Below are 243793 nucleotides of genomic sequence, written 5' to 3'. Positions count from 1 at the left end.
AGAAGCCTGGATTGAGTTAACCCTAGCTCTCATCGATGGAACTCTCTTGTTTCTCACTAAGAGGTCTTCAGAAGAACCATTTGATGCTCTTTACTCAGGTGTAACTTTTCACCTTCCTTTTTGCCTCCCTACAAACAGGAGATACTACTTGTGTTTTTAGATCAATATTACAGTAATGAAGGGAATACCTTCATGCAAATCAGGGTAGACTCTTGCTGTGAACCTTGGAAAATTCCAGGCTAGAAAAAGCTTCGCGTGACGTTTCTGAGTGTGATTAGGAAGGTGGACAGGCATATTAATGAAATTAAAAGGATAAGCTGATTGGAAGTTAGGACAAATGGGTATGATCTGGTAACTAGAACTGAAGACTGTTTGAAGGTGGTGTTTTGGGGCAAAGACTATGAGTAGGCATGGAGGTTCAGGTTGCTAAGGCTCCTAATGTGAACTGAAAGTCCAAGGGGGAGTGGCGTTCAGTTGTAGAAGGGGTCTGAGACTTCAAGCTTACATTGCTGATCTGTCTTTCCTTCTTACGACTTCACGGCAGGGATCCAGCATGGGAAGCAAGGAGATAGAAAGAGTTTGTCTATTCATAACAGCTCCGCATACCCTGAAAACTGTCAGTATATGTAGAAACTTAATATTTGAAGGAAATACTCAAGATACTGCTTATCCACCTCCCTGTGCTGCGCCTGTCACTCGGCTGCACTGGAAGAACAGTCTGTGTGCTCACAATGTAAACTGGAGCATGAACTGGTGTTCAAAAAACACTAAGTTTTTTTCTCAAAGTCAAATCAGTTCCCTGATGTGCTTCACAGCATGGCACATCATCATGGAAAGATAAGAGAAAATGCCTATGCTAACATCACTGCCGAATTTATCATAATGTGAAACTATAGTGTGAGAAACCATGTGAGATATGGAAAATTATATAGAACTGAATTCTGATAGCCATAATTCTTAAGGACTTTACACTATAAAACCTTCTTCTGTAAGACATACAAGAGAACTGAGAAAGCAATTTGTGACAGAGTCTTTCCCCATTAGAGAAAATGTGCTGTAAGTTTGCAAGATGGGCACCATATCACCTACCAGTGTTGCCCCCATTCCATGAGACATTTTGTGGTGAAGACAGGGACTCACTATTTGAGAAGCAAATACTGTCCACACAGCTGATCTCTGCTGAGTGCCTTTGCAGACAGTTGCTAATCCAACTGCAGAAGAAGAATTCTCTATTTGAGTTGGCAGCAGTAAATGGTGGTGAATGATTCCCTAATAAAAGTAGATTCCAAATAATATAATAGAAACCAAATAATATAGATAAATAAAAATCTGAAAGATGGTGAACATTCAATGTTTTGTCTGAAAATTGGCAACTCAGTAAACAAAAGAGACTGAGCTAAATGAGTGTGTACATCAGAGGCAAGACAGGAGAAATCATCTGTCACTTTTGATAGCCACAATGTAGGTAATCAGTGTCCAGGCTATGCTCAGTAAGGAAGAAAAGAATGACCAAGGAACCAATAATGGGGAAGAGGGCGAGGTTGTTGTGCATGACATTGAGGGTTGTAAGCATGCTAAGGGAAAGAAAAGATGGTGATCCATAAAAAGCCAAATTTTATGTTTTCTCCTAATCACAGAATAAGTGCTGTGTTTCTAATGCCATGGGGAGTTTGGGAATTCCACCAAGTCCCAGATGTGTCAAGGAGATCTTCTTTACTCTCCACACCACAGCAGATAAAATATTGGATTTGTAAGAACTTAGTTTTATAAAATTTGCTTCAAATTCAGTATATAACTTGACAATATTCTCTAAAGACATTTAAATACCTTTTCCTCAAAATAATGTATTGTTCAAAGGTTAGAACTTCAATTTTTGGGATGTTGATGCAGCAAGCCTCATAATTCAACTCGCTAGTCAAGAACACTACCAACCAAGAGCTGATGCTATGCTTCCTAGGCTTCAAACACTGTAAATGCCTGCAATAAGAAATAGCAATGCTTTGCCTCACAGGGTCAGGATGTAGGTTTTTACAATATTAGTCATAGAACTTACTGCATATCAAACTATATTGGTGTATTTTGAGATGCTAGTGCCAGGACATCTTTCAGACATGCTGGTTTGTGTGTGTATAATATATTGCTTCTCCAAGAGCATGGCTCCTCCACTCCACTGCAATCCTAACAGTAGGAACGGAGAAAGATAATTTGCTGGATTTATACAAATGTTTTCAGCTAAAAATGTATCCAGTATACGTCAGTTTGGTTTTTTTTTCTTTTAAAAAAAGCCAGTTTCAGATAGCTGAATAAATCGGAGTGGCTGGGCTATAGTCAGGCTTGTTTAGCAAGCACAGCTGGACTCCAGACACTGACTCATTCCCCAATTACCACTACCCAGCTTGCTTTCCAACAGGCTCTCTTCTGCCAATAAATCTTCCAGTTTCCCATAATGTACTGTCAGGCTGAGATGATGTCAATGTAGACATAAAACCAAAATCTATGTCCACACCCGTAAGGAGGAAAATAAGGCAAGAAATTTGGAACTAACTAGCACCAATAAAAGGAAAAAAACACATCTGGGAAACATACAGACAACTTTAGAACTTCTTTGTACAGATCACAGTGGAAATATTCTGCATCTGTGTCTACCAGGCCACCCTCTTTATGTCCCTGTATTTCTGTTGCAAGCAGAGAGGAAAGCAATTTGTACTTACGTAAGGCTACCCTCAGTTAAAAGCAACAAAACAACAAAATTTGACTTCATACGATGTTACAGCCAAACTACAGGGAAAAATCCCTACATTGGGTAAATATAAGAAAATAAACAGTGGTCTCTACCAGCCCCAGTCTTGCTGTCATGTTTGAATAAATAATTAGTGATCTGAAGGACCGTTTGCAATGTCTTGCTGCAAATTTCAGGTATGTGGTAAGTTCCATGTTCTTGTGACCACAGCTTTACTAAGTTTGGTACCACCAGATCTCCCTTTTACTTGAAGTTTGCTCCAGAAAATTTGAATTTAACTGAAAGATTCCAAGATCCACTCTTTCCTAAACCATTTCAGTTGTATAGATCCATACAGTGGAAGTAATTCTATGGCCTGTCATATTTAGGCAGTTTAAATATATTTCCTCTGGCTCTAAAATCTATTAAAAACAAAGGAGAAAAAGTGAATCGTACAGCATATTCTATTTTTTCTAATTGTATGACAAGTCTCTTTCTGTAGGGTAAGCACCTTACAGTCTACCCATCATCAGTAGACCACAATTTATTTTAAAATAGACAGTTGTGACTGATGGAACATAATCTGTCAATCACAAAAACAATAGAGAAATTGTACTGTTGAATTTCCAGAAGTATCTCATTTTTTAAGGAGTTTATACAGATATCTGAAGATTCTAGACAACTGACTTCTTAGTCCTATGTAGCATGGAAAAGACAATATCCCAAAGTAAAACTGTGGCTGACAAACCAGCTATGAGAGTGTCCCAACAGCAAAACCAAAATAACATAAAAATTTGGTTTGTTTTACAAAATCTCAGCCAGGCATTTATTTTCAGTCTTTTCAAAGTTCAAAAATGTCTGGGAGAATGAGTTCCTGACATTTCCTTTGGCTGCTCCTGAAAACTCATCTATATTCAGGCTATTACACTTGAACTTTGAAGAGTCTGTCATAGCAATCTTAAAAAAAGGAAGTTAATGAGTCCAACTTCAGCTTACTGAGGGAGACAGGAACCTTTTAAGTGAATGGAAGTATTATTATACCAGGCTCTGAGGAAAATAAATGCTCAAGGAAAATCACAGAAGTAAAACGCTGTGCAGAAGGACAAACGAAGTGGGGAGTTACGCTAGTCTTTTGCCTCTGAAGCCAATAATCTGCTAATATCAAAAATGTCATTACCTCCCCCTCTTCTTTTTATACATCACATCACTAAATTTTCAATAAAGTTCTTTGATGTGTTCCTTTGAATTTCAGTCCTGTCAGGAGACTGCAGCAGGAAGGTGCAGCTGTGCCACTGTTGCCTACTTGACCTGTGTCTACATTTGTAGGTGGAGGGCGAGAGGCGGGAACTCTGCTCCTCTTCCCCAGACACTCTTGGATGGCAAGGCTGAGATGGAGCCAGAATGAAGAGCAGGGTCTAAATTGCTTCAGCTGCAGCTGCTGAACAGGGAGTGCCTCAAGATGTCTAAGAATAAGCAGGTTCGTAAGTCTGGTGCTGGTGAAGCCAAGTGTGGGAAGAAATAGGGTTGGCTAGAGGGGTGCAAGTGAGGGAAAGTGAACTATGGTGGTGTTATCCAGGACACCTGGCTGGCTGGGGATGGGGTTACTACTATTCCTCCAACTACTGAATTACTGCTGCTTGCAAGTGTCCACATACTTGGAGCTGGGTGATCTGTGCAGACAGTAACACAGGTGCTGCCTATGCAGGAGACAGAGCAGGGGAAGGAAATACTACAGAGATGTGGAAAAAGAGCATCATGACTTCCTGGGGCCCAGAAACTGTCAGAGTGGCCTGAGATATTGCGAGTGAACTGGGATGGGAGATGAGGAAACTGAGGAGGTAGGGAGGGCAGTCTAACCAGCATAGTACTGAGGAGGCCTGGGCTGTCTGTCCGTTTTTGAGACTGCCTGCTGTGTACTCCCCTCCTACAGTTTTGGTTTTCTCAGTGTCCTGTGCAGAACTTGCAGGCTGCCATGGGCATACAAAGCAAACCCAAGATGTTCCCAGGCCTTTAAATAAATTAATGCTTTTGGCTCTGAGAGTATCATCTGTTCCTTTCTGCAAGGCAATGAGATCAGTTGGCGTTGCATGAGGAGGTATAACATGGAGGCTGTGCTGCCTGCTCACCACTTGCCACCAAAGGGCTACTGGCAGTGATGTTGCTGCCATAAAACTGTGTTTTGTGGTAGGAAATCTTCTGTTCACCTCTGTGCAAGAGGTCCCTGAAAGGTGATACAGTGGACTTTTAAACCTATGAGTTACTGCCACAGAAAAGCACATTGCCAGTCATCTGATTTTCTTATTGTCCTTCTTATTCCGTTAATATTCAGCTAATTGAACTTTTAAATCAAAACCAAGTGTAGTTTTTCTTTTGTTACTTGTCTGGTATATTTAGTTTTTTCTACTAACAAATATATTATTGTTATGTATTACCTAATTGTACACCATATAAAGTTTTGCCCCGCGTGTGCCCATCACGTGGCAGCTTTCCTTGCAAGGTGAAGGCAGACGAGTGTGTGCACTCTCTACTATGCAATCAAGAGAGGGAGGAATTGGGAGAGTATGCAGGCTGCCAGAGAACAGGAAGAAGAGCAAGGAGAAATGCCAGCAGTGATTTTCAGTCATGAGGACTGCCACTGTAACCATTGTACCTGCTTGACCGACCTTTGCTTTGTTCTACTTTCAGTCTACTTTTGCCTAAAGTCTGGTCTAGAGGAGCTCAGAAGAACGTTCTCCCACTAGCACAGAATATCAAGTTATTGCAGAGATTATAATATTTATCAGGAATTGGTGAGGCACTCAACACCTCCACATGTACTCAACACTCAATATATAATTACATATCTGCCGTGATTTGTACCCATATTTAACTGCATACACTTCATTGAGAAGGCAAAACTGCAGGCACTGAAGTGTGTAATACCATGCAGATACCCATGTAAGTAATGGGTCCATAAAAACTAAATATGTGTAAAGAGAACACAGTCACTTTTGAAGGCATTTGGGACACTATATGCTAGAAAAAATAATGCTGCTGCCTTTTTTTTTTGTAATGCATCAACACCACCTAAAATATGACAGTAAGCAATACCAGCTGCATTCATTTAGATTCATTGTGACCAATCCTTGCCATTTAACTGCTACCAGATTTGTTAGAAAAATGTTATGTCCTCAGTATATCTAATAATCTTATGGTTTTGAAAGCAGTATGTTGCTAATAGCTGTGCAATTGATAATCTTGGTTTCCTAATTGGAAGTATAAACATAGGAATCTCTTCTGCTTAGTGTGGCTATATTGTAGGCAATTTTAAAGGTTATTTAAAAGTTATTAGGATGAGTCTTGGCTTCTGGAATTTGTTATGCAAAGGTACCATGTAGTTTTCAAAATAATAATGTGTGTACCAAATTTTTATATATTCACATAGGTGACCTGAAGAAAGACTGCCAAGGTACTGGTGCTAATAGTTATTCTAGCTCTGTGGTGTGAAAATAAATCAACAGTTTTATCAGCAAGCCCTGAATTTTAAGGGGCGTTAGGACATCAGTAGGAACTGATGTTCACAGTGCTGGACAATGGGGTTAGGGTTTTACATTCTGAAGCTACATTTTGCTTCCAGTAAACCAATGCAGTTTTAGAGAAGACTTAAAGGAGAGGAGCCTTTATTTGAACTTTTCACCTTACTTTTTGATAAACTAGTCCGTGTTGCTTCTTCAGCTCAACTTCCACAAAGCTTCTGCCAAAGGAAATGCTAAAACAAGACAAAAGGAAGATAAAGACCAAATACTAAGAACAAACTAATACTAATAACTAATTAGGTAGTATGTTAATCATCTTCATCTCATATGTCTTAAGCAACTTCCAATTGGTTTGGAATTTTGCTTGCATAAGGAATGTAGGAGTTTTCTCTAACTCCTTATGCTGGTATCGATTCATAATGGGAAACAGGACCCAGTATTAAGTACAAGGGAGACTCTTTTTCCCATATCTTGCAAAAATACGTAAGTTTCCACTCCTGTGCATCACTCACTTTTGAAAAAGACAACAAAACCCTAACCCAGAAGACAACAAAAAAACCTCACACCAAACTTGAGGTAAACAAATGGAAAATAAATCAGCTACCAAGGCACCTAAATTTAGGCAGGCTGGATGTCCTTTCAGAGGCCAGCAGGATACCTACCTCTTTCCAATTATTCTGTTGGAAACTATTCCCGTTAAATGAAAAGCTTAAAAGGTAGGTGTGGGTTTAGTGGCTCGATTAGGCAGGCTGGATCCCACCCTGATGTTTATTTTGGGGGTTTTCACTCGTAATGGCAGAAGTGCTCTGAGTAAGTCTAACACAGAGATTTTTTAGCAACTGGAAGGTGGCTCGCCACTTCCATTTAGGTTGGAATTTTGTAGGCTGTTTTACACAGCAACTGGGTATTTGAAAACTCAGTATCTGTCAGTACTGAACAGGACATTTTTTCACGATCAAGTCATGGGCTTAAAAAGGAAATGTGCACAGCTAAGTATGCATTATTCAAGAGCCCTAAATAAACACCAAAAAGGCGGAATAAAATACTAAAGCTGCAGTGGGTTTCTTTCACTGGATACAAAATAATATTTAAAAAAATTTCAGACAATAAGAGATTTAACTTGTAAAATAAGTATTTTAAACCTTTTTTGGATTATTCTGAATCCTAACAATTCTTTATGTGATTAAAAAATAAAAAAGGATAAAAATCCTAGATACATAGCTATGTCTAGTTTTTATGTTGGATAGCAAAAATCTGGGGGTTAAAGAAATCTTTCCATTACCTACAGATTACTTGATAAGAAAGGATCTTATTCTTTACTGATTAATTAATCTCAAGAGAGTATTAGAAATGCAGCCAAACTTAAACGTTATATGTAACAAAAGCATTTTCTTCTTGTGAATTGGTTTAGTGGCAATAAATTCCAAGAAAAGAAAACATCAGTGTCTACACAGATAGACTGGAAAACTTCTTTGCATGTTTCAGAAGCTCACAGTTTAAATATGATAAAGATAGATGTACTAGGAAAAAGAGGGATGTTCTTGTGCAGCAGAATACATGAAGTCTCCAAATGAATTCTACTTTCTCAGTCCTGATGCTCGATAGCTCAAACCTTTCCATCTGTTTGTTTGGAGACGATGGAGCAGTGGCTGATCTCCAGCTGTATTTACACTGCTGGGCCAGGATGTTTGTGTTAACTGTCTGGTTGCTGCTGCTGCACACACAAAAGAGGCCGAGTTCTGCTTTTCCTTCCCGTGGAAGAAATTTGAATATCTCTCTCTTTCCTTTACCCGGGCTCTGATTTCTCAAATTTGCAAGTACTGCTTATCTTTGATGCTTCAAGCCCTCTATTGCTGATTGAATGATCAAAAGTTATCAGAGGAAGATTAACAAGAGAAGAAAAAAAGCCCCAAAAAGAGGTCAACCGCCCCTCAAGCCCCAGCATGGTGGGCAAAATTATATGAAGCACATGGAACATTTTATAGCAGTACAAGAGTGGCATCCTTTTGGAGAAGCCTAGCACAGGGACAAGGCAGATTATTCTTTGATATGTAGCCTGAAAAATGATGCTAAGGGATTGAAAATATAGGACAGAACAAGGATGCAGTCAGCATATTTGCTACAGCAGCCTAAACATACTGAAGAAGATGCATGCAGTGAGAGGCACAGCTGTATGACAGACCTACCTCTCAGGATAAATTTAAGAAGATTGTGAAGATGTACCTAGGTTTCCTCTGCCTGTGCACTAAAATCTTGGAGAGCAGACTTGCAAAATAAATCCAAGATCCGAAAGCCCTGTATGAGTGGAGCCAGAGTGACTCAGGGTGTCATAAGGGATGTGACCATCATCAGTCCCCACCTAAATAGATTAACACTAAGAGACTGAAAGTGTATTCTGACTAAAATAGCCCCCTGAACCTCTCTTCACTGGATGATTCACGCTTTACTCACTTCAGAGCCTGCAGGAATTTAAAGGCCAGCTCAGAACATTTATGCTGCTATTTATAGTCGGTATAGAGGTATCTGTGCATTATGGTTGGAAAAAAAATCTCAGTATAACCTGGATGGCAAACATTTACAGAAGTAATAACAAGCATGAAGCAGAGGACTATAAAACAGACATATAAACAGAAATTGGGCTAGAATGACACAAATACAAATGTAAACCTGTCAAGACTTCTGAAAAAAAAACCAAACCCAAAACCAAAACCCAACCCCAAAACAGATCAATAAAGGAATCGAGTTAAATAATGGAAAAAAATATTTAAAGAAATATTTTGAATAAACAAGAGTTAAAAAAAGTATTCAAGAAGAATATTTTAAGAGGTGAAAACATGCAGAAAGCAAGTTATGAAGGCAATATATATTAAGACTGAGTTACATGAGAATTCAATCAAGCTGATGATACGTTCAGTAAATAAGATTATGGGTAAATGAACACTAGAAGCTGAAAGGGAGCTGGAAGCAAGGAAAGGACATTTTGTGCTAATCCCTGCATCCACAGAGATTCAAACATCCCCAAAATGATGGATGAACGCAGCAGCTTGAAAGACAGACTAGATGCTGGTATTGGTATCGCCACATTTACCCTTTTATTAGCAGTTGTAGTTACGCAAGTAGAGAAGAACCAGGGTCTGACAGATTAGCATTGGGCACTCTGCTAGTTAGTATAACAAAGGTGGGAGGAGAAGCTATGCACTGGTATGTATTTAATGCAAATAAGGATTTTGGTTTTTGTTAATTAAGTAGCAGAACAGTTTGGGGTATGCTAATTTGGACAGTGTTTGGCTGGGATGATGGGGACAGTTTGACAGGTGACCATATGGATGTTGTTTTAAAACATTTGTGAGGTGGGTTGTTGCAATGTCGATGATTCTCTTAAAAAAAAACCTTAAAAAATGAGACCCTACTGGTAATGTTCCTGTGGAAGTGGTGAAAATATACCTATAAAAAAGTAACCAAAATGCTATTGTGAAAAATATTACCATCTATAAGTTTCAATAAATGCATCAGTAAGAAAGTTTGGGTTACGAAATTTGAGGAGCTTTCCCCCAAGATGATTATCTTCTCACTTCTTTGCCTGTTGTTTTTTTCCCAGGAAAATTATTTTTGTGTGAAAGGGCTGACAAACCTCTCGTAAGGTTTTGGACTGTAAGATACATTCGGGTCTAGTAACATAGATGTTGATTTTGCTTCTTAATTTCTGCTGATCATATGACTTTTTGCAATAATGCGAATGTAAATAGCTAGCCGAAATACAAACCAAACAAATGGGGTAGGTTTTCACTTAATTACAGACAACTTGAGGATCAGTGTTCAGCATTAGAGGAAAAAAACAGTAGGAAAACACACACACACACAAAAGGAAAATAGCAGATATAGACATAACTGCTAACCTGTTAAAATCAGCAGGACATGGTTCAGTAGAAGAAACAGTGATGGACAATGAACCGCATACCATGGTTTTGAAAGGTGTGGTCCTGCTTATGTGCCAAGCTCTAAAACATTAGTTGAAATTAAAATGAAAAGCGTTGCTGGTTTCTGCAGAGTGCTCCTCAGCATTGTCACACTTCTCCCCCTCCAGTCCCGGCCGGGTACAGCACTCTGTACGGAGCAAATGTGCCAGCTCTTACCTTACTCCTTGACCTGCCCTGGACAGTGTGCTGCCAGTCTGAGTGAGACCTCTTGAGTACTAACACACTGGTCAAAGAGAAAAGCTTTGCCTTCCTGCACTACTAGGTGGCTTTTGGCAGATGCACTCCTACTCCTGAGCAACTCACCTAGCAGCCAGGTGGAGAAGGAAGAACCTGTGCAGGGATGAGCACTGGCTATTTGGAAAAACATAGCTTTGGGTTAAAGTTGCTTTATATGTGTGTATATATAAAGATATAAAGTTGCTTTGGGTTAAATATATTACATAAAGATAAATATATAAAAAGATACTGGTAGCTTTTTTTCCTGGAAAACTATGGAGCTGCCCTGGAGAGCGGGACTGATTTTCCGTCCTGTTAAACTGTTCAACTGGTCCCTTGGCAGAGGGTTGGGTCAGACCAAAGAGCAAACTTGACAGTTTGAGAATGAGCACAGGAGTATTCTCCGTAGGCAGTTTGAATGTGGCCACCTTGTTTTGAAGGGTAACTGCAGTGGGTTATGCGGCATTAGCTGAACTCAACACCATGTTCAATTTGCTAGCACAGAGGCAGGCTGCAGTTTTTAGGCTGGCTTCTAGAAGCACTGTTTGTTAAAGCTGCAATCACATTACTCAGCAATTGATGTCTTAGGTAATGCCCATGAACATGAGACTAATATGCGTCCTGGGCCATGATCACTTCATTGTTCGTAAGAATTTGCCAGCCTAAGCTACTGATTTTCCTCACTTTGTGGGCATAAGCAGTACGTCAGTCCTGATTTTCCATCCCTTTGCACTCTGAATTTGCTGCAAGATCATTAACTAACTTTTCTGGTTGGGGAAAATTAGTAACTACGTGGCATCTTGAGGCAATGACACAGACCAGAACATGACCTCAGCTGCAGCAAAATGGTCAACCCAGTGGCAAAAATGGCAAATCCTGCAGTTATCCTGGAAAAAAGACAGAATTATGCAATTGTAGAAGACGTAGAGTTGATGGGATCATGGAATTCAAGGGAAGTTCCTCAGGGCTTGAACACGGCGCTGAACGTTTCACTTTCAACCCAGCGTAGCAGCACCACGAAAGGCTGGAGGAAAACTAGAGGAAGAGCCTTTGTTTCACTTGGTGACGAGCATTTTTAAAGAACTTCGTTGGCGAAAATCACCACCTGACAGAAGGTTAGTTACGGCGCACCGCCCGCTGTCAGAATACCCACGCTAGAAGGCCCATTTAATCAGTTTAGATGCCCGCGTACGAAGGGCCAGACACCACCGACGCCCCCGGACCCGGCGCGCCGCCCGCGGCAGGACCCGCCATGGCACTTGGGGGCACTCCCCCCACCGCGCTGCCGCCAGCCAATTGCCGTGCAGGGGCGTGGCCCGAGCAGGCGCGGCGGGCGGAAGTGGGCGGGGCCGGTGCTGCGCGGGAAGCCGGGGCGGTTGGACTGTGCACGGCAGCAGGTGCGGGTTCCGCGTTGCGGGGGCGCGCGGGGCGGTTGCCGTGGGGGCCCGGGGCAGTTGCCGCGGGGCAGTTGCCGCGGGGCGCGCGGGGCGGTTGCCGCGGGGACGCGGGGGTCGGTCACTGCGGGCGGGGGCCGGTCACTGCGGGCGGGGGCCGGGGCGCAACCGCGGGGCGCTCGGTGGCGGGCGGGCCCTGGGTGAACCGAGGGCCGGCGGCGGCTGCCGCCTTCCGTTCCCTGCCCCCTTCCGCCCGGTGCTGCCTCCGGTTGAGCGCCCGTGTCGCCTCCAGGCCCGCCGGCGGGGCAGATGCAGTTCTCCAGCAGTCGAGCGAGGCTGAGGCAGGCGCGGCTGGCCGGGGACCGGCGGGAGCTGTACCCTCACAGCCTGCAGTTCTACCTGGAACCCCCCACGGAAAGCATCTCTCTGGGGGAGTTTGAGAGCTTTGCTGTCGACCGCCTGAAGCGTGAGTAGCGTGCCAGGCCTCCCCGCACCCCCCCGTCCCTCTCTCGGAGCTTTCGATTCTTCCTGTCGTGGCTGTATGTATTTTTTGGCCGGTTTAGATGCTCTCGTTGCCTGTTATTAATGTGAACTGGCTGCCTGCTCGTGCTGAAATGAACCCCCTTTAGAGGCGTTTCTTTAGGTGTTTCAGAGAGCTGTGACTGATTTCACAACGAGCGTTTGGCATATAGCAGTCAGGACTGTGTGGTTGTGGTTTACAGTGGTGGGTTTTATGAGCATGTTTCCCTTTCTAGGTGTTGTGACATGTTTGATGTCTCAGCATAGTGATTTAGATTGTTGTAGCTTGCGGCAAGGGTTCCCCTGACCTCCTGGAAACCACTGAATCCAAGGTTTCATCATTACGGTGGAAACCAATGTTCTGAGACTGATCCATCAGAGTTGGCTGTCTCCCTTTCCTTGTTGGCTGTATGGATCCCAGAGTTGGGTGAGCTGTTCAGTACTTGTGGGTCACATGTCATCTTCTATATTTCTTATCCCTTTGCTCCCTATGCTACTAAAAGCAATTCCTATGGCCTTACCTCAGTTTGTGCATTTCCCAGGACATGATACAGTTAGATTTCTTTTCAATATGTTGTCTCTAATATGAACTGTTTTTCCCCAGTGCTCAAAGTAGTTGAAAACCTTGGTGTGAGCTACGTGAGAGGTAGTGATGTATACAAGACTAAGCTGGGGGCTGAGCTCCGGAGACTGAAGTTTCCCTACAAAGTAAGTAAAAATCAAAAAAGGGAACTCTCTTGCACTTTATTTTCTTTACACTGTTCAAGAATTCTGAATACAAGTAGAGGTGATGAAATATGATCCCTAAAACTTAAATTCTGCCATTTTGTCAGAAGTGTAGTTTTTCTCTGAGAGTATATATTTCTTTAGGATAACCCCTTTCTTTAGTAGTCTTGCATTTATTGTCTTAAAGATGAGTATTAATACATGTTTTATTGATTAATGAGTATTAATAATGTTTTATTGAACAGCAGTGATAAATTAATTGTATTTTTGATCTGGGAGAGATTATTTCTCTGAAATAACAATAATAGCAATATGTTCTGTAGGCTTTGGCGGAGGATGATTATGAAGCAAGAAGAAAAGACCATATATCTCATTTCATACTACGCCTTGCTTATTGTCAGTCGTAAGTACTTTTTGGATTATGCTGTACTCTTATTATTAAGTCTACACAGATACTACATTGCTTTATTATAGACATTATGGATATTTTAGAGTTGCATGGCTACTAAATAGAAAGGTAGGCTTAAAGAGAGCAGGGTTTTTGTTTTCTAGGACAAAGTTGGTCCTGTCAAGTGCATTTCTTTTGCTTCAGCTGTAGTTTTTGGATAAAATTATACAGGTTGTCAGTGTTTTATGTCTGTTAGCAGCTTTGTTTTGTGTTAGTGTGAGCTCCAGACTCCTTGCCTTTGTAGTCCTGTTTTGGAATTAAGCCTGACAGATATGAAGTTTATACTGTTTTGAATTGTTAATTCAATTGCACTTCAATTTGCAGTATAGTTTAAATTAGGTGAGTGTGGTAGATTACATGTTGTGTTACTGTGGTAGCTGACATGACTGCTGTGCTGCTATGGATAGATACAGATTTTGTAAGCAAAAACAGACTGGAAAGGTGAGTAGGAGGGACTGTGCTGTAAGCCAGGATATGAAGCTGGAATGGATGGGGCTTTTCCTTGGAATGGGTCATGAGACAGTTGAATGTTTTGGAACAAGTGTTAGAGAAGAGACCAAGATGGCTAACAACATGGTAGGTGTAAGCTACAGACCATCTGATCAGAACAGGAGGGAGCAGAGGCCTCAAAAGCCTCCAGATAGAGGAAAGCTCACCATGACAGGCCCTGGGTGACTTTAAACACCCTGACATTGCCTGGATTATTCACATCCCATTGTGTTGCCCTTTCAAAAACCACCTGGGCTATACCCATCTATCCCTGCCATGTGTTGCTTCTCTATATTGCCTTGGAATCTCCTGATTCCAGATAATAGATGCAGATAATTGTACTATTTTCTTTTTCTGTGAAAGCTATCTTTTTAAAAAAAGGTCTTTATCATTTATATAAGAGCTTATTTGACTTACTGGATGCTTGCTTAGGAAATAAATGGGAGACATGGTTCAAACCCTGTGTTTCAGGGAAATATCTTAGGAATTAAGCTATAGGCAGGACAGAGGTGGACAGCTTGTTGAAGATGAACCACTTTGCAGAAATAAATACAAGCTATTTTGGGCCACAGAATCAAAAGTAAAGAGCCTGGCTTTATTGTCTACAGGGAAAGACCCCTTCTTAGGGAGGAGGAGCCTTGATTGGACCTCCAGGGCACTCCGGAAACTACTTGCAAATGTATTTTTGTGTTCCTGTTTATATACAGATAGTTTGATGCAGTGTTTCAATAAAGCAGCTTGATAGTCAGTTTCCACTTAAACTAGCTTTTTTTTGTTTCTTTGAGAAGGCGGGCTTAGTGCTTACTCATAAAAAGCACTGCGAGGTGATCCTGTGCCTGCCGTTCTTCATTCTTTCTTGAGAAGCAGCTATTTCAAGGATGAGATATTTCTATGCTCTAAAACTGGCATGTTCCCCAAAAGATAAAATTGGGAGGCAAAGAGAATGTACTGTTCTCTAAGCTTTTATCATATTTGGTCAGAAAAATGAGCTTGACACAAATCATTAGGTTAATTGATGAAAGCTTGTTAAGGTAGGTGTGTTTGAAAGTGTACTTAAACAGACAGAGCTGCAAACAGGGTTGAATTCAGTTCCTGTGGCAGTTGTGTTTACAGGCTGCTTTTCCTGTGGCACTGCCTTTTTAAGTTTCAAGTTGGGCAACAGTGCCACCAAGGGGTATGAGTTTACATCAGCTGTTTTTCTAGTCTGTATTGGATTGTTTTGGTTTTTACGTGGTCTGAAGTGGCCAGCTGCACCATTCTTGTCAGTTAAATTTGTAATGTAATCTTCTCTTGTCTGTTCTTCTGCCTTCTGGTAGCCAAGACTTTAAAGCTTATTCCCATATGATGTTGCTAAGATACAGTATGTACAGTCTTGAGTGAACAGTCTCATCCATACTGTTCCTTCACATCTCTTGCAATGTCACTTATATCCGTCAAGACCAGGAAATAGAATAATCTCGTTTCAGTCACTTTAATGGTAAACACAGCTCTACCTTTGTTAGTCCAAAACAGCTGCAGTCATGCTTCTTAGTTTACTGTCTCTTCACAAGTCTTTTTGGATTGAATGCTCCTTCCTGAAGGTTTCCTGCCTTTTCTTCCAAGCTCCTCGGTTTGTGGGTCCCATGCTGAAGCCAGCATTACATTAAATGTTGCGTTCACTACGTTTGACATCTAGTTTATAGAGAAAGAATGCTTCAGCAGAAGGTGTGTTATTTTTAACTTTTATTTATTTCTTTTCAGTGAGGATCTCAGGCGTTGGTTTCTTCAACAAGAAATGGACCTCTTGCGATATCGCTTCAATGAACTAACTGACAATTTAAGACAGAAATTCCTGGAACACGTTAACTTATCATTTGAGGCTGTAAGTATGTTACTTTCTGCATTTGTGTTAGGTTGGATGTGCCTGTTGTTTTTTTGAAATTCTCATTAAGACAGTACTTCTGTTCAAAAAATAAAATGTAGAGTTATGGCTTTAAAACCCAACCATGCAGAACTTCTGAACCTGGAGAATAGTGTGCATGCCACAGAAATGAGGAGTAAGTGATGTAGTTATGTGCTGCAACAAGAGAAGCTGGGTCAGCTTATAAAGGTAAGTTAGCAATGTTTACACAAGCTGATAGGTATTTTTGAATCAAGATTCTGGGAGGGTTAGATCTAGTCTATGTTCTTCAGATGTGGCATTAGTATGTCCATCAGGGCAAGTAACACTCAGGTCACAATTACCTTGCTTTCATTTATGTGTAAGTGATGAATTGTTTGATAATTCACCTGTAAGGGTTTCAGTGATAAGAAAGCAATGGCTGTGTTTTATTCTAACTTGAAGTATGTGTGCAATCCATTCTCATCAGTTTACTGACTTTAGTTGGAAATTAGTTTTGGTCAACATATGTCTTTATTCATGAACTTTACTGTAGAAGCTTTTCAATCTACTAACTACTCTTAAGAGGTTGGCTTCTTGCTACAGTAACCAAGGCAAACCACAATGACCTGGGGACTGTGCGCATTGTACCATTTCATAAAACTGACATATGGAAAGCTATGTGAAAATTAAAAATCATGTTAGCTGTTGAGGACATAGTTAAAATATAATAAAGTATGAAAATCCTGTATGGATTGCTCAAGATCGTAACTTACTGTGTAGTTGTCACTGTGGGTTAAAAACAGTAGATTTCTAGTTTGCAAGTATATTTTTGACACATGGTTGTATGTTTGTGCCTGCCAAAAATCATTTCAGTGCTGCTTGTTTTTGCATCTTATGTGAGTTATTGCAGCTATGGATGTGTAACCGAGAAAGTGATTTAGCTTAAAAAAAACCCTAAACCAAGCTGGTATTAGACAGAGTAGTTAAAAATTGCCTGCTGTGTTGAGGGATTTATGTATAACTTTAAAAGAAATTATACACAATTAAATAACAGGTTTATTGTTACTCTTCCTTAGGGACTGTAGTGGTAGGACAAGGGGTAATGGCCTCAAACTTAAACAGGCGAAGTTTAGATTAAATATAAGGAAGAAGTTCCTTACAGTGAGGGTGGTGAAGCACTGGAATGGGTTGCCCAGGGAGGTTGTGGATGCTCCATCCCTGGTGGTGTTCAAGGCCAGGTTGGACAGAGCCTTGGGCGACATGGTTTAGTGCGAGGTGTCCCTGCCCATGGCAGGGGGGCTGGAACTAGAAGATCTTAAGGTCCTTTCCAACCCTAACTGTTCTATGATTCTATGATTCTATGTATGTGTGTGTATAAAGTCTATGTAAGTTCTAAGTCTCACTAGACTCTTTGATTTTGGTCCATTAAATACATGCTAAGGAGAATGCACAATATAAGTTGGGTCCAAAATTCTGTAAATCTTCTTACTCCACAGGTGTTGCTTTCTCATTAGAACTTAGGTTCAAAGATTTTTCCTCTTTTAACTTAAACTCATTCTAGTTCTTTACCAATTTATGAAAAACCTTGAAAATACCAAAACTGTGTACTCAAACAACTGTTGGTTTTGAGATGCGTTAAGGATATTACAAATGAGTTCCTGCTGTTATATACTGCTTCTTTTGTCTGAGTGGATTAATTGAAAATGTCTTTTTGCAGTTTTGGCATTAATGATTTCAATAAAATTTTGCACTGTGGCTATGAACTGTTTTGTTGGAAAGCTCCAGCTTTGCCTGTAGCTCTCAGAGCAAACTTAATAAAAACTAATGTACAATCATCACTACTGAAAAAAACCTTTCTTTTAAGATACTGTTTAGTTAGAAGAACTTAAATATTCTAAAATACGTGACCGACGTGCATGAGGTGTTCCTGGATTGAAATATCTGTCACTGGTGCATGTCGATGGCTAAAGGTAATTTGGGCAGTGTTGAGAATGAATTTGTCTAGCTAAACAGTAACACACAGGCTTTCTTGGGTCTTCGAGAGACTATTAGAAATGTCATTCTTTGGTTCAACAGACCTTTCAGCGAGCAATATGTTCGTGGAGCTATATTTCCGTTGCTTATTCCCCAGTCTCATATTGTCCTGTCACAGTTTCAGCATTCAGCCTTGTGAGAATAAATTAATGTTTGCAGGTTGCTGGAAATAGCTAGTGGTATGGATTGGTTCTGTGCTATTGAATGTGCCTTCAGTATGTCAAAATGATTAAGAAGTTATTGCTTTCCTACGCCTGTTGAGGGAAGAAAGCATCATTTCATTAAAAATCTGCTTCCTCACTTCTGCTTCCCCCCGTTTCCAGTTCCAGTGGGAATTTAAGCAAAACTAATCCCTTCTTGAATGATCAGGTATAAAACATTTGAATATTACTAAGGAATTTCGTATGTGTCTGAAACAGGTGTAAACTCTATGGTGCAATGTCGGGGCCACTAAAACGAAGGCTACTGTAAAAGCAATATTCTTCTTCTCAATGTTGTGTTTGTAAAAGGCTTTATAAAGGAAATGAAGACCAACTATACTCTTTATGCTTCTCTGTTAGAAGTTACAAGTTTCATGCCTTATTGTGCATACGTGAAGATGGAAATCAAACTTTGTGCTACACCTGTTAGGAAAGGGGATGGTCTTCAGGAAAAGGAATTAGTTCTGATATTACAGTTTCGTTTCTGTATTGGTAAACGGATAGAAATTCTACTGTGGGATTTTAGTTGCTGAAGGTATCCTAAGAAAGTTAGTGAAATTTCCTTAAAGAGAAAATGGGTGCCTTGCACTTTCTAGATAGTGGTTCTGCATTTCAGAATTGTAATCCGAGATAGGCTGGAGTTGCTGAAGTTGAGACCACAGTGTAAGACTGGCATAGCTGTGTCTCCAGTTAACGATTCTAAGAACCAATGTAAGAAGCAGTTCTCAGTATTTAATAAAAGAACTGGTATTTTTTTAATTTTTTTTTTTTTTTTTTTGGTGGGAAGGAGGAATAAGTGGATCACTTCATACAGTTCTGTCACAGGTGTCTTCGTTTACAGCACCAACAAAGTGAACCGAACAGTGACGTATCTGTCACTTCTTTTCATGTTTGCTCACATGTGTGAGAAAGCGAGATGTATTCGTATAATTTTTGCAGGGGTTTTGAAGACTAATTCTTGAGATTTTCTGAATCATGGCTTGAAAGTTACTACTTTATGGAATCAAAAAGTCTTCAATCCCACTCTGGCATAATATTTAAGCAGCTGTTAAGATATTTCTTTCTTTGAAGACTTTAGCACTAAAGGTCTTATTTAGCAACTTTTTGGGGAGATTAAAGTTAGCAACTAGAAGAAAAACACACTGGACTCTTTGAATTTTTTATATGACAGCCAGCTGAGAAGAGTTTGAAATGATAGTAGGTCTGATCTCATGATTAAAGAGAATTTTAATCAAAGAGCAAGAGCTTTTTGAAACTAAGAATAGAAATTAAATTTAATGAAAATGAATGTTTTAATTTATATAATAGGGTCTCTTATGTCCTGTGACTGACATCTATATTGCTGATGGAGCAAAATACATGGCAAAGGGTTTATTAAAATAAGTAAATACTTGCTCTGGGGAGTTTTACCTGATTATAAAGATGCCACTTATTTTCCAAAGGAAGGCTATAAACTGTTGAAAGTATTCAGATTGAAGATGATGACTTAGTGTAATGAATTTGTGTTTGAACATGTGTAGGATTATTATAATTCAAATTTTTTTGCAATGTTTGAAAATATGCTTCTCTACATTTAGTATAAATTATAGAAATTTGAAGCTCAGGTATGTTCTTAGTTGAAATATTTTTAGAAAGCTGTCACTAGATTAAGTTAGTCCATTTGTAGTATTTCTGTGAGAAGCCTCTGGAACCTGGACTTTCTGAAAGAAAAAAGAGAAAAGGGAATTTTGCTTTGAGTTTCTATTTGAGACACTTTTTTTAAGTATTAACAAGTAGATTGCATTTTAATCACTTGTAGGAAATAGCTTTGACCAATCTGTTTTCTGGCAAGTGTGGAAGACGCCTGGACAGGTGCTGCTCAGCCTACTGGAACATTGGTTAGGTGCTCAAAATTTTACAGTACTCTGAAATATTAGTGTTTATATTATCCCAAATTCATGCCTCCATGGGCAAGAGGAAAAGTGTGTGATATTGAATAAAATGTCAAGAAAGGAAGAGGGTAGAAGGAAAGCAAGAATAAAAGTGGGGGAGCAGGAATGATGGGCCTCGTTCTTGCTCTCTTTTTTTTTAATTTTTTTTATTTTTTGTGGTGGTGAGCTGTTAACTGTACCATAATGTGAAGTGACAGCCTCATGAATGTATGGGTTTCTTTTTTGCAACTTCTTGTACCTTTTTAATTATTTACGCCTTTATTTTAAATGTTGACAGAGATGTCTGTAGACTGTTACTGAGATTGGGACTCAGCTGGAGCCTTTGACAGCTGATATTCTCCCAGTTAGTTGGAAATGGTAGCAAGGGGGAAAGTTACATAAACATCAGTGGTCTTTTCCTTTGGAGTAAGCATAGACATGTTATGTTGGATAAGATGAGGTTGTCAGGTCACTGGTGGCAAGGGCTGAGGTTGTGCCCAAGAATAGAGACTAATGAGGGTTCGAAATTTTACTATTACTTTTCTGTTTTAGGAAATAATATTTTGATAGATATTTACTAGCTCATTTAAAATACAGTTTTCTTAGAGCAGTGTCACTTAATGATAGCCAGTTGTGGGGTATTTCTCTTGGTGTTACCTGTTGCCTGAGAAAACAGGTATTTGAATGATACTTGCTTCATGTTAGTTAAAATGCTTCTGTCTTGCAAAAAGCATCTAGTTCATCTTAGAGCATTAGACTTACAGAAAGTTTAAAAACATTCTCTTCAGTAATTCTGCACTTTACTTGTTCAGTAAAGCTTGTTTTTATCCTTATTTGACACTTTAATTTCTAGACCTCAGTCTATAATACTGTCTTCAGTAATACTTCATAGATGGCTTGCTGTCAGGTGTCCACCACATTTTAGAGAACTGCTTAAGGGCGAAGAGACCAGATAACAGTCTTGCCTCAAAACTAAGCTGTGATGTGAGAGTTCCCTGCTTTTCATGTGTCCTTGTCCTGACAGAAGTGCTACATTGCCTTTCTTGAAACTTTAACATAGGGCATTCAATGTAAGAATTTGATTCTGATGTATAATTGTATTTTTTTTCTTAATAAACAAGAAACACTTACTAATCTGTTCCCTGTTTCTAAAGCTTGCTTATTTTTAATCTATACTTTGAGAGTATTTCCCTTGATATGTTGAATGGTTTTCTATGATTTCAGTCTATTCTATATTTGGGGGGAAAAAGAAGAGTTTTAAGGGATAGTACTGTCATCATCCAGATAAATACTTAAGCTTTTTATGTATGGCATATAGTTTTCAGCTCTGAAGGCACATTAAAAAGTCTGTGTGCAAAGTCAGTCACATAGGGAGCACAGGAAATCCTTAAGCAGCACTCAAGAGAAGTAAATGCTGACATTTAAGGTGACAGAGCTCATCAAAGAGACTATGCAAACACAGGTGTGCAGCTGAGATTTACATCAATTTAGAAGATTAAAGCATTAAAATCTTACTATAAATGAGTAATTACAGCAATGATGCCTGACAGTTTCTGGCAGTAAAAGTCCCTAATATAGATTTTTAAGATATTTAAAGGGAAATCTAATGAATATTGTAAATATTATAGTTATTAGAAAATATTTTAATCTCTTACTGAAGTAAGTTCTTCAGTATATGAAGGAATTGTATGAAGTAAATGGTTTTACAAGTAAGTGACACTTGGCTTTAACTAGAAAGTTGTTCTTTTTCTTGCCACAAGCTGTGGGCATCTGATGTTTTCCTTTGTTTAAGTTAGTTAGGAGTGCCTGATTTTGTTTCTGCCAGATTGTGATACGAGACCTGTTTTGAGTCAGTTAACATTATGCCCAAGCCCCATTTTTTCATGTAATTTTATCAGTGAGATTGGGTGTCTGTGTAGTTTTCCACATGCCCTGCTATGTATGTACGACCTGTTTATCCCCCTGTTCCTACCCAACCTTTTCACTTCTTTTCCCTTTTTTCTTGTAGCTGGTTATGCATGCCCATATCAGAAGCCCTTGAGTGATTACACTTACTGTTTGTTATAATAGTGCTGTTAGACCTTCATGGTGTGAGATAAATCCCGGTTTATTGATTTGATGTTCTGATAGCATTTTTGATGTAATCAGAGTATTTATGGCAACTGCCACAAGTTGTTATTAAAAAGCTTTCAATGTGTCTAAGTTTGAGGAAAACTGCAAAGATGCCTGGATGTTCCTAGGAATGAAGGTGTTGAGCTTCTTATTGTTCCCATATTTGGTCTTATACCTGACACTGGGGAAATAATTAATCACGATGATTCTATGATAGCCCACAGCTATAAAAATAGAATAAATCTATTCTTTCCTTCACTCTGTATGCTGCTTATCTTTTTCTTGCCCTTCAAGGATGTGTCTGTGTCATATTGCACAGAAACTCCTAGATCTTAATCTACATATTTGCATTCTTCTGAAATATAAATAGGCATCTCTAATATATTCTGCTTCTTTCAGGAGTTGTTTTAAGACATTTAGGAAAAGTGGTGACAGTATTCTCTTTAGAGTTTTATTTACACTTTCTTTTTCTTCTAATACACGCCAGCTTGTGCTTTGTAGCATTAAAGGAGAAAATGGGTCAAAAGTTGCCTAGTCATACTGGTATCTTAGCTTTGCTCAATAGTTAGAAGTGGAGTCCCCTGGATTGGCAACTAACTTGCCAGTTACTGTAAATTAGTATTTGGAATAATGTTTCCTTAAAACGAAACTCTATTAGCAGAAGTCTAAATTATCTTTCTTTTCATTCCTTGTGAATTTAACTTAACTTCTTTCAATGAATTTGGCTTTTTCCTCAGCTGTTGCTCAATCCTTCTGTTCCCTAAAATGACAATGAACAAAACTTCTCTCTTCATTGCCTTTTCATAGAACTTTTCTTATAGGAGCTGTCACGTATCTAATTCATTTTTAGATAACTGCCACATATTCTAGGACCTTTAACTTCTAATTCCTGGAATAGGTCTGCCATACTCATTTTGTGGTTCTCTCCTGTTTCTCAAATCAGTCTAGGCTGCTTCTTCCTATCACAAAGTAACCCTCTAACTTACCCATGTCAGCATCTTGCATTCTTACTTCCTGTGTACAGATCGCAACAGAACCATGCCTAATTTTGCTCTTAAATTCTGGGAGTTTCTTCCATGCCATAGTCTGCTTCAGTGAAACTGATAATGCACTTAGGCTGTTCATAATCTTTCCTTTGACAACATTTAAATTTTGAAGAAAATTTAACAGCTTACTGTTTTCTTTTAACTTACTCTTTCTTTGTTCTGTTTCTGTGGTGAGGGCAATAGGATTCAGTTCTTCAAATTTTCTTCTTTTTCATGGATGTGTGGTATGGCCTCAACCCTCACCCGATAGCTAAAACCTTCTTTTGCTAGTAGCTCTTTGTTTTCAGTTAGTTTTGTGTTTCCCATTTTCCTTTTTGGATGTTCTCCTAGCTTATGTTCAGTATTGCAAAGCTGTACTTTTCCTTAGAACACCATTTACTTTTTGTCACTGTCAGAAATATCTAATCTGAAGCCCTCAATCTTGAGTTTCAGCCTTTTGTCTGAATTTTTGCATAATTTGATTTGCATAATTTTAACTGTCCAAGATGTACCACTTGTTCGTAGACATCAAATCAAAGATCTGTTCTTTCAGCATCTGCAGCTGAAGGTTTCTGTACGTTGGTGATACACCTTGTGTTGATTTGGAAGATCCAGTGAATTTCTGGTTCCTTTCTACTTGGTTCTTGTGAAAACCTGCCATGGAATTTCTTCCTCTTAACCAGTCAGATTTTGTCTCTCTCTGGGGAGTGTTCAAGGGTCTCCTTTTCGTGTGGACCAAAATGTTCTGTAGTTGCTTTCAAAATGCTGTGTATTTCTTCTCTTTTTTCACCTTTGACTCTTTCAATGACTGCTGTTTGATTTACCTTGTGCATGAAAACTTCACAGCTTTGCTTGCACAGTCTCTGGCACCTGTATACTCATTCATGTCCCACAATGGTGGTCATCATTCTGCTGCTTTACTTTCCTTGTAACTTCTTCTTCCTAATGTCAAACCTAATTCTACCTTCCAGTAACTTGAATCTATTTCTTCGTGTTCTTATCCACTAAAGGGTGTTTTTTGTTGTTGTTTTTTCTCGTTTGGTTGGGGTTTTTTTCTTCCTGTTTGTATTTGCATTCTACTTACAAGATAGGCTAATCATGCTTTCTTGTTTCTTCTTTTAGCCTTTCTTCATGTGTGGTGATTTGTCCTTTTTCTGTGTGTCCTTTGCCATTTTTTAGTGGGGCAACATCTTTCTTTTTAAAGTGCAGTGTCAGCTAGTCAGAATATTCCATCTGAACCATTACCAATTCTAAGATGACATTCAGATTAATGTATTCTTTGCGTTCTCCCCCCTCTTCCTTCCCCCTCCCCCAGGTAGTATGATATAGTGACCCCCAAGTCGGAGGTGGGGAGGTCACACAACCGCTTTTCTCAGCATTCCTGGTTAGTGAGCTTTTCCTTTGTTTGTACAGGACTGGTTCAGATATAAAAACTTGAAGTGTCTCTGCTGAAATGCAGTCTTCAGTTTTAGACCAGATTCTCTTGTCTGATCGCATTCTCTAGAGCCTTTGCAGTGTCCCCAGCCTCATAGCATTTAAATATGTAATCTGCTCCTATTTCAATATGCAGGTTAGGAACTAAAATATTAAATATGAGTTTAAAATTAGATAATTGTGGAACTTGGCTTAGTATGTCCTTCTAATTTTGAGTTAAATTCTTCCATGCATGGCTTTTCCAATTGGTTTTGCACCCAGGTTATAGGAAATTCAGTGGAACTATTTGGTCGTTTTCCTGTGAAAGAGTTTTATGAGAGTGGCTTTAAGGGCTTTTGACACAATATGGCACCTACTTTTTTCCCTGTGCCTGAGGTCTGTTGCACTAACATAAAGGCAGTGAGAGTGGCTTAACACAATTTGGTTTTTGACAGATCTGTGTGGGCTGTTAGTTGTCTCCTGTGTTTTTTCTTAAGTGCTATCAGATGCATTGATTTCTTGCTGTACCTCTCCAGGAATTTAACCTGATATTCTGGAATGCGGAGTGGAATAGAATGTAAAGTTTTATCCTAATCTGTTTTTCAGTGATGTTCTGGTCATCATCTTGACTGTTCTGATATCCTGTGATCCCTCCTTCGTCTTCACACTGTTCATTCCTTAAAACAGATGCATTTCCTCTTTGCTGCTTCCACAAGAAATTAATGCTTATTATCATGTCTTTATTTGTGGTATAAAGATGATGTATAAATTGAATTTAGATTCCCTGCAATGCTTCTGTTTTTTTATCTTTCTGCAGTGTGCAGAAGAAATAAACTTCAAAGCGCAGTATATTTCTTGAATACATCTTTCTGTGTTGCTGTTTTCTCTCCACAGAGCATAAAAAAAAATCCTGTTTAAATTAGCTTAGAACTGAAAACTCTCTTGAAATTTAAAAAAATATTATGACTTCTTTATAACTTCTAGGTTAGATGCCTTATTTTGAGGTAACTGCCAGTTGTTGCAAAATTAACCATCTTAATTTTTTTAAATGCTGTTGTGAATCACATTATCTTTATAAAGTGCTTTGGACCTTAGTAATGGGGAATAAACAGCAGATGGGAGTAGTCAGCTGGGGGAGCTAATGCTCTGTAGTGCATCTACCAGCATCTGAGACGAAAGAATAAGAACTGCAAAATGAAAGAGCAAAATGCATTAGTGATAATTTTTTTTTCCACAGAAGCTCTTTGATGTTGCAGTTGAAGTGCTTTTCTAGCAGCTTTAAGCAGTAGAAATTAAACTTCTTTAATTTCCATTTTTATGATCAGAGCACTCCTCTGAGAGACTTTCTGATATCACTATTACACTTTCTTCAAAAACATTTATCTCAGTAGTGGGGCAGTTGTATAAATATTTGTAGGTTAGCTGCTGAAAAAAAAAATGATGGCTGCCTTTATTAGGTGTGGAAGATCCTAAAGTCAGATTTGGGTTAATGAGAATGAAACTAGTTTGTGTTTTTAGTAAGGACAGATATGGGTGAAAGAAAATACTCGATATTGTGTCTAGCCACTAAAAGTCTGTGAATATAATTATTCATTTTGGTACCAGATGTATAAACCAAAATGTTGTTCTCATTGGGTTTGTGGGTTTTCATTTCATAAGCATGAAATAATATTTTTTTTTCCCTTCGCAAACAGGATGGGGGGAAAATGCTTAAAAGTGGAAACAGTCTGCAACCTAATGTTACTGTGTTTAAGCTTAAACCAAGCCAAAGCAGTAACTATATCCAAGTAGGCTGCTGTTTACATTTGTTAAGGAAGTGGTTCTGAATTTTATTGTGGTTTCCGGCTGCTTGAATCTTACATTTGTCCCCTGGCTTGAAAACCAATGATGCTTGTCTTAGAGGTGACAGGAAAGGTCAGAAGGGATGCATATTTAAGTGGGAAATAGTGCCTTACTGTCAAAGTAAAAATACATATTCTATCACATAGCTCCATGCCTGAAGTCATAATAGAAACGAAATTGCATGTGGAAAGACTTAGAAGTAGGGTTGGTTTTTTTGGGTGTAGTTTTTTTGTTTGTTTGTTTTTTTTTGTTTTTTTTTTTAAATGCTAGAGTTTGTTCAGTAAGCCAGTGAAACATGTACACCATTAGCGCTTTTACAAATGTAACAGGTTACTCTTGTCCTAGAGAACTTAAAGGAAGTAATAAATTCCTCACTCAAGTTTCAGGAGACAGATTTAAGTGAAACCAGGTAGGGGCTTTGTCTCAGAATTGACTATTCCTTTTTTAAAATTGTTTTTTGTTCCATAGAAAGAAAAGCTCTCACTGATATCTACGTTTGTGGCTACCTCTTGTAGTTGACTGTAGTTATGTATTGGGAAGAAAATCCTAGGGAGACCTCTTTCCTCGGAAGTATTAACAGCGTGGGAATCCAGTTCAACCAGTACATCGTACTCTTTAGGTAATTGTACTGCAGTCTGAGGATTTGGTAGGCCAACTGGCAGGTCTGTTTGCAAAGTAACATCTTCTGCAAAGCAGTGTCATTAACTGGCTGCAACCCAGAATAATTAGGTTGATTGCAAAGCAATCTGAGTATTCTAGCAAGTGAACGTTGTGAGCAATGGGTAGATGGGGTGAGGTTTGATTAAAACATTTAAGCTTAAAATGAATTATGATGTTTTCTTACAGACTTTCAAAATAAAGCTTGATTCGCAGTAGAATATAAACACATCTCATTAAGAGGGAGAAATGTTGGCTGGAAGGAGTGGAGAATGTGCGCTTGCCATTTTTTTTTTTGTGTGCACTGTTAGGATAGATGAGAACAGGTCTCTTTATCCTTCTTTAATGGATCTTTGAACTGTAAACATTACTTTGTTATTAGTAATGGAGAAAACCAACATTTTGCTGCAGTAATTCTAGTTGCATGTATTTATTTGCACATATGGTGTTGGTGATGTTCTATAAAATTGTGAAATTAAGCAGTAGATGTGATTGAACAATGTATAGCTACTGGGGATGTCCCTTTTCACCTTCATAAACGTAATGAACAACAGTTTGTAAATGATACAAAATGCTAATTAAAAGTTTTAATATGGTAATCATCTCATTTTGATTAGAAACAGATGTTGATTATCTGTAGAAGTCTAAATGGACCTTCAGAAGATAGCTCTTACTGCTTAAAATTGACTTGTGAAACTAAAGTAAAACTAAACCACAAACTGTACAGTTACTTATGCCCCCATTAATGCACTAGAGTACTATGATTCTTACTAAATAGCTTTGAGCAGTTTATCGTTTGAATTACAGTGGACTGTAAAGGTCCTGTTTAAGGCTGAATCTTCCTGTGCGGGGGGCTATACACACTTTTTGTGGTTTAAAGTGTATTCTCTTCCTGCTTTGAAAAAGTGAACGTGCTTTGAAATAAAAATTTCAAAAAAGACTGCAATACAAATGAGATGATGAATAAAACTGTGCTGAAAACAACCAGACAATATTTGGAATACAGTCTGAATCCTGGTGCAAATGTTCTGCTGTAACCCTGGATTTCTAAAGTAATATGAAGCAGCAGCTGTACCAGAAATGCAGTGGATAATGGGTATCTTCTACACCACGTTCTTCAGCTTACGACAGAAGAAGTGGGAAGGGCACCCACACTTCTTGTGTGATGATGTGTTCTAGCACTTCGTGGTTGACCAGGTCACACTTGACTGCTTTTTATCTAGTGAGTTGGAAATGATGAAAGAAGAGCAGTTCCTAACGTGATTCTTGTAGATCCTCAGTTCTTAGCAATTAGTAATTTTGAATTCCTGTAAGAAATGTAGTAAAGAAAGACAAGGAGAATGGTGTCATTGAGTGTCTTCTTTTTCTGTAAATATTTCAGATGTTCTTTTTGGGCAAAAGGAAAGAGAAAATTGGGAAATCGATAGTGCGTTTTGTAAAATGATGTCCATATGTTATTCAAGAAGAAAATAAATTCTTTGGATAATGAAGGCATTAAGTTCTTTTGTAGTAGTTAAGGTTAAGAATGTTTCCAAAATGAATTTATTCCTCACATTGCAGTGAACGCAGACAGTAACTTTGGAAATGTTTATATTGTTCCTTAGTACAGCAGCATAAAAGCTGATAGGATAGTTTGTGGAGGATGTAATTACACTGCAAGTAGAATTTACTAGCTGCTGTTTTGGACATAAGCTTTATAAAATGGTCTGCAAACATTGAAGTACTCTTCCCTGCTAGTCCTGTGATTGAATCTAGAGAAACATTTGTTAATAAGTTTCTGCAAAATTGAGTCTGATGTTAGCATCCTTATTTGTGAACGGAAGAAAACTTGTTGCCATATTTCTCATAAGGATCTTCCATTAGCTCTTCAGTCATGTGTGACTTAATATGTATGTAATGTAATATGTATTTGAAGTAATCTGTAGTAATTGTTTTGTTTAGCTTCCCTTTTCATGGATGTAGGGGAGTGTTTGTCAGGAATGTAGGAAACTGGACCTGTGTCTCTGAGTTTTCTCTGTGATTATGGTAACCATGAATTAGCTGCATAGTTGAGGAAGATCCATAAAACATCCTTTCCTTGCCGACTCCTGACTTTAAAAAAAGCCCAAACAACATTTCAGTTGATGGATAAGAATATATAATATTCCAAGTACAGCCCTTTATGTTTTTAAGGGGTGCCAGCAACCTGAACTTGAGCTAAAATAGTAAGTTGTAGTACCATGGGAAATAGGATTTTCTTTTTAATTCATTGTGTCTGGCTAAAATCGAATTGATACCTCTTAAAAAGAGTCATCAGATTTTCGAACCTCTGAAATGTTTTAAAGTCTATCCCTGCTTTTAACTGTTAGGACAGCTGGGAATGATGTCCTTTCCTAATCGAGCTAGTATTCATTAACTGGCTGAATACACTTTAAATTCATATTCTTAAATTTAATGGTATCTAAGTTAATACTTTTGTATTCTATTTCTAGCCTAGTTTGTACTGTGATGTGTGGCAATGGAGAAGATTGATTAGGAAATGACTGCTTTGTCTGTTTCATACTTAAAATTGAAATATAGTGTAGTACAGAGGTACTGATGCCATCCCTTTTTGAGAAGGGTGTTGTGCCACTTGAGTACCAGCTGCTCGGTAACTAAAAGCAAGTTCTAAAGTTCACTTTCTAAGGACACCAGAGAACTGTGCCTGTAAACACCTGAAGCTGAGCCTTGGAAAAGGAAAGGACTTCTGCATTGAGTTCTTGTTCCCTACTGGGAAACTTAGAAACAGCCAAAGTAAGCAGTTGTGCATATATAGTAGTACAATGTGTGCATGCATCTTCATCTCTTCATTAAAATGGAGCAGGGTTATAAAATGTATTTTGAAGTTTTTGGACTGGCTCACTGCCAGTGTTTGTTTAACCAAGCCTTACATATTAAATTATTAACATTTTAATCTAAATTTATGTGTCTTTGTGTTTCCGGGACAATTCTGTGATTAAAAATCCATGAATAAACTGCATGTAGAAAGCAAGAAAACTAGAAATCATGCAACTTGTCCCAAATCTGCTTCCTTCCTTTCTTCTTATGCCTTCCCTTTTCATGTCTTGATTTTTTTCCTAGTCTTTTTTAAGTCTCAAAAACTTAATGAAGTGTTGAATTGTTTCAAGCTACGATACATGACCCACTGTCACTGAAAAGGGAAGATCCTTTTCCTGGTGTTACTTTTTGCTTGTGCAGAGTGAAGGATGACTTGGTGATGAGCAGTTTCAGTTAACTAGACTGGTAACAAATGAGGCAAAACTAGTGAGTTATTTTCTGTGCTGTGAGTTGAATACACAGTTCAGTGTGAAGGGTCAGATGAGCACCAGGTGACACCCTCAAAAGAATTCTGTTTGTTTATTTATTTTAGAATCTCCCGTATTTTACCTGGCAAACATCATTGAGCTCTGTCACGAGTTACACAGTCTGTTTATCTTTCTGATCTTGATTAGAATCCTAAAAGATGTCTTTAATTGTGTCTAATTTTTTAATGATTACCGGAATGTGTTCTTGCAGGTGCCATTTTAGAAGTGAGGTTATTAAATGTACAAACTCTAGTGTTCTTACTAAAATAAAAAAAGGGGGGGAGGAAAAAAAAGGTCTTTCCAGCTTCCGTGAACTAAGTAGAAATGGGGTGCATGTTTCATGATGCTCTGTGTGTGCAGAGGCACAGGCATGACCTAACTGAAAGCTTGAGTTTGAGTTCAGACTGTAAGGAGCTTATTTTCATTGAACTGCATCTTCAGTCAGTTTTACTCAATTTTTCATGAAAATGGTGAAATCCTTAATGCCAATATCAATTATTTTTAATGTTCCAGTCTTTAGAAAAGCAAGTTTTATATTTAAAAACATTCTGGAGTCATCTCCCAGCTTTACTTAGGGGCTAGGAATATCCTTGTTTCTTCTTCCTTTCTCTCCAGTAGCTGAAAACATGAAGGCAATGTGAATTTGGTGAAAAGGCAAGGAGTAAAGTGGTTGTAGGGCTGCTGAAGGTTTGCCTAACTGTGATAAGGTACTTGAGGCTGTAGGAAGTAAATTATTTAACAGCTTTATAATATTATTTATTTATATAGTAAATATTGCTTTGTAGTAGTATCTGTGTTTGTTTAGAAAATACAATTTCTGATGGAACTGTGTTTTTGGTAACACTGGTCGTAATCTTATCCAAATCTGTAGTCATGATCCACTAACCTGTTTTTCTGGAGGTTTCGCCAGGATCATTTTTACCGCAACAGTGCTAAATTTTTTGCTAGTGGGATTCAAGAAAATCTAAAATCACTGTGACTTTACGTCTGTACAAGATTGGTATGGTCAAATTACTACTGAAGAAGGTTCTAGGCAGGTTGTGAAGTTTGGAGTCAGTATAATTATTTTATATGCATATTAAGAGGTAAAGACACCTTGAAATTAAATGTAATACTGAATGAAATGATTTTGTGGATGAAAATGAGCTAATTGGTTTTTGAAAAACAAAGGAATCCTTGCTTTTCCCCCTTCTCATTCTCCCCCAACATTGCAAGCTTTTTCTGTAAAGCAGTGACTGGATTGTTTTAATGCCTGTCTGTAAAAAAAAGAATGCTTGGCTTGGTTTCATGTTTTATTTAGTGAGATATCCTAGAAGAAATAATGCAATTGTAACCACTGTAGCTATGCAATATGTTTCACTGTTTTTATTTGAAGACAGTTTCATCGATGGTAGGCTGGGCTTTTACAAGCAATTTCAACTGGAAAAGCATTAAACCTGTTACATTTGAAAAATGGAAGTCACTATTCTAGAATTAAAATGAAAACTTTGGTGTGTACTAGGTGAAAGGCAAGCTTGCAGGCTCATATGGTGACTTAGATTTATAGTTATTTAAACAAGAAATATATCATCTGGAAGGAGTAGCAGGGTTTTGGTAGCCCTGTGTGAAATTTGTATATGGTTTCTGCATGTCATGTTTGAAAAGCGGGAATCTTTCAAAGACTAACAAGGATGAGATCGTTAGTGGGAGTATTTTATAGATAGTGTTTTCTCAAATTATTTACACAAACACATTTAACTGTTTTGATACAGCTACTTCGTTAAAAATCTTCACCATACAGCCAGTTTTTCTCTGAGCATTAGATTTTCACATGTGGAAATAATGCTACTGTGTATTTCCCCTGACTTCAAAGTTACATTCTTCTGCCTTGCTGGCAGCTTTCTTACTGTTCTTTAAAGCTGATTTTCCTGAGAGTACTGCAGTTGCATCTAGATCAAGATCAAGATGCAGACAGGGTAACCATAAGCCTTCTAAACATCCCTGCCTTGGCCATTTCATATGCATCCATCAAATCACTTTCATAGAGAGGATTTGCTGAACTACTCCTCCTCTAAGTTTGAAGTGAAGGAGTCCTTCCTACGACTTCCAAGAAAAGTGGGACTTCGTTTTGTTTCATTTTCTCAGTCTTTCAATTGAGAAGAAGGATAAAAGTTTTAAATGCCTGTTTAACCACATAGAAGTGTTGGTCAACAAATTAGGTATTCTGTTCCATTCAGAAAAGAAACTGAACTGTTTATGCACATCCCTTTCCATGCAGATGAATGATGCTGAGTGTCTGTTTTATCCTGTGTTTGGAGTCTGGGTGGGTATCTAGTGCATGTGATTGCCTCAGCTTGGTTCCTGATGAGTCTCTAAAAGCTTGTCTTGGCTGCAGCCTTGTATCACCCCTCCATAGTTATTGGAGCACCGTCACACAGTGTGTTACGCTTTGGTGACATCTGTGTCCATCTATATTTTGGGAAGGTATTCTGTGTTTCTTAACGCAGAATAATACCTTCTTAATCCCTTTCAGTCAGAGACTACTTCCATTGTATTTTATCAAGAACATATTGTGCAAATATTTAAGACTGTTGTTGCATGTAATTATGTTACTAAGTATCACTGCTGGGTTACCAGCCTGTATGATCTGTTTTATCAAAGTAGATTACTTAGGTTTTTTTTTTTAATTTTATTTTATTACTTTTTTGAGACTTTAAAGCTTGAGCTTAGGCAGAGCAAATTGATTGCAAATGTTGTTGTTGTTATTTTCCATTGTATAAAACCCTGAAATGATTTATTGCCTAGTAAACTCATTACAATGTACTAATTTTGTGTGGCTTTTCTGCTGTATTTGGTGCCCTATTAAGTAGTAAAAAAGCATAACATATATAGTTATGTATGTGCAGTATTTTAAGTTTTTATATTATGATATAATATAAATACATATTATATATAAATATATAATGTGATTACCTGTGATTTTTCAAGCTAGAAATTTTGGTTTAAATAGTTCAAGTTGTTAAATTGGAGCACTGCTGCTTAACTTGCCCGTTTCAAGAACTGGAAAAACGCTCACGTTTATAGAACAAGATGAATACCATAGATGACATGTTGTGGTTTTTTGGTCGGGGTTTTTTTTTTTTTTGTTTTGTTTTGGTTTTTTTTTAAAGTCTGGATTTAAAAATGAGCTGAAACTGATGTTTTTGTCAAAAATCTGACAAAGTTGTTTAAGTCCTTACTGACTGCCATCAAGTCATCATGCTTTATTTTAATGCATACAGTAAATCTAGATGTGAGCAGAATTTATCACAAGTTTTATTTTGTGGCTTTTAAAAGGCTGACTTTTAAAAAAATATGGTTTTGTGTTGATGCTTAAAATTATTATATTTTAATATCTGCACTATGGCTTCAGAAGGAAGGTTATTTAACACTATTGATCATTAGTGTTTTGCTGGTTTCTGCTTAATTAATTATTAGTGATCACTCACTGAATATGTAATTCTTTTTCCCTTGTCAACTAAAAGGATGGTATATTCACAGATTAGGTAATCTTTTAGCTTGTGTTAATGAAAAAAAAAAAAAAGCCTTATTCTGAAGTATTTCATCAGTTTTAAAACAAGCTCTTAATTTTAGATTAGTGAAGATGTGAAAAATGAATTGGCAAATGAGCTGCTTACATCAACTCCTGGCTTCACTATGACCAAAGTAAAAGAACAAATGTTCTATAAGGTAAGTATAAACTCCTAAATTCCACAGATTTGCATTCATTATTTTTCAGTTAAACTTGGAGTTACTAAATTTACATAATACTATTGCTAACAGTTAATGTCTCAACTGAGGCTAATAAGAGTTTCTTTTCTTCATGTCAGTATAAGGGTAGAGGGAGGGACTGGGAGCTTTGAACTACCATTACTGTCTTCTGTCCTCTTCTGCCATCACTTGTCTTTCACAACAAAAATGGTGTTAAGTTTTAATGTTTCTTGGACAATTGACTTAACTTGCCTGGCTGACAGACCATTCAGTTTGGAGGCATTCTCAAACATCTGTTGCTGAAACTAGGTTTGGTCTGCTTGTATTAGTCTGAAGGTTTTTTTTGCAAGAGAGCAAAGGGAGAGGAAATAACTGTCTAATGGAAACCCCTGATTCTTCTTTGGAGTGAAGTTGGTTGGGTTCCAGATCTACTTCCAAGATATGTAGCTTTACATGAGTAAAATATTTCAAGATGCCTGAAAAAGAAGGCCACCAGAAGGCCATTTTCAAATATCAAATCAGTAAATGATGCAAAGCTACATAATTGGGCTAATAATCATAGACACAAGCTTTAAAGTAGCTTATTTTGCCTAGCTGCATGACTTTCTGCAAGTAAACAATTTTTCTGCCAAAATAATGATCAGCTATTCCAAAGTCAACACTTAATTTCAAACTCTTTGCATTTTGCCTGGATGGAGTGCCAAAAGACAGAGAATGACTTAAAGCTGTACTGCTCCACCTTAAATCTTAGGGTTGTAAACGCTGTTACTGCATTATTTTGCTATTCTACAATGTGGGGTTTTCTTCTTTCTTAGGTTGGACTTGTAGATGCTGTGGATCTGTTTAGAGCCAGAAGAGTGTTTATTAAAGACGGCTTCGCATATGTGCCGCTTAAGGATATCGATGCAATTGTTTTAAATAACTATAGAACAAAGCTATCTAAAGCACTGGCGGTAAGTCTGATACTGATTTTTACAACTTTTGTTGCATTGTTTAGTGACACTGTTGGACAGAGACCTTTCTGATTTTTAAATTTATTTGCTTCCATCTGAAGAATGCCAGAAACCCTGTCAAAACTGCTGGCAACAATTGAAAATTTTGTTATGAGCTGGAGGTTCGTTGCTTTTAAACGGAATTTAGCATGTGATGTGCATGGTAAATAAATTTCTCCTAGAGGATTTTGAAATTGTTTCTCACATAGAGAGTAACATGGCTTTTCACTCAAAATGTTAGCCCCATACACGCAACTGTGTTTTCTCTTTGTACCAGTATTTTCTCACACAACATTTTGCAACATTTGTTTTGTTAAAATAAGCGAAATACTGGTTTGTGGTTGGTTTGGTTTTGGTTTTTTATTTTTTCTTTTCTTAGAACTAAAATGAGGATAAGTCAGAACATGTCAGGGAAAAATGACAGCATTCATTGTAGGAATGCTTCAGGTATCAAATCCAGTTAGGACACTTACAGTAAATACTGTATGTAAATGTTCTGTTAGTAATTTGGTGATGAATTTAGGAAATACTAATTTTACAATATGAGACTCTTCACAGGGTTTAAAAGTTGGTGATCATGTAGCATGCACAGAACTTTAGTCCTAAAAAATACGGCATGGAGTAATATGAAGGTAGTTCAGGTTGCTTTCAAAAAATGCTTTTAAAGCCTTAGACTGCCATGCCACCTTAATATCAAGGTTGACCATGAGCGCTTAGTAAACAAACACTCTGAAGTAAAAAGGCGTTCCTTTAAGAAGCTGCTAGTATGCTAATTTTATATTTCTTTAATTTTGAATATAACTGGAGTCTATAAAATTATTTAGTGTGCAGTGAAAAGTCATGATACGCTTATGTGAACATTTCCATTAGTACTCTTTAATACAACTGCAACTAGAGACATCTTATTTCATCTGATGCATAATGTTATTGCTGAAATCTGATAATACTTGTGTAGGATTTTAAAGCAATGAATGTATTCTATAGAAATGTCTCTCAGGATGCAGGTTATCTGCATCTATTTAAAATACTTTTGGGAAGCTTCTGGAATTTACCTGTTGTGTGAGTATTTGTTGTAGAGTTTAAGCTGAGAAGTGTGAAAAACACAAGGAACTGTGATGAGTTGGCTATCTGACTTTTCAGTTGGAGGAAAAATCTGCAGCTTTTTTTACAAACTCATACTATTTTATGATTTTGTTTCAGCCATATTACTTTGTTAAGCCGATAGCTGCTTTATAGTGAAGGAGTGCTTTATGTTACCCTCTGTAATCAATCAGGGCTTAGAAATTTTAACTCTCTTGCGAGTGTGGAAAACTATCTTCTACAGAACTGCTGTGTTTAAGTTATTGCAGTATTTCAGGTTTGCATTAGTTATTTAGTTTTAACACATAGATTTTGCTAATGAAAGTTTGCCATATTTTCAGAGTAAGGAATAAAAGATTAGTGGTTTCTGTCCTATTTCAAAGCTCCTGCTTCAGGTTGTGATGACTTGATTTACTAATTTACAAACTAATTTAGTTTGAGAAACCACATTTAATAAGCTGTTTCAGCTAATTCTAGCCAGCACCGTGCACTGCTGGGAGATGCTAGGAATATTATTGAGTCTTTTGGAAACAAAGGCTAAAAATCAGAGGTCAATCTAATGTTCTTATGTTACACCAAACAGGCGTAACTGGACTTGAAGGCCTAACTTGGTAGCTGGATAATTGGTGTAGTTTTCGCTGGAACAGAACTATAATCATCAATTACTGTGTCATGGTTTGAGCCCAGCCGGTAACTCGGAACCACGCAGCCGCTCGCTCACTCCCCCCACTTCTTCCTTCCCCCGCTCCTGGAGGGATGGGGAGGAGAATGGGAAGAATGTAACTCCCACGGGTTGAGATAAGAGCAGTCCCGCAACTAAGGTATAATACAAACCACTACTGCTACCACCGATGATAATAATGATTAGTGAAATAACAAGGGGAGAGGATACAATTGCTCACCACCCGCCGACCGATACCCAGCCCGACCCGAGCAGTGGTCTGGGCCTTCCAGGTAACTCCCCCCGGTTCATGTACTGGGCATGACATGCTATGGTATGGACTATCCCTTTGGCTAGTTTGGGTCAGGTGTCCTGTCTCTGCTTCCTCCCAGCTTCCCCTCCTCCCTGGCAAAGCATGAGACTGAGAAAGTCCTTGGTTGGAATAAACATTACTTAGCAACAACTAAAAACATCAGTGTTATCAGCGTTGTTCCCAGGCTGAAAGTTAAAAAACACAGCACTGCACCAGCTACTAAGAAGGAGAAAAATGACTGCTACAGCTGAACCCAGGACAGTATCCGCCCCTTATTCCATACCATTCACGTCATGCTCAGATCCCACATCTCTCAGCACACCATCGCCCCTGTCCCATATATACACATATATATACACCCACACCCACACACAGAGAAAGATATCATTCCCTAGTCCATGGACCAATCCCTGTAAAATTGCTGAACTCATCCAGTCCATGATGTCAGGCTCCATCTCTTGTAATAGTCTTTCAGGGCAGGAGGGACGGTATGTAGTGCTGGATTGTTGCCTGCTGATGATACCGCCAAACTCGTCTGGTCACTGCTGAGCTCGTCTGGTTTCCTCAAAATTCATTCTTTGTTGAGGTGATGATCAGAGGGAAGTCAGGGTCAGTTGCTGGCGACCTGAAGATATCTAGCTGGTGGGCTATAAAAGTGTTATAGAGCAGGCAGCAGCGTACAATTGAGTTCATTGGCTGTTTTCCCCCAAAATCAAATCCCCTTGAGGTACACATCGGACTTCCCCATCTTCCCGCATTACCCACCAAGTATATCCAGGTCCCTGAGCAAAAGCAACCCCACGAGTGGGTTTGCCTTTACCTGAAGCAGGAATAACCCAGACTGTCTTCCCCAACAAATTCTTTATGTGCACCACAGGAACTTTATCCCCCTCTACAGTACGTAAAAGTTCTGATTGGGCTGGGCCAGCCCTGTTGGCAGATCCCCTAGTGTTGACCAACCAGGTGGCTTTTGGTAAATGTGTATCCCAGTGTTTGAAAGTCCCACCACCCATTGCTCTCAGTGTAGTTTTTAACAGCCCATTGTACCATTCGATTTTCCCAGAGGCTGGTGCATGGTAGGGGATGTGATATACCCACTCAATGCCATGCTCTTTGGCCCAAGTGTCTATGAGGTTGTTCCGGAAATGAGTCCCATTGTCTGACTCAATTCTCTCTGGGGTGCCGTGTCGCCACAAGACTTGTTTCTCAAGGCCCAGGATAGTGTTCCGGGCAGTGGCGTGGGACACAGCGTATGTTTCCAGCCAGCCGGTGGTTGCTTCCACCATGGTAAGCACATAGCGCTTGCCTTGGCGGGTTGGTGGGAGTGTGATATAGTCAATCTGCCAGGCCTCCCCATACTTGTACTTCAGCCATCGTCCTCCATACCAGAGAGGCTTTAACCGCTTGGCTTGCTTAATTGCAGCACATGTTTCACATTCGTGAATAACCTGGGCAATAGTGTCCATCGTTAAGTCCACCCCTCGATCACAAGCCCATCTATATGTTGCATCTCTGCCTTGATGGCCTGAGGTGTCATGGGCCCACCGGGCTAAAAATAATTCAGCCTTATGTTGCCAATCCAAGTCTATCTGAGCCACTTTAATCTTAGCAGCTTTATCCACTTGCTGGTTATTCTGGTGTTCCTCAGTGGCCCGACTCTTGGGTACATGAGCATCTACGTGGCGTACCTTCACCACCAGGTTCTGCACCCGAGCAGCGATATCTTGCCACAGTGCAGCAGCCCAGATGGGTTTACTTCTGCGTTGCCAGTTGCTCTGCTTCCATTGCTGCAACCACCCCCACAGGGCATTTGCCACCACCCATGAGTCAGTGTAGAGATAAAGTACTGGCCACTTTTCTCGTTCAGCAATGTCCAAGGCCAGCTGGATGGCTTTCACCTCTGCAAACTGACTCGATTCAACCTCTCCTTCAGCAGTTTCTGCAACTTGTCGCAGGGGACTCCACACAGCTGCCTTCCATCTCCGATGCTTTCCCACAATACAGCAGGACCCATCAGTAAACAAGGCATATTGCTTTTCACTCTCTGACAGTTCATTATATGGTGGGGCCTCTTCAGCACGCGTCACCTCCTCTTCTGGTGACATCCCAAAATCTTTGCCCTCTGGCCAGTCCATGATGACTTCTAGAATTCCTGGACGACTGGGATTTCCTATTCGAGGTCGTTGTGTAATTAGTGCGGCCCACTTACTCCATGTAGCATCCGTTGCATGATGTGTAGAGGAGACCCTGCCTTTGAACATCCAGCCCCGCACAGGCAACCGGGGTGCCAGGAGGAGCTGCGCTTCAGTTCCAGTCACTTCTGAGGCAGCTCGAACCCCTTCATAGGCTGCCAGTATCTCCTTTTCAGTGGGAGTGTAGCTGGCCTCGGATCCTTTATATCCCCGACTCCAAAAGCCAAGGGGTCGACCTCGAGTCTCCCCTGGAGCTTTCTGCCAGAGGCTCCAGGTAGGACCATTCTCCCTGGCTGCGGTATAGAGCACATTTTTCACATCTGGCCCGGCCCGGACTGGTCCAAGGGCTACTGCATGGACTATTTCTCGTTTAATTTGTTCAAAGGCTTGTTGTTGCTCAGGGCCCCATTTGAAATCATTCTTCTTCCGGGTCACGTGGTGGAGAGGGCTTACAATCAGACTGTAATTTGGGATGTGCATTCTCCAGAACCCCACAACACCTAAGAAAGCTTGTGTTTCTTTCTTGTTAGTTGGTGGAGACATTGCTGTTATCTTGTTGATCACGTCTGTGGCGATCTGGCGGCGTCCATCTTGCCATTTTATTCCCAAAAATTGAATCTCCTGTGCAGGTCCCTTGACCTTATTCCGTTTTATGGCAAAACCGGCCTTCAGCAGGATTTGGATTATCTTCCTCCCTTTCTGAAAAACTTCTTCCGCTGTATCACCCCACACGATGATGTCATCAATGTATTGCAGGTGTTCTGGAGCTTGCCCCTGTTCCAGTGCAGTCTGGATCAATCCATGGCAGATGGTAGGGCTGTGTTTCCACCCCTGGGGCAGTCGGTTCCAAGTGTACTGGACGCCCCTCCAAGTGAAAGCAAACTGTGGCCTGCATTCTGCTGCCAAAGGGATTGAGAAAAATGCATTGGCAATGTCAATTGTGGCATACCACTTGGCTGCCTTTGACTCCAGTTCATATTGAAGTTCTAGCATGTCCGGTACGGCAGCACTCAATGGTGGTGTAACTTTGTTCAGGCCACGATAGTCTATTGTATTACAAGTCATTACCATGAAGTACAGTGAAACAAGAACCTTAGCCCAGGCCCCCCAGCCGATAAACACTAAAACAGCAAATAGTGGCTGTAAGTAAGGCACAACATGCTGAAACTCTGAGATCAAGCGCAACAAGTCTGAGAGCCAAATAATCACCATTGTGACGAGTAGTAACAATGAATGCTTATCACAAATATGATTAGACACACTCTGGTCAGATCTGTCGTTATCTCAACCCTTCGTGCCCCACGTTGGGCGCCAAAAAGAACTGTCGTGGTTTGAGCCCAGCCGGTAACTCAGAACCACACAGCTGCTCGCTCACTCCCCCCGCCTTCTTCCTTCCCCCGCTCCCGGAGGGATGGGGAGGAGAATGGGAAGAATGTAACTCCCACGGGTTGAGATAAGAGCAGTCCCGCAACTAAGGTATAATACAAAACCACTACTGCTACCACCAATGATAATAACGATTAGTGAAATAACAAGGGGAGAGGATACAATTGCTCACCACCCGCCGACCGATACCCAGCCTGACCCAAGCAGTGATCTGGGCCTTCCGGGTAACCCTCCCCGGTTTATATACTGGGCATGACGTGCTGTGGTATGGAATACCCCTTTGGCTAGTTTGGGTTAGGTGTCCTGTCTGTGTTTCCTCCCGGCTTCCCCTCCTCCCTGGCAAAGCATGAGACTGAGAAAGTCCTTGGTTGGAATAAACATTACTTAGCAACAACTAAAAACATCAGTGTTATCAGCGTTGTTCCCAGGCTGAAAGTTAAAAAACACAGCACTGCACCAGCTACTAAGAAGGAGAAAAATGACTGCTACAGCTGAACCCAGGACATACTGTCAGTCAATTACTGAAATTTCTATGAAACTGTAAGAAAACACTTTTTTCTTTTTTTTTTTTGAGAAAGGATTGTATGTAAGAAATATTTTTAAAATGTAGTGATGATAACCATTGCTGTTCCACAACATAGAAATTAGGAGGATTATCTTTAATCTTTTCCTCAGCCTTATCTGAAGAGGCATATTTCTAATGGTAGTTATAACACAGTGGCACATTTCCAGTATTGTTTGTGAAAAGTATTTGTTGAAATACTATTTGCTCTAGGCCCAAGTTCTGCAAGTACAGCTGGTTTAGAAGTGCTTGGTAATGCTTTTGCAGCACATGGATGTTTGTATGTGCCTGCTGCAAAGGAAAAATCAACTAAGAGAAATGTGCTGAATTTCAGGCACTGTGGTAGTATAGAGGTCTTCATGACTTTGCACAGAAGTTGTGCATCATGGCCAGATTTAATTAAGAAATAATAGACCCTTCTTATTTAATTTGTCTCTTAATTAATGTATTTGACAACATTACCACTGTGGTAAGCATTACTTATGTGTGCTTTGGGGAGTATGTTTAGTGTTTTTGCAGCATCTGGCTATTTACGCTTTGTTCTCAGCACTTTCTGATGACCAATCCTTGTTTTATTAGAATTTGAGAATTAAAGATCTTAAGGGTGTGATAAACCAAATTAGGCTTAAATACTGTTTCTGAATAAGGGGGTTGTACCTTCATAGGGTCATAAAGTTAGGCTAAATACTTGTATCTTCTGTGGGGTATTTTGACTTTGGCCAATATTTCTGGCTTTGGCAGTCTCTTACAAGCTTCTAAGGGGCAAAATACTTTGAATATAGATAGTGGAAAGATGGTCTTTCAGGTATGTAGTTTTGAGGAAACTTTTTTATGGCTCTCGTTAGCAGTTCAATTCTTCAACATTAAAGCAGCTTAGTTTTCCATTGTAGATTGGTTGTGTGGTGTTAGTTGTACTGTGATGCATGTTTTGCCTTTGGGACGTTGTTTGGTGCTATTCCAAGCAATCACACACACAGGTTTTTAGAAGGAGTTATCCCTACTCAGGAATGATTTTATGATTAAGGCCTGCCATGTCTTTTTCAAGGCCTTCTGAAGCTGTTACACTTCACGGGAGGGTGCTAAAGCTACTCTTCCTAGTTCTCCAAAGCACAGAAAAATTTGGGTGGTTGCCTTGCCTTGTTAGATTACTCACTACATTGCAGGCTCATGTTGTCACCATCCTGCATGTTAGAAGGTGATTCTAACTGTACTATAAAGGAGGAATATAACGAGAGTGAATTGATGTGTTGATACTGAGCTTTCAGAGAACAATAAATAATTCATAGTGCTGACTTCTGGTTTTAAAAGAAGTTTTATGTTGACACTGACACAAATTCATTTTAGTCAGAGTTATGCTTTAATCACTTACTAGTCAACAAAGCAGTCATATGTTTTGTTTCATCCTTTAAAAATAAGTTTGACATCTCGACTGGCAATTCCTTGAGGCTCAATAATAGGGGGAGTTCATACTAGTCAAGCCTTCTTGACAATCGCAAATGCAACTGAAGAAGTTCATTTTATGTGCAAAATCAATACTGCAAGGACTTTCTTACTTTGATAGTACTCAACCCTGAGATTACTTACCATTTGATAGTAAATAATTTCCTTTGTGCCATTAATGATGATTAAACTGTAGAAAGCTTAAACATTTTCTGTACTTCATGTAAGTTGTAATATTAGTTCTACAATTGTTTTATAACTTAAAGCAAACTTATACTAATTCAAATTGCATTATATTTTATTCATGAGGATTTCACTGTGTTTACGCTAATACCCAAACATTTCTGCAGTAATGCTGTGCTGCATTTTGGTAATTTCAGTTGTAGTCATGTAGTGAATTTAGGTTGTGAAATTATTGGCAGTATTGGATTGCCTTTTTTCCGAGGATAATTGTTTTAATTTCTGATTTCTTGAAATCGGAAGATTAGGCTTAGTGTCATGGTTCAGTCGTGGAGGCCTGTATCAAAGCTGTGTTGTATTTGGTAAGGCATGAAGCAGGATTGCTCTGGAGAAATCGTAAGTGGGATAGAAAGGGAAGAGGATGGAAGAGGCTGCTGAATCATTGTCTGGGACTGGCCTTTATCAGCAGTGTCCTCAAATAACTGAGAAAATGACTTAATATTACATTGGTAGTTGTCTGACTTGTTTGAAGAGGAGTTCTGCCCTGTGGGGGTAACTACTAAATACTGAAAAACCTGCCTCTGGCCTGCCTCCATTAGTATTTGAATCAACTAAATTGAATCATTGCATCAATCTTATCTTAACAAAATTTACAGTTCAGAACATATCGTGTTCTTAAGTTTTAGTGCTTGTTGAACGTTACATTTTAAAGCTATAAGCAAATGCTTGAGAATTTGTAAATGTTCCTGTGTAGCATTAGTGCTTTTATTGTGGGTTTGAAGAGTTTATTTTACAAAGACTTGTAATTATGGATGATAGCATAACTGAATTTCCCATTCATAGTCCAATGGTGGTTTTTCAGTAGATTTGTCATACTTGCGTATGTCCAGCCCCTTTTTCTGCCATATTGAGCCTAGCAATTGAACTAATAATTTGGTTGGTCTTTGAATTATAACTCCACTGTAAAAAGTTGATTTTGTGAAAATCATAGAATCATAGAATGGTTAGGGTTGGAAAGGACCTTAAGATCATCTAGTTCCAACCCACCTGCCATGGGCAGGGACACCTCGCACTAAACCATGTGGCCCAAGGCGCTGTCCGGCCTGGCCTTGAACACCACCAGGATGGAGCATTCACAATTTCCTTGCGCAGCCTGTTCCACCGCCTCACCACCCTCACAGTAAAGAACTTCTTCCTTATATCTAACCTGAACTTCTCCTGTTTAAATTTGAACCCATTACCCCTTGTCCTATCACTACAGTCCCTGATGAAGAGTCCCTCCCCAGCATCCTTGTAAGCCCCCTTCACATACTGGAAGGCTGCTATGAGGTCTGCATGCAGCCTTCTCTTCTCCAGGCTGAACAGCCCCAACTTTCTCAGCCTGTCTTCATACAGGAGGTGCTCCAGCCCCCGTATCATCCTCGTGGCCCTCCTCTGGACTTGCTCCAACAGCTCCACGTCCTCTTCATGTTGAAGACGCCAGAACTGTACACAGTACTCCAAGTGGGTTCTCACAAGAGCAGAGTAAAGGGCCAGAGTATTATAGCAGAGCATCATATAGAATTTTAACAGTCTGCAAATTGAAATATTAACTGAACTGAACACAAACTGATACTATAAGAAATCAAAATTCCAATGTTAATGGGTACAATCTTGATAGCATGTGTTTCTTCTGAATTGAATGCCTACACTTTTTTACTTTGCAGTATGATCTTGTGTAATCTGATAAAATGTTTACAAATCAAATTGTTGGGTTTTGAGGACTTAGCAGAAAAAGAAGACTTCACTGCTGTTTTTTGATTTTTGTGTGGGTTTTTTTTTTTTTCTTTTGTTTTGTTTATTCCTTTCCTTATTTGGGATGTAATCTTCAAAATTGTTAGAAATGTGGATCAAGTAAGTAGCTTCTAGCTTTACTGATATTTGTTATGATTTGTCTTTTAAAATGAAATATTAGGCAGATATGCTGTTTCAGTTGATTTATGCTGGATTTTCAAAGAACCTGCTAATTTGGGAAAAGGATCAGTATACATAGCATTATCTGCAAAACATTTTCTTCCTAAAACACCTACATTTTCAAGCAGTGAAGCAGAAGGCTTTGTGTAGTGGCATTAATATTGAGAAAGTATGATTGATTATGGTCTTTTCACTTGAAATTCGTTTCAGGTGTTGTGTTCCCAGTGTTAAAGTAATTCACTGTAACATAAATGGATGATTTTTATAATATGCTCGTACAAGGTTAGTGAGGTAATAACTTTGGCAGTGCAGGGTAAAATGTGATTACAGTGGCTTTGTCCTCTGAGTCTCTCATGAAAGTTTGCTGCGAGAGTGTTGCAGAGAAGCAGCTGGTGTTCATTTCTGAGTAGTGTTGTATGGTAAGGTCATTGTCTAAGGCACAGGTCTGCTGAAGAAAATGGTGATACTTTGAGTGGGAGAGGTGGAATCAAGGGAAGTGACTTTGGGTCTGTGTTTGTGCCAAAGAGAACTCAGACCTGTATGCAGAATGGTTACCTGTGAGACAGGGAAACCCGCTGGACCTTCTTTTTGCCACGGCCTCTCAGTTTTTCCATTGTTGGCTGTTTTCTTAAAGCAGTCCTTCAGTGTTTTATCTCCTCCACTAATTGAAGTACATGTGTTTCCTTTAGAGACTGCGTAGATTGCTAGCATGAAGTAATAAGTAATATTAGGAGGTTAAATGAAATTTGACTGTATTCAGTATTTTTCTAGTCCTTCTATCTGCTTCTTGCATGTACTAAAAAGTGCAAGATTTTAAGTACTAAATTTGCAGCATAAACAATTGCTGTGGTCTCTGCATGGTCCTGTCTGGTTTCATTTATATGGAAATACTTCCACCTTTAAATCAATATAGGTGTTTCATGATAATAAAACTAATGAAGCAAGATGTACATAATTTGAAGCATGTGGAAGGCTTACTTAACTGTTGAGATGTTCCTCAAATTTCAGAAAAACTATTGGAATAGAATGTATAAAAAATACAGCTTTATTTCTATGTTCTGTGATAGATGGAAATGCATCAGTTAATATAATATCAGTCTAATGTCACATGACAACATGTTTATTAACATGTGGGTAACTAATTTGAGAATGAGGCAAGTAAGAAAAAACTGTAATGGCATAGGTGGTTGGTAAGTAAACAGAAGTCTCAGGATGACACTGTTAGAAATCAGAGTTTTCTTCTGATTATATTCTTAGAAATTAGAGTTTTCTCTTGATTATATATTCCTATGGCCTTCGGTGACCCATAGGCAGTTGTTATGTGATAGCTGTAGATATCTGGAGTTGGTTTACACCTGAGTTAATGACAGATTATTTCATCAGCTGCATTCTGGCTTTTTCTTGGAGAAAACTAGGTAAGTTTCTGGAAGCTAACTAATAAGCAGTCTAGTTGATGTTTACTTTGGCCACCAATGGAGCAGGATTGGAGTGACACAGGGAGCCATACAAACTGCCTGTGAAGCTATATCTAGGGTATTTCTCAGCCTTCCGCTGTTTCACTGTGGAATGAGACTGATTTGTGTGTGCAGTTGTTACATGACTGAAGTTTCCCCAAGAATCTCAGTCATGCTAGCTGAATCCATTTTGTGGTAGTGGGGACTTGGATTTCTCACCCATCTGTAGATTAACAGAGGTTCGTTATTGAGATCCAAGTTTCAACCGCTTACTGGTTTTATTTGTGGTTCAAGAGATGCAATTTACCTACCACTGCTATGTACAGTAAATCATAAACTTACCTTGAAATTAAGATATTGAATCTTGCCTACAATGTTGTAGGATTCTGTAAAGGAGCATAAATCTTATTGTGCTTTGTCTAAACCAGTTCTTTCAAGCGATGTAGCTGCTTTTAGAACACAACAGTTATTCACTGGGCTTAATAAATGGATTCTTAAATTCATGATTGTTGAAAAGCAGTATTGCTGCCTCACTGACACTTTTGAACAAACATGGTCTAATCCTGAGAGTTATGTTTTTATAACATTTCAAAAGAGTGTGCCACTTTTGTCTGAACTTTCAAATTTTTCACGTCTTAAACTTTGCATGTATCTATGCTAAATTTGCAGTTCCCATAGAATATAAATAATACGTTTATTGCTTGCCTCATTGTCCAGTTGCTCTGGAAATTCATTTCATCACTGCTGTTAGATAAATTAAAATTTCTCCTATTTGAAAGCTTCGTGGTGTACATGCCCTTGCCCAGTTCTTAAAATTGGACTTTTTCTTGCTCCAGCTCATCCTTTCTGCTAATCGCAAGTGTTGTGTGTTGAAAGAAATGTAAGTTCCCCCCGATTTCTTCATTACTCTTTAGAGCGCCCACCTTGTATGTGCTTTGCTTCCTTGCTAAAAGCTGTTTTGGAAGTAAGGCGGAGAGGAACTTTGTGAAAAGTTATCAATGTAATACTAAGTAGCTGGGTGTGATGGAAAAATCACAAACAATGCAAGAATAAATGCACCTGCATTCACCATGGTGTTTTTTCATCATCTCCATTGTCTGTAACCCTTGCTTCTCATGATCTTTGGTTAGATGTTAAATTTTGGCTAACATATTGCACGCTTTTATAAACCTACTATACAGGTACCCAGAAAGTTGCACCTTGTTTATAAATAATAAATATTTTATAGCATATCAAACACAGATGCTTGTAGGGCTTGCTGTTGTGAGTAGTCACAATGGAATCAGTAGGTCTCGTGCCTTTTGAAAGCAATGTGTACAGCAGCATAAGATTAAACATTCAAGAAAGAACTGGAGTAATGCAAGTTGTTTTGAGACCTAAATTAAGTTGTAGTGTCTTAAGTTACGATTACAAGTTGAATTAAGAATTTAAATTAACAACAGAAAAAGGCTGTGACAAATCTGGAATGTAAAAGAGTAGGAAGAGGATATGTTTTAAAATGTTTAATGCAACAGGCAAAAAGAAATAGCTTGAATCACTAAAAATTGTGATGACTACCCTTCCAATTACGTGATTTTTTTTTATTTTTTTTTTCATTTCTCAGTGAAATGTGGAGAATTGCTGTTCTCCTGAGTAAAGTTTTATGATATCACATATGTGATGTTAACATGTTTTTCCCATTCCTGCTGAGGATAAAGATCTGCTGGGGAAGGACTAAGTCTTAAATCCTTTTTTTCAATCAGAAAGAGAAATGAGAAACAACTGCCAGTAGCTCAAAGTCAGATGTGAAATAAATTGGACAACTGATACTCGTATCAGATGACACTTGGTTAATTAACGTATAGAATCTTTATAGAGGTTGGAGCACTTCTTTAAGCAGCAAGTGTAAGAACAAAGTGTGTGCAAGTCTCATCTCAGACATGCCTTTGCCAAGATGTGTTTAAAAGAAATTCTGCTGTAAAACTAGTTTAAAAAAAAACAACCACCCCACATTAATTTTACTGATTAATTTTACAACTCAAGTAGTTTGAACTCTTTTAAGAAAAACTGTAGCAATATGTTTTTTGGACATACAGGATAGTTATTTTTTGAACTGTTTTAAATATAGATGCGGGGAGTATTTTTAGAAATGCTGGTCACTGTTGCTGTTGCAGCAGTTGTTTTCTGGGTGGTCTCATTGTATAACTTTCCATTTTACTGCAATTTCCCAAAGGGAATCTCATCTGTTAATGTATTCCTTCTGCAACTAATTGCTAATCTGCATTTTTATGTTAGAGAGGAAGTGGTAATATTTTGTGGTTCTTGTAAATGAAGATTATTTATTGGAATATTTTTTCCTGGTAACAGGAGAGCAAGGTGTGTGTCAGAGGCAGTAGAGTTGAGCAAAATTTTTACAATAAAAACACACCCTGGCATCTTATGAGCAGTCTGTACAGGCTGTCACTGAAATTGCTGGGGTTCTGTCTTCCTGAAATCTTGAAACATGGTTTAATTAGGCTGCAAATACAGAGCTAGGGTAGTTAAACTTGACTGTAGTAGGGTTGGGCCTGTTGGTGTACAACCTGGCCCACTCGCTTCCCAGCTGTGGCTTCATTTCGTACCTCTGGCTTGTGAAGAATCAGATCCTTATTTGAACAATGACTTGACTCCAGGAGATCATCAGGTGCCTCTGAAGTGCCTGTACCCTGCTGCCAGGTTCCTACTGGATCTTCACTTCCTTTTCTTGCAGAGGCCAGCAATTTACCTGCCTGAGGAAGCTACTGCTTTGTCCCTGAATATCTTTACTGCAGGGATACATTTAAAAATTGGGTAATCAGTGTCTTAGGCTCAACTGACAGCCCCTTCAGCTCTTTCTCTTGGGTACCAGACGCAGATTGTGAAAGCTGTGGGGGTTTTTGGGGTGGTTGGTTGTTTGGGGCTTCTTTTGGTTATACTTCCTGCTGGATTATATTGGGTTATTTTGTAGTTCACTCCTCATCATTTTTTGCTAAATTCCTGAATTTCTGACCTACAGGGAAATACTGAGCTACCAGTGCAAGCTACCTCTCACTAGGGAGCATACTTTCTAGTTAATTTTCCACTCCTTATTGAGGAGTGTAGCCTTGCATTTCCTCAAGAGGTGTACTGTATTGTATCTGTATATCCAGTTTTCTCATGGGATCTATTCAGCTTGAAGAAAGGTATGAATTGAAAGTTGGATGTGCAAACATTTCTGAGTGAGCTTTTCTTAAGAGAGGCCTTGTGCTGCTGTGTTCCACCTTTACAGGTCTCCCTTAATCTGTCAGTGTTTCAAGCCTGCCTAGACTTAGAAGCACGGGAGTCCTGAAAGATGATAGTAACTTCACGTGGAGCACTTTGACATTGCTATGAACTGAAATGTCTTTGTCTGAAGTGGCTTTCTTTTCTCTTGAGGTGTGTAAGGAGGAGGTAGTTTTGTAGCGATAATCTCTACATTAGTAGGCATGTCTGTGACTTTAGCTGGGCTGTTCTGTGTTATTCTTGTGGTTCTTCTATTACTGTGAAATAGAAGGCCAGGAGAGGTTTTCCATAGGTTCTACATGGGTTAGGTATGTTTGGTAATCTGTCAAGGTTGAGTATATATGTAAATGTTTTGTATTGGCTCATCCGTTTGATGGTGCCTCATCTGCCTGAGGGAGGGAGCACAAAAGTGTACTGCGGTACAGTAGTTTTGTAGTGAAAATGGATTTTTGAAAGACAACAATGGATTTATTCAGCGTCCAGGGTCACAGGGTCTGGAGAGTCTCCAGATATAAGTGAAGTTTTGTAAAAGCTTTTATGTGCTCTGTAGATTTTGAATGGATACTGATTTAGCTGTTCAGTGTCCTAGTTGTAGAAAGGCAGAAAGTAGGATGAAGTATCAGGAAAGAACAGACTGGCGAAGATACACAGCTTCAATTTACATGTTGCTTGTGAAAGATCTTTTTAGCTATATTTTTTTTCTGTATTTATGTAAATAAATCCATGTAAATACTAGGATCTTTCTGTTTGTAAGAATTGATGTTTAATTTAAATAATCTGTAGTCTTGAATAAATACCAGAAAGCAAAGGGTTTTTTTTTTATCATCTGTCATGAGTTAAGCGAAATGACATGGTTTATTAATGACTACAGCCTTTGTTTATATATGTACATATGAAAGAAATGGATTAAATTTGGATGTAGTGCTTAGAACTTACTAAGTAATAGAAAACCCTATGAGTTTTCCCTGTTATTTTCCTACTTATGCTGCCAAACTGAGGTGAAGGTTGCTGTGTTACCAGCTTTGTTAATCCCAAAGGATTTGTGGGTTGGTTTTGTTGTGTGGTTTTTTTTTTTTCCCCTCTATCCCTTTGATTTGTAGACAACAAAAATAAAAAATCTGGAAATCCCAACACTCCCCCACCCTCGCTTTAAACCTGAACTGTGAATCAGAAGAATCCTCTTCGGAGTACATGACAATGTTGAATTACTTCTTTAAAAAGTAGAAGAACCCCACCGGTTGTCCAAGTGAATGAATAAAACTATTAATTGATTCTTATTCCAAATAACAAGCTTTCAAAGTAATTTCTGGGGGAATTGAGTCTGCAGGCACTATTGTAGAATGCAAGTCATAGAATCATAGAATAGAATCATAGAATAGTAAAGGTTGGAAAGGACCTTAAGATCATCTAGTTCCAACCCACCTGCCATGGGCAGGGACACCTCGCACTAAACCATGTCACCCAAGACTCCGTCCAACCTGGCCTTGAACACCACCAGGATGGAGCATCCACAACTTCCTTGGGTAACCCATTCCAGTTCCTCACCACCCTCACAGTAAAGAACTTCTTCCTTATATCTAACCTGAACTTCCCCTGTTTAAATTTGAAGCCATTACCTCTTGTCCTCTCCAGCATTCTTGTAGGCCCCCTTCAGATACTGGAAGGCTGCTATGAAGTCTCCACACAGCCTTGTCTTCTCCAGGCTGAACAGCCCCAACTCTCTCAGCCTGTCTTCATACGGGAGGTGCTCCAGCCCTCTTATCATCCTCGTGGCCCTCCTCTGGACTTGCTCCAACAGCTCCATGTCCTTCTTATGTTGAGGACACCAGAACTGCACACAGAACTCCAAGTGGGGTCTCACGAGAGCAGAGTAGAGGGGCAGGATCACCTCCTTCGACCTGCTGGTCACGCTTCTTTTGATGCAGCCCAGGATACAGTTGGCTTTCTGGGCTGCAAGCGCACACTGCCGGCTCATGTTCAGTTTCTCATCAACCAACACCCCCAAGTCCTTCTCTGCAGGGCTGCTCTGAATCTCTTCTCCACCCAACCTGTAGCAGTGCCTGGGATTGCCCTGACCCAGGTGCAGGACCTTGCATTTGGCTTGGTTGAACTTCATGAGGTTGGCATTGTCTTAGCTGCCGGCTCCTGGGCAAGTCCTGGAGCTTGAGGCTCCCTCAGTGGCTCTCGCCACTCAGAACTGAGGCTTCTTGATGCTGTGTTTCCCCTCGCTCTGGTGTTAATGCGTCCCCTCTGGAACTGCTCACCTCGGCAGATTGCATTACACCTTTCAGTGACAGATACCAGTTTCTCAGTGAAAGCTGGTGATATCTCATGTTGCATGAAGGAAGAGGTAAAAGAAATGTAACAGAGGATGTAGGCTGAAGAGTAAGAGCCCATTATGCAGACAATGATCTGTGACCTTGGGGAATTTATTACAGTTCAAATATAATGGGTAATTCTTGAAGTCCACAGCCTAGTACTTGGCTCTTTAGGGAGCTGGGTTGTTTCAGGAGTGGATGTGGGGATATATCAATTCAGTTGATGCAATGAACAACATATCAGACAATGCCTGAGCATAAACCTGTGCTTTACTGCTGAGATATTAAAAAGTAGCTGTGGAGTAGTGAAGAATCAAAGTTCCTGCCCTGCCCTGTGCAGGGTGCTCTGCCAGCAGTGTTAGCACCTCTGTGTAGAAGCTATACGGGGGTCCTTGTGAGCACTTCTTTCAGGTGTAAGCCTTTCCATGCCTCAGGTATGAATACCATTATGAATAGTAGAAGGCTATGAGATATTTGCAAAAAAGAAATCCATTTTCTCTTAATATCTTTTTTTCATAACCTTTTTGCCTTTGTGGCAGTGTCTAGAAGCCACAGAGAAACCTCCCAGGAAAAGAAAAGAAGAAGCTTTTTTTTGTGTCTGTGTGTATTGTATGTGGTGGTGTGTATGTTTGTTTATTTTTTTAAAAGATGCGATTCACCACAGAAATTTACTACTTTGTATAGCAGATGATAGCATGGACTCCTCTAACAAGTGATTGCTTCAAGCTCAGGATTACTTCTTCAAGTTTTTCCCTTATGTTTTCTTGTGAATATTGGGTAGCACTGTTGAAATCTAAGTCATAATCACAAAGAACTTCCCTGGCTACTTATGTATGTTCCTTCAGCCACTTAATGGCATAGAAAAAGCAACCACAATGGGTTTGTGTATCTGAGTTAAATGATACAACTTGTATTTATGTGATCCTGTTTCTTAACTTTCAGTATAAGCATTACAGTTTGGATTAAGTGTAGTTCACATTTAAGCAAACAGTACCTTCAACATGAGCCAGCAGAACGCTCTGGCAGCAGAGGTCAACAGTATCTTGCGCTGTATCAACAGAAGTACAGTACATAGCTTTGAGGGAAGAGACCTCCTTTACTTGGCACTGATTAGACCACATCTAGAATATTAGGGGGGCTCCCAGTACAAGAAAAATGTTGGTGAACTGGGGCAAGTGTAGTAGAATTTTGTCCTCTACATTTTCTGCCTGTCTTTCTTGACAAAGCTGAGCCTACAGTTTACCAGATCTTCGGGTCTTCTCCAGAAGAGCTTTTTCTCCAGCAAGTTGGCCACCATACAGTTCCAATGCAAGGTTTTATCATAGGTACAGGACTTCTCAGTTGTGCTTGGTGAATTTCATGAGGTTCTGGTTAGCTCAGTCCTCCACCCTGTTTAGATCTCCCTGAATGGCAGCACCGCTCTTTCTCATGCATTGACTGCTTTCCCTAAACTGTTGTTTATGTGTTTATGAACCTGATCATGACGCATTTTGTCTCCTCTAGGTAATTGGTAAAGATATGAAACACCATAGCTCTTGGGATAGGCACTTGAGGAACTCCACATATAACTGGCCTTCAGGTAGCGTATAAAATATTACTGCTACCCTTGGAGCATGATGACTCTTTTTCATCAGCAGCTGCTGGTTTGTTTTCGTCTCAGTAAGAAAGGCCGTCAGACTCAGTAAAATGTTGCTTAAAATGCGGTTTACTGGAGATAATATATAAGAGAGAAGATAGTACTGAAGGCCAAGTTACACGTGCAGTATAGCACAGTCCAGGTTTGAGCCTACTCAGGTTCACTGTTCAGAGAATCCCTAACTCCATGCTGTATGATGATCTTCTGATTAGGATCACTACAATGATCCAACAACTTTTCACCCACTTAGTGGTCAACTTACCTGGACTATAAAGTTGCAGCTTAAATACAGGGATACTGTAGAATACTGTATCAAAAGCCTTGTTAAAAACAAGGCAGATGACATCCTCTGCTTTTTAGTGACAGAGCTACTCATTTTGTATCGGAAGGCAGTCAGGTTAGTTAAAAGTAAATTAATAGTAATACAAATTATTTACCCTTGGTGAATCCCTGTTGTGTATTCCTGATTATGTTCTCCATTGTGTGCTCAGAAGTGTGTTCCAAGAAGACTTGCTTGGACTTTCCCAGAGTCTGAAGTAAGGCTGACTGGCCTGCTGTTCCCCAGTCATTCTTCTTGCTCTGTCGGGAGATGGGTGCAAGACTCGCCTTCAAGTCCTCAGAAGCCTCTCTTGATTGCAGTGGCCTTTCAGCAATGATGGAGAGTGGGCTCATAATGGCAGTTCTCTCAGCACCCTCAGGTATATCCCATCACGTTCCATGACTTGCATGAGATGACACTTCTTGGTAGATCACTTACTAATCCTATTTAGTAGTTCTTCACCAGCTTGAATAATCTTTATAACACGTAAATGTCTGGAAACCTTTTAGTGAAGATGAGCAGAAAATGTAGAGGGTAGAATTGCTTTCTAACTTGCATTTGTCTAATTTGTAGCAGTAGTCTTTGAAGCTAAAATACTTAAGATCTAATTTACTTCTATTTACTTTTGGCAATTTGAAAACGCAGTATGTAATATCCCTTTTTTTGTTTACTGTGTCCTGTCCCTTAGCAAACATAATTAAACTCTGCGCTTTTATTATCACTTGGAAATAGTATAGCAATTATACTTCATTGACTGCATAATTGTGCTCCAGCAGAAGTTTTCTATGTTTGCATGATTCAAAATGCAGAGAGTGGAAATTGCAAAATAGTTTTGGGTAATTCTGTCAATTTTTAAGTTAAATTTAAAATTCTTTTTTGTCTGAAGTCTTTATTCAGCTTTTTAAAGTAAGCTCTGTGAAAGCAACGATTTGTGTGATGGCCTTGAATTCAAGGAGCCTTTCACTTTGATAAAAGCAACCCCAGACAAAATACTAAAAGATAAATGTTATGTGTGAGCCTTCTGTCCAGGTTGCTGCAGGTCCACATCTTACATTGTGCAGTCTAATTGGACATTTTGCCTGCTGAGTTGTGGAGTTGGGCAACTTGAGTGTGTTTCATAAGCTGACTCTTTGTAAGCTTTGGTGGCAGTTTTAGTTCTGGTCAGCACACAGTTAATGGGGTGAGGTTTGGGAGAAAATTCTGGCTTGCTATTGCATCTAGTCTCACAATCAAACTGCCAATGCATTTTTCTTACGGTTCTTGATGGTTACAACTTTTGTGTCCACAAGCGTAACTGGCCCGAGAGGTTATAGTTGCACCTTGTGGCCTTGGCCATCAGAGGGCACCGCAAGAGTGTTGAACAGGTAACACAGGAGATCTGCGCCTGAAGTGCTCCTGTTCTGTACAGCTGTGGTATTCCTTTAAGGAGGACATGAAGACATGGGATTGAGTTCTTAATTCTAAAGGAAAATGTGTTGTATTTGGTCTAATGTGGAATGTATGTAAATGAAGTGGATTTTATTCTCTTGGTGTACACCAAATGCAAATAAGCCTTTTGCTAAATGTCATTAATTTTTAGTTCTGTGATTAATTTCCCTGTATCTGTCAGTATGAACTGATAAGCAAAAGTTAAGAAATTATCAACATTTAAAAATTCTGATGATGTCTCAACAGTAGCCTCATGAATCTGCTTACAATATGTCACTCAGTTACTAGGCTTTTATGTATTGGTGATGTGTAGCTCAATTTGGTTTTTAATCTCGTGTAGTGGATATCACCTGGTGCATTGGAAGTTTTCAGTGTCTGAGCTAGTAGTATGTTTTGGCCATGATGTTATGGTTATATAGGTTAATCTTAGGGTCATTAGACTTAATTCCGTGAAGTTCAGCATCAACTAAACAGAGGATTTGACCATATGTAGCAATTATGTTCTTCTCTTAATTGTTGTTGAGCCTGCTTAGCATTGATTTTTATGGGCAGTTCCTGGTCTTGTTTTCATTCCTTAGGTCTTAGTTAATCTTGTTCCTGATATCAATTGTATTACTCTTACATGGGCACTTCTTGTTCCTTTTTTTTAAATAATCTAAGTTAAAAGCTTTTTATCATCTTTAGAAGATCAGTGATTCTTTCTTGCAGAATTTTTTTTTTTTTTTTTTTAATCAACTAATGCTGATCTTGGAAAATAATGCTTTTTGGGCTTATCCATAAACCAGAAAACTGTGTTATTAATCAACTAGCTACTTGCTTGTTTTGAAAACTCTGCTTCTGTTTTCATGTCTTTTCAGCTTTAAGATTATGACTTGGGCATTTTCTTTCAGCATCCTTTCAGGTTCTCTCAAGTCTTCTAGAACCTGAAATACTGTAGATGGATCATTAATGTACATCTGGCTGTAAGAGTCATCCCTGTGTTTCGAGCTTTGTTTTTGGCCTTAACATGGTTATATTCATCACACCTTATCTTAATCAGAGTATTCTAGACCTTCTTCAAATGGTTTAAGGTCTGTGTGTATGCGTAATTTTTTTTTTTTTTTTCTGCAAATGTTGCTTATTGGATCTCTGCAGATACCATTTTACTAGTTGGATATTTAGAGGGATGCCCTGCATTTGATAGTGGATAAAGAGCACAGCCTTTTCCTGATGCTCTGGAGTCACAGTGGTACTCTTTCCAGTCCCAAATTTTTTTATTCTTGTCAGCACAGCTATAGATTGCATGTCAGTTTTCTTGTAGAAAAGACACATTTCAGGTTAATAACAGAAGGTTTTCAAGGAGAGGATATAACAGTCATACTCACAGACCCCCATCTTCAACCAATCATAGAATCATCAAGGAAGGAGGAAAGGATCTTACATGTAGAGTTTGCAAAAGGTCTTAATTTTAACTGTGTTATACTAGGTCATGCTGGCAACTGGGAAGTTCTATTAAGAGTTTGGGATAGCCTCAAGCCCTATGTTTTCATTGAAGGGAGAAAGAAATTTACAATTCTTGCCCCTTATCTAGATCTCTCAAGACTAGATGTTCTTTGGAGATGCTTTACTTTTTCACACTGATTTTGGTTTGATGTTTCGTTGGAGCAGGAATTCTCATTATCAAGTGCAAATCCATCCATGTCTTTCAGAAACAGCAACTGAGAGGTGTTTGTGCATCCTCCTCATCCCTGTCAGCTACATGTTTCCTTACATATGAGTCTGGGGGGGGGGGTCTTGTACACTCTCATCTTTTAATGTAGAAAAGAGAAAACTTACCAAGAAGCTCCACAGTCATGGAGTCATCCCACCATGTTTCCACAATGGCAACCATGTCTTGGCTTTCCTGCTGTGCAATGACTTCCAGCTCCTCCTGTTTGCTGCCAGTGCTGCTTGCATTGGTGTAGATGCACTTCAGCTGGGCTATCGGTCCCCCAGTTCTTTTTTTGGGAAGAAGCCCTAATTCCTACATGACCATTCTCAGGTGCTTCCATGGTTTCTAACACATCAGTAACCCTTGTGTCTTTGCTGCTGCATGTTTCTCTGTACCCTACCTCCACTGAGATGGCAGACCGAATGACTTTGCCAGCACACCATTCATCAAACACTGGCATGCTGCCCCCAGGCTTATCTCTAGTGAGCCTGGTTTTAGCCCTTTTCCTCTTCAAATCTAGTTTAAAGATCTTTCAATGAGCCCTGCAAATTCCTGTGCAAAGATATTTCAGTATGCAATATGGATGTGCATACTTGTATGCAACCATAGGTTTCAGTCTTCAAAATAATTGCATAATGATATGCTCACCATTCCTTGCTCTATCCCTGGACACCTACGCAAGAATACGATGTAACTATATCTGTGTAGCACTTGAGCAATGTTAGAAGTTTTACTTGAATTCGCTTAATTTTAACTTACTTGGCTTTTCTATTAACTTCCCTTTTCAATCACAATATGTAGCTCTCATGTCTTCTTAACAGCAGGCATAGAAGCAAAGCCAACATGTCATATTACTTGTTACAGTAGCCTTCCCCAGCCTCAAGTTTTCCAAGTCATTGCTGCAGTCAGTTTGATGTACTGCATCTTTAGCTAAGCCACCTACTGTTCTAAATACTCTATCACCCTCTCTAGATCTGTTAGAAAAACAGTGGGTTTTTTTCTTTCATTAGGCCAATAGTAAGATTTGGAATCAGCTTACCCAAGGCACTTTACAAATCAAGTGTTAATATTACAAATTTTTTTCCCAGAGACTTGTGTTTTATATGAATTCTGTTGTCGGATCTGTCTTATCTTGTCTTGTGTCTTCCCTGCCTGGCAGCAAATCCAATTCTGCAGTAAGCTTAAAAAAACCCCAAACACAACTCTATTACAGAGATCTACAGTAAGAATAAACAAATAAATGAACTACACTGCTTACTCTCGGTAGAGCCACAGCCTTGAAAAAAAGGAGTTATGCTTAAGTGGTAACTGTGCAGCTTACTGCAGAGATAACAGAATTAGCTACATGTGGCTCTGTTACCTTCAGCTCCATATCTGTGTTATGTCATGCTGTGACTGATAACTCTGAGAAGTGGATGGAAGTAGTAACAGATGCAGTTCCATGCTAACATAATTATTTTATCCCTAGGATTTGTGGTGATATCTCTAGTGATGGCTATGCATGTTTAGCACACATGGAGGCTAGTACGTTTGGAACATGATTCTACGTTGTATGGCTTTACTGCATGTGAACTTGAATATAGTACGAATGTAGTTCAGATTTGCTTCTAATTCAGCTCAGGTCTACCTTATTTAAATAGCAATAAAAATCAAATTGTTTTGCACATCAGGAATGAGCTGAAACCCTGTTACTGTTGATGTTCTAGCTGGTAAACCAATGAAGTAGAGGCTTGAGTAACAAAATACCTCAGTTTGGAATGTGTTTATCTGTTTTTGCAGTTGTCTGCTCTTGTGGCATGATAAAGTAATAAAATAGCTTTGAAAAATATTTGACACGTTTTCTGACATAATTTTTCTGTAAGCAGCACTTCTATAGCTTAGTTTTGCTATTTCTCTCCTGAAACAAAGTTTCCTCCTGCAGTTTTGCAATGGTCTTTCTCAAAGTAATAAAAAAAACCAAGAGGAGAAGTACTTCCTCAGTAATAGGGATCTGACTTTATAAATGCTAACCATAAGATGTTGGTGATACCTCAGTGATAAAAGTTGTCTTTCCTTTGTTTTTCAGTTAGCTACTTGTGTTTATAAGCCTTGTTTATGAAGTTTGAGCCAGAATAGCAGTATGCTGTATATACTTGCATACTGCATTGAATTGAAAATATAGTTTAATCAACTCTGCTTATTAGCCAGTTGTGCAGCTTTAAATTAGAAGGCCCCACATGGGACTGCTGTTTAGAAGCAGGCATCTGTTTCTAAAAACCAGGTATCTGAAGATACTTTGAGCACCTGAAAGGATATTTTCATGCCTCTTGCTGACCCATGAAACTGCAAGTCTTTATTGAAGAAGGGCAGTGTCAGATATGCTTACTTAATTATTTGTTATTAGAAAGCTAAATTTTATTTATCTGCAAGATGAAGTGAAAGGTCTTTGGCATACAGAGTGATTCTGAACCAGCCCTAGAACTGCATTTTCTGAGATAAAGCAAAGGTATTCTAAATTTTGCAAGCTAGTCCTAATAATGTTTTTTTTTACCCTGGAAAAGAAGTTAATTGCTATTAATTGATGTACTTTACATGCATTTAAATGCTTGTAATCACTAACTAAAAGAGTACTATAAATTATATATATTTTAAATGTGTATGCTTAGGCATTTTTTTAATTATCTAAAATTTGAATTGAAAGAACATTTTAAGAAAATAAAACAAAACTATCAGCGTTTCACTGAATTTACTATTTAATTAAAGTTGAGGATACTCATTGCTGCTGTCATCAGACAGTTGTTGTGGAGGAGGCAGATTCATTTAGTGTTTGAATAGTGAAGTTCTGAATGTGTCATTCCTAAAACAAGATGTGCCTCACTAATGAACAAGGTGAATGGTAGAATGGTTTAAATTTCTGTTTGCTTACCTATCAGTCCTGAGTATTTTCTCAAAAGGGAAGGGCTGACCCAGTTTTCCTTGTTTCAGATAAGTCATTAAAATTTCTCTGAGTCACATAAGGAAGATTAAAAACACAAGGAGAATATATGAAACAAAGTTCATAGGATTTTGATAGAGATTCCAGTTTCTCTTTTGGGGGGGGTGGTGTGTTTCTTAAGTGTACTTGGTTAGCCATTAGGACTATGTAAAAAACAGTTGCATTGTTATTGAAAACTGATGTGAGAATTAGCAGATTCTTGTTTCTGAGTACTTGGTAATATGCAAAAATTAAACATGCTATTTATAATATAAGAAATGTTTATGTCTTACCTGAATCTTAAATCTTTACCTTAAAAACTTACTAGGTTTTTAAATGCAATATTTGAGTTAAACAATGATGTTTTATGAAGAATATATATATAAAAAAATACAAATTTTGTTGTCTCCAGGATTTACTGATTAGTTTGTATTACTTGTTTTCTATCACCTGTCTGTTTATACCCAGAAGCCTTGGTGGAATTCTCTGATGTCCTTGCATGTTCTGTTGCATGACAGCATACCATTAATATGCCTTTTTGAGCACATAGTTACAAACATTGCAATTTCTTAAATACAACACTGCACACTGATTCTCACTTAATCTCTTCATTTTCCATCCACCTTGCACCACTTGGCAGGGCTAGGTAAAGAAACTGGGAATACAGGAGTGAAGTTGAGCCTGGTAAGAAAAGGGGAGGGGGGTCACCGGAAGGTGGTGTTTTGGGCTGTCTTTTATTTCTCACCATCCAGATCTATTTTAATTGTCAGTACATTAAATCACTTGACCCCAAATTGAGTCTGTTTTGCCCATAACAGTAATTGGTGAGTGATCCATGAGTTTTTTGATCCGTTTTCTCCCACCCTCCTGTTGAGGAGGGAGAGTATGTAAATGGCTGCTGGGTGGGAGTTTGGCCTTTAGCCAAGGTCCACCCACCAAACTGTTTTAGTGTTTCTGTTTTATGACCCGCTCTCACACGCTGTGAAGAACACAGAATCACATCAAACAAGTTGTCTTCTCTTGCCAAGCTGTGACTGGTGCCATGTGCTCTGAGCAGCACATTCTAGCTGGTCAGGGGGTTCAGGACTTGGCTGGTGGCCTGGCTTCCATGCATACTGCTTCCCCCTTGGGCTCAGCCTTTTGCAATGTTGGATGATCATGGATGTGTCACCCAGGGCTATTAGTTTTCACTTATTGTTTCCTAGTTTTGGCAGTTGGCATGAACTGTCAGTGGCCTCATTGGTGGTATTATCTCTTTGACCTTTTCCATGTCTGAAATCCACTTGCTGTTGTTACCCGGGGCGCTGTCATCATTTGGCTTTCTGGCCCAAGTGTGTTGTAAGAATGTAAAGATGTTACAAGTTCATCCATGCTTCTTTGTTTTTGTCCTGTGCATACCTAAACCATTGGAGCAAGGCAAATGTCTTTTGGGCAAGCTGACCCCCCCTAACAATTATCTGTGCTTTCCTCATTCATAGTGTATACCTTATGCACTCACGTGTATACTGGAATCATCTAAAGAGTTAGAGCTGGACAAATGTAGTCAAAGTGTTATTTTCCATGTGATGCTTCCAAGCAGGCTTGGACAATATACAGTTGTTTTCATCTGTCACTTATGAAAGCATTTGGCACATAAAGTTTGACGTAAAAAATAATAAAAAGTTAGCATTTTGTTGCATGTGCCCTTGTATTTTGACTTAATTGAGTTGACTTTAAAGAGTGGAGATAATCTTTTAGACAAATAATTTCCCATTAAAACTTGCTTTCTAGAACAATGTTGTATATGGGCTATGGGGTGACTGTGATTTTGTTGGAGCTGTTTTCCATTGTCTCCTAATCTCTTCCATTGTCTCTTGTACATATTGGAAAGCAGTTTTATTTTCCGAACCTCAGTAGCCTGATTTTCCTTGTTCCAGATAATTTTTCTCGTGCTTGAATTTCTCTGTAGACTTAGTCTTGGTGAGGTCACCAGTTAGTGTGGAAAGAAGCTAGTGTTCTTACACAAAATGGAGAGTGGCATTACACATGATTTTCAGTAACCATTAGACAAAATGTTGTAAAAAGTGAAATTAAAGTGTCAGAGCTGAGCGGATTTGGAGTCTGGTTTTTATGGTCATAGGGATGATGGAATATGTTGAGTGCTGTAGGAGGTATGCTTAGGAGGACTTGTCATCAGTATGTTTCGGGAAATAAGAAAGTATTTAATGGGTATTATAGTAAGTTGACTCTCACCGACAAGTGATTATTTATGATTATTTGCTATTGTTTTGTTGCTAAACTACCCAGAGCAAGACTGATCCATATTTGGGTCTAGTCACTTTTAACTTTTAATTGTAAATAGATCTGTTTTTTTTTTTTTTTTTTTAATACTATATTTAACAGTGGTTTTGCTGAACTATGTAGAAAGTAGCTTTTTATGTATTTTCTGTAGTCTACGTCTACGTGGGTTATTTTCTGTCATGAGATCATGCTACAAGTAGTTGTGAGCAGCTTAGGTCCTTCAGGGCTTTACAGTTACTCAGCTGCCATGGCGAAAGAGATTTGATGCTAGCAGCAGGAGTTCCTTGGCTAATAAAAGTACTTGAACTAGTAATTAGAGCCTCTGATCCTCTGCCAGTAGTAATTACATCCTCTATTCCTGTGCCTCAAGGGTGGTGAACTGCTGTAATTCAGGAGGAACCAAACTTCTGCTGTCTGTTGCCATCAGATGCTTGGCCGATACCCATTGTATGTTTTCATGGCTCCCAATGGATCATGGGCTGTGGTTTGAAGAATGCTAGAGTAATACAAAGAATATTTACTCACAGGTTTTGCCTAACAATGTGTTTGTTGTTCTTGCTTTAGAAAATGGATACTGGATCTGTTCAAAGACTAAGGCTTGGGGAATATGTTCTTCATAAAAGCTTGCTTTAATGCCCACTTTGAGGACATTACTGTAAAGTAACTTCTCTCCTGAATGCAGTGGTAATTCCTGGTTTGACACTTCTTTGGGTTGGGTATTCTTTTACATGTTAAGGTGGCTTCAAACAGCTACTCACTTTTAGTTGCTGGACTCCATAACCTTTTTCCACACTTGTGCTAGAGTCATAATGTGCATTTATTTGTTCAGCGTCTAATTATTTTCACTATTCATCTCACAATAAGTCAGATTGCATTAGTTAATAGGAGCAGCTTTCAGACTTCCAGATGACCAGTAGTCAGAAAAAAATATAGGCTGGTGAGAGTCATGGTCCTAATAGTGTCCTCTGATGTTTTGCTGGTGTCCTGTTCCATTCTTGAAATCTGTCCTTGAAAAGTAGTAGGCGCACCTCAGTTACTAGTTAATTGTTCTCTATTTGTCTGCTAATCTTTTCAATTACATCGTTATCTGAGCAGGGGGCTTGTTTCCTGTGATTATTTTGTTGTTTGGATAATTTAGAATTTAACAAACTGAAAACTCTGAAAATTCTCTTGTCATTGACATACAACACATTTTCCTTGTATGGCCTCTGCTGTTCTGTATGGTTTGTGTTCTTTTTTTGTTTGTGTTTTGCTTTCTGAGAGATAATAGTGTCTCTCACCTAATATTTTCCCATAAAAGTTGTTAGGACTGAGTGTCTTTCAGATTCTTTTCTCTATCAAATGTAGTGAGATTGGCTAAAATGGGTGAAAGTTATTAATTCTAACACTTCAAGACAAGTGTAGATAGCAGGATCACTCTAGCCTCATTTTCTCTGGGGAAAATGTGCAAAATAGTTGTCATGGTATTTACTTACCTTTTGATTTTCTAGATCTATGTTGGTTGAAAATGAGTTTGTCTTTGTCAGTGAAGCTGTATTACTTACTGTCCAGAGGGGTCATGGAGATGGAAAGATTCAGTGTCTTGATGTTATTAAATGTAATGCTTTTCATAGTATTAATCCTTAGGAAAGGATTGAATTGCCTTTACACTCTAGTTAGGAATGGGTTTGCTAACCTATATGTAAGATTCTGTTAAGAGAGTTTATTCTGTATACTTCTTTGTGCAATCGCCCTTTTTCTTGAAAAGTCACTGGCTTTCAAGTCTAGGATGTTTTCTGTTGAAATATGTAAATCCTGTAGGAGGCTTATAAAGAAAAGTATATGTAGGATGAGAATGTCATGATGCACAACTAAAATAGCTGACGTTCATGTTTATCCTTTACTAAAGCTCTATCTAGACAAAACTGAATATTAGCAATGTGTCCTTGTGGCAAAGACTAGACGGGGAGCAGTGTTGCTGACATGTCAAGGGAGGTGATCCCTCCCCTCTACTTGTACTGGTGAGGCTGTATCTGTAGTACAATGCCCAGTTTTGGGCTCTCCAGTCCAAGAGATGGATCAACGTACTGGAGAAAGTCTAGCAAAGGTCCACTAAAATGTTGAAGGGGTTGGAGCACTTCTCCTGTGGGAAAATGTCTACAAGAAAGATATTGAGGTGCTGGAGCAGGTCCATAAAAGGGCAACAAAGCTGGTGAAGAGTCTGGAGAATAAGTCTTATGAGGAACGGCTGAGGGAACTGGGGTTGTTTAGTCTGGAGAAGGCTCAGGGGTAACCTTACTGCTCTCTACAACTACCTGAAAGGAGGTTGTAGTGAGGTGGAGGTAAGTCCCTTCTCCCAAGTAACAAGTGATAGGACAAGAGGTAATAGCCTCAAGCAGTGCCAGGGGAGGTTTAGATTGGATATTAGGAAAAATTTCTTCACAGAGAGGGTGCTCAGTCATTGAAACAGATTGCCCAGGGCAGTGGTGGAATCACCATCCCTGGAAGTGTTCAAAAAATGAGTCCTTTGTTGAGGCCTTCGGTGACATGGTTTAGTGGTGGCCTTGGCAGTCCTGGAGTAACGGTTGGGCTTGATGATTTTAAAGGTCTTTTCCAACTTGGTTGATTCTATGATTCTATTCTATTCTATGATAGGCTGAGTGAGCTGGGGTTGTTCAGTTCGGAGAAGGCACGGCTCAGAGGGATCTTATCAATGTCTATAAATACGTGAGTCCTTGTTGAATCTTATAAGGTTCTTGTTAGCCCAAGATGTGTCCTAATACTTCAAGAGCTGTAGCTGAGGTTTTGTATCAGTGTGGACTGAGCTGTCCTGTGGTTTCTTTCTATTGTGTTCTCTCCTTTACCTCATCTGTAAGTGGCCATCTTACTAGTTCTGTAAAATATAGTACTGTTGTTGTTGTTAATGGTGAACATCAAGGGGTAAAACATATCTAATTGTTGAACACGGGAAGTAGTCTTACAATCCACATATCCTTATGCAAGCATATCTGGTTAATGGCTATTCAGCATGAAAAACTGGGACAAAAGACAGGACAAGTAATAAGTTAAACATTGACTCTGAAGACTTTGAAGAATGGGAGATAATTAAGAAAATACTGAAAACCAAAACTATCAGACTATTGGTTGATGGACCACTGAAGGAGCAGCTCAAAGCCTTGAGGGAAACAAGATTATCATGTGTTGGAGAAGAGCAAACTTATTATGGGATATTTGAGGGGGCTTGTGGGATTGTGTAAAAGTTATTATAGATCATCTACTGAAAGAGCCAAAGGCAGGAAAAGTGAGCATAAGAAATGTACGGAAAAATAGATTGTGCCCAGTGCCTTATCACTGCAGTAATAACTTAATAAGGAAATCTATCTTACCAAATGGTATTCATAGTTATTTTGCTGGTTGAGGGTTCTCTCTGTTCTCTGTGTGTGTGGTGCTAGTGAACTTCAATCCAGAGTAGCTGGTGGGTAGCTTCAGAGGACTGAGAGCCAGAGCCCATATGTCTAGGGGCAGGATGCTGGAGGGAGCAGAGGGTTTGAGAGTCAGTGGCTGGAGAGGCTGATGTCCATGCTTCTGAGAAGCGGCCTCTTGGAGGAGAGCATAGTTTGTGGCCAGTTACGAGAGGCTCACGTGCATGAGGTAAGCCAACACGTGTGAACAGATAAAACAATTTCTGTAGTTGGTTTACGCGTATGCTGTTTGTGTGTGTGTCTGTGTGTGTGTGTGTGTGTGTGTGAGGTGACTGTTCTTGTGTTTGTGATGGTGTTCTGGTGGCCACTGGTGTCTGTACAGTGTGTGTGTATGAGAGGTACATGGTCAGCCTTGCCCCTGGCTGGGGTGAGAGTCAGGGGCTGGTAGCAGCATAGCTGCAGTGGGCTGAGGAGGAAAACATCCCTGCGCCTTGAAGCCCACCAGTTTCAGCTTCACCTTAGCAGCTTGCTGTGTGCACTTCTGATTTACTTAAAAGCACTAAACCACAGGCCTTAATAGGAGGTCAGGTGAAGGTCCTGATGCCATAGTTAAGTTCTAAGGCAACAATACTATGTTTTATAATTAAGCAGGTTTTTTCGAAGGCTTGGTTTTCTGCTTCATGAACTTGAGTCCTGGGGGAAGCGTTCCTATGTCAGAGTGTATTTTATTCAGAAGTAAAATATTTGTAATAATTGCAAATGTAAATAACATTTAAAAAAAGGAAATAAAAAAATTGCATGTTGTTGGAGTTGCTAGTAATTTTCCTTAATGCACATGTCCTTTTCTGTTTTGGAAAGAAAGTATTTAAACATTTGGGAAATGTCATTGCTGTTGCTAGCAATTGAGAGTTGTGATTAAGTAAAAGACTTGAAAATGATGATAAGTAGGCTCAGATTAATGCTGGTATTTAGCAGCATGAAATTTGAGAATCTGACGTGTTTTTAACTCTATTCGGTAAAGGTAAGAATGTAATCCCTGGTACTTGAACATACAGGAAGCTGGGGCTTGAAACTCTTCAAAAGTTAGCATGATTTGATTTTGCTTCTAAAAAAAAAAAAAAACCCGACCCAAAAATTAATAGCATAAAATACGCATAACTGAGCAAAAGTATTGCAAATACCTTTTTATTTTTAGAAGATGGATATTTTCTAGGTCTTAGCAACAAAACAAGTATTTCCAAGTGCTACCACATGTTGAGAGAATAAACTAGAGATGATCTGTCATAAGTTGGATGCTGGGGATATACCCATAGATCCAGATGAAGTCAAATGTGCATGACCCATGTGGCGGAAATTTACTTGGAGTACACCATCATCATATGCCAACTCATTGGTAACAGTGAGCTGGAGGGATGCAGTGGTACCAATAGTAGATGAAGTGAGTTGTCAACTCTGGCAGTTTGAAGACGATCTCACCCTTCCATCATTTCAACTGTGGAAAAATTCCTGTCCTAGAAGTTCAAGCAATTGAGAGACAATTTATCCAGCTCCCCATGTGTACAGACCTGCATCTCAGCTATTAACAGAAGGTGCCCTATTGCTTGAGAGGGAAGATACAGGAGGTACATGCGTCGGGCCACCCTATGGTTTTACCTTCAGGATCATGGAGAAGACATGAGAAAGTGGGATGGAAAACCTACCTCAGTTCTGAAAGGACGGGTACGTGAATTGAAAAGGAAAACAACGGTCACAATGATGATCCTCCCAAAAAAGTTGCTGCTCCAGTCTTCTGTGAGCAGCTTCCCAGATGGAGTGGAAGAGCTGATTTTATTCTGACTCCTATGAAAAGGAATTCTAATCCCTTTGTACAACAAGTGGAGAATCTTATGATCGCTATTAGAGGGGCCCTGCCTCCAGCCAGGTGGAGGAGAGGGACAATCGGGTTTACTGGACTGTGGATAGATGGCCTGGCACATTAGTCCCACAGAAGTATAAGGCTCTAGTAGATACCGGTGCACAGTGTACCCTGATGCCATCAAGGTATCAATGGGTAGAACCCATTTATATTTCTGGATTGACAGGAGGATCCCAAGAGTTAACTGTACTGGAGGCTGAAATCAGCCTGACTGGGAGGAAGTGGCAAAAGCACCCCCTTGTGACTAGTCCAGGGGCTCCATGCATCCTTGGCATAGACTATCTCAGGAGAGGGTACTTCAAAGACCCAAGAAGGTACTGATGGGCCTTTGGTATCGCTGCCTTGGAAACAGAGGAAATTAAGCAGCTGTCCACCTTGCCTGGTCTCTCAGAGGATCCTTCTGTTGTGGGGTTGCTGAAGGTCGAAGAACAATAAGTGCCAATGGCAGCAATATCGCACCAACCGAGACTCCCTGATTCCCATCCATAAGCTGATCCATAGACTGGAGAGCCGAAGAGTGACCTGCTCTCCCTTTAATAGCCCCATATGGCCATTGCATAAGTCTAATGGAGAGTGGAGACTAACAGTAGACTATCATGGCCTGAATGAAGTCACACCACCATTGAGTGCTGCCGTACCGGTCATGCTAGAACTTCAATATGAACTGGAGTCAAAGGCAGCCAAGTGGTATGCCACAACTGATATTGCCAATGTGTTTTTCTCAATCTCTTTGGCAGCAGAGTGCAGTCCACAGTTGGCATCCAGTACACTTGGAACCGACTGCCGCAGGGGTGGAAACACAGCCCTACCATCTGCCATGGATTGATCCAGACTGCACTGGAACAGGGGCAAGCTCCAGAACACCTGCAATACATTGATCGTGTGGGATGATACAGCGGAAGAAGTTTTTGAGAAAGGGAGGAAAATAATCCAAATCCTGCTGAAGGATTTGAATCCTGCTTCAAGCAAGCCGTGCTGTGCCTCACCTCCAGCTGCTTTCTAGCACAGATACTTCTACCACCAGCCTAACACAAGACAAAGTTAAACAATGCATGCAAATCCTTTGAAGATGCTCACAGTGCGGTAAAGATTTCTACATTTATGGTTTTGCCATAAAACGGAGTAAGGTCAAGAGGCCCGCACAGGAGATTCAGTTTTTGGGAATAAAACGTCAAGATGGGCGTCGCCAGATCTCCACAGATGTGATCAACAAGATAACAGCAATGTTTCCACCAACTAATAAGAAAGAAACACAAGCTTTCTTGGGTGTTGTGGGGTTAAACCACAATGCCACTGAAATTCACATGCCACCTTCTGAGATTTGAAAGTAAGAGGTTGGCATCACACAGACTGTTGTAATAATGATTGTTGCTAATAAGGATCAAGTATAGAATTCTCAAGGATTATTTAAATTTATTTGAAGTTGTATAGTGACTTTCTCAAGGAAAAGAAGTGAGTACATGAAGCTTTGAGAAGCTCATTAAACAGAGAAAATGCTTTGCAATAGGATTCTTTTTCCTTAGATGTTTATGTCTTCACCCTAGTGTTTAAAGACTGAATAGGAGCACAGCCTTTGGCAGTGTTGATTTTGGTAAATAATCATGGTCCCTAAAAAGAAGTATTATTAAGATTTTTGTTAATTACTTTTCTCTGAAACCAATTGTCATGGTTTGAGCCCAGCCAGTAACTCAGAACCACGCAGCCGGTCACTCACTCCCCCACTTCTTCCTCCCCCCGCTCCTGGAGGGATGGGGAGGAGAATCGGAAGAATGTAACTCCTACGGGTTGAGATAAGAGCAGTCCCGTAACTAAGGTATAATACAAAACCACTATGGCTACCACTAATAGTAATAATGATAAGGGAAATAACAAGGGGAGAGGATACAATTGCTCACCACCTGCCAACTGATACTCAGCCCGACCCGAGCAGTGATCTGGGCCTCCCGGGTAACTCCCCCCAGTTTATGTACTGGGCATGACGTGCTGTGGTATGGAATATCCCTTTGGCTAGTTTGGGTCAGGTGTCCTGTCTCTCTTTCCTCCCGGCTTCCCCTCCTCCCTGTCAGAGCATGAGACTGAGAAAGTCCTTGGTTGGAATAAACATTACTTAGCAACAACTAAAAACATCAGTGTTATCAGCGTCGTTCCCAGGCTGAAAGTCAAAACCACAGCACTGCACCAGCTACTAAGAAGGAGAAAAATGACTGCTATAGCTGAACCCAGGACACCAATCTAAGAGTAAAATGATTTTGTTTCTAAAAAAATCACTTAATTTCATCCTTCTAACTCCTGAAAAAGGATTTAGCAATCTTGTTAGAATCTGTTCAAATGCTAATCACTAGTAATTTTGAAAATTTCATCACATTGCAGATGTGGAATTTCAAGGGTGCTTAGGGAATAGAACTTCTTGTATGGAAGATAAGAATGCTAGTAGTTGTTCAGAAATACTTGGTACTGGAGGTCTGTATTACATATTGTCTTATTTGGTTTTAAACAACCATGCTTCTTTTTGACCATCTTTGATACTTGGGCAGTTGAGAAGACTGGGAGAATTTGTCTGATCTCCTGTGGTTTTTCACAGAATAACAGAATGGCTGAGGTAGGAAGGGAGTTGTGCACATCATGGTCCAACCATGATCAAGCAGGGTCATCTGGAGCTGGTTGCCGGGGACTGTCCAGGCAGGTTTTGAATATCTCTAAGGATGGAGACTGTACAGCCTCTCTGGGCAACCTGTGCCAGTGCTCAGTCACCTTCACAGAGAAAGGGTGTTTCCTGATGTTCAAATAGAACATCCAGTGTTTCAGTTTGTTCCCATAGCCTTTTCCCATAGTCCCCTTTCACTGAGGACCTGTGAAGAAGAGCTTATCTCTGTCCTCCCTTCAGGTATTTATATGCATTAGTAAGATCCCTGCTGAGCCGTCTCTTCTCCAGGCTGAACAGTACCAGTTGCCTCAGCCTTTTTTCATAGGAGAGATGCTCCAGTCCCTTAATCGTCTTTGTGGCTCTATGTGGTCTCTCACCAACATGACCATCTCTCTCTTGTACTGGAGAGCCCAGACCTTGACTGAGTAATTGATCCCTAGTAGTAAAGTCCTGTTAAGAAAATTAAATATCTCCTCTGAAGTTCTGTAATAGAAGTAATTTTTATACAATGACGGACTGTAGCACCTTCGGAACAGCATAGGGCTTTAGTAATAAGGCTTGTCAAGATTAATAACTGCATAATGGCTTTTTAATTCAAGATTTTTATAATGGTCTACATTGTAGAACAATAGATGAAGCCCTGTAGTAGTAATGATGATTGTGGAAAATGAGATTTTAATCGAGATTTTTGAATGGATATATAGACTCTTGTTTCTTTTCTTTTTGACTGCATATTTTTATCATTGCAGAAATTTTGCTAGTGTGGTTATGGTCATTCTTAAAGCAGTTTTGGAATACAGCATTAAAAGTAGAGTGATGAAGTTTGTCATGGGGAAAAAACCTACCACGGTTTCTGGCAGAGGCTTTGAGGGTGCTTAATGTAGAAGTAATGAATCTTTCATGCTTTCTAGATGATTGCTTCTTGTGTGGTATTGGCTGGGAACTTCTACCAAATTATGCAAAGATGCTGGTTTTCTTAATTTCGTTCTCATGAATGAAGGGAAGAGGGGCAGAAAGCTTCAAAATTATAACATTAAAACGCTGGGGAAATCACTGCTGTCTGAGTGACCTTCTCCCCCTCCAGTAACGCTCCTTGATGCAAGTTAATTAAAGCAGCAATGTGTAGTTAGTTGAATGGAAGAACAGATTCCAGGTCACTTTGGAGTACTGGAATCAATATTTAGTCTGTGAACCTGGGAGAAACACAGCAAAACAGAGAACAATGCCAGGAAAAGAAATAAAAGATCTTCATGCAGCAAAGGACAGTAAACAGTATTGAAAAGTTAAAGAAATATTCACATGTATCAGAAGTTGGTAGTGAAATAAAGTAAATTATTTTCCAGGCTTGCTGCGAAGACAAGTGTTCCAGTACAAAATTTACTTAGTTTTAAAATTATTGGGTATCTGGAATTAGATACAAAAAAGACAGAGGACTAAATCAAAAGTCAAGAAATCTATTGGTAAAGGGCAAGACGATGTGAAATGGCTGATAAGATCACTGAAGAACTTTAACAATTATGGGAAGCAGTATTATTTGATTTGGACTTTGCTGACAAAGTAGCTTTCTAAGTGGCTACTTCAGTCTACATACAGTTAAAACCTGAAAGATGCTGTACACTATAGTAAGAAAGATGGAATTAATAATCTGTTTTGGGGGAAAAGTATCTAATGGGCATTTTGGTAACTGGCAACTTCAGCTTTATGTTAGAGTGCAAAAGAGATGAGTTCATTTACATACTTTCGCCCTAACATGGAAGTGAAGTGAGTATATGGACAAATAATAATGATGCAAACTCCAGCAACATTTCACTTACCAATTAAACAAGGTTTAATTATTGAAAAATCTTGCTTGAAAGACTAAACATTAATCTTCGACTCAGATGTTATTTATACCTCAGTGTGAATATGAAAGCTAGAGATTTCTAACTGGAAAAAGATGCTTTCAGAAGCAGATGCCTTAGGAAAACATAAATTATTATTCTGAATGCATTTGACAAATGCTGAGCTCAAATGAGTGGGGTTCATTTTCTTCAAAGTTCTTTAAGTATTGGGTAAATATCTAGGACATGCTAGCAAGGACAAGGAAGTTCTTCACAACTGTTAATTTGTTTCTTCTGTCATGGAAGATTTGTCCTTTAGCAGCTTGAATTAACTGACCGTCCTGGGTTCAGCTGTAACACTTATTTTTCTCCTTCTTAGTAGCTGGATAGATCATCTTTCAGTTGTTTGACCTCCTGGAGCAGTGGCCATAAACTAAATCACAAGAAGTTTCACCTCAACATGAGGAAGAACTTCTTTACATTGAGGGTGGCAGAGCACTGAACAGGCTGCCCAAGGGAGGTCATGGAGTCTCCCTCTCTGGAGACATTCAAAACTTGTCTGGACCCATTCCTGTGTGACCTGCTGTAGGTGGCCCTGCCTTGGCAGGGGGCTTGGGCTAGATGATCTCCAGAGGTCCCTTCAAACCCCAACCGCTCTGTGATTATATTACATTGGCCCATTGCAAACAAGGAAAAAAAAAAAAAAAAGGAAAAAAAAAAAAGGAGGAAAAAAACCATTTTTGCTGAGTTTCATTAGTTTTGAAATATGTTATCTCCTGTCATATAGATTGTCTGCAAACAATTCACGTGGAATAAATGTAATATTAATTGTTTGCTTCAGTTTTTATTGAGCATATTTCAGTGTAAGTGCTGCTGAAATAACTTTTAACAGCTGAAAAAGCCTTGACAAAAATGACTTATTAATTTTGTGCAACACTTGAGATTTGTAACGTGCTGTGAAAGGTTAAAGCCCAACTTTTTTCAGAAGAAAATTGATCAGCACTAAAATGTCAACTGTCTAGGTACAGCAGCACACCGGCATGCAAACACCGTGCTCTTATTCCAGGTTCCCCAGCCGCATAGCATTTGCATTGTGACATTTTGTTACAACATTAGCAAGATAGCTGATGTTTCAAAATTAATCAGTTTTTGTTGGTACAAGACAGCTGGCAACTTAGTTGGATGTTGAAGTTTCTGTGAAATAAATTGAATTCTTGGGTTCTGGCAATATCTGCATGTCATGACTTCGTAGTGGTGGCTGTAAAAGACCAAATTAGGTTATAATTCTGAAGTATCTCTTTTTAAAAAAAAATGCAAAAGAAAGCAATATTAAGACTCTTTCAGAAGCACAAATCTTTCTAGACATTATGTTTTAAATTTAATTTAAGGCAAGTATTCTGGTGCCTGATTTTACCTGAGATGTTTATGTTTGAAATAGGATGTCAGTATGTCATAGAGTCTCCCTTTTAAAGTAAAAGCGTGGTCTTGATTGTATGCATTGAGAGACACTTGTAGTTGGACTCAGTATAAGTGGAACTGAGACTTAGAGGCCTGTTCTTTACTGTAATCATGCTGGGTATGTGCAGTGTTCATGTCGATCCTAAGTACTATCAATATGTAAAGAGTACTTTGATGTGCGTAGTGTGTCAGTAACAATAGAGCAAATGTTATGACACAGTCCATAAGTAAGTAGAACTAAGATGTTTCTACAGCATTATTTTTAACATGTTCTGTATCTTAAAATTGGGGTGAGGGGAGGAAAGCCAAATGCTTTTGTAACATCTCCTGGAGATAATTTTTCCTTTTGATCAAGCAGAAACTTCAGAAGGATAGCTAATCTAGATAGGCTAAGGAAAAGGAGAAAAATCCTGAATGAAGGTGGTAAACTTCCACATCTTAGTGTCCTCTCTCAATTTTCAGATACCCTGGTGAGGGGGGAAAGCTGGGATCTGTATTTCTAACTCTCAGATATGTTGTGGCCACTGTGCTGTCAATAAAAAAAAGTGTATGTCTGGTTTTGGTTAGATAAAAGCTGATACTTCCTCTTGATCTGGAAAACAACTTAAAATGTTACTGGCCAAGCACATATTTGAATAAAGCTTGTCTGGTATTAAGGAGTTAGTTGGAACAAGTGTAGTGCCTAGTAATGTTAAATAGGTACATCTAAATGTAGTCTCTGTAAAAAAAAAATTCAAGAGAAAGATGTGAGTAGTAGTGTTGGATTACCAGACTAAAACATCATTTCATTCCATTCCACAAAAGGTGATTTCTAGTTGCATACCATTACTTTGGATGTGTTACTGCTGCAGGTGCTACTACAGTGTTATATTTTACTCATATCTTTGTATCCGTTTATCTTTTACCTTGTCTCTCTTACACTTCACCGGTGCGCAGGCTCATTCTCAAGTGGGTGATGCCTTTAACAGGAACAAATAGACCTCAGTCAGAGGTGTAAGAAGGAAGTTTTTCTGTTTCTAACAGATGTACAGCATAATGATTTTTAATCATTATCTAAGAATTCAATGGTTTGAGGAGCAATGCAGCTAATGCCACCTCTGTTTCCTGTGAAAGTTTGTTTGTTAGATAAATAGATTTTAAACTCCTGAAAATAGACTTGTTATGTAGTCTTTAATGGAGATAAATTGTTCACATCAGGACCTCTGTAGTAGCAGGTTTGAAGAATTTCAGGAAAAGCTGATTTTTGCATGTGTACCACAAGCAAAAGGAATTTCCCCTTCCTCTGTCTTACTGGTCACCAGGCCGGATCCTGCTTTACCTCTAAGCTAAGTTTTTTTCTGACCAATCACAGGAACATTGTTGTAAAAAGTCACTGTTTTATTAAAACTTCCAACAGCATGTAGTGTTATCACCTTTCACTGTTAAAATCAGGCTAATCTTGACTTTACAGAAACATGGTGGCATAATGTCACCTTGAGAAGGCTTCTGTGAAGTCTACATCCAAAGAACCATGTTTCTCTTATTTTTGTCTAGCTCATGTATTAATTTTCTACTCACTTGTTAACACTGATTAAGCTATGGTATAATTGCTGCTGCCTACAGAAACAAAGTTCTCAAGTTAATGTTAGCGTCAAGGTTTCCGCTTTATTTTGTTTTGCAAATCTCTCAGGGAAAATCCAGTATAGGTGCAAAGTCACTGGTATGTTTAAGCCAGCTGGATAATAGTGGTGTCTTTTTCCCTGTTTGCTCCAATCTTAGTCGAAAATCTTTCTTGTATAACATCAACAATAAATCTGTAATACTGCAATTTGAACTAATCAAACCCATTTCTAGTAAACAACCTAAACTTTCGTGTATTTGCTTTCCTTTTAGACAACACACTAGGCCACTGTAACCCTTCAGGTTAATAACTAATAAACCATCACATATGTATTGGGTCCTTTTCAGAGCAGACAGGAAAGAATTATCTAACTAAATGCTTCAGGGCAATATGAAGTGGCATATTACAAAACATGGAACAGAAAACATGTAAGTTATGGCTTATTCCTTAGACAGCAATGAGACACTTAAATAGATTTGCTCTTTAAAATAGTAAAGTCCTAACTGTAATAATTTAATGTCTGACCTGAGTGGGGTTTTTTGTTTGTTTAGTTGGGTTTTTTTTTTTTAAATCTATACAGCATTGGTAAGGAAGCATTTTAGTGATGTGTTCACTCTGAATATGTTGAATTGTTAACATTACACAGACAATGATTCTTTCCTCGCTTCATAAAAATATTCGTTAAATTCTGTTAAAGCAATCAAGAACCATCTAAGGCTTCCACTTGGAAGGCTGAAATTGAAGTTCTGGTGTCCAGACTAATACTGGTTTTCATTAGGCTCTGTCTTCTCTTATTGTAACAACTGGGAAAGAGAAATGCAGGAAAGGGGTGCCTGTAACTGTAAAGGCATTGAAGTGTCATAGGAACAGTTGTTGGTGGGAGAATGGACTAAAGAGTCCAGAATACTGTAAAAGAATACACTAATCCATGGTTAGTTTCTTTGCTTTCTAAATAGAAATTTCCTTTCTATACTTTATATTCTGGCTACCTAATCATTAATTTATCTGTTCATCAATACATATAATGGGAAGATGCAAGAGCCTTCACAGAGTAAATTTAATTAGTAAGTGTTCTTACTGCTTTCTATAATTTGCTTGTTAATTATCTAATTTAAGTCTAACAAAAGCCTAACAACTAATTATTCTGTGCTGCATCAAAATCTTTGTTGTCCATCAAAATGACTAGACTTGCTATTGAGTGTAAAAAGTTAAAACAAGGTGGTATAGATTCACCTTCATTAGGTTTTGTATAGACCAGTGGCAGCTCTTTTTGGATTCTGTAAGGCAAGGGCAGAGAGGGAAGGGAAAAACCATAAGTGACGCTCATCACCAGCAGACCAATGCCCAGCCAGCCCCTGAGCAATGGCTACTTTGGAAAAACTGCCCTGCACCTTTATTGCTGAGCATGATATTACATGGTCACAGGTGATGGTAGACTTCTGCAGATGACAAAGGTAACTTTTTTCTGTTTGTTGGTTTTGGGTGTTTTTGTTAAAGCCTTTATTTTTTTATGGCTGCCTTGATCAATCCCTACTTTAACCTTAATTTATCTTTGTGTTTGGATTAGAGCTGTTCCTTCACATCCTCGTTTTGGAAATACTGGTCGTTCTTGTAAAGATAGTATGAAGTTGGATCGGCACTGTAATCTCAGATTTCAGTTTATTCATTCTTTGTCCTCATATTGTTAAGTATTTGTTAGTGGTGTAACTATCGTAGCAGAAATAAACAGAAAAACATTCTAGGAAAATCTGTTCATCTGTGCTCCAGAAAGCTCCCAAACCTATGCTTGGTCTTAATCCAGAGCTTGTTACACTGAGTAGTGGTGCATATATGGAGGTAAAGCTTGTTCTGGAACTGCCAATGGAGATACAAGGTGAATAATTTAGGTAGTCCTTGTAGCAGAGAAATGCCTGTATTTGCAAGAACTGCAGAAAGCCTGCTGGGAACTGTGGGCTCGCCTTTATAAGTACTATGTATTTTGGAGGCACATTTAGTGCTTGATAGAGCAGTCCTCTGTTGGGGGAAGAAGCAAGGTAGCTTCCCAGGGATTGAGCGTTCTCTGAGTTACCCTGTCCCTAGACATACCCACAGTGCAGTCACCCTCTCTTTTAAATGAGAGTCCCATATGATGTAATCCTGCCTCTCCGGGTTTTAAGAGAACTGAGGAGGCAAAAGCACTCTAGGCCTCCTTGTACAGTGTTTTTAAAATATGAAAGACATAGCATGAGTTGACAGCACAGATAATTCTAGGATATGAAAAAAAACCCCAACAGTTGGGCTTGACATTGTGTAGAGGCAATTCACAGGCTGCAGATGTGCATGTGCACAGCATGCCTTCAGACACTCCTTGTCCTCTAGGAGTACTTAGCAGTGGATAAGGAAATACTCCTGGTAATTTATATTTCAGCTTCTCTAATGCACACTCCTAAGGGAACTTTTTTTTTTACCCTGCCTGGTGAATTGCAGGAAGAGCCTGAATCATAGAATCATAGAATAGTAAAGGTTGGAAAGGACCTTAAGATCATCTAGTTCCAACCCTCCTGCCATGGGCAGGGACACCTTGCCCTAAACCATGTGGTCCAAGGCTTTGTCCAACCTGGCCTTGAACACCACCAGGGATGGAGCATCCACAACCTCCCTGGGCAACCCATTCCAGTGCTTCACCACCCTCACTGTAAAGAACTTCTTCCTTATATCTAATCTAAACTTCCCCTGTTTAAGTTTGAAGCCATTCCCCCTTGTCCTACCACTACAGTCCCTAAGGAAGAGTCCCTCCCCAGCACCCTTGTAGACCCCCTTCAGATACTGGAAGGCTGCTATGAGGTCTCCACGCAGCCTTCTCTTCTCCAGGCTGAACGGCCCCAACTTCCTCAGCCTGTCTTCATACGGGAGGTGCTCCAGCCCCCTTATCATCCTCGTGGCCCTCCTCTGGACTCGCTCCAACAGCATCATGTCCTTTTTATGTTGAGAACACCAGAACTGTACACAGTACTCCAAGTGAGGTCTCATAAGAGCAGAGTAGAGGGTCAGGATCACCTCCTTTGACCTGCTGGTCACGCTCCTTTTGATGCAGCCCAGGATACAGTTGGCTTTCTGGGCTGCAAGCGCACACTGCCGGCTCATGTTAAGCTTCTCGTCAACCCCCAAGTCCTTCTCTGCAGGGCTGCTCTGAATCTCTTCTCCACCCAACCTGTAGCAGTGCCTGGGATTGCCCCGACCCAGGTGTAGGACCTTACACTTAGCTTAGTTAAACTTCATAAGGTTGGCATCGGCCACCTCACAAGCATGTCAAGGTCCCTCTGGATGGCATCCCTTCCCTCCAGCGTATCAACCGAACCACACAGCTTGGTGTCATCGGCAAACTTGCTGAGGGCGCACTCAATCCCACTGTCCATGTCGCCGCCAAAGATGTTGAACAGGACCGGTCCCAACACCGATCCCTGAGGGACATCACTCGTTACAGGTTTCCAACTGGATATTGAGCCATTTACTACAACTCTGTGTGTGGCCATTGAGCCAGTTCTTTATCCGCCGAGTGGTCCATCTATCAAATTGATGTCCCTCCAATTTAGAGACAAGGATGTCGTGCGGGACAGCGTCGAACGCTTTGCACAAGTCCAGGTAGATGACATCAACTGCTCTGCCCCTGTCCATCACTTCCATGGCTCCATCATAGAAGGCCACCAAATTGGTCAGGCAGGATTTCCCCTTAGTGAGGCCATGTTGGCTGTCACCAACCACCTCATTGTTTTTCATGTGCCTCAGCATGTTTTCCAGGAGACTCTGCTCCAAGATTTTGCCAGGCACAGAGGCAAGACTGACTGGTCTGTAGTTCCCTGGGTCTTCCACCTTCCCCTTCTTGAAAATGGGAGTTATATTACCCTTCTTCCAGTCATCGGGAACTTCACCTGACTGCCAGGATTTTTCAAATATGATGGACAGTGGTTTAGCAACTCATTCGCCAGCTCCTTCAGGACCCGCGGATGGATTTCATCAGGTCCCATGGACTTGTGCACGTTCAGGTTCTTAAGATGGTCTCGAACCTGATCCTCTCCTACAGTGGGCCTAAGGTCTTCATTCTCACAGTCCCTGCATTTGCTTTCCAGGACTTTTGTGGTGTGGTCAGAGCATTTGCTAGTGAAGACTGAGGCAAAGAAGTCATTAAAATCCTCAGCCTTCTCCAAATCCATGGTAGCCAGTTCTCCTGATAGCTTCCGGAGAGGGCCCACGTTGTCCCTAGTAAGTAATTCAAGTGAAGTAATTCAATAGCCTGCCTCAGCTGAAAGTAACCTTTGCCACAAACCCCTTCTTTCAGTGCTTTCCTCCTAAGCCTTCCAGGTCATTTTTCTCAATGTGATTTAAAAAAGAGAGTAATGTATTCATCAAATGATTCAATGGATGATAATCAGAAATAGATGGTCTGACATATTGAAATTTTCTTGTGCACGACAGCTAATTAGGACATCTCATTTAGAAAGTAAACTCTGTGAAAATAATAGTTCTTACCTTTTATTGCACAAAAAAACCCCACTTAGCAAATAGCTCTCACACGATAACCTCAAAATCAAGAAATTCACCTACTACCTAAAAAATTGAGACAAGTTGAGTCATGATAATCTTGTTCTTAATTGCTGTGTGTGAAAATGTCATTGCCTTCCTGATAGCATGTGGAGCTACTACTTAACTTCAGACTTTGTGTCAAGTTAACTTTAACTTAAAAAAAAAATCTTAAAACTTAAAAAACTGGAAAAAAAAAAAAGATAGTAAATCTTTGATAACTTGAGATTTCATGTCCTAGTCTCATGTTTGGATGGGGGGAGAAAAACCAGATCAGTTCTTAGACATCAAGCTCTTAGTTGTCATCCTTTTACCTTCATTATTACTTGAAGTACCACTGCCACTGTAATTGGGATTATCTTTTTCTTTTAGAAAAACAGTGTTGAAAAAGGACATAAAATTCTTAGATGTTTGGAAACGCTAGCGTTAATTTACCACCACCTTCATAAAATCAAATTTTATTTACAGTATGTTTCAGAGAAAAATACAGTTGTGAGGAAAGACTTTATACATCAAAATTTTACCTTTTATTTTCATAACCCAGGTAAGTTAAAGGAAAATATGCTCTTTCAATTAAAATTGTTCAGATATTTTGATGAGTTCTCCTCAACTGCGTTGAGATCTTCTCAAGTGTGTTTAAGAAAAAGCATCTTTAGTTTTAGATAGAACAGTGTCATGAGGATTCCACATCTTCGAAATAAACATTTGAACTAACATAAGAAAGTATTTGTTGTGAGAGTTGAAATGTGTATGTGTGTAGAGAAAAATGCTGTATGCTTGTCTCATGTAAAAATATAGATGTGAGTGTTCACACAAGTATTCTATATCATTTAGGTTATTAACAGAAAGAGAGGTAGATGATATTTCAGGCAACTCAGGCTTTGTTCTGATTTTAGCATTTTGGCAAAGTGGAATTTAGAGGGCCTCCAACTTCTCTTCAGAAATAGTTTCTGGTTTTGTGATCATGTTTAAAACAAAATTAGAGAGTTACTTTATGGAGGACAGGAATATAGAACAATAACTTTATTGGCCCTTAATACTCAGTGGTAAGAAAATTATATATATATATATATTTTTAATCAAAGAAATTTGCAATTAACTACAGAGATTACTGAATTTTAGTATACCATATACATCTCAGTCTAGCTCCATAAAATAAGAGAATGTGGGTAATGCTTTAATTGCCAAGATATCAGCCTTTTTTAAGAGAAAGGTGAATGGATTGCTGAGACTGCCTGATTTGCCTTTATACAGCAGTCAGATCAGATGAGCACACTTGGGTAACCCAGGACTGAAAAGAGCTGTGCTTTGAAGCGGTGATTGCTGCAGGCCAGGACTGGCGTAGCAGCTGAAATGGCCAACTCCTCCTTCTCTGCTGTCCTTGTGTTCAGTAGTTTCAAATTCCACTTGGCAAACCAGCTGCTTTGAACCTCCTCTTCATTTAGCTGGTGGTTACTATTGCTAGCTCAAGGCGTGAGTTTAAAATTTGGTCACAGTCTGACATCTGCCTAGCAGCAAAGGTTATGAAATGCATGTGATAAATGGATGATCTCTCAGGAAAATATTAAACTCCTTCATATTCACACAGTCTGCCTATGAGCTGATGGAGTTTCATAGAATCATAGAATCGTAAGGGTTGGAAAGGACCTTAAGATCATCTAGTTCCAACCCCCCTGCCATGGGCAGGGACACCTTGCCCTAAAACATGTGGTCCAAGGCTCTGTCCAACCTGGCCTTGAACACCGCCAGGGATGGAGCATCCACAACCTCCCTGGGCAACCCATTCCAGTGCTTCACCACCCTCACTGTAAAGAACTTCTTCCTTATATCTAGTCTAAACTTCCCCTGTTTAAGTTTGAAGCCATTCCCCCTTGTCCTACCACTACAGTCCCTAAGGAAGAGTCCCTCCCCAGCATCCTTGTAGACCCCCTTCAGATACTGGAAGGCTGCTATGAGGTCACCACGCAGCCTTCTCTTCTCCAGGCTGAACAGCCCCAACTCTCTCAGCCTGTCTTCATACGGGAGGTGCTCCAGCCCCCTTATCATCCTCGTGGCCCTCCTCTGGACTCGCTCCAACAGCATCATGTCCTTTTTATGTTGAGAACACCAGAACTGTACACAGTACTCCAAGTGAGGTCTCACAAGAGCAGAGTAGAGGGGCAGGATCACCTCCTTTGACCTGCTGGTCACGCTTCTTTTGATGCAGCCCAGGATACGGTTGGCTTTCTGGGCTGCAAGCGCACACTGCTGGCTCATGTTAAGCTTCTTGTCAACCAACACCCCCAAGTCCTTCTCTGCAGGGCTGCTTCTCCACCCAACCTGTAGCAGTGCCTGGGATTGCCCCGACCCAGGTGTAGGACCTTACACTTAGCTTAGTTAAACTTCATAAGGTTGGCATCGGCCACCTCACAAGCATGTCAAGGTCCCTCTGGATGGCATCCCTTCCCTCCAGCGTATCAACCGAACCACACAGCTTGGTGTCATCGGCAAACTTGCTGAGGGCGCACTCAATCCCACTGTCCATGTCGCCGCCAAAGATGTTGAACAGGACCGGTCCCAACACCGATCCCTGAGGGACACCACTCGTTACAGGTTTCCAGCTGGACATTGAGCCATTTACCACAACTCTTTGCGTGCGGCCATCGAGCCAGTTTTTGATCCACCGAGTGGTCCATCTATCAAATTGTTGTCTCTCCAATTTAGAGACAAGGATGTCGTGCGGGACAGTGTCGAACGCTTTGCACAAGTCCAGGTAGATGACGTCAACTGCTCTGCCCCTGTCCATCGCTTCCGTGGCTCCATCATAGAAGACCACCAAATTGGTCAGGCAGGATTTCCCCTTAGTGAAGCCATGTTGGCTGTCACCAACCACCTCATTGTTTTTCATGTGCCTCAGTACGCTTTCCAGGAGAAACTGTTCCAAGATTTTGCCAGGCACAGAGGTGAGGCTGACTGGTCTGTAGTTCCCTGGGTCTTCCACCTTCCCCTTCTTGAAAATGGAGGTTATATTACCCTTCTTCCAGTCATCGGGAACTTCACCTGACTGCCAGGATTTTTCAAATATGATGGACAGTGGCTTAGCAACTTCATTTGCCAGCTCCTTCAGGACCCGTGGATGGATTTCATCAGGTCCCATGGACTTGTGCACGTTCAGGTTCTTAAGATGGTCTCGAACCTGATCCTCTCCTACAGTGGGCCTAAGGTCTTCATTCTCACAGTCCCTGCATTTGCTTTCCAGGACTTTTGTGGTGTGGTCAGAGCATTTGCTGGTGAAGACTGAGGCAAAGAAGTCATTAAGAACCTCAGCCGTCTCCAGATCCATGGTAGCCAGTTCTCCTGATAGCTTCCGGAGAGGGCCCACATTGTCCTTAGTCTGTCTTTTATTTGCTACGTATCTACAGAATCCTTTCCTGTTATCTTTCACATCCCTTGCCAAACTTAATTGTAGCTGGGCCTTAGCTTTCCTAACCTGGTCCCTAGCTTCCTGGGCAATGCTCCTATATTCTTCCCAGGCCACCTGTCCTCGCTTCCACCTTCTATAAGCTTCTTTTTTCCCTCTAAGTTTCCTCAGCAGCTCCTTATCCATCCATGGAGGTCTCCTGGCCCTCCTGCTGCATTTTCTTCTAGTCGGGATGCAACACTCTTGAGCACGTAGGAGGTGATCCTTGACTATCGACCAGCAGTCTTGGGACCCCCTGCCCTCTAGGACTGTATCCCATGAAACCTTACTAAAGAGGTTCCTAAAGAGGCCAAAGTCTGCTCTCTTGAAGTCCAGGGCAGTGAGCTTGCTGCATGCTCTTCTCACTGTCCTGAGGATCTCAAACTCAACCATCTCATGATCACTAGAGCCAAGGCTGCCCTGGAGCGTCACATTTCCAACCGGTCCCTCCCTGTTGGTGAGCACAAGGTCCAGCATGGCACCTCTCCTTATCGGCTCCTCTATTGCTTGAAAGAGGAAGTTGTCCTCCACACAGTCTTGGAACCTCCTGGATTGTTTCTGCCAGGCTGTACCGTCCCTCCAACAGATGTCAGGATGGTTGAAGTCCCCCATGAGGACAAGGGCCTGCGAGTGTGAGGCTGCTCCTATCCGTCTGTAGAGCGCTTCATCCACAGAATCCTCTTGATCAGGCGGCCTCTAACAGATCCCCACCGTAATGTCCCCCATTGCTGTTTTCCCTTTGATCCTGACCCACAAACACTCTGTTACCTCATCACCCGTCCCCAGGCAGAGTTCCATACTCTCTAGCCTATCACTGACATAGATAGCAACGCCCCCTCCCCATCTGCCTGGCCTGTCTTTTCTAAACAGCCTGTAACCTTCCATTCCGACACTCCAGTCATAGGAGCCATCCCACCATGTTTCTGTGATACCAAGGACATCATATCCCTGTAGCCTTGCACACATCTCTAATTCCTCTTGCTTGTTCCCCATACTACGGGCGTTTGTATAGAGGCACCTTAGCCGAGCTCCAAATGCAGCCGACTCGATGGCTGGGGCAGCTGGAACATCTCTACATCTCTCCAAGCACTTATTACAGGTGCTGGCAACTGACCGGAAGTGTTGGGATGGATCAATGCTCCCCTCCCCCAACACATCTAGTTTAAAGCTTTCTTGACCAGCCTGGCAAGCCTCCTACCAAAACAGCTCTTCCCCTTCTTTGTCAGACCAGCTCCACCAGCCTCCAGTAGATCTGGCCTCCCAAATGGAGCCCCATGTTCCAAATAGCCAAACCCCTGACTATGGCACCACCATTCTAACCATTTATTAACCTGCCAAACGCACCTAGCTTTTTTAAGGTCCTCCCCTTTGTCCTGGAGAATTGATGAAAAAACTATCTGAGCTCCAGAGCCCCTAACCACCTCTCGCAGGGCTTTGTAGTCCTTCTGAATGTTCTCCAGGCTACCGCTATCTGTATCTCTAGCACCCACATGGACCACTAGAAGGGGGTAATAGTCAGCAGGACTTACTAGAGCCGGCAGCCTCTCAGCAACATCCCTGATCCGAGCCCCTGGCAGGCAACACACCTCCCTCGAGACTGGATTAGGCCGGCAGATGAGTGCCTCTGTGCCTTTCAAAGTAGAGTCACCTACTACTGTGACCCGCTGCTTTTTCCTGGAGGCACCAGTAGTGATCCTCTTTACTGGTGCATCAGCAGGATGCTCACTAGGTGTGGTGGGTGCTTTCTCATTAGCCCCCTGCAGAACTGCGAAGCGGTTCTGGGTGGGGACATCAGATCTAGGAGGAAGCCCCTTGTCGTTAATTGTCCTCTTCCTCCTTTTTTTGTTCGTTTTTCTCGTGACTAATTCCCAGCTTCCCGGGTTGCTGCCCTCCTTCTTTCCTATATGAGCAATGCTGGACGTTTGCGGCCCCTGCACGGTTTGGGCCTGGAGCAAGCAGCCCAGCTTCCTCTCAGCTTCCCTGGCATCTTTTAGCTCACCAACAGCCTCCCGCAGCTCAGCCACCTGCTGCAGGAGGACCTCCACCACGGCACACCGAGTGCAGCCCTGTCCATTGTGCACCCTCGCCTCAAGAGACCAGTCGAGGCACTCTCTACACTCCGAGGTCTGCGCTGCAGCCTCCCCTCTCATCGGCTCTGTCTGGGTGTTTACGCTGGCCACCACCGGGGCAGGGCTCCCAGAGCGGGCCCTGCTCCTGAGGCGAGTGCTCACCATCCCGCTCGCTGCCCGCTCGCCCTGACTGCGCCAACTGCCGCGCCACGCCCTGACTGCCGTGCCACGCCCTGCTCGCTCGCCCTCCTGGTCGCTCGCGCTCCCTGGGGTGGGTTTTTCCCCACTGAGGGCTGGTGCCATCCCTCCTGTCGCCGCCCCCTGTGAGTCTCTGCTCACGTCAGCGGAGCTGCCGGCTCCTCGGCAAGTCCTGTCGAGGACTTGAGGCTCCCTTGGTGGCTGTTGCCGCTCCGAACTGAGGCTCCTGGACTCTGTGCTTCCTCCCGCTCCGGTGTTAAAGGCGTCCTCTCTGGAGATGCTCACCTCGGCAATTCCAAGTTTGGCATGGAGTTTCATACAAATAAAGCTTTGCACCACAAGCACCACAAGTGCAGCTTTTTCTGGGGTATATTTATTTGTAGGTTATAAATAGAAATTGCAGCCTGCTAGTTAGTCCATCTTAGAATCATAGAATAGTAAGGGTTGGAAAGGACCTTAAGATCATGTAGTTCCTAGCTCCCTGCCATGGGCAGGGACACTTCACACTAGACCATGTTGCCCAAGCCTCTGTCTAACTTGGCCCTGAACACCACCAGGGATGGAGCATTTACCACTTCTTTGGGCAACCCATTCCAGTGCCTCACCATCCTCACTGTAAAGAACTTCCTTACATCTAACCTGAACTTCCCCTGTTTAAATTTGAACCCGTTACCCCTTGTCCTATCACTACAGTCCCTAAGGAAGAGTCCCTCTCCAGCATCCTTGTAGGCTCCCTTCAGATACTGGAAGGCTGCTATGAGGTCTCCACGCAGCCTTCTCTTCTCCAGGCTGAACAGCCCCAACTCTCTCAGCCTGTCTTCATACGGGAGGTGCTTGAGCCCTCTTATCATCCTCGTGGCCCTCCTCTGGACTTGCTCCAACAGCTCCATGTCCTTTTTATGTTGAGGACACCAGAACTGTATGCAATACTCCCAGTGAGGTCTCACGAGAGCAGAGTAGAGGGGCAGGATCACCTCCTTTGACCTGCTGGTCACGGTCCTTTTGATGCAGCCCAGGATACAGTTGGCTTTCTGGGCTGCAAGCGCACACTGCCGGCTCATGTTCAGTTTCTCATCAACCAACACCCCCAAGTCCTTCTCTGCAGGGCTGCTCTGAATCTCTTCTCCACCCAACCTGTAGCTGTACCTGGGATTGCCCCGACCCAGGTGCAGGACCTTACACTTGGCTTGGTTGAACTTCATGAGGTTGGCATTGGCCCACCTCACAAGCGTGTCAAGGTCCCTGTGTATGGCATCCCTTCCCTCCAGTGTATCAACCGAACTACACAGCTTGGTGTCCTCGGCAAACTTGCTGAGGGCGCACTCAATCCCACTGTCCATGTTGTCGACAAAGATGTTGAACAGGATCAGTCCCAACACCGATCCCTGAGGGACACCACTCATTACTGTTTTCCAACTGGATATTGAGGCGTTGACCACAACTCTTTGCATGCGGCCATCGAGCCAGTTTTTGATCCGCCAAGTGGTCCATGTATCAAATTGATGTCTCTCCAATTTAGAGACACGAATGTCATGCGGGACAGTATTGAACGCTTTGCACAAGTCCAGGTAGATGACGTCAACTGCTCTGCCCCTGTCCATCACTTCCGTGGCTCCATCACAGAAGGCCACCAAATTGGTCAGGCAGGATTTCCCCTTAGTGAAGCCATGTTGGCTGTCACCAACCACCTCGTTGTTTTTCATGTGCCTCAGCATGCTTTTCCGGAGACTCTGCTCCAAGATTTTGCCAGGCACAGAGGCAAGACTGGCTGGTCTGTAGTTCCCTGGGTCTTCCACCTTCCCCTTCTTGAAAACGGGGGGTTTATTTCCCTTTTTCCAGACATTGGGAACTTCACCTGACTGCTGTGATTTTTCAAATATGTGCTTGCCTTTACTTGCGTGCTGTAAAGGCGAAGCTACGCTGATGGTGCTAGAAGTGTGGTGGTTGTTTTTTTTTAAATAAGATTTTTAGAGTGTATGTATAACTATGCATGCTATTTTGTTACTTGTACATAGATAAGAACTTGATGGTGGTTTATACGATGTAAAATATGTTGAAATTTTAAAATTGTATGAAGGTGGTTTTCAAAACGCAGCATAACTTGGCAGCAGTAGAATCATGAAATGCATATTATAGAACTATTTTATAATAGATGTATGTCAGCAGTATCAGAAGTGCTATGCCTGTACCTTTTACAGGTATAGGTAGACAGCTATATACCGATATTAAGGAAATTTAATACATTTTTTTCCAATTATTTTAGTTAATACACCACTTAACTAGTATTTTGCAATAGTGTGACATGATTTGTAGATTACTAGGTTTATTTTTTCAGAAAAGTTTAATGTTTTGAGCATTAAAAGAGTCATGAGTTGCAAGAAAAATATATTTCACTTAGTACAGTCAACTTACAAAATACAGGTTATGCCTATTGAAAAGCTAGTGTACACAGGCATGTCTATATAGAAGTCATATAGCGCGAAGTATTATGTAAATGTTTCTGTCTAAATATATTTAATATAGCTTAATGAAGTATACACATTATGTGATTTCTAGAAGGCTGTTTAGGTGCACTATGACTTCTAGTTCAAATGTTTGGAAACAAGTATTCCTTTTTCAGTGATATCTTGCTATTTAATTCAAATAACATTGTAATTTTAGAGAAATTATTTTTCAATGTTTGGCTTTGTTAACTTGTAAATATTCCTGCTAAGTTCCAATTCAGGATGGTTGTGCTTAGTTGTTTTTAATAGGAGAAAGTATGTCTCATCTGATGTGTAAAGGTTTAGCAACGCAGGGTGAATTCATTCCTGCTTTGGGTTGTCAAGTTTTTTTAGCTAATATTTTACTAATTGAACTTCTGCTTTCTTCTAGCTGACAGCACGATCACTGCCGTCCATACAGTCTGATGAGCGACTACAACCTCTGCTTAATCATCTCAGGTAACAAACTGAAAGGGTGAATATATTCTTTCATACAGATGAAAGTAATGGTATTAGTAGACTGTTTTATCTACAGAGTTGTTTGGGTTTTTTTTCCAGACACCTCATACGTGCCATTGGCTTTGACTGGGAAAAAAACACCCTGACAGTATGCCTTCAACCTAACCAAAGCTTTATAAATCACATGAAACATAATTTACAGAGCTGGTGTTGCTTCTAAGTAACAGGAAACATTTGTAGCTTTTATAAAAACTTTTTAAATAGTAGGTGTGAAGTTAAGCTTCTTTACAAACAAAATAGATTCCAAGTTACACTGCTCAAAGTATGGGCCTTCCCTATTGTACATATTTTATGCTCTGTTTTCTTGCCGAAAGATTTCACTGTCACTCAGAAATTGAGTCCTATTTTGTTCTTTTGATGGACCTAAGGAGAGAGATGAACATGGGAACTGTTAGGGTGCTCTACAATACAACTGAAACAGTTTGCCTCTCTCTTAGTAGTTATACAGTATATAGAAGCTTTCTACTTTCTTTGAATGTGTTTGGGGCTGAAGAGTAAGAAAACATAGTTTCCTGATGTTCTTCGGGTTGAGCGTAGATCTAGTCTCTTTCTGATACATGTGATTGCTTTTTACGGCTTTATATTGTTTGGGAGAGTTTTCTTTCTATGGTAGTATGCAGAAGGACAAAGTCCATACAATTAGCAGGAGATGCATTGGCTTAGAATCACTGAATAATTTAGCTTGGAGTGAACCTCTGGAGATCATTTAATCTAGCCACTGCTCAGTGCAGATCCTGTTAGATCGGGTTGCTCAGGTATTTATTCAGTTCAAATTACAATATTTCTAAAGATAGAAATTTGCTTAAATATTGAATCCAGTAATGAAAACTCTGTTTTTGAACACATACAATTTTGCATTAAGATTGCTGAAACGATGTTGGATGAATTAGAAATTGAAACGGTGAGGCTCCATCATGACAGCACTGCCCTGGAGTTAGGATGCGGGTCTAGTTAGCATTCTCTATTTCATGTGGTGCTCTACTGCTGTGTACCCAAATGCTGATATTTTATTTTGATTAAAAAAAAAAAAAAAAAGGTAATTTTTATTGCAGAGAAACAGTTTCATGTTTTGTTGCTTTTAGCTTTACAAAAATAGGAAAAATAGCTTTCATTGTATCTTTGCTTATTTAAATATGATTTAAATTTGTTCAAGAGCAATGAAAGAACAAAAATGTTGCAGTGTGTTACGTAACTGGTTAGGGGATACTTCTGAATGCCTATAAGCTTCCATCTTCATATTGCCATGCATTTTACTGGGATCTTAAAAAATACGCCTCAGTGGCATACCTTTCTCCATTTGAAGCTAAAGAGCAATTAGGTTGGCTTGTTATAAATCGTGCTTTCTAGGAGTAATTACTGAGAAATTTGAGATTTCTTTTGATACGTACTGTGCCTCTATATAAGCAGGACAGCCTTTGGTATCACAGCAGTCAAGCAATCGCAGTCCTCTCTGTGCTCTTTTTTTTAATATGGGAAAAGGGAAGGTTGTTACAAAAGTCAGTTTCACAGCAGCTACTTTAGCAGGGATACTGTATTCATGCAAAAAGATTTTTTTTTGTACATCCTTAGGTTAACTTGGGTATGTCACCAACTGAAAAAACTACAGAAATGTTTCCGAGTTGCCTTTTTGGAAGTTCCTTTAAAATAGGCAAAATATATCAAACCTTACAACTTGAAAAACAAACTCTAGCAGTGAACAGGCAGATGACCAGATACGTCTTCTCTGTTATTTATTTCTGAGAATCTGTGATTTGCATTTGTTTCATCTTGCTCATAAGAAAAGAGAATATTAGTTAGTTGTAGGCTTTCCTCTACCTTCATTGTGCGAATTCTTGCAGCAGTATTTATTTTTGGCATAGTCAATAGAGCTTTATCGGGGAGCAAAAACTTTTGTTCGAAATGTATGAAAAAAGCGTGTAATTGAAGGTTACAGAGCAGTTTTGTTGTTAATGCCCCACACATTTTTTAGAAGCTATTCATATCTGCTTGTGACTTATAAATTAGCTAGTCCTCAGGAAAGGTCATTTTACTGTAGATTATGTCTGCATAGATATTTTAATCCATGCCCTTTTTTTTTAAATGGATGTAGCATGTATTTTGTAATTGGACTCTTTGGGACTAAGTACATATTTTATCTGTGACTTAGGTCCTCGTTTTGTTCTATTCTGTTTCATCGGTGCTTTCTAATATTAATTGTACTAGACAAAAAAAGAAAGAACATTTTTAACTAAAAGAAAGTAGTAAAATATTCGATGCAAGATTGTGCTTATGGATTTCATTTGCTAGTTCCTTGAGCTCCTTGGGACAGGAATCCAGCAGCTTAGCTGCCAAAGGCCTCATGACCAGTGCTGGCCTCCTTATGCCCCGCTCCAGCCTACCACATATTTTGGAGGGATAAAGAATACTCCTTTTCAGAGCATCACCTTTGAAGGCAGTTCGCAGGGTTCAGCTCTTTAGTGGGTGGTGTCAGGTATCAAGAAACCTTGACCTTGTAAAGGTCATATGCTACTACTTAATATAAAAGTAAGGAAACTTTTATGAAAAACTTTTCCTGTTTGCTTACCATGCTGAGAATATTTGACCTTTTCAAAGCCTGAAAAGTAGAAGAATTTCTTCTTCTCCTCCAACTTGGCATTTAATTTTCTGTCCTTGCATTAAAGTTTCCTACCAACTCCAGATGTAATGGTCAACAGGAGTCAGAGAGTATGTCTTCTTTTTAACAGTAATTTCTGAAGTCTTATTTTGTTCACTTATTGTGTAGGGAAAACTTTTGTGTCTTCTCTTTGGACCTTCTCTTCCCAGGCCAATTCTTTCTACAGATGCCAGGAAGAAATAGTTTTCTTTAGCTTAGCAATTTTTTTTCAGTATTGGTATGATTCTCATAAATACTGTAGGATGCAAGCAGATGATCTAAAGTGATTATGGTAGAGCAGCTTGTATCACATCCTGGGATGTGATAACTGACTGAATGGTCATTTTCATAATTGGTTGTTTAAAAAGAAAATACTTTGCCTAAGCAACAGCTGTTTCGTGTTGTTCTGTGCTTTGATTGTAATATTGAAGGACTGTGATTTTTGTTTGTAGTTTGCCTAAGTAAAGTGATGCAGATCTGGTTCTACAAGGGAATTTAGATACTAAACTAGTAGAATCAGTAGTAATAGACATAGATAGCTCAAATACTTTTAATTATTTATCCATTGTTGTGTAATGAAAAAAATATCTATGAAGTACAGTAAGCTTGCTTAGTGCTCCAGTGTGTGCCAGAAATAAGGCTAGAGTACAGATGAATGCATATATAATTAAGCTGTTTGTACTGTAGTAAAATCAACTCTTAGCTCTATGCTTTTCACGCATAACAGTGTTGAAATGTCACAAAATCACAGAATCATAGAATCATAGAATCGTAAGGGTTGGAAAGGACCTTAAGATCATCTAGTTCCAACCCCCCTGCCATGGGCAGGGACACCTTGCCCTAAAACACGTGGTCCAAGGCTCTGTCCAACCTGGCCTTGAACACCACCAGGGATGGAGCATCCACAACCTCCCTGGGCAACCCATTCCAGTGCTTCACCACCCTCACTGTAAAGAACTTCTTCCTTATATCTAGTCTAAACTTCCCCTGTTTAAGTTTGAAGCCATTCCCCCTTGTCCTACCACTACAGTCCCTAAGGAAGAGTCCCTCCCCAGCACCCTTGTAGACCCCCTTCAGATACTGGAAGGCTGCTATGAGGTCTCCATGCAGCCTTCTCTTCTCCAGGCTGAACAGCCCCAACTCTCTCAGCCTGTCTTCATACGGGAGGTGCTCCAGCCCCCTTATCATCCTCGTGGCCCTCCTCTGGACTCGCTCCAACAGCTCCATGTCCTTTTTATGTTGAGGACACCAGAATTGTACTCAGTACTCCAAGTGAGGTCTCACGAGAGCAGAGTAGAGGGGCAGGATCACCTCCTTTGACCTGCTGGTCACGCTTCTTTTGATGCAGCCCAGGATACGGTTGGCTTTCTGGGCTGCAAGCGCACACTGCCGGCTCATGTTAAGCTTCTCGTCAACCAACACCCCCAAGTCCTTCTCTGCAGGGCTGCTCTGAATCTCTTCTCCGCCCAACCTGTAGCAGTGCCTGGGATTGCCCCGACCCAGGTGTAGGACCTTACACTTGGCTTGGTTAAATAATGTGTAGTAAATAATAGTAATGTAGTAAAATAGTGTGTAGTACCAAGTATCGTCATTTAGCTAAATTCCTTTTTCCTGGAGTTAACCTCTGTCTGCCTTCAGAAGATGTAAGAAATGATCTTTGTAAGTTAGTTGCAAAATCTCTCGTGTAAGAAAAAAATTGGTTTTACCCAGTCTTTGCTGATTTTTGACCAGTATGCTGGTGTAAAATATTTGCAGCCCTTAAGTGGTCAAATAATTTCTTTCTAAGTTTGTAAACTTAAAAAATAAAAATTAAAAATTAACAGTTTCAAATGATGCTGTATTGCTTGCTTTATTTTTCAGCCATTCTTATGTGGGCCCAGATTACAGTGTGCAAAAGAACACAGGAAAAATTTCTCTAGATCAGGTTGATGCTGTAAGTCCTCTGTGTTTATTGAGTTGTATTGTATGTTCATACGTCACTTTTAAAAGTTGAGTATTCTGTGTACAGACAACATATAAAGCTTTGATCTTTATTGGTTCATATTTGCTTTGTAACTCTTGAGAACTACTTGAATGAAATAGTGATAAAGTTTAAAATGGAACAGATTTCACTGAAAATGCATCTAATCAGGCTTTAGGCTGGAGCTATAATGAATTGCTTAATTTGCTGCATAATTTTGTGTACTTTCACAAATACGTAACATAATTATGAGCCGTGTTTAACAATTTTCTTATTTAATAGTTTTGCAACCCATGATGTTTAGTTTATGATTATTGCATTGCTGTATTAGCCTTTTTAATGCTCTTTTTTTGACTTTTGACTTAAAGGGTTTTTCAAGACAAAGTAAATAAAATGGATTGTAAAATCATATAATTGATGCAGAGACAATTAAAACCACGTTAAAACTCCTTTATGTGAACTTTAATCATTTGTATTTTCAGTGTCCATCTTAACCATGATAGTGTTCCTTCAGCAGTGAATTCCATGGCATGACTCAGACGTTAAAAGTAAAAACGCAAAGCCCAAGTAAACTTGAATGTTACCTTTTTTTACATCTGAGATCTTGCTTTACAAGAAATAGTATTCTCCAGGGAAAAACCCTGCAGATCAGTTGCAGTGGATTTTACTTACGCCTGTAGTTTTTCAAGATGTTTAAAAAACCCCATGTCCTCGCACAACCCCCAACTACTGTAAGAAAGGTCACCTCTAACAAAGGTCACCTTGCCATTCCAGAAACTAAAATAAAGAAAAAGAAAGAAACATTGTAATGGAACTGTGGGTGTATTTTTCCTGACAGCAATTAAACAAACCTGTGTTACTTTTTAGATGGTGTGTTACTACCCACCCGTATTATTCTGTCCTTTGGATTTTGTTCTGGAGATGGTTATTGGATGTGATGGCTTACGGACACACTTATGTTATCATCAGCCCCAAGGCGCTCTGCACATGCATATCTCTTCTTCCAGCCACTGGCTTGTTCAAGTGGTGCCAATTAATAGTCACAATAAGCATATATCTATCCTACAACCGAAATGATCAGTCTGCCTTAAATACAAATTTCTCTCTTGACAGCTTTCTGTGAAATCATTCCCTCTTTGCATGCGCCAGTTGCACAAAGCCCTGCGTGATAACCATCATCTCCGTCATGGGGGCCGTATGCAATACGGGCTGTTCTTAAAAGGCATTGGCTTGACTCTGGAACAGGCACTGGAATTTTGGAAGAAAGAATTTATCAGAGGAAAAGTGGATGCAGATAAGGTAATTAAACAAATGAAAAATATCTAAATATGTGAATGTGAGGATGTAATTAACATGTACATTATGCTACGTGTTAGAATAGATGCTATGATTTTATTCATTTTGTTGGTCATTCTCCTGAACCCTGGGGATAAAAAGCAAGCCACAAAGAGCCTTTTTATAGATGAGGACTAGAAAAGTCTTGCTTTACCACTAAATCGCTAGGAAACCAATGTCCTTTATGAAATACAAATGCATGTGACTAAATGAATTCACCAAGCAGTGACCACAGACAGTACTATCTGAAAAGCAAGGTTAGCCTTTTTTGTTGGTTAATTAAAAAAATAATTGGACAGCTGTGTATGTGGTGAGCTTGTCAGAGCAAATTTATAGACTAGTAATAAAAGTAGAAACTGAAGGTGAATGAAGACAGAAGAATATTTGCAAGACAATAGTGAGAAAATGCTGTTCAGTGCAATAGAAGGTATTATTAGATATATTAGTAATTGGCCTAACCCTTGCAAATACTTTTGAGAGTACTGTGAGTGAGGAAAGTGTAACATACATGTGCTGTGTTTTTGAGAGCATGAAAATGTATGCTGATTTTTGGAGATTTGTGACCCACTCCTTACCTTGAACAGCCTAGGTAGATTAAAGCAGGCTGCTTCTCTCATCTGTCTGCCTGGCCTGTGGTATGTGTTAGAGCAAAAACTCCTAGCAAAAACTTATGTCAGTTTTGTTTGGATTGTGATTACTTTGTGTTTGATGTTGTGAGATCTCAGCTTTCCAGAGTGCTGTGAAGTATTTCGTAGTGTTTGGTAGACAATCTTTTGTCAGCTTAGGTTCTGTGGGACATGGCTATTCATACAAGACACGGGGCAACAAGTACTGCTTGCTGCAGTGAATTATAGTATGTATGTGTTTTTCAAGTCCCAGAAGAATTCTTTCCTAAGCATTTTTGGCACACAGCTTCCTTCCTGCTAAGGACTTCAGTCTCTGCTGAGATAGTTCCAGTGATTTGATTTTCCTGGCTGTTCCATTTCTTTTCCAGATGATCTTAGGAGGGCCTTGAATCTGGATTCAGGAGTGAGGCTTTACCCTGTTGCAAACAGCTGGTGGGGAACGTTTCTAGCAGGGCCAGCCACAAATTCCGTGAAGGGAGGTTTGGACTAGAGACCTCCTCAGGTCCTTTCCAGGTTGAATTATTTTGTGATTCTGCATACAGGTAGAAATACATTTTTGTGACGGCCAGCCACCAGAGGGAGACAAGATCATAAAGAATAAGCAAATTTGATGTACAGATGTAAATTGGAAGTGCTTATGCTATAATGCTTTGTAGGTCTATACAATTATAACACCCCCTCATCACCCCCATGTGTTTAAGTGAAAACGGAAATAGGCACTCAGTAATCTGCAAGACAGTGCTTTTAAGCACACACAACTATCCCCAGTGCAATTTATAATGCATGGATGATGTGGTGGTTCTTTAAAACAACCTCTACCTCCTTAAATCCCCAGGAGTATTTTCTTATCAGTCACTTGGTTACATTTGGGTTTGGTATTTTACATTCTCATTTGTTTGAGATTTGGGGGTTGATTTGCAGCTGGATTCCTTTTTTACTTGCCCCCTTTGTATTGGGTAATGGTGCCTACTATTTTGGGAACATATTTTGATTCATAAATCAGAAAAGCATCTTTATTCTGTCACATTTTTTATTCTAATTCTCAAATTTAATTTGCTATATGTATTCTTGAATTATTTTAAATTTTACAAATCTGCAGCTTACAGTGACATGTTGAACAGCAAGCCACAATATTTAACATCTAAGAGATAAAGATATAAATATAATTGAAATTTCTCTATACAGATTAAAATCTGGTCTTTCTTTAACGGTACATCACTAGTAGTGTAATGCAAATAGATGGCCAGGCTTGAATTCTCTGCTATGTATAAAGGCTACTGTAGAACTTTTAAGAAAATGTTTACTCTCTTCTAGAATGTATCTGAAAAGAAGTAATAGAAAAGCAGCATGCGTTACCTGTAAACTCTTATCCCTCTGAATTCTGTGGAAGTGTATGTCATTAATATAGTTAAGCATATTGCCCTTGCTTTCATGGGTTATCAGGGGACTAGATAGTCAGGTTCTTGATTAAATTGTATTTTTGTTAAACTGTTGGTAAAATGAAATAATTTTTCTTTCCTTCCACCAGTGACTGTAAAAATTAGCTTCAGTAGAACCACTTACTGTCTGTATTTCTCTTTCATCACTTGGAAAGTATCATTTCATACTGTAGTTGTAGTGAGATAGAGCAAGTGAATTTTAAAGATTTTGAGTGAATCATTTTTATTCTGTATGGGCAAAATGACACTATTCATAACATTATTGTATGTTGAATGGCAATGCTTACAAGGTATAACTGAGCATAAAGAAAGTAAAAGTATTTTTATGGTATGTTTCCAAATGTTTTTTGTATTCTACAAGGTAAGCTCTTGAAATGGATTTAGTAACAGGCTAAAAGTGATTTAATTGTCAGAAGAAACATGAAAATCCATTTTCATTTACAAGACTCATTTTGCTGCCTAAACTTACAATTGAATTTGCATTTAAAGAAAAGGTTTAATGTAAGCTTGAAGAAAAAACAGTGATGTGGAATTGTTTATGGGGGTTTCAAGCCAGTACGTGGTCCAAGTGCATCCTAGGCATGTAGGCTTGAAGTAAAAATTAATCTTTAATTTAAATTTCAACCCAAAAGGCTAAAAAAAAGGACTTAAGATTTCAGTATTCCTGAGTTCTTTTATGTGGTTTGGTTTGCATTTTGTTGAGTGTTTTGGTTTTTTTAGTATAATCCTTTATGGCATTTCTCTGAACAGCCAGGTCTATGAAATCCAAGTATTTGTGCAAAAGTGTGAAGTGACTCAACTGAGATGCCACAGCTCCACTATGGCAAAGGAGCTAAACAGCCTTTTGCAACAGTGATAAACTGAACGCCAAGTTAAAAATGCCAATAGTCTGAGGTCATGTTAGTCATGTTAGTTTCCAGAAATCAGCTTTATGCCAGTGCATCAATCATCAGGAGTTTTACTCCTTTCATACAGCTTCATTAATGTTTTAGTTTATTGGTTGTTTTTGTGTATAAATTGAAGCCTGTGCATTGTTCAAATGGGACATAACCATTGTTGAAGGTGATATTCATGTGAAGAGGGATTGCTGCTGAGATTGATTAGCTGGTGTGATCTTGGCTGAAGAGTTCGTTTTATATTTTAATAAACAATATGCAGAAGAGGTGTTTTGAGTGAATGTGTTTTATTGTCAAAATTCATACAGCTAGGCATGAGAATTAAAAGCATGACTTGAAGCCATAAATGCATGGGTTGCTGTTGCTTGCATCTGAGTCATGCTGAATTAATACAGCTTTCTTGTTGGTTGTAGCTGGAAGAAGATTTTGTTTTCCTTTGGCTATGGTAATTTGCTAATAAGAAGCAGTGAGGAGTTGGACTCAAGTAACTGAAAATCCTGAGGACTTATATTTTAGACAGCCATTATTCTTCCCCATTTGGTTCCATATGAATGGTTAAAGCTGAGCCTGAAAACTGGGAATTTTTTACAAAACCTCTGTGGTCTGGCCATGGAGTTTAGCTGAATAGAAATAAGCTTCCTTTGCCATTAAAATCGGGTTATTTTTGGCATTAAATGTATCACAGTATGTATGTTAAGTCTATGCAAGATTCTTGCAATCGTATATTACCATTTTTATTAAGAGTTGTGTATTATAGATGGGAATTTGTCCTTTGTATCCTGTGCTTGCTAGCATTCTGTTCTTTTGTGGAGCACTTGAGAATTTTGAAACATTTGGATGAATACTGCTGGCATATTATTGACTGCATGGTTTGATTTCTTCAATTTGCTTGTGTACCTATTGACCAAAGCAGTAGGAAAGAGATGGATAATGGATTGTGGAGGTGAGAGGACTGAGAAAGTATGCTCACAGGGGTTGCATTTGGTTGTATTCCAGGCAGTACAGTGCTTAGGGACATGGTTTAGTGGTGGACTTGGCAAGTGTTAGGTTTACAGTTGGACTTAATGATCTTAAAGGTCTTTTCCGACCTAAATGATTCTATGATTCTACGTAATGATTACTGAAAAGGTACTGTTAACTTACAACTTTATATAAACATATATGTAATAAATTTATATATATTGTGTGTGTATATGTATATTTAACTTGCACATGGTTTAATTGTATTCAGAAGTTTAAAAAATTTGACTAAGAATAGTAATACAGGGCAGGTGGTGCATAATGTGCTATTGAATTCAGCTAGTTAACTTGGGTGGTATTTAAATTTAAAGGTAGAATATTCACTTGTAAAGGGATGCTCTCCCACCCCTAAAATTAATGATGCTTTTTAGTGTCAATTAATGGAGTTATTTGTATTTCCAAAATTAGCCATGTTCACACCCTCCCCACATACCCACCCTCCCCCAGTGGTAGATGCTGCATCAATTCCCTGTACCTTTTGGCAGGGGAGCAACCTGCAGCTTCACTTGGTACTGTTTTCTTTCAGTGTCCATTAGAATTTTGTTTTGCCTGGCACATCTGGAGCTGTGAGCACTAGAAGGAATAAACCCAAACCCCAAACCCTTACATTTTTACCCTTTTACTTGTAAGGATATATTTTGCTTTAAGACAATATTGCCTGACCTTTTAAACCCAAGGTCCTTACTGGCTTACCAGTAAAGCTAAGGATACTAAAGAGAAAGTGTCTTTGGGACATAATTATGTAGATTTAAGAGAATGATGTAGTTTTAATTATGCCCTGTAGCTAATGTAGATGCGTATTTAACTCAGTCATGCTTCTGTGTATTCCCCTCTGAAACTTTTTCTCAGTCCTTAAATTACTAATCAGCATCTCAGTGTATCTTAGTTGTCTAAGCTTACTGAATATTGATAAGAATGTGTTTCACTATTTGTCATTTTCTATTGTAACTTTTTTTTTTTAATATAACAGTATTTTTGTTACTGAAACTTTAGGTTTTTAAAAAAATGAAAAAATTGCTATTTTTTGTGTAATAAATTTGAAATATTAAAGCAGTATTTCTTATACGAAATGGAATTGGTATAAAACTATTGTTTTTCACCATATTTTTGTTTCATGGGTGTTATTCCTATAGATAACAACTGATGATGAAGTACTAGAAAACATAAAATAATTTAGGCTGTGACATACTTGGAGGTTATTTTGTAGGTGCATAAATACTCTAGGAATCACAGTAATAAGCGCTATGGTAAAAATGTGTGCTCTTTCACTCCAAACATAATCGTTTTTTCAGTTGCTACCAGATTTCTCAGTTGTGTTCTATGAAAACTGGAATTCTCCAGTCTTTGTTGTGAAGCCAAAGTTGTGGTGGCATTTTCCTATGATTATTCACTTTAAAGTACTTTAGTTTATTCAGCCCTTTTTTTAACCTGTATCTGCTCTTCCTTTTGATTCTCAGTTTTCATCGTCTGACTTATAAGGGAAAATTTTGGATGGTCTTTCAACCTGTGGCATGTCTTAGGGACATAATCTCTCTTCCAGGATATTAATTGCAGTGCTGGCATAATTATAGTGAAGTTTTTTAACTATACTAGCTACAAGAAAAGAAAGAAATGGGATCAGTTTCCATGGTTGTTAGATATTAAGCCCTGAAATTTGTACTTCGTAATCTGGTGTATGAGCAGGTTAGTGGTAAGGTTCTTGCACTGACAAGAATGAAAGCAATAAATATCTTTCCTGTATTGAAACTAATTTAGGTCAGAATTGTCTCCCTTATGACTTGTTTTATTCCTAGCAACATACGTTTTCTTTCCATACTGTAGTATCTTTTTAAATTTGTATGTACAAAAATGGATGGTAAAGCTAGACCTTTAATTTTCTAAGGTTCCTTTCATAGTCTTGAACCACCTGTCAGACTTGCAGTTTATTATTGCTGTAGGAAGACTGTGTACTTGCCAGCAGAGGTTCCTGTTTTATTAGATACCACAGCAACAACAAGTAAGTCCACGGCGTTTTAAGAAAAGTAGTAGATGATTTTGCCTATCCACTTGCCAAATTTCTAAGTTCAGCAAATGTGAAGTATCTGAGTGTCACCAAGTATGGTCTTTAGCAGGAAGGTCGAATACCTACTTAATTATACAGCTCTCTGTAGCCATCTGCTGAAACATACCTGCTATATGTTGCCACACACACCACCAGTAATGTATTTAAGCTCTTTGGCTGTTTACCCCAGGTTCTGAGTCAGGGGTTAACTGGTTTTGAGATGCAAATCTATTAATCTGTATCTTTTTCTTACTTTCCAAGACAAACTGAGTGACATAGCAGGTCTCTTCCAGTTGTGTTCCTGTGCTTTTTGAACAGAAAAGTTCTGATAGAATAGTTCATTTATCTTGATACAATAATTTGAAAGAATATTTTAAAATTATTTTATTAGATGTTAGATTTCCTGTAATCATATGAACTGACTTCCCAAACAAAACCCAGAATGCTGTATACTTTGCCTTCTCTGATAATGTCCATGTAATTGTTGTAACATCATATAGCCGTCATACTCCATCTGTCTATATTCAGCCAGTAAATTGTGGCTGTATTTCATATTCAGTCATCCAGAAAAGCAGCATGTTGTATCAAATGTGCACTCTGCTGATATACCGCATAGGCACGATGTAAATAAAAATGTATTTTTACTTTCAGAATTGATTTAACGTTCTGCTGCTGTCTTTGAAATCTATTGAATCTCATGAATAAAGACAGGACAGCACTTTTATATGTTATTTGGGCTATGCACAGTTTATGTTTCAGAAATTTAATATGTTGATTTAGGTTAGGTTGTGATTTTATATTGAAATGTACAATGCTATTTAGTTGTGAAACTGAATTCCACATAACATGGTGTGCTTTGAGCTTTTCCCGTTCCCTATGCCCCTTCTTAAGTCCACTCACACAAGGAGAAAAATGAAATGTCCCTCAAACAACTAGCAAAAGCTAGTGGTCTTTATGACAAGATCTGTTTTTAAATTCCCGTTCGGGTTTTATTTTTCCCTTTTTTTAAATTTATCTGCTTAATGGAGTTGGGTTTGGAGCATGAGGACTGGGGCACCACCAGTGAAACTCAGGAAATGTTTAGTTTTTTGGTTTTTTTTTTTGAAAACAAGAAAGATTGAGCTTTATTTAAGATTAATAACAGTATTTGGCTTCTTTCATGTATTTTCTTACCAGAATTATTTCCCTGTTTTTAAACCTTACAGCAGACACTAAAAAATGAGGTGTATGTTCCTTCTGAGACAATTCAGAGCAGTCTGGCACTAGAGCTTCTTTATTTTTCTGTTTGCATTTTCCGTGCAGTGAAGTCATCTTCTAATTCATAATGAATTAACAAAAGTAAAAAAAAAAAAAGAGGGGAGTGTGTATGTGGGGAGTTTTTTGTATTTTCAAACAAGCTTTCTTCTGTTGTTGAATTCAGAGAGACTCTTGTCATGCTTGCATTCTAGAGTTCAAATATATCTTGATTACAGTGCACTCTGTGTAAGATAGGATATTAAAGGGTCCTTATATGTAAGCAGTTCTCCTTATTATGACAGCAAGGGCCAATATGTGTTTTTCTGTTCTTCTGTTTCCTTTGATCATTATCTTAAAATGTCATTTTGTCTTTTATCAAACTGTGCTGTTTGGAGAGCTCTAATATCTAGTTTACAGTATGTTCAGAAAGGCTGACAAACATCAAATATCCATATACAGTTTTATGTTTTAATGCCTTGGTTTTTGTCATTCTGTTATGACTGCATCAAAAATGTTAAGTGTACATGTTTCAAGAGCAGACGTAAGGAGTACTTATCAGTTTGAGAAAACATATTAATTACTCAGCCTCCTTGTAGTTTCATTTTAAGAATTATGTGAATTTTTTTCCAATGATCAATTTATCCAGAAAATTAATTTTTTTTTTTTTTGATCTGCACTTACACGGGGGATTTGCTGGTATCTTGAGACATTACGTGATTGGAGACTTAATATCCTTGTGTACTGACACCAATCCTTGTCTAAGACATTTAACCACATCTCAGTAAAAGGCAAGTATTTTGCCACAACTGTATCACATTTTGATAACTGTCCCTTGGATTGGTTAAAGAGATATTCTCCAGCCCAAGTCACTGTATCTCTGAGTGATGCTGATGATCCTGCAAATCTGAGGCTTAAGGTAAAATTGAATTTCTTGGACTTTATCTCATTACTCATTTAAATGGCTAGGTTGGATCAGTCATAGAATTCTAATCAATGAGGTCTACTGTGCTGGTGGGCTGTCATAACCTGAGGGTTACAGCAATTTACCACTCAATCTCACAATTAGTGAAGACGTCCTGCCTTTAACACACCTTGCTTCTTACATGCCTTTTGTCATCTAGTGCTGAACTTGGCTTTAGGTGTCATTCTGATCAGTGTATAGATTGAGCAATAACAGTCTGTAAAGGATTCCTAATAACACTGCTACACTGCAGGGGTGCCTGCAGGGCGATGCAGTAATACATTAATGAAGTAATTCAATAATACCTAATCAGTCAAGATGGGGAGCTTGCTGAGGTAAACTCCTTATGCAAGGTACATGGTTTTAAAAGGGAAGAGCACTTCTGTGGTTTAAGGAGTACAAAAAGGCATGCAAAACCTTCCAGTCTCTGCTTCAAAGGTTCCATGTTTAGGGAATGCTGCATAGTTCAACCAGCAATTTGATGAGCACATGATCAGAGGAGCGCCATGAGGATGATAAGGGGGCTCAAGCACCTCTCATATAAAGACAGGCTGGGAAAGTTGGGGCTGTTCAGCCTGGAGAAGAGGAGGCTGCGTGGAGATCTCATAGCAGCCTTCCAGTATCTGAAGGGCGCCTACAAGGATGCTGGGGAGGGACTCTTCCTTAGGGACTGTAGTGGTAGGACAAGAGGTGACGGCTTCAAACTTAAACAGGGGAAGTTTGGATTAGATATAAGGAAGAAGTTCTTTGCAGTGAGGGTGGTGAGGCACTTGCCCAAGGAAGTTATGAATGCTCCATCCCTGGCAGCGTTCAAGGCCAGGTTGAACGGAGTCTTGGGCAACATGGTCTAGTGTGAGGCATCCCTGCCCATGGCAGGTGGGTTGGAACTAGATGATCTTAAGGTCCTTTCTAACCCTAACTATTCTATGATTCTGTGACGTCTTCCACTGTGTCAGGAGATTGTTGCTCTTTGGAAACAATGCATAGCAGAGAACTTCCAACTGTTGTGGTAAACTTGCTCAGATCTTTTGACTCTGGCAGATGTACTAAGTAGAACTGGAATATGGGATAATGAGCCAGACTTCCTTGGATTAATTCCAGTATACCGTCTTTGAAATCGGGAACACCATAGCAGGTGAATTTTAGCCCATGCCAGCAGAAGCCCTTTTCAAGAACAGATCAATATGCACTGTTCCTTTGGACTCATTTCTGGTGCTGTGGTTGAACATGTGTCTGTTGTTTTAATGCCAAGAGTCATGTTCAAAATGAGGCAGGTGCTGCTAATTTTGATTGGCTGGAATGGCCGAGACAATTTTTCCTCAGACCTCCTCTCATTTGTGAGTTTCTCTTCTGCTATTCCAGTGACCTGGAAGTCATAGCTGGCTAAATTTCCAGTTTGTAGTATGGCTGCTTGGATAGCTTTGTTTTCTGGTATGCTCTTTCTCCTTCCTTATCAGGAAAATTGTTATTACTAGAATGCAGGAGCCTGTTATGCCAGACTTTTGAGTTAAGTGACAACAGTTGCACGTGATAACACATTGTGGTATTTTATCTGGGGTATGAGCTGGAGCTGAGAGTAGTGGCTCTCCTAAGTCTCTTCCAGTGTCCAGTTGGCTGCCACTTCGGCATATTGCATTCTGGTCTTCTGAATGCCTATGCTCATCCACAGCTTTAAGATGTTGTGACAGGCTAGTGAGACTAAACCCTGTCTCACTGTGCAGTCTAAAACCTCATGTCCCAGTCCTGTGTTTTATTGCTGGTTGGTTTTATAATCAGAGTCCAGTTTGATACATTTCAGGATTCTTCACATAGTCTGATGTGGTGTATGAACGCATGGACTCAGAACATTTTCATGCAGAGAATCACTTTATTGCCTATAGCTCTAGCTTTTATACCATTCTAGCAAAAGATATTTTTAGCCTATTGCTCTACCTTTTATACCAAGCTAGTTTTAGCACATCATGTTTAGTTCCTGATTTACGGTTTTGTTTTTTCCAACATTCTTCGTCATTTCACAAACAGTCCCAAAATAACCAGTTCCTTTCTGTTCTCCTACTCCTGTCCACCTGGGTTGCTCTGCTTAATCACACAGTGTACTTTGCTGCTTCTTTAACTCTTTCTTCTCCAGCCAAGCAGTTACTTCTCTTTGGCAATAATCAAATAGTTTCCATCCTCTCCTACAGTCTGACATCAGTTTTCTTTCTTATTTCTTCCCTGTATATTTAGGTTTTTATTGTACATGCTACTCTAGGTTGTGGTATATGTTACAGTATTACAGAACATGAGCTGCATGAGACTGTAAACGTATTATATGTTCAAATAAAACTGTAGAACATCATTTGAGAGCACTCTTGTTCAGAGTATTGATGGAGCTTGGAAAAGCAGTGGGGATTTAGTTTTTGGGCTTAGTTTTGGGTCCCTGGCCAGTCTTCATCCATCTTCTCTGGAAACCTGTAATATGTGCTGCAGTAGTAAATGTGTAAGTATGGATTTCTCCTAGTTCTGATACAGAGGTTCTTTTTTCCTTGGTATACATGTTCTTTACACTGGGATCCTAAGCTGCCATTATGATCAATAGACATCTAGCCTACACAGTCAATAGTGTCTAGAGAATGATTTATTTAATTAGCCTCTAGGTGCCTATGTTAGGGTAAATTGAATTGCTCCCCAGGCTTCTTGGATTGCATTGACCTGCATTGACAATAGTGGGAGATGTTTGAATTTAGATGTCTGGAGTTGAATCTTGTTCGTATAGACACACACAGTTCGTTACTGTTGTATTTCGGTTTAATTTTCAGTTGTTTTATTGTACCACATTGCAAATTTCTGTCTACTTTGCAATCTGTTTACACTCTTACATCTCTTTCAGTGATAATGCTTTCTGTGTTCTTCTTTGCCATTGAATTTTTTGGGTCTTCTATTCTCTCTCTGCAACTTCTGATGAAACGAATAGCCCCATTAATTTACTGCTTACCTGAAAAGATACACTACACTTCCAGGTTACATCATTTGACTTCTCTGGATATTGAAATGTGAGAAACGCTGATTGAAAAACATCAGCATAAAAATCTGAACGGCACTGGTGTACTTGTAATTGATGGAGTGCTAGAAATGCAGCGTGGGTTTTTTTCCTAATTGAATGAGATTCCTTGGTTGAGAAATTGATTATTTTTTTATTTTTTTTTTTAAATATCAAACTTTCTAAATGAGTATGTTACAGAGTAAATGTTTAGTAAAGGATTCAGGATTGTTCTCTGATATTAGAAAGAGTTTTCTTAAGAGCTCCTTAAAACTGTAGAGAATGGTCTGCATAAATCTGTTTAAAAGAACAGTAAACTGGTTTATTGAGTGTTCATTTGTTATTTGAAGGAAAGTACCAATATATTTTTATAGATACTTAAGAAAAGCGTGGTATCTTTGATGGTGCTGTCAAATATTGCCATTTTAATGCAGCTGTTTTAATTCTTGTCTAAAATAAGATTTACTATTGTCTTCTATTATAAACAAAGCAACAGAAGTTCTCATCACCTGTTCAGTGTTAATTACCATCTAAAATACTCATTTTCTTGCTATAATTTCCAGTTTCCTTATAATTCTTAATTATAATTCATAAACATGACTATTTCTTTGTGTAGTTGTTTTATTTGAAATTACAAATACTTGCATCTCTCTGTTCAGCAACACTCTGAACTGCCAGCATGAAACTTTCAATATTTTCAATAAGATTGTGTATTAACTTGTTAGTGGAATTCTGATATGGGTGAAATAAGTTATCTACAAACTGATTTTTGTTTTAAAAGGGCTGTTCTTTCTTTCTCTCACTTTTTACTTTTTTTTTTTTTTTTTTGGTATTTTTACAGAAAATTTTGCTAATAGGTTAAGCAAATATTTAGGAAAAATAATGATTCTTGGGAGTATCAAAACAGTGATATTCCTAGATACATAGCATTTTCATTGTTTGCTACATTTGTGATTTTTTTAAAATAGTAACAATATCAGAGAAAATTACTAGTATAATTAGTGGAGTACTATGTGAAATGACTTAAGCATTGTAATCCCGTAAAGAATTAGGAGATTGGTGCAGTGTAATATGGAAAGGATTTATTTTTTTCAGATATGTCTTTTTATCAAAGAAAAATGCTCTGTATAGGTGATATTATTCCAAGAGTGTAGGATATTATGCTAAGGGAATCAGACCTGTAAAAATAACCTTTAAACAAAGACTGCTGTATAATTCTGTAATCACAAAGACATTTCAGTTTTCCAAAAGTAGAAATGAATCACGTATTACAATAAAAATCACTTAGTTTTTTTTTCTCTTTCTGCTCTTACTGGTGAGCGTTAAAATGAAGTCACAATTTTATGTGCACTTAGTTGTTGTTTAAAGTAGTTTTTGTAGTAGCATTAACCTTTATGACCCCCTTTCAAACCTGAATTGAAATGTCTCTGACCATATGTTTTGAAATGCATCTTCTGTATCTGAGGGTTTTGGGTTTGGTTTTTTTTTTTTTCAATAAAATGTACATGAAACATCAACAGACAAAAAAAAAAAAATTGATAACTTAGATCCAGAAAGAAATACTGCAGTGTCTTGAAGTGGCTAATAAAATTGTCCATAGATGACCAAGTGTGTGCCTAAGAAAAACTGTGTTTTTATAGGAGATGGCTTTAAGATCATAGAGTCATAGAATGGTTTGGGTTGGAAGGGACCTGAAAGATCATCTAGTTCCAACCTTCCTGCCATGGGCAGGGACACCTTCCACTAGACCAGGTTGCTTGGTGTGTTGTGCTATTAATTTGATGCAGTGTCTTAAGGCAGAAGACATCCTGCTGTAGTTCATTTTATGCTTCTGCTTCAAGGTCTTCGTCCATGCAAATACATGGAGAAACAGTGTACATGAATTGTATCTTGGGCTGAGTTATATTAAGGCAACTTAAGCTATTTTAAATAACAGGCTACATTATTGTATTTTTACATACCTGGTCCGGGGTAGCCCCAAAAATAGCTCATTAGCAGCACACCTGACACTCATGTAGATAGTATATGAGGAGTTTGATGAAAACTTTTCTGATTTCCTTGTGGTAGATGAAGTCATCTCCAGGGCAAAGCAGTTCTTGCCTCATGTGGCTTGGAAAACCTGAAATCGGAGGGGAAGAAGCTTTTTGTACTCAGTGTGAATTGGTCTGTAATCACCACCACACAATGTATTGGAATTTTCCAACTCAGTTTTAGCTGATGTCTCTGGTCTGTGCCTTTAAGGTAGAAATCGTGCTACAGGTTGAGAATTTAGGATAAATTGAAACTTCTTGTTGGCAAATAGAGAAGCATTTATTTGTGCTCCTAAATGACAGCTGTGCTTGGGAAAAGATAATCTGAAGTTGAGGTGATTTTAGTAGTGAGCTTAAAAAAGAAAGTTGCTTGGAAAAAGATTTGCCAGATAAGCAGTGTCAACAATAATGGTTTGAGCAACTGCCTAGGAAATGGATGAAAAAGGGAACAAATTACTTCAGAAGATATACAAGTGTGTGCGATGAATTTATGAATTGAAAGCTGTTATTCATACAAGCTCAACAATTTTAGACAGGAAATTACCCTATGACTGTTTAAAAAGAAGGTGTTAAACCATTACTACTTTGAATTTCGCAGAGTTGGCACTAATCTGGTGGTCAGCCAAGAAGCTAGACAAAATTACTGCTGTCATTTTACTTAGTTGACAGACTTTAAATAAATAAATCTCCCAGTACTGTAAGGAATAGATGCATAATAATTTGCACAAGTATATAAAAGTACTTAAACTGAAACGTGAAAAGTTTTGCGGAAGTGTGAACCTAAGCATACAGGACTTGGAAGACCTGTCAGCAAATTATTTTCCACCCTAACATGCCTGCTGAATGTCAGAATTGATAACAAAATTTATGGAGGACCTAGTTCTGTTTCCAGATACTAATCTGCAGATATGACAATAAAGTAAAATAAGGAAAGTAGCTCTCAGTCATGGCATACTTATTCCGCAGTGGCTGGAATGCCTTGGGAATGTTGTTTGTTATTGTTCTCTTTTGAAAGTGTATTCAATTGTGTCAAATTGATAATTACAAGGCACGCATGACCCATCCTTCCCTGCTTCATTTGGTAAAAGCTTTTCTTCAAAGGAGAGCATATACCTGCCAAATGGTCCATTTGATGCACATCCTCATTCCATATCCAAAGATCTTCTGTGCATTTATATGATCAGAATTTATTGAAAATAGCATTTCCTTAAATTCCTATCTGGAACGTAGAAATCTGGCATCAAGCTATACCAGTTGCAAATTTATAGTTTATACTTTTTTTTAATGCACTCTTTTTTATACCTTACATATTAATTTATAACTTGGATGTCTTCTAGTTAAAGTTGTATAACACAGTATGTTAAACAGATACAAGGAAAATTAATTGGCGTTAGTCTGATACTCGTGAATATACTGAGTAAAAGCAAAATATAAGTTCCTTGCTACAGCACACTCATCTCTATCCAGTGAACTGTCCCCCAGCCTTCTTGATTCTGGCTTTGCACTACTGATTTAGTCCCACTAAATAGTGCTAAGAGCTTAGTTTCTTTATAGGGAGAAGTCTTAGAAAGCCTTGGTGTCACCTGTTCCAGGATACCCAGGATCATCATTAGCACATTAAGTACCATACACTGGACACCTCAGCTCATTACAACACTGACGCACAGCAACTCAAAACTATCCACTTGTCATCAGCAGTGCATTTCAGACTGGGCATCATGTGCGTTTTACAGCCATGCCTGGAGGAAAGAGAAGTCCTCAAAATACTTCATATCTTCAGGGATCAAGTGAAAGCTCTGACGGTTGACTTGCAGTCTTTTAAAACAAAATTTCACACTGCTGCTAATCCCAGGATTTGCACATTCCAACATCGGTGACACATGTTGATAGAGATGTTGTTAAAGGGTTCTCTTTGCCTCAGCTTCTTGGCTTTGGTGTGAACTAGTTGATTGCTTTAACAAGACATATTTCATGATCCTTTTCTCCCCCACCAAAGCCGTGGCCCATCCACCCTGCACAGAAATTACAGATGCCTTGCAGCTTTTAGAAAACTCAGAGGGCTAGACAGAAGCAAAATAACTGAGATAGTTGAGATGTGGGCCATACAGTTAAGAAGTTGCAGAGAGTAAAGCTCTCAAGTTTTACCAGCAGTAGATACTCAATAGTATAATGATGTTGCTTTAACACTGCTGGTTTATTGTAGCTGCCAGTGAGTTTTTATTGATATTAAGCACAGATTATGGTGGGATGTAAATGCATTGCCAGCTTTTCTATGATAATAGAATGATTTTTTTGCTTTTGTATTCGTTTTTTTTTGTCTCAGTGGAAACTGTCACACAGAGTATATGGGAAATGTACAGACTCCTGCAGCATCATTATTTTTGAGCAAGTTCATATCAGGCTTCAATAAAACCCTCAAAAGTTCTTTTAGGGCAAAAAAGTGACTTTTCAAATAACTTAATATGAGTTTTGACCTTTTAGAGTGTTTTGCCATAATAACCTTATAGTAGATTGCAGTTAGAATATACCGAAATAGTAGTTTTATAGGTTTTTAAACTGTTTTTCTGAAATAGTTTCAAACAAAGCAATTTATCAAGCAGTTAGAATGGCCCTGCAAACACCTACATGCATGATGTGTGCTGTGCATAATTTGCTTATTTTGGTCAAGGAGCTGTGAAAATCCTACCCTTCAGTTTGGGGTGTTAGAATAAACAGGAAGGGACAGTTCCTTACCTCTGCCTTCTTGTTTCTGCATATTTCCAACATGTCTAATTATACCTTGGTGCTTTGGCTGGCAAAAGGGATTGCTTCTGAGGGGGATTTTTCTCTGTTCACGTCCTAAAGTAATGGTGTTAGGAAAGAATAAGTCTAATCATTGAGTTCCTCCCCCAATGTACAGAAAGGGCTGTGCCACAGGATGTGTTTTCTGAAATGAAATGCCACAATTCATGGTTTCTTTCCACTGAGGATGACCACACAGCCTGTTGGATATTGGCCCTGCTAAAATCTTGTTTCCTTGATCAATATTAAGAAATGCTGAATCACAAGAATAAGAGAGCTGTTATTAAAGCACGTAACTGTGCATGTGCTAACTTGCACCATATAGCTATGGTACTCTCTGCCACTGTGAAAACTCTTGAGATCCAAACAGGATTACAAGAAAGCAATGAGAAAATATCCAACCCATCCCAAGGCTGTGTTGTGTTATTATGTAGCTGTTGTTTCTATTTACTGCAAGAGCTGCTTCTCAGCATAAAATAATGAGTTAGGTACTAAAAGTAATTTCTGTGGGTGTTAAGGCAAGTGATGTGAAAAGCACAGCTCAAGATTTTGGTATACAGAAATGTTAAAGAGGGGTGTTAATTTTCCAGTAAACTAAGCAGTGCATCCTGAAGCACTCAAGATTTGCTTTTCCCTTACAGAAAAATAATTTAGCTGCTTGCTCAAACATCCTTTGTTAAGCAAATGAAATATGCTTTCATTCATCTTTAGCAAACAATGAGCTAAAGAGCTTCTGGATGGAAGAATAGGTGGCTGTGGGATGGTAGACTCCATCTTTAGTTAGCAGGTTCAGTCAGAGGTTGGGAATTAAACTACACACATCTTTGTATTTGATGTTTTCCATTTTTCAAGAGTAAATATACCATTTGCAGCTCCTGCAGGACCTGCTGCTTGCCCTGCTAAGGGGAGAGTACCTGTTCCTCTGTAACTTCCAGAGTACTTGCACACACCTACAGATCATGATACAGTCTTACTCTTCTTTCTAATGAAGAGTTGGTAAGCCCAACTCTGTTGATAGCAAAAATGGTGTTCATTTACTATTCCTCCAAACAGTTTTTTTCTCTCCTAAGCCAGAATGTTGACTAGATAGGAATATTCCTACATGCTGGATCCTGGCTGTGGCTATGCTGGCAAACACAATGCTATGTATTTTCTGTTTCTCTTTTCAGTGTTTATTCAGAGGTTTGGATGTCTTGAACCTTACTTGGAATGAGTGTTGAATGTTACTCTTCTTTATATATTTGCTTTGATTGTGACTAGCATCTTGACAGAGAAGTGTTTTTTTTTTACCTTTTGAACCAGGTGCAGTTTAGGATTTTATTCTCAAAGGTGTATATTTTTATACACGTTCATTATGTATTTGCATGTTATGTTATAGATTTTCAATTACTTATATTTTTCAGAAACATTAAAGTTTTATAGGAAGAAGAATACACTAATTTTTCTACTTTATTTTAGGCGTATTCTAGCAGGTCAAGGTATTTCATAGGTATATGAATATACTGAATTACTATTTGGAAGGCCACAGGCCAAACAGGGAACTACTTTTATACGTAAAAATGAGTATCCTTGAAGTGGTAGTGCTACCAGTTGTATGCTTGAATGATTTTTCTCAGTATATTATGTTGTCTTATATTAGTGAAATACCAGAGTACAGAATTATTTTAAAGTGGCTTTGGAGAAGAAAATTCTTCTGGGAGTTGTTTATATTCAGACACAGAACTCTGTGTGAGGTTAATGCTAAAATTTCAAATTGAGCAAGAGCACAGTTTTTTCTTTCATGTATTGTCATAGCTTTTTTGAGGAGAAGAGTCTGAGGATGTGTAATTCTAAATATGATGCTTCATTATCTTATCCCATTTGGGGTTTTGTTTTGTTTTGGGTTTTTTTTAGGACTAGCAGTATAGTATTTGAACAAATGGTTCTTGATGTCTTACAGTAACTAATGTACTTATAGTAACTTATAGTAACTAACTTAATGGAATCAGTATGTTAGATTACCTGATTCTACTGCAGATTTCTGTCACCTATTGCCACATATAAAAGAACATGAACTCATATCATTGCATGTTCTCCACAGGACTTATCTAAAATGATATATTGATAGCACTGTACTCAGCTGCCAAAATAAATGTTTGTTTACATCTGTATTACTTTAGAGGATTTCATTTTATTGGAGGAGCTGGTAATCTATCAGTAGACAAAAGAGATTTGCTAAAATCTCTCTCTTTTGTACAAGTGAAGTATACTCCATTTTAGAATATAATGAATTGAACTTCAGTGTTGAAACAAAGTATAGATGAAGCATTATGCTTTGGGAGAATAAGAAAATGAACTTGAGTAAAGAAATCTGTATTTCTGGTGTTTGCCCTGATAAAGCAATCGATTTATGAAAAATTTTAAATTACTGTGTTTTCTCCGCTTACTAGCATCATAGGGTTCAAAATTGTGATCTTCAAATTATCTTATCTTTGAAGTGATTACTGCATCAGCTGAAAAAACCTTAGATCACTTCTCATGATCACTTCTTGTGACGCATCTGTAAAACATATATGTGCATATCATGTAGCGCAAATATCAAAGCTAGCAGCAAGTAACTAGGTTTTGATATTTTTAGTTTGAATATGTTTGTAAGATTTATTTTGTTATCCAGTATTTCTATTTGCAGAGCAGATAGAATCACTGGCACAACATGTAAGAATTCTTTTGCTTTTATTTAGTTTGACAAAGGATACGCTTACAGCATTCGCCACAGCTATGGGAAAGAAGGAAAGAGAACTGATTATACCCCATATAGCTGCATGAAGATTATCATGTCCAATCCACCAAGTCAAGGGGATTATCATGGTGAGTTCCTTGGGGAGAGAGGGGGAGTTTAAAACCAGCATAAAGCCTTGGTTAGAGAGTTACTCGCTTCTGTGGTCTCTTAAATTATGTATTTAACTTCAAGGCCGCAGTGGTCTTGCACTGTTCTCTTTAGATCACACTGCATAGCTTTTTTCCTGTTTTTCTGGACATTGTGTCATGTCGTGCAAGGGACTTTAAGTGTACAGATGCTTTAAAAAGTGAACAGTTAGAGGTGTCTTGAGATTAATTAAATTGTGCAGAAATTCTGAATTTCACTAGGGTACTTTAAAATACTATTCCTCTACGTGACTGAACATGGAAGACCCACAATGGTTTCACCGTTGTTATTCTAGTACTAAGTTGTTCACTTAGTTATATCTCAAAACTAATTCTGGGACAAAACCCCCCTCACTCTTAAAAGGTGGTGGAACTTTCTAAGGTATTTTTGAAGTAATATTTTTACAAAGGACTGTGCTTTAAAGACTGGTTGGCTCTCATTGCTTGTCTTTTACTATTTCTTTTTTTTCACAGCTATTAAATGTACCAGTGCTATCATTGTTAGTACAAAACTAACTAAAATTCTTTTCCTGTCAGTGAATGAGAATTGTGGCATGTTACGTTGGGATATTTTATGTAACTCTTGGGCCTGTGGTGCCTTGATAACTGTGCAGTGGAGTGATTATTAAAAAAAGTAAGCAATTGTACACATGGACAATTAACTTTATTAATAAGCTGTTAGACAATTAGGGACAGCTTAGCTGGTCTCTTGAGTGCCTTACTCCACTAACTCCTGGGTAAACAGCCTTGTTTATGAGGTTACTTGTTTTTTACTATCAGGGTGCCCATTCCGCCACAGTGATCCTGAGCTGTTGAAGCAGAAGCTGCAGTCATACAAGATCCCTCCCAGTGGTATAACTCAGGTAAGGCATATTTTGGTTGGCACTTTCGTTAACATTAATAAGGCACTGCCTTTCAGTTCTTACTTTCTGTTTGTGTAGGAATGCTATATGCAGTTTGTCAGTATGTATTGTGAAGTATCTCTTCTTATAAAAGGTTTAAACCAGAATCGTGGCTTTCTGGCTCTAGTGCTCCCACTGATGTGTTGATTATTGTCAGTCTTTTATTGTTTAATATTGTTTAATTATGAGTTGGTTTATTACTATAGTGGATACAATTCAGAATTTTGTTTCACTTTGTTTTACTGCACTATGATTAAAAAAAAGTTTAAATGAATCTGTCAATATTTAGAGAATTTATTTTTATTCTTGCAGTGACTTGTGGAAGACTCTACTCTGTATTCAGTAGACATAAGCAATTGTTTTCTGTCATAAACTTTTTTTTTCATCGATTCTCCAGGACAAAGGGGAGGACCTTAAAAAAGCTAGGCGCATTTGGCAGGTTAATAAATGGTTAGAATGGTGGTGCCGTAGTCAGGGGTTTGGCTATTTAGAACATGGGGCTCCATTTGGGAGGCCAGGTCTACTGGAGACTGGTGGAGCTGGTCTGACAAAGAAGGGGAAGAACTGTTTTGGTAGGAGGCTTGCCAGGCTGGTCAAGATGTGTTGGGGGAGGAGGGCGTTGATCCATCCCAACACTCCTGGTCAGTTGCCAGCACCTGTAATAAGTGCTTGGAGCGATGTAGAGATGTTTCAGCTGCCCCAGCCATTGAGTCGGCTGCATTTGGAGCTTGGCTAAGGTGCCTCTATACAAACGCCCGTAGTATGGGGAACAAGCAAGAGGAATTAGAGATGTGTGCAAGGCTACAGGGATATGATGTCATTAGTATCACAAAAACATGGTGGGATGGCTCCTTTGACTGGAGTGTCGGAATGGAAGGTTACAGGCTGTTTAGAAAAGACAGGCCAGGCAGACAGGGAGGGGGTGTTGCTATCTATGTCAGTGATAGGCTGGAGAGTACGGAACTCTGTCTGGGGACGGGTGATGAGGTAACAGAGTGTTTGTGGGTCAGGATCAAAGGGAAAACAGCAATGGGGGACATTACAGTGAGGATCTGTTACAGGCTGCCTGATCAAGAGGATTCTGTGGATGAAGCGCTCTACAGACGGATAGGAGCAGCCTCACGCTCACAGGCCCTGGTCCTCATGGGGGACTTCAACCATCCTGACATCTGTTGGAGGGACGGTACAGCCCAGCAGAAACAATCCAGGAGGTTCCTCGATTGTGTGGAAGACAACTTCCTCTTTCAAGCAATAGAGGAGCCGACAAGGAGAGGTGCCATGCTTGACCTCGTGCTCACTAACAGGGAGGGACTGGTTGGAAATGTGATGCTCCAGGGCAGCCTTGGCTCTAGTGATCACGAGATGGTTGAGTTTGAGATCCTCAGGACAGTGAGAAGAGCATGCAGCAAGCTCACTGCCCTGGACTTCAAGAAAGCAGACTTTGGCCTCTTCAGGAACCTCTTTAGTAAGGTTTCATGGGATACAGTCCTAGAGGGCAGGGGGACCCAAGACTGATGGTCGATAGTCAAGGATCACCTGCTACGTGCTTAGGAATGTTGCATCCCAACTAGAAGAAAATGCAGCAGGAGGGCCAGGAGACCTCCATGGATGGATAAGGAGCTGCTGAGGAAACTTAGAGGGGAAAAAAGAAGCTTATAGAAGGTGGAAGCGAGGACAGGCAGCCTGGGAAGAATATAGGAGCATTGCCCGGGAAGCTAGGGACCAGGTTAGGAAAGCTAACGCCCAGCTACAATTAAGTTTGGCAAGGGATGTGAAAGATAACAGGAAAGGATTCTGTAGATACGTAGCAAATAAAAGACAGACTAAGGACAATGTGGGCCCTCTCTAGAAGCTATCGAGAGAACTGGCTACCATGGATTTGGAGAAGGCTGAGGTTCTTAATGACTTCTTTGCCTCAGTCTTCACCAGCAAATGCTCTGACCACACCACAAAAGTCTTGGAAAGCAAATGCAGGGACTGTGAGATTGAAGACCTTAGGCCCACTGTGGGAGAGGATCAGGTTCGAGACCATCTTAAGAACCTGAACGTGCACAAGTCCATGGGACCTGATGAAATCCATCCGTGGGTCCTGAAGGAGCTGGGAAATGAAGTTGCTAAGCCACTGTCCATCATATCTGAAAAATCCTGGCAGTCAGGTGAAGTTCCCGATGACTGGAAGAAGGATAATATAACCTCCATTTTCAAGAAGGGGAAGGCGGAAGACCCAGGGAATTACAGACCAGTCAGCCTCACCTCTGTGCCTGGTAAAATCTTGGAACAGTTTCTCCTGGAAAGCGTACTGAGGCACATGAAAAACAATGAGGTGGTTGGTGACAGCCAACATGGCTTCACTAAGGGGAAATCCTGCCTGACCAATTTGGTGGTCTTCTATGATGGAGCCACGGAAGTGATGGACAGGGGCAGAGCACTTGACGTCATCTACCTGGACTTGTGCAAAGCGTTCGACACTGTCCAGCACGACATCCTTGTCTCTAAATTGGAGAGACAACAATTTGATAGATGGACCACTCGGTGGATCAAAAACTGGCTCGATGGCCGCACACAGAGAGTTGTGGTAAATGGCTCGATGTCCAGTTGGGAACCTGTAACGAGTGGTGTCCCTCAGGGATCGGTGTTGGGACCAGTCCTGTTCAACATCTTTGCCGGCGACATGGACAGTGGGATTGAGTGCGCCCTCAGCAAGTTTGCTGGTGACACCAAGCTGTGTGGTTCGGTTGATACGCTGGAGGGAAGGGATGCCATCCAGAGGGACCTTGACACGCTTGTGAGGTGTGCCAATGCCAACCTCATGAAGTTCAACCGAGCCAAGTGCAAGGTCCTACACCTGGGTCGGGGCAATCCCAGGCACTGCTACAGGTTGGGTGGAGAAGAGATTCAGAGCAGCCCTGCAGAGAAGGACTTGGGGGTGTTGGTTGACGAGAAGCTTAACATGAGCCAGCAGTGTGCGCTTGCAGCCCAGAAAGCCAACCGTATCCTGGGCTGCATCAAAAGAAGCGTGACCAGCAGGTCAAAGGAGGTGATCCTGCCCCTCTACTCTGCTCTCGTGAGACCTCACTTGGAGTATTGTGTACAGTTCTGGTGTCCTCAATATAAAAAGGACATGGAGCTGTTGGAGCAAGTCAGAGGAGGGCCACGAGGATGATAAGAGGGCTGGAGCACCTCCTGTATGAAGACAGGCTGAGTGATTTGGGGCCGTTCAGCCTGGAGAAGAGAAGGCTGCGTGGAGACCTCATAGCAGCCTTCCAGTATCTGAAGGGGGCCTACAAGGATGCTGGAGAGGGACTCTTCCTTAGGGACTGTAGTGGTAGGACAAGGGGGAATGCGTTCAAACTTTAACAGGGGAAGTTTAGATTAGATATAAGGAAGAAGTTCTTTACAGTGAGGGTGGTGAAGCACTGGAATGGGTTGCCCAGGGAGGTTGTGAATGCTCCATCCCTGGCAGTGTTCAAGGCCAGATTGGACAGAGCCTTGGGCCACATGGTTTAGTGCGAGGTGTCCCTGGGTTGGAACTAGATGATCTTAAGGTCCTTTCCAGCCCTTACTATTCTATGATTCTATGACTCTATAAACTAAAAAAAATATGTTCTTAATCATCCACTACGCTAACTTCCCTTAACCAACAAAAGCGCATAAAATGTATAGTGAAATTAAGCAGAGATTTTTAGCGTTTTTTTTAAAAGTTAACATGAAATTGAAATCCAAATCTTATACAGCAAGGACAGTGCAGGAATTGGAACTTTTTGGCGTGTGTACTGAAGGACTGTGATTCCATTGCTACCTTTAGCAAGGGGTTAGGTCTATAAAAGGATGCCATCATCTTAATTGGAGGAAGACACGTGGGTTCAAGTTAAGCTGAGACAGTTCAGCAAAACGTTGTGTATATTAACTGGTCCATAGGTAAAACCTGCTTTAAGTTGTCGTCTTTAGTTCGTGTGGAGTGTCACCATTGCTTGTCAGGCATCCACAGAGTGTTGAACTAGATAGAGAAGAATGTGGAAGTTCCACTTAGAGTAGTCTCCCTTGGAAGGAATAATTAAGATACAAATTAAAAGAGAATAGTTTTAAAGAGTTTCCACTCATAGTCATTCTTGACAAATTTGGAAATACCCAGACTTTTTCCTAGGAATGGTTTTTCTTTTGTTTTTGTCTTCTTTTCTCCTTGTTCATATAAAGAAGCATTTGACAGTCTTTCATGTATCTGACAGGCACTAGAGATACTTTCCTTTGGCTTTTCTCAATTTTATATGCATCAAAAATTGATGCTGCTGTGAGATTTTTATCCTGCTAATCATTGGAAAGATTGGTGAGGATTTACTGGTTTAGCTGCCTTGCTGTGTGTGGATAGGATTTAGTAAAGGTTATTTCTTCAGTGAATTTGCACAGTAGGGCAGTATCTTTATATTTAACACAGTTCCTTACTTGATATGAATTGGGTTTTAGTTTGTGTGTGTGTGTGTGTTTGGGTTTTTTTCCCTTGTAAAGGTGGATTGGGATTCACTAGGAGTCTTAAATTTTGTTACCAAAAGTGACTCACAAAAACTGATTCCCATCAGTGTCACCTTTGCCCTGAAGTGGACACTGTCCTGTGTACAAATTTTGTGGTGTCGGTTTTAGTATAGTTGGGGTACAGGGCTCTGCAGTGGCCACTCCTAGTGTTAAACGAAAGATAACCCAAAACAGAACACCCTCCACCTAAAACTTAATAGTAAAAAAAGTTGGCTGTGGCTGGGTTTTCAGAAATTGATCTCTATCCTGTTTTCAGCTGGGGTAGAGTTAATTTTCTTCCCAGTAGCTGGTGCAGTGCTGTGTTTTGGCTTTAGTCTGTAAAAAGGCTGATAACACACCAATGTTTTAGATGTTGCTTAGTAGCACTTACCCCGATCAAGGACTTTTCAATCTCATGCTCTGCCAGTGAGGAGGGGCACAAGAAGCCAGGAGGACGCAGAGACAGGACACCTGGCCCAAGCTAGTCACCTGGCCCAAGCTAGTCAACGGGGTATTCCATACCACAGCACATCATGCCCAGTATATAAACTGGGGGGAGTTACCTGGAAGGGACTGCTCAGGTCAGGCTGGGCATCAGTCAGTGGGTATTGAGCAACTGTATTGTGCACCGCTGTTAGGTTCTTTGTTCTAATACACACCCATCACCCCCAAACCCTGAGGATTTTGTTATGTGGTCAAGTCATATGCTCAGATTAAGGGAAGATGTGGGTTGGTGTGCGTCATTATTTTCTAGTTCTTTCTTTGATATATGACCGATCTTGGGAAGATGTTAATCTGTTATTGAGAGAGTTCTGTCCAGATGAACAGGATAAGATAATTGGAAAGAATGTGGTATTAACCCTACAGGCAGGGGGAAGTTGGACTGCCTGGCCTTAGATTGATCCTGGTTGGGATTGTAATTATCAAACAGAGATAATTGCCAGTGCTTGCAGATTTGATAAACGTGGTTAGACCTTGCCATAAGAGTAGATTGAAATAATGCAGACAAAGGCCAGAGGAACACCACAGCGACTACTGGGGAAGACTGCAACCAGCTTTGTTGAATGTTGTGAATTAAGTTTAGTTAGCCAAATTCCTTTAACTGAGTTCTTTTAAGTGAGTAGTTTTGCTTAGCATGAGTAGTGCTTAGCACTGGTAGCTGAAGTTGCTGGAGCCTTATGCTGTACTCCTGCCTGGAGACAGTGAAAAAACCCAGTGATGGACAAGAAGACCAAAATTCACCATTGGCTCAAGAGGTGCATGCAAGGTGCATGAACAGCAAGAGTGTGTGATGGTCAGGTGCAATGTAAGGGTATAAAATCCTAGGAATTTCGTCGTTCTGGGTCCCTCCCTGAAGGCATCCGGCTCCAGCTGTTCCTATTCCTGTACCACTCAATTACTGTTTTTCTAAGAATCAGAGGGCTGAGGCTCTGCTGTGGGAAACCTAGGATGGAGAATTTTCTTTAACATTAGACTTCATTTCCAGGAGCAGTTTATGGGCCCTGCTGGTGTAGAAGGCAGTTCTACTCCATTTATCCCTGCCTGTTGAGTTTCCATTCCTTTCTTTATGCTAGCCTTATGACTACACGGTAAAACAGATTACAAAATTATCCAACTATAGGTTTACTAGGGAAAGTGAGGAGGAATGAGGCTCATTTTGAGTTGGCAGGAATGGGTGGACAGAATTAGGGGCTGTGTCTTCACAGTTCAGCAGCTCCAATTTATGGTGTATTAAACTACTCATGAATTTTTTATTTAGAAGAGAAAGAAGGGAAAAAGCAGCACACACACACACACAAAAATAATTCAAAGGGATTAACATGCAGTTCAGGATGACAAAACAGGACAACAAAGAGCAAATGTGTGAAATAAAAAGGTTTCAGCTCACTGTTCTCCAAACTGTTATGTTGCATACTTAAAATGTACATGAAGCAATTTTTTTATATTTTTTTTATTTTGTAGCTTTTTTAAAAATTTTGAATTATTTCAGATGTTTGCTTTCATACTTGGTAACAGTCTGGACTTTGACTTAGCATTGCAACAGAGGAACGCAGGCTATTTATCATATCTAAACCCAGGCATGATTGTCTTAAAATAAGTGGCTTTGTCAGTTAAATAAAAATGTGTCACTGAAAAACAGCCAAAATTTTCTAATCATAAAATGTATAACGTTATTTTAGAACTATGTGAAAACAGAGAAGTGGAATACTGGGGTGCATTAACCCTTCTTGATTTGATGCTTACACCACTGACTTTCAGCAGATGACTATATAAAACTTTGCAAAATAGCCCACAAGCAAGCAAACAAACCAACTAGCATTAGAGCTGTTTCCTTTTTAAATTATTTACTCAGTTTACATTAAGGTCTGTCTTCATTTAGTAAGCTCCCAGGGGTTGTCTCTGCAAACATGGGCACATATCAACATATTCTCTTCATTCAGACATTCACTTATATTTTGTTAAGTATCTAATGAGTTCCTTGCTGACATACATGAAATAAGAACTACAGGCTAGAAAACCTATACTTTAAAAGTGGAGGGAAAAATAGGGGTATTTTGAAGAGATATTAATGAAATACCTTCTTCTGGATCATGACTGCCTCTTTCTTCTACTTCTATAAAGTGTGCTAGAATACCGTTTGTTTTTTGACAGTTGTGATGCAAATTGCAGAGGAGAAATTGATCTGGTGTGGTGCCCTAAGTGCTACCACGTGCAGTGCTGAACACTGTGCGATCAGGTGCTCTTCACTACAAAAAGCAAGTCAAAGAGTGTAAAAGGACAAGGAGTTCTGACAAAACTGTAACAATGATTTTCCAACCTGGAAGTCAATCCCTGAGGGAAAACAGCTTAAATCTGAGGAAATTGTACTATACCTGTGTACCTTACAAACATGAAATCTTCAAAATCAGTTTAAAATATAAAGGTAGCATCTGAAAGCAGCAAAAAGGACAGATGGCTATACTGACCAGGAGGCAAAGGGCATTGGGGAGCCCTGGGGCAGGATTAGTGCTGAGATGGTCACAAAGTGGCCTGAAAGAGAAGAAAACTGGAATGTATTCGTATACGCTCTATCAGTTGCACTCAATTGTATCTTCAATCAGCTTTGAAATAAAAAGAAAGTGATAAATAAGCCATACTTAACTGAATCTATAGTAGAAAGATTTTAATTTGGAAAATATAAGTTCTGCAGTTTTCAAATAAAAGAAACTAACTTTGAGTAAGTGAAAATAACAATGGATAATTACAAAGCCCAAACTCCTGCTATGCAACATCTTAGCTTTGAACACTGAGGATCTATAAAGCAGGTGGCTGCATCATCTTAACCTCATTAGTAGTCAGTAAAGCAACATCAGGAAAGCAAGTTGCAGATGGCAGCAAAAGATAAAGGCACATAGGAACTAGTAAAAAGAGTCCTTGGGTATGTAACTTTACTTCCAAAATAAAGCAATGCAATGTAAATGTCTTAATATATGTATAGGCAAAAGATTGCTGTGGTAAATTCAGTCAGTCTCACCTCTGTGCCTGGTAAAATCTTGGAGCAGATTCTCCTGGAAAGCATGCTGAGGCACATGAAAAACAACAAGGTGGTTGGTGGCAGCCAACATGGCTTCACTAAGGGGAAATCCTGCCTGACCAATTTGGTGGCCTTCTACGATGGGGCTATGGAACTGATGGACAGGGGCAGAGCAGTTGACGTCATCTACCTGGGCTTCTGCAAAGCGTTTGGCACTGTCCCACATGACATCCTTGTTTCTAAACTGGAGAGACATCAGTTTGATAGATGGACCAATCGGTGGATAAAGAACTGACTGGCTGGCGTACACGAAGAGTTGTGGTCAACGGCTCAATATCCAGTTGGAAAACAGTAACGAGTGGTGTCCCTCAGGGATCGGTGTTGGGACTGGTCCTGTTCAACATCTTTGTCGGCGACATGGACAGTGGGATTGAGTGCGCCCTCAGCAAGTTTGCTGATGACACCAAGCTGTGTGGTTTGGTTGGTACACTGGAGGGAAAGGATGCCATCCAGAGGGACCATGACACACTTTAGAGGTGGCCGATGCCAACCTCATGAAGTTCAACCAAGCCAAGTGCAAGGTCCTGCACCTGGGTCGGGGCAGTCCCAGGCACTGCTACAGGTTGGGTGGGGAAGAGATTGGGGAGAAGGACTTGGGGATGTTGGTTGATGAGAAACTGAACATGAGCCGGCAGTGTGCGCTTGCAGCCCAGAAAGCCAGCCGTATCCTGGGCTGCATCAAAAGGACCGTGACCAGCAGGTCAAAGGAGGTGATCCTGCCCCTCTACTTGGCTCTCATGAGACTTCACTTGGAGTATTGTGTACAGTTCTGGTGTCTTCAACATAAAAAGGACATGATGCTGTTGGAGCAAGTCCAGAGGAGGGCCACGAGGATGATAAGAGGGCTGGAGCACCTCCTGTATGAAGACAGGCTGAGTGATTTGGGGCTGTTCAGCCTGGAGAAGAGAAGGCTGCGTGGAGACCTCATAGCAGCCTTCCAGTATCTGAAGGGGGCCTACAAGGATGCTGGAGAGGGACTCTTCCTTAGGGACTGTAGTGGTAGGACAAGGGGGAATGCGTTCAAACTTTAACAGGGGAAGTTTAGATTAGATATAAGGAAGAAGTTCTTTACAGTGAGGGTGGTGAAGCACTGGAATGGGTTGCCCAGGGAGGTTGTGAATGCTCCATCCCTGGCAGTGTTCAAGGCCAGATTGGACAGAGCCTTGGGCCACATGGTTTAGTGCGAGGTGTCCCTGTCCATGGCAGGGGGTTGGAACTAGATGATCTTAAGGTCCTTTTCAACCCTAACTGTTCTATGATTCTATGAATTAAGGTAGTTCTTAGTGGAGGTTTGTTTCTGGGTAACACTAAGTAAAAAACAGCTTCAAGCTTACTTTCATTATGTGCACAAATTTAGTAGGAAAGATAAGTTTTATTAGGAAGGATAATTCTGTTTTATTTAAATAGAGGATTGTTAGTGTCTCTCACACAGACGACTCCTTTCTAGCTGGGCTCCAATCTATTGCAATTTTTAACCTTTTTTTGTTTCTTTTCTTAGAAACTTGTTCCCTGTTAAAACCAGTTAATCTACTGAACCTGTTTTTCTCCAGATATGTTTAATGTGCCCCTTACTCCTCAACCCTATCATAAATGCAGAAGGTGAACCTGATCCCCCATAATGTGGCTGGTTTAAACTTGCATGTGTGCTAAATATCAGGCTTATGATTTGGCTGCCTTCTGGCTGCCTCTCAGAATGAGTAGGAGCTGAATTATAACTGCTTTTTTCTGAATGAGCCAGAAATATTGGTCTGGCTTTTTCATCCAAGCACTGTTTTTAATGGACATGTAGGAATTGTATAGCTTTGTCATCTCTACTTGTCAAATTTGACTGAAATCGGCCATCAAGCAGTTGGGGAGGTGATGATATGGAGAGGGTAAAGGGGCAGGAGCAAAGTGATCACTACCAGTCCAATCATGTATGTTAATAAATTTAACAAACTGGATGCAAGTCTATGGTCTGTCCTGGTGGGCATCTGTTCTATGGAGTACTCTTATCGATATTGGTAAACAAAGTGACATGAAGACCTATTTACTGAACTTCACTGGAGAATGCTGGTAGAGGTTCCTCCAAGATACATGTCTTCATAGTAGTAAAGCAGAAAAATCTGTGTGGTGACCTAATAGCAGCCTCTGAGAGGTCTGAAGAAGGGTCTCAAGGAAGTGGGAGAGTAGTTTCTTGGTGGAACAGCAGTGTAGCTACTCAACAAAGACTTGAGCTGCTGCAAAATAACATGGTTGCTCTTTCAGAATTCTAAGTCCCTCAAGGCCAGCTCTGATAACATGACCATTATAGCTTTCATATGTCAGCAGCATCTGTTCAGTGAAATCTTCTTCTCCACCTTAAAGGTGGGTCAAATACTATATAAGAGAGTATATACTTTTAAATAAAGTGAGTCAAATACTTTTAAAGAAAGTACATACATACAATGTTGTTAGCATTTACTTAAAGATAGCTCTTTTGCATGGCATAGATTTTATTGTAAGGAACAAGTAGGGAAGCACAAGGCAACATGTAGTGGAACTGTTTAGAATATCTGAGTTTTCTTCAATCCTTACTTACTTAATGTGACACTAATTTTTTCAGTCAATGTCAAAGGAGGGAGGAAATAAAATAAAGTATGTACACAGATAGAGCCAGATTTCAGACTTCATTGCCTAGTTGGCCTTGGCCTTGATCTTTTACAGAAGATTTAACAGGAGGTGGCAAGAGGGATAAAAATGTAATCAGTTGGGCTATTACAGAGAAACAGTGTGGCTAAGTACTTTCTTGGCAGTGTGATGTTGTTTTTATCCATTCAGCAAATGTGATTTATTTATACATCTGCCAATAAATACGAGGCGGCATCCAATAATGAGTGCGGCAGGGATTTAAGCTGAAGTGTATTGCTGTGTTTGACACAAAGGTCAACCTTGGGAAAGGGGCTTGAAATTAACATTTCTTAAAAACTATTTTTCCTTCCACTGAGGCTCTCTCTTAATTCCAGCAATTTTCTCTGTTTGATAAGCAGAGAGAGCACACATTTTGATTATATAAAGGATGGAGGAGGTGATGAAACTTAAAAAAAAATTTCAACTGGCATTGCATTCTGGTGATAAGAATGGGACTTTATGCGGCACAGAGAAGATTACCTGAAGTAGAATTGGGAAGCAAATTGTATTTACAAAAGATGGCATGATTTTCCTGATGGGTGTTCAAAACAGGCTATTCACTCACATATTCTGCCGAGCTTGACTAGAAATAACTTCATTTCAAAAAGGGCAAATCTGATTGAAGGTAAAAGCATTCCACTCTCACAGATACTTGTCTAAAGGATTTGCATTAAATTGTCTTGATGGAAGCAAAGTAGTATTTTATTCTGCATCTGCATGAACTGGTAATGTGGAAAATAAAAATACAAATCGTGTCCTTCATTGCTTCATGCTTCAACCACTTGAATTACTAGATTTATGTCTGCAATTATGGAAGAGATGCTGCAATATGGTAGTTTGACAATAACTGTCACATTTATATTACCAAAATATAGATTCAACTTATTATTGAAGTTAAGAGTATTGAAATTACTTTTTAAGGACTAGGCGTATCTTCCTGCGGTTTTATCTTGTTTTTAATGTAGCCAGGGTATTTTTAAAGAACAGCAGTATGTCTAAATGTTGTTAGTTTTTAGTAGGATACAGAGATGTCAAAGATGCCTTGTGCTGCAAATTTGTATGAGTTATTATACAAGGCTGTGGTGAAATACCTTGTCCTGGTAAGTACCAACAAGATGCATATGTGCTACTTCTGACTCGGTTACCTTTTTCTCCCTCTGTATAGATCCTGGAATTGGTGAAGGGCATGCATTACCAGCTGGCCTGTCAGAAGTACTTTGAGTTGACACATGATGTAAGTACCTCCGAATTTTTGTTAAACTATAATCACTGCCTTTGTCTTGAGGAAGGCCTTGGAAATCATGCATGAAGCCCAGAGACTATTTGCAGTTTTCACATCCATCATTAGCTGTCTTGCCTTGTTAGTTTTCATTTCAATAACGTCAAATATTCCTTTGTTACTTTCAGCACTTATATATTGATGTTATTAATACCCTCAACATTACAAGATGTAGTAAGTTATTCTTTCTTCCTGGAAATGTCAGTATTGCTGAATTTTACGTATTTTAAGCCATTTAATTTTTTCAATAATGCTGTTTTTAATTAAATCTACAGTTTTTAACCTGTTATGCAAGTTTGGTATTTTGAGATACACCTTAAAAATAAACAGAAAGGATCTAAAAAGTGTTATTAAAATTCTCATCTCCCAGCACATACATAGTTAATGTTGTTAATTTTCACTTGGTATTTTTCCACATCCTTAGCCATGTGTGATTAGTTGTTAAATCAAGTTGAACATTCTCTCATCTTTCCCATTCGCTTAATCACAGGCAAAGTTAAAATAAGATCCTCCACAAAATTGTAAGGTAGCAAATGGCCACACTGTCTGCTATGTGATTTCTTGATTCAAAGAACTAGCTTTTGCATTGATTCAAGATTCCTTATCATCAGGAAAAACCAATGAATCACAACCCTTCTTAGACCTTTGTTCTACCAACAACTAAAAAAAAAGGAAACATCCCTTTCAAACAGCAGACTGTGGAACAGCCTTGCTAAAGATGTGGATGGAGATTAAATGACATTTGCCGTTGACTTTTTTGTTCTTACTGATTTTCAAATTTGAGTTAAATGAAACTGTTTGTCCCCCCAAATTTCCAGCAGTCATTTGTGTGAATATATAGTAAAGGTATACTCTGAACCTGTATCCAGTGTTGTTTTGGCAGCTGTAATATCAGAGGAACACTTTGTCTTACAGTCTAAGTAAATGGTAAAACAGTCTAAGAATCTGGAAGGAAATTCAAATTTACATACAATTTAAAATTTAGGTAACACTTGGCCTGTGTAAGGCTAACTCAATAGAAATAATATTTTCCCAAGATGATTATAGACCCCAAGGTCAATGTTTACCAGAGGATAAATCAGCAGAGTGGCCAAGATCTGTTGTATTTTAGGAAAGCTGTCTTTCCATTCTTCATTGGCAACAGAAATGGTATGTAATCATAATGTACGTATCTGATTTTGCTGCTTACACTAAGAAATATCTTTCTGCTTTGCTGTTGATGAGTCTCTTCAGTGAGAGAAAGGAGAAAGCAGAAAGCACTGACAGGCACTTTGAGTAGTTTGAATGTACATGCTTATGAGGGCAATTTTCTTAGAGAATTTGGCTGCTAAACTTGTTACCAACCTGCTTGGAATGATTTTTCTGTCCTGCTTTAGTAATTTTTTTTTTTTCATGGGGTGGTCAAAAGATGTGTCTCTGAAGCTGGTGACACCTAACCACACAAGCAAACCTGTGCTTTCCTGTTATATCGCTAGGAGAACTTCTCAGTGAAGGAAATCTCTGACAGATCTATCAGGATAACATTGATTGTTATTGTGCCTTCAAATAGGTGAACAATCTTAAGTAAAATTTTCCTAATATTAATTGACTGGCTCAATGGAGAATTTCAGTTTCAATTCTGTAAAAATTTTACCGAGAAAGTGTCTGATATGTGTTGGGCAGAGCTGTTGGTGTTACCTTTAGTTCTTGAAAATTACAGTACGTATTTGGGTTAGATCTACTATGAATTACTTTGTAGTGGAGCCTTGTTTATGATATTTTTCTAAGTTCACAGTGTCAGTTGCACACTATGTCTACTGAAAGACTCTTTGCATTTCCTCCCCATCATCCACTCTTAGGTTTCTACTGCATTTTATACTCATGCTGGCAGCAACTTTGCTGTTGGCTTCAGTAGTCTAGTGCTTGGCACTAAGACTATGTTAAGAAATCCAGCTGGACTAGAGTGAAAATGTTTAGATCTATTTTTGGGGGGTTAGGGTGGTGGTAGGGGGTGTGTCTTTGCACCTCAGTGCTACTGGTTCAAATAGCACAGGTTACCTGAAAGTTGCTTCTCTGCATATTCCACGTAAACTGGGCATATTAACTTTACACCTCTCTTGAACTTTTGTTTCACTCATGGCCACAGAACAAAGGTGACCGTCATTTGTGTGGTCTAGTACGTTATCTTCAGGCAGGAACTAATCTGTTAAGGAAATGTACGTGTATGCAATTTTTTAAGTCTTTCAATAAGTGTGGGAAAGTGCTGCATAAAGTTGTGGTGGTTTAACCCCAGAAAGTAGCTAAGCACCACAGAGCCACTTGCTCACTCCCCTTTGGTGGGGAAGTAAAGAGTAAAAGTGAGAAAACTCGAGGATTGAGATAAAGACAGTTTAATAGGTCAAGCAAAAGCCATGCACACAAGTGAAGCAAAACAACGAATTCATTCACTGCTTCCCATGGGCAGGCAGGTGTTCAGCCATCTCCGGGAAAGCAGGGCTCCATCACGTGTAATGGTTACTTGGGAAGACAAACACCGTAACTCCAAACATAACACTCTGAAAATGTAAGCGGTGTAACCGTAACCCAAAGTAAATAGTCACAGTAATCGTAGAACCATGGAATCATAAAATGGTTTGGGTTGGAAGGGATCTTAAAGATCATTTAGTTCCAGTCCCCTCTGCCACAGGCAGGGACACCTTCTACTAGACCAAGTTGCTCAAAGCCCCATCCAACCTGGCATTGAACACTTCCAGGGATGGGACATGTTGTTCACAGTCATAATAGTGGCAAGATTTTATTTTACTTTAGTTGGTAGAATTGGATGGCAACTCAAACCAGAGAAAAATATCTCCAGTCCAAACAGTTTGGAGATCCTGGCTACGTATATGCAGACCAGAAAAAGAGATTGATGCTACCAGCTATGAACTACTAGGAGGTTAAAGAAATGTTTTTTTGTGATAGTGTGCCACCTGCAGAAATACCTAGTGCTTTAAAGTCTGATTGTGTATAAATCCACTGTTTTAAGAGCCTAACCATTATGAATAAATAAGAATGTCTAAGTGGCTAATGCCTGTGTCACTAAATTGTATTCCAAAGGAACTAATGATGTTAATGTTGGTTACATCAGTATTGCTGTGTATTAGTTACTTGTTACAGTTACAGCTGTAACAGCTGACTATCTATAGATAATATTTATCTCTAAACATTTTATTCTTGAATACTGATATTTTGTAATCCTTGTGGTTTTTAAAGAAGTAAATGACATCTGACACATCGGAAACTTCCTGGTACAGAAGAATCACTTTTGAATAGTAGTATTAGCTGTAGCATTATCAGGTGTCATTTTAAAAGTTCTTGGTTAAAACTCAAAGATATTGTAGCTTCAAAATGATTGTTTCAGGTTTTTCAAAACAAGATCTGCTATAGCAGAAATACAAAATTAATGTTTGTGTGAAAGCCAGTATGTGCAAAATATGTTGAAACTGAAAAAAGTCTCATGTTAGTATCATCTGTGACATGGAATAAACCATTCTGACTGAAGTGACAGGCGTTTTCATTTGAGTCAATACATGGTGTAAGCTTAAATTCTTGACTGCACAGAAAATGCTTTTTTCTTTGGCCATGGTGGATTCCAGGTGAGTTTATGGGTGTGAATGGATAAAGCTGTTGGAGAAATCTAGTTCTAGCTGTGTTAGTGATGAGGCTTTTAAAATTTATGTGCTTTGGTCTATATTACCTAAAAACATTGTGAATTTACATAAAGTAATGTAAGCAGTCTAGCATGAAAAGCCAGGAAATTTTTCTATGCTTCACCTCCATTTTTGTGGTCAAATTTCATGTGTATTTCTAGACAGAGCAGAATATTTTTATGCAGAGAAATGCTCATTGAACCTTGTTGAAAATTACACAGAATGGAATTAAACGTGTATGTATCACTATATCACAAATTAAGGTGATGGTTGTGAGAGAAATTTCCCCTTTCTCACCTTAGGCTCTCAGAAAAAGTTGATGGTATGAATGGGCAGAAATCTTTTAATTAAAATAGAATCATCTAAGCTTCATCCAGTAGAGCTTTATTTTAGTTGTATTCAGGTTTGCAAAGGGGAAATGTTAAGTAGAATCATACTACAATTTTAACTAACAATTTGTAAATGGCTTTTAGCCAAATACCATCTATCACCTCTGAAAATTTGATTGTAGATTTCATTCATACAATGGGCTGCTTCTACAGCTTATTCCAATTTGTTGGGGAGAGATGAGTTCAGAACAAAACTAAGAGTTACAAAGTGACTCTTAAATTGGTCTGAAGAAAACTGAGCTTTTAAGGTTAAAAAATCCAAAGCTAATTAAGAGCTTCTTCTAGGAAAGCCAGGTTTTCACCGTATTGCTTCTTATTGCTTAGTGTAAAGAATAAAGTAATTTAGTTCCCACATAATGGAAATTGGAGCATGGATGAAAGCTGGCTGGCAGAAACTCATCCAGATAAGACTAAAATGAAATTTAGTGGTGGATTTGAGTTTCTTTTCTTTTTTTGCTTTGTGCCTTTGAGTACCAAATTAGTGTGCTAGGCCTGTCACTTATTTGTAATATTTTTCTAGCAAGGTCACTTACTGCAGTTGCTAATGTCGTCTTCGTGTCTGAATTAGATTTTGTTACATCTGTCACCATTTTCTGGTGGAGCTAAGCTAGGCAGTGGTAATGCATTTAATCAGGGTGCCATTTAGAACACACGTTGATCCTCTGCTTTATGATTTTTCACAAGTGGCTGAAATTTGAACTGATGGGTTTTGGCATATTAAATCAGCCACGGTATGTGTCCTCATGAGATGCTCTGTGTGTGCAAAGTTACTTGGTATGCTTGAATTGGCTCCACCTTTCTGGGAAAAAGGGAAAATAGCAGGAGCAGAAAATGAACAGTATATATTTCTTAGTCTTCCTTGGTTACTTGTATCCCAGGTTTGGAAGGTTTGCCAAAGTTTTTCCAGAGCAGTATTTCTCTTAAAATGTTCTTAGTACTCACATGAACCGACAGGAAAAAATAGGTGCAGATTGCCTGAGTAGGAGGTGGAAGCAAGCATTTCCAACTTCTGAGCCCCCAAAAAAGAAATACAAAGGTTATAGCTGAGATTTGTGGTGAATATGTCAGAATAGCTTACTTTGAAAACTGAAAGCTTTGTTGATTTGAAATATGTGATAAGCATTAGTTGAATGTTCATTTATCAAATCATAATGGACCTGAAAGAATGTGCTTGCAAGTGGAGAGGAGCAATAAAAATATTCTGCCTTTATGCTAGTTTTCTTTGTTCTTTTCCACTGAAGACTAATGTTCTTTGGCAGTGATTGTGCATCTAGTTTCAGGATGCTGATGTTGGCACTGATGGAGAAGAGATGAGCTAGGTCTGCTGGGCTTCTGTCGTAGCCTTCTGGCTTGTAAATATTGCATTTTTAGCTACCCTTTCCTATTCACAGTTTCACACTGATACATAAGATCTATATTTATATTGTGCAGTTGTTACAACTTACAGTGGTATTCTCTACTGCCATTTGTACTCTAGACTTGTCTCAGTTCCTCTTTTAGGTAGGGAAATGCTGTTTTAAGGTCTAGGTTTGATTGTCCTACATGTGTAAAGATATGCCATTTACTTGTATTGTTTTATATGGTTTGGGGTGTTATTTTTCTTTACTGTAGGAAAGACAGTGTGAAATATTGTTTGAATATGCAAAGCAGTCGTATTCCTTCTTCTAACACGAAGGAAGACATTTTGCGATGAAAGTAAATCTGTGTCATGCTAATATTTACTGTGATAGTATTTACAAAGAGATGCCACCTTCTTCAACAAAATCAGAATGTACAAAATTGCTAATTAACTTGTCCTTGAATGTGAAAAAGATGACTTTTGAAATAAATATAATAACTCAGTGTTCCTTTTGTTTTATGCGCAGGTTGATGACATTGGGTTTTCTTTGAATCATCCTAATCAGTATTTTACAGAGAGTCAAAGGCTGTTAAATGGTGGTAGAGAACTAAAGAAGGAATTAAGTAATTCAGGAAACTCTCAACAAAAAAATAATAGTCAGGAAGGCATGAATTCAAATTCTACTCCCACCTCTTCGAATGCAACAGCTGATGCAGAACTGGAGGGCCTGGATGAATACTTCACTGAAGACTAAGCAGCTGTGTTACTTATTCTTTTTGTTTTGTTTGTCTTGGTTTAGTTTTTTGTTTGTTTTCTTTCTTTCCCTTCTATAGCCAGATTTTTCCCTATGCTAAGGAATACGCACTTCACTTCCTGGAAGAAACAGGCGTTTTGTGCTTTGAATAGGCCGAAGAAAAGAAAGATAGGTACTGAAGCTGTAATTTAATCCAGTACTTACTCTTGCTGTTTTAGGATAATGTTTTATATGGCATGTAGAAGGATGGGAAATGAAAGTTCCTTCACAATTATGTGATTTTTTGTTTGATTTACCTCTTTTGTATTTCTTCAAAATGTTTAAATATTTTTATCCCATTTTGTGGTCACTTTTATGTATTTCTTCTTAATAAATAGATTGTAAAGCAAAAGTTTGTGGGGTTGTTTTGTTTTGTTTTGGGTTTTTTTAGCCATATTTGGATGGTAATTAAGTAGGAGTTCTTATGATCAAAATTACCCTCTGGAGCATTCTGTCTTTTTTCTGCATCAGGAGCTGAGGGAAATCAGCTTCCTAATTTGTGTACCTTGCAACTAAATTTAGAGAGCTGGTTTTAGTGCTTGAACGTAAGCAGAATTTAGATGCCTCTATGTAAGAAGGTATTCCAAAAAGCTCATACTCTACCATCTGATTAATTTGAAGAAGCTAAAAACTTATTAGCATATGTTCCTTTTTCAAGTTTCCTCAATGCCTGAGTGTGACTGCAGCCTCCAGTATCCTGTTAAGCTAAACAACTGTTTAGGTCACCTAAATTCCACCCATTAGCTTTAGGTCACCTAAATTCCACCCATTTCCCAAATCCTATGTTACCTAACACATGAACAGCATTCAGTCGAACAGCAGTCACCATGCAGTAAGTGGAAGCTCTAAGTACAGCTGATACATGAATAAACCATGTTATTTGACTGTAATGTGGAACTGCCAGACCAATGAGGAAAGAACAAGGAGTAGAATGTTTTTGGAAATGTGTAATTTTCCAGGTGGACTATGGAGAGAAGAAACAACAATCCCCACAATTGGCTTCCTACTGCTTGTGATGAACAATGTGGAACCCTTACTGCTGTTGATCCCAGGACCCCGATGGGCAGTGGAAAGGTGTGTGCATGCTACAGAAAGGCATAGGTTCAAGGGAGTGCTTGAATAAGTAACATTTGCCAGTTGTATTATGTCAGAGGTTTTCTCTACAATCATTGATTGGTTTTGACTATTAATGTTGTGGCTGGGCTAAAGACTGATTATGCTTAAGAATTTGGGCTAACCGTAGATCTTTGACTTATATGAAGAACGTTCCCTTAAAGACACATAACTCACACAGGGCCAGTGCAACATCAGGCTTTAAAAATCAAACAAGTCATTTGTTGTTAAAAGAGGATTTGCCAGGATTCATTGTTCCTTTTCTCTTCCTTGATTATTCCTCAATTTATTTAGGGACTCCTTTGGGTATTGTATATTCAAAGGAGTTGTAGAAGTCCACCCTGAGCAAAGGCTCAGCACCTGGATCCTGCAGGGTGCTATTGGTTCTGCATCCAAGAAACAACGAGTTACAAACAGCTGCTGGCTTGGTTTCTCCTGTTGGTTATGCTCCTGGCAGCACCCTACCTGATGTGTGGAAGTCCACTTCCACACATGTCTATTAAGATAGTTAAGAAACTTGACCTTAGGGTTTTGAAGTGTCCTTGCAAGTGGTAACTGTCTTCTAATTTTGTGTTACTGAATACCTGAGTTGGAAGTGCCTTAGTGGACATCATGGATCCTTTTACTAGAAGTGAAATGGTTTCAGTTCTACAATGAGATTTATGTTCCTAAGTGAAACAGCTGGGAGGTGGCAGAGGAACTGAATGCAGGTGGTGTTTCCCAGCCAAGGGAAATTGTAATTTCTGATTCACTAGAAACATTCTGTTGTGCCATAACCCTACTCATGTAGACATTGTCACTGAGTGACAATTGATTTCTGAGCTTTACGTATATTTTGAGATCGTTATGTTGGGAATGGGCTGCTTCACTTATTCTACAGTCATAGAATGGTTTGAGTTGGAAAGAACCTTAAAGATCATCTAGTTCCAGTCCCCTCTGCCACAGGCAGGGACACTTTCCGCTAGACCAGGTTGCTCAAGTCCCCATCCAACCTGGCCTTGAACACTACCAGGGATGGGACATCCACAACTTCTCTGGGTAACCTGTGCCAGTGCCTCACAATGGATTGCTGCATTAGCAACATAAAATTATTTTTAAGAATTCAAATATAAAATTCAAAAAATAAGTCTCTATTAAAAGGGAGAGAATATAACTGCACAAATCCTCTGAATGTAAAATCTTAATGTGAAATGCAACAAACATAACAGTTTGTGACAAAGCCTTTGTCCTTCATTGGTTTGCTTCATTATTGTGAGTTTACCTCTCTTGAGTAATAGTACTACAAATTGCTTTACACTGTATTTTGTTCCCTTTTATTACCTGTCAGGAGGACTATAAAAATTATATAATAGAAAAATGTACAAATTATAGTATACAGTTACAAGTAAGTAGCAAAAGATTGAAGTTAATGCTTTTGTTGCTATTTGAAGAAAATGGTAATTTTCATATTTCACATATTTTTGAACAATTTGATTTTTCTTTGAAAGCAGAATATTTTGAAATTGATAATGTAGAAAAAGTCAAAATGAGAATCCTCCTTTAGAGCAGTTGGACACCAAGGAGCTTTAAACTCTTACTATGTTGTAAATTCACTAAGAATCACTTCTTGCTTGATGATAGAGCTGTTTAAAATTAGTCAAAGTCATTAAGAATATGTAAATCATTCATTTGAAACACTTCCTGCATTGTAGTAGTGCTATTAAAACTTATGTTTAGTCACAAGATAAGGATTCTGAAAACCAAATGACCCTGATATGATTATGCAGTAGTCAAAAATAACAATGAACCGAATAACCAAATAAACTAATAATCAAACCAATAACCAAACAAAACCTCAGAAAATCCCAAACCCTGTTCTTTTACAAGTTGAAAAGAAAATATCTTTCTGCAGCAAAGCATCGCAGGTGAATCTCTTTGCAAGCATCAACTCTCCTAAGTGGATCTTTAAAGTAAGTTTTGTTATGTTTTGTTGAGAAAAAAACCAACAGGAAATGCACAAACATCTGAAGTTTGAAATTATTCTGGACAAGACACCTGTATACTCCAGGTCAGTAAAGGGGATACTAAGATAATATTTGGTTGCATTTCTGAGGGGATGCACTGTGACAAAGACAGGTCTCTGCAGCCCTGCTGCTCATGTAGGAAGTGCTCTTCACACCATCTGATCTTAAATGTACCACAGTTCAATACAGAGGCGGATGTTTGAAAAAGAATGGTGGTCCATAGCCTGTGATCTCTTTGAATTGCTAGCATCAAACCCCATAAAACAGTCTCTGACTTCAAAGCCTTTCACAACCTAATGAAAAAGTGAACTTTACTAATGGGCATTCTGCAGAAGGATGTGAGGAGCTCACAAGCTGGGTGTCACTTACAAAGTGCTCTGCTGAGGTGTGGAGCTCTGCCCCAGCAAGTGGAACAGTGAGAGCAACCGATACTGTTGTGGCACAGTAAGAGTGGATCCAGCAGCTGATGCTGAGTACATGGTGTTGAAGGCATGCATGTTTTGGGAGTTTTGCTTTGGACTAGTTTCAGTCTCACAGTATGGCTGGAGTGATCATGAGCAGATAGAGGGAGCATTGCAGAGTGTGTCTTTTGGATGACTCTTCCAGAAGGAATCCAGTTTGCAGACACTCATAGTGGTAAGCACTGTGAGCCAAAGCATAATAGATGGCAATGACTGAGAGGTTCCCTAGAAAATGATGAACATGTCAGTCTCAAGCCTTTGTTATTTGTTCTGGTTTAGGCTGGGATAAAGTTAATTTTCTTCCTAGAAGCTGGTACAGTGCTGTGTTTTGTATTTAGGATGAGAATAATGTTGATAACACATAGATGTTTTAGCTGTTGCTGAGCAGGACTTTTAACTAAGTCCTTAACTTCTTTTTACTACACTGTAGGTTTACTGAATAAGTGGCATCTTTTAATTAACCTCTGCTGTTCAGTCTCATTACATCACCATCCTTTGTATTCTTCCTTATCTGCTACCTAATAGATGTTACTAGTGGTGGGTTTTAGAACTTCTATGAAGTCCACTTCTTGGTTCACATTAGCAGAGTAACCTGTCCTTGCTGCCATGCTCTCCAGTCACTGCCTTGTGTATTTTATTATCCCTTCTACTAGTACAAAATGTTACTGGCCCATCTGAATCAGAAGCCTAATTCATGACAGTGGGTCACTGATTTTAACAGACCATTTTGAGAATATTAACCTTTCTTTCCACACGGATCTGCACTCTTGAAGTATTCCTGGTAACAGTATTATCTCTATGAAAACGTCTACCTTTGGTGTCTAGTTAACAAAACGTAAAATATAGACTTTCACCCCTTAGCACAATTACGTGGTAAGATTTATTTAAATCCCTCAAGTGCTAAAGGATGTAAGGTACTTGAATCAGACAAAGGTTATGATCAATGGGAGTAATTCAGTACCTCAAGGAACCTGAAGCATTTACATAGGTAAATCGCTTGAGAAACAGGTATAAAAAGGCTGGAATAATGTCAAGGGTGAATTGTAGCTGGGAAATAGGTAGGAATAGATACCTAAATACTAACTTGTTAACAGAGGAAGCACTGGAAGACTTTAGAAGTGGGTTAGGGTAGGTGAAAATTAGATTAAAAGCTGCAGACAGGATGGTGATATCAACACAGATCTGCTGAGGGAGAACAGAAATTGGTGATGAGTCTGCAAAAAGTAGCAAGATGTATGAACTCTCAATATCTCTTAAAACAAAAATGATAACCGCAATGAAAGCATCACAAGAGGTTGTCTTTCTAGCTGAAGTGACAGTTCTCAGCCAAGCTGAAGATGTTTTGTTGTATAAACCTTAATTAAGATTCTTCATGAACATGGGATAATGAGAAGGACATTAGTGTAGCAGAAGTAGATATGGCAAAACCTTTATATTTACTTTTTAGGGAAACATTATGTTCTACTCAGGGTCAGAGTTGTATTGTGGGAGGTGTATGCAAACAGAAAGTCTGCCATGCTTAATGGCAGCACTTACAAAGTGAACTGCAGTAAAAATCAAGTTAGATCAGAAGAAATGTCTTTGCTCTAACTGAGCTAGTCAAACTGATGCATGAACTGCTGGATGAAATGTAATGGTCTGTGTTGGACTGTTCACAGTAGATGATCTGACTTGGCCATTAAAGTCTATGACACTTGGATTTATTTTTGAGTTTAATAAGAATTTAATCTTCCAAGCTGCAGAGTGTCCTTGGTTTAGACACATGCTCTAGTGCTTTTGGATAGACTATAGAGGCAATCTAAGCAGAGAGACCTGCGTGAGAAACATGTGCTTCAGCCGCCTGGTGTTCAGGTCTTTGGAGTGTCTGGCTTGGCCAACTACAGGTTTCAGAGAAGTGATTGACTGTAGAAAAATACCAGGAATCCTGCTAAATGATGCATAGGGAAGTCTGCTGCCTCCCTGGGGCTCAGGTGAAGGACGTTGTTCCTGTATACCATATAGCTTTATAACTGGTTCTGCTAAAGTACTTTTGATAAATGGTTTTTATGTCTGGAAAAAACAATAGCTGCAGTGGTAACAGACTTATTTTTGCAAGCAATGTTCTTATTATGTGATAGGTTCAATATTTATTGTATTGTCTGTTGTGCAGAATTCAAAACACACTAAGCCCAGTGCCCCAGGAATGCTGCTCAAATCTCTGCAGTAATCCCAGCCACCAACAGTCTTGGTTCTCAGTTCAGATTCAGTTTCTCGATAAGCTAGTTAGTAATTGAGCTTGGTTTGAACACATAGCAAACTCTAGAATTGCTTTTTTGCCTCATTAGGGTTTAGTGCTGTTTCAAAAATTTTACTTCCAGTCTTCAGCTGTAGTGATCCAGTATTTCTGGGAAATGTTTAAAAAAGAAAAAAAGAATTTTTTAAAAAGCATTTAATCATATTTAATCTGTTTGGAAAAATACTGCATTTCTTAATTATGGCCTCTTACTACAGTTTCTTAAAGTGATGAAGTTTGTTCCCTATGTTATTTTTTCCCCTTCATGTTAGTAGACCTAAACCTATACGAGCCATTAGTCTTCCTCATTGACAATGGGTGCAAGAACGATTTTCTCTAACCAAAATTATCTGAGGAGTGTTTCTGTACCCTGCAAGAACAATATCTTAAAACAGAAAAGAAAGTAGTTCTGCTGTATATAGTGCTACTTATTCAGTTGTTACCACCTTAGTCATTATAACCATAGAGAACATTTAAGTATGAAATCCTGATGATGTCCATAAACCTGGAAGAAATGTCTAAATGAGCGCATCCCAAGCTTTAGTAAACACCATTTTTTAACAGACATTGTTAAACTAACATTATTAAGAAGTGAATAGACCCTTTCTGCTTTACTGAACATGATTTATACTGCAGTTGGTATCAACTGGTGTCTTAATAGAGCTATGATTCATAGTATCAGACTAAACTGTTTGTTCTTCATGACTTTTTTCAGCTGAGGATTATGTACAGGTCTGCCAGGCAGGCAGAGATGTTACATGAAGTTGAATGCTCAGTGTATAGCTACACGAGGAGATAATCGAGTTAATTTGGACTGATGGTTTTAATTGTGTGAACTAAAATTAAGTTGTAGGAATATACTAGAAGTATCTTATCTTCTCTCTCTACCAATAAGTTGGAGGTTGTTGGTCCTCACTTCAATTCCAGATGTCTAAATACTTTAATTAAAACCAAACATCACCACTGCATGCTATCCTTGGGTACTTTTGAAGAGTTTTAGTGGTCAGCTGTCACTGAATGATTGTTTTGAGAATGAAAAGTTGGCTCCTGTCTGTGCTCTAAATAAATAAATGCATTTGGTGTATCTTTTCAATGTATCGTGACGTTAATGTTCTCATGGTTCACTGTGGCGAAAGTCTTGCATGCAAATCCTTGAATGATGCTTAACCTAAATCTACTTTCTGGAAGTGCTTTTTTCGCTTGTGTGGATAATTTGCAGTGCTTCACGGAGCAGAATCTACAGCATGAATTAGCTGTATGGCTGAATTGTGCCTACGGAGGGAAAATGATTAAAGCCATGGGTTACTCTGCACCTTTTTGTTCTGCCAGGTGGAAGACTGAAGTCTAATAAATGTATACTTATAAACTAGTCTCTGTGGGACGTTTGTAAGTGACTGGTAACATCTGAACTTCCCAGGGATGAAGAAAGGCTTGTGATTCAGAGCAGTTCTTAGCAATGAAAGGAGTCCAGCTGGTCCTTGGGGTCCTTTGGGGTGGCTTTGTTGTCCTGAAAACAGGGTCTGTTACCCGTTGTGCAATAGCCAATTTACATGCAGTACAGAGATACTCGTTTATTCCAAGTTTGCACAAAAAGGGGTGCTAGGTGGTTTCCCACAAAGCTGGAAGATTCACATATTTCTACAATTCTTTTTAGGTTAATAACCTTCATGGTTATTAGAAGATAAATACCTCAAAAAAAGATCCAAAACCTATATAGATTTTAATTTCTATGAATGCACAGAAACACAATATCAAAAGATGTGTGATGTTAAACCTGTTGTTTAGCATAAAACCCCCAAACCATTAAGAACACCCTGGGCCATAAGCAAAATAGTATGCAGTGGTCATTTCAGGGCATAGTATGCATGATTACAGGCTGCTTTTACTATTCACAGCTACTAATGGATGGATGATTCAACCCCAAGAGCTTTTTTCTTTTGGCAGGAAGCAGGCCTTTCCGTTTGTGTGTGTTCTCTCTTAGCAGGGTTTCAATGGAAAACACTCCCTGGATGGATTTTTGATGTCAGGTTTGCTCTTAGAAACAGGTTTGGCTTAATGTAAACATTCAGATGGACTTCATGTTGTCATTGTCTTGTTTTGTGTGTTCGGTGTTTAGGGAATCGGGAAGAGGGAAAATATGCACCAGGAGTGTGTGAAGACCCTCTACTTCCTTGTAGGAAGCTGAAGACTGCTTAAATGATAACTACTCACCAGAGCTGCAGCACTTTGGTCACTAGATGTTGTATGAAAGACCTTTTTTGCCTAAAGAAGAACACAATTTCCATTTCTAATCTTCAATGCAATACTGAGATGCCATGTACTGCAGATTGCTATCCTGTGACTTCAGAGCAGCAACAGACTGGAGCGTGACAAAAACTAGGCGCCTTTTCCTGAAGGACAAAAATTGTCTGGATTCATTTAATCTGCTGTGGCACAGTTTTCTGTACGGAAGATGCATACTGTAAAGAGCACACAGTGCAAAGTGCAAAGAGGTGCAGCGCTTGGCATCTTACTCACGTTTGAATGCAAATCAGACAGGAGCTTTCATTGCTCTGCCTAAAAAAATATACTTTGAAATGATAAGGAAATGGTTGGAAGGTTATAATAACTTTATTATGTGTATTAGTTTCCGGAGGAGCTATTGTGGCAGGGTCTCATTGTTCATGGTTTTCTTGCACAAGAATATGCAAGACAGAAATTTTTTTGTCCTCAACAGCTTACAATTTAAATTACGAGATGTTGTGATGAGTGAATGCAACCAATATGAAGGGCAGATCATAAAAAAAATGGAAAGGACTGTGACCAGAAGATGTTTATACATTGATGGGTTGTTGTGTAGATTGAAGGTTTGAGGTGGGTTGTTAAAATAGACACATTAATTATGTTCATAGTCTCAGCTGGCCACTTGCCTATCCAATATGAGCTGGCAATTTACCATAGCTATTGTGGCAGAAATAGGTACTGAGGAAGGATTTGAAATCAATGAATACAAAGCAGGAAAACATATGAAATCAAATTACATGCTAAATAACCCTGAGCTGAAGCCTGTGCCTCCTTTACTGTCTGAGTTCTCTTGCTGCCCACAAACTTTTCAGGATATTTGACAACGCAGAAGCTCTTGTCTGAGTGAAGGGCCTTCACTTTCTGGCTCTTTTGTTTTATGTTACTGGTGTAACACTGCAGCAATAACAAAAAGCACAGGAATGTGCCTGTTTTACATGTGTGTCCATGAGAAGGATGCTTTGGTGTCTGGCAAGACCTCCATTCATGATGTTGGTCTTGTCACAGTCCAGAAAGCTCTACCTCTTGCCCTGCCTGTGACTTTTGGAGAAAGAACAGTCCAGGTCTTTCTGTTTTATTGCTGCCTAAGTCTCCTTCATTCAGCTTTGTAATATTTTTTTGTCAGCTTATAAAAGACATTTTTGTTAGTCTTTATGATTGTTTTCCAAAGAAGCACTTACATCATGTGAGCGTTTTGACAAATAGCAGCCCTGCTCCTATGTTCAACGTTAATGGAGATGGTTTATGGGTTGCTCCAAAAGAAACGCTTTAGAGTCAAGTTTCTCTTAGCAGACTTACCAGCTGTACCTTGTTCAAGTTAAAAAACCCCCAGAGTAGCTGGCAATTCTAATTTGCTATGAGTAAAATAGATTGGCTTTGAGTGACACTGGGCTAACACACACTGTGAGATGACATTTCTAATTTGTCATTTCAGCTGTGTTAGCTCTTAGGTGTCAGTTCATAATTATTTATAAAGATTATTTTAATGTATTGAGTTTTGGTGCACTAAATTGCATTTATGAGTGATCGCAAGGGCATCTAGAGCCTGGATTTCTTTGTTTCAATCCAACTAAAAATAAGTAAATATTATGCATACGAACTAGTCATGATACCATCTATTTTGAAAGACCGTCTGTTAGAAAGAAGCACTGTAATTCAGGTGAGAAATACTGGAGCTGCTTGCAATCTCTCAATCCCAGCTCTAATTCTTATAGCATAGAATGGCAACAACAAGCTTGATATATACTTATTGCCTACTTGGTATATTGTTTATTCTGATGGGCACATCTTAAATTTTCATTGTTATTCCTGCTGCTTTGAACTCCCTGAGCATTTTAAATTGAGATGAGTGCTTTCTACCTAATGAAGCTGAGTGAGTCCAATAGCTTCCTGGTCCATATCTCATCCCTGGCAGCTGTAACTGGCTGGATGCTTAGAAAAAGAAAGAGGACAAGTGGGCAGTGATCCTTCTCTGGGCAGTCCATGAATTTTTAAAACGTTTTTTGAAGTAATTTATTTTTTATACCTTTGCATGCTTGTGTAACAATAGTTCCCATAATGTGGTCATGTATTATGTGAAAAAACACTTCTTTTTCGTTATTTTAAACTCTGTGCTTGATTGTATCATTATGTTCTAATGATGAGAAACAGCAACTAACTGTTCTTTTCACCTTCTCAATGTAACAGGTCCTAGCTGTCGTTCCTCAGTTCTTGCTTTCCTAAACTGAAGAGTCCTCCTGTGTTTAATATTTCTGCACATGGATGTTCTTCTATGCCTCTGGTATTTCTTTTTCCTGTCTTTTTTTGTCTGTGGCTTATCTCTATCCCAGACTTCAAGTCGTATCTTCAGTTCTGGTACTCCAGAGACTTCCTCAGTTGCTGTTACAGTGCGGCTAATGAGCCGAACTCACACCCAGAGGCACGAGTTCACATGTCACGTGGAACCTTGCATGAAGGCTGCTGCCAGCTAACTCGGCTCTAATTGGGTACCTGGTAATTTTGGCTGGGGGTAATCAAAGTTTGCTCGACATGATGCAGAAAAAATGGATCTCTTGTGTTTTCTTGGCTCCAGAAGCTGATATGGCTCAAACATGTCTGCCTGATAAGGATCTGTGCTTGAGACTGACCTGCATGAATATTTATTAGGGTGTATGGATCAATGAATTATCTAGACAATGCAGTGGAAGCAAGTAATTCTGTAACTAAGAGTTCACAACAGCACACATTTTTTCTAATTTAATCTCTCATATTGTTCTAATATTTACCAATGAAGAAAACAAACATGTCTTGTAATTAGAATATACATATATGTAGAAGGAGGTAGTAAATAAAACAGATGTAATAGGAAGGATTTTTCTTAATACTGTTTTTCATAATAAATCTAAGGCATTTTAAACTTTTTCATACTTCATGATAAATGTTAAGATTAATATAATAACTTTATTTATATGAAGTATAATCTAGGCCAGTCCATGGAGCCCAGAGTGCTCTGTTTCAAGCACTTCAAACATCTTATGCCTCAAGCAAAAGCTTCAGCTGTAGTAACAAATTTACCACAAAAAAAGGGTCTATGAAACAAGACCTATTAAAAAAAAAAAGGAGAGGTGGATTGTGTCTTCACTTCTAGCTCTCAGAGAAAGGACAGACATAGGGCATCTAAGGATCTCTGAATTGTTACATCTTTTGTTTTCAGAAAATTGGCTGTAGGTGTGACAAATACGATTTGTCATCCTTTCGGACTGCATACGGATACTTGATTGATTTCAGTGTTGTGCAAGCCAAAGCCAGCCCCGTGTTTTATCACCATACTCCTCTATGTGAGGTCTTGAGAGGAAATGCCCCAAATAATAATAGAAAAATATTTTTATAATTACTGATTGACCAAAGAATAGGATTGTGTACACTTTGTAATCACTTTCTCTTCTTCTGAGCATTACAGATCTCATAGTCTTTAAACACAGGTATTTAACATTCATAAATTCTTTGTATTTGAATGCTGGGTTTTGTATTCTAGTCTTGTGATATTACAGCTGGAGCAAAACTCTGGCTTCAGCAAATTTCATACACTAGCTTATGTGCTGCAGCAAATGATTTTGGATTCATGCCATAAAACTGGTCTGTTTAATATTTTTTAATAATTATTTTATAATTATAGCTATTAACAATTTGTAATATGCAAATTGTTACACAGCTTAAAAAAAAAACCCAACAAAAATATCTTTTGCTTGGCGGATTTGGTTGACTAAAGAATAAGAGAACTCCTGTTCCTGTTATCTTCTCTGTTTAAATGCAACCTAATAATTTAAACAATTTTTGGATAGTTGGACATCCATAATGGATACTTGGATACTTTATTCATCCCACTGTAGATGTTCCCCTAATGTGTTAAGGTTAGAGAGACATGTCTGGAGTTAAGCAAGAAGCATATTCTGTCTCCTGTTCAACTATTCCTGTCCATAGGATATGGGTATGGAGGGTTTTATTTTCAGAGCTGTCAGTTGAGTATGTTCAAGATATTTCATGAGCACTGGGAACACGTTCAGAACAGTGCTCTGGTCACAGAATTAATTTCTTTCTGCCATTCCAGAATTGCTGTAGAAGAGGGCTTTTTTTTTTTTTTTCTAATAGTATTTTCAGGAACAGAGACTTGTAAGAGAAATGGAGTCGCATAAGGAAATTTATGATCCTTGAACAGGCTTCCAGTTATTTGGCTTTTACCTTGTGTTTCTGATTTGGAATGGGTCGTTGAAGTCTTGCTTTGTGTTTCTCCACAGGTAGTTCAGTAAGCAAATGCTTTTGTCCCTGACAAAAAATGGAGAAGAATAAAAACTCATTTTCCTCTAGTTGCTTTTTGAGCTTTCAATTCCAAGGACACAGTATCAAATAGCCTCAAGATACCCAATTAGAAGGTCAAAAAGACAAAAATATTTTTTTGACCTTACTCCCTTAAATAATGCCTGAAGTCTACACTGGTGGCAGGGTCTTTCCATCATCCAGAAACCTCAGCCTTTGCGGGAAGAGGGAGTGTTTCCTCTGCCTGCTGAACAACTGGGAGCTACCTTGCCTTTGACTGGGAATGCTCTTGTATGCAGGGTCAGTCACTTGCTTTTCCTTTTCAGTATAGGCAGATATACTTAATCTCTCCTGATTTGGAAGAATTCAATTTTCTATTTATTTCCAGAACATGTTTTATTTGCTCTCCACTGCTGATTAACATATAAAATACACCATTCTCTGCCAGATGTTCTTTCTTTTGCTTCATCCCTTGAATTTTAGTTGCAGGGAGAGGTGCACGTTTGGGAGCTGTTCCACAGTCATTCCATTTTCTTAAATGTTAGGGTAAGAAGCTGTACTAACGAGGATTGCTCAGGAGGTCACACCACCAGTGGCAGTTGTCAGGTTGCACAGTGACCACAGATGATGGCTGAATACAGTCAGAAATAAATGCTTTGTCACAACGGACTGCGGGCAAAACCTGCAACTTCTGTGTTCTGACATATATTTCTTATTAGTGCACCACAAAATGGCATATCTTAGGCATAAGTATAGGTAAAAGTACTCACTTAACATGATTTTTTGTTTTACTCAATATTTGAAGAAATTAAAATACTCCTGGACCTGGAGGGGGGAAACAGTTTTATCTACCTGCAGTACTAAAGGATACAGAATAGTTTGCAAAGAGAATAATGAAAATGTGCAGAGTCACAGGTCCAGGCTGTCTAAGCAGGTACAGTATTCAGCTTGCATGATGAACTATGGTAAATGGGGGCTAGGAGGGTAATCCTGCCAAGATATCAAAGGTAGGTGAAATAGGGTTTGCCTTGGTGAACTGGGAGATGATGGCAAGACCATTATAATACGATGAGAATACGATGTCTTGCCTGCTTACTGGGAACTGAGAGATTTTAATGCCAGAGGTGAGCCAAAGGCCAAACTCCTCTATCTTTTTACAGTGAAGCTTTGGTGGGGCTGAACCTGTATCTATCTGGTCATACCTCTAAAATAGTGTGCTCTGCCTGGGAAATTGTAGGGAAGGGCACATATACACAATTTGCTGTCTAAAGCTCTGAAGTGGTGCAGCTGCAGTAACAGATTTTGCTGTTGGCACCGGCTTTTCCTGCCACATTAATCTCTTCATTTCTCCATGATGCTTTGAGTAAACACACAGCTCTCTCCTCGATGAGCTTGACCGCGGAGGCAGGGCTGTGCAACTGCCCATGTCATGCTGGTGGTGGGCAGGGGACAGCTGCTGACACAAGCAGTGATGTTTCACTTTCATTTCCTCCCAGTCTGGAATTACATGGCATTTTATGCATAACAAGAGCAAGAGGAAAGGTGAAGGCCTCTGCTGGAGCCCGGAATGAGGCTTTGGTTGTGTATGGGAAGCTGCTAATTTCATAATGCTTTTGCATATGTCTGTTTTTCAAGTGACAAATTTTAAGAAGAGCTTCACATTATTATAAATATAGGAGAGTTGCTTGCAGGTGTGTTCAGAGGGAGAGGAAAATGCCTTCCTTACAAGGTGAGGGAATAGAAACTGACTAACAGAGCCGCGAGTTCCTGTGTGCCAGCAGTGGGCAGTGAAGCCCTTTTGTGGGGATGTGCTGGAAATACTGGGACAAGAGTGAGTGAAGTGCATTCATTTTCCCTTCTTAATGTACCAGATATGCTGGCTGAGCAGGCACAACCACGTCACTGCTGCTAGTGCTGACCCACTGAACGTCTCCTTTCTTACCACTCAAAGGCCATGCTGCAGTTCAATGTGTGATGTGACCATGGATTTCCCTGGTGATCCGTGCCTGTCGTGGTTTAAGCCCTACTGCCTACCTGCCTCACCTGCAAGATGGAGGAACCATCCCACTTTACCCTAGTTCTGGGCCATTTGCTTCAGCCTATACCATGTGTATTGTATCTGCTACTTTGTGTAGCACAGTGGGAGCACTGTCTCAGCTGATTCTCCAAGCTTGCCTGCAATGAAAATAAGCAATGATAAAAGTTCTCTTTCCAGGCACTTGATGTATAAAGCTGTGTTTTACTTGAGCAATAACTTTGGATTATAATAGAAAGAAATATTCCAGGTGGCCTCCCCTAGCATCCTGATGCTAAAATTTCTGGGTGTTGGGGCACTCCTAGTTGCTAATTCTGTAATGTTTCAGATTTCACATTGGTCCGGGATGCTATATTTCTGTCTGCCATTTGATATTACCTTCAAGTCTCCTGTGATTGCAGCTTGCTTGCAACTGTTCCCACTTCCCTCTCACAATGTATCCTCTGCTGCACTCCTAAGGGCTGCATACTGTTTGTGTGTCAGGGCTGCAGCATGGTGTGCATAAGGTAGGAAATGGAAATTTCCTCTGGCTGCATGGGTGGTGTGGGCTACTTTTGCCTTGAGTTCACTCTTCTGCTCTCTTATTCCCTTCAGTAGTCAGTTCAGACGCAGACAGGAAAAGTCTGCCATGAACAGCTCCATCCCACTCCTTCAGAGTGTGAAAACTGCTGTTTAAGTCATTTGCAGTGTTGTGGATATCTAATTATTTTTAATGTTCTGTTTATCTGTGCTTGTGTTCCCTCCCAGCGCAGCCGGCATGACTGTGCCTGAAGCTTAGGGAGGAGAATCCTAGCTGGATGCTTTTGACTAGCTCAGCTGTTCTGTTTATTTCTGTTTCCAACACAAAGCTCCGGAAGTTGGTTAAATACTTCATGAATTTCTTTCTTACTGTGGCGTGATGATTGCAGGGACATGCAGGTCAAAATAAGAGCTTGGTGCAGGGATGCCAGCTTCTTATAAGACATTGCTTTATATATGTGCAAGATTTAATTACTTAAACTAAGTTTAATTTAACTATCTAAACTAACCTTCCAGATAGGTTTGAGGGGATTCGCAAGGCAGAAAGGAAGACTGGTTTTGTATGGACTAGCAAAAATTCAAGTGAAGAAGGGCCCCAGAAGTAAAAGTACAATAAGCAAACCAGGACATGACTGCCTCCAAGGAGAAAAGAAAAATGACAGATCTTAACAGATTTGACTGACATGGGCTGTAAGAGAGGGAAGGGGAAACTGCAGATGACCCTTGAGAGATGGGGCTGAAAACAGCGTTGTGAATGTGACATTCCTAACAAAGAACTGGGGGAGAAGAACACTGAGGATAAATTAAGGTTTTATTTGCAGTAAGTTTGGGATGTCAGGCAACCTTTCAGAGCAAGCTGCCAGCAAGACAGCACAACCTGCAAATGTGAGAGGAATTCAGTTTTTTAATGGCTGGAAAATTTCTGAGTCTTAATGGGATGGCAGCAAGGTTGTTATTTATGATATCTCTGGTGCATGGTTCAGAAGAAACGAACAAAACTATGAATTCACACAGAGAGAAAGAGGGATAAAAAAATCTCAATTCCCCACCCCAAAACCAGCCATGTGTCTTCCTAAAATGATGCCCTGGGGCCTTTTGGCACTGCTTATGACTTTTAATCCTGCATTTTGCCTGTTTAGTTAGGACACATTGAGACTGGCTGTCATCTGCAGCCTGCATGAGGTACCCAAACTCAGCTTTGTTCAGTCTTGCTTTCCCTGCCCAAAGAGCACTCGGTACATTTTAGATGTTTTTAATTGGGTCTGCATTTCTCTTTGGTGGCTCCTGAGCCCTGAAGATATGGCATTAATTTGTTTTTCGCCAGTCCTGCTCAGCGTCTGTTCTGCTCAGTGGGACAACAGGAGGATTAAAATGGATTAAAGTTGAGAAAAGTGCCAAGGTGCCAATAATAAATACAGGAAAGAACAAAACTTTCAGATCTAACTCAGGAAAAGGTGGAGTGGTGAGGAGGGAACCACAGCTGTATTTTTGTATGGAAATCCTGGCAGGTCTATCAGTCAAGATGAAATCTCACATTACACAGTGTTTGTAGTCCAGAAATTCCCCTAACTGCTTTGCTGAAATCCTTACAAATTGATTTGCAGATTACATTGAAATCGTTTCTCTCTCTACTGAAATGTCATTTTTGCTAATAATGGACATTTTGAAACAGGAAATTAATGTACAATCCATTTGAAGTTTTAAAGGTGACTTCATGGAGGCAGAATGTAATCAGCAAAGAGAAGTGAGGTCGTTACCTGATAAATGTCGTGGGGTGTTTAGCAACCGCGGGAGGGTTGGTCTTTGCGGTGAACTTATCCTTGTGGATTCAAATTGATTTTGAGGTATTTACACCAACGTCTGTCATATTATAGGTTGAAATTCATTGCCTTACGGTCTTTGGGCTGCATTTCCTCATCCCTGTCAGGGTTTACCAACATCAGGCTAATTGCTTTCTTACTGCTGGAACAGGGAGGATGATGGGTTTTGGCTTTTTTTTACACAGCTTTCTTGAGCGGGACCTGCCGTGTGGGGTCTGGAGCGACCTGCTCCTCTCTGACCTTCACCAGGAACTCTTCAGAGAAGTCTTATGGAAAGTAAACATGGTCAGTCATGATTTTACAAGGTCCAAACATCCAGATCTTTTTATACAGCATGTCTATTAAGCTATCAGCACCTATTCAAAATGTGTTACTTTACAAAATGGGTTTCAGGACACTAAACTTTCTTTCACAATTTCCAGTACATAATTACAAAACTGCCTACACCACTTAACTAGGCCACAAAATGTTTCAACTTTAATGAAATGAAGGTGTAAAAGCCTTGGATGTTGCGTATATTAGAGATGGGCTGTTGAGCTTTTCAATAACAGCAGCATCAACATGACTCAATATAAATAATTAGTTAAATTTGGAGACACTTGGCTGAATTGCAAGTTTAATATAATTTCATTGATTCTCCCCATAGCTGATACACGTTTATATTTATTTGAGCAGAGAGGAAAAGAACAAAGCTGGAAAGCTCTTACCTTAAAGTAAATCAAATTGATTTTTACTAAACTTTCTCAAGGAATGCTAAATAGTTTAACAGGAATAGTACCCCAGTGATTACGATGAGAAAATAATTGCACTATTAAAAATAATCACTGCCTGGGATTTATATCTGGGCCTCATGTGCTCATAGAAAATGGTTTGAGCAACAGAAATCAACATGTAATTGTAGCTATTTAGGTATTTAAGCACTGTTATAATGAAATAATTGCTTAAACATGATATCAGACTTTACAATGTTTGAAAAGAATACGTATTTATTCTCATACTAATTTATGGTAATTCTGTTTGGTTGTAATCTCTTGTGACACTGAGGCTTTTTTCAGTTTTGCAGTTGAATTGTTGATTCTAAGCTTACAAAACCCAGAGATTCAAGCTCTTTGTGCAAACTGTGGGTGCCTATTTTTATTACAGGTGACTGGAAAGTTTTTAATGTAGGATAATTACCATCTTTTGAAATTAATAGTTTTGGGCAAATGTTTCAAGGAGGTTTCTGTTAGAAAGGCTCCTCAGACTCTGGCTTGGTGTGTGCAGCAGCAATGTTGAGGGAACCCTTGATGGCTGTGGCACTTGCACTGGTTTATTGAGATTGCAGGTCAAGCCTCATGATTTTGATTGTTACCACTCCCCTTAACCTGTTTAAAACTTCATTTAGAGAATTTCAATTTCTAGCAATTTGTGGACACCGAAAACCTTCCCACCCAATCATATGTGGAGTATAAGAGCTTGCTTTCTTGGACAACTTTAAATCACTTCATGGACTCCTTAGGGGTCTAGAGGCTGTGAATTGGAAGACAGTCATTTCATTTATATGTGTAGTGTGGAATATTGATTGCACAGTGTTGTGGCTGGGGAACTGCTGGGAAACCAGGCATCTCAAGGAATGGTGATTTAACACTGGCTATCTGCAGCAATTATCTTTCCACCGTGTTTTTCTCCTGTTCCTTCCCAAAGCCGTGCACAGTTGTTCCAGCTCATCCTTAGAACTGGCAAAACTATGTGGAGAAATATGAACCATTTTGTTAAGTAGAGTTTGTCTTTTCTGGCCAGCCTCATTATAAATGTACAGTGGTGCATGTGATGCACCCAATAGCAGGTATGTAAGAACAGGCTAATGCTCATAAACAGATGTGTTTATCTTCCTGGCATTGCAGCTGGCTGATTAACAGGGCTTGCTTTCTGGATGACACCAGGGTTACAATTCTAGCCTAAGGGACGTTATTAGTTACTTGCTGGCATTTTTGTTACTGAAAAGGATTGCAACTTAACCCCCAAATGACAGATTAAATAGTTGTTCATATATAAAATCAGTCACATTAGTGTCTGGGAATTAGCATAACAGATATGAAACTCCTGCTTGAATTTCAAAAGACAGCTTCCTTTTGCCACCTCCTATGGATCACATTTAAGATCGTTAAGTCATTAGTAGGCAGCAGGGAAATTGTAATTTTGCTTTTCTTCAACTTAACCATTCCTCAGCACAGCCCCTTTTCTACTCACAGTTCTACTTGAGTTGATTACTAACAGGATCTTGGAATAAACCTACTGGTTATACAAGAAAAGATGAGCATCTGAGTAAAGCCATTAAATCTATGTTTATAAAATTATCTCCCTGGACTTAATTATCACTGTCCTACTGGATGCTCTGATTCTACACTTGCTCATCCCTTGACTTTATTTTCTTGTTTGATAACGCAACTTCTCATAAACCGTGCAAGCCTTGAAATATATTTCACTCACTCACTGACATTTCTCTTTGTTGTTGATATTCATCAGCAGGTATCCCAAAAATTCTGTCAGTTAATCAGTCATCAGTCTGCAGAGTGTTATTAAAGCCAGGGACTAAGCACATGGCTTTCAAATGGGGCAGCACTTACCAGTTCATGTGACTCTCACTATGAAAACAGACAGAATGAGTTTCAAAGGGAAGCTCCTGGTCTGAAAGAGGCAGGCGAGGGATTTAATTCCCATCTTTCTCATTCTGGATACATGTTCTGATTGGTATAGTAGTAATTTTGGAGAAATATATGATCTCTAGTTTTTTTCCATATCCCTTTACATCAGGATGCAAGGAAAAAAAAACCCAAAACCTCTGAAACTTTTTGCAAGACAAGAAAGTCATCCCATCCAGACTTATTTGGCTATTCCACACTACTCCTTGAAGGTCTATAAGTGATATCATTTTTCATGGGGGCCTTCTTCAGCCCTAGTTTTTGACAACATAGAACATTTACTCTCTGTGGTATTTGATGAGTAATGATATTGATGAGTCCTCAAGCACTGGTTGCTGTAGAGATGGAAGCTCAGTGCAGAAATCAGAGGCAACCAAATGCTAATCATGAAGTTCTCAGAGTGAGGAAAACTTGATGTGTAATTAGCAGAGATGTAATTCAGACCCAAGAAAAACCTTCAGTGCTAAAATATGCTGAAGTGTCAGGTTCCAGGCAGGCCAGAAGTGCAGAGTGACAGAGGTGTCAGGGATAGTGCAGTGACTGTCACCACTGTCAGGAGCTGCTGGGGACTACGCGTGTCTCCACAAGCAGTTGAAGGCCGTGGCCACAGCTGGAACTGGGACTTGAGAGTCAGGGTATGTACATACAGGCACACATTATCTGTATGTGCATACACACATGCATACTGCTTGCATCGGGGTGATTTATGGTGGAAGCAGTGCTGCTGCTGCAGCATTGTGTGTCTGCTGAGCTCTGCAGCACAAATAGATATAGATGCTGCTTTTGTTAGCTATTTCCTCAAAGAGCTTCACTAAGCTTATAAAAACATATCTGTACCTACTCTAAGGGTTCCCTTGGCAGAACTAAGCTGGCTTGCAGATACAATATACATTTATTTATTTATTTACTTAGCAATCATAACCAACATAGCTGTTCCCACAAAGCTTCACAGCAAAGCTTGGTAAAATGGCCACTGTACTGCTAAGCTTTCCACAATGCTGGATTTTAGGCAGGGCTCAGTCCATTTTCAATGGGATGTTCAATGTAACGTAGTACTGCAATCTGCCAGTCAATAAAAAAGTCATTTCCTCCCCAGGCTATACATGTGCTCACCTGTTACAACAATATTGAAACTATGCCAGTTGCATCGTGTTTGTAAACAGCGACAGATTGGGACTGCATGCTCCATTCTGTAGGATTATGTCTATTGAGGGATATGGGCATCACTCAATTAAGCAGCTCCCTTTGTTTTCCCTGGATTTCTCCTTGGCATCTGCTCCTGGGAAGCAGACCCTGCAGGCAGCTTTATTTGCAGCTCAGGAAAAAGACACACTTTTTAATATGGTCGTGCTGTATTTGTCATCATCTTGCCTGCCTTGAGGAGGAAGCTGCAGACGCTGTGATGGATGGAGGACGACTCGACCAATTTTGCTGTGGTTCCTGTAAGTGGCGTTCTCCATTTTGGACAGAGAGATATGGTACAAGCTCTCGTGGCTGTGCCGCACAGTGGAGCTCTGATCTCTTGCTCTTTACTCTCTCTGCAAATAACCATTGCCTTTTAAAGCAGGTTTTGCCTGATCAGGTAGTGAAGTTGCTGTACTGCTCCTGTTGATGTTTCACAATGGTGCAGAAGAGAGCCTGCTCCTCGCCCCTACCACCTCTGGTTCTCTGGGGGTAAAACTACCGCAGAATCAGGCCAGGGTTGTGTACAGCATAACCCCCCCAAACAATTTAGTTGCAAATTAGATATCCAGGGAAGAGGATACTAATGAATTTACGTTAATAGACAGCGTTGTCATTTAAACTGAGCTCTGCTAACAGCTACCCATTAGTTATATTAATATGATTTGTAATTGTTTCCAGTGTATTATCACTAAAGGCACATATTGTTAGATAAGAATATTAATGTGCTCCCTGAAGAACAGAGTTCAGTATTGTTGTCTTACTGGTTATCCCTCTTTGCTTCTCGCTGTGGATTTATTCTGTCTCCATTTGCTGGTGTTCCTTTTAAACAAAGCTCCAAAGAAACAACACCGGATAGATGTAATTTCCCTCTGGCTTGTCTGTGGTGGCGTTTCCTTGGTGCCCGTGATGAGGAGGACTTTCTCAGCCCCTTGCTGCCTCCTGGCTCTGCCGGAGCTGTGCTCACCATGGGGTTGGGGGGAGCTCTCAGAGGCTGGTGCTGGCCCTGGCCAGACCCTGTTCTGGGAGTGGTGGCACCGTGGAGGCTGGGGGTGATGATGCCCTGCATCTCCCTGCTTGAAGGGCTGTGCCGAGATGGATGGAGGGCAGGGATGGGATTAATGACTCAAACACTGGTAATTTGGTTAATCCCTGCTCGATGCCTGGCACTACAAAGTTACTTTTTCTCCTTAATCCGATGAATGAACACAAAATGTAACTGTTGCCTACTGGCTATGTTGTATTAAGTGCTGAGAAAACCTCTAGAGATTAAATAACAGCTCCAGAAATCAATGTCACTAGCTACTTACAGTTTGGTTTTTTCCTCCTTCTAATATACAGTGAAAATATAAAAGCCTAAAACAGCAGTAAAAAAAGTCAGAAGATGAATATTCTGCTTTCATACATTGACTTTCATTCCCTTTTTTTAGAAGAAGGAAATTTTGGCATGTAATTCGGAGAATTGTGTATTAAAAAGTGACAATAAAGTAACTTTGACAGTAGAAAAATAACTGGTGTGCATTGTATTTGTTCCCTACTATCCTTGGTTAGGAAATTAATCTTCTCTTTGCACCACGAGGCTCAGCTGTAGGTTTTAGCAAAAATGATTTGGGATCAGCTCAGATACAGCGATGTCTGCTTGCAGTAAGGAAATATGTCCTAATCAAGAGACAGAGACAAGGAGGAAATCCTGATTTTTCTCAGCTAGCAGCTTTAGAAAACTTGCCTTTCAAGATGTTTGATAAAACAGGTAAGTCTACAGAACTAGCTAAAGAAGATCATAAATGTTGGGCTAGAATAGTCTCCAAGATTGGTCTAACATGCACCAAAACTGGACACAGCCTCTGTCTTCCCCAAAGTGAGCTGCATAGCTAGACCTTTGGGTATCTTTGTGCCCAGTGTGCCAGGCGGCTCAGGTCTGATGGAGAAAATCAAAACCAAGCTTTCTCCCATCACCTTTGAAAGGTTACTGCTAAACATGCTGCCAGATGTGAGTGGTGGCTGTTAATTAGGAGTTATTTTTACTATTTGAGGCTTATCTAAAGAAAAGCAGAAAAACACCAGTCTTACTATGCAGAGAGTAATGTTGGAGAAATGCACTGCTCAGTCGCTTTGTGCCACTGTGTACAGTCAGGCTGGTGGCTATGTGCAGGCGCTGGACTCATCCAGGTGGAGATCCATTAGGTTCATCTGTTTCATGTTGACATAAACTCACATGCTCTCAACAGGGGTTTGTTGTGCTGAGACTGTCACCCTGAGTGATGGCTGCTCATGCGATAACTCAATGTAACTATTGGATAGAGAATGACTTACAGAGGCTTTTTGTCAAACCATTGTAGAGCAAAAATTCAAGCTTTTATAAATGGGGACCGGTGCCTGTTACAATAAGTCAGAGTATTTGCTGCTCCCTGTGCTTCCTGTGTATTTAATTCACACCCACAATCAGGCAAACCCATCGTGATTATAGACTTGTTTTTGCTGTTGAAGGTGGTGGTGGTGAAATGCACCTCTAATGATCTTGCTTCCAAAGCTCTGCAGAATTCTTCCCAGCTGTCCCAGGAGAAGCCACCTGGCCAGCATGCTGCAGGGCATGGGCTCAGCCCTGCTGTCCTCAGTAACAACACACCCACTGGTGTGAAAGGACTGCCAAGTCATTATTGCAGCTAAGGAGTGAATCTCACCTCACATGGGTGCATCCTTTGCAGTATGCAGAGCAATAGGCTGCGCTGCTGATTTTGGGACTTTCCTTCCAAATGTTGGCCTTCAGGACCCAGAAAGCAATGAAGAGAGACTTGCAGTGAAGGGAGGTGGGAAATGGAGCAGGTTCGTAGGATAGAGTGGGTTTGAGGAGAGACAAAACTGAGGCTCCGAGCAATTCTGTCTCTCCAGTCCTAATTTCTGAGGAAGGGTTATTGCTCTGGTACAGCCAGCGGTGTTAAATGAACATTTTGTTGCAGAGCTTTTTCTTCTTGGGATGTAATACAGCACCTTTTTCTGATTTTGCTGATGAAGGCTGGATAAATTTCTTTAATAGCAGTCAGGATATATGGGTTTGCTTTCTCCCCTCAGCTATGGTCTTTTTAGGGTATTCTCTCATCTGGTCTGGAAGGAATTTGGACAGGGCATTGTACAAGGCAGACACATAGTGCAGTCTTCTTGTGGTTGTGGATGGCAAATCCGACTTGCATAGAGTGATAAAATAGCTCTGGTGTCTCTGTTACACTGGTGATGGTGGGGTCCCCAAAAGCGAGTAAGAAATCTAGGGCCTGACTGCCTTTTCTCTAGAGTGGACTAGCACACATGCTAATTTGTAGCCTCAGGCATGAATTTTGCCACAGAGTGGGTTAGGCAGAAGAGGGGATGAATGAATGTTTGGTCTTTGAAATTATTCTATATTTCATGGCTTCTGAAGAGCATTTTCTCCCCCCAGGCTTCCTCCCCTGCTTTGTTTTGAATATTGTGAGGAGAAGAGACTGATTTTTTTTCTTTTCTCTTCTGATTTACAACGGGAAGTAACTTGGTTATAATTTAGTGTTATTTATATCATAGTGTTTAGCAGGGGAACACTTACTTCAGCACCCGAATTCTCACCACTCAGTCCACAGACCCTGGTTCTGGCAATATCAGCAGATAAAATACATTTTCTTCTCACCCACATGGTCTTTCTGCAGGAAGCTTCACGTATTCTGCTCCAGTGAAGATACCAAGATGGTTGGTGTTTCACAGGTGTAAAGCACAGGTTCTCCACAGCTTCACCTCAGAGGATTCATGCGGTGAAGTGTTTTTGGTACCCAGTACAAAGCATGAAGACTGCATGTAAAGTTCATTGACATTTCTGAGACTTGTCAATGACCAGCTGGTTCCCCGCCATTTGTGTGACACGGGTAGCATGGGGTGAATGACAGCACAAAGAACTGTAAACCAGCTTCCATATTTTAATCTGGCTTTTCTACAAGGGGAGGGAGGTTGTTTCCTGGCATTCCTCCACAGCTCTGCACAGCCTAAAATTAAATTGCTAGAGTGCAGCCCTAAGAGATTTGAATTTACATTTCAATAGTCCAGTATAGCAGTTAGTAAATCTCCTTGTGGGAGTAAGCTTCAGGTTCTGGTTAATCACTAAGATTTTTGGTACTGGGTGTTTAACTTTGAGGGTTAAGATATAATTTCCTTTGCTGTGTCGGGGTATGAGCACAGGAACTCTGCCCCTCTGTTAGAAGGGTTTGAAAAGGATAAATCCACAGCTTTTAATTACTTCCACCTCAGCTGAGAACTGACACAGGAGGAGCAGACTTGTGTAAACTAACACTGCTCAGCCTGTGTGCAGAGGGGCACTGCAGTCCCTCCTCCCCTCCATCCCTATCCCATCCCATGTGATTTATCAACAGTTTCATGCATAGACAGAGGAGGCAGATGTCTAGGGAATCAGGGATGCAACCATGACCTTGTTGCCATGCTCTTTCACTTGCAGAGCCCTGGAGAGCTGCTGCAGTGGTTCCCAGGCTGTTTGCGCAAGGATCAGCCCTGGCTGGTCCTTCCTCTCCCTGAGACTCCCTTGTCCTCCGTCCCTATCCCTCTACTGAGAATGGAGGAAGCTGTCCATGGCTGCGGCTGTGCTTGCCCTCTATCACATCACTGGTGCTTTTTCGTCTTGCCCTGTCCCTGGTTAGTCCTCTGTCCTGTGGGGTTGGATTGCTGGCATGCTGAGAGGCAGAAAGACAGCTCGTGCTTTTGATGGCTTGGATAACCTTAAACAGTGTGGTTTATGCTGAATTAGTGCAAGGGAGGATGTAGCAGTTGGTGTAAAATACTGGGATGTGTTCACAGGGGGGGTGGCACAAGGCATCCTGTCCTGTCTGCTGCCTGGGCAGCTGCAAGAGGTGATGCTCCAGCGAGGAAATGGGTCTGTCAGACAGAGTAAAAAACCAAATTACTGTAATGGGGAGAGAAATCTGTTCCTGACTTACCGATGCTTAAAAGGAGCTGACTGGTGGTTTCTGCACACCCTTTTCTCTTTAAATCTTCTTCCCTTTCAAAAGGGAAGCTTTCCCTTGCTACCCAGACCTACCTGGTCCCAGGAGGATGCTGTGGGGACTTGGGTTCTGAACTGGCAGTCGCTTTTCAAGCCTGTGTCTGTAGTGCTCATACCAAGGGAGGAGAAGATGTGTACGGGGCCCTGACAACACCCGATGAGGGCACCCTGTGGTGTATGAAGCTGCTGCACTTACATTTTTAGAAGTCTGCTTGTTGGACTGTGGCACATCTGGGACTTGCTCCTGTAGACTGTAGGTGCAGTGGATGCCTGTCCCATTGCAATGCCAATATCTAGGGGCATACTCAAAAAAGTATCCTGAAAAAGAAGAAGGAGGACATCCCAGTACAAAATCCTTTTAATAAGGTTAGTCTGAAGAAACGAATCCCACTGCACAGCTGTTCTGTGGAGTTACTCTCTTTCTACCTTTGTTGCATTATTTTTTATTTGGTAGGTAAAACATGTTACAATTATGGGGGGAGAAAAAAACCCTTCCAATGAAACAGTGCTGAGCAACTCTCAATTGGCATCAAAATGACTTTTGATATGAGCAGTTGAAAAGTTAAAATTTGTATTGCCAGAAACTGAAAGTGCATGTTAGATGCATCTGAGCATCAGGACAGTTTTCTCAAGCAGAAACAAAAAGGTAAGCTCCATTCATCCATCTTATTAGAAGCTAAAAGGATCTGATTTTACCATGGAGCATGCTGTGAGGTGGACTTTCAGGTTGTTCCCCTCTTTCTCTCCCCTTCACCTCCCTCTATACTTTCTCTGTTGTGCATTGTTGTCCTTCCTTAAGATGTGTTCTGTGTCTTTTCTGGAAAGCAAAACCCCCAGTCTCATTTCTCAGACTGCCATGTGCACCACCTGCTCTGTGAATCTCACAAAGCGTTTCTCTGTGTGTTGGAAAAAACAGCAGGGCTGACAGGCATAAGTGCACTATGTTCACCTTAAACATAAAACCCAAAGCCTCCAAACCTAAGAAGCTGCTCCCTGAACATGACTATTATTCCTCACAGATTACCCTCGGAGCAGCTACAGATGTTGACAAATGCCGTAAGTGCTGTATGACATTACAAGAAATGGAACCAGGTAGGATGTGCGGGTACTGTAAAGAAGAGCCTTGGATGCTTAAAAAAATATTCTAGCAAATGAATGTATGAGGCAGTCAGTGACCTCTGATAGTGTAGATCTAACTCCCTTAATGCTTGACAAATGGTTTAAGTTCAGTAGCTGGCTTTGGAGGAATGGAGCATGCACTCAGCCCAAGCATATGCATTTTTTCCAGAATAACACAGAAGTTAATGTGCTACAATAGAAGCATATGCTTTATTTAATGACCCATTTCATCATGTAATTCCTGTATTTAGCTATGAAATGCAAGCAGTTTTCAAGAAGGCTGGGAATGTCCCAGCAATGATGTGCCTGTTATCTTGTTTATGAGGGAAGGGAAGAAGCAAACGAGAGCTGTAAACAATTTCCATTAATGCTGGAGGCATCCTCTTTTGACTGGGTTATGGTGGCCCTCAGGTCATCTCGATCTCATGTCAGGCAGAAACCTTTTCCTTGCCCCTTTCCCTGCTACCTACTGCTAAAAAACCATTTGTGTTTTACAGGTAAAATGCCAAAAATGATTTTGAAGAGTTGTGTTGGACTGCAGACTCTGCAGGGCAGTGCTGCAGTTCCTCTCATGCCATGCCGATGGGGGGGGTCACTCAGCGACACTGCTCTAACAGTTGCCACTTCTCTTTTCTTCATCTTCTGCCACTGAGAATAAAACCTGAAGAGCTCTGCTCTTACTGTCCAGCAACTAATCTGGTAAATAATAAATGATATTCATAAATTATGCTTCTTTATGGAATGCTCTGGAGCAGATGTGGTCAGTTGCCTACTATCACATATGCTCCTTGTTTCTTCAGGAAAAGGAATACTAAAAGGATGAGAGACAATAAAATATTCAGCAAACATTAGTAACTGGAAGACAATGCATTGCAGTTGTATCTTTTGTATTTAAAAATAAGAACAGTTCTGCACTTCATACCCTTCTCTAGCTTGTTGTTCATAGCTGATTCCTTCACATGCCACTTTATGGTCCTGCCTGGTATGGGCTCAGTTCAAAATGGTCACAGCAGAATTTCCAGCAGGTCCAGAAAAAAATGTGAAATGTGCAAAACTACATAAAAAGCACAAAATCTGCAAAGTTAGTTTTCAAACTGTGGCATGTTGAAGTGGTCATTACAGCTCTATTGGGAGGGGGGTGGGGGCGGGAGGAAGAAAAATCCAAGTTTTAAACAGACACTTGGAAGTGAAGCTCTTGGCCTGCCAGGTAGCTCATCTGGGAGGGTTATTTCAGTCCAGCCCATCGCTGTAGTCTGTGTCCCAGTGCAGTTCCACAAGTGCCTGGGCTGCACAGGTGGAGGGGCAGTAAAGGGAAAGGGATGGCTTTTGCCTCCCAGTGTCACCAGAGGTGCTGTGCCAAGTGATCCGGCCGCCAAAGGCTGTCCAGCCAAAGGGGATCTCTGGGGACCTGTTTGGGAAGTGATCTGCAGCTGATCCTTGGAGTCATTGTAAGTGGCCAAACCCATACTTTTTCCAGGTGAGTGCTCTCATAAATCTGTGTGTTAATATGTGAGATAAGATGAAGGTTGGCTCAACACATATAGTAACCTCTAACCTACTTAATCTTACAACTTTCTTATCTGATATGCTTTTTATGGATTAACATTTACTCTGGCAGTTTTTATGATGGCCTTTCTTTACACTCCAAGGAACTGAACCTTTTTTCTCCATTAGCACATTTCTATCAAATAGGCAAGTATTTTTTCCTGTCTGCTTTTCTTCCATGTAATGTCTTCTTTTTCCTTTGTCTTCCAGCATGCTGCAGTCCCATGAAAGTATCTTGTGACCATTGCATTGGATCAAAGTTCAGAATTGGTTGATTTCCACCAGAGACTCCCCTTGGCTTCTTGTTCGTATGTTCATTTGCCTACATTGAGTAGATAAGAGCTCTTTTTCTTGAGTCATTGTTTATCTATTTTGCAGTTCACCAGAGCCTGGTAATAAAACCATATTAGCTTACTCTTTGTTTGTAAGTAGCAACATGCCCTTTTCTCTGGTGACTGGAGGTGGAATAGACTCAGGACAAAGGACGACAAAAAAATACAAAACATCCCCATTATGGTGACATGACCTTGAAGGGGATCACAAACTCTCTCTGCCCCTTGTTTATAGGTAGGGCATCTAGGGACAGTAGAAGCAGTGTGTTTATTTTCTGAGTTTTCCTCTTAGTGCACAAGGTGAATAATTGGAATTTCATTCTCTTGTTGCTTACCTGTGCTGTCCAGAATTCACGTCTTAAAGGGCAGTTTATCTCTGGAGAGTTAATATATAAAAGCGGCACATTCTTATGGAGCAATTTCATTTCCTGTATGCATACAGATTTGGATTTAGTTTTGCTCATTGCAGATGAATTTCCTAAACTACTTCAGCTTACTTTCTTCCTGCTCCTCGCCCTGCAGATGCACCTGAAAATGACTAAAATGAATTTTCTTCTGACTTTCCCAACACAACAGAACCATTAAGTAAGATTTGGTTTGTAGGGCCAAGTTGAGCCCCCACTTAGATCTGTGGGAGGATACTAAAGGCACAGAGAAAGGACACGAAAATTTCAGTGGTGGAGGTTGTGTACAACTCAGGAGTAACACAGAAGGAGCTCTGGGTTAGCTGGAGTCAGAAATATCCATCTTCTTATTTGTGAAACAAACAGCTCTCACATAGATCATGAAAACATGACAAATCCTTTGATGCTGTTTGTGCAGAATTGGTTTGCAAAGTTGAGTTGTCTTTTGAAAAAAAAATTGTGTTTGAGACATACCACTGAGACCCCACACTGAAGATGAATAAAACTTTCAGGCATGTGGAGGACACTATTTCATGTAGAAGTTAGGGTTAGTTTTAGAAGTTTTTAACTATGTTGTGAATAGCATCCACCAATAAGAGGAGAAACGGGCAGCAAGTTTCCCCTAGAATACAGCTGTCATTGTCACAGGTCCATAGTTTCTGCATTAAGAGGTGTGAAGGCAAAGACAGCGAGTGTTTCTTTTATTAGCAAGCTTTAATATCATCCATGTCAATGTAATGCCATTATTCCAATGGGAAAAGAAGAGCCTCCATTGCTCTACTTTCACTCCTACAGGGAATGAAACAGTAAAGCCGCACTATTGCCATAAAGCAGATTTTTGGCCTTCACATAAAGTTTGGTGGTATGCAGGGATCACTACAGAAAAGGAATTAGTTGGCAAGGTTAGTGAGAAAGAAAATTAAATCTGCATAAGCTTCTGGAGTTTCTGTTTATTTGGGGTTTTTGAACAGCACAGATTTACTAGGATGTTTTGTAGTGTCTAATTCCCTCAGCAAGAAACTAGTTTATGCCACAGCAGCAGAAATCAGGTATGCAAAATACCAACAAATGTGGATTGTGTTAGCCAGAAAAGTGTATGTTCAGGCATTTTTAAGGATCCCTTAAAAAAACATAAAACATGCTGTTTAAGCTCCCATACAAAGTCATATCCAATCGCAGGTATTGGAACTGAAAAATGGGAATTTGTAAATCTTTCCAGGCTTACCTGCAAGTAATCAAAGCATCCACAAGATGAGCAAGACTCCTGTGGTTTTGAAAGAGAAATTTACTTTTGAAACATAGTTATGAAACAGGTTCATATTAAAAACTATTATGCTTGTCTCAGACTCCTGTGCCTGAGGGAAATGCTGGCTTCTTATGGCCCCAGACTGTTCTCGCAATAAACATTCCCTTCGCATTGAGGCCAGGCTCAATTCATCTGGCACAGGGGAGGCTCGGGTGCAGTTTTGCTCAGCTGTCAGCTGCAGCCCAGCAAAGCTGTTCCTCCCTGGTCCCACTCTAATCCACTCCAGACAGGCTGCAGTGCAGGGAGAGCAACTTATGGAGAAACTGCAGCTGATCTTTTAGCAAAACGAACCTCTCATAACAGAATGTAGTGGAAACAAAGGAGGAGGGAAGGTGGGAGAGGACTGTCCATGCCCTCTCCATCAGGCTGGGATTTGGGGCTGCCCTGCCACCCCTGGGAAACCACAGGCACCCACTCCTCCTACTCCTGCCAAGGGGGCATGAGGTGTTGCCAGCTGCGTACTCAATAGCTGTATTTCTGGCAGGACGTGCTGAAGTTCTCATAGCTGTTTCTCAAGAAGAGTAAAACCAGGGCATGGATCGATTTTCCTCATCCTGTCCATCCCAAGTTAAACTTGGCAAACCTGTGTGCAGAGCATTGCAGCCTCATGGACATTTCCAAACTCAAGTTTTGTGAAGAAAACATAAAGCTGTTATTTGAAAATGACAATCCTAATCTGTTTTTCTTCAGCTTAAAGCCTGCTTTAACAATGACCATCCTTTCTTCTATGGAGAACTGAAGTACATAAATCCGTATTTATCTGTATTAACTACAAATTGGCTACAAGTTGTCACTACTTCAATAGAATTAAAAAAAAAAAAAAAAAAGAGTTTAAACTACATGGACTTTACCTTGTTGAAAAGAAGCAGTAGACACTGTTCTGTTTTTTCTTGTCTGTATGGGCACTGTACTACTGCACTATCTGGTAGCACTGCTATAGATAAGGGTTTCTTGACATTTCCTTTCTTATTTGTATTCAGGTACATTGCACATAGTTAATGATGGCTGACACTTTGCTGCTTCAAAAACAAAATGAGAAGCTAAAATCTCAAATTCTCTGTATTTGAGAATATCTCAAATTCTCTCTATTTCCAGTGATTGAAATGGCAAGGACAAAAATCACCCTCATGCTGTGGGCAGTGTTTGCATCAAATGATTAACAGAACTTTTGCTGCTTAGTTTATTGGATCTTCTGAAAATGCTTGTTAGTTATAGTGGCATGATAATGATGGATATGAAACACGAAACCCCACCAAGTCATTAAATATATATTTCTCAGACAAAACTGCAGTGCTAAAGAGACAATTAGCACTGAGTTTCAGTGCTAAAGGACAAACAAGTTTGGGTCTCTTGTTCCATGTTTTACTGCAAACAATGCGGAGGTGTTTTGTCAAGCACTAGGTTGCACTAGGGGTTTGAGACCATTGGCTAAGGAACAAAGAAAAAAAGTATAATTTTTAGTTTAAATGTTGCATATACTCTCTGAAGCAGCTGAGCATGATATACTGTCACTCACAAAACGCTAAAAGACAGAGCTAGGTGTTGAAAGTGTCCTGTACCTTGAGCTATATTTGGGGGGTTAATTTGTGTTCAATAAAGGCTACTGTTGGGTGCATGCATTTGTATATTCATGGTGACTTGCATAAAGGTGTTATTTGGTGCAGAGTTTTTAAACAAGAAATCTAACCGCCACTGCTTTTTCTAACAGCATATTTCAGCAGAAATCCCTTGCCTGCCCAGAGCAAAACACATCCCCAGGAGCTAACCATAATTTCAAACAGCAGAGGAGTTTCAATACATGACAGAGTCCCACATATTGGCTGGCTGCTTCTCAAGTTCAAGATTTATAATATATTTAATGTGGATGAAAACTGGAACCATGAGTTTTAAACTATTGATAGAAGAGCAGTAGATTTGTGCCATCAGGTAAGGTCACTTGCTATGCACTGTTGAGAAAGAATAGATTCGATATCACTCAGATCAATGTGCTTCAGTACTTTCTCTTAAAACATCCCAATTTCCAGGCAGCCTGTAAACTCTAACCATTTCCTGAAGCAATTAATGAAGTATAATTATAATGCAAAATCAAAGCAGAGATGAAAACAAAAATGAAATATCAACTGTAAAACATGGAGTAAACCTCATGTCACTTCTCACTTAGTCATAGCACTAAGTGCTGTTAATCCTCTACTCTTTGTAGCACTGTCAGGTGAATGTCTGAGATTGTAGGTGATTTATATGCCTGTTGTTCATTTTGCAATGCAAATGACTGGAAGTGCATGTGGTCTGTTGCCAAATGTCAGCTGTGAAGAGGTAACCTGCAACTTTGCGTGCTCTGGGAGTGCCTCGAACTCCTCTTGAGTCATTCCCACTGGATGTATAACCTTTTCCTAATTTGATAATAAACATCTGGTTGTGTAAGTACCACCGCACTATCAGAATACCTCATCTTTCCACATCCTGTTGCATAACTCTTTGTACTGTAAATGCTTACAGTTATGTACGACCAACCTCTGGGGTCATGCATCTGGCGGTATTGCTACTGGGACTTACAGACCAAGGGCTGACCATAAGCAGTTTGTACCGCTAAACGCAAAAGTGTTTGTTTTGGAAGGAATAGATCTGAAAGAAGAATAAAAAGTAGACCATGGCTATTGTGTGGACAGACAGAATAATAGAGAATGCTCTTGAAAAGCAAAAGACAGGTTCAATCAATTTTTCATGTAAAAGCATTTATTAAACCTCTTGGGCCAAATGATTCTGTCTCTGACTCTTTCAAGGGCAGCAAGTACCCTAAAGATCACCTCCCTTTTTCAGACGGATCTATAGCAAATCTCAAAGCAATGCCGGGGTTGAAATGTAGATGTTTCATATATGTTTATGAGCTGGTGATCATTAGATGTTAAGTGCAAACTCCATGTTAGTAAAAGGAGCTTGGCCTTCATCCTACCATGGTGAAATGCCTGAAGCTGCTGCGCTCAATCCTCACACTGCAATCCTCTGGTGCCACAGAAATGGCTTTAAAATGATTTTTTTTTCTTCAAATAGCTAAAAGCTTGTGTGACGTTAAAAAAAAAGGTGAATCCTGAAGGCTGCCATTATTCTTTAGGTGTTTTCCCTTAGAGTAAGCTTTAAGTCCTGAACTTGTGTAAAACCCCAGTCCACACTCAATATCTTTAATGTTGATTCAGTTTTTTCTGTGTAAATAAGGGCATTGTGATTTGTGAATCACAATGATGCCAAGAAATACCTACTTGTTTCTCACCAGCTTTTTCTAGCATTGTGTTGTCTTCAAGCTTAGAATTACCTACCCTTGCCTTAGGTAAGAGAGAGGAGTTTCTGAAACTTTTTGCAGAAGGGAAATCTGTACTTGGCTTAGTTGTCTGGTTCAGTTTGGCACTTCTGTTGTGGTTGTCTTTTAAGAGAAGAGTAATACATCTTGGCAGTTAGTTTCATGAGAGAATGCTGAGCTGCCGTTGGGTAGAACTATGCATTTTCTGCTCTCTCAGGCTAATGTTGTCTTGCTGCTATTATTTACATTTTGGGTTGTATTAAGTTACTTGTTAAAGGCACCAAATGCTTTGTTTGGCTGGGATAGGTAGTTGACTAATTTGCTTTATCTGAAAATAGATGTAATGCTGTTAAATCTGAAATCCTTTGTGCCTGGAATTGTGGTGCTCCCCAGAAGATGTGCTCTAAATAATCACTCTTTTACAGTTCAAGTAGAAAAGATATTATAATTTAATTTTTGAAAAATGCATATTCACATCCTATTGTGCAAATCTCCATCCTTTTATGAAGATTCCTGATAAATTTCAGCTTACCTTTCCAGATTTTCAATTCATTTTGGGCAACTAGCACGTACAGACTTGTAAGTCTGTTGTAGTGACAGCGTCAATGACTTGAAAAATGTAACTTTCTGGATGCCTGCAGAGTTCTCTATATCTTTTCAGATCTTTTTCCCCTTTCCTGAAGCTTTGTCAAACCTTTTTTGTTAATCTGTAGTAGTTTTCCTGTGTTCTTTAATGTTTTATAAGCCTATTTAATCAGTCCATTAGACAGCAGTGTGAAAGTCACTTGAATGGTATGTTCTGTAATAGTAGCAACGGCTCAACACCAACAGGATAAACAGCTCCATAGATCACCACCTATTTATTCTTTTCTCAGACTTGACTTATGGGATAGACTTTATTTATTTCTCTGTTTCTGAGCAATGATGCCATTTACCTCTACTCAGTTAACAAGTCTTTGTGACTGCAAAGCTCTTCACTCATGCTTTGGTTATGTTTATCTTTGAGCTTTTCACTTCACATTATCTTATCATACACATTAAAGATGGATCTAGAGACCACTGAGGTAAATCGGAGGCTTTGGACTTTAGTGAGCCTCATGTCTGTCCCCATGGGAACACCTGAACTTTTATATGACAAAGATAATTGCCGAGGTGAGTATCTCCAGAGAGGACGCCTTTAACACCGGAGCGGGGGGAAGCACAGCGTCCCGGAGCCTCAGTTCGGAGCGGCAACAGCCACCGAGGAGCCTCAAGTCCTCGACAGGACTTGCCCAGGAGCCGGCAGCTCCGCTGACGCGAGCAGTGACTCACAGGGGGCGGTGCCAGGAGGGACGGCACCAGCCCTCAGTGGGGAAAAACGCACCCCAGGGAGCGAGGCGAGCAGGGCGTGGCGCGGCAGTTGGCGCAGTCAGGGCGAGCGGGCGGCGAGCGGGATAGTGAGCGCTCGCCTCAGGGCCAGGGACAGCTCTGGGAGGTCTGCCCCGGCGGTGGCCAGCGTAGGCACCCAGACAGAGCCGATGAGAGGGGAGGCTGCGGCGCAGACCTCGGAGTGTAGAGAGTGCCTCGACTGGTCTCTTGAGGCGAGGGTGCACAATGGACAGGGCTGCACTCGGTGTGCCGTGGTGGAGGTCCTCCTGCAGCAGGTGGCTGAGCTGCGGGAGGCTGTTGGTGAGCTAAAAGATGCCAGGGAAGCTGAGAGGAAGCTGGGCTGCTTGCTCCAGGCCCAAACCGTGCAGGGGCCACAAGCACCCATCATTGCTCATATAGGAAAGAAGGAGGCCAGCAACCCAGGAAGCTGGGAATTAGGAGAAAAACGAACAAAAAAAGGAGGAAGAGGACAATTAACGACAAGGGGCTTCCTCCTAGATCTGATGTCCCCACCCAGAACCGCTTCGCTGTTCTGCAGGGGGCTAATGAGAAAGCACCCACCACACCTAATGAGCATCCTGCTGATGCACCAGTAAAGAGGATCACTACTGGTGCCTCCAGGAAAAAGCAGCGGGTCACAGTAGTAGGTGACTCTACTTTGAAAGGCACAGAGGCACCCATCTGCTGGCCTGATCCAGTCTCGAGGGAGGTGTGTTGCCTGCCAGGGGCTCGGATCAGGGATGTTGCTGAGAGGCTGCCTGCTCTAGTAAGTCCTGCTATTACCCCCTTCTAGTGGCCCATGTGGGTGCTAGAGATACAGATAGCGGTAGCCTGGAGAACATTAAGAAGGACTACAGAGCCCTGCGAGAGGTGGTTAGGGGCTCTGGAGCTCAGATAGTTTTTTCATCGATTCTCCAGGACAAAGGGGAGGACCTTAAAAAAGCTAGGTGCGTTTGGCAGGTTAATAAATGGTTAGAATGGTGGTGCCATAGTCAGGGGTTTGGCTATTTAGAACATGGGGCTCCATTTGGGAGGCCAGATCTACTGGAGGCTGGTGGAGCTGGTCTGACAAAGAAGGGGAAGAGCTGTTTTGGTAGGAGGCTTGCCAGGCTGGTCAAGAAAGCTTTAAACTAGATATGTTGGGGGAGGGGAGCATTGATCCCTCCCAACACTCCTGGTCAGTTGCCAGCACCTGTAATAAGTGCTTGGAGCGATGTAGAGATGTTCCTGCTGCCCCAGCCATTGAGTCGGCTGCATTTGGAGCTCGGCTAAGGTCCCTCTATACAAACGCCCGTAGTATGGGGAACAAGCAAGAGGAATTAGAGATGTGTGCAAGGCTGCGGGAATATGATGTCACTGGTATCACAGAAACATGGTGGGATGGCTCCTATGACTGGAGTGTCGGAATGGAAGGTTACAGGCTGTTTAGAAAAGACAGGCCAGGCAGACGGGGAGCGGGCGTTTCTATCTATGTCAGTGATAGGCTGGAGAGTACGGAACTCTGTCTGGGGACGGGTGATGAGGTAACAGAGTGTTTGTGGGTCAGGATCAAAGGGAGAACAGCGATGGGGGACGTTACGGTGCGGATCTGTTAGAGGCCGCCTGATCAAGAGGACTCTGTGGATGAAGCGCTCTACAGACAGATAGGAGCAGCCTCACGCTCGCAGGCCCTGGTCCTCATGGGGGACTTCAACCATCCTGACATCTGTTGGAGGGACGGTACAGCCCAGCAGAAACAATCCAGGAGGTTCCTCGATTGTGTGGAAGACAACTTCCTCTTTCAAGCAATAGAGGAGGTGACAAGGAGAGGTGCCATGCTTGACCTCGTGCTCACCAACAGGGAGGGACTGGTTGGAAATGTGATGCTCCGGGGCAGCCTTGGCTCTAGTGATCACAAGATGGTTGAGTTTGAGATCCTCAGGACAGTGAGAAGAGCATGCAGCAAGCTCACTGCCCTGGACTTCAAGAGAGCAGACTTTGGCCTCTTCAGGAACCTGCTTAGTAAGGTTCCATGGGATATAGTCCTAGAGGGCGGGGGGGGGGCCCAAGACTGCTGATCGATAGTCAAGGATCACCTGCTACGTGCTCAAGAGTGTTGCATCCCGACTAGAAGAAAATGCAGCAGGAGGGCCAGGAGACCTCCATGGATGGATAAGGAGCTGCTGAGGAAACTTAGAGGGGAAAAAAGAAGCTTATAGAAGGTGGAAGCAAGGATAGGTGGCCTGGGAAGAATATAGGAGCATTGTCCGGGAACCTAGGGACCAGGTTAGGAAAGCTAAGGCCCAGCTAGAATTAAGTTTGGCAAGGGATATAAAAGATAACAGGAAAGGATTCTGTAGATACGTAGCAAATAAAGGACAGACTAGGGACAACGTGGGCCCTCTCCGGAAGCTATTGGGAGAACTGGCTACCATGGATCTGGAGAAGGCTGAGGTTCTTAATGACTTCTTTGCCTCAGCCTTCAGTGAGCAAATGCTCTGACCACACCACGAAAGTCTTGGAAGGCAAATGCAGGGACTGTGAGATTGAAGACCTCAGGCCCACTGTAGGAAAGGATCAGGTTCGAGACCATCTTAAGAACCTGAACGTGCACAAGTCCATGGGACCTGATGAAATCCATCCGTGGGTCCTGAAGGAGCTGGGAAATGAAGTTGCTAAACCACTGTCCATCATATTTGAAAAATCCTGGCAGTCAGGTGAAGTTCCTGATGACTGGAAGAAGGGTAATATAACCCCCATTTTCAAGAAGGGGAAGGCGGAAGACCCGGGGAATTACAGACCAGTCAGCCTCACCTCTGTGCCTATCAAAATCTTGGAACAGTTTCTCCTGGAAAACATGCTAAGGCACATGAAAAACAATGAGGTGGTTGGTGACAGCCAACATGGCTTCACTAAGGGGAAATCCTGCCTGACCAATTTGGTGGCCTTCTGTGATGGAGCCACGGAAGTGATGGACAGGGGCAGAGCAGTTGACGTCATCTACCTGGACTTGTGCAAAGCGTTCAACACTGTCCCGCATGACATCCTTGTCTCTAAATTGGAGAGACATCAGTTTGATAGATGGACCACTCGGTGGATCAAAAACTGGCTCGATGGCCGCACACAGAGAGTTGTGGTAAATGGCTCGATGTCCAGTTGGGAACCTGTAACGAGTGGTGTCCCTCAGGGATCGGTGTTGGGACCGGTCCTATTCAACATCTTTGTCGGCGACATGGACAGTGGGATTGAGTGCGCCCTCAGCAAGTTTGCTGATGACACCAACCTTTGTCTATTATCTGTTAAGTAAATTCATAACTAGTATTTATTATTTAAAGTAAAAGCATCCTGACATCTAGTGAATACTATGTCCTAAGAACCTTTTATTAAGCTGACTTCTGCCATTCAGAAAAGCTATCTTAAACTTTGAAATTGGTTCTAGTTCTCCACACAGCTTCTTGAATTTCACTAATATATATTGTGAAAGTCTGTTTTCTTCACCATTGACTGCTGGGATTCAGTGCAGTAACATTAACCCATCATTACAGATTTCAAACCTGACAAATTCATGTACTGTTTGAAAGGACACTTTCCCCAGTTCATATATGTAGAAGGAGTTCATATTTGTTCTGCAAGTCATTTCTCACTTCTGAAATTCATTCCCTGCTATGTGCAAAGGTTGTGTTAGGTTTCTGCATGTGGTTTCAGATTTATGGCTGCAGTGGTATTGCTAATCACAGGGGGGAAATCTGAGAAGGAAAAAGGAGTCAGGAATAGTTGGCAGTTCCCTGAGAAGCTATATTAAATGTTCAGTTATGAATCATTTCTATGAGGAGGAAGAATAAGAAGTACTATAAGAAAAAGATGTTAGCTAAAAGCAAATTCAGTCTAAAATGAGTGGATGTGGAGATTTGGTCCAGTTACTAAGGATGAATTGTAAAGAATAAAACAGTAATGAGAGAAAAAATTCAGAAGGACCAAGTCATACAAAGATAAGCAAACCAAGAACATGCAGTTAAAATACATCATTATATAAGTACAACAGCAAGAAGAAAAACCTTCCATTCAGTGAACAGGGAAAGTTGTGGACTGGTGAAATGTAAAATGCAGAAATATTTAAAGCTTTCTTAGCTTCATTCCTCAGATTATCACTTGGCAAACTGCTATTTAGACTGGCAATAAGTGGATGAAAGCTCATGTTAGACCAATGGAAAGACGGGTGGGGAACATTTAAAGCATTTTAACAAAATATCTGGATCATGACATCTGTGCCAGGATATTGGAAGAACTGAATCAGTCATAAGCCATTATTAATCTTCGTAAATTTGTGCAGGGTAAGTGAAATTCTGAAGGAATGAAAACTTGGTACCTATCTTTATCTTTTAGGGAGAGAAGGTTTTTATTCTTATTCTGAATAAGAGAAAACCAATCTCTCCAAATATTAATATTTGTTCTCTCTGGATACAACAAAATGAAATGGGCTTCCAGTGAAGAAAGGCAAGTTTGGATGAGAGAGTAAAACATAAAAAAATCTCTTAAACCTTTCTAATGTTAAGGGTGTACTCGTTCGTGGAAACAGATTGCTTAGAAAGGTTTTGAAAACACCATTGTGGTGCACTGCTAAGATTAGGTTAGACATCATCTGTGAGAAAAAATGTAGGCACCTTTGATCCTACTTAAAGGTAAGAAATGGATTATATTGTCTCCCAAGGTTCCTCTTAGGTTAGATGTCTGTTTTTTATAATGTCATTTTTATAATGTCTTTATTAAAAATTTGTATTTTGGGTATTTCTGTATCTTCTGTTTTTCACCAATGCATAGAAACACAGCTGAACTCTGTTGTGTTTTCACATTTGATAGTGCCTATTTGAAAACCAGACCTTTTTAAAATGACTACTTGTTTCCCTCCCTTCCCCCCGAATTGTATGAAAACATACCAAAACATTGTGGGAAAGCCTTCTCTAAATGACTAAAAATACGCAGTGTTAAAAAAAATCCATGAAGAACTATCCAAAACACACAGCAGAAAAAACACATAGAAATGTGTTACTAGGCAGAAGAGGTTTATAAAACAGGGGAAACGAAGAATAATCAGTAGCATAATCAGATGACTGCAGAGGACTGTACAGTTTCTGTGATTTAATAATGGTCTGTGTTGTGAGAGACCTAAATCAGAAATCTTTGGTCCACTCTGCTAACTGTGAAATTACCAAATCTTCATGTAAAAGATGGTCTCTTTTCTGAAAGGTTTATAATCCATGTTTTAAGACAGTGGAAGGACTTGGGAAGCAGGTGGTGGGCAGTGGAACACAGATGATTATACGCAATTAACCTGACAGTGGTGGTCACAATCCGTCTTCTGCCCTTTCAGCTTCTGCTTAACTGTGGGCTATAGTTGCTTTTAACAACAGGTCTTAGATTTTCTCATCCCTCAGGCCTTCTCCTTTCTTCAGAGGCATCTTCAGAGCCTTTAATTTCCTTTCTGGACCTTTCTTTTTATTCTGACATAAGAAATACGTCCCCATGGCCTTTTTACTATTTTCCTCTGATATTCATATCCTTCTTAGTTTTGATTTGCCGAAGTAAAATACATTTCAAACTGCATTTATAGGAAATAATCATTATTAACCTTTCATTGTGCCCCCTCCCTGTTTTGTTTCTAACATGGTTGTTTTCCTTGGCTGCCTGATTAAGGAAATTATTCTTACAGCAAAGATTGGGATTTTTTGCAGCACCTGCTAAAATAGGATTTAATTCTGCTGACACCTAGGTGCCTGTTATAGTCTTTTGTCAAATTACATTAAAAATAGAATCACTAGAAAGCTTTTGGTTTTGAATGCATAAAAATCAAACTGTCTGAAAAATTACTGCAAAAGAATTGGGGGGAGTAAAAGAAATATTCTAATTTTTCTTGATGTTGGCTACAAATTTAGAGAGTTTTCCCCATTATTATAAACCATTACGTTATGTTTAACTGTGCAAGAATTTGATCAATGATTTTAGCTTCATTTACAATAGAGAAGTCCTAAGAATAGCCAGTTTGAATTGCATTCATAAAAGCAAGACCGGCCTGAAACTTTTCTGGTGTTGAATTTAATTCACTTTCAGTCTTCCACAGGCAACACTTAACAGATTCATGCCATGCAGTTCAGGTAATATATTTTAGTGAAGTCAAAGGTGTATGTATGTGAAATAATAGTCACCATTCCTGAAGGTATTTAAAAAACATGTAGATGTGGTACTTAGGGACATGTTTTAGTGGTGGACTTGGCAGTGTTAGATTAATGGTTGGTCTTGATGATCTCAAAGGTCTTTTCTAACCTAAATGATTCAATGATTCTAAGATTCTATATGTGAGGGCTTCTTTTTCTCCTTTGGTTTAACTTCTATCTCAGCAACACCTAACTAATACCAAACCTCAAACCCTATGTCTTAGAAACATTCTTACACATCTGGAAACACTGCTGTAATTGCACTGTTGTTATCATTCAAAAGAGCAAACCTTTCCGGACAGAAAAACATCAGTATGGGCCTTTGCACAAGTTTTTGTAGTGTCATTCTGTTTTTTATTTGGTGTAAGGGTCAACTTTTCTTCCTTCTTGCCTGCCTGCCCTCCTGCCTGCCCGCCTGCCTATTAAATTAGTTTATTATTCGCATATTTCTCACTAAGCATATTGAATATAAAATGGGATGATCAAAGCAGCTGAAATTTAGATACTGCATTTCCTTACCAACATATAGCAAAGCAGATGGGCATGCAAATTACACCTATCTTAATTCCGGAGATCACTATCTCAGTCAATAACTTTAAAATAACTTAGATCTTTAAAACATAAAATATGATGAAGAAGCTTTAATCTTGGATAAGGAAGGTGTCAGTAATTACCCAGCCAAGGGCAAGACTGAAAAATATGGTCACGTCTTCCAGGCTTTCATTGACCTCATGATTGCTATCTGTGACAAATCAACTACAAGGTCTTCTATGTATACGAATAAGAATTGTGTGCATGTGTGTCAGAGGTAATAAGATATGTGTCTTGTATTACAGATGATTTGCTTTTTGGGCAGATAGATTCTCAAAAGCACGAAAAATGGTGTTTTCTCTACCTGAAAAAAGCAGTGACATTTTAACTGAAAATGCATCAAAAGAAAAAAACCCGTTGCGCTTCTATGCAGGAAAGCTCAGGGATTGAAGCATCATAGTCCATGATACTTTGTTCAATTGATTTTTCCCCTTTCCTTTGCTCACACCAATTTTATTGCAGTGCTCCCTCTGTAGAAGCCCCTTGTATTCTTGTTCTTGCGCTTCTGCCTTCCTGAAATGTTAGTGCAACCTCCATTACTCTCAAGAGACAGTCTCTCCTAAAGAGACCTGTCAGAAAAGGCACTCAGCAGTTCTGACAAATAACTGTCAAGACTTTGATTTCACAGAGTGGAATAATTTGTAGTCTTAACCTTTCATTCAGCAAGTCCTGATGCCTGAGCCCTTCTGTCCACAGTACACATATTTAACCCATGATTCCTCATGTGGCAGATGGTGTGATTAAAACTCTGCTGAGCACTAGCTACTTTCAGGGATCCCATAAATGCTTGCACTATCCAATATATTTTTTACCCTCTTCTTGAGAGACAGACAAGTTCTGCAACTAGTACTATTGACTGAAGGAGTACTAGACTATTCCCAGTAAAACAAACCTTTTCACATACCGGGCAGGAAAAATTCAGTAACAGGTGAATGATTTTGCTGTGGGAACAGCCTTCTTGCATGGACCTATACCCCAAGTACTCAGGCTGCTGGTGCAATGTGGATGCATCATGAACGTAACAGAGTTCCATTAGTGTTTTGGAAATTATTTTTTTAAGTTTCTAATTTCTATGTCCTTTTAATTTGGTACCATCTTTTTGCTGTCCTCTTCCTTTCTTTGTTATCGTAATTACAGCTGGTTCAATAACAACAAAATTTTTAACATCTTTCCTTTCTGCTGGACATTGAAAGTATTGATTTAACATGTGCCCTGTGTGTGTTTCTTTTCTTGTTCCAGGGTTTATTGAAAGGCAGACTGGTAGTTAAGGCATGCATTATTTTGTTCTCTGTGTGTGAGACCCTAATAGGACACACAAACAACTGCTGCTCCATTTCTACTCAAATGAAAACAAAAAAATGTTACCAAGTCATATTTCAGTTATATCTCTACCACTGAGTACAATAACCTTCCTCAAGCACTTCTATTAGTTAGCAAGATGCTGTGAGAAAGAAGCATTTTCCCCTCATAATTTCGTCGTGTCATCTCTTCATTTCCTGGGTTTTATTTGCAAGCAGTTTGATGGTACATTCTCCCAAACCCTAGAATATTATAATTACGCTGCTGCTTTAAAAAACCACCAGGTTATGATGAAAAAGAGATAAATTTAGGAGAACAGTCTGGTGTCTTTCCACTGGTATGTCATCAGCCACTGGATCAACAATGGACAAAATGGGTCTCAGGAAAAGGTTGAATAGGAAAAATCTTGTATATATCATAGAATCATAGAATCATGGAATACACTGGCTAGGAAGGGACCTCAAAGATTATCTAGTTCCAACCTCCTGCTGTGGGCAGAGACACCTTCCACTAGACCAGGTTGCTCAAAGACCCATCCAGCTTGGCCTTGAACACTGCCAGGGATGCGGCAGCCACAGCTTCTCGGGGCAACCTGTGTGGTGTCCCATCACCCTCACAGTGAAGAACTTCTTCTAAATGTCTAATCTAAATCCACCCTCTTTTAGTTTAAAGCCATTCCACCTTGTCCTATCCCTATATGCCCTTGTAAAAAGTCCCTCACCAGATTTCTTGTAGGACCTCTTTAACATACTGAAAGGCTGTTGGAAGGTGTCCTTGGAGCCTTCTCCAGGCTCAACAGCCCCATTACTCAGCCTGTCTTCATAGAAGAGGTGCTCCAGTCCTCTGATCTATTATCTTTTCCTGTCAAACACTAAATATTCTGCTCACAGTAAAGATGTAATTCACTCTGGGCAATAAGACACCCAGCTGCATGCTACTCTAATTGCAACAGACTTCTGCAGTGTTTAGCCACTGTGGTACATAAATAGAGTCCACTCTCAGTAAACCACTGTGCTGCAGTGTGGGTGCTGGCAATAATATGGAATCAGCTGAGGAAGGTCAACTGTGAAATGAATTTACAAGAAAGATTGACAGGACACAAAAACTCTGATTTGATTCTAAGAGAACTGATTTACTTAGACTGTAAGGTGTATGTTTATAGAGCATATAATGTGTGTATAAAGGTATGGATATAATGCTGCCCTACAGAACTGGAAAATTTCCATATTCCAGCCAGAAAGAACAGTCTTGTACTATCCATGAGGTCAGACTAGATGATCATAGTCATCTCTCATGGCCTTAAAATTGCTAAGTAAAAGCAGAGTGGTCCACAAAACCTACTAACAACTTAGCTGGGAAAACCTAGTTTTCCTTGCAACCATTCAGATGAAGCAGTAATGGTTGCTATTGGGGAAAAAAAAAACAACCAAAAAAAAAAACCCTTCTTGAAGCTCCGTTGTGAAATGAAGGGATAATAATTATTCTGAACCACCCAAGGGTGTTTTGTGGCTTATTTAGTGCTTTCACTACACGTTCAAGATTCTCCTGTAAAAGGCACCGCTGTACACAAGTGCTGAGTATTGCTATTATTAATAAAGGACCATAGTGGTTCTAAATTTAGAGTTAATAGTTCAACGTAGAGTTTAAGCTCTTTGCCTGGGTTATAGCCACGAGGGTCTGCAAGTAAGCAGTCCCTGCCAATTACTGACAATGACATATGTAAGATAGTGCCTGCTTGTGTCTCATTATTTTGATTTGAAGACACCATAGCAGAAACATTCAGAATGCTAAAACCCGAAGAGAAGATGAACATACTGATAACATGAGCATAAAGCTGTCAAAGGCAGAAAACCTTGAGTACATCTGCAAGCAGGGCTTTTGCCAAACCGCAAGCTGAATGTGCCCTTTAAACACTGTAACGTATGTTATGTTCTAAATCTTAACCATATACATGCTAGCAAAAAGCCTCCACCACCCTGTTAAAATGCTAAAAATAGCACTTTCTGTTGTGTTTTTGTATGCTGTACGTTTAGAGTAGCCATCGTTTGAAAAATGTAAATGTTAGATTGGTTACGTCAGCATTTAAGGCTGCCTAGAAATACAGGGCTAGCATTAGGAATGTTAGTTAGCTTGTAATGGGCTATTAAGTATTTATTAGGCCACATATGGTCATTGCTTGATCTTAACTCCAACATACACAGCCACTGATTTTTGTTTGGAGCATGAAATTAGAGTGTGGAGAGGTGAGAAGGCCCTTGAGAAACATGGGCAGCAGGCAGGCAGTGGTGGCACAGGGAGCAGGATGGAACAGGAGCTGCAGGAAGGGGACATAGGACACAGGCCTCACGGCTGCCCCTCGTGTCTGGGGTGGTAGACCCACTGCTATCCTTGGTGAGAACAAGGATGCGTTCAGGGAACATCTGCCTGTTCGGTGTAATTCTGTACAGCAATTCCTGTCCTGCAGGGGAAAGAGTCAGAGGACCTCCCATCTAGAACAATCTGGGGATGTCTCAGGATGTCTTCCAGTTGTATTTCCTGCAGATTTATTCTAGGGTAGCTCATAGGGGTTTGTAAGGCTAATCAAAGAAATCTTGAAAATGTGGTTAGTGATGATGGGTTGTCACCAGTGTTCCTTTGCCAAGTACTTTTAAGTCAATCTACTTAAGGCAGAATTAAAATGACCCTTCCACTTGTTTATGAGGAATATTTTGTCTGACGGGGGGCTAACGTATACCAGATGTAAAACATACTGCAAGTACAGCTTCTCTTGGGGAAACAGTCAATGAGTCCATGTTCAGTGGTTAAATACTATTTGTGTGGCATGAAGCTCTTGCATAAGAAAAGCTACCTGCCTTTCTGTCATCTGATTTATTAGAGGAAAAGTATTTGAATAGCACAGATACCCTTCTTTAGTAAAGGTTAGACATGCTGTTAACTCATTCATGTCCTGAAAAATATGTACATGTATTTGACAACCACTATTTTTCCCCATAAAAGAAACATTTTTGCTTTTATTTTTGGAATTCACACTTTGATTTATTCAATAAAATATAAATAGGCACTAGTGTAGCACACGCTCACAACAACAGCAAAATGCTGTCACAAAAGTGATCTAGCACACCGGAGCCTGTTGTTACCATTTCTTTACTCTGCAGGCTCATGCTACTAAGAAAAATGTGAGTCAGACCTAAATCCTTGCAGTTAGAAAATAGGATGGTTGAATTATTTAGCATATGAGAGACCAAAGTAATACAAATGCAAAAGGCCAGCAAGTAAGATCAATTATAGTGTTGAGGATTGTCAAGAGTTTCTAGTCTCCAGAGACATTTGTAAATCCTATGTCCACAAAAATGATTATCCATTTTTATCTAGGCCAGGCTGCCAAATAAAATATATATTTGTGTATCTTTCATTCCAGGCTAAGCTTCATGTCAAAAATATCATCAGGAATTATGAACAAACACATGGTGGCTGTACTGATTAACTTTGTGGTTGCATTATGTTTCCCTCTCAAGGCAGTTCATTTTCCGTATCTGGGTGTACCCACTTGTGTACCTTAGTTTCAGGCGCTGCTGAGGTATGTGGCTGAATTCATCTTCAGTCTAAAGACACCGGATTTTTGATAAAAGACACTTTCAAGACAACCAACTCCCATTTTCTGAATGCTTCCTGTCCTCTATGATTTCTTCATGCTTGGACATCACAAACACCAGCCTTTGCAAGGGCTCCTGACTGGGGGGTGGCAGAGGGCAGGGTGTTTCAAGGTGCTAATGAAAAAATATACATTTGTATTTGGTTTGTCTGACAAGCTTTTAGAAGCAGGGAGGCTACCGGGGTGGCTTCTGTGAGAAGCTGCTAGAATCTTCCCCCTTGTCCCATAGTGCCAAAGCCAGTTGGCTTCAAGATGGAGCTGCTGCTGGCCAAAGCTGAGTCCATCAGAGACGCTGGTAGCGCCTCTGGGATAACATGTTTAAGAAGGTGGAAAAAAAATACCTGTGCAACAGCAGCCAGAGAGAGGAGTGAGAATATGTGAGAGAAACAGCTCTGCAGACACCAAGGTCAGTGCAAAAGGAGGGCAGGAGGTGCTCCAGGTGCCAGAGCAGAGATTCCCCTGCAGCCTGTGGTGCAGCCCATGGTGAGGCAGGCTGTGCCCCTGCAGCCCATGGAGGTCCATGGTGGAGCAGATCTCCACCTGCAGCACAGGGAGGACCCTGTGTCAGAGCAGAGGGATGACCAAAGGAGGCTCTGACCCCATGGGAAACCTGTACTGGAGCAGGCTACTGGCAGGACCTGTGGCCCTGTGGAGAGAGGAGCCCATGCTGGAGCAGGTTTGTTGCAGGACTTATGACCCCACATGGGAACCACACTGGAGCAGACTCTTCCTGAAGGGCTGCATCCTGTGAAAGGGACCCACACTAGAGCAGTCTGTGAAGAACTGCAGCCCATGGGAAGAACTCACACTGGAGAAGTTTGTGGAGGCCTGTCTCCCATGGGAGGGACCCCATGCTGGAGCAGGGAAAGAGTGTGAAGAGTCCTCCCCTGAGGAGGAAGGAGCAGCAGAGGTAACCTGTGGTGGACTGACCACAACCCACATTCCCTGTCCCCCTACGCTGGTGAGGGAGAGGAGGTAGAGAATTTGGGAGTAAAGTTGAGCCTGAGAAGAAGGGAGGGGTGAGGGGAAGGTGTTTGTTTTAAGGTTTGGTTTTATTTCTCATTATCCCACTCTGATTTGATTGGCAATGAATTTAACTGATTTCCCCAAGTCAAGTCTGTTTTGACAGTGACAATAGTTGGTGAATGATCTCTTCATGTCCGTATCTATCTCAAGCCTTTTATCATATTTTCTCTCCCCTGTTCAGCTGAGGAAGTGGATTGATAGAGCACCTTGGTGAACACTTGGCATCCAGCCAGGGTCACCCATCACTGTATTACATTAATATGAATGTCTGTAAAGGTGGCGGAAATTGTTTAGTTTTGTGGGACCAGGCCAGGGACAGAAAAAGACAGTGCTGCCAAGAGGTGGACTGCCCTGTTCCTTTAGGAAACTAAGGATGTGATTTTCTGCAGACTTTGACAACTTCCTTCACAGCCTTCTCTGTCTCTCTATTTTTTCCAGGCTACAATTTGATCAGCTCTCCAGCCTGTTTTTCTCTGTTAGGATGAAGATGGTAAAAACCTTTGAAATTGCTATAAACCCTCCACTGTCTATGCAGAGCAAATAAGCTTTGGCTGTTTGATGATCCTCCAGAGGTCAGGTGCAGCAGTCCTAAAGCAATCAAGAGTGCCTTTGCATGTAATAACAGTGAAGTAGCCTTCATCGTCCACTCTTATACCTTTGTTATGCACACACGCAGCCTACATCCTGAGGGTCATTGAATCACCTAAAACCAGGAAATGCCAAAAAGGAAAATGAGAGAACTCTAAATTAGGGAAAAGAGAATGTCTTAGGGGAGGGAAAACTACTGCCCTGGAGGGAGAGAGACCCTCTGCCACAAAACTCCTGGCCATTGTTTGTCCTCTGACTATTATCGTATGGTCACTGTCTGGGAAGGTCTCAAAACTTTTAGTGCCTGACTGAATACATCTGATGCTCAAAATCGCTGAACACTCAACAACTGCCACTGAAAGACATGCTTGAGGTATGCATATGGACTCTGGAAAAAAATATAAGGCTGTAAATAGGGGATTTATCCAACTAAGTGTTGATGTTTGCACTTTGGCTTCTTTTGGAGATGAGAAGCAGGCACTTGTAGGACATAATTTATCTTATCATAAAGCAGGTGTTTCAAGTGGGTCTCAAGAATTGCTTCTTAAAATTACCTATACCTTTTCATTGCTTTATAGAGAAGGTAGGTGGCCAGCTGAAGAATGGATGTCTACAATGAGGGCTTTGAAACCTAGATAAGTCCCAGACCCTTGGTGTTTGTTGGTAAACAAAATTGCAGCATGCAAGGCCTGGGGCATCACACTGAACAATGAAACCAAAATGTGTTCAATTAGTTGAGTACTGTTTATTTTATTCACTAAATGATATGGGAGAGCCTATAATGAACATGGTGTCCTATGACCTCGTAGTTATTAACTCTATCACAGTGACTTTGCGCAAAGTGATGCTGTCTGTAAAAACTTGATTCTACCATTTGTTAACTTTTAAATCCTTGGCTTTGCAACCCTGCTGATTCTTTGGAAGAAATGCCTGTGTATTCTTAGATTTTTAGAAGCCAGACTGAAAAAACCAGAATTTTTCTCATGATAAATTGTCTGTTGACAGAACTGGAGCCTTCTATCGCAGAGATCTTTGTCACTTCAGCAGCAGAATAACTGATAGCAGTATCAGATTGTCATCACCTGTGTTTACCAGCAGTAAAGAAGAATAAAAAGTGCCCTTTCCAAGATGTTTTATAGGCTATATTTGAAATCAGGAGAGTGCTGAAGTTTAGCAAGCTAGAGTTACGCTCTGCATTTTGAAGTTCTTTTTGTGGTTAGAGATCCTTCTTGACTGCATCTATCATGGTCTCTTCCTCAGTCCTCTGAAGTCAGTCCTCTTTCTCAGCTAATCTCAGATTTACCAGCTTCTCCTAGATCTTTAGTCACTACTTGTCCCAACCTAGTCCTTCTGTTGTTTCCTCCTCGTCCCCTGGTTTTGTATCAGGTGTTAGTCTTCTCCTTGCTGCCTGGGTGCCTGAGCTGGGAGTGTTTGAGACTGCTGACTGTTCCTGTAAGAAAAAATCAGTAAGGTTTTATAAGAAAAGCGAGACACTTGGCTGTCTTCCTATATGCCTTGCAGCTTGTAATGCTACCATGGAAGCAGTCTGCCCATTTCCATTGCGCTGTGTCTGTCTGTGTGGTCTCTGTAAGGATGGGGCATCTGTCATAGCAGCCAAAATCTATGAGAAAATGTAATATATTTGCAGGCTCATGTCTTAAATTTGTTTAAATGTCAAGCTGTTCAAATGAGCCAAGAAATAGAGTCGGTCTGCCCTACCACTGGTTTTCCTGAGCATCCTAATCTGCTGCAGCACTGTGGGAGGAAGGCCAAAGCAGTGAAAGGGAAGTGTTCACAGTCTTGTTTCAAAGTAAAGCACAGGAAACGTCAGATTGTGCTAGACAAGCCCGATGGAGTAATTCCTGAAAGTTTTGCTTTAAATATTTCTCATGCTGTGCTGCAAAAAGCAGCTGCCAAACCATTCACACGCTTGGTGTTGAACAGTGAATTGAAGCTAGGAAGGGGCAGATCATTTGATAGTGACACCACATAATTTGTTGTTACTGAAGTCCATATTTATCCTATTAATAAAGAGTTTGGCATTAACATTTTGTGTAAATGAGGATAATTTATTACATGGGAGAGAAAAGAAACCAAGGAAAACAGATTGCTCCAGAGAGCAAAGAAATATATCACTGCAAACATACATAATGAATGCAATTTATAAAGCGTTTTTAATTAAAAGTTTATAAGTTGAATTATTTCATTTCATTTCAAAACTTGAGCATGTTTTAGCAAGCATAAACTTCCTAGTTGATCTTTAGGCCCCTTTTAAGAGAAAATAATGGTTATGTTTATATCTGTCTGCTTGTCATTAAGAAATTGTTTATTTATAATTTACTGAAGTGGTGTAAGCATAGCGTTTGGAGGCTGTGCTTTTGTTCATCAGTGTTTTCCCAGCTACCAAGGCTTTTTAACAGTGACAATTATTATTCTTTATAGGATGGATGAATAATAATAACACTTGCATTCTGCTTTTTATAGCAGACTTGAATAACTATCCCTTAGCTTGGGAATGTTAATACTTACTGTCCCACTCTTCAAACATATGCTATACATTATCACATGTTTAAATACACATATAGAAGAGATATATCTGCTATGATGAGGTGTCTAGTGTTTTCAAATGATTGTTTTCTTTGAGCAAAGAAGGTTGTCTCGGTTCTGTCCCACAAAACTTCAGGTTTTACATAAGAGCTTGTTGCATAGACTGAAGCAAAACTGCATTCCCTGCGTTTGAAAGCATTGAGAGATTGGAAAGGAAGTTGGGTGCTAATGGTGGAAACAAGTGTTTTCTACCTTACGGTCTTCACCGCTGCCAACAACACATATCCACCTGAGATGAATCCATGGACAGCTCTGGGAATGACTCATCCTCTCCTTAATTTTAAGGTTCAGTATCAACATCTTAGGAAAGTCTGGAGCTTGAAATAGGGGTTGGATGTCTAGTCAGGAAATCGACTTTTGCTTGAAGATATTAAGCTTTAATAAAAGGTAAAAAAATATTGTACTTAAGCAGAGGCTGACTTACTTATCTGGCTTTTTTTCACATACATGTACTGTGTAGCCTCCCCCTGTGCTTCTTCCTGACCAGTAAAACAGACTTGTTTGGTTGATTTTTGGGTAAAGATGGTATACCTTTTATTTAATGTGCTTGGGAAGTGGTAGGTGAGACACAGAACTCATGACACATCTCACTCATATTCCCTCCTCCTGATTCCTTCAGACTTACGTATTATTAGATATTATTTACTTCCCAATCACTGTGAGATTTAGCTTTGAACCAGGGAAAGACATTTCTCTCTCCTGGTTTAATGGAACATAACATGCTTGCCTATTGCAGCACCACAATGAGATTTACCCAGGTAAATCTCCTCCTGAAGAGGAGAGGGGCTGAGACTGTCCTCGGAGTGTCATGCTGTACTCCCAGAGAAGCCAAGTGCACTCATAACACTTTGTTTCAGGGAATGAGCAGAAGTTATCCTCAAATAATCTTTAGAATTTTCTAATAAATCAGGTATTATAAGAATAAAGGCCTTGCATGTGTATCAGGAAAAAAATGGTGCCAGCCCTTGCTAATACCTGCAAATAGCACTTCTATTGATGTAGATTAGAAGCTGCATTTGGCCACAGGAAAGTGAAGGAAACCATGTAAACCACACAAAGAAGAGAGCTCTTGAGAACCAGTCCACTGAAGTTTGGAGTGAGAAAATTAATTTTCCAAAGTTTAAATTGGAAGCCTTCTGTATGGATCCTGAATGTTTGCTGTTCAGCTTTCATGAAATGCTGAAGTTTGCAGCTTCTTTTCTATTTTGGGACCTTAGTCTTTCCCACAGACATAAACAGATTTCATTTTGCCTGTTGGTCCCCCTCCTGGCTACCAGCAGATCTGCATGAGTAATCTCACAACTTGAAAAACTGGTGTAAGTAAAATATCATTTCATTTGGTGTTACGAGAGTTTCTTTCCTTCTTTCTCCATGTAAGTTTTGAGAGTCAGGGAGCATTTTATGCTCAGTGATTTCCCTCCTACATCATCATTTTGCACTGTCAAGTGTGCAAGGAAAGGGATAAGAAGCTATCTTGGTCCTTTTCAAAGTGCCGATCATCAAAATGCTTCTCTTTGCGAAGCTGTCGTGTTCAAGCACAGGATCCAACACCTTCTGAAGGAAACTTGCACACTTGTCTTTGAATTGCTTTTTCCCTGCTCCAGAAAAATGTTGACACTGCTTTTTTGGCTTTTGTAAAGAGATCACAGTCTTGGCTACACTGATGTGAGGAACAAGAAAGCACAGTTGTACTCAGACTTTCTTACTGCAAAGACTGCTTATACGTGTTTTGAAACCTCTCTCAGGCCATTGCACTAAAGTTTCAAAAAGTGCTTTGTTTTTCAGATGACAACATGTGATGTGGGGAATGCTTCTGGGCTTAGTTCACCCTAGTCAAGTATGTGTGTCTTGGCATGTTTACATCTCATCCTGCTCTCTACCGTGGTGCCCTGCATTCATTCAAGGCATTGACTACCTTTTAGACCATCACTCCCAGGTAGCAGGAACATAGCCTGATACCAGAAGACTAGTATAGGAATTGGAAATATTATAATTAGGCCACGGACAGCATGATTTTGCTGTTTTTCCCACACGGAGATCAGATATTTTTCTCTCCTGCTATTCTTTATTTCATAGATCTCTGAAGCTACGCGGCTGCCAGGAGGTGGTGCTGATGTACTCCTCTTGTTTAGGAGCTGTGTGATGTCCCTGAACACACTGGAGTGAGAGACAGTTTGATTTTGGCAGGCAGGCACAAGCTAACAGTATTCGGTTACATTTTAATGTCAGTTAAGTTTCATGTCCCTGAAGCTACCTGCAAATAGCTTGCTGCTGTATTGACTCTGCTGTGAGGGAGAGCTAAACTTTGGTCTGTCTTCTGCTTCTAAAACGTGTTGCACAGCCTTCCAGGTACCAGGTTCCTCAGCTTCAGGATGGCAGTCTTGATACCTAGAAACTCCCCAAGGAAAGCATTAGAGATTAAGCAACAAATGTTCAGATCAAACAATAAAGATATGAACTGCAAGTGCAAGTTGCTCATTTTGTAAAAGCAAATGGTTCGGGAGAGGGGTTCAGAGTGATGTACATCAGTTTGAATTGTATTGCGTTGGAAAGGTGGTGGTATTTCCTTTGTACTTCCTTGTACTGGCATGCTCCCATGGGACCTGAAGACTTACAGAGTCCATTTCACCTGGTGAAGCAGTGTTTCAAGGTAATATACTCAAGACCAGCATGATCTTTTACTCACCTTCAATAGTCCAAACACATGCTTGTAACAGACTTGCCCTGGAAGAGTTAAAGCCCGTTTTCTTCACGACCATCTTACAGCTCCTTGGCCCTCACCAGGCTGCTGCTCTGGGCCCAGCTAGTCTCTCACAGCCTCTTAGTTTGCTTTTGTGGCTTCAGACAACATTTGCCTCACCTTGGACTTCTGGTTAATGACCATGCTTCTGAAGCTCTTCTCCTTTGTGTTCTGCATACTCAGCATGGCCCTGAAAGCCAGGTTGTTACCCCTGCAGTTCCCATGAGCTCCTGCTTGCACTACTACCCTGAACATCTTTTTCTTGCTGCTCAGCTGCTGCTCTCCTCTTTTCTGCCCTTTTCTTTCTTTGATAACTAATATACCTGTATAAAAATCCCCAACTACTTCTAAAGGTTATTCTACAGAAATCTTGCCCAAAACCTGCAGTCATGCTAGTAGGTAAAAGCTGAGGAGAACTGATACTGATAAGCCAGTGATTGCCTGGTGTATCTCTTCAAGTTCTCCTTAGATGATCTTTGGGTAGACCCAGCTTGCGTTTCTTGGTGTACAGTTAAATTGTTGTTTTTTCACCCCATGGCTTTCCTTCTGTCTGTTGGTTAATATCTGGAAATACAATTCTTCATCTAAACATGTTTTCTTGTACATCTTCCTATAGGCAGAACTCATCTTCTGGCTGAAGGTCTGCTTCACAGTTATGCTCTGACGTTTGTTGTCTATCTTCAAAATGGCATAATCTCTAACAAATGTACCATGTAAGTAAGTTAGAAATACATTGATCTTTATTCCTACTGTCTGTGAATGCTTGATAGGCAAAGAAATATTCAGGTGACTAGCATCATAAAACTCTTGTGAGCACAAAAATGAAAACCCTACTGTTAAGCCACTAGTATAAAAGACCCCATAAGGACAGATAAATCTGCGTATCACATAAATTCCCCCTTTGGACACTAATGTTCAGGTTTGCAGCTTCCAAGTACTTCCAAATTTCATATTAGTTTTTTCTTTCACATAAAGGTCTGTCTCAGCATGACATCATGGCATTTACTCCTTCCCTTCACTACAAGTCTATACTAAAGTTAACTGTAAATTCATTCTTGTGACGAAGTTTAACTTGCAGAAGAATACATACTCTTCAAGGAAGTTTGTGGCATTTTCTGATGTGTAGTTCCCTTTCAAATGGCCTCATTTAAAATACTGTAATGCAGTCTTGAGCAGTGAAACTCATAACTTTCATGTTTCTGCATGGACAGAAAGAAGTTGGTGCTCTGATTGGTTTCCTACACAAGTCTCTGGAGAGATAAAACCAGCAAGGGAAATAGCAAATACTTCGCTGTACAATAATCTGTTTCAGTAAAGTCTGCTCTATAAGAACGATTAAACTACTCCAACCAGGATCAAGTAAAAAGTGAGCATATGATTGCTAGATAGGAGAGGAGCAAAATCACTGTGACTAGTATTCTGCTGAAGTCTAGAAGAATTCACAGTATCCTCTGGGCTTCTGTTGTAATGACCCAACAAGTTCCTTTGTGTAGGGGTTATTTTTTTTTTACCCCTATTAATTAGCTTAACCTGGTGGTTACCCCCTGCCCCTCCTCCAGCCCCCTTTCTCCAGTAGCATTAAAGCCTCTTTCATAAAGGTAGTTTTTGATGATATTTGGTTGAATAAGTGCAAACAAACAGCTTCATTCTTTTTGGATATGACTCACTGATGAACTCAAATATCTCCAAATAATTATGCGAGGAAATATTTCCATTGAAACATACATACTTTCTCTTGTCACAGGTCATTGCCAGACCAAGTTTTCCAGATCATCTTCTCAGGTTGTCTGTGACCCTACCATATAAGATTGATACAAGCTATTCACTTTTGTCTCAGCATCACCCTAAAAAGAGGTGTTTCCAAGCATCTTTCTCATTGAGAAATGGCAAAGCTTTCTATCCTTGCCTTCTTGCTGGACTATGTTTGTTACAGTCCTATTTGGAAAATTTAAGTCTCAAATTGCTTAGGGTCAGGCTGTCTTGGAGTGTGATAGGAGCACAAAGCGGGATGTCTCTGGAACTAGTAATTTATGCTGTGGTTTATTTTCTACTAAAAGACCAGAATAAATTAGTCTAATTTATACCAAGAGCATATTTAGATACTAGGAAAAGCTTTCTCTCTAGGTTAAATGCAGCTTGCATGGTTATAGAGTGTCTTGGATTAAGTTCACGCAAGTGAGTTGTGGGGTCTGGAGACAGAGGACTCTGTCTTCGTACAAGGAGGGATAAGGTAGAGGAGAAGTTTTCAACTTGCTGTTTGTCTCTGGCTTGCCCAAAACCTCATTCATGTGGGTGCTACAGTGACTTATTCTGGTGCATCAGTGGTCTGCTCTAGGCCAAAGTCTTCCTCAGCTCACCCTTACCACGCAGGTCCAGGGCTGCTGTAGGGGCAGAAAGAACACACTGGGTAGGCGCAGCTCATCCCACTCTCTCATAAACTGGGCATTCTGTACCCACAGCCTTGGTCCCCAGACAGCAAGGGAGGTGTGTCAGGATGCCAGACACCTCCATCCTTGTAGGAGGAAGTTAAATGTTCCACTGAGGGCTGTCCTATGTGACCCCTTGAGCACCTTCTGGTTCTGCATTACAATGATTCCATTACACAATAAGCCAGGAAAAAATAAAACCCCATAAATACATCACCTATGAACCTGGAAATGGTAGTTTTGTAGAACTGCTTTTCTGTGTTTTTCATTCAAGGCGTATTGTGCTGTTCATTACAGTATGTCAGTGTGACAGTAGTATTATTCTCTTATTTACAGTTCTTCCTTTCTCTTCAGCAGTGAAAATGAAAAGGAAATCAATGCCATTAAAGAGAATAATGACAAACTCACCTCCTGCAAGATCTGTGCTTACATACTTATTTTTTTTCTGAATTTTCATCTCTGTATGTACTTGTATAGATGTGATGGAAGAATGGAGGAAAACTCCAGGAAAGTACCACTGTAAAAGAGAGAAATACTGTGGTAGGCTACTACATTTGCAAAAGGTTGAAACCAATCCAGTGGCCTGCACCCCTCTCTGCCCCTAGCCTTTACAAAAATCTGCTGCATGATTAGAAATGTCAGGGAATAAGCTCAAGAAAGATCAAATTAAATGACATAGGAGACAAGGGGAGCTAGTACAATTCTGTAGCAATCAAACAACACTCAAACTTCAGTAACATCATTGTGTCTTTCAGTCAATCTGTGCATCACACTGTGAAGCCTCAGATCAAAAATCTGTTAAAAATCCACGAAGGAAGTTCTCCATCAGGCAAGAGCCCATGGTTTCTCACAATTTATTAAGTCAGAGCAGCATCTAACACTGAACTGTGCCAGCAAGGCAGTATTTCATTGCCCTTTCTGTGCAATTCTGAACTAAAACCCTTTTATGAATTTCCAGATTGCGAGCAAGGGTACAAGGGAAGGCACAACGTTTGGAAACCATTTGGGCTTTCAGAAGCGAGAAGGCTGCAGCATGACTCCTTATTCTCCACAAGGGTCTCATTCTTCTGTGCTGCGTCTCTCAGTGAACTATATTGACTGCTCAGTTCTTCCTGAGCATGAATTTTACTGAGGAATGAAGCAACAGGGATAGAGGGCAGCATGTATATCCAGTATGATGCCTTTGTTCTAAAGAGTGGAGCAGCCGTACAGCATTTAGAGTTGCTGACTATAAAGGATGAAACAAATCCCATTTGCATACTACTCTAAGAAAGGGTTTTTCGTTAGTGAGGTTCACCCTTTTTGTACTGTACCAGTCACAACCTCTGAAACAACCCTGCTGGGCTGATAGGAAGCAATTTAGATGGGTTCAAAAATGGTTCAGTAAGATGAAAATTTTCAGTGAATATTTACTGGGCCAATATTTCATAGGTCTGTCTGCTTGCTAATTAACATACCTTCACTAGATCTGCCTGCAGCCACAGGAGAGCCCATTAAGGAGTGAGCTACCAAATTATGTAGTGAATACTCTGAGGTAACTTCATCCAAAGACAGGCTGCCTATGTGTGATGTGGCTTGGAGGTGCTATAATTTGGCTGGATGAAAGGAAAGCTAAGCTAAGCTGAAATAGAAAAAGGTGCACTAGACTGTGAGTATGATCTGAGACGTGAATGAAGATCATGGAGAACAACAACACTGGGGCAGACAGTGATGGGCGTGGGCTATAGTCTGAAGTTAAACATGGAGAAGGGCACCTAGAGCAAATGACAGTACAGCAAATGACAATACCGGCATAGGAGCAGAAAGCAATAGATTTTGGCATAACTTTTTCAAGTAACAAAGCTGCACAGCAGGGTCTGGCCAGCTTCATGCACTTGTGGAGTCAGGACATCTATGGTCCCCAAAATAAAGAAGAACATATAAAAGGCTGTTGTATGCAAAGTGTGTGTGTATCTGCGTGAGACAGAGAGAGAAAAAGGGTTTAGTTAGTCTCTCTTGCTGAGTAGGAATGTCAGCATCCCCTCTGAAAGCACAGAGTCTGCAGTTGTTAGGGCAATAATTTCATTGCAGCACATTCGGGTACCTGGTGCTCATGCTCCTGATGTACAGAGGTTGCACACCTTGCAAGGGAATTTGTTGACACTTTCCTAGTAAGCACTGCATCCTGTATCCTCAGCACATTTCATACATCATGGCTGGTTTCCCCTGGGACAAAATATTTCTGTTTCAGCTGCATTACCCAAGAAATACACCTGCTCCTTTATGTAATCAGCACTGTCTCTGCAGAAGAGTAAATAGCTACACATTTACCTGACACGGCGGATGTTAAACATGCTTGCAAAATGGCAAGTAACAATTGAGAATTAGCTTTGCAAAATCCTCCATAAATGTTAAAAAGAAATAAAATAGGTAAAAGACACGGCTTTGTGCAGTTTTCTCCATTTATGTGTGTTTGTTCTGTTCACCAGTAGCAGAATCCTAGGTAATCTGTGCATATGTAGAAGTATGTGTGTTTTTGTATGCTTTTAAATATTTGCACTAGATTGTAGAATCACTGTATGATAGGCATGTACGTACACATGCATTGGGGAAATACATTCATAAATATAAGGGCAGATCATTTGCATGTGTGTATGATTGTGTGGCATGTAAGGCTGTCAAAGGAGGAGGAGGGAAAGTAGATTCACTGGCACTTTACTGCTGCTTTTGAAATGTTTTCATTGCTACCTTCAAAATTCTGCCAGTTCTTCCATTTGATGCAAGACTTTGCTGAGGAGCAATGTGGGAGTCACTAGCAGCTTGGCAGTGTCTTGTCTCTATGAAAGGGAATGTCTCCTGGCTTGCAGTATCTGAGCTCAGCAGTCACTGGCAGCTAAAGGAAAAAGTGTATCCTTGTCTCCTTCATAACCTTGCAAACTTCTGTCTTGCATGCAAGTATGAGATCATACCATAGTCTTATTTTTTCCCCCTACTCCCTCAAACATTCTTCATGTGGGCAGAGGAGAGACATGCCTAAGGACCTTAGCTATAATTTCCCTGGAAACAAGCTGTTATGTTCTCATCTCACATAATAACACATTCATGTTACAGAGAATGTATACATATATACCATGTGTGATTTTATATGTTCTGTATGTATATACATATGTGATCTTCTAGATATACACACAGGGACTCACATTTATGTGCATACCTGCATCATTTTCTGTGTCTAGTCCTTATTAGACACATATAATTCTAAAATAAAAAGCTATAAATGGTTTGTATTTAAATAATATAAAAATATTTCTGTTCTATAGTATATAATGTTGATATGGATCATTCCATAGGACTTAAGAGGTATGTGTGTTGGGATACTCCGTGCAAGCATGCTTACTTTGTATAAGGCAAGATTGCATTATTGTATGTGTGTATAACATAATTCTGTAATGCAGGAATATATATACATTTATACATACTTTTAGACTAACCCCACCAGACGTCAAGCTAAGTTGTTTTCAGCAGTTGGATGCTATTTTGAAAGCTAAGGCACTGCATGGGCTGTTTATGCAACACAGCTACTTTAGGAGAGAGAGCTGATGTTTGAAATCCGAAAAAGATGCTTCAGCAGCTGCGCTATCAGCCAGTGAGTGTGTCATTCCCTTGCTGCTCCCTTCATCCACAGAAGACCGTAACTGAATAGTATGCGAATCCTTTGCTGACTGAAGCAGCCAGGCAGCAGGCCCAGAGGTCCTTTCAAATCAGGGTTTTTACAGTTCTTCCTAAGCCACAAGAGATGCTGGTGCTCTTCTGCTTCACAAAGACAAGCAAAACTGCAGCAACAAAAAATTGTGGGAGGAACAGCTCAGGAAGAAGCTCAGCATGGAAGATAAATGGGGACAAAACCCTGCCTGTTCCATTACTATATAGTAACACAAGTAATACAACAGCCATGGAGAATCACACTTTCTTTACCATAGTGGGGGTTACTGGTCATCCTCACACATGATCCTACCTCAGCCTTTCCAGGAAGAAAGAAGGTTAATACCTTTCCTGCCCTCTCTGCCCTCAGATGTGTCTTTATCTGTGTCTTGTCTGGGGACAGCAGTGGCTGCTCGGCTCCTCTGTGGATGAGAAGGGGTGGGAAAACTTTTGGTACAAGAAGCCCTGGAGGAGAACCTCACCTTCATATGGGGGCAGGAAGGAGCAGCCCTGTCAAAGCAGCATTGCAGAAACTTCTTTCCACCTCCAGGCTGCTGTTTGGGAAGAAGCAACCTCTGTTAAGGGTAACTCTGCTGCAGCTACCCATGTCTTTATGTTACAGCCCATTTCAGAATGGAGAGTCAAAGGTTTTCTGCCTGAATCTGCTGGTCTTCAAGGGAAATTAATAAAACTTTTCTCATCATTGCCAGGGACCTCTGAATGAGGTGCCTCTCCGAGTGCTGTGACCACATGTTCAGACAGGCATGTTCAAAATTAATTTGCCTCCCCCCTTTTTCCTTCAGGTTAAATTCCTGTTACTAATGAAATGGGCTTTTCTGCCAGCTAGATTAAACCTTCAGTTTGCACTCTGTTTACTTAAAGAGGAGGTTAAAATGATGATCTAACAGAAAATATTGTATTTTCTTTTGTCTTGTATGGCATGTTGTTATTTAGGGCTCAATCCAGCAAAGCAGGAGCTCTTGCTACCGTGTTGGGAAGTTAGAAGTAGCATTATGCCGCTTTTGTGTTGAATGTTGTATGTGCTTCTAAATGGTCTGCCTGAATAGGTACCTCACTGGTGTCACTGGAAAGTGGATGAAAACCATTGCTTTTGTTCAGCTGGCTGCAGTACATTCTGTATGTATGTGGAAGTTTGCAGGATGCAGAGCAGTGTGGAGCCAGAACCATTCTGCTTTGCTTTTCAAAATCTTTTCTGTGTTTGAACTGTGAGCTACAATGCTCTAGTTCTTGCACAGAATCTGCAAGGAGTACAGTCTTGTGAGTTGTATCTGTGTTTCAGCATGATTTAAACTCTCTCCTCTAGCAACTGGTTGAATAACTGGTACTATCTATTAACTGAACTTCAGTATGGGATGATCAAATAAAACATGAGATTCTTTAAGTACTTTGTGCTCAGACCATGTAAGGACACAGCAGAGGGAGCACCTCTGATAAAAGACTCTTGACTAAGTTTTCCAGTTCTTCCTTTCCCAACTCCTTCATTCTCCTCCTAAGAGCTGGTGACTGCTGGATACCAGGGTCTTAAGCCTTGTGGTTATTTCTTTTTTTGTTTTGCTTGTAACTTCTTGCAATGCACGGAGATAGTCACATTCTAGTCTCCCTACCCACAGCACTGTTATGAAAGAGAGGAGGGGCTGAGCTGGATGACGAGCAGAGTGACCCATCGACCATCCACTGACACAGCATAAAGCAGCCTGTGGAGGGTCTCTTTCTGCTGTGCTCAGGGGCTCAGCCACACTAACATATTTTATAGGTTCTCTCATGCTCTGCCCCATGCTTATTCTAATGCTGGCAGAAAAGATGACCCTTTCCTGGTTTTCTAGGGAGGTTTTGTTGAGTGTGACAGTGCTGTAACTGCTGCTTGTAGATAATAGGTTTAGATGTACAATAAGCTTTGTATTGCTGCAGTGTGCTCTAATCCTTTCCTTTACAGGGAGATTTTAAAGATGCACCTCAACTAATTTACTCCACTGGATGATCACAGACTTCAGAATATGTAGAGGATTTCCAAATGTCGATGCTTTGCTCTGTTAGATATTGCCTGAATAGATATTGCCTCTTTCTTCCCTGTGATAGATTTCTTTGTTACTTTAGTATTTGGATTGTGTACTGTTTTGAGTTTGGACTTGCAGGAGTCTTCAACAGCAAAATCAAAATACCCAGTGGCTCTTGTGCCTGATTAAAGAACACCATGAATATAATTATAATTCTTCAATTAAAATTGTGAAATGAAACTATTGATGAGTCTGCGTTTTCACTAACATGCAGTATATTTTATAAGCTAGTCCAAAAGTACTTCTGAAGATCTCTGGTTGGATGCTGACTTTGTAGACCATTTCTCAGACTCATTAAGGTGCCAGTGTACACCAACACCATGCTTTGATTGTTTATGGCTTCTTTGAAGAGACAAAATCCAACCTTTTGTTGTATTGGGACAGAGCCCTGCTGTGACACCTGCTGGGACGTATCCTGCCTCTCAGCTCTTCTCCTGACCTCACCTTTGCAGTGTGAGAGCTTGGCAGCTACCCTACAGCGGGAGGGAAATGACAGATCCAGAAGGGCTCCATGTTCCTCCCCACTATCCATTAGCTGTGGGTACTGCCTGCAGTGTTGCAACAGCGTTGAGAGGCACCTGGTGATAAAATTACCAACTACTATGAACTGTAGAGCTAAAAACAAGGCAGGTATAATTTTCTTGACCTTTCACCAGAGCACACAGGCTCTGCCACCAACTGTTGGCTGTTTGATATTTCCGGCCTCTCTGAGTTGGAGAATGAGTTTTCAAAGACTTGTCTGAGTGTTGCTAGCTGTGCTCCAGATGAGGAAGAGTCCCTACAATTTCCAGGCAAGTCTTCAGTTTAATTTGAAAGGCCCAACAAGCTACTGCAGTGTCATTTCTTCAAAGGTCACACCCAGCCATGCTTCCAGCTTCTACTGGAACGCAAACACTTCCTCTATTTTCCAGGGGAAAGGAAGGCAAATTATTTCATCTTAAATAAACTGACTGTGAGATAAACCTAAAAAATGAGGGTGCCTTTGGAAAGCGTTAATCCACCATTTTCATTTTGTGTTTGGGGTATTGCACATGCCCACCAGTGAGCAACTGCTCTTCGATTTCAATTTCAATTTTGTTCAACTGCGCATGTTTTATAAAAGCCACACAGAGCTACGTGTACAACAAAATGCTTGCACGACAGCAAATATGAAGCATCAGAAAGATTAATGTAATGCTAAAGTGTAATACAGTGCCAAAAATAACAGTTCTTTGAATGTACGTTTAACAGATGAGTTGCTTATTCTGCAGTAGTTGACTGTATAAGGCTATTTATGCATAAATCACTTAGTTCAGCCTGATTTCTGCTGATTTCTGATTTCTGATGATGGGACATAATTGATCTTTAAAAGTTTTATGAAAGAATCACAGACTGTGAAATTAAAGAAAGTTCTGTTGTTTAACTTTGCATTTTTATCAACTGTTAGGAATACCACAACAGTAGAAAAACACCTGTTTTTGCCTAAGAAAGAACATTTTATAAGTAGTATTAAATCTGAAATTATATTAATTTATTACCGAAAAATATTTAGTACCAAGATATTTTTCACTTTGTATGTGAAATTTCTGGAATAAAAGCCAACAACATTGTGATAAATAGATTTACTTTCAGGAGGAATAATGGTAATATTTCATTAGCATCTTATCTGAGTTGCAAGGCTCTTCTTTCAAAACAGCATTAGACAACTCAGACATTTGAGAGATCTGGGTCTTGTGCCTATGGGCTACCTGGCTTGCATGTGGTGTTATTTAGGAAATTCGGTCTGGTCAGGTTGGGGTAAGTGGGGAAACATTTGTTCCCGTCATTTGGGAACAAATAGACAAAGGAAGAGGAATGGATTGAATCACACTGGTCTTCCACTGGCCAACATGGGTGTGATAATTTAGCACAAATACACTCCAGCAGTGAATTCCTTTCCTCTGGGAGCTAGGAAGTAACAATGGTCTCCCAAACCACAGTATCTATCCCACAATATTCATCCTGTTACAACAGCACCTTGCTATTGACTGTGTCCTTGTGACAAAATGAAGGCATTAGTTGTTGCTGTACTAGAGATGGTGATTACTGTGCTGACAATAGCTTGCTACTGCCTGCAGTTTTAATGAATTTACTGATTTCCTCACCTCCTTTTGCATCTTAGTTTTGAAATAATTAGTCAACAACTTAATCTTCTTTGTTTTCCAGGCTTCTTGCAGGAGGAACCGTAATGAGTAGTCCCTGCACACCCACCCCTTTATTCCTCCAGCTGTTTATTTTTGAATATGAGTCAAATAATTCATCTGCACATTTTTCCAAGATGGTTAATGTTTTGAAACTGGAAAAACAGGCAGGGAGCTGCGAGCCAGCCTGGCAATGGCTTTGGCTATGTTTTATATACTTTAACATGTATCAGGACTGAACAGAAGTGGAGAAGGAGGTGGAAATTATTACCAAGGCCCACGTACTTTCATGGACATGAAAAATAAGCTTAACCTTTAAGAAGAGCCTTTTGTGCTGCAGTGGCTTGCCTCAGACACCAGTAGCAGATGAAGGAGCCCTTCCTGTGGTTTGAGCCTGCTGGACATGCAGGGACTACACACAAAGGCCTCCAATGATTCAGTCTTCTCCCCTGTGATACTCCCACATCCCTCTGGGCTCTCTCTGCGGCTGATGTCCTGGTGACCTGCTGGTTCACCCTTAGCTCTCTGTGTAGGAATGGGAAAATCAGGGTTGAGGAATCTAAGGAGGATTTGCTGTGCGGCTGAAAGGGAGCAATCTGGGGAAACGTCCTGCAAATGGATCTTGAAGGCACTGCATACAATTACTACAAACTGTTTACACAGAATAGGAAAAACTATGCTTAATACATCAAATAAACCAAAATGAAAATAGCTGCCTCCTTCCCTTACACTTTCTCTCTAATTCCTGTCACAATTTAATATTGAGTTCCCACTTCAGACAAAATTATAGCAGAAGGACTGTTTAACCTAGACAGGCGTTTGTTTATGCAAACATCGCAGTGTGTGATGCAGGGCAATCCATTGTAAAACAGATAGTTCTGTCTCTGGTTAAAACCTTTATGCTGTCAGATTGTATTTCTTTACTTTGCATGGTAATTGTCTTCTAATGTTATTTGGTGGCTGCAATGCCCAGTCTAGTAGTTGTGTGATTTGGGACAGTTTTTATGCTGTTCTTTGCTGAAAGAAAATAATCTCAATTTAGTAAGGCTCCTGCAAAGCATTCTCCTGCTTATTCTAGCAATGATCTAGCCAGGCATAAGAGGAGCACGCCCTCCACCTTGCTCTCACAATGAATCAATATTTGTTGAAAGAAGAATCTAAGGGTTTTCCATAGATCTCCAGAGAAAGTCGCAACAGACCTCCTCTTGAAATTCATTAAATCGGTACACAATAGATGACAATAAGAGAATTTAACAGAGTGTCACTATATTGGGACTGGTGGCTCAGCTATGTGGAAATATAGGTGATGACTTTGTAAATAGACAGGATGAATTGTATATTTGTATATAATATTATATTTGATGGCCTTCTAGGTTGGGGTTGCAGTGGTTGTGGATAAGGGAAGAGTGACTAACATCATCTACCTGGACTTGTGCAAAGCATTTGACACTATCTCACATGACATCCTTATCTTTAAACTGGAGAGGCATGGATTTGATGGATGGACCACTTGGTGGATAAGGAATTGGTTGGATGGTTGCACTCAAAGAGTTGTGGTCAATGACTCTATATGTAAGTGGAGACCAGTGATGAGTGACATTCCTCAGGGGCTGGTATTAGGACTGTCACTGTTTAACACCTTTGTCAGTGATGTTGATGGTGGGATTTGCCAGTGACACCAAGCTGTGTGGTGCAGTCAACACACTGGAGGAAAGGGATGCCATCCAGAGGGACCTTGAGAGGTGGCCAGTGCAAACCTCATGAAGTTGAACAAGTCCAAGTGCAAAGTCCTGCACCTGGGTCAGCACAGTCCCAAGCACAACTACAGCCTGGGTGGACACTGGATTGAGAGCAGCCCTGAGAAGGTCTTGTGGGTGTTGGTCAATGAGAAGCTCAACATGAGCCGGCAGTGTGTGCTTGCAGCAGAAAAGCCAACTGTATCCTGGGCTGCAACAAAAGGAACGTGACCAGCAGGTCAAGGGAGGTGATTCTCCCCTTCTACTCCACTCTTGTGAGACCCCACCTGCAGTACTGCGTCCAGCTCTGGGGTACCCAACACAAGAGGGATTTAGATGTGCTTGAGCAAGTCCAGAGGAGGCCACAAAGATGATCAGAGGGCTGGAGCACCTCTCTTATGGAGGCAGGCTGAGTAAATTGAGGTTGTTGAGTCTGGAGAAGAGAAGGCTCCGAGGAAACCTTCCAACAGCCTTTCAGTACCTTAAGAAGTCCTACAAGAAATCTTGTGAGGGACTTTTTACAAAGGCATGTAGTGATAGGACAAGGGGAAATGGATTTAAACTGAAAGAGGGTAGATATAGATTAAGTATCTGTATCTAATATAGAAGATATAGAAGTTCTTTACTGTGAGGGTGGTGAGACACTGATAGAGGTTTCCTTGAGAAGTTGTGGCTGCTCCATCCCTGGAAGTGTTCAAGGCCAGGTTGGACAGGGCTTTGAGCAACCTGGTCTAATGGAAGGTGTCCCTGCCCATGGCAGGGAGTTGGAACTAGGCGATCTTCAGGGTCCCTTCCAACCGAAACCATTCTCTGATTCTATACTGAAGGTAGGAAGATGGTCTGTAGAGATATTCGCAAATTAATAGGTATAATTATAATAATTCTATGGGAATCATTTGAGTAATGACAATATCTGCCAGGTAAGTGCAGAAGATCATTCCTAAGCCATTGGCAGAGATCCAAGTAGCCTGTAAAGAAGTGTCGAAAAAGGAGGAAAATGGGTCAGATCAAAGATACGTTTCAGTCCAATTACACTCAGTTAAGTGCAATTGTGGGTAAAACATTTTTTTCTGAAAATCTTCTTTCCTCCCTTGATTAGATCCTGTTGCTTCATAAACTGGATTAACTTTTTGGAATAATTCACCATAATGCATTTCAGCATTCCCTCTAACAACCAGCAGAGAAATGCTTGCTGATATTAAGAACCAGTCAGAAGAGAAACATGACATACAGAGAAAATTGACATCATTAAACAATTTGGATTTGATAATGTTGGCTCAAATGTCTGCATAAAAAGTTCCCTTTTGATTTTTGTCAGAATCACAGTCACATCAAATGGCTTTTAAGTTCCACCCAAGCTAAAATATTTACCTCATGGACTTTGCCAAAGCTTTTAAACAGGGATAGAAAAAGCAGAATTTATGATCCACCAGAGGAAGCTCAGTAAATCCCAGAGGAGCTGGTGCCTCTTTGAATGCAGTGCTTTTTCAGGGTCTGTTTTCCAGGCTTTGCTTTCTACTTTCTAATCTGGTAATTTCCTCTACACGGTTCTGTTTTTGCTCCACTGAGCCTGCACCATGGGAATGAACTGGCTTTGCTTTCTGCACAGGCAGGCTAAAGTTTCCCTGGAAAGTGTGTCTGGGAGGCACTGCCACCACTGCAGCCTGCAGTTGCAGCTAAGTGCATATTGCTGTTCTCACTTTGCAGATGGGGAAACAAAAGCAGGGGAGTAAAGGGATTTGCCTAAGGCCACATAATGAATCAGTTGCTTGTGTCGGATTAGTTACAGCTCAGGACTTCCCTGTTGCCAACCCTACTCCAGCAGATTGCACTGTTTCCAGTGGCACAGGGAGACAGAGGATTGTTTTTGCCCTACTAGTTAAAGGACATGCAGGTGGTCTTACACAAGACAAAAAGTAATCCTGCTGCAAATTGTTTTTAGAGTCTTTGCTCTCCTAACAAAAGGTGGCAGCTCTGCAGCAAATGGTTTCTGCTTGGATGGTACTTGGCATTGTGAACTTTATTTCTTTGCACAGAGGTTTTAATATCTTAATGACATTTTTCTGATAATATTTTATGGGTTGACAAAAATGTGCTAGATTAAGCCATGGCAGTCTGGATTTCTTTCCATATTCTTTATTCAGACAAAAAAAGTAGAAGCATATGTGTCTTGACACACAAACCAAAAGCTAGAGTAATGGTAAGCCTGCCAATCACACAACATAGGATAGCTAATCATATCATGTAACTTTACTGAAGAGGACTGTCACAGAGCAGGGCAATCATCCTGCAAATGCTTCCTCCTGGACACTTCTTGGCCTTCGGTGGGCGGACAAAGAGCAGTAAATAGTGCAGCCAGAAGCGACTGTTTGGAGTGTCGTGTTCCTGAGCTCTTCTGTCTCCACCAGGACAGCCGTGTGTTTGGTCTAGCAGCTAGGGAGGGTTGAAGGAAAGGGTGTATCTGGGCACTGGAACATGGAAGCACCGCTGTGCTTAGTCAAAAACAACAGAAAAAGTGAGTTGTACATGTTTTGACAAGGAAAACAATAGCTAGAGTGTGAGCAGAACTGCCTATGACATGCACTGGAACGCATACCTAAGCAGAGCATGTTTCAGGAGTAAGGTGGTAGCTGGGAGAAGCCATAGAGGCAGCAAAGAAGATCTGAAAGGCATGGCAAGCAGAGGAAGGAAAGGATTTGCTCCTGCAAGGTGCTGAGCGTTCTTAATGCCCACTGAGTTCAGGGGAAGAAGGAAAAATCCGACAATCATGTCTACGTCAAATTTGAAGCATCTGAAGTGTTCCTGATATTTTCTTCTTATAGTTACTGCCATTTCACTGCAAGCAACCTAATGTGAGCAGATCCACTGCCCTTTTTTTCATGTGATCTTTGCAATGTTAAATTGTTATATCTTTCTGATCGTGTGTTCTGACAAAGCTCATCCAGAAGTGTACAGCAAAAAAGGATGACTTTTGCTGCTGTCACTTTTATTGCCTCAGTGAAGAATAGAAGAGAGAATTTTCCACCCCTGAAACCTGGTTTCTGGCTGGCCCATATAGTAATGTCAGGTCTATAATTTGCTCCCTAAGACTGACATCATTAAAATATTCAATGGCTTAAGTAGGATCCTCTTTGTAGTCAGGATGCTCTGATAAAACACTTGTCTTTAAAAGTGCTCATCTTCAGGTCCATGTAAATATTTATTATTGTTTATACAGATGAAACCCACAACTACTTGGACTGCGTGATAACTTTATGTCCAGAATATAAAAGATGAAGTGTTCACCTATGTCCATAAAAAGTGAAATTTGCTTCCCTTCAGGCTTTTCCTCACCTCTGTTTCAGTCAGTGTGATGTGAGCAGGGAGGGTGGGATCAAGCCCTACACATGCAGAAATTTCATTTACATTGTTCCCAGCTGGAATGGCATGTACTCCTCCGTGTCTGCAGGTGAGCAGTCATCCTGAAATTGCCTTCCTACCTGTGGCTTTTTTCATTGCGGTGAAATAAATCAGAGCTCTGCATGAAAAACAGCACTCCATCACACCTGTACAGACTTGTGACACTATCGGGATCGTTTCGTTTGTCAAGCAGTCACTGCATCGCATGGAGGCAAAGATATGTCTTTTCTGGCAGACGTAATCTTGCTTTACAGTCCTGGTTTATGCAGAAACCAAAAAGTCTTAATTTCTATTACTGCACAGTTATGAAACATCTGAAGAAACCACAAACCAACCCACCAGATGAAAACTCCATGTACACTTTTTAAAAAATGAACAGTGCAGATATTTTCTTTTAGCAGTGTAGAATATGATTAGCTGCACAATAATGCAAGCTATTTATTCGAAAGGTGATTGAAGGACTGTTTCTTTAGTCCCCCTTGATGCGCACAGGTTTCTGATTTTGCATAGCTGGACTGGAACATATTGTTGGCTGCCACTGCTCTGACTCAGTGCAGGTTGTTAATTCCATGGGATGGGTTCTCTGTAATCTGGAGACATCAGTTCTTCAGCAGATCTGCTGCCATGAAATATATGAGATCTGCTGATACAAATACTTCTGAGTAAAATGACTTCTACTACATAAACCTGAAGTGCATCATACATAAGTGCAAATGTGTATATATACGTATATATAAATATATGTTAATGCATCTATGAAATGCCATGTTTTGAAATAATGTGATTATTATACATTTATGTTAAAAGTCATGCAGCTTTAGAACTTTTTTGTAAAAAATTAATGATGACTTCAATATTATGTCAATTAGATATCTTTTCTGTTATATATTATTATCTTTATATTGTATATGAGACATTTTTATGAAATGGTGCTAATTTGTGGTGGGCCAATTCAGTTTATGGATGAAACACTATATTAGCACAACACTTGCTTCAGATAGTGGTATTTATTATTTGGCAGGAATTTGTAAGGATCCCACTGTGTGTTTTTTATGCCTTTTAAAATACAATGTTCCTTCACAATAACTTTTTTTTTTTAAATAATCTGAAATGATTTGGGCACAGGTCACCTTCTAGTCCCAAAGTAATCATGGCTTTCTAAAATATGATGCTATGAACCACTCCCATTAACAAGTCTAGTGGAAGGTGTCCCTGCCCATGGCAGGGGGTGTTGGAACTAGATGATTTTTAAGCTCCCTTCCAACCCAAACTATTCCATGATTCTATGTGGCTGAAACAATATTGCAACATTACTTTCAGCAGAGTTGCCTGCTGTTCTTGCAGGATTAATGTGTTCAGTAGATGAGAAGAAAATCAGGCTCTGTATTTAAAACAATGCACTTACCATGCCTCTTCTGGCAAATTATCTATTACAGTAAATATGCAGTGGTTTCTTTCTTTTTTTATTTTTTTTTTTTAGTTTTTTAAATTTTTTAATTTTTATTTTTTTATTTTTTATTTTGGATTGCATTTATAGACAACTTTGGAGGAAGTCATAACAAGTGTGGGTGAATCCTGTAGGAGGTGAACCAAGTACATCTGGTTGTGAAAGATGATGGCAATATTCTTCAGTACAAAGATATAAGGGGCAGAAAGCAACCTGAAGTACAGTACAGGAAGGAAAAAGGTGCAGGGTCAGTTATGGCTGTTTGCCAAGGGGTGACACAGAATGTGGTTGGGTTGATGATGTGGAAGACTATACAGAGAACTGCCTGTCCAAATGATGATAAGGATATACCACACCTGCAGGGGAGATAGGTAGGAGTGAATAGGACCCATGTATGAACAGAAAGAGGCATACTAAGTTTTCTGTTGCCAAGAAAAACACACAGGAGAATTAAAGACCACTGAAAGAATGATCATTTCTTTGGAGAAGAAATAAATGGAAAGGAAAATCACCTTTTAATGTGGAAAATAGTTATGACTGTAATATGAAACAATAATGCCTTACACAGATTACATAGAAATATCAGCCAATTTCTGATTCATAAAGTTGAAACAACACAAGGCTTTAAAAAAATGAACAAGTCTATTGCTGTTCTATTATGGCCATTAGATCTATGTTCAAGTGTAGCTAGGTGTCCTCTCACATAGATGGGTCAGAAACTTCTGTCACTTTGCTGCCTTTACAATTCATCCTCAGGGGTTTATTTTCTGTTGCAGTGAGTGTAGTGTCTATGGTGGCTCAGTTATTTCACATCCTGGTGCGGTTAAATCTAGCTGGATTAGTTTAATTTATGAGTGAAGGCAGCTGAAATGGGTCTGGATGACTTTGTCCTGAAATCACTTATTAACCCTATCACAGTTTGCTTTGGTACCTCCATCTGTGGGGACAGGCACTTGGGCAATGCTGTAAACTACTCATGCCAGAGTCACCAGAGGCTGCTTGATTACAGACTTATTAACGCAGTGCATTTCTAAGCACAGCTTCCTGCAGTTCTACATCAAAACAGCTTACAGACACTTAAGCTGTGTCTATACTGGTAAATTAGCTGTGCTCAAGACTGTTGTCTGGCACTGAGACTGACTGATTTGAAATGACCTCCTAATAATTCACTGTTAAAATCTTTTCTTCACTACCCAGCATGCTCAGCGAGCATCATTTTTGGCCTGTGCTGATTCATGATTAAGCCCAGAAACTGTCTGTGAGCAGAGGCCAAATCTGTGCCAGGTCCAATTCCCCACAGAGATAACTGAGTGCCTGTCTATATATTGTGGGACTGTTCAGCTTACTTGCATAAATGTAGTGTAGAGGGTTACACAGCTCTCCTTTGAGGTGCCTGTTTTAGAGAGGAGCAGTCAAACTGTGCACCCAGCACCACAAAAAAACCCAAACCAAACCAAAACCCCCAAACCCGAGGATAGGACTCGAGACCTGTCCATAGCACTGAGTTTAGTTTAAGTGCTTTGTTCGCTGTGTTCCTAGGCTGCTTGTTCATACCCTGTTCATTGTTTACAAAGAGTTGGTCTCCTCTGGCTGGAATTTATCTGGGAACATGTGTGAAGACATGTTTCTGTCATTCACACGGGCTTCCTTGCCATGCACAAACTGTTTCCTTCTATGTGATGTTGTAAGTCTTAGATCTAAAAAAAAAAATAAATATTCTTTCCACATAAAATATTTTTCTAGCACTGTAGCTACTTTCCTGAGCCTCCTGTGATGTTGGGGATCAGACACAACTGCTATCAAAATCTGACTAATTTTTCATTCTTTTTCTGATATTTTTGTCAGGATTCAACAATACCTTCACTGTGTCAGTTTTGACATTAAAAAGTAAAGGAATGAGGGAATTAATCCTTCTTTAAAGCCAAGTAGAATTAGAAATCCCTTAGCTAGTGAAATGACTATTCTTCCCATACTTATGATGTTTTTTATTTTTGAAGTGTTTGAGGTATGCATGCATCACACTGCTCCAGTGGATTGTTTTTGTATTTGGGCCTAAGAACTCATCAAATATGTCTTTGTCGGGGCTGGTACTGGGATGTTGTGAGATGGAAACCATCAAGTGTGGATAGTTTCAGAAGCTGGTTTCCTGAGGGCGGGAGCTCCTGCCTGTCACGAGTTACAGCCTGCCTCGGGAAGAAATATCCCCCTGGTGTGACTCCTGGCTATTGGTAGTTGTGTGCTACTGTAGTCAACATGCAGAAGGCAGGTAGGTGTGTTTATGTGAAGGAGACACTCAGACTGTGTGGGCTGTCTCAAGTCATCATCTTCATCATTTGACATCATCTCCAGCCTGGCTCCTTAAACCTTGTTCCACTTCCAGCTTCAAAACTCTATTTAGTCTGTGATTCCTGATCTGCCTAGAAATGCTTGCTCCTGCCTCTTTCCCCTTTGCTTACTGTAGACAAACCTTGATTTCTTGAGCTTTGGCCAGGCCTTTGTCAATTTCTTTGCCTTGACCTGCCACATTTTGTAGCTCCTGGGCCACAACATCTGCTTTTGGGTGGAGTAACCAGCCAGAATAGCGGACTGCGGACTGCAGCCTGTACCCTGTAGCACACCGACCTGTCCCTTATAGGCTCCTCCTCTCTTTTGCTGCATAGGTAGGATGGGTTTGCTATATCCATTACGTATTGACTTTTGCAACCTAGGATGGTGTGGGAGAGACAAACTGGCAGATGAGTGTGTTGGATGGGGTGCAAACCATGTTTGATAAACAGGTTTTGTGAATCTCTCTGGCTGTGTTAAGATTTCCTGGTAGGAAGAAATGTGCCCTTACATAGCTACGAGCAAATTATTTTTCTGACTCCAGAGTCAGGAATCTGCTTTCCAGTGGCACACTGTTTCTATTACTAATCCGGCTGTGCTTGGCACCATGGTATATGAATTGCATGGAAATTTTACATCAAGAAAAATCTAACATCAGGCCAAAACTGAATCTTATCTGGTCTGGACACAATACAAAGATAGCTATACTGGGGGTTTGAGAATTTAATCTGTTGTTGACTATAGAGAGATTACTTCAGATGCCTTACATTTAAACCAAAATCAGAAACCTAAATTCAAGCTACAATCTGCTTTTTTCTCAGTTTTTTAAATTGTAACTTATGTACCATTCATTTGTTTTATTAGTATTTTTCAAAAAGACTACGAATTCCCTGCTCTTATGAGAAGTCTTTACATTTGGTAAGGTATTAGGTGAGCAGATCCCAGTGCTGGTGACGATTTTCCTGAATGTAGGAATCTTTTCATACAGTCTGGACCTATTTGGTGTTTTGTGTCAATTGGCAGCTTTGGACAGTTTATGATCCAGTCTGAAATTACTAGGATTTTTCCTCGAGGCATTCCTTTTTCTGGAGGAAACTATAATGTCAAATATCAGAAATGGACACAGCAAGACTTATTCCTGTGTTCCCCACATCTATCCTTAGAAAGTCTGATTACTGTAAGAGTTACAAAATCAGGACAGAAAACCAGCGATACAGTTACCCATAGAATTTTTGGTCTTTTATACACAGAGATATGATCTTTAATTACATAACCATTGATTAATGCTTAAGGAAGTAGAGTGCTGTTTTGGAAAACTGGCTTTTATTCCTGCCTCTAGCAAGGGAGCTGCTCTGTGGCTCTGGGTAAGCCAGTTAAATTGTTAGGCCACAAATGTGTTTCCAGTGTGTTACACCAAGGGACTAATCTGCTAAAGTGGATAATGCTTTATATCTCCAGCCATGCCTGCTGGAACTGTGCATTGAGCTTGCATAAAATATGAAGGATTGCCCTCCTTTTATACTAAACTTGAGAATCAGCAATTAATGAACGTATTTAACAATTTTAACTTGACTGTCTGTGCCCCAGGTTCCCAACTATTCAGTAAAAAAAGAATAGCATCTATCTCACAACTGTATTCTGGAAAGAAAATAATTAATGCTTCCAAAGTGCTAAAATGCAGTGCACCTCAAAGGAAAAACCCAGAAGGGAACAAATAATTTTGTGATATATGCAAGGCTTTTGTATATATGCTCAATAAAAAAAAGGAGAAGAAGAAAAAATCTGAATTCCAAGCTGAACAAGAAGGTTAAAAAAAAACAAAACAGCTGAATAACAACTCCTGTGCTGAATGACATTGTGATCCCATGGAGAAAATGCAAAATGATAAAGTAATTAAGGGTTGGAAGAGAAGATCAAAGGTAGCATGCTAAAGCTTTTTAGATATGTGAAAGACTGATGTAAAACTCATCTCTTTATGTTGGGATAACTGAACAGGAAAAAAATACAAAAAGACAACAAGAGAGATCAAGATTGGTGTAGAAAACTTCTAGGTGGGGAAAACATTCAAATACAAACATGGGGGATATACAGAACCCCATTCTCCGTGTTCTTTCCATTTCATCCCAGTTTCTATATTGTTTTTTCTCTCTACTTTGTCATGCTAAAATTTAGTTTTTGCCTGTTTTAAGCTGACCTTGTCAGTGTTCCTTTATACCTCCTCTTTGCATTTGAAATCCATAAAGCACGTATGATTTAGCCACATTAGTTTGTTGGCTGCACTTTTCTTTCTTCAGTGCTGAGATTATTTGTGTATTTATCCTTAACACAGTTTCTTCAAGGAACTCAATATTTTTAACAGGTTTCCACCTTAATTAGCCTTCCAGGAGGCTGTATCTTGAAATTTTTTTAATATGTTGAAATCTGTCTTCCTAAATACTGCTGGTTTTATTTTTCTGTTCTTCTTTCTTCTAAACATGTTGTTTCACTCTTGCCTTTTTCTAGATGCCCTTTCCCTTGGTATTTGCAATAATTTCCCCCCTATTGGTTAGAAACTCCTAATGGCTTTCTGTGCTATTCGATTTCCAAGCAACTGTCAAAAGAATAATGAAAATGTAAATTTTCAAAAGAAATTATCTACCAGTTCCTCCTGGCTTGGCTCTATGGGGAAGGCTCCACTGTTGCACTCTCTGTGGTCTTTTTCCCTTTGAATGACACTTTCCAGTAGGCCAGTTTTCTAGGTGGACTAGAGAGCTAACATATGTTCCTTCACATCTTCCTTGATGACAAGATAGCATTACATTATATTAAGTAGTCCTGTGATACAAATTAACCACAACGTTTGATTTTGGTTAAATTATATAGTGGAATAGGCTTGAGTCCAAATTTGTGTATATCTTCCCATTTTTGGTGCAAACTGTTATTTTGTTTCTTAGTTCAGGTACATTTTGTAATAATTTTATGTTGTTGAGGGTGACCTTTATTCTACCAAGGAAAGAAAAACTATTAATCTTTCTCTGATTTCTTTTGAGTAAAAAAGAACAGGAACTAAAAAAAGGTTGAGATAGTGAAAATGTGGCTGGCTGAAATGTGTGTAAGGGGAGTAAAAAAATACAGTGATGATTAGATCTTGATCATGCCAAAAATATATGAGAAATCACAGAAATGTATGTAATCTTCACCCAAATAGTTATAAGGAAAATGGTTCAAAACAGCATCTGCAAAATCGTTCATTTGAGCTCATATTGTGAAGAAATGCTCTGATATCAACAATATGAAATAAGGGGAAACACAAAGTACTGTTCTTCAGGGGGAAGTATCAAACAGAAGTGCTGAAAGGTGGAAATAAGTGAACAACAGTATTTCTGATAATGGCAGGGGATTATAATGCATGAATGCATATAAATAAGGCTGAGAAACAATGCTGTTGCCACGAACCTAATCTCATTCTGGAATTATTATTTTAAGGAAGAGGTTATATCAGACAGGGGAAGAAATTATTTAACTCCACTTGGTGCTAGTGAGCTTCTTGGGAGAACTGTGTCCAGTGTGGTTGAGTACTGAACCTCAGGAAAGATATAAACAAATTGGAGGGCATCCAGAAAACAACATTAGTAATTCTGAGAGATTCATGAAGCCCAAGCAATGGAAAAAAAAGGTTGGAAAAACTACAGCTGGTGGTTTGTTGTTGTGTTGTTCTTTTTTTTTTTTTTTTTTTTTTTGTATGGAAGACTAAGGAGAGACAGGAGCCATTTGTGAAATGTTAAAGAGTTTTATAAAGATAGCCGTGATCAACTATTCCACATAGTCACTGGGAAAAAGAAAACAAGAAAGCAACTTAATCTGGAGGAAAGGCTTAAAGTGGATTTAAGAAAACCTTTCTTATTGTTGAAATTGTTAAAGCCCAGAAGAGGCTGTGTTAAGGAGCTGGTGGCAGCAGAGGTTTTGAAGAACAGCTGGGAAAACCACTTGTTGGGAACAGTCTAAGAATGCTTCAAAATATCTCACTGGGTTTAGATGCTTTCCAGCCCCCTGTTCTTACAACTTTTGACTGTGTCTGCTATCTGCAGTTACAATCTGTAATTTAAAGGATATAATTTTAAACAACCCACCACATCTAATAGTGCAAGATTGAGCACCTCAGCGTTGGATGGGCTCTTTAGAACCCCAGTTGATTTCTGAGAAAAACAGCTTCAGTCCTCTCCAGCTGGATTATTCCTGGTTTTCATCCCAGGATGAATAGTTCTGGGAGCAGGGGTTGAAAGCAGGATCACATTCCCCATGAATCAGAATCAGAATTCCTCTCTCCTGCCCTTCATGTTGTCTCTCAGTTCTTTGAATTTTGCTGCAAAGACATGAAAAACACGTTTAGTTTTATGTAATAGAAGGGATTTTTTAATAGACAAGTGTGCATCTTCTCTGTAAGGGAGAGCAGCAATGATCAACACTCCTTTAGGTTGGCAGCTGTCAGAGGGGTGTCTTTTATCTCTGCTTTTGGGAGGTATCCCGGTTATGGAGCTGCAGCAAAAGGAAGGGAACACATCACTCCATTTAGCAGAATGGAAGATAAACTTACTGGATACTTACTGGATCAAGTCCCTTTTGGGCTTGGATTCAAGGATATTCACTTTGGAAGAAATTCCCCCAAAAGGAGACAGAATTCAGTTCAGTTGAATAACCTCCTCAGCCATAATTACGTAATTTTTAAGCAGTAAAAGAAGTGGGCATCTGTGTGTAAGATTGTAGTCAGGAACTTGAGGGTCTTATGGCATTTCAGGCATACAAATGCTACTTTGCATGACACCCTTACTAATTTCTTCTTCTTTTCTGTACTTTACAGCAGCTAAGACAGCATCTCCTTCTGCCATTTTATGCCTGCTCACATGTGTGAGCCAAGGGCTGTTTGGATTTTCCCTTTTCTCACATTTATGTAGTAGCATGCATATAGCTACATTTCTAGAATACAGTACTTATGTCACCCTGTATCAAGCTGCATAAATATACTCTGCAGAGAAGGGAAGGTGATAGCTGCAAGCCGCCTTTTCTACTAAGGTACAAACCAGTCAGTCTATAGCCTCAAATAACACGGGTCTAGAAAACATTCCCAGTTTCGCTTAAATTTTCAACATTAGCGAGTATTTCACAAACATCTCTTCTATATGGCATGAAATCATTATTTTAATCCTGGAATGATTCAAGCTATTATTTTATCTCATGTTACTGTAAAATTCCTGGTTTTGATTAAACTGAAGGAATGTTCATTGTAGTTGAATTTATACCAATTACTATATTGTTTCAATTGACAAGAAAATCCATTAATAGCATAAGGAGCTGTTTTCTGTTTTGAACTGAACAAGACAATTCAATCCTAGATGAAATGTAGGCAAAATGAGATATCTGTGAATTGATTGCCTTAATCTCTGACAGCAGATTTTAGATCTTTAGATATTTAGAAAATTTATACCTACAATACTTCTTAAAGTAAAACAATGCGAAGTCTGAATAGGTGTTACTAGGAAGCCACAAAACTATTCTGTATTTGAAGAGCAATCAAATCAAAACAATAGCTAAAGAACGAGAAAGGGAAACTGGAAACACCTTGGAAAAATCAGTGAAACAAAACAAAACAAAAATAAATTGATCTTGTTTGACTGTTCAGATAGTGTATAAACTTCTATTGACAGATAAACCCCCTCCAAAATCATGAGACTCTAACCTCACCCTGTGTGAGTTGTCCTGCATTCACAACAGCTGGTTCTGGAAATATTGTTATATGCAGAATGAACCTCTGTTATCACTGTTCTCTTAAAAATCAAGGTCGGCAGTGCAGTATGATAGTTGCAAAGTATATTGTTTCTGTAGAGAGCTTGGTCAGGTTTTTCACAAGGCTTAATGTCGCTTCTTGTTAGGAGTTAAATCCAGTGGTTTCTAACTGTGAAATAATTGTGATAAATTCTTGCAAGATTAGAGGGACTGCTCTGATACAGCACTTTATCAAATTAATACAATGACTATTGTTTCAGTTAACGTATTGCATTATTTGCTTCACTTCACTCTCTTCACTTCTTTCTCTCTAAAGGAAAGCTAAGCAGTGTATTACATCAATTACAACATGGCATGTGCTGTAGTCTGGTATATAGGATTTGTTTATCTCCTTGTTTTTCAGTACTTAACCTTATAGCTCAAGAATCATTATGTGCCCAATTAACTTTGGTTTATATGCTCTGTGTGTTTTAAGTCTGCAACGTTGTTTCTCTAGAAAAATTACTTTTCTGCAAAACTGTGATCATTCCAGCCAGCACAGGCCACACTGAGATTATTACCTTATCATGGGTCAAAAGAGAACAGATGTAGCTATTAAATATAGGGTCGAGAGGGGACAGATTTGGTTGTGGAAGACAGTCACACCTTAGCTTCTTCAAGACTGTAACAGATACTGGAATGTCATTCAGGGACCTTTAAAAGATAGAAATAATCTACATTATTTTGGCCTAGCACCTTTAATAATTGCAACTACATGTTAAAGGTCCTCAAGAAATTCATAAATTTCGTGCTTCTAATTTCTTTTGACCGAGGAACTGTTGAGAAATCAGACTACAGAAAAGTGCCTTGTATATAAAGCTATTTATTTTTCTATTTTCTTGTTTTCTGTGGATGAAATTTCTTGCTAAGATGATAACACTTTTTAAAAAATAACTTCTAGAAACCTGTAAATACAACTTCTGGATTTTTCAATTCCTGCTGTTTTAGCACTGTTTTGTGAAATTGTTATTATCTGACCATTATTCAGATTTTAGTGAGATGGTCATTACTTGAAATATAAATGTGACTTTAAAAATGTACATTTATTTTGAAAGCTGCAGTTCACTATACTGTCTGAATTTCTGTATTTATTTAGATTTCAGAAAACTAAAAAGGCATTTTCTGCATATGCACCCAGAACTTTTGGCATAATATAAAACTCATCCTAAATGCAGCACTGAAAGACACCCTTGCTGAAAAGTCATTCCTTTGAACATTTCTAGTCTCCTCTATCCTACTATGTACAAGGTTCTGAGAAAAAAAAAGGTTGTGCAATGTAATCCAGAGGTCATCAGAACTGGGTTTTCAAGGAAAGAGGAAAGTATGAATTTCAAAGACGTGGAGCCCCCACTAAGAGTTGGCTGCAGCATCCTCGTTTAGTTTCAGTCTATAAAGCTCCAGTCTGAATCCCCCTACTAATCTTCAGTGAGCAAAAGTGGCCTTAGAGAATAGAGAGTCTCCTAAAGTAAGCCTGCAGTTGACAATGAATTTGAGTACCTAACTTAACCTAGCCAAATGCGAAGCTCTACCTCTAGGCTACTCCACCCACACTGTTTTTGCTTTTGGCTAGTTGTAATTAGAAGAATGACTCTGAGTAAGGTGATGCTTTAGGATTCTTTCCCAGTAATTGCAAGACAGTATTTCTCTCCTTTTGAGGGGAATGGTGGAAATGTAAAGACTGTCAGTAATCAAGTCTTCCTCCTAAGAAAAGACCCATTCCAGTCAGAATTAAAACAAAATTTGACTTCTAATCTGTAACAAGACATCCAGCTGGGAAAAATTACCAAGTTACAGGGCACCTCCAGATTTTCTTTTTCCGCTGTGTGAAACATAAGGGTACTTAGACCAAAAGAGTCAAGATTATATGTAATGAAACTTTCAGCTAAGAATATTATAATTCTTCTAATGCAAAAAAGAGTAAACACATTAAATGGTGTAATAATTTGACATCCCAAGAGGTTGTGTGTGAAAACTCATGAAATGTGATAATGGATTCTGATGCTGATATAGAAACCTCTTCAAAAATGTATAACCTCTTCCCCTGCCATACAAAGAAACTAGTGATTGCTATATGTTCGTGAAACAGATGTGAGCCTTGGCAATAACTTGCCTTTTAATTTGGTTAACTGCTTTGTTTTTTCTTATATACATCATGAATGGTTGTGTTTTCCAATATATTGAAGCTACTATTCAATATAACAGCAAAAAATGGTTGTTTAATAGAAACCACTTTTAAAAAAGAACTAAACAGTATGGTGCAAAGAACAGTGAGACACGCTCCAGTGATTGTCCCATACCAATGATACTTCATACTGTTTTAAGCTGGAAGGTGTTAATGGCCATTATCAAATAGATCTTTGCTCTCAAACTATGAGACATCTTATTAAAAGTAATGAAAACAGTAAGGACTCCTGTTGAATTTAATGAAGGTGACTAAGCTTTGCAGTGAGACAGCTGTACATAGTGGGGATTACTGCCTAGTTTATTGAATTGCATGGTGAGCTCTGAGCAGAGCTCTTGTGTAGGCAGAAGGGTTCCTGTGCCTTTATGTCTTGTGTATAGCTGATGTAGTTAAAGAACAGAAAAAGGAGTTAAAAATATGGCTTTGAAAGAAAGGAGGTAGATATTTGTAGGCAATGAACTCACTGTTGAGATAAACGTCAGGGTTTCTCTAAGGAAACAGCCTGTTCACGGTTCATTTGTCCAGTGTTCAGTGAAAGAGATTTTTTTTAGGGGCGCGGAGGAGTAGAGTGTGAAATCAATGGGATTACATCAAAGACATCTCTGAGTCATACAGTAAAGTCCTCTTCTTAAATGCAAATCATTTTTCAAGGCCATGAGTGTTGACAAATAGCATGAACCAAAGAGATGCTTTTACTAAACCAACGTCTAAATCTTTTTTTTTCTCATAATGACGGAGTAGCAGATTTTTGGAGCTCTGCAATACAAGGGTCAAATTGCTGATGAGCATCTTTCTGCTGTCCCATGTTGAAATGTAATGTGCTGGGCAATGAAAACTGAGGGCATGTCTCCTGGAGAGGAAGCCTTGGAAGAGGAAGACTTCCCCAATCGAGACCTCTCTGGGGTCCATCATAATGTTCGATAACTGGTCTGCACCTACAATTTGAAAGAAGCAATGTACATAGCTTGGGCATTCACAAGCACCTTTTCTCAATAAAGCAATAGTGAATCTCCATGCTCTCTGCTTTTTAGGGAAAAGTCATTGGAGAAGGGGTGTTTGTCTCAGCCATATCATAGCCAAGTTGCAACTGGGCAACAAGAACATATGGCCACTGCAGAAACACACCTGTGAATGTCCCAGATCTATGGACAACTCAGACCCATATACAATTTCCCTTTAAGAGAAAGGTCCACAGGCCTAAAATAAATGCAGAGACAAAATTATAGCTAGACTATGAGTCTAGAACTTATCATATTGGGTTTTCAGTAAGAACTGTTGTTGCAGTGTGCTGGACTGTTTGTACTACCTCGCTCCAGTTCAAGCCTTGGACACTTGTATAGCAATGAGAAGCTAACAGGCTCTCTAGGTGGACCAATTCCTTTAGGTAAGGGAACACAGGAATGAGCCATATCTTTGAAAAGGAAAAAAAAAAAAGTGACATTAAACAAGTAATTTTGTTGTGAATTTTTAAGATTGCTCGCACAATGTTTTGTGTTCTAACTTTATGCATAAGAAGACGTTTTCCACTTCCAGACAAATAGGCACTCTTGAATTGTAAGTATTAATAATTATTAGAAACCAATTAGTGGTAAACTAAATTAAAACAAACAAGTGTGAGGAAAGGGTAAGTAGGAGGTTTTGTACTGCAATCATCCGACATGGCAAGGCTGACTCATGGTTCCTTAAGGACTGATTAGCCCTATAAAGATTTTCACAGTAGGAGAACACACGTATTTTTAGTTACAGATTTATTTGAAACTCAGCTCAGCTGGTGGAACTTATTTTCCCAACATGACTTTATTTTTTTTTGTATTTAATAAAAAATGTCGATAGGGTCTCCTTGTCCAAAATTACTATTGTGACAAAACAAGTCTCTGAGCATAAAAGCCTGTCTGTGCCAACCCAGCAGAATGAGAAGCTTACATGTTCAGCACTGCATTTCTATCGAAGGCTGGCAGTATGTGTCTTGGCATAGGCTGGGATAGAGTTAATTTTCTTCCTAGTAGCTGGTACTGAGTTGTGTTTTTATTTAGTAATAGAATAATATTGATAACATACTGATGTTTTTAGCATTGCTAAGTAATGTTTATACTAACTCAAGGACTTTTCAGTTTCTCATGCCCTGCCAGCGAGATGGCTGGAGAGGACAAGAAACCAGGAGGGATAAGAGCCAGGACAGCTGACCTGAGGTAGCCAAAGGGGTATTCCATACAATATGATGTCATGCTCAGTATATTGACTCGGGGAGTTGGCCAGAGGGAGCTGACTGTTGCTCGGGGACTGGCTGGGTGTCAGTCAGTGGGTGTTGAGCAATTGTATTGTGCATTACTTGCCCCTTTTTTTTTTTTTGGGGGGGGAGGTGTTTTCTCTCTCTTCTGGTTGTCTCCCTTTTCATTACAATTATAATAATAATATTATTTTTGCTATTATTGTAATATTTTATTTCAATTGTTAAAATGTTCTGATTTTAATGCACAGGTTTTACCTTCCTGATTCTCCTCCCTATCCCACCAGGGGGCAGGGGGAGAGTGAGTGAGTGGTTGCATGGTATGTAGTTGCCAGCTGAGATTAAATCACAACACTATGGGAATGGGCTTCCATATTAACATGAAAGTATAGGCTGCTGTAACAGTAGCAAATTAGCTTAAACCATGCATGCCTAGCCTGTGGAGTCCTCAGTCATGAGGACTGCAGAAGGGAGAAGAAGTTTTACCAGCAATGCTTGTTAAAATCTGCTGGAATGCAGAAATGCAACAAAATCCATTAAGAACTATAACCCAAAAAGAGAAGATGGCTTAGCATATTTTATTTCTTTCTATTTCTCATGTTGGAGAGGAGAGCAAAATGAAAACTACATCCATAGAGTCACAGACTTTGACCTCAAATTGGTCTCTCAAACATGAAATCTGCTTTACTATGTAGTCTAGAGCACACACACCTATTCTGCTGTAACAGTGGGGAAAGTTATTTTGTTATTTTGTGATGCTTTCAAAAAGAAAGTTACTGAGCCTGTTATCTTTGGTTGAATAAGTAACAAAATTCACTTGTATTCACTTGTAAACAAGTATCACTTGCGGAACAATGGCGAAAAGAACAGAAAACCAAACTCAATGCCAATGAAACAACTGGAGGACCTCATCTTGGTTTTTCAGCTTCCCATTCTTGCTCTCTGCTAACAGACTCCTTTTTCATTCTGTCTAGGCTTGCCAGAGCATCACTTCTTAGCACCACTAATTTTCATTAATAAAATAAATGCATTACTTCTGCTAAGATTTGCCTGGCAGTCACAGGATAATTACGTCTTACTCCTGGGGGTACCTTAAAGAAGTAGAGATGTGGAAGTTCCTTTTTCCCTTCCCCTTGTCTTTTCCTTTTTCTGCTGTAAACTTTCTGAACTAAGTATGTCCATCCCTAGAGGGAATATTTCTCAAAAAATGTAGCATAGATAATTCATCAAGTTGAAATAGAATAGCATAATAAAAGTGGGGGAAGAATACTGTAATAGAAAGCAGGAAAGGCAGTGACATGGTGACATTATTCATATAGACAGACACTAGTGAGATGGAAGTTTAAAAAGCTGTCTCTTGCTCTAGGCGTGTTCTAGTTTGCTGTTCAGTACAGTTTTCCAGTGTTGTTGTTGCTGAAGAGCAATAACAAAATTAGCCATTAGAAACATAGGATAAAAAGAAATCTTCTCCTCCCTGCCTTCCTCTGAGAGTCTTATAGTGCCTTACCTGGAATAGAATCAGTCAGGCTGTGTACCTATTCAGGTATCTGTTGCAATTGTGGTTTATTTGAGTACGGGTGGGTTTCTACAAGGGTGGCTGTACATGTGTGTAGGTTGTAGTGAAGGTTTTATTATTGCTTCAGGTGCCTAGGTTCTGGCTTTGTTTTCAGTTTGGTACTTGCAATGCTGCACTTTTGTCCTCTCAGCCCCTTGTTTTCTAGTGATATGTTTTCAAGTTCCTGTATTAGGTTTCTGTCAATGCACAGTCTAGTATTTTCCCCAGAAGAGAGATTTTCGATTTGCTTTTGCCATATTCATTCACACTGTGTGACAAATGTGGTAAAATCCAATGAGCAAAGTCTTCTTGCCATCCTGTTTCTCTGTTCCTTGCTCAATCTCCTACATTAGTGTAGCTGTAGATACTTATGGCTGCCAGATAGCCCATCTCTTGCTTTCATCCTTGTTTCTCTTCTCCTGCATAAATGATGGCAGAAGACCTCTGAACTCTGTTACTGAATTTATTGCCCCTCTCATGTCTTCAGAATCTCCTTTGAGAACAGAAAGTGAAGACTGGGCATGCTTGCAAGTTTTTATTAAGGCAGTTTTAGACAACTCCATGTTTGAATTTTCCTGTTGTCATTGCCACTACTATTCCTGAAGTTCTCCTTCCTTTAACTTTTTCATTTTGCTAAAAATGTTGGAAGTTTTGCCCTTCCTATCTTTATGGGATTCACCCCCATTTCTACACTCCAGGTTTTTTTGTGATACTGAAAAGGAGGGAAGAGAGAACCAGAAAAAAAACTCTTTTAGGTTCTGAGTGCCCTCTCCACCCTTCCAAAGGATTTTAGAACCCAGAAAGACAGCTGTGTTATTTCTGTGGAGATTTGTTTTCCATTTGGTCAGGATAAGATCAGTCAGGGTGAGCAAAAGGTGTTTGAGAAGTAAAACAAAAGTTAAACCATGCTTTTATGTAAGCTTTATTTTGTTTTCCTTGAGGATTTATTTTCTTTCATATTATGAAGCACCAATAGTGCTGTCAACTATAAAAGATTAGATCTTGTGATGCGATGTGCCAGGGTTTATAGAATCAAGCAGGGCATGGTGAGGGTTTTTCTGGTCATATTTTATCTTCATAAATTCATAGCATTGACTTTCTGTGCTTCGCTTGTGCAATGATGGCTCACAGCTTCCACTGCATTTGCTCTAGTAGCAGAACAGCCTACCCCTTCAGTATCCTTCTCCCACTTCCCAGCTCACAATTTCAGGTGAGAGACAAGTTCCTGAAAGGTTCTATGAGCTGTCTTGGTTGTCTTGTCTTTATTGGAATTCAGTCCCAAGAATTTGGCAACTGTGATTCTATTCAGTTATGGAAAAGCAACATTAATTACAAGTTCAATGTGATAGCATTTGTCTGCATGGAAATAATACAGCTTTGATCAATACCGTGTTAAAGGAACTCACACAGATATAGTGGGCTGACTTTTACTAGTTTTATGGAAGATTGGAAAATCAGAACAGTTCAGACATGATACATATGGAATTTGGGGTTCTTGGCACAGCAGCTTCAATAGCATGTTTGTAAATGCGTGGCAGCATGCTATGTGTTACGGCATGATGATATTCCTAATCTCAGCTCTGTCCGCCTCTGTAGTAAAGATAGCACAAAAATAACAGTTCTGGAAGAAGAAAGGATTAGAAGGCATCAGCTGCTTCTAGCATGAGAGGCTGGAATGGCTTGATATTTTCAGTAATATCAAGTTGGAGTTGTTGTGGGGACACTTGATGTGCTCGCATGGGATGAACACTTTCATTGTTTTTGTATGGCAATGGTGCTGGATTAGGTCAGCTTCATTATCATGGGGATTTCTGCTTCATGGTCCACTGGAGCTAAATCTGGTGGCCATGGGGACTGACGGGTTCCTTCCTGGCCCAGTCCAGCAGAGCCAGACTGCTGCTATTTCCATTCAGTAGTGAATTCAACCAGTAGTGAGGCTGAGTGTGTTTCCCCATGAGGCTGAATGTGTTTCCCCAGAAGGCACCCACATTCACAGACACACATTGGTTGGACACACAAATCACCAGAGACGCCAGTGCTTTGACCAACATTAAAATAAACTGCAATCACATGGCCATAAACCACACAGACAACCCCAACCTGTTCCTCCTCATTTGCTTTTTGGGCACACACACAGGCTGAAATGCTATGGGTCTCTCCAAAAGCTGGTGGTTGATGCTTGCTCTACCTAGAAACTGGCCCACAGGTCATGGTCTACTTCAGCTACTGATCCCAAGGCTCTTGAGCCCTCAGGCTTATTGTCCTACCTTGGTGGCTGGCACACAGACCGCGTACCCTGCTCATTGTCCAGTGTGACTTGGAGATTGCTAGGGCTCACCTACACAGGCTTAGAAGAAAGAACCCATCCACACAGCAGGTAGATATAGAAAAGGGGATTTAATAAGAATAGAGAGTACAATGATCATGCACAAGGCTCTGTTCAACAAGCGCACTGACCAGCAGATGATTTTTGTGTAACTGGCTTCTTTCACCCCCACTACCCTCTGCTCCCCCATGCTTCTGTCTCTACAGTTTTCCCGTTTCTGGAGGAAAGGAAGGAGCACCTGATGCTTGAGCAATGGTGGTGGACTGAGCAAACTACAGAGTTCCTGTATTTTTCTTCACAGAACTTATTTCCACCCTGAATTCTTATTTGTTCTGCTTGGCCAAGCAGGCTGTCATGATGAATGCTGCCATTTCTGTGTTGTGTGTTAGCTGGGATAGCCTTAGTCCAATGTCTGTTATATCACACAGCTGGCCAGTGGTAGTCAGGGGCAGTCATGCCCACATGACCTCCAGATTGACCAAACTTATTATAGCTGGCAGTATTCCCCTGGACAAAGCAGTTGCTGTGTTTTGTAGAGTGTATCACAATTCTTCCTTCTCATTGCTTCCTCACCCTATTTTTTCTCAATACGCTTTGCAGAAATGAACTTATGGGACTTCTAGATGTTTACTGATACAGGGAGCATCTTCCACAGAGAGTCTTGTTTGAGTAAAGAGAGCAGAATGAGGCTTAATCTCTATCAGTAATCAAAAATTAATCATGGTATCAGTGTATGGTGATAAAATTCTGTAAGGAGATGGGAAGCAAATGCTGTTGTTTATCATGTAGCCTCCTTTCCTTGAAATGTAAGTAATCCCTTCATATGGATCTACAAGGTTGGGAAATGGCCTAATAACACTGTAAACTAGAAGGCATCCATGCCTATACAGTAATGATCCTTTTCTCCGACATTTACAAGCATTTACTGGTAACACCTCACGATGACCCTTTGAGATGCTCTCATTTGTACTTTACAGAATGGGAAACAGGTAAGAGAATATGAAAGAATGGAGAAAAGGACAGATTGTGAAATATGTGAAATTGTGTATGTCCCTGTTCTATCTTTCTAAGACAATGACCTTCCCTATGTCCTTCACAGAAATACTTAGTCATTTTACTTGTATCTTTAATGTTTCATTCAACATGGCATAAGACCATGAATAATGCCACTGTACATGCAGGCTAGCTATTCATTTACACAAGGTAAGTCTAATTTATTAATCTGTAAATACTATGCAAATATATGCATGACAAGACATTAAATCAATGTCTGTCACTTATTCCTTCAGTCTGCATGCTTTTATGAGTATAAATTTGACATTAACACCAGCTTATAGGAAGGTACTTGCTGAGAAAGCAACAATTTACACTGATGTGCAAATCACTCATATGGTCTGAAAGAGAGCTTTTGAACACTGTGTGTAACGTGGACCTGCTGTCCCTTGAGTACCAATTTGTAGGTGATCTTAGATCCACTCATTATTCAAATTATTTAAGTATTAAATTCTAATGGCTTGCTTTTAAGGTTTTAAGTGGTGGGATTTTGAGGCCTATGACTGGAGCACAAAACCAAGGGTAAGAACATCATAGAGCTTACTACTTCTCAGACCAACTATCATTAAAGTCCCACTGTGCTTTCAGCTCACCTGAGGGGTTAACAGTGTTAGCCTCAGATGGATGTCTGAATCTTCAGCTAAAAGGTATAACAATGCTGTTATCATGTAAAGTTTGCATATGAAAGAACTCCAGTAACATCCTCTTTACATGAAGAATGAAGTCTACTCCCATATTCATACTTCAACTCATCAGCTGCTCTCCTGCACCTGCAACATGTAGTGAGTCAAACACATACCACTCTGCTACTTGGTACAGGAATACATCCTGCCTCACCTTATGGAGCCAGGGGTTCTCAACATTTCTCCAAAGTTGCTCTGTACTCAGAACTAAAATTCTTAGCTTGATGTTGGAGAGGAAGCTCTTATGAATTTACTTTTCTGAGGTAAGAAGAAGGTAGTTTCCTAAACCCAAGAAGAATTACTTAGATAATTTACTAGTATGTGCGACAAGGGAAAGGAACAAAGTGTTCTCCTTTGGTCAACAGGAAAAAGCAAAGAGCCTTTTAGAAAGACATAATGAGAGATGAGTGAACCCTAACCAGAGCTTTATGGGTAAATAGCAGAAGGTCCAGAAGTCCAAAGGTTGAAGGATGGTGCAGAATAGAAGATGGAGACAAGCTTCTTATAGTGCTGGGTAGAAAGAAGATATGAGATAGCAGACATAAACTGAAATGGGAGAGCCAGACTAGGAATAAATAAATAAAAAAAATTAGAATAATAAAAAAAACAAAATAAGAATGAAAAGCAAATAATTATAAATAAAAGGAAAATAAAAGTGCTAGGTTAATGACTGGACTCAATGGTCTTAAAGGTCTTTTCTAACCTGAACGATTCTGTTTCTGTGCATCCATTAACTCATGCCAGATAGGAAGTCCTCCAGGTATAACTGTAGATCCTACAAGAAATCCCACACATGTTTGGAAGCACTGCCTGTTGCTGCTGGGAGGGAATCCATCTATATGGACTTCTAAGAGAAAATATCTTTGGGATTCTATCTCAATCTTTGCTGCGTAGCTTTATGCATTTCACTGTTTTCAGAATGCCTGATGATTTCTTCATATAGGGTGGGGCACTGAGAATCAGTGGCCTGTGTCTGAGTGATAGTATCATTGTTTTGGTGGAAGTAATTATAGCATTTTTCTTACTGGTACGTTGTGAAAACAGACATTTTCCGTGTCTGAATATGCCTGAGTTCAAGCAGGGTCTGATACAAGTTTTGTGTGAGAAAACTAATGTTTTTTCTAGGTAACTGTCTGAGTTGGTTTATCTTTCATTTTTAAACCTTGTTTCTATCTTAGCCATCTTCACATATCCTGAAAGAACCCAGATGAACAAATGCTGACCTAGAGATTGTGTTCTGGAAATTTTTTGCATTACTATGAGGTGGAAGCATCATAAGAAAAGAAAAATGCCTCTTCTGATGAAAGACATTTTTTAAAGCAGAGCTTTGAAGACTCCAGAGGTTCAGACAAGCGTCCAGCACGAACATCTGCAGGTTTAAATCTCAGACTTCCCTAACGTGATGACCGCATTTCATTACAAATTGGTCTTTGTACCCATCTGCTTGTGGGTTAGTTAAAATCGGCCTTTTTCTGCTAGAAGTGTCCCACTTCAAGAATTCCTTCAGAAGTTTTCACACTGAATACATTTGCACCTGTCGGTTCAGCAGAACCTCTCACTGTCTTCCAGGAACAAAAAACATCTGAACTAAATGTTGATGGGATTTTATGACTCATTGAAGCCTTGAGCTTTGTGAAACTGGCTTTAATTTCTAAAAAATCAATAATACTTTTAAGCACTGTGCACCCCTGATAGTCTTTTTACCCTAGTGGAGAAGCAAATGAACTCAATATAAAAGGTGAAAATAGATTTTCATTCAATTTTGGGCTGAAGTAGTGTTTCTGAATATAGCTCTGATGATAACAAAGCTCGGGTTTAAGGAAAACAGTTGTGTAATGCATTGCAGGCATCTGAGTCTGCTGCAATGGAAAAAGGGAACCTGACCAGGATTTGGCAGAGAGGAATTATGATTTCAGAATAAAAATGAAAACTTTCTGGAGTTGAATCACTTCTTTATGGGCTGATAATGACATGAAATTTGTTTGGTTTAAATATTTCCATTCTCTTTTTTCAGGTGATGTGTGGAGCCCATTACGTGCCACCAACAGTCTTTTGATGGCGTGTTAGTCACAGCACAATTTCCTTCCTACTGCAAGTCTTTTGTGTTGGTCAGAGAAAAGAAATAACAATCTATCCCTGGGTTTGTATTGTCATGTTTAGAGCATTTTGGAAAGCTACAAAATGTCTGGGACAATAGAGCTTGAATGAAAAGTTTTCATGGCTTTTTCAGATACTGCAAGCTTTTCATGCAAACCCAGTTAAAAAAAAAATCTATGTAATTGATATTCTATCCTCCCTGCAATGAAAAATACAGCAAGAAACATATACACACATATATAAATGTCACATTTCAGAAATCTGCATTTGTACTATTCATTCCCCAGCTAAAGAAATTCAGCACATTCATGGTGTGCTTCCCTTGTTGGATTCTCACAACACTGAGAATTAACATCCCTATGGGCTGCTCTCACAGTGTGGGTTTGCCCTTGGCTACCTGCATAGTAGCTTTCAGCCCTTGGTTACACCTCCATTAAAACATCCTTCTTGCAAAACAAGGTTCTCAATTAGCCACCTTCAGTATTTACTTGTTAGCCTGCTAACAGTTTTAACACTTTTAATTGATTTACCACTGATTCTTCATTACCAGAGGAGCGATAAAAGATCACATGAGTACGCGGTACAAATGAGTTGTGCGTCTCCTGTAGTATGACCTCTAGACACTGCCGAGGATCTCAGTCTGTCTGCAGCATGTACATGTGGTAGTTAGAATGAGTATGATGCTAATAACAAAACATGGTGATACAACATAAGAGTATCATTTTTCCAAGGTATTGTGAATTTTTAGGATGTTTCAAATCTTCAAACTAGTTGACATGAAGTAATTAAAGAAACAGTGAAAAAAGAACAAAGTTAAACATTGTATGTTTTTTTTAAATGATGTTTGACTTTGTCTAATCTCCATATGTCACAAAAAGAACAATGTGGCTATAGCAAGACAGAACTTGTATTCGCTGCAGGAAAAATGATGAACAGTTTTGAGTGGAGTCCTGTGAATATATGTTTGCAAAAGAGTCATGTAAATTCAGAACCTACTGAAAGAGTCAGAAGATAAAACTGGTTTGGTGCAGAGTTAATTTCATTACTCCATTAATCTTATTTCTGAGCTTGTTTAACAGAAGCAGATTTGCAAATGACTTTGAATTCATCAGGAAGATAATTTTAATTTTATGGGGTACTTGTACTCAGAAGTAGGCGTTTTGCAGATGAAAGCATATGGTGTTGGAATTCTCCCTGTCTGTCGCCAGGACCGGCTGATGCCAGCCCACTGCAGCCTTCAGATGTTATTGCACTTTGTAGAGTTTCTGCTTATAAATAAAACACTTCCTTACAGAACTCACTAAAAGAAGCCAGCCACTGTGAAAAACTTGTTACTGGATCACAAGGAGACTAATAACTACTCTCTAGAATACTCACCAGCCTTTAATAGCTACTAATGCTTAAGAGTTTTGACTAAGATTAACCACTTTCTCAGGGACATTTAAAAGTACCCAGTCAAAAGCGTGTGGACAAAATATCAAAGACACTTCCTTTAAGGTGCTAGAATCTGTCTTGCATCAAACTAGCTAGAAAATAGAGATGTGTCTCTTCAAAAGCTCCAGGCTGTGTGATATTCAGAGCCTATGAAGGGTTTCTGCATCAGTTCCCCATCTGTTGTTAGAAGGACCAATTTTAATAATGGAAATATTTCATGGACTCTCCAGATCATTCATCACTGTATTTCACTTATTGGTTCATTCATATTTTTAACAGCAGTTAAAAACAAAACAAAAAAATCCTCACAGTCATGTCCTTGCCATAATGTCAGACCTTTCTTTTTCCACTAAAATAGGAAAATGTAGGTAGCTAGCACTGGAGGTGGTGTAGCTTTCTCAGATATGGGATTGCAAAGCAAATTTATTCTTTCTCATGTTCTTTGTAAAAGCTGCCAAGATGTGATGTGTCGGGTAGTTTGTTCTGCGGTTCTGTATACTCTATTTTAGTCTCTTCAGGACCATGTAACATGCAGATAATATAGTAGCAAGTTTCTGCTATGCAGTTCCTTCAACTAAAAGCAGAGTACTGAGATGCAGTAAGTGCATCTGAATTAATCAAAAGAGCATGTTTTATGGATCTGCTTAGTGCTTCATTTGTCAATGAAGAATTCCAGATGCTCTGAGATCTGTAGTGTATCCAATTTAAAGCTGTTTTTAAACAGGAGATTTTGTTTACTTCTTCTATAGGTATTAATCATGGTAAGGTGATTATGGGATGCTTTTCTGTCTTTTCTAGTTAGCTAAATCTTACCATTATCACTACCTTTCAGATCTGTAACAAAAGCTGCAATGGCAGATCCTGCCATTCATGAGGATAACTGATTTCACCTGTATCTTCTAATTTTTAAGATCAGTATATATTCTTCATTAACTATTCTGTTAGATGCCAGTAAAATTTTTCATTAATGCTAATGCTACAATAAGGAAAATCACTGAGATTATGATTTAACTGGAAACACCACATGGATACCTAGCATCCTGTTGGAAAAGGTTCTTATGGAACCTAAATCTGTCTACAACAATATCTGGTAGATCTTATATTGCAGTTGCCATTACCTATTTCAGTTACTAGTATCAGAACGACTGATACAATTGTCTGGAAATACGGAGCTATTCATTTCAGGTACTAAACTAAGACATTTGAACACATATGAAGTTTCAATAAAATCTATGAATTCATCAGTTTCCCTGTGAATTAGAATCAAATATCAAAGAATATCAAAGTGTTGTTTTGTAAGGTTTAACTTTTATTACTTTTAAACAGCTTTTATATATTTTGTCTTGAAAAAAAGAAAATGAAAAAACCCCGTATGCAAATACACTTTTTCTATAAAGGTAAAAGATTCTCTTTGCTCCTGGCCTGGATACTCTTAGGAATGCATGTGGATTCAACCACAATGAAAAGTCATCTTCTTCTTGGAAGAGAAAATTTTTTTTCTCAATCTTGACTCTGGCTTGTGTTCTTACTTTTTGTGCCTGTTGGAAACAAGGTCTGAGTAACAAGGACACTACAGTTGGCATTTCAGTCGTTACTGTTCCTGGCACAACATACAAGATTAATTTATAACCATTTACCTACCTATTTCTGTCTTTAGTGATTTTAATTCATCTTTACTCAAGTGAGATCTTTTATCCTGAGGAAATCTCTGCCAGAAGATGTCAACACAGTTAAAGGGGGCCATTACAATTACTTCTTGTGATTCATAAAGCAGTTTGTACAGCGTGCATTAGTGCATGCTATAGCAAGGCAAGAGGTCGTTACAGTGGGTGCTAACCCTCCAGGTGTCTGTTTTATCAAGGCAGGCTGGTGGTACCTAACTGAGATGTCAAAATTTTGAGAGTACAAAATTGCAGGTCACATTTCACCAGCTAGAAAGATACATTTCTGTCGCATTTGTTGTTTCCCATACATACATACATACACATCTGATGGGTACCAAGTAATATACAGTACAATATACGATAATAAATACATTATACAATTATAGAATAATACAATATACATTATACAATAATAAATAAGAGCTAAAGTAACCTCTCTGGCAAAGCTTACTGGATTGTTTCTCTTCCAGTTCAGCTTTCCTAGGAATTCAAGAGATGTTTTAGTGAAATTGGTAGCAAGTTTTCCCCATTCAGCACTAATTACAGCTCACTGATAGTTTTCTCTCTTTGTCTCCCCCTCCACCCCACCTGATCAGCATCTACCATTTGATTAAGAAATACCATTGTGTGGCTGCTGATGGTAGGTGTTGCTTGTTTAAATGTCACTGTAAACTAACTGGTTGCTTTGTTGGTCATTCATTGATGTTTGTGATAAAGTTTTTGGAAACACACTGTGCCAAAGGAAAATTTAAATGATAATTCAAATATTGCTTTTGGTGAGAAAGAGGTAAAACTATTTTCTAATTTAGTGACAAAACTAATAGAGTAGTTGCGTAGTTATTATTTCATACTGTATTTCGCCATTGGATAAAGTAGCCATGTTATGTTTCTCCTTTGTGTAAAGTAGGTGACTAAGTAAAATGGATTATTTTCCTCCTACACTGATTTCAGTGGCACTGCTTGCAAAAGACATTCTTAATCAGCATGCAAAAGGGTGACAGAATCAAGTAAAAATCTATAGGGCCCATGAAATTATTAGGGCACTAGTAATTCATCTTGAAGAGGGAGACTCTCCATTCAAGTGAGATTGGATTTTAAATTCTCTCTGTTATTTATAGTGTTTCTTTTCACAGTATGGAGGGTTTGAGAAGAACTGCTTATTTAAAAAAAAAATAGCATGGGGAGTCAGTACACAATCTGGCATAAGCAACTCCCAATTAAAATAAACAGAACCCCGAGTAGGAGGAGAAGAAATTCGAAGAGGAGCAACTTAAAAAAATGAAATGAATGACACTTTTAAGCAGTAAGATACTAATGCAATTAAAATTACTAACCTGAAATTAACATTCTGCTAAGGGAAATCAAGTAATTGAAGAGACCAGATCATTTTTGGTCGTATTAATAATGTCACATGGTCATGAACCATTCCCTTATCTAATATAGTAACATTCTTTCAATACAGAACATATTTGCCTTTTTAATTACTTAGCTGTTAGAAAAAAAAAAATTACATTTTTATTCCCACTGGATGGTTAACAAATTGTGATTTATGCTTTACTTCATTAGAATTGGGTAAATGTGACCTTGACATACTTCTTGCAGCTTCCTCAAATGCACTCATGGCAGTGGAAGGAGTTAATGACTGTGACTTGCTGCGTGAATTCTCCAGTGTCCCCCAGAACCCTTTTTCCCCTGTCTCTGCCTGTTACTGATAGTGCTTGACTTCATACTTCTGCTTTGTATGGGGCAACTCCAGCTTGGGCATATTGAAGGAAGAGGTATTATGAAAAAAAGCAACATATGTTTCCAAAACTCAAGCCCTATTTACCTTGTGATGAAATAAACCAGACACAGAGCATTTTTCTCAAATTTCTACCTGGAGGTGGTTCTTAAGAGTATAAATAGTGATTGTATGCGAGTGTGCACACCATAGGCTTTCCAGATTAGTAAAGGAGCCTCTTTACTGCAACACAGGTTCAGGTTATCCTTGGACAGAGCTAGAAGTCCTCCTTGTCTTATGATAGATTTTGGGATGTGTCACAGGCTTGTCAGATCTGCCATCATCAAGGTATTTCTCCCAGGAGTGCCCCTGGGTGTTACTTGGTGCTGAGAATTTTGCACTTGTCCTGTTTCTTTTTCCTTTTTTTTTCTTTTGTCCCCAGATTCATTATAAGCAATTAAATTTTTTTTAAATAGAGGTTTTTACATTTCTGTCTGCAGATGTCTTGTGCACATATACTGCCTGTGTGCTCCATGTGATACAAAAAAGATTTAACAAAGACACAACTTATGTCGGGGCACATAGTAACAGGGTTTATGGGGTGGTTCTTTAAAGATTGTGTTCCTGAAGACAGCCATCTTTTGCCACAGTGGGTTAAGATAAAACAAAATAACCAACTGCTTTGATTTCACCAAAAATTAACGTACTGTTTCTTGATTACTGTTGAAACAAACTGGTGATCTTCTGTAATAATTTCAGGAGTCAGTTGGCATCTAGCATCTAGCAAGGGGACAGTGGACCCCTAAGTAATCTTAATTCAGTTTGACAGCTTGCAATAGGCGACTGCCCCTATCACAGACACATGATTCATTCATCGTTTTATCCCATCACTTCACCCAAAACAAACTCAACTCACGCAACTTCTGCAGTGGAGTTTGTGCTGGGCCATTATCATCTGTCAGCAGCTCTAACCCCATTTCCCACTGGCTGCTTAGGGTACCTCCTGCCCAACCAAAGCTCCTCTATATACAGCTTTTATTTTTTCTCATTATGGGAAATTGAGTTATCCTCTTCACCAGGTTGTTTTCGTTAGCACGCCCCGTTAATAGACTCTCAACCTTCATTACCTCATAGGTTCGTATAGCGATATGTGCAGAACCTGCGGCTGAGTCCTCAGTTACTCAACAAATGTTTTCTGTTTCATGTGGCACACCATACTACCCACTTACCTCTCTTTTCCCAGACCTACCACAGTAATTTTAACATTCCAATCACATGAACTATTCTTCTTAGATTTAGTGTTGCCAATTAAGTCACATTTCTTCCTATCCACAGGAATTTCCGCTTCACCCGACTTGTTACCCTGGCATTTGGTATCTAAGAGACCAAACAACTTTTTATCTTTGAGTCTGCTGTCTTTATAGTTCTGTTGGTTGGTAACAAATTGATGGTGACTTTATGTCCCTTTGTAGCCCACTGCCCTTGTGTTAGCTGTCTTCCACCTAGCCTCTAGCTAGGATTATACTGCTCACATATATGATGCAAGCTGTGCAGTTCATATAGTCCTACCATGCGTGCTTTCCTTTCTGCTCTGAAAGTAAAATAAAACATAGTGAAGGCAGGTCACAACAGCTGTCTCCCCAGTGGCAATTTATACCGACTAGTTTAGAGCTATCCTTGCAGAGAAAAGACCAAAATATGTTCTGTAAATACCTTCTGTATCTCTCCCCGTGTCCCACTCACCTGCATGAGGGACCCTTTTTGTGTTTCTCGCCATTACCATTCCTGTGCATTAACAAACAGTGAATTGGACTGCCCAGATTAATTTTTAATAAGTCTTAAGAAATCAAAATAAAACCCCTCCAAATAATGATGATGATGATGATGATAATCATAATCATAATCATAATCATAATAGGCTTTGGGTTTCTAAAATGTTCAGGTGTTCTGAAGTCTCATTTTCAAACTTTCCCTTGCAACATAAAAAGTTAGAAATCTTTTTTTTATATAGTGAAAACTGAAACTCTCATTTCAGGAGCTGGAGCTTGAAGAGAAATATTATCATGAGAAAAACAGCAACAGTGGGGGAGCTGGCAACACTGTAGTCTTCTGTGTATCTTGGGAGTTTTGCAATCACAACCCCAACTCCTTGTTCAGAAAAGTTGACTATTTGACCAGATTTTCAGCCTCAGTGAAGTACCTGGTGGCTTGGCAAAATTCATTCAGCTAGGTAAGTTCCTAGCTGGGATGGTCTGGAACCATGCATGTACTCCAGATAAAAATGATAAATCTGGACATTTTCAAACTCTGAACTGCAGTTCTTAGTTCTGGACCTGAATTTCAGGCATGATTTGTATGTCCAAGCTCGTTTAAGTCATAATCCTAGGTATAAATGGTTCTTAATCTATGGGGAAGAGAAAGACATATTTGAAATGCAAATGCAAATACTGTCATTCTAACTCCCCCTAATGCAAATTCAGCTCCTGCGGTAAAACCTCATAGTATTGGTGCTGATGAAGACAGTTTCTTCATGAACCCTTGGCAACTATTCCCCCTAGAAGGATGTTGGTTCAGCGGCAAGACAAAGTGACTGTCCAGCTTCTCCTGAGCTCTCCTTTTCATGATGGCACAACTTTATTGTCTCCTCCAAGCTCTTTCCTTGTCTACTTTAGGTTTTGGAAGGTCTTTGCTGTGATCAAACAACATATGTTCCTACTGCTGAATGACTCAACAAACTGGCATGCAGAGTACTTGTGGAAATGTGAGAGTTGACTTACTGGGAAATACACAAAAGCCAATTTTCTCTGCTCAGTGACAGTGCAGGTGAAAGAAACCATCAGACAGAATACAGGTCATCTGTTTTTGGTGTTTTTTTTTTTTTTTTAATTTTTATTGTGCTGGGTACCTGTCGCTATGACTTTGACAGCTGAGGGTGCTCAGCTGTTCTGAAAACGAGCCCCGAAGCTTCTGCCCTCAGCAAGCTTTTATTGCTTTAGCTCTGATTAATGGGTTCAGGGAATGGAAGCCGAAAGATAAGTCTTGAATGGATCACTAAATTGTGACTGCCAAGCAAATTATTGCGTATGGGCTTTACAAATTGTGCTACCTAAAAGACAGAATATTTCAGGAGTGAAATTTTACACTGGAGGGAAAACAAACCAACAGCATTTTCAGTAGTGGTTTAAATGGCTGATTTTGTTCAGAATACTTGCTGCTGTTGCCTTCCTTTGCTCAGTCTTCATTTAAGCATGTCCCCTTCCTGCCATATACACGCTGAAGTTAGTGAGAAGGCAATTTCATTACCCTTCTTATATTATTTTGCAAATATAAGATTTTTTTTTCTGAAGATATCAACACTAAAAAGAGTACGGGTAAATTACTGTTACAAGAAAGTAATATTTGCATATGTCATATAAGAGATTTATTCTTCTTTATGCTTATTTTCACATCTTTATTTGTGAAACATGCAGAGATAGCTTGAACACTTAAATTATGGCCTCTTATTTTGTCACTGACATCTTCATAAACATTTACTGTGCAATATTTAATGGCTTAATGTGGCTTTTCTGTACTGGGGTAACACTCTAAACCAGTTTTTGCTTCATGTTCAAAAATAATTTATCTATCTGGACATGGATCCTAATTTTATAACAATATTAGTGTACAATACCCATTTTTGTGTTGAGCATATGTTGAATTGCCTTTGATAAGGATTGGAAGCAATTTAGTCTAACAACTGCAAAACCATTTCAGATATTGCTTGTCTGTGAATTGTTGCTATTAATAACAAACCTGGAAATAATACACACCTAAAGAGCTAGCAGTCAGTAGCGAACTCACAGTCATTAACTGCTATGCTAACAGGTCTGTTCAAAGGTTCAGAGGACAGTTCATTATGTTTTGAGCAGTTTAATTTTTTTGAGTTAGATTACTTCTTTGTGATTGCTTTTATGAACTTATTTGTATATCAAAGGTTTATTCTTTTTTTTTTTCTTGTGTGATTTTTTTCCTGATATAAACTTGAAGTCAGGAGAAAGAAAACTGTTTCAGGGTTAAGAAATGTATATTGATATCCATTGACTTTAATGCATAACAAACACTATTTTTTAATGTTGATTTTTTTTTTTTTAATTGAAAACAGGAAGCAAATATGCATGTAGAAAATGAATTTATGGAAGGATTTGAATGGGAAAAGGCTTGTAGAAATGTTAAAATGTAAAATACAACTTTGCCTCAAAAGCATTAGGAAATCAGAAGCCAGCAGCTGGCAAATAAGGCAAAAATTAGAAATCATACACTAATTCCCATTTTGAGATGAAATACGAACGGCAGGTATGTATAATGAAACACATGACAAATTTTGCTCTACAGGACTTCATGCTACAGATTTTGACTTAGAAGTGAGCCAATCTTTGAATTTGATTAGCTAAAGAAAGAGGAATAGTTTGCTTCCGGATCTGAAAATATATCACATTTGTGTCACTATTAGTAATGTGAACTTGGGTGAAAGTTAAAAAAAAAAAAAAAAAAAAATGGTTACACATTCACATTTCATTAAGCCACCAAATACTGAAAAGAATAATGCACATTTTCCAAGGGTAGTATAGTAGACTTCTGGGTACCTTAGATGAATTTTAGTTTTATTTTGCTTGGGTAAGCATTTTGTGATCACCACAAAGCCCTCATAGCAATGAAAAGTGCAGAGTGAAATGAGAGTCTGAAATGAAATTCATTAGTTTGCCTGGGATGTCTCCAAGGGAACACAGAGATACTGAGGTTTGCAAAATGTTATCCTCAAAATTATAACATTTGTGCATAACACAGGAGTAATAAGTCCCATTTATAGCCAGGAAAATGAATCAAACCTTATTGAATGAACAGTGAAGGACAAATACATCCAATATAGCAGTCATTTTACTGCTTTATATTGTGCTTTTATTGTTAAATGAGCTTGGTCATGTTTTGTCTTTTCTGTGTCAAACCCCTACAATTATAAGCTGGTCTTTAAATTGAGGTAAAGACTTTATATAAGAAATGTTTAGCTTAACTTTGCTGACAATATGAAATAGTACTGGACTTTGAAATTTTCATGTCTTTCAAATAGCATGTTCATGTTTGCTGTGTTCTGAGGTAGAATAAGACGTATTTTTGGTGCCAGGATTTCAGAATACCACACCTTATTCAATAAAGACTCTTGAAGCATGGATAAAGGAAGGAACCCACTTCTTAGAAAACCTTAGAGAGATGAAAACGTTCGTGGTTTCTCACCAGCAGGTGCATCTGTGCTACTAAACACTGAGTCAGTTGGTGTAAGTTGTCCCCAGCTTCACGTACAGTATATGTAGACAGATGGAAGAATAAAATTATATTAGAGTCAATACTGGAGAGTAAAAATAAGGAGTGCCAGAGAGGACATTTTTTGTGAAATTGTACTCCTTTGTTTTCCCCCAAACTCTTTTAATGATGTTGCTTTAGTCACTGCTTTAATGCTGTTAGTACAGACAGTCTTGTTCCTGGAATGGGCAGACAAGTCTGTAAGTGCCTAGTCAGCAGATAATTTGTATGACTTCTGAGGAGACATAAACGTGAAACATGATATAAATTGGGTGTATATTTGTCTTCTTCACACAATAGAAAAGAAAGCAAAAATCCTAATAATGCTTGTCTAGAAAAGTGTAGAATGATACCGAATGCAAAAAACCTAGATCAAAGACTCATCTGAAAGGAGGTATCTGTGTTTGAATGTAGTATGGTATTGTATAATACTACAAAAGAAAGAGAGAAAAATGTGCTTATGTCTTAGGAGAGGAGACATCTGGACGATAGAGTAGATAGACCAAAGTTCCTAAGTAGACGCAGATGGCATATTCTTCCAAATTTTACCCTGATCTGATCACATCAAAGTGAAAAGTTTTTAATCCAGTGATTCCTCTGCTATTTTCCATTCATCATCACAAGAACAGAAATCATCTAACATAAAATGTATGATGCTCTTGAAATCCTGATAGGACTGAAATTTAGTACCAATGATATTTATAATTTAGAAACACAGAAGACTAAAATAATGTAATGCAGAGTTAAAAGAAGCTTTGAAACAAGTGCAGCTACAAGTCTAAAATTAAAAGCAGCAAAATCTGTGTTGTGAGAACCCTTGTCATGGTAGTTAGGATATGTGATTGATAAATGTGATAGCATAAGACAAAACACATAGATGAAATGTCACTGTTTACTAGTACATCAGAATTTCTGTGGGTCTTTGATAAGATAATATCGTGTAGCAAATTCAGACCTTCTGTTTCCTCAGAAGATCAAGTTCTTTATGAACTGCAGAAAACAGACTTTGTGTTCATCTGGGATAAATAGCACAAGCATGCCTTTGAGGATTTAAAAAGATGATTGATCACATCTTTGGCGGTGGCATTTTATACTGTTTCCCATTCCCCTTGGGGAGATGTCATTCCTGGTGCACTAGGATGACAGGGAGCTCAGAGCACACTTTTTCAGGCAGCCTGCAGATATTGATAACCAATGTATCAATTGTAATGATGCATTCTTGGTTAATAGATGGACTTCCAAGGATTTCAGTGAAGCTTTGGAGCATGTTATTAGAAATATATTAATCACATGTTGAGAAATGTTAAAAAACAAAAACTGGGCTGTCTTTAGGATATCAAAAACTTTCTTAAGAGTTCAAATCTATGCCTGAAACCTTACTGCTAATTAGCAGTAACTGTTCCTGCCACCTGCTCATCTGTGCATGACCCAAAATGCAAATTTGAAGCGTGTGGGAAGTGCAATCCTGTTTGTTACATGAACAGTATTATGGCTGGGTAAATATTCTATGTTAAATTCTCCCATCCTTTTCACAGCAACTCCAGGTCTGGACAGACCTATGTATTTTAAAAGGTAGCCATTACCTTAGATCAATCTCACACCAGCACATGCACACAGGAATGGTAGATTATTTGGGGCATGCCCACTTGTTTTGGCTTGCACCTTTTTTCTATACTGCCCCATGAATACTCAAGGTAGCAAGTTCTCACTCAGCTGGTCACGTCTCCACTACGTGGCATTGGCTATGGAGCAAGCAAGAACATGTTCCCAATATGAGCTCAGTGCTGAAACTGTTCACCTTTCAACCTCAGTATGAGCTCAAATGTCCCCTTTTTCCTGAAAGACCCACTTCTGAATAGGACAATACTTAGATCCTTTTAGAGAATTGATATACTGCATATGCTGAGATGCCTATACACATGAGGCAATGACGTAGATATAGTTACTTGTATACTGAGCTATTTTTTGAGTGACATTTGATAAGCTAAAACCCCTTCATCTTTTGCTCAGAGTTCAGTAACTTTCAGAATTGAAAGGGCTTATGTACTGTGTTGAGTAGCTATAGCAATGGAAAGAAACAAGCCTTTCTTTTTAAGACGGAGAAAAGAGCATACATAGTATTGCATGTTCTGTTCCCTTGGTTTCAATAAAATCAAATTGAGAGATAGAATATGCAAACAAAACTACTTGATGTGCTTATGAAGTATGGGAATACTTTTTCGAGAGAGATAAACAGCTGAAGGCCAACTGTTCTTTTCTCGGGCAAAATAATTACGTAAATCTATATATGTAAGGAGAGAGCATGTGCACAAGTGAAAGTGACAGTGATGATGCATTTCAACCTGAGATCATAATGGATTTCATAAAGTTAATTATTTACAGACTGTGTTACTTAATAGAAAAGATTAAAATTGTTATTACTAGAAAGTAACCTGAAAAAGGAACCTGAAGGTGTATCTAAACACTGAGGCATGTGATTTTTGGAGAGTAGCACTGGAAACACTGAATCTCAAAACCCTCACTCCGGTTATGACTGTGATTTTTTTCATGTGAAGTTCACAGAAAATCTGCTGTCTTTAAGACTGGAGGTTTAAAAATCTAAGAAGAAATTTCTATCTAAAGTATCACATAAACTTTTGAAACATACCAAAAATCCTTATGTATTTGTAAGTTTCAACTGTCAGATCTTTTCTAGACCATCATGTTTTGAAGTTGGGAATCTCTTGATCAGCTCTCTTGTTTAAATGGTGAATTACTTTGTTTTGGGAGTTTAAAAATAAATGAAAGCTGTCTTTAGAGAAGACTGAATAAATGTTATCTTTGCACTTAGTAGAATCACCTCCTGCTGCTAAGACCTTGTCTGCCTTCACTATGCAATGGGCCTTTGTCCTGTTCTCTTTTCATTAACAATCCATTAAATCTTTTGCTTTCAATGGAATTAGCCTGGTAGTTGATTCTGGGTATGAAGAAGGAGAACCTGGCCAAAAAGAAGGTTAGGTCACACACTGATAAAGAAATAACTCTCAGTCTGCTTTTTCTGGGGGGGTGGTATTATATTGTTAGAAAAGGCTCCAGTGCATCCTGCTCAAATCCAAGAATTACAATCTCATCTCAGCAGTTCGAAATTCTCCTTCGATGTCTAGTTGTTAATTTCTAGCAGAGTTGCCAGTATGAGCTATCTATGTTTGTGCCTCCTGGATGGGAGAATTACCCTGCTCATTCACATGTTAGATATCAGTAAACAGAACTGTTGAAATTAACTCCTTTTTGGAGTAAATCTACTCTGCTTTTCTTTCTAGGGAAAAATAATGTTACTTGCCCTGCAAGTGGAGTGAAGCTCACTTCTGTGCAGCTCTTCCCTCAGCTGGATGAAATTCAGGTGTTGTTTACTGCTTAGAAACCTAATGCTTTCCATTACCTGGACTTTTCTTTGCTCTGCTGTTATTTGTACCATTACACTGGATTTAGGTGGTTAGGAAGATCACCCGAATAACTCTGGGAATCCTTCACCGGTGTAGCAGCAGTACTTTCTCTTGGTAGTAAATTATAAACGTTACAGTTGACTGCATAGTTCCAGGTCATATTATTCTTTATTCTTTAACTATTTGCTTTAAAACAGTGCCTTTTTTTTAAAAAAAAAAAACTTTTCTCAAGGAATAATAATCTGACGATAATTTAGAAAAGGAGATAGGTATATTACAAATGTAGATTATTCCTCTATTCTGCTATTATTAACAGAAAATTTAACTTTCTTTTGAAAGTGACAGATGTTCTGGCTGCTTATAGCCTTTAAAAACTGTAGATAGATTCTGAGAATGAGGATGCTAGTTAGTAGTCAGTGTAATGATAAAACAGTTTGTTTACATTCATCCCATGTTCCCAGTAGGAAATTTAGCTCTCATTTACTATCCAAAATAGTTGTATGTTGTGCGTGTACTACTAAAGAGCTTCTGTTCTTCTGCTATTAAAAGTGGCTCTGACCTAGAGCCATTAACAATGACCTAGACAACACTCACCTCTAGTATAGTACTCTCCGCCCTTGCAGCTGGAAATGCTGTTTGAAGAAGGATTTGATTAGATTTTGTCCTTTCAATGCCAGTTAAGAAATTTTTTGTTTTAGTAAGCAAAATCTGTGTTTTACAGTGTGATTGTAGAAATTATTTTTTCTCTTTTTTGCAACTGGAACTTTTGAAGCAACTAGGAAAAATAGAGGATGTGTTAGGTTCTAATGAGATTAATGTCACTGCTTTTTTCACACTAAAAGAAAAGGAGAAGATTTCATGCACTAGATGCACAGATGGGGACAGAGGTGATTCTCTTTGATAGGATACACACTTGCAGTGAAGGCAAGAGAGAAGTTTGGGATTTGGGGCTTAAATTTATTCAGTATGAATGCTTTGGTTGCTTATTTGGTATATTAAGTGTATACTGTGAATTGAGCTTGCTTTGAGCTTGTTTGAAACTTGAGGAAGTTGGTTTTCACATGCAGACTTTTACAGTGAGATTTAATTCAAAATAAGAAACATAAGCTTAGGTGTTTACAAGCTCTCCAGTTATCTAAACTCCTTATGTGGGCAGAGCTAGTGTAGGATTCAGCTATCTTGTTATAGGAACTGATGCTGTTTAACTGTATGAGATTTACTGCCTGGGCTTGAGCTGCCGTTTCAGGAAGAAAAGGACTCTTGTGAGTCCTACATCATGTCTGTTCATCCCATGCAAGGATCTCAGGTGTCCTGTGCCATCTTGGACACACTGTAGTGGTGGCAGCTGCATTCTGCTCCCAACCAAGGGAGCCTGGAGCCATTTACCTCATCCAAAAGTGAATAAACAGGACACCATTTAATTTCATGTCTCTCCTATAGGTCTTGCCTAATATTGCCAGTCTGCACAGATTTTGGACATGGTAGGAAGGATCTGTGTGCATAGGCAACTGTACTGATGTCGTCGTGGCTGGTTAGCTCAGTATGTCTCAGGCAATTTTGATTGTCTTGGGTATTTCCATGGACTACAAAGTGGAGTTCAGACAGCAAGGGTGCCTACACACACCTACATCAAGTGTCTGTAATTAAGATCAAACAGAATCCTGGCCATTCTATCTGTTGAAAGGCCAGAATCTGGATCATATTTTCTAACACATCGATGCTTCAAGGAAAGTTTGACCTTGGTTTCAGACCTATATCTTGGAACATCTGATCACTTGGGAGGAAATGGATAACAATCTTAAAAGCGTGGGTTTATCTCACTTATCAAATGTATTTCGGCATTCTGGAGTTTTCATACTCTGGTTTCTAACACTTCTTTTTGGAAATGACATGTCAATTCTCTACTTTTGTTTTATTTTCCAGCAGAAGTCAGGCTGCATGGGTAGAATAATTATGAAAAGTGAGCTACACAGTGGAAAGAAACAGATTGGGAACAAATATTCCTATTGCCTTTGTTTTCTTTCCTGCCTAAAACATTTTGCAAGCACTTAACATATGAAAGCTGGAGTATTAGACAGGAGCTCCACTGAGCTTTGAGCTCTCTTTCTGGCAGAAAAAATTACTTAGCAAATTTTGATACATGCAAAGAAAGAAGAGAGAGAAAGTAAATGCACCACTTCACAGTGAGATGTGGTAAGTAGGGCTATGTTTTGTTTCCCACTAAGGAACAGAAAATTAAAATTAGGGGAACTGTGGAAAGGCAATGTAAAAGAATAAGACTAGAACTTTAATACGGAAACAAAAGGCTAGATTCAATGCACAGTTATCCATGTTTTCATTCTATATTCCACCATATGTCCTCACATGTTCATATCAGGTTTTGTTATTTCTAATGCAGCTTTGTTTCCTCACAGTTTCCTCCTTACTGTAAAGAAACCACTGGCTGTCACTTATAAATCTTTAGAAGAAATATATCACCTGTGTTTGGAGAGATTGTCAATAATTCAGTTCTCACAAGTATTCTGTTTTATGGGTCAAAATTTTGCACAAAGTACTCTCTGTATCCCCAGCAATTCTCTCTTTTTGTAGTGGGCGCTTTGCAGTTTTACTAGTTATTCTTTACAAAATCACTCTGACACTATTGGATTGAAATATTTTGTTATTGCAAAGAACCATGCCCTCTGTCTTCTTATAGCTGTTAGCTATTACATTAGCTGAACATAGTTTAACTACAGTTTTCGTAGTCAATTATTAAAGAATATTTTATTCTATGTACTGTACAATTTTGCCAAACGAAACTGCTGTGAAGTTATTTAATTATTGTGCAGGATTTTTTCTGATGAAAATGAGAGAAATTGCATTTGCAGCAGAATTCGTCTGTAAAATCTGTTGTGTAATTACAGGTTAATGTCAACAACATACTCCAGTGAGTAAGCAAAGCAGTTTACATTCTTGTCCCTTTGTTAGGGTGACTGATTAAGCACTTGTAGAGCTGAATCCTGGAAGGGCAAAACCCTGCATCTGTGTAATTCAGGCTGTATTCAGTTGCACTGCTAGACTTCCATATTCTTTGAACTATCAAGCTTTTTTTCATGTTTATATTTCGACCTACTTAGTTCCTAATGGTAATTTGAAAATATGCGCTTTCCACACAGCCAGCCACTCCAGGCTGCAGTGGCTTTCTGCAGGCAAAATTCAATGGGAGAGGCTTTTTTGTTGTCTGCAGCACTCCAGGGATTACTGATGTTGGCGGCTATTATTTATTTTTTTTTTTTTAACCTTCAATCTGTTCACGATGCTTTCAAATGTCATTCTGCTGAAAGCAATTTGAGTCCAATTTAAAACATATATTTCTGCCATTACAATTGACATAGGTTTTAATTTCAGACTAGAAGAACGTCGATTTATCATTTGGCTTTTCATGGTGCTTTTAGAAAGGCTATGTTCTGCCTGCCCTTCTGGGAGAGGGATTCCTTGCAAGGCTTTTGGAGAAAGTGATAGGTGGTTTTGGTGCTGAACTGGGACCTACAGACACCTTCTAAGAGCCCCTCTGTAGGACCCTTTAGCTCTGCATAGCCAGAAGATGGGTTCAGCTGCATCTGGACAGGATCAGAGGGAAAAGGGGATTTTCTGGTCAATGGATGGCTCCCTGAGAGCCTGTTTCAGGCTCTGTGTAGACTATTCTCTGTTTCAATTCACTTACATTGAAGAACTCATCACAGCTGGAAAGTTGCATACAAGGAGGCCTGTCCATTTGTTAGATAAGTAGAAGTGAAAGATTTCTAATAACTTGGGTAACCCTTCTTCTTTCATGTCTTAAAAATCCAGAAATTGATTAATCTTTTATATAATAATCCTTGATGGTCACTCTACCTCTTTTTCAATTAAACGATGAACAATACTGGCTAACCTTCATTCCCATATATCCACTACTTTTTACTATTCAAGCAAAACTGCTGGATTTTTCTCAGTTGAGATAGATATACATCCAGTTGACGGTATCCCAGATGTTATCTTCATCCTCCTCTTACATGAAGGCTTCTTTATTAATGGCAAGAGACCACTTTTTAAGCATAAAAGATGATTCGTTATGAAGGAACTGTGTTTAGGTTGATGTTTTCAATTGACAGATGAATTGCAATAATATTGCACTTCTTCATGATGTAACAGATCTTTATAACAGCAAAACAGGGATATGAAGTGGATATGACCATCAGGGAATTGTACATTCAAGTGGCAAAAGGCAGTATAATGTCTTTAAACTCCTGACACCACCTTTGCGAAATACATGTGAGGATGTGGTGGGAGTCTTTCTGCTGACAAAGCCCAGCTACAAAAGATTGGAGAGGCCATGGGGATCTGGGTCTAAATTTCTTGCTGAATTTTCTCCGCTTCATGCTGGATTATGAAAAAAAAAAGGAAAAATGGCCTTAAGCCCTCCAGTCATGTTGCTATCATCTGCTTAGCATGGAAAATCAAGCCTGAAGTGTTCAAAAGCTGGACTATGTCAAGATATAATAGCTAAATTTGAATGCATTTAGTCAAAGCTTCTCTCAATCATGCAGCATGCATCCCCATTGGTTCCAAGTCAGAAAGCGTAAGTTGTTAAAAAAATTATATGCAAGCTCAATCAGCTCTTCAGTCTAGAGTCTGAATATCCAACAGACCAGCTTCCAGTGATTTCAGACAATTGCTTGGCTCATACTGGGGCAGAATCACTAATACATGTTTCCAATTGTATACTTCATTACAACTTTTCAAGGCATCTTTAACTTCTTGGAACTAGAATTCACTGTGCACATTTGATTGCAGCCTAGCATCCAGTGCTGATAAACCCTGTTTCTTGATGTTAAGATGCTCAGTATAATTAGAAACTATTCGTGACATCTAGCAACACAAGTCCTTTTCCAGATGTTGGAACTTTCACACCATTGCTTGTAATTTTTTTTAAGGCAATTTGTTGCATCTCTCAAAAACTCAGAGACAGTCATTGACTGCTAAACCTGTACTTCAGCACTCTTTGCCTTATTATAGCAAATTTTTAAAGTCTTTTGACTGAATTCTTAAGTGGCAAATAATTAGGAAAGGAGAGGTGGAGAAAATTCATCTAAAAACATTTTCTGATGGCTTTGTAGATCTCACTGTTCTGTTCTAACTAAAAAGCGTACGAGGCAGAGACAGTGTTGATGGATGAGGCAGGGAGAAATAGCATTATTCAAATGTTAAAAAAAAACTGCAATAATTTCCCCCGATTTAAATATGGATTCTTTCAGCAATTAGTCACCATATCCTGCCAGGTCTGTCATGATTGATTTATTTTAGCGTTTACAGAAGAAAGGTTCTGCACTAGACTGAGGCATGGGCAACCTTAGATACTTCATCTAAGACCTCTCCATTTATGTGGTGGATAATTGGAACGATAAAAGCAAGATCACCACCCTGAAAATTGACAAAGAACTGTTCCGGCTTCTGTAGGCCCAGGAATTAAAATTTCTCAAATTGGTTTCAGGCATTTCTGCTCTGCTGCAAGTAACAGCCTCTGACTGTGTGCCAAGTGTGTCAGTGAGCAGGTTCTTGCTGCATAGGGAAATCGTTAAGGTAGGGTACAAATTTAAAGCATCACACCTATTCTATAGTAACTGTTGTCTAGATACATATTTTGCACAAGGGACTGAAGTGGATGTGGGGGGAGATGGTCCAGGGCTCTTTCTGGATATGAGTAAGAAAGGCCCAACAATAAATGACATATTAAAATAGCTGTTTCAGGAAGATAGAGCAAAAGAAATATATAGATAGTGAGTAAATCTTACATTCTTTCAGGTGCTGGGAACGTCGATTTCATGCAGCATCAGATGGACCCCAGATGGATTTTCCAAGGCATGCTATGCAGATCCCATCCATGGAGAGCTTCCTAGCATCTGGAACCTCTAAAATAAAGATAAAAGAGTGAATCTTTATTACTCATTTTTTCTGTTCTTTTTCATAATCCAACATGAAGCAGAGAAATTTCAGCAAGGAATTTGGACCCAGCTCCTGATGGCCTCTCAAGTGTGAGAAATATTAGAGTGAGGAGTTTGGTGGGCTTTGCTGACAGTTCATGCTGGCTGAGAACACTGTAAATGCACACAGATTCCAGAATTTCATGAGTGACTTCTATTTAAGCCAGGAAAACAGCAGCCTTTGTAACATTGCTCTTAACATTGCATTTATAACTCTCAGCCTTGCTATATGCTCTCACCAGTGCAGTTCTCAAATGGTATCTGTGGGGGACTGTATGCCTTATTTCTACCACACATGTTTTTTGCTGAAGCTACTTTACAGCATCAGAAATTCCTAGGGAATATCACTAGTAGTTGCTGTGGCTTCTTCCTGGAAGTGTTTTCACCTTTCCGGTGGTGGTACTTTGGCACGTGTGCCAAGAAAATGATAAAGTATAGATTTCTATAAACGTTCTGGACTTCCCTGAAGGGTTTATTTTCCCTCCTCTTACTCAATATGGCCCAGTATAGTGGAATAAAGCATCATAATTTTGCCTCAAGAAAAAAGAAATATCAGCTCAGCAAGGGGTGTGCTGATGTACACTCATTCACGTTTTATCAGCCTTACAGAGGTGTCAGGAAATGCTGTGTCTTCACTTTGCCTTTCTTAAAATAGGAGGGCTGCCTTGCCAGCCTATGTAATCCAGCTTGAACTGTGTGGTGTGGTGCATGTATCCTTACTACAGCAGTATGTCCCCAATGAATAAGCCAAATCCTCTGTTGGCATTATGAATGACCAAATTTCTTTTGGCTAAAGAATAGCAATAAAAGACTGACATGATTTCTTCCTCAGCTCTGAACAGTATGGGCAGATTCCTTTGCTGCCATATACACTATGGTGAGGGATTGGCATACATGGGAAAAGATTGCTTCTCCGGACAACACATGCCAGATAAAGTAGGGATTTCCATCTATTTGTAAGAAGACATTCTCTGAGATTATGTGAGGTTTAGTGTTTTAATTGTTTATGTAGCTGAGAT

The 243793-nt window shown here is 39.7% G+C and overlaps 1 protein-coding gene across 2 annotated transcripts; it reads left to right on the top strand.

Annotated features, from left to right (window-relative positions):
* Nucleotides 1–11759: 11759 nt before the first annotated feature.
* On the top strand, nucleotides 11760–132638 carry PRIM2 (DNA primase subunit 2). 2 transcript variants are annotated; one of them, XM_030490552.1, is made up of 14 exons: nucleotides 11760–11824; nucleotides 12114–12287; nucleotides 12945–13048; nucleotides 13390–13469; nucleotides 15744–15864; nucleotides 33993–34088; nucleotides 34925–35062; nucleotides 88180–88247; nucleotides 92800–92872; nucleotides 94013–94198; nucleotides 113004–113130; nucleotides 113968–114050; nucleotides 125984–126052; nucleotides 132020–132638. In XM_030490552.1, the coding sequence occupies exons 2-14, from the start codon at nucleotides 12131–12133 to the stop codon at nucleotides 132245–132247; spliced, it is 1530 nt and encodes a 509-aa protein (XP_030346412.1). In that variant the 5' UTR covers nucleotides 11760–11824; nucleotides 12114–12130; the 3' UTR covers nucleotides 132248–132638. The 2 variants fall into 2 exon arrangements, with proteins under 2 accessions (XP_030346412.1, XP_030346414.1); XM_030490554.1 differs by lacking the exons at nucleotides 11760–11824; nucleotides 12114–12287; nucleotides 12945–13048; nucleotides 13390–13469 and adding an exon at nucleotides 14944–15034.
* The last annotated feature ends 111155 nt before the right edge of the window (nucleotides 132639–243793 follow it).

The sequence above is a fragment of the Strigops habroptila genome, chromosome 6 (assembly GCF_004027225.2).
Source record: "Strigops habroptila isolate Jane chromosome 6, bStrHab1.2.pri, whole genome shotgun sequence".
Taxonomy (NCBI): Eukaryota; Metazoa; Chordata; class Aves; order Psittaciformes; family Psittacidae; genus Strigops; species Strigops habroptila.
The sequence above is the reverse complement of the archived record's forward strand: the minus strand, read 5'-3'. Positions and strand labels throughout refer to the sequence as shown.

Coding starts and splice junctions, on each gene's coding strand:
- PRIM2 (XM_030490552.1), top strand. CDS start 12,131: ATGCAGTTCTCCAGCAGTCGAGCGAGGCTGAGGCAGGCGCGGCTGGCC. Junction 34,089..34,924: donor AAGAACAAATGTTCTATAAG/GTAAGTATAAAC, acceptor CTTCTTTCTTAG/GTTGGACTTGTAGATGCTGT. Junction 114,051..125,983: donor CTCCCAGTGGTATAACTCAG/GTAAGGCATATT, acceptor CCCTCTGTATAG/ATCCTGGAATTGGTGAAGGG.